A 288,358-nucleotide genomic window follows, 5' to 3' on the forward strand; every position below is an offset into this window, starting at 1 on the left:
GGAAACAGAACCATAATTACTTCAATTCTGTCATTTGTTGTAACTATGCAGTGTTTTAATTTGTGTTTACAGTTTTAAAAAAAACAAGAGTACAAATTGCAAAGTGTTAAATTTTTGTTTGTTATATGCAAATTTTTGTTCATACCCAAAGTATTTTACTGCTTTGAAATAATACCTTTAAAATTTAAATTTATTTTTCTTTAGAAATTGTCACTCCTGGCTAGGCACGGTGGCCCATGCCTGTAATCCCAGCACTTTGGGAGGCCAGGGTGGGCAGATCACGAGGTCAGGAGATTGAGACCATCTGACCAACATGGTGAAACCACGTCTCTACTAAAAATACAAAAATTAGCTGGGTGTGGCGGTGCATGCCTGTAATTCCAGCTACTCAGGAGGCTGAGGCAGGAGAATCACTTGAACCCAGGAGGCAGAGTTTGCAGTGAGCCGAGATCACGCCACTGCACTCTAGCATGGTAACAGAGCTAGACTCCATCTCAAAAAAAAAAAAATTGTCATTCTTATAATTGCACTTGTTATTAAACTGAAATGTATTGTTCATTATTGCTACAAACATGTATTAGGTTGGTGCAAAAGAAATTGCAGTTTTGGCCATTACTTTCATAGCGAAAACCGTAATAGCTTTTGCACCAACCTGATAGGTTTTCCACTCTTTTCAAAAATCATACATTAATTTAATTTAAAAAATTTTATTCTACAACTTGATTCCTTTCTTGTACCATAAAATGTTAAACTTATTTTGACTGGCTCGATAATGGCCAAGAAAAAAAAAAAAAAAACTTCACTGTATTTCTTTACCAAGCATTTTTATTTTGTCATTGTATGTCAAATGCCCACTGAAAGTGACAGAGGAGAGGCTCTTGGTCATAACTAGACAGGAAAATGAAAGGAAGCTTAGCAAGTCATCCTTCTGGGGTGCTGAGATCTCATGGTATCCTAGGTAAGTTTTCTCTGCAGAAACGTGGCCAAGTTCTTTTTTTCTTGTACGTGGGGTCTGGGGAAGGTGAACAAATAAGCCCGTTCCCATCTGCTCAGGGCTAGTTCCCATTTTCTTCCCCTTTAGGCCTTGCCTGACCCACCAAAGGCATTGAGCTCATACCTATGGGCACCTCAGCCCACAGGTGCATGCCATAGTCACCCCAAGAGATAGCCCTGGGCCACCCTCTTAGGCCTGCAGTGTGAACCTCAGCAACAAAGGCTGCCCTCAGGAGGACTGACCTTGGAAAAAGCCAGAGAAGACCTTAGAAATAGGCTCACGGCTGTCAGGCTGGGGAATCCTGGGGCGGTGTGTAGGGCTTGAGTCAAGCACTTCTCTTGACTCTATAGCCTCTTCACACTGTAGAAGAGGCCGGCAAACCTGGTCCTCTAGGCCTGAAGGAGTTACTATCATGGGCAACGCATGTTCACTGGTGGATGTGATTAGTTTTGAAATGCGGGTTGTGCATGGTATATTAATATTTTGCAAAATTTTGTTGTTACCAGCTCCTATGTCATGGATCTTAGGTGTTGAGTTACTTACACAGGATCCCAGGAACTGCCATAAGAAGGCCATTGAAAATCTTCCAGCCGCTTGATTCTCCGTATGAGAGGGAGAACTTGATACTTGATGGCTCACTTCTTTTTTTGTTTGTTTTAGACAGAGTCTTGCTTTGTCACCTAGGCTGGAGTGCAGTGGCGCTATCTTGGCTCACTGCAACCTGCACCTCCTGGGTTCAAGCGATTCTCGTGCCTCAGCCTCCCAAGTAGCTGGGATTATAGGCATGTGCCACCACACCTGGCTAATTTTTGTATTTTTAGTAGAGACAGGGTTTCACCACGTTGGCCAGGCTGTTCTTGAACTCCTGGTCTCAAGTTATCTGCCCGCCTCAGCCTCTCAAAGTGCTGGAATTACAGGCATGAGTCACCATGCCCAGTCCTTGATGGCTTTTTTCTGACTCTACCACAGCCGGTTGGGAACCCTATAGACTGAGGTTGAGAGAGACAGAGCCTTTTCCTAAAAACAGAGCATATTTTTTCTTCGGGTATTTGAACCAAAATTACAGGAGCATAAACAAAGACTACTCTTCAAGTACTCTTTAGTCAGTCTGCGTCTCTACTTGTGTTTATACACGTTTGTGCCTTGCGCACCTGTGCACTGTGGTACAGAAGTGCACACACGTGTGTGTGTTTGTACCTTTGGCTCCCAGAAGTCCCGCTGAGAGTGATTTGCTTTGAGTACTGATGCCTGTGCGGGTGAGACTTTTTTTTCTCTTAAAGGTGTAAGTAGAAGCTGTGAACAGGTACGGATCAGAGACTATAACTTCCCCTAAGGGACTTTTCAGAGGTTCACACTTCAAGCGCCAGACTCCCTTATATCAGGATAAGTATTTGACATGCTTTGTTACCTGATTAAACCTGCATGTGTTTTGTTCTGGCTTATTACTGTCTGAGGCACTGTGTTGTGAAATGAAAATTACTGGCATTTGCCTGCCAAATGCAGTGATTCAGAGAATTATGAATTAGGATTCTTTAATTACAGAGATCAGCACCTGATAGGTTAATTTCAAAAGCAAAGCTAACTACATGTGCTGTATTTATTTTCAAACTAATTCTATTGAACTACATTTTATTTAAAAGGTCTCATTGGTCCCCATTAATAAATAGCATTGTAACAAGAGAACAGAAAACAATAAACAAAATGCTTTGTTAAGACTCAATATAATTTCACCAGATCTGCAGAATTAAGAAGAAAATTAGATTTTCATGAAACAGAATTCAAACACCAGTGATTCTTTTAGTACATTATTTAAAAAGTACCCTTATTTGATGATAATATAGACTACTCTTATATTTCAGTTGAAAATATTTTGCTTCATGGCATTAGACGGTTTTGTTTGAGAACACATAAAACATGGTGATTTGTGGGAAAAAGAGAGAAGATTCTGTTTTAAGCCCGTATTATTTTCCCTATCTCCCACTGATGTTTAAATACTAAAGAAATTGCTACAAATGATGTCTGATTTTTTATTTTGTAAACCATTTTGTTATAGTTAATAGATGTTAAATTGAGGCAACAGTAACAATTTAGTGTGACAGTCTACCAAGGCAGCTTCTTGGTTTTTGTTTGTTTGTTTGTTTGTTTTGTAGTTCCCAGTGTCTACTGTTGCCATCTTTATGTCCATGAGCACCCAATGTTCCCACTTATAAGTGAGAACATGAGGTATTTTGTTTTCTGTTTCCGTGTTAATCCACTTAGGATAATAGGATAATGGCCTCCAATAGCATCCATGTTGCTGCAAAGGACATGATTTCCTTCCTTTTATGGCTGTGTAGTAATCCATGGTGCATATGTACCATATTTTTTAATCCAATCCACTGTTGATGGGTACCTAGGTTGAATCTATGTCTTTGCTATTGCATTAGGGCTATGATGCACATGCAAGTGCATGTGTCTTTTTAGTAGAATGATTTGTTGTCTTGTGGATATATACCCAGTAATGGGATTGTTAGGTCAAATGGTAGTTCTGTTTTAAGTTCTTTGAGAAATCTCCAAACTGCTTTACACAGTGGCTGAACGAATTTACATTCTAACAACAGTGTATAAGCATTCCCTTTTCTCCACAGCCTTGTCAGCATCTGTTATTTTTTCAATGTTTTAATAATAGACATTCTGACTGGTGTGAGATGGTATCTCACTGTGGTTTTGATTTGCATTTTTCTGATGATTAGTGATGTGGAGCATTTTTTCATGTGTTTTTTTGGTCACTTGTATGTCTCCTTTTGAGAAATGTCTGTTCATGTCCTTTTGTCATTTTTTGTAATTGGGTTATTTGGTTTTTGCTTGTTAAAAGGCTTACATTGTTTGTAGATTCTGGACAGTGGACCTTTGTTGGATGCATAGTTTCTGAATATTTTCTCCCATTCCGTAGGTTGTCTGTTTAGTCTGTTGATAGTTTCTTTTGCTGTGCAGAAGTTCTTTAGTTTAATTAGGTTCCATTTGTGCATTTTTGATTTTGTTGCAGTTGAAAACTTAGTCAAGAATTGCTTGCCAATGCTGATGTCCAGAATGGTATTTACTAGGTTTTCTTCTAGGAGTTTTATAGTTGTAGGTCTTACATTTAAAATCTTAATCCATGTTGAGTTAATTTTTTTATACGGTGATGGTGAAAGGTAGGGGTCCAGTTTCATTCTTCTGTGCATGGCTAGCCAGTTATTCCAGCACCATTTATTAAATAGCAAGTCTTTTCTTCATTGCTTGTTTTGTCAAAGATCAAGTGGTTTTAGGTGTGCAGCTTCATTTTAGGGGCCTCTATTCTGTTCCATTACTCTATGTGTCTGTTTTTGTACCAGTACCATGCTGTTTTGGTTACTGTAGCCTTATAGTATACTTTGAAGTCGGGTAATGTGATGCTTCTGGTTTTGTTCTTTTGGTTAGGATTGCTTTGGCTATTTTGGTTCTTTTTTGGTTCCATATGGATTTTAGAATAGTTTACTCTAGTTCAGTGAAAAAAAATGGCATTGATAGTTTGATGGAAAAGCATTGAATCTGTAGACTGCTTTGGACAGTGTGGCCATTTTAAGAATGTTGAGTCTTGCAGTTCATGAACATGGAATGTGTTTTCATCATCTGCAACTTCTTTTAGCAGTGTTTTATAGTTCTCTTTGTGTATATCTCTCACTTCCTCGGTTATGTGTATTCCTAGGTATTTTATTTTTCTTCTGGCTATTTTCAATGGAATTGCATTCTTGATTTTGCTCTTAGCTTGAATGTTATTGGTGTCTAGAGATGCTACTAATTTTTGTACCTTGATTTTGTATCCTGAAACTTTACTGAAGTTTTTTGTTGTTGCTGTTGTTTGTTTGTTTGTTTATTTAGAGGAGGCAACAAGTACAGTGTGGGGAAAGTTAGAAAAACCAAGGCAGGTTCTCAGCCTTCCTGTTTTATTCTGAACAGTCGGGCTCTTGACCCAAAATTGCACTGCCCAATCAGCAAATCAAAAGCCTAGAATTAAATAATCCATCCTCCAAGAATGTAGTTTAGCCTGCCAGCTATTACCCATCACATTACAAACATTACCATCTTACATGGTACTCTCCTTAAGACAAAGTGTTAAGTATAATTTTTGATACACATACTCCTCCAATAGAGGTAGCTTCTTCATACATATCTGCTAGTGTGTTTGATGGCAGTGATTGAAAACTGATGTCTGCAGGCAAACCTTGGTGAGGTGTGGTATGAAAATAGTGCTTTGGCCACCCCATCGCCATGTGGTAAACAGATCTCTCCAATAACCAGGTCTAGTTGGAAACATAAATATGAAGGTCAGATAAAATATGCAAGCTGAAGATATAGTAGCTTCACATCCCCACTGGATATATAGATCATACCTACAGGTGTTATGCAAAGATATGGAACAAATGGGGTTTCCCAAAGAGAAAGTGTTAAACATTAGAAAAGGCCTAGGCTGAAACTCCAGAGTGAAACACATTTCAAGTAGTAGATAAGCTCAATGAAGGAGTCTGAGAGAGGTACAAAGAAAACCAGGAGGTAATGGAGAACTCAAGAGAAAACAGTTCCAAGAAGGAGGAACAGGTCTCCTCATTCAACTTTTTTTTTTTTTTTTTTTTAAATAAAATTAAATTTAGCTGGGCATAGTGGCTCAAGCCTGTAACCCCAGCACTTTGGGAAGTCAAGCTGGGAGGATTGCGTGAAGCTAGGAGTTCTAGACCAGCCTGGGCAGCAAAGCAAGACCCTGTCTCTACACAATATTTAAAAATTGGCCAGGCATGATGATGCACACCTGCTTCTTTAGAAGAATCAGTGTGTAGCATCTGCTTCTTTAAAAGAATCAGACTCGTAGCCTGAGGACCTAAGTTTTAAGCTGTTTATTTTTAAAGGGTATATCCTTTATACTTATTTTAAGTTTTTTTTCTTCATTCCAAGCAGGGCATGCACATCATAAAAATTTTTTGAAGATCCAGACAGTAGAGCCAAAATAAGAAGTTTAAATCTTCCTCTACTCCCATTACCCAGAGGCACAAACTGTCAACAGTTTCTAAATTTATTTCCTCTGATGGTGGTCTTATATTTTATATGAGATGCCTCTATGCTTTTTAAGAACTGTGCTTTTTTAAGCATATATATGCTAACCCACAACTTCCTAAGATTCTCCCCAGAAGCAACACATCTTGGGTGCTTCTCAAGCATGCTCCCAGAGAATACATTATCTAGGTTATCATTTAAATGATTTTCAAGTGAAAGAAAACTGCAAAATGTTAACAACTTTTGCGTTTTAATATAATGTGAATGCAAGCACAGAAATATTGTAGGTAAAGTGCAAGCTTCTTTTCCTTTGGAAACTCTCATTTTACATAATTCTCCAAGGTGACATTCCTTTGGAAACCCCTTCAGACACAATGTTATTCCCTTCCTCCCTTCTGCTCAGGGTCTTTGCTATCCCTTCATACACAACGCACAGACTCCTCATCCCCAGATTATTGACACTCAAAGGAAGACATGCCTACCCCAAAATGAATAGGTGTGCATCTTACTTTGTTATTGGGGTTCCCTGTGACTGTTCTTTGATTCTGCACTGTGATATCCTTTGCACGTAAGCTCACCTTATATGTAGTACAGATTAGCCTCATTTCTTAGGATGGTATACAAGATAAACTCTCTTTTTACCAAATTCTGATCATCAAAATAAAGTTCAAGTTTTGGAAGGATACTTTTTAAACTGTGATATTATTTCTTTAAAATGACCACAACACAGTAAAATTTTCTGGCCATTTGCACACCATCAATTTTGGGTGGCCTTTTCTAGGAGCTAAAGGAGAGAAAACTAAAGACCATGTAAAGTTATGTATTAGTTTATATTTACTTTTGAAGCACTTATTGTATGTTTCTATTACTGATTTATAATCATATGATAAGAACTTCCATCTTTATATGTATTTCCTAGTTGTTTTAAAGGTACTGAGGCCGTACTATACTAAGCCTTCCAATAAGAACATATGTTGGGACTCAGTTTTTGGTTTAACATAAATTCTGAGATTCTGTGAATACTAAAGTGAACCAAGGCAAATGAGAGAGAGATACTTCTTAACAGTAGAGCATGATGCTACAGCTTTTCTGTGGTTTTGCTTCTTTTTATTTTCCTTTTAAGAACAACATATAATGAAAAGCAATTTTTGTATTGTTTTGTGAATTTTCTTCCCATTTTAATAACCAGGTCAGATGAGTTGCATGAATGATTGAATTATAAAAGTGGCTGTTGTATAATGAGTGCTGTTTAGAAATGCTGACATGTAAATTACTGAGTTAGTGGTCTCAAATAGTTAAACTCATTCATTAGAGAAGAAGTAAAAACTGTGTTTTGCATATGTCAGACTCTGTTCTTAGCACCAAGAGACATTCGTGCAGAGCCCTTCATCTTCACCATCAAAAGATTCACAGCCTGCTGTGTGAGGCAGCGTGTAGGCAACCAGCCTGATAGTGTCATTGCTACTGGAATAAGAGTAAGGAGAAATAAATTCTGCCTGGAATCTTGAAAGAGGTTCTACTGAGGAAATAAAGGTTATCCTGTATTTTATAGAAAGAGAGAGACTCTGGAAGTGAGGAAAGATATTCAAGCTGGGGGCGCCAAGGGTATTGAGGCCTGACTCTGCTTTGATAATGAGTCTGGAGACGAGGATGAAGCTCAGAGGAGTTATTTATACGTCAGGCTACATCACGCTGCAGGGTGAGAGGTTAAGTCAGCTGGGCTTCCGGGTGGGGTGGGGACTTGGAGAACTTTTCTGTCTAGCTAGAGGATTGTAAATGCACCAATCAGTGCTCTATGTCTAGCTAGAGGATTGTAAATGCACCAATCAGCACTCTGTGAAACGCATCAATCAGCACTCTGTAAAACAATGGACCAATCAGCACTCTGTAAAATGGACCAATCAGCAGGACGTGGGCGGGGGCAAATAAGGGAATAAAAGCTGGCCACTCCAGCCAACAGGGGCAACTCACTCAGCTGCTTTTCAGGCCTGTGGAAGCTTGTTCTTTCACTCTTCATAATAAATCTTGTTGCTGCTCACTCTTTGGGTCCACATCAACTTTAAGAGCTGTAACACTCACCACGAGGGTCTGCGGCTTCATTCCTGAAGTCAGCAAGACCACGAACCCACCAGGATGAACAAACAACTCCGGACACACCACCTTTTAAAAGTTCTAACACACACGGCGAGGTCTGCAGCTTCTCTTGAAGTTAGCGGGACCAAGAACCCACTAGAAGGAAGAAACTCCGGACACATCTGAAGGAACCAAGTCCGGACACAATGGGTTCTAAGACGTCACTGACAATGGGAGCAGCGAGTGAGGCCCGTCCCTGCCAGGGCAAAACCAAGGCAGTAGCTTGTTCTTGTCAGTCTGCACCCACCTGAGGGCTCACAGCATATAGGGGGAAGTCCTGTCAGGAGCATGACAGTGAATGGGTCAGTGCATCATTAGGACATATGTTGAGAGAAACTTTCCACCCCGTCCCCCTTTTTTGACTCCCCATCTTGCCTACAATTCTGTTTGTAACCTTCTCCAACTTGGTCACAACTATTATTCCGGGAGCCATCCCTCCTCCTAGCAACTGGAAGATGAGGTGTTCCTAGAGTCTTAAAGATCTCTAACTATGAAGCTGTGCGGAGCAGTCTTTGAAGGAGGAGGCTGCCTCTCAAAGCTCCAGGAGCAGCAGGAGACTGACTCCAGCCTAGATGACCTTGGACGCCAGAGCAGACTTCTTAGAAAACAAGGCTTCTTTGCTTCCCCACCTTTTACATTTTCTCCATTTGTAAGTTCTGTCTCTGCCCAAAGTTAATTATACATGACCCAATTGATCTGTACAGATATTTACCTACAGCGATACCCATTGTCATTTTGTGTATTTTGGCAAAAAAACAAAAAACTACAACAACAACAACAAAAAAAACAGAAAACAATCTAAATTTCTAACAATAGGGTGTTGGTTGGATAAATTATGGTATATCCACAAAATGTTATACAACATGGTCATTATAAATGATGGAGAAAAGAATATGTAATAGCAGTACGATGATCTTGATTCCTAAATGTTAGAATTATACATGATTTTTTCTTCTTTGTGCTTATATGCAATTCCTAAATATTCTGCAATGCAGATAAGAAAAGGGAAATGTTTTTAAGAAAAAGGAAATGTTATTGTTTAAATCAGCAGTGTTTTTTTCCTCTATTTTGAGGCCCAAAGACTCTTGGATTCAATACCGTTTAAAGCAACTATAATTTGTTTGAATGCTTAAAGCACATCTTCGTATATAATTCACCTAAGAACCAAGAGTACGTTTCTGGACATTTCAAAGCTGTAATTTCAACTGTGATCCTGGAAACATGATAAATCCTCAAGAGTAAAATGTGTGAGTAAAATTTGTGTCTCCATCAAAACCCCTTGACACCTTTCACATAGATTTTGTTTATGTGAAGTTTGGGCAGATACCATCCTTTTTATGATTCCTGAATCCTACAATTTAACACACTATCTCTTTTTCTCTTTCTGAAACTTGGAACTTAATAGTTACAAGTGTATAATACGGTAGAAATTTTTTTTGTCTCTCATGCAATTATACCTTATTGCTTGTCATAGTTTAACATTAGTTTCAGATTAGCAATTTAAACAATTTTTTATTACTTTGATTTTGGAGATGTCAGAAAAAGCTTCATAAATATTCTTCTTTGTTAGGAAAGAGCATTCTTATGAAATGGAAACTCTGGGGTGGGCTAGCTGAATATGCCCTATAAAGAAAATATAGAAAATGTTAAAATAATGAGCAGATCTTACCTTCCAATTGCCTTAGTTAATCTTTGGAAACTAGGGAGACAGTTTTCAGGAAGTTGGGTTAACACTTAAAAGCCACCTGGGTACCATACAATCCAAGAAAGCAGCAATTCAGAAGAGCTAATGGTACTTTTGAAAAGTGCTTTACTTATTCCTTGGGGGAGTTGTTCAGACATAAGGAAAATCTGGCTCAGATATTCGTGGTTTTATAGCTGCTATATCCAAGAAAGTTGGAGTGAAATATAGGCATTATCTAAGAAGCCTCTTTATGTGCCAACGTGCTTTATTTAGTCCTAATTGCAGATAGGGAAACTGAGGTCCCTGAGAATCTATTTGTATTTGCCCAAAGACATAATAAACCAGATAATAAAAACTAGACTTCTCACAAATATGATACATATTTTTAAAAAAACTTCAAAGTGTGTCTGATTTTGTTCACATGTTCTGAATATTTGTTAATTCATTAACTCCAGATATGTGGACAGCTTGGCTTGATTTGAATAACACTTTGAAATTTAATGCACAGCCCCCTTCTCAGTGTGATAAAATTTTGGCTCCAGAAATGACTGTAGTTCTTGAAAGTCTCCCATCACATATATCTTCTCACAAAAGTGTAAGAAACATATCTCTTTCTTTAACTCCTGGCTCAGATTCAGGTTGTAAAGATACGTGGTTTTCCAAACACCTGCGTGAATGTTAGCAAGATCCAGATCTGCTTGAGGGACCTGTGTGTTTTTCTCTGAATGTTTTCTCCACCAAGCACTGATCCAAGATCTGCTTCAAATAGCATATATTCTTTCCTAAAAGATCTTTTCTTATCCTTTTCAGGAATGATTAGGAGAAGCATGTGCGGTAAGCCTGACTGCAAGACTGTTAATGCTGAAAAGAAAGGTATTGGTTAGCCCAGAGTACTGGAGAGGAGAGAAAAGGTTAAGTGATTTTGAAATGATTTTTAAGAGTGGAGCAGTGTAACTTAAGCTGCACTGGAATGCTGAGGGATAGGGTTCCTTCAGACTTTCTCATGAAGGGGATAAAACACCAAAGGAACTGGAATTGGGGCTCCAAACATTTAGAAAAGACCCTAGTCTTTTCACTTGTAATGGTGTGATATTTAAATTGTTCATGAATACTCTTGGGCATGCTTGATGATCCATGAATATGTAACATCAATTTGGATTTAACTCTTGTTCAACTGGGTCCTTCTAAAGATCATGAGAAACTAACTGTCCTTTTCTCAGGACTTGATGCTGTTAGTCGGTTAATCATCAGTAGGAACTGCAACTCTAAATTTCTTCTCCAGTAATAGTGACAAATTTGTCACAAATGGTTTTCTCTGTCTTGTTTCTCCCCCTTATCACCAATGGCTTGTGTTTGCAAAAGACAGCTATGCACTTTGAAGTTAGACCTTACAAAGTGTACGACCTTCAGCCTTCAACAAGATAACTTCCCCAAGTTTCAGCTTCCTCTTCTGTAACCTAAGAGTAATCCTAGTGTCTACCTTAGAGATTTCTTCTGAATGTTATACAAGAAGATGCAATGTAAAGGATTTAGCCCAGTTCTGGCATGCAGTAATTTAACACAAATAACAGTAACTAATATTTATTAACTGCTTATTATTTGCCAGGCAAAGTTCTAAACACCTTCTACATATTAACTCACTTAATAATATTGTTAACTCCATTTTTCAGATGTGAAAGTGGAGCTACCTATTTATTGAAAGTTTAAAAAATGAATAAATAATGCTACTTTCTTACTTTCCCAAGCTGGAATAGAATTGAGAGCTAGACATTGGAGTAAGCCAGATGAATCTCAAAATATTGCTTTTATTATTGATGAAGGCAATCAAAGGAAATACCTCAGATCTTTACCCTTGCTAATATTTTGTCCAAAAGACAACATGTTCTCCTGCTTACAGACATCACTGCACAATTGCAGGTTTCCTCAGAAAGAGCAAGCAAATTATGATGTGCCAAGAGCCCAGAAAGCATCCTCTTTGCAGGAAGTCAGACCTGAAAACAGGAAAGAGATGACTGAACTGAGCATGCCCAGTTCTTTCTCCCAACTCCTCCATCAGGTAATACTTTGTACAGTCAGGACAAAGCAATAAGGGATGGGGAGAGAACAAGGCGTTAGGCTAATAAAAAATCCCATGATATAAAAAAATTGAAGCCAGGGTCTGAGAGGTTCTCCAAATGTCATCATCATCATTATCTGTATTAAGATTCAATTTCTTTATATCCAGATATGTAGGATGAACAAGTCTACGGACACAACGTACAACATGAGAACTAAAGTTAACAAAATGGTATGGTATTAGAGATTTTGGTTAAATCAGTAGATTTTTGCTGCTCCTGTCACACACACACGAAGTAACCATGTGAGATGATAGCTTTGTTAATTTGCTTCACTTTGGTAACAGTTTGCTATTTGTATGTATTAATATCCCATAGCATTATGTTGTGACCCTCAAATACACACAATGCTATCTATTTTTTTCAAGTTTCATTTCAAAAAAAATAAATACTGGAACTTTCAGATTTTAGAAATTTCCATTTCCATTGGAAAATTGTGTGTTTCTAAGAATTTGTCTGTTTCATATAAATGTTCACATTAATTAGCATAAAGATGTTTATATATCCCCTTACTATCTTTTCAATGTCTGTAATTTCTGTGGCAAAGTTCCTTCCTTCAGCCCTTGATAAGAATAATTTGCACCCTGTCTTACTTCTTAATCAGTTGTGCTAAGAATTTATATATTTTCTTAGTCTTAAAAAATTTAATATATTGTCTTTGTTGAATCTGTTGATATTTGCTTTCTGGTTCATTGATTTTTGTTCTTATCTTTATTATTTCCTTCCTTCCATTTTTTTTGATTTTAATTATATCTAACTGTTTGAGACAGATATTCAGATCATTAATTTTGATCTTCCTTTTTCAACTACATACATTTGAAAGTCTGAGAATGACTTTAACTGCATACAAGTTTTGATATATATAATACTCACTATGACTCAGTTTAAAATATGTTCTAATTTTCATTTTCTAGTTCCACTTTTTTCATTTGCTTTATTTTATATATTTCTACCCAAATTTTAGTGTAGTCAGAGAACATGAAATCTCTGACTAACTTCAATCATTTGAATTTTTACAAGAAAGCTCTATAGCTTAGTATGTTGTCTACATTTTAGTAAATATTTCTTCAGATATTGGGTCAATTTGTTACTTAGTATGTGTAGATCTTCTATATTTTATTAATTTTTTGTCCACTGGTTGACACTTGGTTCTCTGATTGTGGCTTTATCTACTTTCCCTTTTAATTCTGTGATTTTTTCCATATGTATTTTGAGGCTATGTTTTTAGAAACAAATCTAGAATTGTTATATATTTTTGGTGAGTTGTCCATTTTATCATGATAAAGTGTTTTTCTTCATGTCTAGTAATGCTTTTTCCCTCAAAATCGACTATGTTTGATATAAGAATAACCATACAACTTTCTTTTGATAAGCATTTATATGATCTCAACTTTTGTATCTGTATATTTAAGCTGTATATTATGTTCCAGATCTAGATATATATAGGAATATTGATACAGGTATGATACAAACATAAAGATAGATCTGTATCTACTATGTTATCTACATCTAAATTTATGTCATTATTACTTTAAAAGTATATTTACTACAAATATCTATCTAGTATTTAACAAACTGGCATCATACTACACACGATATTCTGTAACCTGCTCTTTCCTACTTAATATATATTATAGAAGTCTCTATTGATGTCTATGTTATTTTTCAACATTTTATTATGAAAAATTTCAACCATATAGCAAAGTTAAAAGAATTTTATAATACTTGTGTATCTATCACTTAGATTCCACCAACAGTTTACTAGTAACTTGCTTTATCATGTATCTGTACATCTATTAATCCACATCTATCTCAGTTTAGGTACTGTGATATTGTGAAATATATATTGGGGCTATATCATCTATATCTATACCTAGAAAAGACTGTGCATACTATAAAAACCTTTCTCTCTGGGTAGGGTTGGATCATAGGATTAAGAGATGCAGAAATTTCACCTTTTATTTTGTACACATCTATATCATTTATCATTTAGATGTTATAAAGTAAGCAAGAATTGATTTTGAAAGAAAAAAAATGCATCTATTTTTTAAAATATGGATTCTCAGACCTGATCCTTAGACATTCTGTGTCAGTAGGTGTGAAGACCAGCCTGTTTTCTGACCAGCATGCGGAGCGTCTCTCTACGTATGTCCTGCAGGTATTTCTTGAACATGCAGTAAGTGCCAGACACTGAAATTCAGCTTTTCCTTGCACTATCCCATTGACCACTCACAACCACCATATGAATTAGGTACTGTTGTTAACCCCTTGTGAGAAACAAGAAATTAGGCACAGAGAAATTAGGTAAATTCCCCCAGATCATATGGTGGTGAGCAGCAGAACAGGTGTAGAGCCTAGGCTCTGATTTTAGTCCATGCACCTCTGTGAAGAAAAAAGTTTGTTTTTTTCCTCTGCTCTCACACCACAAGCATCAACACATTAGACTTCTGTGACCTCTGGCCACCAACAAGTGTGTGGGATTTCTTCTCACCAACAACCAACCAGTCAATTCTGTGGCAGACACCAGATCCGATGTTATCTACCTGGAGATAGCGTCAGTTCCTACAGGTTGAAGGCTCAGTCCCATATGACTGCTCCTGACTTGCAATGCCAATGGCAAGTCCCAGGTTGTTTTGTGCTTCTGACCTACTGACTATAAGTTGGGATTCCCACGAATACCTGTTTGGGTTCTATTAATTTGCTACAGTGACTCACAGAACTCAGAGAAAAAATGATTACCAGTTTACTTAAAAGGATATCAAAAAGGATGCAGATGAAGAGATGCAAAGGGTAAGGTACAGAGGAAGGGGTGCAGAGCTTCCATGCCTCTCTCTATGTATTCCATGCCTTCCCCAGGTGTGCCACCCTGGAGGAACCTCCCTGTATTCCTCTATCGGAAAGCTCCCCAAACCCTGTTTGTTTTGGATTATTTTTATAGAAGTGTTATTGCATAGGCATGATTGATTAAACCATTGGCCACTGATGATCAACTTAGCCTTCAGTCCCTCACCCCTCCCTTGAGAATGGGGATGGCTGAAAGTCCCAACCCTCTAATCTTGCTTGATCTTTCTGATGACCAGCCCCATCCTGAAGCTACCTAGGGGATACCAGCCACCAGTCAACTCACTATCGTACCAAAGACATCACTTGGGAGATTTTAAGAATTTTAGGAGTTGTATACCAGGACAGGGTGTAAGACCAAATATTTCACCATATCACAGCACCTAAACTGAGAAAAACTCACAATTTTCTCATTTTAAAATTAATTAATTCAAAGAAGAAAGTGTCTACATGAGCCAGACAAGGGAGGTGGCAGCCACTGTCTATACAAAACTGAACAAGACACCTTCTCTCACTGGAGGAAGTTTGCAGTCTATTGAGAAACCTAGAGCATTTTGATACCGTCTGGCAAGATCTTTGGTAGGAATAATCGCAGGGCGTTCAGGCAGCGTATGGCAAGGGCACCTGACCCATTTGCGGGGGTGGGGGTAGGGCTGACAGGAAAAGAGTTCCTGGAAGAACAATGTAAAGGTGAGACCCGGAGATGAGCAGGAGCCAAGTTAACCTGAGCATCCTGCTGCATGCCTCAGGATGTGACATCAGACAGGACAGGAAATCCAGACCAGAGGGAATTGCAAGAAGAAAGGCATCCTAGCAGAGGGGTCTGCACATACAACACTCCAGGGTCAAGCGAGATCATAGCACATTTCAGTTTTGTGTCACAGCAAGAATTATATTTCTAAAACACAGATGTCATTCTATTGAAAAACCTCTAATGGTTTCCTGCTCCCTGCAGAAAAAGGTTCCAACTCCTTAGCAAACATGCAAAGCCCTTCCAAATTGGCTCATTTGATTTCTACTACACCAGCCATCCTGAATAACATGAGTGCCCCAGTCACATCCTCACTCACACTTTTCCCTCTGATGAGGTAGTAGCCCTTCTCCCTTTTCTACTCTATGAATTTCTACCTATTTTTCCCAGTCCACTCAAATGTCACTTCTTCCCTGGGCACCCAGATGAAATGAGATGTTTCATCATTATTGTTCACATAATATCTCTTACATGCCCTAATGTTTGAAATACTGTATTATTAGTTTTTTGTTTATGTGTGTACCTGGTCTGATGGACATGGGGCTCCTTGACAGCTCAAATATTTCTCTACCCTATGCCTGTTGGGTTGTGTGGCCTTCAAGGGGCCTTCAATAGGTACTTTTCATGTTCTGTGTCACCCAGGCTGGAGTGCAGTGACACGATCTCAGCTCACTGCAACCTCCACCTCCTGGGTTCAAGAGATTCTCCTGCCTCAGCCACCCAAGTAGCTGGGATAACAGGCAACCGCCACCATGCATGGCAAATTTTTTTTTTTTTTTTTTTTTGTATTTTAGTAGAAACAGGATTTCACCATGTTGGCCAGGCTGGTTTCGAACTCCTGACCTCAAGTGATCTGCCCATCTCGGCCTCCCAAAGTGCTAGGATTACAGGCGTGAGCCACCGCACTTGGCCCAATAAGTACTTTTGTAACTGAATTGATTCAAAAACCACTTTTGTCCATTATTGATTAGATATTTCCAATTTCATGTTTTTCCTTCAATTGAGAGTTATACTAGTCAGTTTGTATAGCCCACTTTTCAGTTCAAGAAATCTGGCTCTTATAATTTCATTATAAATAAATATCCGTTTAAAAATTAAGTGGGACCCAGGTAAAATTTTGGGCTTAACTAGAGTGCTGTAAGAAGAGATGTGGAGTGTGATAATTCAGCATAGAATCCACCTTCAGATTTCATTCCTGGGCACTGGTCCAGGAAATCAAAGATCCCCACTGAGTGCCCCTCTTTAGATTAAGAGATTATATGTAGCCAACCTATGAAGCAGTCTCACAGAGCAGAGCCCGGGAATCTGCATTTATGACAATCTCCAACCCTTGCCCCCAAACATATCCTCCCTCCTGTCCTGCTCCCTCCCAGGTGATTCTTATGCACAGTGAAGTTCCAGGGCCACTGGTAATAACCTTCCCTAGCAATATAATCAGTCACATTTTCCCAGTTCAATTGCACTTTCCTGGGAGGTATGACTGAGGGCACATTTTATAGAACAGCATGAGAGATGCAGTTAATGGTACGTCAGTGAAATCAAGTAAGTAATAAATACATTAAAGTGCCAGTAATATCTTTGACACGAGAATGATTATAAAGAGTTTGAATTTCTAGTAGTTCCAATCTAAAAAATTGTAGTCATGAGCCAGAGATTTAAAAAAATGTTTTCATGTTAATTAATTATGCAGTTCTATGTGGATATATTTGTAGATAGTACTCTTTTAAAATCATGATCCTGATTTCCTAATGTACCCTTTTGCATGAATATTAAAGTTATCAGTCAATAATCATCACCAGAAGTAATATAACACTAGTGTGAACATCTGCCTTGACAAGGAAGATGACAAATGTCACCATATGTTACACATGGTTATTATTATTCCAAGGTCTTATTATTGCGAACTTGTATACCATGGGTTAAATCATATTCACAAGCTTGAAAACCAGAGTGCAGAAAAGTAAAAACGTTTAAAACACATATATAACACAGCTTTCTTTTGTAGGCAGAGAGAGAAAGAGCAAGAAATATTTAAATATATACCATTTGGAATGTTTTTAATAATACTAGTTTATGGCAAAAAAAAATCATAGGATTGAGGTTTGGTGAATATAATAATAATAATTGTAGCACCATTCATTACCTCCTATGTGCTCCAATTGTGCTGGAACTTTCTATACTTAATCTCTAGTTCTTATAATAACCCTCCAAAGACAGTATCATTTCAACCTTCACAGTTGAAAAAATCATGTGTAGGCAATTGTGTAAGGTCACACAATTAGTTAATGACAACACTAGTTTCTGAATCCAAGACTCTCTGACCTCAAAATTTATTCTCTTTCTCCTTTAGACCATAAACTGCATAAGGGCAGAGCTTTTGCCTGTTTTTATTTTCTGCTGCATTCCCAGAGACTTGAACAGAATGTGGTAAATAATAGGTGCTCAATAAATAAAAGAACAATAGCATGCTTGTCCAAATGAAGAATTTTATCCTTGTGCATTTCTCTACCCTTAATATCCTTTCTCTAAATCCTTAATTCCACAGTTTATGATAGATAGTACCCTAAACCAAACAAAAATTATATTAATAATGATGATAGGGAACAAAATAATAATTAAAATGTTCAATTATTTCAAAGAAGGGCAAGAAAGGAGTAAAAAAGGAACATAGGATGAATGGGACAAACAGAAAACAAACAGTAAGATGTAAAATTTAAACCCAATGTATCAGCAACTAAATTTAGTAATAAGTTAACAGATTGCTCCAATTAAAAGATAAAGAATATTAGACAAAATTTAAAAATTATGTCCATTTTGTTTACTTAATTTTTGAAATTCTTCCCTTTTATATTTTTTATAAAGGTGAAAATGGATTCTCAGAAAGTTAAGACGCTTGCCAAAATTACACAGGTAATGAGTGGCAGAGTCAGGATTTGAGCCCAGCTTTCCATCCCAAGTGCTCCCTTGTGGCCATTTAACCTGGACTCAGCCAAGACCAGGAACCATTGCGCTTGGCAAGAACTGTGCCAAGGCCATCCTTAGGGGCAAAGCCAAACTGCAGCGGGGGATGATGAAGGGTAAAGTGTAGTCCCACCACAATGAGGAATAAATGTTCTTTTGGAATGAATAGAATTTCTAGAAAGTGTTAAGGAAGAAATTGACGTTGGAAACCGCAGACTCGTGATAGAACCAATATATGAAAAATGTGTGCTTTGTTCTCTAGCATTACCTGGCAGTCCTGGTTAAGAGTGGAGAAAATGGATAGTTGATTGATTCTGGGTTTGTGTTATGCTGGAAAGTGGCAGAAGACAAGATGGACAAGGAAGATTAGGGTATGAAAGAGAGGTTAATGAAGGTTAACAAAATTCGATTTTGGAGAGTGTAGGCTGGGTAGGGAGGCTACAAAGAGAGTGAGTGCAGTGATAGAAGGACCAGACACCTAAATGAGACTGAAGAGCAGGTGTCCTGGGAGGAAGAGAGAGAGAGAGAGAGAGAGAGAGAGAGACCTAGAAGGATATGAGCCTGCAATCATGGAGAGTAGAATGGGTGTCCAGACCACATCTTGTTAAGGCATCCTAGAAATAAATTAGAAACAAAGGTAGAACCAGTTAGTAGATTTAATTTTGATCATTAAATTTTGGGCAGAAAGATACAAGCCTTAGGCTGCAACTCACTTGTCATTCTTACCTGAACTATCATTTTTGTACAATTCTTAAAAACTCCGATCAAAGATCATTAAAAAATTCTAAATTCCTCCAGGTAACAGATTGCTTTATCTGAATCACTCATTTTTTTTTTTTTTTCAAAATGGGGAGGAAGAAAATAGTTAAAATTAGCCACCGTTTTATAATACATTTGCTGAATCCAATTAGTAATTATTTTTTAACATGAGCAGTTGGTGTAAGAGTGATGATAATATATTTACAATATAAACTTAGCATCATTAATGAGATTGTCATTTCTATATGGAAGCCAGACTGTCAGAAGCTGTCCCCTTTATGACAGAGAGTTGCTGTTTTAGTTATGGGAGGGGAATGGTACCAGTTAAAGAACTCTTAAAAAATGACCCTGCATTAACAATGTGTGGCAGACTATATGTTGGAAGAGCAGAAATGCGTACAGTTTTTCAAGACTTTCCATACAAAAGATTAGCAATTTTTATCCAATTAACAGCAATTAACTGTTTAATATTAACAGTTAAAGCGCATCTTAAATACCTATCAACATAAGAGTGTGGCTTTTTTACAATGAAGTATTGACAAGGGTGGAAACTCCCTGATTCTTGACAATACATGTATCTTTTTGTACTATTCTTAAGTAGTCTAATATTAGCCTTTTCTCTTCTAAATTCCCATATTTGGATACAGAGTGAAACTTTCTTTTCACTTCTCATTTAATCAGCTTTGGCACCAACCCCCACCCCCTCTGTCAACTTGATATTCAGCTTGAGTCTGACCTAATTCTGCTCAGGCAATAAACTCACTCACTTTTGGGTCAAAAATAGGACTAAGGAAAAAGATGTGGGAGAGGAGAGATATCAAGTCTTTCTTGTGTTAAACTGCATTTGGACATCAGCCTGATACATTTGGGTACTTTTTAAAATGCCATGCACAGTTCAAAGAGCTGCCTTAGTTCATATTAACCTGTGATTGAGTTTAACGCAGTCCCACTCGTCCTCTCCAGGCCCAGCTATGCAGAGGCAGAGTGGGGTGGAAAAGGGTGTAACGACTGGAGTTGGTGGTTCCCAACCCTTGTGTGTATGTTCCCAGTGCCCTTCCAGGTTCTGGAATGACTGGTGCTGTTGTGAGTAGAGGGCGTACCTTCAGCCTTGGCAGCCATTGTAGACATTGATTTCTGCTGCCTGGTCATCTCCTGTGTATTACCCAGTGGCAAAGCTCTTGCATGTTTCAGTAAACAGAGGACCGTCCTTGGGTTTCAGCTTCACTTGACACCATGCCTCTTCTCTCTGCTCACTGATGTGAGGTCTTCCAACTGACTACCATCACCACAGCAGCATGGATCTTGAGGAGTTGAAATCTCCATAATATAACTCAAATTGGGGAAAATATAGTTGAGCAATTCTTTCTATTTTGTCATTTTGAAATTTTGTTCTAGAACTTCATTCCCAATAATGGGCTCCAAAGCATAACTGGGCTTTGCTAGAGACTGTGAGTTGCCTACCTAAAGTCAATTATCTTCTTTTTTTCTTGCCAAAATACTGTAATTTTTTCCCAATTGCAGAATATCCAGCCAAAGTTTATGCTTCCCAGTCTCCCTTGTGGCTGGTGATAGACCTGTAACTAGACTCTGGCAAGGGAGATGTAAGTTGAAGTATTTTGTGGAGCTTGCAGAGTAGCCTTTTACATAAGATAACTCAAGGTGGAGTGTACACTTTGACCCTTCCTCGCCCTTAGTTTGCTGCCTAAAACACTGGCACTCTTTTATCACTTGCTAACCATGTTACTTGGTTCTTATAGATTCTTTTGTATTGTTTTTGCACCTGTCTTTTTTCTTCAGTGAAAATACATCAAAAGCAAATTAAAGTCAGGGACTGTTTTTGCAAGCAATGTCACACACATGCACACACTTTGGGAGTACAGGTGGGGTTATGAAAGTAATAGACAAAGCAACCTCTGACAAGAAGTGTGTAATGAGGATAGGACTCACCTGGTGAGAATGATAACAGAACATATACAAGGAATAAATACAGATACATAGCAATACATATAGATATATTTTAATCTGTTTATAAAGTAGGTATCTTTAACTGAATTGTAAATGATCACTTTCCTTCCCTTTACCCTAATATAGAGTTTCAGTACAGCCGTTCATGCGTTCAGAACTGAAACTCTTAGAAAAGATGAGATAGAGAAAGGCCACTCACCCTTCACAGCTGTAAAGAATCACTAATGCCCGGCTCCTACCATGATCTTAGAGAGGGCCCCTCAGTAACCATGAACCAACAGAATCATAACCACAGAGTAGATGGTCCCCTCTCTTTTATGCCTCATAAGTCCATCTCCTGCGTTACAAGAACACTGAGCAAACTGTTGAGATGACTTCTTAAGACATAAAGGAAATAATTTAAAGATTCGTCACATGCAGTTCCTTTCTTCACTTCAGCTTCTTAAAGCAGACATATGCATAAGTTCCTTTGTAATGTTTCCATCATATACAGGAATCAAAGAAAGTGTCTACAATATTGTAAGTATACTGGAAAATTTCAATTTACCATAAAAATGCTAATGCTCATAGTAGCAGTTAATACAGTAATACTTCCAGGGACCTGGATTCTAATAGAAAACATTTCAAAATTATAGCAGCACAAAAAGAATGGCATTAATAATAAGTAGAATTTATCTCACACATAATAATATAATCACAAGTCTCCTCAATTGTTTGACACTTGAAGTAAGCCAAGTCCAGCTTAAATTGTGTGGCATGGTAGTGATCATTGGAAATGGGGGAGTGGTTTAGAGAGTGGAACCCTCCAAAACAATCTTCTGAAGCTCATTCACTATATTTGGTAGCAAAGAAACCAGCTACCTACGAAAGATTCAGGATCCCTTCTACAAAGTTGTGACCAGGAAGCAGCTGCCCTGCTATCACTGTGGGTTCACACAGACTCAGACCTGGGCATAGGAACGTGGATGAGAGTGATGTGTGTCACTTTGACCTGGCCCATGAAAACCTTCCTGTGATCTTTCAAGCTCTCTTTCAATCCTCATCACTGGCTGGAATGAAGGATCTGAGGCACTGGGGATAGTGGAACCACAATATAGGGAGGGCCTGGATGTCTGAAACACTGTGTGGAAGGTTGTTTGCCAAGGACTCACCTTATGCTGTTCTTTAATCAAAAACTAAACTTTGTTCTAAACCAATGAAATTGGGGGTGTAGCCGTCACTGGAGTTAGCTCAGGGTTAATTAGAATGGCAGGCTGTGGTGTGCCAGGAACACTTTCCCCTTTCCCCCTTCCAGGGCTAAGATTTCCCTGCACTAATAGTAATTAACAAGAAGGTTCTTTTCTTGACTTCTCCACTTCTTTGCTCTTCATACTTTCCCTTTGGCATTTTCCCAATAATGTCTCTGTTGAAACACCTGTCAATCCATCTGAGATCGAGTCTTGGTTTTCTTCTTACAGAGGCTACTCTGTAAGAAGTAGTGAGGGCTGAGCTCAGGAGTGAGGGAAATGAGAGGAGGGTGGTGGGAAGGGAAGAGATGATGGGACCAGTAAAGGAGGGCTTCCTCCTTTACTGTCCTGGCTTCCACATTCTTCCTCTTTTCCATTCCAGGACTACCTGAGTCACACCAAGTCCTGGCTTTTAGTGCTCTGCTGAGATCAGGAGGGAGGCAGAGTTGCAAAAGGGGCTTCTGGGCTCCTTCTGGAAAGGACAGAGCCAGTGACTTGCAACATAAGGGGTTTTGGGACCACACAGAAAATCAAGTCCTATTGTGCTTGTGAAAAGGTGGTGATTGACAAAGGGCCTCAAGAGGTCTAACCTGTAATTCTCTCTCTTTTCATTCCCTTTATGTTCCCTAAGGTTGTGCCAATGAATAATTGCCATTGCCATTCTTCCAAGGAGAATCAATTACTGTATCAACGGTAGCTGGCTCTTGCCTGCAATATCTCTGGAATTTAGGTCATGGCAGTATTCTAGTTCCATTTCATTAAGAGGAAACTTGCTTGAGAAACATCACCAATAAAGCCATGTTATTGCCTTTTTTGTCATGTTCTTGAATATGTACAATTTCAAGATTCAGAATGGAGTAAGTCCATTTCCAAGTGTTTATGTGAGCACACATGTCAATGTATGGGTGGGTTCCTATTCACTTCAACATCAAGTGGTCTAGACTCGCACCTGAAAACTGCATCCTGGGGACTGAAACCTAGTTGATTATGCATCTCTAGAAGTATTTGAAGAGTTAGAAGTGCTTATTATTGTCATTTCTATGTCATAACTAGAGCAACATTGACTCGGTGTGAACTCTGCCTCCAACACTTAGGAGCTGTGTAATCTTGTGCCTAGTACTCAACCTCTCTGTGCTCCAGTTTCTTCTTCCGAAATATGGGAATTGTAATGATACCTACTTGATAAGAGTTATATGAATATAATATAAGATAAATAGAAACCCCTGAACACATGTAGTATCCCTTAATTTATATTAGCCAATGCTATTAATAATTATAAAAAGAAGACTGCATTTTCCATGGAGTTTAGGTCATGGAAATATTCCATAGAAATCTAGGGGATTACCATATCCATTATGAAATATCTCTGGAATCTCTTCCATTTGAATGATCTATGAATCTCTTCCAGAATATCTTCTGACCTAAAATAACAGTGGCATTCACTTACCTACCTCACTAGGCTCTTGTTCAGGTCAAATCAGTGATACGTGTAGTTCTCCTGGCCTACCTCTTGGCTTCTGCCCCATGCTGAAAAAAGAATGCCCTTCCTGAGAGCCGAGTCTCACCATGCCCCCATCCCTGCTGGAAATGCATTAATGGCTTTTTTTCTCTAACACAATAATGAGAGGCTCCCAAGATGGTCTCTGTGGCCCCAAGCCCACTGGCCTGGCCACGCCACATGCCCAAAGCACTCACAACTCCAGGAATCTTGCGCATGCCTTTCTGTCTATTCACTGTTCCCTTGGGCTTGTATGCTGATCTCCATCCCCACCCACGCCCACACCCACTCTGCCTTCACCACAGGCAAGAATGTTTTAATATCATTAGCATTTTCTTCAAGGATTCATTTTGAGCATCCCCTTTGTTTTGAAGCTGTTCGCCAATCCTATCCCCTAAGTAGAATTGGCACCTGCTTCTCCAGGTCCTCACTGGATTCCTCTATGCATCTGTTTCAGCACTTAGAACTCTTCATCGCACTTTTTGTTAGCATGACCATCCCTGTTATTCTCCTTGTATCCACAGTGCCTAACATAGCACCTAGCAGGCTTCAGATTGAACCACATGAGATTTCTGTTTTTATAGATATTTCCAATTTCATGTGGTTCCACCTGGAGTGGGGTGCTTAGTAAACATCTGCTGAATTAATGAATGAATAAAGTTCCACTCCTGCTGACCTACTGTCTGACAAGGATCTTAAATGACACCATGATTTTCAGTAATACTTGTTTAGCTGCCTGAATGTACATGTCAATCTCCTTTTCATTTTCCAAAAGAATTTTGTTAAAAATTTAAGTTGTATCTATAGGTTTTTATGAGAAAATGACATAAACAGTTTATGAATATTTTCAGACAAACAGAAGTTACGAAGCATTGTTTAAGACAATGTCAAAGTATTCAAAAAGCTCCATAGATGTGCTTTTCCCTTACTGAACAAGTGTGAAACATTATAAGAATTACTAATTTGGCCGGGCGTGGTTGCTCATACCTGTAATCCCAGCACTTTGGGAGGCTGAGGCAGGTGGATCACGTGAGATTGGGAGTTCGAGACCAGCCTGACCAACATGGAGAAACCCCGTCTCTACTAAAAGTGCAAAATTAGCTGGGCATGGTGGCACATGCCTGTAATCCCAGCTACTCAGGAGGCTGAGGCAGGAGAATCGCTGGAACTCAGGAGAGCAGAGGTTGCAGTGAGCCGAGATCATGCCATTGCACTCCAGCCTGGATGATAAGAGCAAAACTCCATCTCAAAAAAAAAAAAAAAAAAAAAAAAGAATTACTAATTTATTCAATATGTCATAATCAATCAGTTTATTCTCTAGAAGCCAAATAATTGTCTTATTTTCCAGTCTCACTCCCGACCCAGCCACCTACTCTGTATAAATGGTTATTGTGGTTAGAAAACTGGTTCCAAATGCAATGAACAAGCATGTAGCAAACAATACATACAAGATGCGTATGTCTCTCATTTCACATTACCAAGGAATAACCCACATTACCCATTAATGATTACCTCTTTGGAGATCTACTCTAATCAAAGAAGCAAAAATGGAGCATATCAGAGGTATTGGGGTTGTCAACAACCCAGGTATAAAATGTCAGTTTATGATCAACTTTGTACTGAGGACCAGCTCTCTCAGATGGGACCTGACTCAACCAAAGTCAAGAAGCCATATCCCTTCTCTGATTATGAGTAGCCAGGAGCCTCGACCACAAGTGGACTGTATGACAAAATCAACAAACACAAATTCACACGCTTATAGAGGCCAGACACGCAATGGATACAGGTGAGGAAGACTCAATATGAGGCACTAGAGAGTGGTGAGGAATGTGGCAAAGCATCCTGTGAACAGGCAGCAGCCGTTTAGTTCTAATAGTGTTACCATTCTGGGCATTTGTAGTTAGTGTTACCAGATTTTGGGATTTTTAGAAGTTAGAAATCTAAATGTTTATGTGAAATTTCCTGGTTTTTGAAACAGTACATTTTGTACATTATACAACAGCACATTTTGTACATTACACAAAACATGACTAAAAGCGAGATCTGACCTTGGGCCACCAGTTGCAACTCCTACATGAAACTGTAATCTATGATGCCTCTGAATACAAGGTACTCAGAAAATGAAAGGGAGTTCTATGTTCAGAATAGTCAGAGAAAACTCTAATTTTAAATATGTTCACGTATCATTCCTGAAAATATTCTGACACATGCTGGAACACATGTCCCAAGTTTTAATTTGGAAAAGACAGCTTCGATACCTCCAGTTACCATTTTGAACCTCTTTAGAAGTTAATAGTAGTCCCACAAGGCCAAGAAAGAAAGAAGAAACAAGCCTAAATACGAAAAGGTGGAAAGCAGGTTTGAGCTAGACAGTATGTTTATTTTAGAGAATAAGGAACGTTAAAACTGTTCGACATCTTCCAACTCTCTGTGTATTTCTTTTTCTTTCACTTGCTCGTGTATTTCAAATATTAAATGCTTTCCCTCTGTTATTAAGAAAGTGTGTTCGAATCATTCTCAGAGGTCTAACTCATGATGATGACACCACATTCATTAGACAACTTCTATTCCTTTCTAAAAGTTTCAGTCCAATATTAGCAGAACCTGAAAGCTTTCCAACTCACTAACCAACAGATGGCATGACCAACTTTCCCAAGAGACACGCAGCAGCACACAGGTACACACCTTCCCAGTGAGAGAATACAAGGTTCAGCTCAGGTGTTAGACACTCAGGGAACATTCAATCAAACAACAAAATGGGTGGCAGCAGGGAGAAGAGGAAAGGTTCATTCCCTCTTCAGCTCCCCGCCCCAGTTAAAAGTCCAGGCCATTTCAGGTCTACCACATTTCCAGGTAGGGACGGAAACATTATCTTTCCCTTGAAAGAAACACAGGCTTTGAACAGGAAATGGAGGGTCGTCAGTTCGGGCTGGAACACACATAGAATAATAATGACACTACCTTTGCTGGCGTCAAATGTACATTTGTTCAATAGTCCAGTGGAACAGTAACAAGGCACTTCTTCAGATGCCACCTGCTATTGAGTGTAGAAAATAACAACAAAAAAAATACCCTGTCAACTCACCCAAGTCAGATAATTACACGGACCGCAAAACATTCAGGCGCAGAGCTCTGGAAACCTTTTAGGGGGTCCTTTATCATGCCCTGCCTTTTCCAGAATGAGACTAATTTGCTCCTATTTCAGCCAGCTCCAGCAAAGAGAGCGGGTGAAGGAGAGAAAAGAGAATGAATTGTCAGCATTATTGAAAAGATTCATGATTAGTCACACTCACTCCAGGCAAGTTCCTTGCCAGACACCACACCACTCATTAGCAGACCTGAGAACTGGCGTGCCTCCCACAGCTGAGCAACAGCCTTGGGCCTGGCAGGTCCCCAGGGACCCACAAAGCCCTATGTTCTCCCACACCCTGCAATGAGAAAGACCAGTTTGGGCAGGCCTGGGTGCAATTGGCTCCCCAGATGCTAAGTGAATCTGTTCTATGCCCTGTGCTGCTTCAAATATAATTATTCAGGTGCTCAGCTGGTGTGGAAATCAAGGTAGCATCTCTTCAGGGTACACTGATGCGGTTACCTGATGGGGCTGCCATTTTCTCTCCAGGTTCCCTTTGGAAGACCCAAGAGATGGGTTGCCTACAGTTTGTCAGCCTCTGTGCCCTCATTTCCAGCTACAGCTGCGAGCTGCTGATCTTCCTGGAGCTGGAAACATCTATTTCCCTTGTGCAATACCAGCAATTTTAACTTAGATTTACAGTGCCTACGACTGAACTATTCAGGGCATTAAAGACTAATTCAATTCATTTGCAAGACACAGGTGGGCTGTAGGAATCATTGATGCTAATATCCATAGCAATAGGGAAACTGAGGCTGGGAGGCAAAAGGACTTGCTCAAAAGTGTAGAACAAAGAAGAGAAGCCAGGTCTTTGCTTTTCTATTCAGTCTCATCCCGTATCTTGGAGTGATGATCTCATAGGGAAAAAAAGTACCATTTCTAGTTAGGACAGCAAACTGGTTAGTCTTTACTGTATGAAAACACCATTCTCAGAATCACAACTCCATAAAGTTCAGTCAAAACTAACCAAGAAGAGCTGGCTTCTGTTAGAATGAGCTGTGTCCTCTACCAGGATCTGAAAGCAAAAGACAAGAACTAAGTCTTTGTAAACAATCACAAGAGATGCTGACCATGGTGAACACCATCCCATACGTCAGAGTAGCATGGCCTCACATGGGTTCTGATGTAGAAGAAACAGCTCCCCGATGCTGAGCTTTGCCATCCCTAGCGTCAGAAGTACCATATAGCTGGATGCCAGAGCTGGTATTATTTGGTACATACTGATATGCATGTTAGCTTGGATTTATGACACCTAGAAAAAGTGATCCTGGCCCTAAAAAAAATTCAAGTCCAAGAATGACCATTAACAATGTAAGTATGACTCAAAGCACTTGGACTACATGTCTTCAGGTTGAAGACGCTTCACCCTGGCTTCACAACAGAGTCACCGCGATGACCCAGGCAAGTGTGGTAAGGCCTTGGGAAAATTCCTGTGGGCTTTTAGAATTTTCATAACTCCCTGCAAGGCTGCTAGGCCCAACTGCTTCTAAAGGAAGCATGTGGGCAAACTCAGAGATATGGGTGAAGGACATTCTGTGTCAATGGACACCGAGTACTGGGCCAAGAGGCCCCTGCTTATCTGTGTTCACAGTTGGTCAACAAAAGAATCACAGCTTGCCTCGCCCTCCTTAGCAGGGGGAGGTGGGTCTGAGGGAATGTGTATCAGCACAGCCAGTGCCTGTTAACAAGGTGGTCTGGGGAGTGGGCGCTGCCCCCTTGTCTTGTATCAGTCCTCCAGTCTCTGCCATTGGCTGTGCTCCTGAGTGAAAAGAGGCAGAGCTTAGGACAGGAGATAAAGTTAAAGGAATCCTTCACCCAATCCCAGAAGAATTTTGCTTATGAGTTGCTCAGATCTCCTACAGCCTCCTCCACCCTCAACGGGTGCTGGGCTGGCAGCCAGTATGACTATTCTTGACAGTGGCACCCAGCTTAACTCTATCATGGGCACTGCAAATACACACCAGACTACCTCCAGAAGTGTCTTGGGTGCATGCCAAGAAAACATCCCTCACCTCCTCACCTCCTATTTTTGCATTATTTGCTTTCAGAAGGAAAGTGATAAAAATGGATTAATTTTTGAACACTTTTTCCAGGTATCACTGTAAGTGCTTCAAGCGTGTTGATTCTGTTAGTCCTCTCCACAAGCCCATGAGGAAACAGTCTCCTCATTTGCACACGAGGGAACGAAAACACAGAGAATTAGGTAACCTACAGTAGCCGCACAGCTGGGAAGTTGCAGAGTTGGGATTTGAACCCAGAGTCCCATGTGTCTAGCCACTATACTGGCTAGGAAATGATGATATGATTCCGTGTGACACAGGTTCTGTATCTAAGGTACTTGAGAGTATTGGGGAGCATGTCTCCCTCTTCAGTGACATGAGGACACACCTATAAAGGCAAAGGCAATTTGAGAAAATGAGGCCAAGGACATAAAGGTCAAGAAGAAGGGCTTTGTGATCCGTTGGCTTAAGTCCTGTTTTGTCACTTCCGAGCAATATGACCCTGGGCAGGCTGCTCAGTCTCCTGCAGCCTCATTTTTCTCATCTGTAAAATGGGGTTAATAGGACCCTTAGCCCACAGGATTCTTGAGATACCAACAGGAATAGATCCATGAAAACAGCATTGAACAGTGGCTGGCCAAAAGCAAATGCTGAGTAAATTGTGGTTTCAATTATTATTAAATATGGTGAGGTAACCAGCAGTTAGAATAAGATGAAGTTTAAGAAAAGATTCCAGGTCGACATTATCTTCTTCTTAGTTGTCAAATTTGTCATAGAGACTTATGAACCATAAGTAAGACATTTCTCTTAAAATGGTAATCTTGGAAAATAGCTCCCTTTCCTCTGCTGGCTGCTGTCACCACTTCTACTTCTTCTCTTCTGCCCAGGATTTGGTAAATAATTCAGTTATCATGTCACAGCTCAACCTGGCAGCTCCACTCCGAGCCTCAACCACAGCTATGCCCACTTCTCTGTGGGTTTCTGTGGAAAAGGTGCCCCCGGGCAACTGTGGCGGAGGATTCAGTCACTCGTGTGAGTGCCCGGGAGCAGGCGCAGCTCCGCCCCATCCCTTCCAATCAGCGTCATCGGCACCGTGGCTGCTCCCTACAGCTTGGCAACGTGCTGGCAGGTCGCTGGCCGGGAGCCTGAATTCCTCACAGAGGTCCTGTCACTATAATAACCATATTTTCTCTTGCGGCGAAGAGTAATTGAATTAAATTGGGCAGCATTTGATCCTGACCATACAAATTGCCTGATCCAATTGAGGCCTCTGTGAGGTCACAGGCAGGAAGGAGCAGAGCAGTGAGACAGATGTCCTCGTCCCGCGGGCCTAGCTGTCGGGTCCTCATGTCAGTGCACACCCGGAGACCCTCCTCTTCCTTGTAGAACTCTCTGCAGGGAGATGGGGTTCTGCAGGCTGCGGAGAGGAGGAGGGGAGTCCCTAGGCATGTGGGGAGCACAGAGGAGCTGGCAGAGAGCTAAGTGTGACAGATACTATGAGCCGAACATATGGGCGTGCAGATGTTTCAGCAGGAACGGATGGAAGGACAGGGCGATGGGTGACACCTGGAAATAGGAGCTTAAAAAATACTGTGTGGAGCGGGAGGACCAGGGATCAGGGACCAGAGTGAAAGCTGGCAAGTCAGAATTCAGAGTTTTGCGCTGGTGACATCTCAAACTGTTCGTGGTTTGAAAGTCACATGTCTTTGGCAAACAAGTACCCCAGTAATCTTTATCAAGAGTAAATCATGTGGGCATTTTCCTTATCTGAAAGTAAATAAGAAACACAGATGCCTACCTTTAAATGTCTAACTAGTTCTATTTTCCCTTGTTTCCACAGATAAAATTAAATATAGACATCAAGATCTAAATGTATCAGGGGTGCACGAAAGGACCCCAGGAGGGGGAAATGAGGAAAATTTCAGGTGCTTATGCCTCCACACACCCCTTTCTCTGTCATCCTGCCCTCGTCTTCACTGTCCACCCACTGAGACCTGGGGTCAACTGCTCACTTTTTCAGACAGGAAATTGAAAGACCTTTGCAAACACCTGGTCCCATCCCTCTCAACGTCCATTTCCTAATCCCCAAAGGCCAACGTGGAAATCAAAGATGCTTGCATGTTGAAGGCACCTGGGGATCAGGCTGTGCTTGTAAAACACTGGCAAGGTTGGCTTCCACCCTGAGAGAGGCACGACCTCTGTCACTTCATCCTGGAGGTCCCCCTTCCTGGCTGGCTGTTCATGAGTCATCAAGTACTTTATTTTGTCTAGTCACTCAGGGCATTCCAAGAGCAAAAAGTGTTGGGATGTTGAGGACGATAAGTGACAGCCAGTCACAAGAGTATAGTCGGGTAAAAATTACTGTCTTCCTAAGGAGCTCAGAGGATATGGCTTCTGGCTGGGTCTGTTCTCATATTATTGCTCCAGGAGGAGGTGGCGGGAGGATTTCCCCTTCATTTATATTCAGAAGGTTTATTCTGTGTGTGAGGATAAGAATCTGTGGGCTGAGAAAGAAAGGAAGTCCTAAAAACCCAATAATTTTTAAATTATGGCTTATGACACATTAATGACTCCCAGGATGGGGAAAGTTTCCATCAGGACATATGATTCAGCCTCATCAGAGAGCCCAGTGCCTCAATATACACCAATTTGGTTGCCAACCCAATAATCCTCTAGAGTCAAACGAACCCCTTCCAAGTGAGAGCCCCCTCCCGAGGGATGCAATGAGTCACCATTACAGTATTGACGGAGGAAAAGAGACGAGTTTGCTGCACTACACAGAGCTAGTGTAAGATTTTGAGATGAAAACGTAAATGAAGATGAGGAGTAGACGAGTCTACCAAAGGCGCTGTGGCCTAATATAATCTTCCACACATGACTTTGCAATAGTAGTATAGACTTTATATCTGCACACTCACATTCTTGAAAAAAGGTTGTCCCTAATTGTGTGGCCACTGTTTACTCTTTCTCATTTATAGGCCATCAAACTAAATGAAGAGTAGTTTAAATCTAGTGCTAAAGCAAGTAGGTGTATACAGTGCGGGCAAGGAATCCTCACAGTGCAATCTGGCCGACCATAGTCAACTCTCTAGGGCCAACCGTAAAACTCAGCTGGTACTTTCTTGCTCTCTTTTACCAGCTTTGCTTCCTGCGTGTTCCTCAATTATGTTGATGTTCTGCAGGTTTGTGACCTTCTTCTCCTCTCACTCTATCCACCCTCCATGCAGGAGTTTATTAACAGCTGTGGAGGGTTTCAGCTGCCATACACACACTATGTGTATTAGTCACGTTTCTCCTGAGGACTGAACTAATAGGAGATATATACATATATATATATAGAGAGAGAGAGAGAGGAGAGAGAGGAGAGAGAGAGGGCAGGGGGGGAGCTCACTAAGGAGTACTGACTCACACAATCACAAAGTAAAGTCCCATAATAGGCCATCTGCAAGCTGAGGAGCAAGGGAGCCAGTCTGAGTCCCAAAACCTCAAAAGTAGGGAAGCCAATAGTGCAGCCTTCAGTCTGTGGCCGAAGGCCAGAGAGCCCCTGGCAAACCACTGGTGTAAGTCTAGGAGTCCAACAGCTGAAGAACTTGGAGTCTGATGTTCAAGAGCAGAAGCATCGAGCAGAAGCATCCAGTACAGGAGAAAGATGAAGACCAGGCTGGGGGTGGTGGCTCATGCCTGTAATCCCAGCACTTTGGGAGGCCAAGGTGGGTGGTCAGGAATTCGAGACCAGCCTGGCCAACATAGTGAAACCTCATCTCTACTAAAAATACAAAAAAAAAAAAAAATTCAGCTGGGCATGGTGTCAGGTGCCTGTAATCCCAGCTAGTCAGGAGGCTGAGGCAGGAGAATCACTTGAACCAGGAGACGGAGGTTGCAGTGAGCCAAGATCAAACCTTCAGCCTGCACTTCAGCCTGGGCAACAAGAGCAAAACTCTGTCGAAAGAGAGAGAGAGAGAGGAAAGAAAGAAAGAAAGAAAGAAAGAAAGAAAGAAAGAGAGAGAGAGAGAGAGAGAGAAAGAAAGAAAAGAAAGAAAGAAAGAAAGAAAGAAAGAAAGAAAGAAAGAAAGAGAGAAAGAAAGAAAGAAAGAAAGAAAGAAAGAAAGAAAGAAAGAAAGAAAGAAAGAAAGAAAGAAAGGAAAGAAAGAAAGGAAAGAAAGAAAAGAAAGAAAAGAAGGAAGGAAGGAAGGAGGGAAGGAAGGAAGGAAAGGAAGAAAGAGAAAGAGAGAAAGAAAGAAAAAAGAAAGAAGAAAGAAAGAGAAAGGAAGGAAGGGAGGGAGGGAGGGAGGGAGGGAGGGAGGAAGGAAGGGAGGAAGGAAGGAAGGAAGGAAGGAAGGAAGGAAGGAAGGAAGGAAGGAAGGAAGGAAAGAAGGAAGGAAGGAAGACTGGAAGACTCAGTGAGTCTACTATTCCATCTTCCTCTCCATGCTTTATTCTAGCTACGTTGGCAGCTGCTTAGATGGTGTCCACCCAGATTGAGGGTGGGCTGCCTCTCCCAGCCCACTGACTCCAGTGTTAATCTCCTTTGGCAGCACCCTCACAGACACACCCAAGATCAATACTTTGCATCCTTCAATCCAATGAAGTTGGCACTCAGTATTAAACATCACACTCTGGAAATGCTCAGCTCCAGATCCTGAGGTCAACACTCTCTCCTAAACTTCAGTTCATTCAACGAACATTAATGGAGCTGCCAGGTAACAGGCCCTGAGCTGGGCAGTGGACACAGGGAAATGAATAAAATGTGATGTCAGCTGTCAAAGCTCACGTATGATTTTATATCCAACTACCTACTGACTTTTTTCACTCAAACCTATAGTAATAAAAACAACAATAATAAACCTTTAAAAAAAAATCTGCTGCCATTTCTTGAGAAACCTACCAGTGTGCCTCATGCTGGCCGCTCAGTGTAAAGCACTCTGTGGCCCCCAGAGCTCACATGCGTGGCCTTCTGCTGTGCTTTCGGTGTTTGCGTCTTCTCCAAAACGCTCATGTTGGAACTTCAACCCCAGTGTGATGATATTCAAAGGTAGGGCCTTTGGGAGGTGATTAAGTCAGGAGGATAGAGACCTCATGAATGAGATTAGCAATCTTGTAAAAGTGCTGAAGGGAACTAGCTAGGTTTTGTGTTGTTGTTGTTTGTTTTTAGCCCTTTCACCTTCCACCATGTGAGGACACAGTATTTGTTCCCTCCAGAGGACTCAGTAACAAGGCACCATCTTACAAGCAGTGACCAAGCCCTCACCAGACACTGAGCCCGCTGGCACCTTGATCTTGCACTTCCGAGGCTCCAAAACTGTGAAAATTACCCAGTCTCAGGTATTTTGTCCCAGCAGCATGAACAAACGAAGACACCTTCCTCACTCACAGGCCAGGTAAGGCTGGGATATAATATCTCAGTACACAGTCTCATCCTAGCTAACAGCCAGACTGTGACAAATGGACAGGAATCAGGCCACATGTCGATAATAATGTGTTACAGTTTTAAGATTATGGTGCTTCTCCTCTGAATTTTCTATTTATGATGAGAAATGTAAGACGTTGGTAGACAATAATTCAAATTTAAAGTGAAAATGCCTTACTACTGCCCTTTTAAACTTCCAGAACAGTTAAGGGCGTTTAGAGATTGCAAACTGAGTTGTTTTTTTTTTTTAAGCTACTTTTTGCAACTAGTTCTCACAGTGAATCAGAATATTCTCAATAGTATATAATTTTGTGCATATATATATATATATATATATATCTCCATTGCTTGTAGACTCTGGATAAGCAGTATGGTGCATCCCGCAGAGGACAATGGTGGATTCCTTAGAGCCTGAGATCCAAGTGTCTCTGTGCCTTTTACTAGCTGGGGAACTTGCTCAAGTCACATCACCTCATTGTACTTCATTTCCCTCATCTGAAAAAAATATATATATAAAATATATATTATATAATATATCATATAGGTTATATATGATATATATGTTATATATAATATATGATATGTTACATATGATATATATGTTATATAATATATGATATATGTTATATAATATATGGTATATGTTATATATAATATATGATATATGCTATATATTGTATATTATATATGTTATATATCATATATCATATATTATATATATATAATGGAAGTTGAGTTTGTCACACATACCCGCAAATTGTTGTATAAATTAATACCTCTTTATTGATCTTATTGATTCATTCTGTAACTCTCATAAATTTGAACTTACAAACAAAATGTCTATTAACGAAATGTTGCTTTTATTTTGTTTCATATGCTGGAGTTTTGCATGAGATTTTGTTGGGGAAAAGTATATTTAATGCTAAAGAAGTTTGAACACCATACAGCAAACCTAAGGATTTAGCTGCACAGGCATGGCCCTTCCAGCACCGGCCCAGCCTGCCTCTTCAGCCTCAACGCCCCTCTCAGAACCCCTTACACCCTGAGGAGCAAAATCACCAGCTCTCCCTCCATCTGAGTCTTTGTTTAAACACGTTGTATCCTCCTCTGGAATGCGCTTCCCCTTCTCACCTCCCATGCACCCCACTGAATGTCACCCCTGGGAAGCCATCCTGACCTCTCCAGAGACAGGATCTGTGTTTCCACAGAAATGCTCCTCCAGCACTTCCCACCGTTGATGTAAATTTTGCTTGCATGTCTGAGTTCCTAGATGGGAAGGGCAGTCGCTTATTTGTATTTATTGACGTAGTGGCTATTCATTGCCTGGCTTATAATATGTGCTTAATAAATGTGAAGTGAATGAATTGAATGAACAAATGAATAATTTAAATAACAACCAGGATTTATTCCTTAATGGGTTTGAGCTTCTATATTTCTAAAATGCTCATGCCTGACACTGAATGCCTACTAAGCATCAGGAACTGCCCTATATCTACGAATTTCTTCTTTAATCCTCCAAAACAGTTCTATCAGGTAGGTAGTGTAATTATCGTGCTAATTTTTCAGATGTGGGAAATGAAGTACAATGAGGTGATGTGACTTGAGCAAGTTCCCCAGCTAGTAAAAGGCACAGAGACACCTGGATCTCAGGCTCTAAGGAGTCCACCATTGTCCTCTACGGGATGCACCATACTGCTTACCCAGAGTCTAAACGCAGTGGGCCTTCCTTTCCTTTCCTCTTTCCATTCTATTTACTTGATTCTTTTTTTCTTTTTTTTTTTTTTTTGAGATGGAGTCTCGCTCCGTTGCCCAGTCTGGAGTGCAGTGGGGTGATCTTGGTTCTCTACAGCCATTCAGCCTCTGCCTCCCGGATTCAAGCGATTCTCCTGCCTCAGCCTCCTGAGTAGCTGGCACTACAGGCACACGCCACCATGCCCGGCTAATTTTTGTATTTTTAGTAGAGACGGGGTTTCACCATGTTGGCCAGGATGGTTTTGATCTCCTGACGGGGTTTGAAAGTTATGCACGTTAGAATTATGCCTAAGATAAGCATTAACAAGATTCTGAGATGGCATTCTTTGAGTAAAACATGAACTTGAGGACATGTCTTCTCCTTTAGCAGGACTGGGGCCTTGTATGTTTTTGCCCTGGTTTTTGTCCATCTAGGTTGGGCTCTGGACACTGAGGGGTCATGGTAGGCTTCAGTCTTCCCTGACTCACCGCTGGGTGGCAGTACACCACACTTCCTTTATTCCTGCTCTTTTATGCGTGCGTGTAAAAGTGGGAACTCTGCTTAGGGACCACTCTCCAATTCTCAATCTCCTCTTTTGCTTTTGATGTAAATTATCTCTTACACTTTTAGGTAATAGCAAATATTGTTGGTGTCTGTTTTTATGTATTCATTTCGAATGACCTGGAACTTTGCCAAAGTCAAAGGAAGCGCATTTCATTAGACCATTTTCATGGGGAGGTTTTTGTTACACAAAATTATCTACAATTAAAAATGCAGAGAGATTTTCCCCGTGTGGCACAGCTTTTTAAAAGACAGAGTCAAAACCTTTATCGAAAAAGCAATTTATAATGCCAGTAATTTTCTACCTCTGTCCTGCTATTATCAAGGACAGCAGTTTTTAAAAGAACTCCTGGCTCTGGTCTCTCTGCTCAGCCTGTGGTGCTCACATAATGGCTTGTCTGTAACTTCAGCCCATTGCCATGGGAGTCATTATGCCACATGCCCAGAAGGGTGATTTTCTACGGGATCAAAGAGGAAGCAACTGGGTTCAAAATGAAAAACAATCTCTATACATGTGAGAGAATGAAGCCTGATGAGGTGGGGAGGACCCAGAGAACAGAATTTTATGTGAAAGAGTGCTATGAATGCAAGTTTTCAAATAAAATATTATCAGAACAAGACAATAACAAGTGAAGTGAATAAAATAATTTTCCTAATGGTCTGTTCCTTCTCTCATATTTTCTACCATAACATATGGTTAGAAGGTCCCAAATAAATGGCCCTTTACAGCTTCTCTGACATTTCTGGTAGCAAACATTCCAAGTGAATAATTTTCTTTCTTTCATAAAGTCCTGGAAGAGAATCACAAAGCTGCCTGGCTTTAGATGAGGTCTGGGTCATCTCGTCCATGCCTCTGCCTTCAGGAAGGTTCAAACTTACTTTCCTAAGCAGATCAGACTCTACACTAGGAAATACCATGAGCTCCTTTTTCTAAGGCCAGGGACAAAGTTCCCTCAGTGTACTGGGTCAAATATTTTGTTAAGGAAGGAACTTGGGATCTGGAGTCAGCCAGTGTAAGCCTGGCCTCCAGGGTTTGCCCACCCTGTGAATGTGGATAAGTCACGTGACATCCTTGTGCTCAGGTTGCCTCATCTTCAAAACCGGAAATAATAACCTACATCACAGGGTTGCTCCAGTGGTCAAGTGAGACAATGGATGCGAAAGGGCTTTGTCAACTGGAAAGTGCTCTTCAAATGTCACTTATTATTATTGTTCTGCTCAGTCCATTCATTTTTCTCTGCATGAGTTGAAGAGTACAATCCTTTACCATTAATCTGCTCCCATGGAGAAGATGTTGGCTTCTACCTGTGTGCACTGCCTCCACCAGCCTCCGCAGCCTGGAAAGGAGGTGTAGTCTGAGGAGGAAGGGGGAGTGTGAGACCCATGTGTACAGCAGCAACTTCCTGCTTCCCTCCCAGACAACCTGGATCTGTGCACTTGTGGCAACTCAGTATGGGTCTAGGGTTAGAATTGTGGGGTGAGGGATAGGAGATCTGGATTCTGTCACTATCTGACCATATGACTTTGGGTATTTCTTCACTTATTTAGTAACTCATTCAAAATAAATAGTGATTAGAGACACAGGCTCTAGAGCCAGGCCGTCTGAGTTCAAATCTTGATTTCCCCTAATGACTTGAGAGGTGATCTTAGGATAAATACAAACACAAGCCAGTGCTTACTGAGCAGTCATGTATGCAGCACTGTTCCAAAGGCATGATAGATATTAACTCAGATGATCTGCGCAACAACCCTGTGAAATTATCTCAGTTATTAGTCCCATATCACAGATGATGAAACTGAGGCCAAAGTGCCTCAGTAACTTCCCCAGGGTCACTCTGCCAGCAAGTGGCAATCTCGCACACCCATCACAATTATGCTGAACTCCTTAAAGAAACGTGCCAATGTATGTGAGTGCTCAGAGCGGTGTCTGCTACACGGTAAACACTCCATGTTAGCTATAATTTGTCGCTTATTAAGGACTCATTATGTGCCAGTAACTTTGCTAGGTGCAAAGAAGATGTACGAGCCTCCAGCCCCACTCCTTAAAGATCACAGAGATTTTCATTTCTTATGGTTCTAGGGATCAAGTCAAAAAGACAATGTATAAAGATGGAGGTGTGCTTTTGAAGGTGAAAAACAAATATATTTTGAAAGCAGAGTTATCATGACTTTATTTTAGCAGACTATGACATAATGTCCAAGTAATAAGAAAAACTTAATTCAAGAGACGCCTTGTAACAACCTTCTGGTTGGAATATACATCATCTGGTGCTGTGGCAGGTGTCTAGAACCTGCTCTGTTGGCCAAAATACCATTTTGATTTGTAGTTCTTAGATTGTCCTATTGATTCCAGCTCTGCCGTCATAACTCAATGTTTGGTTATTTTTCTCCAGAGCAGGACACTTTAGTGCAATATGAAATGTCTCTTTTCCAAGACTTCCTGGCCATTCACCAAACTATTGGTGAACTCTTCTAATCACCCAATCAACATATATTTGTTGAACACATACTATTTGCAAGCCCTATCCTAAGGGCTATATTTGCTGATGCTTTCCTGAATTCATGTCTATAGTTCTGGATTAATTCTGCTGTAACTTTTGTATTACAAGGATGACAGAACAAATGCGACAGGAATTTATTCTTCCTTGTATCTCCAAAGAGTCCTACAGAAGAAAATTGAGCCCAAAGCAGTTTGTGAAGATATCAAGGAGCACCATGGTTCTTTTAGCCCAAAAGACAAATTCCTGAGGGAGTTAAGGTCATAGTAACCAGATGTTAATCTGATTTTCACAAGCATTTCTTGACCACCCATTCTGACCTAAGTTCTAGAATATCATGTTTACCAGATGGGTTACCTGTACCTTGGACAAGTTACTTAACATTTCTGGACTTTAGTTTCTTTATTGTTAAAATTTGGAAAAAAATAAAATACTTGTAAACACTTAGAAAACCCTTATTACTCCATCTAGTCCTCTTAAAAGCGCTGTGCAATAGACGTTGTTCCTTTTTTGCATTTGCTGGAACCAAAGCTCAGCTTCACGACTGAAACGGCCTACCTAAGTTCTCAAACGGAGTAACCAGCAAGTGGAGACTGAAATCGTTTCTTTATGACAAGCGTTTCAAAAGCCTGTGCTCTTTTCCCTGAACCAAAGGCCCAGGACAAGGAAGAATTGCGGTTGGAGAATTTAAAAGGTCAAGAGATAGGTGCCAGATTTTATTATTGTTCAACTCAATTGTCCTTATCCTAGTTATTCGGACACTCTGGCCCCTGAATTTCTTGGTATCTGTGTTTGCAGGTCAGTGCTCAGAGAACTTCTCATAAACAGTTTCAAAACAGAAATGCTCAATTTCAAAGGTAAGCAAAGCCAAATTGACTTTAAAGTCAGAAAGTTCCGTTCCCCCTGTTCCATAACATGCTTTGTGTGCTAGAGGTCAAGTTTTCCCAGTGATAAGGGGGACTTAACTGGAAGTTCTCAGAGCAGGAAAGCGGATCCGGACTGCCACAAAGGTCATCAGTGAAGGGATGGCCCTGAGAGGAGGGTTTTATCTAAGTTAACTGGCTACTGGGAGTCAGGCACGAGCAAATGCATTCTCTTTCTGCCAAAGGTTACACACCTAGGGTGGCGGCTGACACCACTGTGACTGCTTCTAACTATGGCACATGTGATGAAGAGATGATACCAATATCCAGGTAGCAAGTGAAACTCAGAAACTTCCTTTGGGAAGGGTGGTGGGTTTTAGTGTCTTTAGGTTCACGATGGTGTCTTCCACTCTTCCCCTTCCTCCTTCTCCTGCTTCTCCTCCATTTTATTTCCATTACCCATTCTTTCATGTGACAGTAATCAATCTATCTAACTCAAAGTCTATTCTTTCATATATCTGTGTTTAACATTTTTTTTTCTTTTGAGACAGAGTTTCACCTTGTCGCCCAGGCTGGAGTGCAGTGGTGCAGTCTTGGCTCACTGCAACCTCTGCCTCCTGGGTTCAAGCGATTCTCCTGCCTTAGCCCCCCAAGGAGCTGAGATTACAGGCACCCGCCACCACACCCAGCTAATTTTTGTATTTTTGGTAGAGACAGGGTTTCACCACGTTGGCCAGGCTGGTGTTTGTAATTTTTTATTTCACTAAAACCTCATTAGATATACCTTACACCAAACCCTACCAGGTACTACTAAAGGTATGCATACATTTTCTGCTCCTGTTTAATATACTCACTTCAAGAAATTGTATCTCCTTTAGGTCCTGTTCGTGCCTGTTCCAGCAAGGTGCTGACGAGTGGTCCTACCTTGTTACGCTACATGGAGTTAAGCATGTTAGAAACGCAGCCAGCAAGTTTCAAGAGACACATCTGGGATAAATACCTAATGAAGTTAGAATAAATTACCATATCCAATGGTAAGAGGCACTTAGGATAGTCCCCAAAGGAAAACTACAACAACGCTTTAACTTGTTTTTTTAAATTAAAAAGCAAAAAACAAAAAAACAAACAAAAAAAACCACTATGCAAAGAATCCACACTTGAACAGCATGAGATGGAAAATGCAGCAAAAAATTAGCCAGGTGTGGCGGCTGTCCCTGTAGTCCCAGCTACTCCGGAGGCTGAGGCAGAGGAATCCCTTGAACCCGGGAGGCGGAGGTTGCAGTGAGCTGAGATCATGTCACTGTACTCCAGACTGGGTGACAGAGTGAGACACCGTTTAAAACAAATAATAAAAAATAAAAATAAAAAGGAAAATGCAGCAAAATGATGGTCCTTACCCCTATCTCTTTCCAGTCTTCCTCCTGGAGGCCCTGCTGAGAGAGAGGGGGGCAGTTTGGGATGAGATGTGCAGGGTTGCTCTAAGCCTGACTGCTCCAGAACCCAGCCACCTACTCGGGGACCCTTTTGCTCTTAGGGCGTGGCAGCCCCAGCCTTTCCCTGAGCTGTCCTTGGCTTGCCATTTTGAGAGTCAGAAGAGAAACGCTCCCTGATCACCCAGATGGTAGCCACGTCTCAGTCAGGCCAACAGGACCCCAGGAGCTAACACATAGGCCACAAGCTGTAGGTTAACCCCGACCTCCCTTTGTGCTCGGAGACCACAGGCTGTAATTCTCTGTGTGAAAATGTTGTGTAAACTTGGCAGTCATTAGCATATTCACCCACGGCCTCCTTGTCAAAATGATTGCAGTCCTTAGAGCCTTTCCGGGGAGCCTTCTTTACTAATCTCTGTGGTTCCCCTCTGAGCACTCCATAGAAAATGCTTTCTTCTTTGGTAATTCAGGTCAGATTTGCAGAAGCCAGATTCAGACAGGGCTTAAGTAATTTTCCACATTGGCTGCCTTTTGTGCTCAAATTTAGCTGAAAATTGCTTAATTCTGTGCTCCACTCTGACCGCATAGATGTAGCTGAAAATTCTTTCAATCATAAAAGCCCCAAGACCCCTCAACTTAATTCTACCCACCTGGGTATTAGTAGGGGTGCTACATACACAACTGCAAAGAGAGAAGGATCTACCTTCATAACCCAGAAAAGAGAGAGAATCATGATGATAGCAAGGTATAAAATGTATTTTGCCATCACAGGATTTAGTATGTGAAGCTAGTGTGATTTCATTAAAAAAGCCCCAAACTGAGAGACAGAAAACCTGGACTCAAGCCTTATTCTTATCACTTAAAAAGTAAATGGTTCTTAATCTTTACTTGCATCATAGGCTCCTTGGAAGATCTGCTGAATGCTTTTGAGCCTTAATCAAATACTCACAAAATCTGAGGCAGCATCGCACAGGGCCAGCCCTCAGGTACCAATCTCTCCCCAGTCCACCTCTACAGTCTTTTTCAATACCATCCCTACAGGGCCCGTTCATCCTGCATTAGGAGAGAAACCATCTATCAAGTTATACTTTTAATGTTCACAATGCTAACTGTCCCACATAGCCCTGAGAGGAAAAGCAGAAGAGTGTTGGGAAGTTTAATCAACTGGTAGTATAGCTCCGTCTCGTCCTCGGCTTTCATGAAATGCTAAAATTATCCCCAGCTCCTTACAGCGTTATTTGCAGTTCCATATGGTTTATATCCTAGCAATCTAGCAATTCATCAATCTGTTTACATACTGATGTTATACTTAGATTGATATTTAACTCTCCTCAGAATCATTGCCTTGCAAAAGATTTATAAATGACTGCTTTGCAGTAATAGAATAGATACTGCACTAAATGGAAAATAGTAATCATTTAGTTACAAATCATAGTCCCTTTCTTCTTATTTACACAGACGTAACCACATATTTACACACAAGCACGTAGAGCTGGCTGTGTCAGTGCCCCTGACATTGACAAGTATGTCAAATACTGACTGCTGATTTGTGAAACAGCAACTAAAATTCTGGATATAAACAGCCTCATGTAAAAATGCATATAAAGGAAATACACAGCTATCAATACACATATCAAAAGTGTGCATTTATCACTCCTTCTACTTGTTTAATTTCATAGTATATGTCACAGTGGTATTTGAAATCTGTCAGGAGACATCAACAATGCATGAAATAAACAGCCTTTTTTTCTAGTACTATAGAACCATTGAATCTTAAAGTTGGGATTTTAAAGGTTGTTTACTCTGGCTTCCTACCCAATGCAGGAATTGCCTTTTCTGTGACCTTGATAGGTGGTCATACAAGTCTCTGTTTGAACACTTGTGATGGGGATCTCATTTCTGCACAGATGTAAATATTAGAAAGATCTTCCTTACATCAAGCTATACCGTGTCTCTAGTAATTGTCGTAACGATACCAATCAAACTTGCCTTCCTTTTAAAAATGCTCCTTCTTTTATGTTTCCCATCTTAACTAATAGAACCACTAATCGACCACTTCAAAACCAGGACCCTACACAGCCTGCTTGTTTCCATTCAATGGATTACCAAACCCAAGTGAGTCTGTCTTTCTAAAACAGCCTCTTGGGCCTGCTGCCTTCTCTTTGTCCCAGGGATTTTATCGCCTCTTTCTTGAATTATCACATTAGCCAATAACTGATCACTCTGCCTCTAATCTCACCCTTTATGGTCCCTCACCCAAGATGAATCGAGACTTCACTGGGAAAGCCCTGCAGTGAAGCCCTATAACATTAGAGGATGAAGCCTTTCCCCTGTGATCAGGCTCTGGCTTACCTCCCCAAATGTAGGCATCAGTGTTCCTCCTAACACCCTTCTCATTGCCTGTTCCACGCCAGCCCCATGGAACAGTTATGGTGAGTTCCGGGAATGTGCAGTGGTTATTCGTACCCCATGTGTTTTCATGAATATTGTTAATTTGCCTGAAAGACTGTCTCCTTGGTCTATGTAGTGAAATGCCACTGATCCTTCATGGCTGTGCCCTACCATCCACTCTCTCCTGACCCCGTCTCTGTCTCACTGTACCTTCACCGAGCCTTCTGTCACCCTCAATCACAATAACTATGTTTTCAGTGGTGTTTGTTCAAATGTTCACCTCCCCACTAGAATGTAACCTCATGAAATTATCCACGTTTGGAGCCCTGGGGGAATAGCAAAGTATATGACTTGCCGGAAGTAGCATAGCTCAACCGCTCTCTACATGTTTGTTGCAGGAAGGAAGGAAGGGAGGGAAGAAAGGAAGGAAGGAAGGAGAGAAGAAAGGAAAGAGGGAAGGAAGGAAGGAAGGGAAGGAGGGAGGAAGGGAGGGAAAAGGGGAAGGAGTGAAGAGAGAGGAAGGAAGAGTGGAATAAGTTGGCTTCCCACACCACAGTCTTTAATGTTTACAGACAGCTAGTCCTACCCTGAATTTTGAAAACTGTCTTGAAATAGTATTTTTTCCTAACTGAACATTCTTCAATTATTCTTCATAAAATAGTTTTTACAGACATTTTACTCTCCTGATAGTTTACTTTACCTGGATGAGTTCTAGAGCTAAACAAAATATCCCACGTGTGTCTGACCAATGAAGTAACTATGTACTTGGCTGTACAGCTGTGACTAAATGCAGCTAAAGCAAGTTATTTGTTCTATTTGGTATATATTAAATCTAAACTCCACCTACCCAATATTTCTTTCTCATGACTTGCTTCCGTGTCATGATGTCTCATTCTAGGAATGTGCAGCACACATACCTCCCTCTCTAGAAACTTCGCTACCCACCATCCCCGCTGCCCACATGACCCTTGCTCCCCTGACCATAGCTGATTGGATGGTTTGTAGGCCTCTCAGCTCTTCCTGAGGCCTGGACCACCAGTTCCTCCTTCTAGACATTGAGCTAAGACCCATGGAGGATGCGGCTAGATGGCGGTGGGGCTATGTACAGCTGGGGCAGGCCTTTTGATTAATGTGCACACTAAGGAGTAAGCAGAGAGATTCAGTTAGCAGAAAGCAATGGGCTAATGGGACAGACACCCAGAGAAAGAGCAATAAGAGATCCTATAGGAAGAAAGAGAGGGAGAAGAGAGGTAGGCAGGAGGAAGGAGCAGGAGGAGGAAGGGAGCTGCCTCAGTCTCTGGTCTGGTTATGTGACGTCCACTTGGGCTTTGTTCCTGGGCGGGGATTGCAGGGGGCAGGGGTGCGATTCTAGATCCCTTCACTAACTATATGTATATGCTCTGCATATATCATTAAAACAGTAGGACCTAAGACCATTAGAAATGTATAGCACTGTGTACTGTGTTTTAGCTATACAGTCTCTAGTCTTAGCTGTTGCTGAGAATTTGTCTGAAGATAATGATGCCCTATCAGCATTGAAACTTATTCCTGTGCCTCACCACAGTACCTCCCCCCAGGACACACTCACACACACAAACACCGGAAACACACACAGCATTTTGTTTCTTTGAAACCAGGGAGACTTAACCAGGACTCTCAGCCTACTGATTTTTGTGTATCAAGAAGCAAGCATTACATTTCCTCCTATTAAATTTAACATTTTTGTATTTGTCCATCATGTCAATACTTCACAATTTCGAATTTCATTAAGTCTCTCTTCACAACTTTAGGCAACGTGTTCCCTGTATCTTTCAAGCTAGTGACCATGTGAAGAAAGAAAATGAGGGTTGGTACGGCCAGGTCTTCACGAACCCATGAGAGTTCCTTATTCTATCCCAGTCTCTTCTAAAAACTTACAGGTCATCTCTTTAATCATCTAAACCAAAATTTTGAAAACTAAGACATTTTCTCATTTCTAGTGCTCTGCACCTTTTCCATTCTCCATGATTCTCCGGACACTTGGATGTTGTCTCAACATATTACATTATTTCTTCCTTCCTCACGTTGGCTCAACCCTTTCTAGTCTGATCTGAAAATAATTTCTCTTTGTTGTTGTTGAAGAAAATTGAATTTACAAAGGATTATGGAAATTTTTTCTGCCGTGTTGGAGGCAACATTATCCCTACTCAACCCAGGCATGAGATTACCTCCCTCATGTTCTGGACTAAAATATTTTGTCCAGATCTCAGTTTCTTTCCCAAATTGTGGAAAGCTAGGACAACCTCTACACTGAGTCTATCATTTTGAAATATCAAAGCATAATTTCTCACTCATTTCTTTTCAGATTCATTTAGTCTAGCTATACACACACGAAAGACAACAAGCATAACAGCAGTGAGTATTTATTTTTTATTCGCCATATACAAGACACTAGATTAAATATCTCCATCATCTGATGTAATCCCCACAATAGTGTTCCGAATTTCTGTGTATTAATGTAATAATACATTAATATTAATATTATTAATGTAAGAATTTATTTATAATATATTAACTATCCACATTTTTCAGACAAAGAGCTACAACTTAGAGAGATGATGTGGCTTGCAAAGTGATATTCAGGTATCAGATGTTAGAGCAGAGATTTGAGTCTAGTCATGGTTTCCCTCCCCACTTACATCTATGTCAATGAAAGCAGCTAGAACTGATGCTAACTCTCTTAGCCACTGTGCTCACAAAAAGCTAGCTCTTGTCACTATCATTATCATTGTTATTAATCCCATTAAGGTCTCAGTGCTAGTCAGTAGTGATGATGAAACTTGAACCTTGGAGGATCTGATGCCTCTCAAAATGGATAGCAATAAACCCAAAGCCAACAATCTTGTAAATCAGCCATTGATAGACATAAATCCTCAAGTTATTCATGGACTTTATTCAAAGTTGTGTTTGTAAGTTAGTCATTTAGAACTCCAAACACATTTCCTCATTGAAATAATGTTTTACATAGGGCCAGCTCATACAAATAAAACTGAAATATTCTCGATGTATCATTAAAACAGTAGAACCCATGACGATTATAAATGCATAGTGCTGTGCTTTAGCCATACATTCTCTAGTCTTAGCTGTTCCTGAAAATTTGTCTAAAGGTAATGATGGCCCTATCGGCACTGAAACTCATTCATGTTGAGGTCTACATGTGAAAGGTCAGATGATTGTTTAGTGTAGTCATCTTTGAGAGCTCCTGCCCTCATGCAAGGGCTTGATACCAGGCAGGCAGTAAATGTTTCCTGGCTGAATGAAAACATGTAGTGGGGAGGGGGTAGAGAACACAGGCACCCAAGGGTGATAAGGCAGAATAGTGGGAGAGGTTCACTGAGACCCTTGCAAGTATAGCTGTAACTCCACCGTAACTCATGTTTTTGATGGATACAAGTAGAAAGCAACGAGAATTCGTGCTAAGCCTGAAATCTGCAGTGGGAGTTCATAATTACCTTAAAGTCCTGTGCACAGCTGGGATTCCAATACAACTATTTTAACTAAGAAACATACATTCCCTCCACAAACCAAGTTAGCCTAAAAGAGAGTTCATTCAAGTTGAATGACCCTGAAGAAGTTTGTTAGTAAACAGTTCACCCACAAGCTCTATATTCTCCCTTAGCTGTTATTAAGCTGAACAGCCTATCTTTAATTTAAAGAAGCATCCACCCAGGATACACAGGTGACCTACACTGGGAATTGCCAGAAGCCATGGAAACATTAACCACCTAGATAACGTTAGGCCCACTAAATTGATGGTTACCATCATGTACTTATGTTCTTCTCCAGGGGCTCAGAGAAATAGAGTTCATTTTAATTTCTACTCAAAAAATGTCCTTGGTGAAAATAATAACAGCATCTTGCTACCACTAGCCCACATTTAAATGACAGGCCCAGGCCTGACTGATGGCTGCCTCAGGGAATATTCCCTCTGCTCTTCCCAGGGGTCCCTTAAGTCTTTCAGTCTCTTGTTGTTCATCTGGAACTAAACCTAAAAACATCTCTTAAAACCAAACGTCTAAGATAAATGTATGTACATACGAAACACGTTACACAAATGTTTATAGCTGTATTTATAATCACCAAAAAATGGAAACAAATTCAATCTCATTCAACTGCAGAATGGTTACCCAAACTGTGGTACCTCCATGCAAGGGAATATTACTCAGCAGTAAAAAGGAATAAACTATTGAAACAGATAACAATGTGGGTGAATCTCAAATGCATTATGCAGAGTGAAAGAAATGAGACCTAAAAGGCTACATATTAAATGACTGCATTTGCAGAACATTCAGGAAAAGGCAAAACTATAGGAACAGAATATCCATCAGTGGTTACCAGGGCCTGGAGCAAGAAGAGTCTGACAACAAAAGGGCACAAGGTAATTTCGGGTGGCAAAGGACTATTCTATATGTTGATCTTGGGGGTGGTCACATAAGACTATGCGTTTCTCAAAAATCCTAGACCTGTACACTAAAAAGAGCAAATTTTAGTACACTTAAGTTATACCTCAAGAAACTGATCAAAAATAATTATAAGATAAATTTCTTTTTGTAAAAAGAAGAAAAAACACAAACGGCTAAGTGAGATTATACTATTCTTAACCCCTGAAAGTGTTCAGGTAGGTGTTTTTAGTTGAGAATGATTAAGTTGACAGCTAAGTGTGGATCAGGATTGGGTACCATCTGCCCAGCAGGGCCAGCTGATTGTCATTCTGAGAGATCACAGAGGCCCTCGTGGGAACAGCATTTCTAACTTGGTTTCTAGAACTTGTTGATGGCATAGTCTGGGATGGCAAAGGACGGGTAGGGTAAAAGCCAGAATTGGTGCCTATCGGTTGAAGTCCCTAGTGGTCCTCCTCCAGGGCAAAGGGCGGATGTCTGAACGACCTGTGGCCAGAAATATGAGGTGATCCACACGCAGTTTCCAAGTGCTCCACACAGCATTGTGCTGAATACTCCTAAGAACTTTTCGCTCTAGGAGCCACCATTCCTGTTGTGTAGGTGACTGAACTGAGGTGGAGGGGAGGTGACTTAGCCAGATCACAGTGAGGAAATGGACTGGAGGCTGGGCCACAGGGCTCCTGACTTCTCGCTTGTTTGCTTGTTTGTTTGTTGATGCTGGTGGTGGTGGTGGTGGTGTTCAAATGACATCGAAGTTCTTCATCCTTGATGTGAGTCCAACAAACTTTTGAAAAAGACCAGTTAGAAAAAGGTTTTCTCTCCCTGCAAAGATAAATGCAGGAGTGATTTATAAAAAAGAGACAAAACAAAGGTCAGGATTTTGTCCAGAATGGTCAGGCTATGGTGACAGGAAACCAAGCAGCAGGCTTACTAATACAACGGTGTATTTCAGAGAAGCATTTGGGTATGTTGACTACACAATTGAAAACACCTGGATATTTAGTTTTGAGATCAACTGTATGACATCGTCCATGTTGGTCAGGTATCCAGGAATGATTCATTGACACCCTCCCAAGTGAGACAGTGAAGACACGGGGAAGTTGAACACTCCCTGGGCAATTCAGCATCTCACAGAGTTCTGTTGTTGTATCTGAAATCACTAGACTCTCCCACACAAAAGAATGGGCAATAAATCAAACCTTTCATACATCTTCCTGGTACTGCAAAGCCCACTGTTACACTGCACAAGAAACATAGATTATGGAATGTTTTTCAGTTGGCATAGGAACAGCCTTGGAAATGTTGAGACCAGAAGGGTCAGAATGTTAGGAAGTTTGCAGCAGGAAAAATTCTTGCCATGACCATGGTAAGTTAAATATCCTGACTAGACTCTCTCCTCTCTTTCTGGCACGTGGCCTAGCTGAAAGAGCGCCCCGTGTGGTTCTGTAATAGTCACACAAAACAAAATGGACCGCACCCTCCCAAGGCACCCTTGCCCGCAGACCTTTCGAGGCCCTGAAGTGTCCATGTGGGAAACTGAGGCCCAGAAATATGGAGTGCAGGGTTAGTGAGCCTAGAAAGAACATGGGAGTGGGGATGGGACAAGTGTGTACACCATGATATATCACACCGAGTTCCCCTTCTTGGGCCCTGTATCCGAAAGACAGCAAGGAGTTCAAAGCTGGCTGAATCCCACCCTGCTGCTATTCCCTGCACTCTGATGATGGCAGTGACCCTACCCTGGCACGAACCTCAACCTCCCTTAGAACCCACTGGCAAGCGGCTCACCTCTTCAGGATGAAGTTAAGAGTATTTCAAATGTCTTTCTTCTCTTTCTCCTTGGGGGTCTGGGAGGCGGTAGGCCGGAAGGTAGGGGAGAGATGGGATAGAGAGGGGCACCAGTGAGGCAGCACAACAATGGATGAAAGAGAAGAAGCAAAAGCCCTCAAGCCCCAATCTCTTAGAGGACTCTAAACACAGTAATTATACGTCTCCATGCCACCTGCATCCAACCTTTCACAATCTCCTGCACCTCTCTTAGAGCAAACACAGCTTGTGAAAATCTGGATTTTCACAGAAGAGAAATTACGGGCTTATATTCCACTAGCAACGATGATACTTTGAAAGTAATCATAAATACCTTCATTAAATGGTCAGCTTTTTTTCTAGTACACTTGAAATATGACTTGATTTCTAAAAACGTGATTTTCCCATAGCTCTTTGAGACCACACCTATTGTGTAAAGTGAGTCATGCCTGCAATAAAGTCAAGGTTTCCAGAGAAGAACATTCTCCATTTCTTCCACCATTTACCCTCATACTTGGGATTAATGTAGAAGCAGTGAACATGAGAGCTAGGCTGAGCAGAGCAAAGACCTCTGCCTCAAGCCACAGTGGAACCGTTTTGAGCATTATTCTTTGCAAGATTTACAGGGTGACAATAAAGCTTTCTCTGGGCCAGAGTTGTCCTGTGCTAGCGTAGAAGGCAGCCTCCCAACTTACATGGAAAAGGGGGAGAGAGGAAAGAGAAAGTGAGATGGATGAGCTTCCTGATGACTTTATTTTCCATGGTTCTGGGTTTTATGGGGCCAAAGGGAATGAAGTGCATAAGCTATGAGTGAAATGAAGCAATCCAATTGCCTTTCTGACCGTATGTTTTTAATCCTGTCTCTCAAGAAGCAGCCAATTTAACCTTTGAGCATGCCTGTGCCCAATCTGAGTGTTACACTAAGAATCACTTGACTTGGCCCAAAGCTATTTACCGTGTTAAAATCATAGTGAATTCTGTAGAAATGATCAGCCAGGAATGGGCTTAGAATCATGGAAAGTGCTTCAACCATAATAGCCACTCATTCAATCAACCAATGTTTATTGAGCACCTACTGGGTGACATGTTCTACATGAGCCAGCAAGGTACCCACTATGAATATATCCTGGATCTTGGCCTTAAAGAGTCTACAATCAAGTCAGAAGACACATACATACCCACATGGCCCAGAACTATGTTAGTAAGAGTTAAAACAGGGGAATAAAGTGACATGAAGGTAAGGGCGGTCCTAGGGACCTGTACATGGGAATTGCTCTGGTTAGGGGAGGATATCCCCAGAGGATGGTGCTTGATAGAGTGCCGATAATGAGTAGAAAGCGATGCGGTGCCCTCACCATCCTGATGCAGCCACTCCAGTGACTCCAGAACCAGAAGTCCCTTCTTTAGGACATTTTTGCCTCTGAGGAATTCCCAACCCAAAAAGCAATGGATTTTCTCTCAGGAAGGCTGCCAATTTATTTTTCCATGAAAATATACACACACACATGCATGCACTTGCCCTTCTCGGTCTTGTCAGATTGATGGCAATTATTTCTTTTGTTCTATCTTCCCAGGTCAGGGAGGCATTCAGATCTAAATTCCAAAGGTGACTAGAGAGCAAATGTACCTCATTTTTGCGATGTCAAGCACTCTTGGGAAAGATTTAGGGTAGCAAATGAATAACAATTAACAATATTTTCCCATCTGATTGGTGGATCATATGGTGTTTGCTCTTTAGAATTAATTTAGCTTTCTAGTAAGGTTATCTTGCACACTTTCCAGGGTCCCCTGATATAAATAGACTAAGCAGTAAGAAGGAAATCAAAACAAGTGTGCATTTGTCTGGAACACAGTGACAACTATTTGGAGTGGAGAAAGACAGTAAACACAAGAAAACAACAATTAGCAGAAAGCTTTAGGACAGAGCTAGTACCTAGAGTATCTTCATCAGATCAACAGGTTAGTCACGAAGGACTATGCTAGAAATTCAGCTCCAAGCCAAGCAGAAGCTATACGTTGCAGTGAAAAGATGGGGTTGTCTCTCCTAATTTATTTTAAAAATCAGTTGAAGTTTAGCAATTTTTTTTGTAAAGAAATAAAAAAGAAGTGTCCTTACTGTTAGTAAATAATGAAAAATGGGTCCAGCTCCAAAGTCACCTAGAGCAAGTACTTGTCAATGGCAAGCTGGGGGGGAAGATGAAGATTTATCAGCCTGAATACCTTAGTTTTCTCCTTTTGGGGGCAGAGGTATGGAAATAAATCCTGTGGCAATCTTTACCTTCATTTTATCTGTAAATCTGAACAAACAATATGCCCTTCATGATTCTACTAAACTAAAGAAGAGATGCGTGAACAGAGTCCCTGTTTGCCCAGAACTCCCCCAGTTTTACAGCACTGGGAGTGCCAGGGGAAATCTCTCAGTCCTGGGCAAACCAGGATGGTTGGTCAGAAAGAGAGAATGAATTCCCAAATCCATTCCCACCAGAGAAATTCTGAAATAGAAAGGGTTTTTGTCTAGCTCAAAGCACCCTTCCTACCCACCTACTGACTCAGTGGTTCTGGCTCCTTCCTTAATACATGGTGAGTGGACTGTGCTGGGAAGGTTTAAAAAAAAAAAAAAGGAGAAATCCCTTCTTTTCCCTTCATAAGTTCTCCAATTGGTGCCTCTTTCCCATGGCCAACTCAGGTACTGACAGCAGATGAAGTTCTTGGTAAATGAGAATCTCATCCTCCTACAAACAAGTAAGCTGGACATTCCCAAGAGGCCATAAGATGGTTCTCCCTAAATCAGTGGTATCAGCACCACCCACTTGTTACATATGCAAATCATCAGGCCTTACCTCAGACCTACTGCACCAGGAGCCCTGGGGTGGGAGCCCGGCAAGCTATGTTTTAATAAATCCCCCAGGTGATTCTGAGGCGTGCTCTAGTTTGAGAACGGCTACTCTAGAGACTGATTTTGAAAGATCAGCTATCATAGGTATACCTGATGTACCTATTACAGGTACAAAGAATACACTCAGAATTTAGTATGTGTGTTTAAAGAATTTTTATTGCAGTTAGAACAACGGCTAAACATAGTTTTCTTACCTGATTTATACCTCATGAAGTAGCTAGCCTGTTTTACCATTAGGTTACACTCAGGTCCAGATTGACTGTTTTCTCATTCCCCAAATCTCCAAAAAAAAAAAAAAAAAAGGCTTAGAGGACAACTACAACCTGGATGGGGGTAAGCAATAGAACCACCACCATTTTAACTGGAAGGGATCTCCAGCAAACATTCATTCGTGGCACAACCATGCGCTGGGGTCAGAAATTGTCACCCCTAAGAATAAAAGCTTCAGTAGATTCTGAAGAATGTGGTTAGATGTCACCTTCTCTCCTCCTCTCCTCCTTTCCACACCCTCCCCTCACCACACCTATCTTTTCCTCCCCCGGGGAAAAAAAAAAAAAAAAAAAAAAAGCAGAAATTGGATCCTAGAAAAACTGCAGGCGCCTTTCCAATGCTGGCCCTGACAGGGAAGCAGCACCTCTCCATTAGGCCTATTGGTCTCTGCCCTCCTGGACAAGCCCACTTCAAGGTAGCCCAGCAGCCTAGCCTCCCGGCCTTTAGAAATGGTGATGGATTCATTTAGAATCAGGGGCTACCGAGCTGGGAGCTCAGGTGCTGCCGAAATGGCAGGTGGTTGGCGCTGACTTGACAGCAATTAAATGTACAAATCTTTGATTAGGCTCCCGGGAATGGAGTCATTAGCAACCCTGAACGGACCAGCTTGCTTTCCACTGCCTCATTAACTGCTCCGCTAATGTTACTTTAAAAAGCCAAGGGGATGAGGGAAAAAAAGAACACCTCTCCAACACAGAATGAGTGACAAAGCAGAAAGGGAGGGGAAGAGGCCAGGGTAAGCATTTCTAGCTGAACAAACAGGTCCCTGCTTTTTTCATGCTGTGGTCGCTGACATGAGTGTGCACATTTGCTGGACTGTGAAATAGCCCCATACCTGTCCGATTCATCTGCCAGGAAGGGGCTTTTTTTTTTTTTTTTTTTTTTTAAATCTGCCTTTTCAAACTCCTCAGTTGATTCACTTTTCCAGCCAAAGCCTCTGTTTTGGCTCAAAGTCCATATCTATCAGATCTAGAGTGGGGCTACTGCACAGCTCTCTACACCTTTCCAAAGAGTAGTCATTCTGGAGTCTGCATTCCACCCTTTGGGAGCCACAGAAGCTGTGTTAATACTCCACCTCTGTTGCCTGGTCCTGGCTCCCACTGTGATGTTCGTCTCCCAGGGATGGCATCCCCAGTTGATGTCTACCTGGCAGGTTTCCCCTGTATCATTGGAGAGCTAAGGTCTGGCTAAGCATAGCCATGCATGTTGAAACATCTTCCCAACAGGGAACTTTAAAACAAGTGGGAAATGTGTCGCACAACCTTAATGTAAAATCCTGTGTGATCGTTTATTTGATTAAACTGAATTCATTGCATAATTTATTATTTTTATTTTTCTCAATCTGCCAGTCACTGGATTAATATTTATACAGTATGCACCACATGTACTTATTGATCATCTATTATAAACTTCGTTACTTTGCTGTGGAAAAGCTACGGGTGAAGGACGGTCTCTACCTTTGAGTATAGAATCTACTAGAAAGAAGCATCCTGTGCATCTTCCCTCATTTTTTTCACTTATTTATTCAACAAACATTTGTCATGTGCCTGCTTAGTTTAAGCATTGTTCTTGTCAATACAAATACGAAGGACAACATAGTATAATAATTACAATTGCATACTATCTGATAAGCATTTTATATGTATTAATTCATTTAATTCTCGCAGCCACTCTGAAAGGTACTATTTTTATCTCCATTTTAAAGATAAGGGAACTGAAGCACGGAGAGGTTAAGTAACTTGCCTGCGGTCACACTATTGGTAAATAGCAGAGCTGAGATTTAAGCCTAGGCAGTCTGGCTGTTTAACCACTATGCTATGCTCCTTTGAGGTGCTTTTAGTTTAATGGGGAAGACAAACAGTAAAACCAACCATTTCAATACAACGTGATTAGCACATCTGGGTAAAGTATATAAAAAAATATGGTAGGGAGAAAAGGGAATTATTAAGTGTCCATGGAAAACAATTCATAGTTGAAATGATACTTGATCTGGGGTTTGAATCAAGAAGAAAACAAAGCCATAGCCTTCAAGAAGTTTTAATCTAATAAAACAGTTCACTAAATGCCCTTGCCACTGTTATGACATAAGTTTTGAAACAAAGATATCAAATAAATGGAAAATTCTGAAAAGGAAAATGTCACATCCAAGTTTTAGGGTGTTGGCAGGAAAGACTTTAATTAAGGAGGTGATATCTAAGGAAGCCTGTAGGGGCTGGTCAAAGTCAAGGATGGAGCCTTGGTAAAAGCAGAGAAGACGGGAGAAGAGAAAAGAAAAGGATTGGAGGAGGGAGAACAGAGAGAACAAAGAAAAAGGTGTTTTCAAGAAGGTGAGCATAAGGACATATGTTGGAAGAATGGTCTGAGCTGAAATATGAAGGACATTGAATGAGAGATTTTACCTAATTCTAGAAATGTATTGACGGTTTTAGGAGTAGGAGAATGAAATAAAAATGACTTACGAATACCAATGAAAGCAATAGAGAAATACAATCAAATAAATATAATGAAAAAGTACATTTTCAAGCTAAGAAATGTAAGGGGCTATTGTTACTCAGAATAACAACCTACTACAAAGAGTTTTTACGAAGCTCAAACACGGTAATAGGAGACATTTCTTTGCAAACCATAATGTGCCACACAAACGCCATTATTACTTTCAACAATATATTTATGTGACTTTTATAATTCAGTTGTCTTTTGTTCAAAGTCAGGATGCTCCGTAAGTTATCTGCATGTCTCCAAGGGCCATTAAAATGGGACAGGCCATCTCAAAGAAGCTTTTGATTTTGCAGTTGACAATATCGAGAGGCCTTTCTAAATGATGTACCAGAGGAATCAGAATGTGCATTCTCTTGAACTCCTGAGGAGGAGGCACTTCTAGAGTGGTGGGAGTTCTTCCTCTATAGCCACTACTGAGGGGGTGGGTCCCTAATGAGGGAGAGGAAATAATTATTGCTCTTGTGCCACCATCAGCAACAACAACCAAAAAAGATGGTTCTGCTGATTAAATTAAGGTAGCATGACAAATTTATTTCCTATGTTTTTAACTTTTTCATCCAACCAATTGACTTCTACTAGGCCACAGCCTGTTTCTTTTAATACTAAACTCTTGGTCTTTCATTCCACGCTTATTTTGTTCCACCAATATATTCCAGATGCTTGTTTGCTAAGTGACTTCCAGCCAGGTCTTCCTTCTGCCCTTTTTTTTTTTTTTTTTTTTTGAGATGGAGTCTCGCTCTGTTGCCTAGGTTGGAGTGTAGTGATGTGATGTTGGCTCACTGCAACCTCCACCTCCCACGTTCAAGTAATTCTCCTGCCTCAGCCTCCCAGGTAGCTGGGATTACAAGTACCCGCCACCACACCTGGCTAATTTTTGTATTTTTAGTAGAGATGGGGTTTTACCATATTGCCCAGGTTAGCCTCAAACTCCTGACCTCAGGTGATCCGCCCACCTCAGCCTCCCAAAGTGCTGGGATTATAGGTGTGAGCCACTGCGCCCAGCTCCTTCTGTCACTTCTATTTAGAGTTGAAAGCCCTGCCCTCAGCATTTCTGCACAATGTTCCCTCTTCCCTTGCTAATGCTACATGAAGCCCATGCTAGCCCCTATGTCACAGGGAAATGCCTGATTGCTATGGGAGCTCATCCAATGAAGTTAGGAACTTCCAAAACTTTAAGCTGATATATAACCCCAGGACAAGGAGAAAGAGACTTTTATTTTTTAACTTTTCTTTTCTTCTTTTTTTAGGGGCAGAGTTTTCCTGTCACTGAGGCTGCAGTGCAGTGGTACAATCATAGCTCACTGCAGCCTTAAATTCCTGGGCCCAAGTGATCCTCCCACCTCAGCCTCCTGAGTAGCTGGGACCACAGGTGCAGCCCCTATGCCCAGCTAATTAAAAAAAAAAAAAATTATGTAGAGATAGGGTCTCCCTGTGTTGCCTATGCTGGTCTCAAACTCCTGGCTTCAAGTGATCCTCCCTCCTGGATCTCCCAGAGCAGTGGGATTACAGGTGTGAGCCACTGCACCAGTCTAGAAAGAAACTTTTAAGGTTAAATATATTATTTTTCATGATTATGAATTGGAGGAAAAATAAAAATGGGGTCTCATCCATGAAATAATGATAAGACAGACATAATTTCTTTTGAGATAATTTCTTGTCCTTGAACCTTTTGGGGATAAACAAAAAGACAGAAGGACTACCATTAGCTTTCCTGAGCCTATTTTCCTGGCTGTTCCTTGAAACTACCATTTCACCAGCATTTCGAATCGCCTTGCATTCCTGGACTTTCTCTGTGCCTAAGTGGCAAAGCTCCAAGCCTGAGTGAAGACTACGACCTGCATTTCTCTTCTTATACGCAATTCATTAAATGAGGAAGGAGAAATATTGCCCAGCATTGAAGATGGGTGCTGCCATCAATTCATGGTCTTCCATCTTTCTCTTGTCCTTCCACAGTGCCCTTTGAGTAGAAACTGCAAATCGTCACAGCTCTCCAGAGAGGTCTTAATAATCTACTGTATCCCTCACTTATAGCACATGGCCTCCACTACCACATATTTTAAAAACTTGAGACTGTTACGTGCAAACTTTAAATTGGTGCACACCTGCAAAAGTTTTCATCCACTCATTTTTTGCCCAGAATTTAACAAAAAGATGGAAAAGATGGTGGGTTTTGCCTATTTGTTTTCTCCTATTTTATTCCAGACCAGCCTCTTTCCTTGTGAAGTTCTTGGTATTATATCCACCTATCTCTTTCTGAACTTCTTTTTCTTTTGGCTCTAAAACCTCTTCCACTTTGTAAGTTCTTTCCTATTAGATGGAAACTTTCTTCAATCTCTCCCACTAGAACAAAAAACATTAAGCATACCCGAGCTCTGTTTTTCCATTCCTTCCTCTGGCTACCTCCCTTTCTCTCTTTTCTCAACATAATAGCTGAAATAAAGAAAGGGTCAACACTGTCTGTCTCTGCTCCCTCACCTCACATTCCTTCCTCCCCACTCTCATCTCCTTTTCCTACATTTGCAAAATCAGTTGGCCCCTCTCTGGCCTACCTTGGTGGACCTACACATGTCATTTAAGATGGCGGATCTCTTCCCTCTCCTAACTCTCTATTCTCTTAGTCTCTTAGTTTCTGTCACACCTCACTCTATTATTTCTCCTTCAACCTCTCTGATCAGCTTTATTGGCTAATTTTCTTGGCTTTATTGGCTTTATTGGCTGATTTTCTTCTTATACTCCTTAAATGGTAGTGTTTCCCAGTGTTTCGTTTTTGATGTCTCTTTTCTCACACCGTGTTTTTTCCCTGGGCAATCTCATTCACTCACATGGTCCCATAATCATCAATGTGCTGGCAACACCCAAGTCTGCGTTTCCAGCTGGGATCTTCTTCCAAGTTTCAGTGTCATATATACAGAGGTCCACCTGGCTACCTACAGATTCCTCAAATTCAGTCTTTTTTTCTTTCTTTCTTTCTTTTTTTTTTTTTTTGAGACACGTTCTCACTCTGTCACCCAGGCTGGAGTGCAGTGGTGGGATCTTGGCTCACTGCAACCTCCACCTCCCAGGTTCAAGTGATTCTCTTGCCTCAGCCTCTCCAGTAGTTGAGACTACAGGTGCGCGCCACCACACCCAGCTAATTTTTGTATTTTTTGGTAGATATGGGGTGTCACCATGTTGGCCAGGCTGCTCTCAAACTCCTGACCTTAGGTGATCCACTTACCTCAGCCTCCCAAAGTGCTGGGATTATAGGCACGAGCCACCTACCCTGCCAAACTGAGTGTTACTGAATAATCTTTTCCTGTGTCTTTCCTGTAGATGCTTCTTTGACATGTCTCCTATACAAGTAAATGAGTCACTGCTCATCTAGTCACCTAGCTTAGAAACCCTGGGGATGTCCTCAGTTCTTTCTTCTCCATTACCAACTCCTATCACATTTACCACCTAAAGTTCTCAAATAAGCCCCTTTCTTTTAATCCCTGTGGCTGCTTCCCTGGGTTAGGCAGGCCATTATGACCTCTCCCCTGGACTACTGTAATATTGTTCACTGGACTTCTGGCCTCTAGTCTTATCCTCCCTCCCCAAATCTATTCACTGCACTGACCCTTGAAGGAAACTATCTGAATTTTAAATCTGGTCATTTCCATGTTTAGAACCCTTTAAAAATCCCCATTGGCTGATAGGATAAAAAATCAATGTGACCTCAGCTTCATTGCTCACCATTTGCCTTCCACTGCATTTCTGGTAACAGTGAACCACTGATGGTTGTCACCATCATTGCCATCATCATCATCATGACAAGTAAATACTCAGTGAGTGTTTACTACGTACCAGGTACTATGATCATCTCTTCATGGACATTGTATCGCATGGTCCTCACAATGCCCCATCTGGTAAGTACTGTCATGATTTTCATTTATACAAAGGGAAACTGAGTCAGAAAGAGGATAAGTAAATTGCCAAAACAGCTAAAAAGCGACCTGCATGTTGTTCTACCTTTTCAGCTGCAGATCCAACTATTCACCTCCTGTGGCCCCATTTTTGAGCACTAGTCCTCCCTTTGGCCTTCCAGCTTCCATACTCTTGCTTGTGCCACTTTGCCTGTCTTTCCCACCTTTGCAATTCCTACCAATGTGTCAAAGGCAGCTCAGACAGCACTTTTTATCTGCGGCCTTATCTCCCCTCCTACCCTCGGCCAGAAGTGACTTTCCAATGGTTCTTATCTACATAAACCATTTGGAAAGTAATTAAACACCAAACTAATTCTATAATGCCATAAAGCATTCTTCTTCACGGCCTGATCTCAAAATTAATTGTTTGCTGTTCAGGTTTGTGTAAAGTTGTGACTTTTCTCTCCAGGGAGAGTTGTAAGTACTTTGCAAGGTTTACACTTGTCTCCTGCAGTGCTCAATTAACAGGAGATGGTGGTTTTTTTCTTCTCTTTAAGCCCTTGGCTCTTCCCAGCCTTCTCATCACGATGATCTTTTTCAAATTCCAGGCTCAAAGAAGAGACTTCTTTTAATTCCTCCTCTCACCCTATCACCAAATCCATGGATCCTTTTCCCATGACTTCTGACAGATCTGTTTCTCTATCTGCAGCTTTCCAGCCCTAGGCCTGGCCTGCACAGCCCACTATTAGATCCAGTGCCACACAGACAGGATCAAACAGGAGCATCCAGATCAACTTCTATGTTCTCCATTTCTCCAAAAGCAGCTGTGTTAGCACTGTGGCCACTGGTTAAGCAAATCTCAAAAGTTCATGTTCCTTATGTACTTTTAGCAGCTCTATAAGGGGAGGAGCTGACAGACAACACACTTACAGAATGCCCACAACACTGAGAGAATCAGGAAAACCCCTTGAACACTATAATAGGTAAAGAAGAGCTGCCTTTCCTAAACCCTACTGCAAATTTTGAGCTGGAATCAAATCGCATGGAACAACTAATGCACCCCTGCAAGGTGTGATGAAACCAGCTTACTTGTGGTTTAATTTTCCATTCAATATCCTGCTCTGTTTTATGAGCCATATAACTTTGTGATGCAATTATGGCTAACGTACAGACTCAGGCAGGAGGCAGGAACCCGTGAGCTGGTTACAAAAGACGGTCGCATGGATGGATCACTGATATGGAAAAGTCAGGGGGCATGGACTCAGGTGGCAGAGGTAGGTGGAGAAGGGTTTTGGATGAAGACTTTGATGACAGAAACTGTAGCATTCGAAAATAAATGCTATAATACGAATAAATGAGTCCTGGCTGATATTTAAAAGTGACCAATAGAAGGGGTCATTTTCTCACCAAAGTTTCATATTATCTCTTCATGGCAACAGGACCACAGATATCACAGATCACCCTGTTACCTCCTTTACAGGTGATCTCTTTTCTTAGTGTCACTGGCAGGAAAGATTTGACAGAAGCCAAATAGTTAAATAATAATTTTACTGAGCGTTCTTCAGGGGCCAAGTGCTATTTGAAGTGCTTTATAATATGAACTCATTTAAGCCTCTTGATAACCCCATGATACGGCTGTTATTATCTTCCCCATACAAATAAAGAAACTGAGGCTGAAAGGGTTTAAGTCTCTAGCTAAAGGCCACACAGCAACAAAACAGCAGTGGCTGGATTTGGACTCTGGCAGCCAGACGCCAAACCCCCTAGCATCCTCCTCTGGTGTCTGACCATGTCTTTGCATAGTGCCTTCTAGGTTCCAAGCACTGTTGTAAGTGGGGTTTTGTTTTGTTTTGTTTGTTTGTTTGTTTGTTTGTTTTGAGATGGAGTTTCGCTCTTTTTGCCCAGGCTGGAGTGCCATGGTGAGATCTCAGCTCACTGCAACCTCCACTTCCTGGATTCAAGTGATTCTCCTGCCTCAGCCTCCCGAGTAGCTGGGATTACAGGCACCCGCCGCCACCTCATTCGGCTAATTTTGTATTTTTAGTAGAGACAGGATTTTGCCATGTTGGCCAGGCTGGTCTGGCACTCCTGACTTCAGGTAATCTGCCTGCCTTGGTCTCCCAAAGTGCTAGGATTACAGGCGTGAGCCACTGTGCCCGGCCTTGTAAGTGTTTTATATATACTAAATCCTCACTACCTCACTTATTCTATGGAATAAGAACTATTATGGTCTTCATAGCTGGATGAGGAAACTGAGGCACAGAGCAATTATGAGACTTACCCAAGGACACCTTCCAGGTGAGAAGCAGGGACTGGATGGAAAGGCAGATGCTCTGGTCCCAAGGCCATGCTCTCAAGCATTGGTGGTAGTACTCACTGGGGAGGAGAGGCATAAGAAGGGCCACCTCCCTGAGTTGCACAGAGATAGTGGGTGTAAGGCATTAGCACTGAGTGTGGAATGGGGGTGTCCCGCCCAACACATGTCCGCAGACCCCTTGGTTCTCTCTCTCCTTCATTTCTGATACAAGGCATCCAGGCCCTCTGCTCTGGTCACAGTCCTTCTCAGAGCAGACCAGGTGGCCGCACTCTGGCTCCCTGGGGCCAGCTTTTTGTCCCCCATGCTTCATGCAAGCTGAGCTATTATCGCATGGCTACAAGACGTGGTTTTGCTAGAAAGGGACTCAGCGGGGCTGAAGTCCTTGTGTGTTCTAATCCCTTCCGCGGCACTTTGTCTGCAGGGGTCGAGCGATCGGCCTGGCTTGTTCTCGTGCCTGTCCAGATGCCTTTCACATTGTCTGTTTGTTAACCTGCATTTTTGGCTTTGCACCTCAGATTCTGTTTACTTGTCTGTCTGCTTGTTCTCAGTTAATAAATCGGAATTGATTTGGCGACTTCACAAACAAGTGAGTCTCAATCTTGTTTAAAAATAGGGATGGGAGGGTGAAGTGGAGGTAGATCAGAGGGTTGGGGCTGGGTCAGGGGACTGTTAGGCCCCTGTTTCTGAAGATTTCCCAGTGAAGCTTACGTAAAAGAGAGACTTGTGGGGAGGGTGAACAACATTTGGGCTGAAAGCTCAAAGTCCTGTTCCCCTGTTCTTGGGACAAACATTGCAGAATTTCCAAATGACAACTCTAAATGGTTTGCATTTGATATGAGAAACAAGAATGGCTGGCATAGCTCTGTCAACAGGCAAAAGATGGGGAACGTGAAGCTTTCAGATTCTGCTGTGCAATATAAATGTAGCCAGGGAAAGAATGGAGGAAGTCAAGTTCAGGGTATAAAGCATAGCCTCTGTAGTTTTGTTGCCCGGGTTCCTGCCCCAGCACTGTAACTAACTAGACATGTGGCCGTGAGCAAGAAATGAACATCTCTGCGCTCAGCATCCTCCAAAATAGGACAGTGGAAATTATGCCCTCCCCACGGGGAGATGGTGAGCATCACTTAGTTATCATTTGTAAAGCACAAGGCGTAACGTCTGCTGTGTAGTAAACTCTCAATAAGGATTAGTGATCACTGTTCCCAGTGAATAACACAATGGGAACCTGAGCTAGGACAGGTGGTTGCAGAAAGGAATTGCTGCAAGGCTGTGAAGAGAATATAAGCTGCGCTTGCTTGTTCTGTGCCTCTGCCGATGCTGTTCATATTGCCAGTTTGTTAACCTGCCTTTACCTGTTAACCTGTAAAAATAGGCTATGATTCTAGGAGGGCTGTAATACTACTCTTAACCTTTTGTGAACATCTAAATGTTTTCGTAATAAGATGTCTTTAAAATGCCAGGAGTTTGTGATGGATTGTTTTTGTTTGAAATATATTATCCTCTTTCTAGAAACTTAAAAAAAAATTTGTAATAAGGTTAATAAACTAGAAATAGAAAGGGGAAAGTAGGGTCCAGAGGGAAGAGCAAACAGCTAACACTGCCTTACGAAAACACTTTAGAGCCAAACAAACCTGGGCCCACATCCCAGCTGTACCACCCAGAGGTTTGGTGTCTTTGGGGAATGTACTAATTCTCCTGTTATTTGTTTGTTCTGCTCATAAAGCAGACTGATGGTCCCTGCTGCTGGGATTGCAGTGAGCTCTAAATGATATGCCATAGGTCATCCCTCAGCCAGCCACACAGTGGGCCCTCAACCAGCGTGACATCTTTCTTTCCTGCAATAGTGGAGTATAGGAGATAGGGAGGAAATGGGGTGTGGAGGGGGAGGAAAAGAAAGGCAGACAACGTGAGTTTTGCAAACTTGATGAGAGATTGGTTTTGTGCGCTTTGTTGGAATGAACTCAAAGCAAAACTGTGCAGCAGGTGTAAGTAGAGTGGAAGTATAAGGAGGTATAAGTAGAGTTTGTTCCTTTTCCTTCCTGGTCAATGGCCTCTCCCACGGGGTCCTCAGAGGACAGAGTGTGACTCATTTGTTCATACAATAAACAAATAGAATGACTTGAAATATAATGACTTCTAAGAAAATTTGCATTTTCACTATGCATAAAAGCCATAAACAAAAGAACAATGTACCAGTAGATGCATTTCAGCAGGCACTGTAGAGGGGAGATTTTGTTTTTATTTCTTCAGGGGAAAGCGGGCAGAGCAAAGGAAGGGCCTTGCTTGTCCTTGAGCCATTGGCTGGGTGAGTGAAGGGGGAAATGTGAAGCTCAAATTCAGCGCCACTCACTTTTAGGTGCAGACTCTGGTGGGCAGTGGGGGATCCTGAATGGTCGCGGCCCAGCAAGAAGTGGAGAAGGAGCTTCAACCAAACGGAATGAGGCAGGATGCTTGCACAGGTCTTGAGGCACCCGTGAGGACAGGGAGGAAGAGGGAAAAGGTCTCAATGTGCCAGGTAACACAGAAGCTTCAACCGACATTATCTCACTGAGCAACAGCAACATAAGGAAGACAAGGCTGTGTGGGGCCACCCAATGCACCCATCACACAGCTCACAACTGGCAGAGCCAGGATCTGAACCCAAACAGCCTGATGCCAAACAGCCCCCAAAGATTGCACACCAGGCAACTAAGAGGAGAACCAGGAGTGTCCATATGTCCCCACAACGACCATCTCGACCCAACCAAGCCACAGTCACTGGCGTGTGTGTCCCACGTGGGCACCTCACGAATGCAGCCCACGTGCTGGCCCTGTGCTCCACCTGCCCCCTGCTGCATCCAGAAAAGGGAGAGGGCCAGGTCCAGGGCTGTCATCCACTATCATTCTGCCATCCTTCATTCCATTTCAAACAATTGGCCTTGGCTGCTCCCACAGACCAGTCTCCCTGGGAGGCCATGTTCTGGAAGACTGTAGCCTGGTCTTTCCAGCTGTCTGCAGGAAGGCCTGCGTTTCACACCCTTCCTCCCCGTTCTCTCCTCCTCCCACCTCACCTGCTGTGCCTGCTGGTCCATTTTCTATTCCCTCCCCAGAGCTTAGTTTCGCTCTCTAGGTAAATACACAGAAGGCTCCCTCTTCCAGGCATTAGTGGCCACCGCTCCTGGGTTACTGTGGATGACGTTGATGATAAGGATTAAGGTGCACACAGTCTAAGCAACCCAACCAAGACCTTGGAAAACGCTCCAATGACCAACTCTTTCTTTTTGGAACTCTTGGTGGGGCTTTGGGATAAATATTCCACCATCTTTTATCATGGGATATGGATAATCTGAATCAAAAAACGAGACAGGGAAGAGTGACTTCTCCATCTTAGAGCTCTGCGGCCTGAAGTGGGAAAGCCGGAGAGGAGAAGGGAAAAGGCATTGAGGGGAGACGAAGGGCCAACCCACCTGGAGACAGGTTAGGAAACAGAAATACCACCTAAGCTGTCTGTTTCTCCCCATGGGAAGGGGCAGCAGCAGCAGCAGCAGGAGTTTGGGAGCCTCCAGCCTCACCAGAAGACGGTGGCCTCTGGGACCACACCTGAGTTTTGCTAATAGGGTGACTCCTGGTGGGACCCTAGATAGTTTCAGGATGGAGGCTGGCCAGGTTAAGATCAAACATGTGAGGCTCGGGGCTTCAAGCCATTTGTTATTTACCCAGCCTCCCAGGACAGGCACTGGAGATTGAGTTCAGACACATGGTCAATGATTCAATCATCCCTACACAGTGAAACCCCAATTAAAACTCTGGACCCTGAGGCTTGGGTGCCCTTCCTTGGTGGTGAACACATCAGTGTGCCAGGAGGGTGACACATTCGGATTGCATGGAGACTGGGCACAGAAGTTCTGCGTTTGGGACCATCCCAGGCCTTGCCCTAGTATCTTCTTTTGGGTGCTCCTGATTTGCGTCCTTTATAATTAAACTGTAATTTTAAGTATAGCACTTTCCTGAGTTCTACAAGTTATTCTATCAAACTATTGAGCCTGAGGGGGTTGTAGGAACTCCTGAATTTGTAGCCAGTTGGTCAGAAATACGGAGGCCCAAGGGGCCCTAGAATTTGTGGCTGAGATACTAGTGCTGAGGAGTGAATTGATTACTAAACAATCAAATTCATTTGGTGTCTTTAAGATGGAGATAATTTCACATAGTTCAGATACCGCCTAATTATTTTGTTGTTAAGAAAAGTGAGTTGGCTTGGCCCTTTGCAATTTGATCGGTTGCTTGGCAATCAACTCGCCAATAGTCTTTGCCTCCTCATTTTTCTTTCTGATTTTAATTGTGGCATTGGAATAAAAGGATAGTCTACCCATCTGCTGCCTTAGGTTTTGAAGCTTAATTTAAAAAGTCAATCCTTAGCCTATTTTTTAAATTCCCAGACTAAAGGAATCCAACTATAATTTCACAGCCCTTTTATTTCTTTCCTTTCACCCACATCCCTCAATCTCCTCAGTATCCTTTTCATCTCTTTAAAAGAGATGAAAACAAAACTAAACGTAATAAAGATTTAGGCAATGCTAACAATACAAGAAATTCTATTGACTCCTATTAATCATGTTCTAACTCAACCTAATTGTACATATTTTGCTTGTTCATATTCAGCAGTGCTTGTGTTCCAGTATGAACCCTTACATCTTTGCATGTCACACTTGCTTGGATTTCCACCTCCTTTCTCCCAATCTCTCCCTTTCCCCAGTATCCCTATATCTTTGTATAATTTGTTTTACCCATAAAGGTGATAGGTGCACCAAAATCTCAGAAATCACCAGTAAAGAACCTATTCATGTAACCAAATATCACATGTTCCCCAAAAATCTATTGAAATAAAAAATAATTTTAAAAAAATAATAAAATTAAATTAAATTAATTATTTTATTTTACTTTATTATTTTATTTTATTTTGTGAGAAGGAGTCTCAAAAATTATTGCCCAGGCTGGAGTGCAGTGGTACAATCTCAGCTCACTGCAGCCTCTGTCTCCTGGGTTCAAGTGATTCTCCTGCCTCAGCCTCCCAAGTAGCTGGGACCACAGGCTGTGCCACCATACCCAGCTAATTTTTGTATTTTGTATTTTTAGTATTGATGGGGTTTTACCACGTTGGCCAGGCTGGTCTTGAACTCCTGACCTCAAGTGATCCACCTGCCTCAGCCTCCCAAAGTGCTGGGATTACAGGTGTGAGCCACCATGCCCAGCCTTAATTTATTATTGGTTTCAGCAACATTTTATCCTATACATAGTTTATTAGACCACTTCAAATTTTCTCCATATTTTAAGTACGTACTGACAATATCCCAGTTTATGATATTTGCCTGTGATTAAAACTGTTGCTTTTCCCTTTAATCGAAATGTTTTTCATTCTTGACTGCTTATAGTACAACATGGTCAGAACACATCCACAGCTCTTTCTAAGGGACACTGTCCCACCCAGGGCCACTGCTGAAACAGCAGTTCTAGATGTGCCCTGATTACATCTGTCCTCATCTGATTGGTCTGGAAGTAGACACCTGCCTCAGGGTGTCTATTCAGGCTTACCGGGAGATCTACTGTAAAATGCTGAGCTCTAACAGGAATTCACTGGACCAATCATATTCTCATTCACAGGACTTTGAATTGGAAAATACACAGAGACTCAAGTTGCTATCAGGGGCTGAGGTTGAAAGAGAGAATGAGTAGCTTTGAGTTAGGTGAAGTGTAGAGTAAGCCAAAATTGTGAGAAAGTGGAAACTACGATTGAGCAGAAGATACAGTGTAGAGAAATTGTGTTAAGTCACGGTGGTAAGAGGAGAAGCTAAAGCACATACATCGAGAATAACCGAAACCAGGGTTAGCTAAGCTACTTAAATGGCAGAGCATGGGATTCACTGCCCCCCAAGTGCTAAGTTCCCAAGAGCCTCACTCCCTCCAGCTGTAGTCTCTATGTGGACTAACCACACAGCAGTTTCTTATGAGAGAACTTCCTTCTTCATTACCCCTTGTTTCTTGCAATAACCCAGCCCTTATTATGTGACCTGGTTATCGTGGGTCATGGTTCCTTGTAACTCAATGAGCCCCCACCTACTGCTGCCACCTGTGCCTGGGTGGTGGAGAAACTGACACAAGGGGCCAAGCCACTAACTTGTAGCTGTCATTACACCGTGGGGCTCAGCTCACTTGCCCCACAATGCTTCTTTCAACATGGACTGGCTGCTTAGTCAAAAACCCCCTCTCCCAGTACTGGCTCTCCAACAAGAATGGCTAAAGGATCCAAGGTAAAAAGAAACAAACAAAAATACGTGAAGGTCATATGCCCTGCACTCCTTTGTCTACCTGGAAAGAGACAATTGTTCTGGCTGTATCAGCTTATCGGCCTCCAGGAAACCTTTTGGTTATGCATGAAGTCCGCCCTCTGTTCTGTGAGTCCTGGTTTCTAAATGATTCACAGGTGTGTGGCAGGAGAGGCACTTTCCAACTCTGAGCAAAAATCATGCCAGAGAAAATCTGAGTGACACACTGTTTCTTCTCTTATGTCTCAGCCTCTAGCTGTCCTGCCAGACAGCAAGGTTTTGGATACAATCAGAGTCATAAAATCAGAAGAGACGGAATATTTATGAGCACTGTCCCACACAGTGGGTCAAAGAGGCCAATATTTCACCCTCAGAGGGATCAAGAAGAAGGAGTACCTGAACTCAGTTCAGATATGTACATAGCGCACAGCGGGGCTAGAAGCAGCCTAAATGTCACCGATCAACCTCACCTCTTTCACCCAGGACTGTCCCAAGTCATTGACAACAGAAGGGACTTATTCAACCCCCCAAACACATTCAGGGATTTAGATCCCCTACCTCTTGTATCTGGCTGATGGATACCACCCTGAAATACATCCAGCTAAGTTATAAAATCTTTCTAGAGCTAACGCCTTAGTGAATTTGTTTATTCACTGGGAGCAGATGTCCTGGACCATTTGACCCCACAATTCCACTTCCTTGTGTTCAGACCCCAGGGCAGGTTCCAGGAGAAAACTGTCTTATCTCCCTCTCTTTTACTGGTAGTGCTGATTATATGGCTATTGAAGTCAAGATGGCTCCCTACCATGCATCCAGGGCCCACTCTGCCAGGGAGAGTGGTTTACCCGCTTAACCTGGCATGCCGAGGTCTCGGCTGTGCCCCTGAATCATTGCTGAGTACGTCAAGGACTCTAGTCCCCAACCCTCTGCAGGCCTGACTCATGCAGCAGCTTCCCCAGAGATCGCCCACGGGCTCCAGGTACTGCTCACAAGCTGGTCTCCTCCTCCACGTAGACACACAAACAAAGCCAGTTACTAGGCTTGCTAAGCTCTGCTTAAAGTTACAGGGCCTTGCGTTTGGGGCAGCAGGCTGCCTCATGCACGCCTCTCTTGTTGTGGATGCTGGGCTCTACCATGACAACATAGGAAACCCACCCAGGGTCCCTTTCACATTATTAATGATGTTATGAAATCTGGGGCCAATCTTTGAAAATGCAGTGCCTTATGGGAGGGGAAAAGAGGGTGGGAGGGCAAGGGAACTCTATTAAGCAGCAACCCCAAGGCCAAACCTTGGGTTCCAGGGCCCAGCCTCAGAGACTCTGTTTCAGGACATGTGATAGAAACCCTCGCTACTGTCTTTTCAAAAAGCATCTCAGTTGATTCTGATGATTCAGACAGGTTTGGGAACCATTCTCCAGGTACATATGTGTATACACACACACACACACACACACACACGACTACATTGTATGTAGATAGGACTACGTAAATACGACTGTGTCATCATAGCAGAAATAAAAAGCCAAAAAAGAATCATGCATGTGTGGAGTCTTGTGTGGGAAGGCAAGAGATCTTCTATTAATGAATAAAATGATCTGGAGTAAATCCTTTCTCTGCCCTAGGCCTCATCTGGAAAGTAAGAATTTAGATTACATTCTCTCCAAGATCTCTCCAGCTCCAATGAATGTAGATGCTGCACATTCTACAAATCGCTCACTGCCTTCAGACTTTAATTTTTTCTTTCAGGCAATCAGTTGTTATTTGAAAAGAGACATACAGTTGGAGATAACCCAGAAGGATCTTTTTATTACCTTCACATAGGTGACGAATATTTAGAAGGATAGGTAACAAGAGCAGGTAGTGGGAGTATGAATTAAAGAGGATGAGCTGGCTGAGGTGTAATTGAAACCTTCCCCATCAAGTAAATATAATGAACCCATAGGAAGCTGTAAACAGAGAAACTCCCCAGCTGTGCATTGTGGGAGTTGCCATACGGAAAAGTGTTTACACTGGGAAAAGTAGCCAAGTCGCAAGATGGGATTAGGGGAATATCAGAGTTGAGGAGTAAAAACAAGATAGCAGCCACCAGCACAGGGAGTCTCTTCTCTTGCCAGATTCAGGAGGGCATCTGGGTGCCTCAGGCAGAGATAAAGCCAAGGAGGCAAACATTACACCTGGTTTATGGCTTTCAAAAAAGCAGGAATTGAGGAGCGTGAGGCCACAGAGGAAGGAAGAGGTGGCATTTCAAGGAAGAGAATCTAAAAGAACTATCCTGGCTTCCTTCAAGTGCTGGTCACGGCTATGTGAGAAGATAAAGAGCTCGTCACAGCTATATGTGAAGACTCAGCCTCGATGAATAATTATGCATTTATTCAATAGCTAATATTTTTAGTCTGGGAGCTTGAGGAAGACAGAAGTGGGTATATTTAGTAAGACTCCTAGGAAGGTAAGGAAGTAGAACATGAACCAAGTCTACTCAAGGTCTTGAAGGAAGTAACGTCTCAGCAGTTTTGGATTGAGGCACGTGGATTTTGTAAACAGAAGTCATAATTCTCAGTGATTACAAGCAGGCTACACAAATGATGTTTAATGGCTATTACATAGTATTTTCAGTAAATCAAATTTATTTATGTACATTTGAGGTGCTAATTTCATATGTGATCTTCCTAAGGGCACCAAGAAAAGGAAACAGTGCTACAGGAAAATATTCAACAAAAGAAACTATCGTGGGGATCTTCTTTTAATGGAACCTACTGCTATCGATGGTGAACCAAAACTTTTTCAGGTTCCCTCCATTCTAAAAGGAAAACTAAAACATGGACAAAATGCCATCAGGGTCTACAAATCTCAGAGGAGACAGATGAACCCTCTCTAGCTCTGGAAAACTAATCTTCCCCATGTCTAATCAGAACGCTCCATCTCACCATACGTATTTTGTCATAGATATGTTACCTCCCTTTTGGACAACATCTATTCTTCCTTCATATCATAAGCATGACCTTCTTTGTTAACCTTCTTTCATGGGTCTCATTCTGAAGACATTATCAATGGTCACTATTTTACATCCCTGAAACTGTCATACCTCTCTTCTGCATTTCATGGCTCAGTTCTTTGGATTTCTTATACCCTACATAACCATCATCAGCTTCTTCACTCTCTTGCCATCTGACTTTTGGACTCATGGAAACCATCAATGATCTCCTTCTCATCAAACTCTATGACATTGCTGGGTTCCCGTCCTTAGAACTTCTTCCTTAGCGCTCTTCCTAGCCCTGGCTTAATGAATAACTTCTTCCATTTCTCCTCCACATCTGCTCCCTCATTCTGTCTCTATCAGTGAGTGCAAAGTCAAATGACAGCAAATGTCAGAGAAGTAACATACATGACCAAGGCAGGCCAGGAAGGAACTAGTGCTAAGCATGTGCTCAACTGGAGAAGGCTGGCTGGCCGCTACCCAGCTCTGAACGACTGTGCTCGGGGGAAAGGAGGCCCAGTGCCATCAGGTATGCAAAGTTTAAGAGAATCCAGAAATCTGAACTTTTAAGGAGGGAATATCCTCTTCAAACATTAGAAATTAATTCAAAAAATGTTTTCTTACAAATACTTGTGAGCCAAACTAGGCACATCGAAGAATGGAGATCGGCCCCCAAGCTGTGTTTTCCACATCTGCCCTACTCTTCCTCCTCTATTCCACCCCATCAATTACACAAGACCCTGAGGCCAAGAAGGTCCTATGTGAGGTGGGGAGTAACCCAGCCATGGACAGAATTGCTTGATATGGAATGGAGAGATATGCTCTATTTGTTTGAGGAATACCATGCAGAAATTTTCTTGAGGGGGCTGGAGAAGCAGAAAGGGAATTCAGAAAAGAAAAATGGAGGCATCATGGATTATGAGAGTCTCTGCTGGGTTTCACTGGCTGCGAAGGAAAAAGACATATCCAGATTCCCAAAAGTATTGGAGGTAGAACATGACTAGACTTGAGATTCATGGCAATTCTAGCATCCTGATTATCCATGTAGCAACCAGCAGCAGATTCTTGGTGATTTCTCTCTGGTGTTCTTCCTTAACAAGCCTCAGTTACAGTCAGATTCCAGCTCCCTTATGCACCTTCGTTCCTGGGCTGTCCTTCCAACTAGTGGACATTTGTCTATATCTCCAGTTCAGTTCCCTCAAAGAAGAATTCCAGTTTGGGCCTAGTTAATCATTTTCTGACTTTATTTGAACACTGCTTTAGTACCAGACTACCTCACAGACTGCAAGCCATGGAAAATTTGATTCCATTGAGCCTCTACTCATGGGTCCAGTGTCCACCCCTGGTCAAATACATTGCAGTGGATTGGAAGATTGTGTGGTGTGTACAGGACACAGTCTGCTTGAGGCAGCTCTTGTACTAGAAGCCTGGATGAGGCCAGCAGCTAGGGGATGAGAGAGTCTTCTCTAGCCAGTGACTCTGAGGACTCCATTAGGAAGCGACTGAAACATTCAGAACAACTAGTGCTGGAACAGGGAAGGAGTTTCAGAGGAAAAAAGGAACTCTGAGATTTCTACCAGGATCTGTAGAAAACAAAGTGTTCAAACCTAGTCAGCTCAGGAAACAAGGGCATGAAATATAACAGGGAAAGGCAACATCTCAGAAGGCTGCAATCTCTATTTGGATGCTAAATAACACCCGTCCTTAGCACTAGGGTGCTGAAGCCATGGAGGAGATAAAGAGGTCAGACAGAAGACAATCTTTATCTATGCATAGATAAAGCTGGACTGGATCATGTAGTTCAGACCCATCACCAAATGGACTTCGGAATATTTCATGCTGGAAATAAGTCAATCTACCCACATCAGTGTTAGTCAAACTGAAGTAACCCAAGTCTACTCACCCCAGAAACCTTTGCAATAAGCAAGCAGTGAGCAGAGCACATTCTATGTCTGAGCAGATGCATGAAACAAGAGTTCCTTTTCCCAAACTTGCCAGAGAAGTCCAGGTACTCCTCCCTTTTGTGAACAGCAAAATAAAAGGCCAGATCTTTTCACTTTATGGTTAAGATACAAATATGGAGAGGGGAAGAATTGTGCCTCCCAATAATTCTCAGGTCAGATTTCTGGGCATCGTTTTGAAATTCAATGAGATAATAAATGTACTTATTTAGCCAAAAAATTTTGGGGCACTTGCCGTAAGCAAGGAAACCAGGTCTCTGTCCTCATGGAGGGTAAATGATTATGGTATCTAGTGCAATAAACTGTGTGTATGAAAGTGTTTGCTCAAGAGAAATTCAGGTCTTAAATGAGAACTTCTTTATGAATCTAGGTAACTTTACTTAGATTTTACTCACATCATAAAACCCAGGCATGGAAGCATAGTTAAAAGATTAAATCTAATGACAGTTATCTGGCTGAGACATATAACCTCCTACATGGAAAAACTTAGACTCTAAAAGTCAGTCTCTGACTTCTTTTTTTATTTTTATTTATTTATTTTTTTTTGAGATGGAGTTTTGCTCTTGTCACCCAGGCTGGAGTGCAATGGCATGATCTCATCTCACTGCAACCTCCGCCTCCTGAGTTCCAGCGATTCTCCTGCCTCAGCCTCCCAAGTAGCTGGGACTCATCTCTGTCCTCTTGAAACTCTAAGCACCAAATTGTGTTTTCTCTAATCATACTCAGACTCTGCTGTACAGCATGAGAGTCTCCAGTACTTGCCTGTCTCAGAGAAAGGTGACTCCTAGGCCAGGCCAGGTGGGCCATCTAAGTATGGGTATGTACCCAGTGAGAGAAGCCACCTATTTTTATCACCTCCTCTATCTTCTTCAATATTTCCAGACACCTGGGAGCATTTCCCTGGGGGTGTCCCCAGCTGGTTCTTCACCTCTCCACATGGAAGATGATAGTGCCACCAGCTTTGCTCCCATGGGAGAAAATGGATCCTTAGTCTGAAACATGAAACAGGTGTTAACACCCGGTGAAGGTAATAAGTTCAGAGCTTTCACGGATCCATTACCCTTCCTGCTCTCAGAAGTGTTAATATTTATTCCAGCATGTTCAGTGACATCCTGCCAAGCCAGAGTTCTTAACTCTTCCTAGTGTAGTGGTTCTCAAACTTCCAGGCATCAGAATCCCCTGAAGACCTTGTTAAAACCCAGATTACTGGTCCTCACCCCCAAAGTTTCTGATTCAGTCAGGCCAAAGGATTTACTTTTCTAACAAGTTCTCAGTACTGCTAATGCTGCTGGTCAGGGACATACTTAGAGAACCTGAGTCCTAGGGGATGCTTGAGTCTCCTGAAATTCCATGCACGATCTGTCTGTATGTGCCTGTGTGATTTTTGTTCTAAAGTATGTTTCATAGCTTTCATCAGAATCTCAAAGTGAATTAACTCAACCAACCAAACAAAAGCCAGTATCTTTAAGAGCATCAACTAAGGCAAAATACCTAAAGGAATGCTGATCTCAAAAGAGAATATACAATGGTGCAAAAAATACAAAAGCACTGGATAGAGCAAAGTTAGCTCCACAACGAGTGCTCAGAGTTATTGGGTAGGAGCTGGGTGGAGGCTGATAGGCACAATCAAAATAAAGGGTTTTGAATAGGAATTGATATTCTCACCCTGCAAGAATTTATTTTTAATTATAGATAATTATTCTGAATTACAACAAGATGATTTGAAGCATTACGCTAATTCAGGAGTAATAAAGCATGAATTGCCGATGCAATCTTTAAAAATGTAACCTATCAATCAACACTGGAACAGCAACAGACAAAAGGCTATGATCTGACATTATTATTTTATGGAGTCGCAGTTAAAACTGACCTTCAATTTACTCTTTACGAGCCCCCATAGGGCAATGAGAGATGCCAAATACCTGTGGCTCCATGTGGAGCCGAATGAAGATCTATATCCCTGCAGGCTGCCCTCCCCACTGGCTGACTCTCAGAATCCCTTGCTTTTTAGAGGCAATGGAACACAATCCATACAAGCACAAACTTGTGTCCGGTCAGAACTTGGCTCAAATCCTATCTTTGACCTTTACTAACTCTATGACCCTAAGCAAGTACTTCAACCTCTCTGAGCTTCAGCTGCCTCATCTGTTAAATGGGAAGGATAGCCTAACATACAAGTTTCTCCTGATGATTATATAATATAATGGGTAAAATGCCTGACAACAAACCACAACATGAATCAGGTCCTGCTCTATACTATGATGGTGCTAGTAGAATCATATTTAGCTATTATAGGTAGGAAGTAGAAGCAAGTCTTCCAAGGAGCCATCCCAGACTCAGTGTCATTTAACAGGGTACAGCAGGCTGCCTCATTTTCATATAGCTAACATTGCATAAGGGTTGTGGCTCACAGTCTAAGAATGCTACCCGAGCTTGCAGGCCATCCCTTTAGTCAGGGATGGGAGAAAGTAATTGCTCAGTTGCTGACTAAACATCTGCCCAATGTATATGCTCTTTCCTGAATCTAAGAGACCACAGACTGAAGAAGAAGGAGAAGGGAGAGAGGGGAGTAGGTTACAAATGTCTCCCATACAGTGAGTGCTAATTTCTATAGCAAGAAAGCAGATACTGTGGCTACTTTACTCAAAGTGAAAATATTTCTTAAGGAAGGAAAAAAAAACAGGATTGAGCACCATCTATGAGTCAGTTTTGCTTGCGCATGATTACATAATGCCCTCTTCTGTAGAGGAAAAACCATAATAATATTGCTTAAGTTCATGGAGGCAATGATTAGTAGAGGCTGGATTAAAACCTAGATCTATCTCACCCCAAATTTCATGTGCTTTTGGTTAAACCATTCTGTTTTTACCAAAGTAGCCAACTTCTTCTACTTTATAGCATTGCTGTTTTAAGTTGAAGAAAAGAAAGACGGTGGATACATAAAGAAGAAAGACCAGAATGTGCCTATAATTGAAAGTAAGTTAAGAAAAAATCACCTCCCCACACACAACCAGAACAAAAATTAATGGCCAAACACACACAAAATCACTTGACACAAAATACACGATCAATCTCAGACCACAAGATCTTCTTTATCTCTTTTTTTGGAACTCAGAGAGTCAACCCAGCTAAATGGTGAAGGCAATGAGGTCAAGGACCTGTAAAGGGCAGCAGAGAGTTGGAACTAGCTGGAGCACCCTTGGCTGTCAAATTCAGAGGAAAGGCAACAAAAAGCTTTGCCTGGTGAGCTTGTATTGATCTTTGAGAATAAAGATCTATGTAGAGATAGACATAAATTCATTAGGATAGACCTGGAGACAGATCTCTGTACTTGGTTTCAGTCAAGCATTGCATTTGGATCTGGGTGGCAAAAGGGCCTTAACCAGAGAACAAACTTCCATAGCAATGGGTTAAAAGACCATGGAGAGTTGATGGAGCTAGAGGCCTAGTATTATACACTGCAGAGGCATGAACCTGCTCAGACCAGCTGGCTCTAAGCAGAGACTGCAACCCAGCAGCCCACCAGCCAGAAGTGGCCATCACACAGACAGGCTTGGTTGATCTTCCTGGTGTTCCCTTGTGGGAAAAACATGGAGCTGGATGGACATAGTCCAACTTGGTTACTTGCCTGCCCCATGAAGGCATGAGTTTGAAACTCTTGGTTTTAAATAGACATTACTCCTAGGCGATAGCTTGGGGTTATCAACCTGTAGACACTCATCATTGAAACTGTAGATATTGTAGACATAACTGAAATTCGGAAGCTGCATAACAGAATGGACAATAATGAAGAATATTTGGTAAATACATATAATGTTCACCCTCTCATCCATACCTTAGGTCTAAGGAGTACCCATTATGGGTCAGAGGCTACGCCCAATCAAACTACAAAGACACATAAGGTATAATGACTGCCCTCCAAAGGATTGTGCAGTAGTGTAACTGGGGAGGTAGCCTGTGCGTAAAACGATTTGTAACAATGCCTTGGTGTCTGTTAAATGCCAAGTAAGAAGGTAGACAATAAGGGAGAAAGGGGCACTGGAGTTCATTGTGGTCAGAGATGGTTTAGGTTGGCTTTGCAAAGGAGGTAGAACATTAACTGGATCTTGGATAAAGTTAGGTTTAGATGAGTAGAACAAGAGAAAGGAGGGTACTCCAAAGAACCAAGGAGAGGTGGCAGGAATGTGCGTGGCAAGGTTGATGATAGTGAATAGATCAGTCTGGCTGAAGTTGTGAATTCATACAGAAAGAGGAATGTGCATTCAGGAATTTTAATAATTTCACATTCAGATTTGGAAGACTATATATAATATTACAGCTCCTAATTTTTGGTTTGAGAAACTATGATCATCATAAACCCTGATAAACTCTTTCAGGCCAAAAAAGCAAGTCCTGTTTGTCATTCTATCATTGTGACCCTATCACAGTATTTGGAACTTAGTAGGCTAAAAGAACTAATGCAATTTGTTCTCTATACTTTAAAATTTATGTTCTTGGCAAATATTTACTTATCAAAAATCATATAGGGACTTCGGGGTTAAATTTTCAGATGTGTGATTACAAAGTTTTTTTTCTTTCTGGAATTAAAAATACATATATAAGAGCATAGCTTTACAAAACCAAACATCTTTGAGCAAAACCATTCATCTAGCTTAAGAAAGGCATTTCTTTTCCTATCACCATGTAAGGGCAGAGTTGCTCACATTTTCTTATCATTCACTAATGAGCCAAATAAACTACACAGCTTCTCCAAGCAGCTGTGCAGGGCAAATTCGAACATTTTCTTCCTTAAGAAGGTATGATTACTGAGTGGTTTTAGAATACAGTTGTTTGGAATAAACAGTAGCTGTAATCCATTATTCTTAATTAATTGATCCCATCATATCCAATTCTTGTTACAAAAGCTCTGTTGTAGAAGAAATGCCAATGTTTGTGGTTGGATGAATGAATGAATGAATGAATGAATACATGCGGAAGAACTATTGGTGACCACACTCTAGATGTTTCTCAGAGTGTTGTTAGTGAACTATTTGCATCAGAATCAACCAGAATACTGATTTAAAACTCATCATTCTCAAAGGTGAGGCTCAGAAATCTGCATTTTAGTAAGCTTCTCGGATGATTCTGATGAGCTCTAATTGCTAGAATCTTTGCTATAAAGTAGGGAGGGAGCAGACTTTGGAAAACAATGTAAGTTAAGCTAAGAAATAATTCTACAAGCTCCTGATTATACGGCAGGGAGAGCCCAGGACAGGGAACTCCAGTTGTTTTCTGAGAAACACCCTGAATGTATGATTTGATTGGGGGCGGGGCAGTTTGTAGAGCAAGAGATAGAGAACAGAGTTCAGTCTAAGACACTGAGACCTGCCTCCTAGGATCCAGACAAGCAAGGGTATCATGAACCAGCACAAATGACCACTGCTCCTAGGACAGTGTTGCTGCCTCATGCCATGGCTCTTCCTTCCAGGAATGGAGCAACATAGGCTTGTGGGATATAAGATGTTCCCTGGAGCAAGACAGAATCCCACAAGGGTAGGTCATGACAGTCAGATCCTTTGGGATCCTTTGGGAAGACTATATGGCTTTAATAAGTTGTTTGGACTTCTATCTGTCACTAACAAGGGTCACAAGGCATTTAATTTTTAGGATGAGGGAGGATGTGTCCAAAAGAGCACTTGAGAAGATGAATCTGGGAAATACATGCAGATTATATCGGAAGGGACAGAAATCATAGGAATCCAGTAAGGAGACCAGTACCTTGGTTTACCTATTATAGTCTGCCTGGTTCTTTTGATGGCTATCACATTCTCTGCCAGCACTGATTACTTCAGACTGTCTCTCTACAGTGTAGAGATGATGTCTGACCAATCTTTGTGTTTCCTATTATGTCTGGTCCTGAACTGAATTGAGCACTCTCATTCAACGTATACTACCTCCTAGTAGTGGAAATACAGTTGAGTGTCAATTCAATGCAAAGTATACTAAATGGTATACTACCTCCTAGTAATGGAAATGCAGTTGAATATTAATTCAATGCAAATTGTACTTATCAGCCTTTTTATATTCTTCTAATTATTCTACAAATATTAACTGGATAACAATTTTGTGCCAGACACTGTACTTAACACTGGGAATAAAACACTGAGCGAAACAGACACGGAGCTGCCTTGATGGGAAGTGCTGTCTTCTGGGAGATAGGCATCAGAGGCAGACAACATGCAAGGCCATTTCAGGCAGAAGAACACAAGCAAAGGAGCAGAGGCCCCAAGAAGACCTGTGTCCACCATGTTGGTAAAGTAAGGGTCTCATGAGGTGGGGCAGTGGGGACAGAGGGCAAAGCATAGCCTTGAATACCCTGCAAAGGAGTTTGAAATTTAACCAATAGACACTATGAAGCCATTGAAGGTTTTTTGGTAGCAGGTGATTTAACTGACAAGGTTTGGGTTTTTAGAAAATAGATTTTATAACAAAGCACAACATAGGCTACAAAAGGTTGACTCTTGAGACAAGTGTGTCAGTTAGAACATTATTGGAATAGTCCAGGTGAAAGATGATAAAGGCCTGAGCCCAAGCATTAGCAAAAAGAATAGTCTAAAGAGGCCAAAAAGGTCCATATAGGAGATAAAATCTATGCAGCTTATTACTGGCTGAAAGGGCAGGAGAGTAAGTTAGAACAAGAGTTGAAAAATGTCCCTGTTCTGATGACCACTTGAATGAAGAGAATCTCATTAATTAGATTACGCAAGAAGGAGGGAGAGTTTGTACGAACCAAGCTGGCACATTCAGTTCTGATTCAACCTTCATGATGCAGTTAAGAGTATCTCATTAAACTTACTGACCTGACCATAGCTCTTAGCTCCTCTGAGCTCTCCAGTACACCACCATTAGTTAACCTCATCGGGTACGAGCTCATTACCTCCTAATGCAGCCACTGTTTGCTGGATGCCTACTTTGTTAAAGTCTGGCAGTAGGTGTCATTTTGGGGTGGGGTAGATTAAATGGTGAATTGAGATATAGCTCCTGCCTTCACAAGCTTGCAAGCCAGGAGCAATCAATGCATGCATCCTTCCTGCGGGCCCGATCATGTACAGCACTGGCTACACCAGATGAGTGAGCTGCTGTGCCAGTAGATCCACATACAGAAACAAATTAGGTGCCAACGCTGCTCTATGACTAAAATGGATTCCTGTAACTCACAATTTCAAATGTTAGTATGTTAAGCCCATTTTATTTTTCTCATTTATTGCTGTTTGTAAAGAGAAAGTTATCACTTTAAACAAAAACATGCCCCTTATCTATTTTACATGTAGACATACACATAAATACTTCATTTGAAATAAGGATTGTGCTGTTTAAAAATAAACATGTAGCCTGACAGTTTGAAAACCACGGGACTACAGCAGCAGCTTCCCCATCGGCCCAGAAGCCCGGCAAGCATGGGTAAGTCACGTGCTACAGAGCTGCCACACAATTTCCTTTCAATTCAATTGCCCAGTCCCAGCTTTGGACAAGTTTATCTAGACCCAACATGAGTGTTCACAAGATGCAAAAACAGCTGCTTAATTTGATTTAAGAAATTCAATCACCTAGATTTTTTTTGTTTTTCCCCTCTCAGACACCAGCCAAGTGTTTGGACTAATTTTTTTTTTTCCAGAGAATTTATTGGTTCACATCACATAGACAAGAACTCTATGTCCAAAGAACTTGGAGTTTCAAAGCTACATGATGATACAATGAGACATTTTGACCAAATTCCATCCTGAATTTGATGAATCTACCCAAAAGAAGAGAAGTGGCTGCTTCTGGTTCGCACCCATTCTCAAGGCAGTGGGACAGAGTACAAACATACCTGGACTGGGAGTGTGGAAGTCAGGATTCTCTTAAGGGCTCTGCTCCTAACTGGCTACAAAGCCTGGGCCCAGGCTTCCTCATCTATTAAGTGAACTATTTGAACTGGTTGATTTCAGGGGTTCTACCCAGCTTTAAAAATTCTATAATCCTGAGAACATCTGTTTAAGCACAGTTCTCTAACTTTGCTGTTCTGAATAAACATGATCTGGTCACACTGAAATTTCCTGTCCTTGGTAATTACAATTAATTAGCAGAAATCTATGGTATAAAAAAATTAATCATAGTGCAATAAGGATTATAAAAGCTAGCCAGATGGTGTTGAGTGAACTAAGAGAAGAAACTTCTTTTTCAATTCTAAAGCCCTATTTCAAGTGTTTGTAGGCTTTTCGGACTTGGGTGGTTACCAGCAAGTCATTAGTAGTTTCTGCAAGCAGGACCCAGCCTAAGCTCAGCCTGGCTTTGAAAGAATCCAGTCTGGTCTGAAGTTTCATTTGGAGCCTGGTCAGAAATATGCTATTGATGGTGGGGAGATCTATCTTTTTCTGTGTTTAAAGACAAAGACTCTTCTGACAAGCCGGTGGAAAAAAAGTGTCCCAATCCAAACGGAGCGAGTCAGGTCTGCAGTGTCTGTCTTGTTTGCTGTTAAGCTAAGAAGGAGGATATTTTAGAAGAAAATATAAAAAGGAAAGAAAGACTTGCTAGAGGCCTCCTGCTGTTTGACTGTACCTCACCCTGGCTAGGGAGTGGGAGAGTTTTATTAAGCTATTCCCTTCAAGTCTGCATAGCTTAGGAGTGACTTTTCAACTCAGAAACTTGGGGTTAGAGTATATTTTGAAAACAGATCTGGGTTTTTGAAATCCTAGTGGTGTCTGGTCTCCATCCTTCTCGTGTTTATTCTTAAATCCTGGTTGTCCTCCCTTCTCTTGTTATCTGCTGATGAGGGTTCAGGTTAATGCCTTATTATGGAATTATTTTAAACTTTACGGTAATTTCAGAGTAGAACTAAGACCTTCCAGGTGAGTTTGCTTGTGCCAAAGAGTGGCACGCTGTCCTCCAACCTATGGAGACTCATGATTTTTGTTTTACAAATTGGGTTCCCTTATTCTGGCCTCTCAATTCAATGTGCTGGCCCCTTTGGGAAAGGGAAACACAGCCTGAAACTAAATAGAACCTAATCCACACCTACATTTTCACAAGGGAGTTGGCCTGCATGAAACTGTAGGAAAAGACCTAATAAAGCACGTGAGTGTTTAACCCAACTCCAACAAATGATTAACTACAATGTGAGGAGAAAAACAATAACAGGAACCAACAATGGTATGAACATGGTGATGAATCATCCACCAACCCTTGCTGATTGACGTCAGACCAGCCACAAAGGGTGTTTTACAAGTTAAGGACAAGGTGACTTCTGGGGTTACATGCTACAGGGTTCTTTAGATTATTTCCTTTCCTCCAGGTCCCATGGCTAAAGGTGTACCAATGCATGGCAAGGGGGTTTTCAGCAAGTTACAGTCCCAATTTCAGAATTGCTGCCCAAAAGGGATTTAAATTATCTGAATATATTCTAAGAAAACAAATCTAACAATTTCAAAACTTTCCAACAAAAACCTATATTTACATTCTTTCTGACCACCAGTATAAAAGTCTTTTCTCTTCCCACCCTGCCTTTATCACTATAACTCTTCCCTGCATGATATATTTTTCCTTGTTGCACTTATTACTGCCTGACATGCCATGTGTTTGCCTACTGTCTGCCCCACGACCCACTAGAATATAAACATTTTGAGAACAGGGACTTTGCTACTTCCACTGCTATATCCCTAACAGGGAAGTCACTACCCAGCTCACAGAAGGCATGAACGAATTAATGAATCTAATCAAACACCTATTATAAGGGCATTCAGTAAATATTTATGGGAATTTGTAAATAGATAATTAAGTTTAAAAAAGAGAATGGAGGCAGATTAAATAACTTCCTAAAATAGGTCTTCAACTAGTGTTAACCAACAACGTAACCATTATTTTTGTTTTCATCTGGGTCACCTCAGATTTACCACTTCTGTCTTCCTTCCCACATTCTTCACCTTACCTAGGTCCTCTTCTCACAGATAGGTAGCCTGTCTCTGGTTTTAAGTGATGTACCAGCCCGGAGATCACATCTTGGAGCTCCCACATGGCCATGGGATGAAATCCTGACCCATTCAGACTGTGCACGAATTCTTCTTTATTTAGACAGTAAACGAAAAACCTGTTGAATGAGCAAGTAAAAGCAGCAACAAGAAGACAGAGGGCTTTATTAGCAGAGGAAACTCTGATCATGAGGCAGTGAAAAAGCAGAGACTGATTAATCAATTTGTTTCAGAGAACATTTTGAGATTCTAGTTTCTTTCTTTTTTTTTTTTTTTTTTTTTTTGAGACAGAGTCTCGCTCTGTCGCCCAGGCTGGAGTGCAGTGGCGTGATCTCTGCTCACTGCAACCTCCGCCTCCCGGGCTCACGCCATTCTCCTGCCTCAGCCTCTCGAGCAGCTGGGACTACAGGCGCCCGCCACCACGTCTGGCTAATTTTTTTGTATTTTTAGTAGAGACGGGGTTTCACCGTGTTAGCCAGGATGGTCTCGATCTCCTGACCTCGTGATCCGCCGGCCTCAGCCTCCCAAAGTGCTGGGACTACAGGCATGAGCCACCGTGCCCGGCTGTGAGATTCTAGTTTCTTTCAATAAAATGCACTTATATATCTATTTGATTTGAGATGGTTCACTAGGCATTCTTTAAAAAAAAAGTTGCAAAAAATACTTGAAAGTTTTTTAGCATACAGCTAATGATTGATGCTTATTAGTTCCTGAGTTCAGCTAAGTTCTTGTATTCAATATAGACATATGAAAGGATCATTTTTAAAAACATGCCTTTAGGGAGATGCAATTTTACTATACGGTGGCAGCTCAGATACAAATGGTCCAGTTTTACAAGTTAAGTCTAATTTTACCTGGTCACTCAGACAGGCTCCTGACCCGAGCAGGCCGTGAGTATATATAAGAGCCCCAGGTCTCACAAGACAGTGCTGCCCCAGAAGGGTCCTGAGAAGACTGGAGATTGATGGATGCGGGAGAATTATATGGGATGCAGAGGGGAGCAAGGAGCCCTTTTTTCCCCAATGACTCTAACCAGAGATACCAACGGCCTGGGGAGAGGGAGGCAGGCACTTACAGGGTTATCTCTCTCTTTCCATCCATAGAAAGGTGACAAGTGGCCCCTGGGGGAATATGGAGGATTTGTGAGTATTCCAGTCTGGAGTCTCAGGATGGTATGGTAGAGACAGGGAGAATCTTGGGCCAGATAACCCAGACCCTTGGTTTCTTAGTGAGTGGAACTTAAGATTCTGAAATTATATAAGTGAAAAAGAACACTATAAAATTCAGGACTTAAACTGATAATTATCTCACCGACCTCCGGACTTGGATTTGAGTAAGAAGGAGTAAATGCCAGGAATGCTTGGAAAATATAACTTTCACTGATACATAACAAAAAAGTTCTAATATCTTTCTCTAAAGACGAAGCCCCAATCCAGACATGGTGGCTCATGCCTGTAATCCCAACACTGTGGGAAGCTGAGGCAGGAGAATGACATGAGACAAAAGGTTCCAGACCAGCCTGAATAATATAGGGAGACACTATCTCTACAAAAAAAATTAAAAATTAGCCAAGTGTGGTGGCACACACGTGTAGTCCCAGCTACTCAGAAGGCTGCGGTGGGAGGATTGCTTGAGCCCGGGGGGTAGAGGTTGCAGTGAGCAGAGATTGCACCACTGCACTCCAGCCTGGGTGACAGAGTGAGACCCTGTCTCCCCACCCAAAAAAAAAAAAAAAAAGATTTTAATTAAAATTTAAAAAATGAAGCCCCTTACACCGTCTGAAATGATATACAGGGAGTTTTCACATTTTCAGTAATTCAAAGAGAACATGAGTCAGGGCCTCTGATATAGAGCTGGCTCTGTCACCTGCCACAAGAACACCATCTCAGTAGGCAGATTTTCTGAGCTTTCACTTCTCTGCAAAATGAGTGATGAGCCACGTGGTACTATACTCCATGAGGATATCTCTATTTTCTGGTAAGATAAAAGGTCAGAATAAATAAGAATTTTCCAGAGGCCTACATAGTCAGGATAGGGCAGGAATACTACCAAAAAGCAGTCCAAGAGCCTACAAAAATATGTAAATGTAATAGAACCATTATAGTAAAGGCACAAATAATAATTAAGTCATGGAGGAAAAGACAGAGGGAGTGGAAGAGTTGTAGAATGTTCTAAGTTGAAGATACATATGTGATTATGCTTCCTTGTTAGTCCAAAAAAGGGGACAACAGGACAATTATAATTCTCCATAGCTAGTAAAAGGAAACTTAATAGTTTGTCAAAGGAGAGATACTATAAAACAGCCTCAAAATCTAAATAGAATTTATTGTCTGGTTCATTATATAAGAAATGGTGAAAAACACAAATGACAATATCAGTAAGAACAGATTTTCAAAGCTCCAAAAATGTGTTTCATGATGTCTCTTTCTCTTGAAGAGATCTCAATAACAACAAAACACCACCACCAATAATGACCATAATAATAATGAACCAAGGGACCTAAAATAAATAACATGACTATATTGCAATAGACCTTTGGTGGTCAGTATCTCCCTTAGACAATACTTCTCAAATATCAACCATCTCAGACTGGTATGACTGGGCAAGGCCTATATACATGCAATGAAAAAGCACTATAAATGATTGCTGCTATTATTATTAGGCCATTCAACTTATATGAAGCAGTCATTAGATTAATTAGAATGACTTCATTTAGGCAAATGACTTGCTAGAGAACCACTTCCAATATGCCTTCTGAGTAGCCACAACTTATCCACAAATGGTTTGGCCGTTGCAGCAGGTGGCCAAATGTTGGGCGGGGTAGCCATCTTTTCTCTAGAAAAGATGGGTTGGTAAAAAAAAATAATATGGATTATTATTTGGAACCATCTGGAAGGAGTCAATATGTTCAGGGTTTGCTAGGCCAACACATAAGTTTCTATGAGCTTCTGAGGTTTCTTGAGATTTGTCTGGTGTGAGGTTGGATAGGAACTTGTGCCATAAGTTTCCTAAGAAAAATACATGTTTACTGGTCCTACATTCATTTACATATACAACAATTATATGAAATAATTATGCAATATGAAAGCTTATATTTGTTTGACAATGATAATTTTGTAGAGATGACTCCAGAATTTCACTCAATCACATAGTATTTGATAAGTTGCAGGTCTTAAAATGTAATTGTCCGTTTTTTTTTAAAGCAAATGAAGACTCACAGAAACATTCTCCACTTGCATCAAGATATTGATTACCACTTTAGTTTATAATAGAAAACATTTGGAAATGTCTACATAAACAAGAAAAAGGGAAATAAGAGGATTGTGGGTGTATCAGTTAGCTACTGCTGCCTAACAAACTGCCCCCAAACTTTGTTGTTTTGGATTAAAACAACAAGCATTTGTTTTTGCACATAAGCCTACAAATCAGCTAGGGGTTTCTTTTAGTCTCAGCTGAATTCCTGCAACTGAGGTCAGCTGGCAGTTCGGCTGGGAGCTGACGGGTCTAGGAAGACTTAACTGTGATGACTGGGAAGACTGAGGTTTCTGAGGTTTCTTTCCACTCATTTGTGATTTTTCTCAAATCTCAATGATGGTAGTTTGTCTACAGCAAGATTCCAAGGAGGCAAGTAGAAGTGCACAAGGCTTCTTGGGGCACAGGCTCGGAATTGGCACCCCATCACTTCTGCTATATTCTTTTGGCCAAAGCAAGTCACAAGGCCAGCCCATATTCCAGGAATTGGAAAATAAACTTCACTCCCTAATGGGAGAAACTGCAAAATCACATTGCAAAGAATGTAGAAACAGGGAGGGGTAAAGAATTAGGAGCAGTTTTGCAATCTACCACAATGGTATATTCACTGGGTGGATTCTTCTCCAGTCATTAAAAATGAAGCCTACGTAGCAAGTTTAGGAAGTTAAAAGGACAAAAGAAAATATTATGTGTTAACTTTTATTACAGCCATATGAATATACATGCAAAAAGGTTAGAGAAAAATATACATAAACAATGGTTGTATAAAGTTGGCAGGATGTGTGTTTTTAACTATATTTTTAAAAATATTCTGACAGCTTTAGTGGAGAACTCAAACCTCTTGTCATATCTGCGTGTGGCATAAGCCACATTTCTTCAATAGGATTTGGCTGAAGTAACCAATGAATTAACAAAAGAATTATGGAGAGAAAAAGTAAATGACCTATTTTTTGTTCTTTTTTGGACAAAATGATTCAACCCAGAAATTCCATGCCAAAATATTCAGCTGACAGAAGGAATTTAATGTGACATAGTATGCTTGCTATTTCTAGGGGAATGGCATTAGAGCTTTTAGAGTACAGAGCAAAAAGCCTTTGGCTGTTAAAGTATTTTGCACAAGAGTGAAAACTTTCATTGTATGACTAAATCAATGAAGATTATCCCCTCAGTCAGAATTTCCTTTGTCTACACGTGTACTCTCCGGGCATCTATTCTTGCTTTCGGTTCAGTAGTCGAGTCCTCAATTAAATGACCCAATTTAAAGTAATGCTGAATATTGCGTTGAAGTTACAATGTAGATATTGATTTCATGGCCTGTGACTCCTTCTGAGGTCAGTCATTGACCAGCACATTGAACTTGGTCTCACGGGTTGACGTTAGCCACCCCCAGTATTGTCCTCACTAGTTTTAATTTAATGATTCTGTGGTTCTAATCCAAACCTTCTCTAGAGTACAATTTATTCTGGATTGCTTTCGACAGGACTTACCTGTGGCCTTTTTAGCAAACAAACTGTGGTAGGTGATGGAAAGTCTAATGCATACTTATACTAGTGATGGGCCTTTATATGTGGCAAAAAGACACAATTCTCAAGGTACAGCAAATGAAACCAGATTATAGAAATCCACAGCTAAAAGGCACTTTAGCATCTGAGGAAAATCAGGTCCAGGGGCTATAAATTATTTGCATGTGTTTCTGTCCTAAAATTAATTGCAGAGAGGTTGCTCCCAGTCTCCTCTCCAAGTGTCTTCTCCACTGTCCTCTTGTCCCTAGAGGATTCTTTGTCACCTTACAGACAGCAGAAGGCTGGAAGCACCAGTGCCCCCAAAACATTGCATAGAACTGGTCTAGGCAAGAGGAGAATCACTATATGAAACAGGGCTGGCTCATGCCCCATTTCTCCCTGCCTCTTGCTTCCATTCAGAACTCCAGAACCAGTTGAGGAAGGATTATAAAAGCTGGCAGTCTCTTGCCACCCTCACTCCCACCCTTCTCAGATTCTTGGTCTAATCCTCTAACCCAACCCAGCTGCTATGTGTCCTCAAACTCATTCCTCCCAGTTCTTAGCAAAACGTGTGCTCAGGGCCTTTGGTCTTTAAATGCATATCTTATTTAAAGCTCAAAGTGCAATCCTGTTCCAGGGATTTGCGTGATCACAAGGATGGACTCTTCAAGGACTGTAACTCATAAAGGTTGACTTCATGGATGAACCTAAGGGAAGGGGGAAATGCCCAGCAGGTAACTTCAGGACTGAAGCAAGTCGGGGGACAGAAGTGAGGTTCTCCAAAGTGGCACCGGGAAAAGTAATTCTCAAATCATGCCTCCCAATTTAGAGCTCAGAGAAAAAGAGACACCAAATCACTGTATGCTTTACTTAATAATGAAGAAGAGTTTAGCAAGCCTATGTGCCTGATACTCTACCAGCAAGGGTCTCAAGGTGACTGCTGAACATGATGGTCCTGTGGAGCTAACAGAGGTGAGAAGGGACAGTGCTCAATGTGCTACTGAGACTTCCTGGAGTGGGGACCCAGGGCATTGCCCTGCTCAGATCCCAGGCTGACTCCTCACCCTCTGGTGTAGGGACCAGGTCATCCTTCTTAGGAAAACTCTGGTCATATTTTCCTTTTTAAATTTTTTCAAAAGAAGTCAGCAATCTGGGTTTTATGTAATATCCTTTTATTTTTAAATGTTGGAAACTAATTGCAATTGTGAAAACTCCTGTTGGGGAACCTGGCCCTTAATGAATGCCCTTTTATGACCTCTGCTGGAGTAGGCATCTAGGGAGGGGTGGAACAAAGTAGGACAAAGCAACACTCCCAAAATAATATCCTGTAACATAGGGAGTGGTACTGGGGGTTTTGAAGAAGGCTTATCAGAGTCTCCCAGGGTGGCGCAAAGAGAGGAAGTGTAGGATTTTTGTTTGATATTTCTTAAAGAAAGCCATGGTTCCTAAAGGCTGCCTTAGTGAGTGGCCACCCACAAGAAGCCATGCACATGGGACCATGTGCTGTGAACAGAGGAGTCAGGGAGCATGAGGTTGAAGGCCACAGGTGTGGGTCACTACCACTACCCATGCAGCCATGTATGTGCCCATCCTCTGCCTATAGACTGTGTCATGGCTAGTGGGGCAGGAAAGACTTTGGCAGAAATGATCAGCGACATAGAATCTTGGATATTCAGTGCTCCAAACAATCTCAACAGTCTTTTCAACCTTGTCATTTTACACAAATCATCGGAGCCCAAAGAAGAAACAGACTTCTTGCTCCCAACCTTACACAGCTGATTTACAGCTGAGCTGAGACAGTAGCTCAGGCCCCTGCCTCCCAGTGCAGACCTTGTCTCGAAACCCTTTCCTATCCCTCATCCCCATTCTCACTCCAGGAAAAGTTGTTATAAAGAGGACTTGTGAAATGAAAAATCGAATACAGTATTTTGGTATCTTTGTAAGACTCTTCATATCAAAAATTTAACAAGCCAAGAAAAATAATCCTTTCTCAAACCATATATCCCAATTTAGGGCTCAGAAAAAATAGACACCAAATCATCGCATGCTTTAATTACGATGAAGAGTTTAGCAAGCCTATGTGCATGATATCTTATCAAGCATTCTACACGCATTATTGCATATAATCTTCATTTTATGAAGATTATCTCCACTTTACAGTGGGGGGAACTGAGACTTTAAGAGGCTATGGAATCTGCCCCAAGACTCAAAGTTAGCAAGTGATAGAGCCAGGATTTGAATCTATATAGTGTCATTCAGAGCCCTAACGTAATAAATATGGTTCCTATAGCTGAGCCACCCCTAACTCCACTCCCAAGAGATAACAAAGGCCCAGTTCCCAGAAAGCCTTCTCCTGGAAAACCTACCACTGTCCTGGCATCTAGAGCATAGTCTCTTATGCAAAACACTAGCTTGAGCCCATTTCATGACACATATTTTTTTTCCAGGCTCCAAAAATGTGGTTTTCCTTTATTATGCCAATTAGGCAAGAACAGATGGTCTTCTTCTACTCAATAGTTAACCATTCAACATTTATGGAGAAAAATCCTAGAAGGGTTTATTTCAAATATAAAAAGTGCCAGCCCAAAGGAAACTTATTTGAATAATTCTCCGAAGTGGGAGAGGCAGTTCTAGAGGGAGACTTTCTGCAACTTTAACCAAAATGTCACGGAATGTGTACATTATAATGGCAGAATGTCTCGATCCCAGAAAAGTACACATAAACAGAGGGAGGTAATTGGAATCATCATTTTGACACCTGAAAGGATGACAAGGAACCTTTAACCTACCGATAATCAGTGGAGTGCACTGTCATTGTGAGTGGCTCAGCCAGTCTGTGGGATATCACATTAGCAAGCTGCCTGGCTTATTAGAGGCATCTAATTCTTTCATATACTTAGCACTGAAGTGGATAGGATTCAAAACAGCTTCCTTGTCTCTGACATGCATCCAAATTTTTAATAACAGCTAAGTACCTTACTAAGCAATTGAATAAAATAATGCATTCAAGCCCCAGAAAACCTTTTCAGACCTCTTTATTTCTACATTTTACTGATAGAGAATGGATTCTAATTCAAATTTATAGACTGGGCACATGCCGAGCAATAGATTTTTTTTTTTTCCTTTGTAAATCTCAAGCATTCCAAACTATTGAAGGAGTTAAGCAATTTTGATCATTTTGAAACTAGCTGTCAGATTTAATCTCTGCTAAGGAGACAGAGGGCAAATGTACTCTGAAGCTTGTTATATAATTTACAGATTATTTTTGCAATTTATATTCCATCAAATAGGGTATATTAGACTCTCAGAAAGTACATAATGATCAATTAATTTCAGCAGAGCCATCCGGATGTCACTTATGGGACAGACATGATTAGACCTTTTTCTAGCTGAGTCCCAAGGTCAAGTCATCAAATATGACTGATTACATTTTCTAATGGTTTCTCTATGCCCATTAAAGAGCACTCAACTATTCAGACTCTCCTTTGATCGTGACATTCAAAATTCGCTCTGATGGCTCCTGACAAGCAAAAATGGATTCTCTAATCTTTAACCACACAAACAATAGCTAACCACTTGTAATTGAGTTTAAATTGATTTCAGGTGGCTTCAGAGAAAAGCAATTTCTACAACAGATTAACCTCTTAATTAAAGTATATTAAGAATACTGTCAGGTGTAGAAATTCTGCTACAGCAGAAAATTATCCCTCATTGACATTCATTTATGAAAGAATTGCTGTTCCGTTCCCATGTAACAGGTTACTTATTTGTGCTTCTTGCCTCACTAGGTCAATGCAAGTCTAGTTTCAGTCTTTAGAATATTAGGGTTTTATAGGGGGAAGATGTGGGGAAAGAGAGGTAGTGTCTGAGGGGGTGACATGAAATAGGTATATTCCAGTACTTAACGTCTTCAAAAAGTTACTTTTCTCAAGAAATGGGACTTTCTGCAAAAACCATAGACCCCCTTAAATTAGCTGAGGAATGAGGAAACACAGGTGTCAACCAACACGTCAATAGCAGCTAGACAGGTTTCTTCAAGGTGTTCTTTGATGAGCTGTAAATAAATACCATCTCTGTCCTCTGTGTCTTTGCTACTCAGACCAGCATCACTTGCGAGGACTGTGAGAGATGCAGAATCTCAAGTCCTTCAGGCCCCACCCCAGGTCTATGGAATTAGAATCAATCTGTTTTTCAACAAGATCCCCAGGGAATTCATTTGCGCTATTACAGTTTGAGAATTACTGCTCTAAGATAATGTTTGTGCTTGGAGTCCCATAGTCTCAGGCTGTATCTATAAAACATCAAAAATATTTGATTTGGTGAATAAAACACAGTGGAACTGGTTGTGGAGTATCATGGAAACCAAATTATTTTCTCTGAACTCTTTACTTTTTATCTCCTCCCTTTGAAGACCCGTCTAGCTTCCCATATTTTGTACCCTGGCGGTGAACACCCCAGATGAATTCAGTCCCACCCACCCAGGACTGGCCCAGAACATGGGACATATACAGAGTTTTTGACTTGGGTGACAATTGGCTTTAGAATCAAGCTTTATTCATCCCTGATCCTGGAAGTTTGCTCTCTTGGCTCTGATACCTTCTTTGGCTCATGTCCCTGAATTGGTCTCAGTCTCTCTTTTCCCCAGCCTGAGATTTTGTTGCTGCTCTGTGAACTTGCATTTTTTAAAACCTTCCCCACTGAGTCCTTTTTGAGACAGTGTCTCACGTTGTCACCCAGACTGGAGTGCAGTAGGGCTATCACCACTCACTGCAGCTTTGACCTCCTGGGCTCAAGCGATTCTCCTGCCGCAGCCCCCCAAGTAGCTGGGACTACAGACACGTGCCATCGCCCTTGGCTAATTTTTGCATTTTTTGTAGAGATGGGGTGTCGCCATACTGCCCAGGCTGGTCTCAAACTCCTGAACTCAAGCGGTCTGCCTGCCTCGGTCTCCTGCTGTGCTAGGATTACAGGCATGAGCCACCCCACTTAGTCTCAAGATACCTAGAGGAGGTTTCTGTTCTTACCTGTCTAAATTTAGAGGTTTGCAGCATTGACTTTTACTCCATAGGTGGCTTGTGGTTGTTAAAAGGAGTTGAACAAAAATGCAGCTGTGCTCAGCGGCCAGGTGTTGTTAATAAAATTGGTTGCAAACAGAATCTCTCAGGCTTGGCTGCACATTAGAATCCCCCAGGGAGATTCAAATTGTCCAATGCAAAGGTCCCGGCCCCAGATCAATTAAATCAGAATTCCATGTCCTGAGCATCAGTGGTTACAAAAAGCTCCCAGGTGATTCTAATGAGTAGCCAACATTTGGAAATACCAGTGTAGAGAAACTTCTATGTCCCAGTCATGCCCATCCTCACTCCCTCCTCTGGGCCTCGGTAGCAGTTCACTTCTTTTATTCTACATAGTCTTTTTCTCTTCACCACCAAAGCATTTAGAAAATAATGAACGAAGAATGTAAGCCTCTGGGTGTATTCTGAGGGTGGGGACAGGAAGTGAGGGGTGGCGAAGGAAGAAGTTACATGCATGATCTATCATATTGCTAAAACTATGCAAAGAGAACTTTGCCAGAATGGATATTAAACTGACCCCCAACATCCCCCAGTTTAAGTTGTACCATTACTGCAGAAGAATCATAGAAAACGAGAACATGGAACTCTAGAAGGCAGGCAGACAAAGCATCAGATAAGAGATTTAACATGGCACAGCCCATGATCTTCCCACTTGCAATATTCCAAACAAAAAAATACCCCCAAACTGTTTGTGTCTGTAAGTGGCAGTTCTAAACCTGTCCTAAGCATCCCTGTGTCTTTCGAGGCAAAGCAGAAAGGGCACCAGATGTTCTAGTGAAGACTTAATCTGCCCATGCCCCAAATCAGAGATGGAGAAGGCAGCAGCAGCGCAATCCACACCAGGGCTCGTGGCCTGGGACCCTTCCCTGGGTGGGTCTGAGCCTGCACCGGAACCAGGTGAGAAGAGCTGCAGAAGGCAGGTTGAAGGAAGGGAGCCAGGGTGCTCCTCACATGCTCCCTCTGCTTACCCCTTCTCTCCTGGGTTAGGAATTCACAATCACTGATGCAATTTATTGGGTTCTCTAAGTGTCTTCCCCAGACCCTACAGATGAGCAGCACCTGGGGACTTACTAGACATGCAAATACTCCGGAGGAGGGCCCCACCTCAGACCGCCTGAATCAGACACCTTGGAGGTGGGGCCCAGCCACCTGTGTCTTCGGAAGCCCTTCAGGAGTTCCTGATGAGCACTCAAGTTTGAGAACCACTACTTCATTTCATGCTTCTTAGAGCTTGCTTTTGTGGCCATTTGTTCAACTGGCCTGGAAAGGGGAAGAAACTTTGAAAGTGCTTGTTCTCCATTCAGACTGCTTATTGTTGATGCAGAATAGCAGCTGGGGTTACTGGCCATTTCTTCCCAGGTCCCCCTTCCTGAACCTCTCATCTTCTGTTTTCAGGCTCCTGGCTATAGTTTCTGGTCCCTGCAGTCTGGCTTCCTGGACATAACCTCTGCCTGTTGAACCTGAAGCAGCTGCCTCTTCCTTCCCACCTCCGTTCATCTCCCAGGCGCCAGATGCTGCTCCTCTACCTAGGCCTCCCCACTATGCTTCCTTCTCTCACAAAAGTTGAGGCCCAGCCTCATCCTCTAGTCGGCATGGACTCCCAGATGATGCCAGCTCTGTTCATTCTCTTTAGCTGTTTGCCCTCTCCTGGCCTGCTACGTTTAGTTAGCAAACATGCTGCTATTAGCAAATGCTTTTGAATCAAAGAATTAAGTACTTTGTGGTTTCCAAAATCCTTCCACCTGCATTATCTCATCAGATTGTTGTGACAGTGAAAGTACTATCCCCATTTAACAGTCAGCGACACTGAGGCCAATTCAGATTACAGTCTAGTTAATAGAGCCAAGACTGGAATTCAGGTCTCTGAATCCTAACTCAATGCTCTTTTCACTATGCTGCATACTTAATTCATCTCTTCACAGAGATGCATTTCAGAGTATATTCCACTCTCCCCAGTAGCACACCATTAACAGTTCATGCAAGGTAGATTTGTAATCAACATTCATCTACAGCAAGAACCGGTTTAAGCTGGACAAATTGCAAAGAACGTAGTTTACCTCATTGCACAGGTGCACACCACCAAAAGATTTAGCAGAAGATAAGAGGATGGATGTTTGGGCCACACAGAGATTACCTACAGCTGTGGTGATTGGTTCCTGGGGTCAAACAGCCTTTGCTGATCAACAGAGTTGATTAATGGGTCAGTAACTCTTGGAGTTTAGAAAACAAAAGATTTTCAACTCAAACCTCTTATTAGTTTACATTTACCTCTCATTTCTTAGACAGGTTGATAATAAATTAGGGCATTTGAAAGCTAGTATGTTTTCCTTTAGGGCCCTCTGCTGTAAGCCCCAGTCTCCGAATGACAGCGCTTTGCCTGTAGGAGAAGCAATCATCTGCATCTGCTAGCTTGGGCCTGCCTGGAGCTTAGAGGAGTGACGCCCCTGACACAGGCACAGCCATTCCCCAGTGTGTGGTGGGGTGTTGAGTGAACCACTCACCTATCCCAGATTCTGCACTGATGTCTCAACCTCTCAACCCTAGGCCTGTGTCTAAGAGCTTAGATTGCAACATTGAGGTGCCTGTTGCGTTAGCCTCCATGACTGAGGTCTTGAGCTGTGACGCCCACCCTCACCATCTCTCTACCTGTACTTGCTGCCCTGTTTGGACTTCTGACAAGAGGGCGAACAGATAAGAAGGGCAAACCTCCTTTGGCCTATGGGGATGCAAGGCCATGGCCATGCCTTCTGGTTCTGACCACAGCTCTACCTTTGTGACTCACACTAACATCAATCCTGTTTCTCATTTCACCACCTGGCCCTCTGGTGCCATGTGCTCTCTAGATGGTCCATCCCCAAGCCCAGCTGTAAATTATTTTGGTCATTTTGTTACCAGTGGAGGGTGCCCAGGTTATTGGCATCCTGAAAAAAGAATTGGACAAAATGCTCAAAGCAAAAAAAGAATGAAACAACAAAAGCAGAGATTTATTGAAAACAAAAGGACACTCCACAGGGCAGGAGCGGGCCGAGCAAGCAGCTGAGATCATGGTTACAGAATTTTCAGGGGTTTAAATACCTTCTAGTGGTTTCCCATTGGTTACTTGGTATACACCCTATGTAAATGAAGTAGTGGCCCACTGTCAGTTTGATTGGTTGCAGGAGAGGACCCATCAGAGGCCGACGCAAAGTTCCATAGTTACGCCTTATGCAAACATCTGATTAGTTGCAGGAAGCAACCAATCAGAAGCTGAAATGAAGTTACAAAGTTATACTCCTATGTAAATGAAGACTTGGCCTGCGACCAGCTTGATTGGTTGCAGGAGGGGACCAATCAAAGGTACTTTCCATTTCTGCCACACAGAAAAGGGGAGCATTGCAAAGGCAGTAGCCTCTGGTCCTTTTGTTACTTGGGTGTGGATGGTTAGGGTTTTCCTTTTGATTTAGTTCTAAAAAGTCAGTGTGAATCAGCTTTAGGTTCCCTGCCTCCAGACCCTATTCTCCTGCTTCAATTTCTGACCTGTGGTTCCTGTGACCTGGCGCTGAAAGAGCCACCAGCTCTCTCCAGCTCAGCAGATGAGCCAGTCTTCACTGGTAGAACTGCCTTGGCTTTAAATGCAAAGCATGGTTGGGGCTTAACAAATGATAGAAAAAAATATATGGAGAATTGACTTGATCAGTGAATAACATTTGGAGAAAGAGGACAAGCATAGCCAGACTGGCCTCAGCTTTCAACTCTTCAGTAAGCTAAGAGGAGCTCATCATTCCTGCCTAAAGTCAGATTACCCTGATTCCACAGATACGGAATCCTGTGGCTATGCCTCCTCACAAGTGGTATAAATTCACAGTTGTTATGAGATGATCCTGCATGTTCTGAAGCAAATGACAGTAAAGAGGATAATGAGTGAATGAAATAAAGAGAAGTAGGAGAAAGAAGTGGGCAATAAAAAATAGCTTTTAATGAGCACATACTCTATGTCAGGCATTGTGCTAAACACTAGCACAGAGCGGCACACTCAATCCTTACAATAATCTTATATAGTAGTGATATTACCCCTAATTTACAGGTGATGAAGCTGTAGTGGAGTCAGAATTTGGTTCCAAACCTGCACTCCTAACCCTTGTTAAGCTCCTTTCTCCATGGGAGGGGAATTCTCTACTCTTAGGCTTTCACACTCATTTGGCTTCAAGAAGTAGTGGCTAGGTTGGCCACCCCCTATCATTCTCATATGTAATGTTTTTACCAACAATACTCTTTGATGCTAGGGAGCATCCGTGTAATCCCTCGCAAAGTTGAAAAACTGACTTCATCAACTAGGGCAAGTAATTCCAGCTCACGTGTCCTGGGAAGAAAACTGGATTTGGGTCTTGTCGCTGCCCTGACCATGTGGCCTTGAAAACCACTCACCTGCTCTGAGTCTGCTCTCTAGCAGTCCATGTCCCCCATAGTGTTGTTCAAAAATTAAGGAGTCACTGGCGTAGGAGCACTCTATGAACTGTAAGGACTACAAAAATAAAAATTATTTCTATGTCATAAAAGAAGTTCACCTCTTTTATTTTTTCCGCTGAATTCACTAATTATGTAAAAGTCATGGAGACAAGATCTTCTGTGGCTGGATTCATTCCAACAACAACAGATTCCACAAACTTCCAGTAAGGTCCTCACATGGGCCAGGTGCTTTTATAGATTATTTTCTTTTTTCAAAACAATATGTTTATGACCAAGTATCTTCTGCATCTTCTCATATTTTGGCAGGTATTATACCTGCTGAGGATTAAATAGCTAGAGCTGGACTTGGATAGGTCAGTTCATTGGGATTCAGATACCCTGGTTTGATTCCACAAACAAGAAGTTATCCTCCACTTCCTTGGCTCACAAATGTGCAGATATCTGTGTGGCCCATGGGGCAAGGTCAAAGTGCTTTTTCCTGGAGGCCATTTTGTCACATGGAGTCCCTACAAGACAGTGTGGATGAGTCACAGCAGATCCATCACCCGTGTAACAAACAGCTTAAATGTATGCCCTGCTGAGCATGAGTCAGGGTAAGGGGAGACTTATAGGCAGGCTCATTCCGGGCTTTCTATTTTTTTCCGTCTGGCTTCTCTTCCTGAGTTTGTTTTGCCTTTCGCTTTTTTGTAAAAAAAAAAAATTAATATCCATTTTTTGATACTTTCTTCTCAGTGCCTTGGCTAAGAAAAAGGCAGGATATGTCTTTTCAGGGAAACGTATTCAATATAAGCATGATGTTTATCCATTTCTTTTAACTAAACATATACCAGAAACTTATTTTTAATACTTTTTGATTGAGATATAAGTATAGTACCTTATAATTCACTCACTTCAGTCTATGATTCAACAATTTTAAATATGTTCACAGAGTTGTACAATCATTACCACAATCAATATTAGAATATTTTTATTGCCCCCCCAAAGAAATTCTGTCCCCATTAGTGGTCACTCCTCATTTCCCCTCAACCTCCCAGCCCTGGAGAACCACTAAACTACTTTCGGTTGGTATGGATTTGCCTATTCTGGACATTTCATATAAATAGAATCATTCAATATGTGGCCTTTGGCTTCTTTCATTAGCGTAATGTTTTCAAGGTTCATCCATGTTGTAGTTCTCAAAAACTTCTGTGTCTTTTCAGTTAGGAACTCAAACTCATGCTATTTCTTCCCATAGAACTTTATCTGACTCCCTTGGAAAAATAATAATAAATAATAAAAATATCCTGTAGTAGGTGCTATCTATGCCAGGTACTATACACATAACCTTCACAATAAGCTATAAAGGAGATATTATGGTCGCTATTTTCCAAATTAAGAAACCAAGAAAGATCATACTACTCATTTAGTTATATAGCCAATATTCTAACTCAGGTCTCTGACTCTAAACCACTCTACCCCACATAGTAGGTCTGTCTTGAAGATGAGTCATGGTTATTACCAGCATTGCCATAAACACCTACATCACATTTCTCTGAAACCCAGCACTGGTCCATGGTTGTGGCTTTGACTTGCATCAGAGGAGTACAGAGAAGAAGCTCATTCAGCAGGAAAAGCCCTCAAAGATAGCCTATGCTGGAGGTGAGGCAGAACGCACAATGGTCAAGACCAGAGGACTCTAGAGTCCAAAAGACCTGGCTTCAAACCGCAGACCTGTCACCTTTTAGTTGCATGTACTCTAGGTAGTTACTTTCTAATTCTTGATTTTCCCCCATATAAATGAGGAGGATAGTTTCTACCTTGTAGGGCTGTCATGGGAATGAAATAAAAGGATGAGGGCTTAGCATAGTGCCTAGCACAAAGTAAGTGCTCAACAATATTTGCGACTCTTGGTTATTATTACTGCATTAGACAAAGGTGAAATGGCATTTTATCAGTCATCCAAGAAGCACATGCTTTTGGACCCTGCATGTGCACACACACACATACACACACAAACACACCAGTGTAGTATGAGGGTGAACCGCTCATCCTATTATCATCTCTAAGGTAGCTTGTTCATAAGGGGAAAGGGTTTAAGTGTAAGAAAGAATAAAGCAGGAGCAGGCCTACAACATGGACAAGAAGACACCCCAAGGACCTGAGTAAATGATCTCCATGGAGCCCTGAGCTGTAGGGAAGTGAAGGCATTCAGGAGGAGAGGTAGCCAGGCTGTCATTGGTTTTACAGCAGCAAGCTATGGATGGAGAAGCAGCCATTGGAAAGTTCATTGAATCTGGTTGGGTGTGGTGGCTCACACCCGTAATCCTAGCACTTTAGGAGGCCGAGGTGGGTGAATCACAACGTCAGGAGTTTGAGACCAGCCTGGCCAACATGGTGAAACCCCATCTCTACTAAAAATACAAAAAATTAGCTGGGCGTAGTGGTGGGTGCCTGTAATCCCAGCTACTCAGGAGGCTGAGGCAGGAGAATCACTTGAACCCAGGAGGTGGAGGTTGCAGTGAGCCGAGATGGCGCCACTGCACTCCAGCTCTGGTAACAGAGAGAGACTCCATCTCAAAAAAAAAAAAAAAAAAAAATGTTCATTGAATCTTGCAAAATCATGACTACCAGAGCAGGAGAGTTTTCCAAATTATGCAATTCAAAGCAAAACCTTCCTGACTACCCCCACTGTGATGTTCAGCTTCTGGCTACACCAAAAGCAGTTGCTGGCAAGAAAATCATCTATTTAAAAAAAAAAAAAAAAAAAAAAAAAGGCTTTTTGGCATATGACAAAAGGCAGAGAAGTGAAAGAGAATCCTAGAGGAATTTTTCCCTAACCTTTTATTAACGTGATTTTCTGGGTTTGGCAAAAAGGCATTAACCAAAGCTTAATAAAACTCATTTAAAAGCTTTTAATTGGAGAAAATAACTTCCCATGAATGTTTTGTGTAAGAACTCTATCCTACAGATATATGTTCATATGCACATGAAGATGTTTCCCGCAATATCTTTAATCATTGTGAAAACCAACGGAAAGGTCCAAAAGCAGGAGAATGGTTAAGCAGAATATGGCCCAAGCATCTAACAGCATACTGTAGAACTATCGGAGTTAATGAGTATGTTCATGTTTATATAGAATGATGTGAAAAGCTGTAATTTGAAAACTATCAGTTCATTAGACAATATATTTAGTGTTTGGTTTCTTAAGAATGTTTAAAGATAGCCTGGAAGGAGACACATTCCCCTGTTTGTACAGCTTGCCCCTGGGGCGGGGCCTGGGTTGCTAATGGGTGTCAAAAGCTTCTGCTTCTTGCTACCTATGCTTCTACAATTCAGAGATAAGGACATAGATATAGACTCTTCCCCCTGTGCACTCATTTCTTGCTGTTCCTCCTGCCTGCAGGGCCTGCTCCCTCCTCTCTCTCAGGACTTGGCTCAGATTTCAGCTTCTCTGACCATTATCTAAGTTCTAACCCTTCCCCCACTCCCTATCTCTCTTCCCCGCTTTGCTTTCTTCCTTAGCATGTGTCAATATCTAACGTTCTATATATTTTTTGTCATCTTTATTATCTGTCTCCCCCAACAAAACGAAAACTATCAGGGCAGGGATTTTTGTCTGTTTTGTTCACTGCTATAATTCTACCCCCTAGAATAGTGTCTGGCACATCGTAGAGACTCAAACATTTGTCAGTCAATTGACTGAAGGCAGGAATGTTCGCGAAAGATTTTTTTTTTTTTTTTTTTTTTGAGACGGAGTCTCGCTGTGTCTCCCAGGCTGGAGTGCAGTGGCGCAATCTCGGCTCACTGCAAGCTCCGCCTCCCGGGTTCACGCCATTCTCCCGCCTCAGCCTCCGAGTAGCTGGGACTACAGGCGTCCGCCACCACGCCCGGCTAGTTTTTTGTATTTTTAGTAGAGACGGGGTTTCACTGTGTTAGCCAGGATGGTCTCGATCTCCTGACCTCGTGATCCACCCGCCTCGGCCTCCCAAAGTGCTGGGATTACAGGCTTGAGCCACCGCGCCCGGCCCGCGAAAGATTTTTGTAACAAATAAATATATATGTATATGTAAGTATATGCGTATAAAGGCCTATGTTTATGTACATGTAAATGTATATGCATTTGTGTATATGCATATTGGAATAGCTGTTGAAATTATAACCAATGTCAAAGGCAAGTGCAAAGATGTTGGTGCTCCAAGACCAGAGGAGGGCCCATAAAGAGCAAGCTCCAAACCTGCCTGTGCCTTCCTTACTCTTGTCCTCACTTGGGGTTACTTTTTTTCCTATGACAATAGTTCTTCAGTGAGTGCCAGTATTTATAGAACACATAAAGTTAAATTAATAAAGACAATGAAGCCATTTCAATATTTTAAGCAGTTGCTGCTTATATTAAGAGGGCAGACTAGGTGCAGTGGCTCATTCCTGTAATGCCAGCACCGTAGGAGGCTGAGGCAAGAGGATTGCTTGAGTCTGGGAGTTGGAGACCAGTGTGGGCAACATAGAGAGACTTCATCCTGGGGAAAAAAAAAAAAAGCTGAGTATGGTGGTGCACACCTGCAGTTTCAGCTACTGAGGAGGCTGAGACAGGAGGATCACTTGATCCTGGGAGGTCAAGGCTGCAGTGAGCCATGATGGTGCCACTGCACTCCAGCCTGGGTGATAGGGTGAGACCTTGTCTCAAAAAAAAAAAAAAAAAAGACAGTTCTTGTCTTATATTAACCTCAGAATCCATTTTATTTTATTTCTGGTTACACCAAAACCCCGTCTCTACTAAAAAAAAATACGAAAACTTAGCCGGGCGAGGTGGCGGGCGCCTGTAGTCCCAGCTACTCGGGAGGCTGAGGCAGGAGAATGGCGTAAACCCGGGAGGTGGAGCTTGCAGTGAGCTGAGATCCGGCCACTGCACTCCAGCCTGGGTGACAGAGCGAGACTCCGTCTAAAAAAAAAAAAAAAAAAAAAAAAAAAAGAAAATTTTGATTTATACAGATAAGCACTTGCAAAGAGTAACTTTTAAAATAAATAGGTCAACTTGGGGGACCCAGGAAATGATCTAGTTCACCTGAGATGGCAAGAGAAGCTTTAGCCTAAAATTTGCAAAAAATGAGTAGATGTGGCAGCACACATTTGAACTGGGGCTATCTCCAGCAAATGAACTTTTACACAAAACAAATCTATGCCAGTGTAGCTAAAAACAACTTTTTAATAGTAAAAAATATATATATTTCTTCTATAAAATGTGAACGAAATGGCTGTAGTTTATCCAAGTCACAGCAGATTGAAGGGGTGTGTGTTGGGTCGGGGTGGGGATGGGGGTTTCTGCAGGTCTGCACATTGCAGAAGCCCCATCTCCACCCCCACGCAACACACACCCCTTCTCAAGAGAGAGGATCATGCTGCCAGGTCAAAGGGGTGGTAGCAATGGCTATCCTCTGGGTAGTTTCACAGTTTTTGCTTGATGATGGCCATTTAAGCAGTGTTAGCCATCTCTCTGTAGCCCCCTTGAACACTGCAAGAAACATGAGGAACTTCTATCTCTGAAGTTGGCTCTCAAGTAGAACTTGGTACCCTCACTGAAGCCTCTGTCTTAATCACATGCTTGTTGAATCTTTCAATGCAATTATTTTTAATGAATCCGTCCTTACTAATGTAGATCCCATATAATATGGTTCAACAGAGAATGAACCCAAAAGAAAACCCAAATTCCTTGCCTTGCTCTCCAAAGCCGGGCTTTTCTGTCTTACTATTCTGTCTCTTCACATACCTTACCCCGTCTTGCATGACTCCAAGCTTTCTCTCTTACCACCTGGCCTTTGCTCTCGCTGTTCCTCCTTCTTGCAGTGCTCTTTCCCTGGCTATTTTCATCATTAACTTCTCATGTTAAATGGTTCCTTCTTGAAAGGTCATCCCACTATTGCCTCATCTGTCCCACCAGGCTCTCTCTCCCACAGTGTTTTTGTTGTTGTTGTTCCTGGCATATCTCAGAGTCTTTCTTGATCTTGCCTGTTGATTTCTCTATTTGGATATTATGGGTCTCCCTTCACTAAGATTAAAGCTTTGTGATGGCAGCAACTTTGTCTTGCTTACCTCTGCATTCCCAATGCCTAGCACATAGTTAGTGTTTAGTAAGTATCTGCTGAATAAGTGAATGAATGAATGAATGAATGAATGAATGAATGAATGGAAGTACCTGTGATCTGACATAGTATGGAGAACACAAAAGATTGTGCCAAGAACCAATAATTGAGAACACAGGGTATATACAGCCATCCATGAGAGAAAGCTTCAAGGCCAAGAGACAGAGACAGAAGCCATTTGGGGAACCACAAATAATTAGAAGCAGGATTTTTGTTCAGAGAATAATGGAAGAATGAGCCCATGAGCCCCTCTGTATGAATACAGGATCAATCTAGAGGCAGCTTGTACCAGGGAAGTCTTACAGTCATTAAACTAAAGTTAGGAAAAAGATTCAAATATTTGGAGAAATATTCTTTAAACTAGGCAGGCCTTTGGTCTATGGGCCTACACATGAGTCCATGGGAACCAGGCAAAAGTCTTTGGGAAACAGTCTAGATAGAATCCAGAACTGAGTTAAACCAGAGCTCTTTTGTTTTGATCCCTCCTAAGAGACAAAGGTCAACAACTGGTGCTAAGGATGAGGGTAAGCTGACATAGGTTGGAGTAAGAGGGTGGCCCCATGCAGGGAGTCACTGGAAAACAGTCAGAGACCAAAGAAGAGGAGCAGACATGTGTCATCATGATGACGTTGAAAAGTGCACTGGGGAGGAGGAAATGCTGTCTCCAAAACACACGTGTGTAATGGGCTCTGGCCCTGCAACAAAGCACTCTCCAGACCCCACCCAAGCCACACATTTCCACTCTCCCACCTTTGCATTTGCTCTTCCTTCTTCCTTGGAATACCTTCTCCATGTTTCATCTGGCAAACTCTAGCTCACTCTTCACAAGCCAGCTCACATGGCAATGCTGTTGTGAGCCCACACAGCGCCCCGTGGTATCCATGTCTGGGTCTCTGACCTGGCATAGCTGTGGGATCTATTCTGTCCCTGAATCAACTATGGCATTTGTGCCATAAATGAATCTGCATGGGTGAGGGCAGTGGGAGGATCTTGCCCAGGCCTTTTCTCCCCAAGCTCACTCCCAGGGTGGACAGGCTGGCATGGGGAGAAGCAGCAGTGGTCAGAGCCACACTGAGCTCATGTCTTAGTCATCGCCCTCCATGGTCAGAATGGGACGATCCCCACTGTCTGATGTGGAGGCCCAGGCCAGGTGCCCGACATGTGACAAACTGTTCTTTTTCAGACTGAGCTCACACCACCCATTAGCTGGTCTGTGGGAGCTGCCAATGTTTGTGGAGTCTGGAGCTCCTCCTACCTGCATCTGGAGTTCAGGGTTCACTGTCACTTTGACACAAAAACAATGCCCTCCAGTTCTTATTGCCAGAGGCAACTGTCCAGCCTGCAGCTTCTCTCGGCCAGCCAGTCATTCAGTCAACACTAACATGGAACAGGGAGGGCACAGGGCTAGACTTTGTAGGGCTGGACAGAGAAGACACCATGCAGGAAACCTGACTCTGGGAGGCTCCAGCTCTGCAGACTCCCATCTGGGACAGTTGGTGACTGACCTAATGGTCGGCAAAAGGCTCAGGCAGTCAACAGAGCTTTTCAGAGGTGAGGCAGAGGAAACACACTTTAGATTCGACAAATGAAAAAACCCAGGGAGGGAACGTTATGAGTTGAAATATTACATAAATTACCAGAAGTCAAGGTTCCTGCTTCCCTCAGAGGCATGCTCTCTGACATATATACCTATATGGTGGTCCTATTAAAACTGTATTTGTGTGATATGTATGCCACAGATGTATTCGTGAGATTTCAGGCAGGTGAGGATCACAGCTAATGGGAAGTCCTCACGTTTCATAGTCTGGCAGGTCTGGGTCTAAATCCTGCTTCTTTGGCACCATTCATTCTGTGTGACCCCAAGGCAAATCATGCCATCTCTCCACATGCACTCTATCACCGTAAAATGAGTTTGTTATTAGTTTTTAGGACGAGCAAATCAAATAATATGTGTCTTGTGGCTGGCACCGTATCTCGCCCCTTGTAGACATTGAGAATAGTGTTTCTGAAATATATCCTATTGAAATTCCAAGGCTTATTGTCCCAAGCAAGGGTAAAGTTAATTCCACCTAGGCTAAAGAAGGTCATAAAGTAGAAATGCATAAATAAATCAGTAGAAATATTCCATCAAGTGGGAAAAGAGGGTGATTGGACATTAAGGGATGCTCCTTCCAGCTAGAAGGGAAGAAGAAGAGGGAGGCAGGAACAGAGGAGAGGACAGGACACTGGTCAGCCCTGAGGAGGTCCCCATATCTCTTCATTCACCAGCCCTCAAGTGAACCTCAAGAGGAGTCAGGGCAAGGTAGGGAGTAGAGAGAGACTCTCTACAAGTTTAGGAAATGGCCAGAGTGCTGATGTCAGGTCCTTCTTTCCTTGGGTACAATCAGAAAAACTAAAAGACTTTTGTGGAAGGCGGGTTAGGATTCAGGACAGCCAGCAGGGTGAGGGAGCAGGTAGAAATGCACAGACCTAGGGAGGGCACAGAAGCCACGTCCTTAGCCTCACATGATAGAGGCGGGTGGGGAGAATGTGGCTGAAGGTCTCCCAGCATCCAGGGGCCCCCAGTGATGCTGCAAAGACCAGAAGACCAGAAGGGGCAGAAGGTCGAGGACAAGAGGCTTGCAAATCCAGGGATCTCTGGACAGAAGCGGAGGCTTCTAGATCTAGGCTCCCCGTCCATAGACTCCCACAGGAGCCCTCACAGACACCTGTGCAGGATGGCCAGCCCCAGGAGAGAGGAGGACTGTCTCAGGTGAGGCCAGCAAGCACCTGGGACACCCTTGAGGACTTCTCCCTGCCATCATGGTGCCACACAGGCTTCCCTTTAGACGCAGGCACCATCAGAAGAAGAGAAAGAAAAGAAGGGCAACAGAAATCCGCAAAGGCTACCTCAGCTTCCCCAAATAAACTATGCTAACCTGCAAGAGGCCATTAGAAATCAGAGACAGAATTACATTAAATTGGAAAATTTAAGTGTTCTCTCCCTTCCTCATCTGCCCTTCTGCTACTGAGAAATTAGGCTTTGAGAGAAAAATCAAAGCATATTTTAGTGCCTTGCAAATCTGAGTACTAATGAGTAAATTTCAATGCCCCACTACTTGCTCAATTATTAGTATTGTTGCTATTATTCTATATAATAATGATAATTATGACAATATTTGACCATTTTAACCCATAAAAATGGCAGTTTCCAAAGGTTCAAGTGAATAATATTAATTGCTACCTTTATGCAACCAAGGTGTAGACAAAAGGGGACTCCCTTCCCTCTAACCCAAGAGAAACCATGTCCAAAGGTTGGGGTGGGGCCCCCAATAGGTCTGGGAGGCTAGGAGGTCAATGCTTTGGTGAGTCTCTGCCGAGAACTCTTTTCTACTTGCATGCATCTCCCCTTTTCCACCATTTCTTCACCTGAATCACCATATTCAAAAATAGGGAAATCAAGCAGTGTGCTTATAAGCTTGGAGTCATTTCTGACAAATGAAAAGAAAGGCTTCTTCATACAGAAAAGCCTTACTTAATAACTGTGGTACTTTTTACTGTAAGAAGTAGCTCAGGCTGGATATCATTTGAAAACACAAAGTGAGTCACTGACAGCCGCATCCGCTGAGGCCAGTATCTCACGGTTTCCAATTTTATTTCCTACAGATTTGAAGTGTGTGAAATAAAGAAGACAATATACATATTGGCCCTTATTAGAACATATTGCTGATCTAGAACGGAACAATGAGATGAGTCTAGGCTATTTCTGAACTCCCCATCTCCCTGTCAACTGGGAACAAGCTGGCCCATGACGCCCTAGCTCTCCAGCAGTCATGACATGGTCTTATGGTTAGAACAGGATTCAGCAATCCTGAAACCACATCTCTGCACAACCCCCAGCATGAGAATTCCCCCTACAGACTTCTCTTGAGCAAGCACACAGTCTCAGCTGAAGCACCTCAGGCCACAAGGAGCCCACTTCTTCTCTTTCCATTGTTTAAGAATGTTATTCCATATGTCAAATCACAATGTGACAACATGTACAGATTGATAGGGTGGGTTTTGGAGCTGGAGAGATACAGAATCTAATCCTGGCTCTCCCTGTTGCTGGCTGTGTGACCATGGGCAAAGGCATAACCTCTTTGTGTCTCAGTTTATTGTTTCCTAATGGGTAAAAGGGGGATCCAGTCATTAATTACTTTGGAGAGCTACGGTGAGGATTGGTTAAAGAACTGCTTATACAGTATAGCCAGTTCCTGGATATAGTATCCACTCAATTAATGCCATACATTAATATATAATTACAGTTATTGGTGGAGTTCTGCCTTCCAGGGTCATAAAGAAGAAGGCCAACACTCTCTTCCACTTTATATATTTAAAGACAGCAGTTATGGGTCTTCTAGCTGCACCAAGAAAGGTTCAAATTCTGTTCTTGTACCTTCTGTACAACAGAAGCATCCCTCCAAGCCCAGATGACCTACCTTTGTCTTGAGTAGGACAGTTCTGAGGTCCAATTCTCCTGTGACTTGGAGGACATTTTTTGGCAGCTCCCTGCCTCTTCAAAGCCCATTCTATCCTTGCTTCTCTCTCATCTCTGACAGTTCCCTGACCCTCATCCAGTGCATGCCTGGCCTATCATCAGCTAGAATTAGATACCTTTGGTTTTATGGTGTGGATAGCCATCCATAGGCATACAGGTATCAAAGGGCAGTGGAGTGTGGCAGGTGCACCAGGATTGAGTTCGGTGAGTAACCAGGGGAAACCTAGAAATGCCTATCACTGGGCTAGTTGGAATCATCATCACAAAGTCCATCAAAATGTCTCACCTGGTGATGTTTCTAGACCACATGTAGATCTAGTTTCCTCGTGAATGAAATTGGACAAGCTCCTGAGCTAACCTTGTCCCTTATCTTTGAAGATGGGTTTAACACAGGCTTTATAGCCAAGCTAGGTCAGTGACCCATGTCCAGGGAAGCTTGGCCAGTTCTTGAAAAGGCCCAGGGCTCTGTGAAAAGACCACAGCCTCTGCTTCTGAAACTGGGACCACACAGTGTTGCCTAGGGGTCCCCAGTACGGTGCTGACCATGTAGCCACAGACGACTTGAAGCTACTCCATGATGAAACCCCGGGCTTTGCCTGTTCAGAGTGCGATGAATGAGGAGCAGCTTCGCAGGAGCAGGAGGAGCTGTCAGGAGTCAGAGCACGCCATCATCATCACACACCTCCCTGGCTTCAACAATGCTATTAAAACTCACACATTTCCCCTGTCTGTGTGTATGCGTTGCAATGTAAGTCAAGCAGCAAGATTTTATCTCTGTCTCAAGACAATTTATTAACGAGCACAGTGCTGGAACCCTGGCATGATACTTTGAAATGCCAGCTGTGGCTGTGGGCCAATTTAACCACAGTCTGGAAGATCGATTTAAAGAAGTCCATCTATGACTTATATAGGTAAGTTTATATTGTTCTCCTTCTGCATCATAGCCCTTAGGACAAAGTACACATGAAGAGAGCTGGTGAACGACAGACTGCTACAAACTACTTGCCCAGTAGTTCAGGGAGGAGATCAGAACTCAAAGACAAATCCCAGGGAATGATTTCTAGTTAGTCATCCTTTGCTGACTGACTTTAGAAATTATGGAAGGGGTGGAAGAGGAAATCTGAGGGTGTTATAAGATGTGGTCCCTGCCTGACTTCATCTTGCCTCCCCTTGCCTACTCTCATGTACCCAAAACACTGGCCTTCTGCCTGTGCCTTCAGCTCCCCAGCTGTTGCCTACCTCAGGACCTTTGCACTTGCCAGTTCCTGCTGGAATGTTCTTTCCTCACCTCGACTTAACTGTTACCTCCTCAGAAATCCTTACCTTGACTACATTACATAAAGTAAACTTTATGCCCTAGTTTCTCTCTCTCACTCACTCTCTCTCTCTCTCATCCTTTTGTTTCATTCCTTCACAGCACTCCTCTAATTTGAAATTAGGTTGTTTATTTATTTGTTTATTATCTGTCTCTCCTAACTAGAATGTAAATGCTGTAAAAGAAGAAATCCGGTTTTACACCCCAGTGCCTTATACATAGAAAGCACTCAATAAACACTGAATGAATGAATGATATTAGCATAATCCTTTAAGATTCTTAATGAGAGGAGAAAAAACTTTTCTTGATTTCCAAGTAGGGAGAGATGAGGAAATAAAGCAGAAAATGGAAGAATTGTTCACCACCAATTAGCTTGAGATTGAAACAACCAGAAAAGCAAAAATCTGAAGGCGTCATTATAAAATGCGAACAAAGGCAGTTTGCAAATAGGCATGGGATGATGTCCTTATGAAGCAGATGGATTATAAAGTACCGAAGATGGCTACCTTCTACCCCTCAAGACCTGTGCCCAGCTCCTGCATATAAGGACAACATGACTTTTCAGCCCTTCCTAAGAATCCTTCAGCCAGAAACACTTCAAATGAGAGTACAAGAGTCTCGCTGACATCAAGTGCCAGCAAGTCCTTGTCATGTACAGCATCTGGGCAGAAGTAAGAACATCTGTTCCCAGCATGAACCTTATTAGCTTCATCATTTGGCTTTCAACCTAAAAAATGTACAATTATGATACATAGTCTTCATGGGTGGCAAGGTAACAACTCATGCTCTGCAGCCGGTGAGCTCAGGAGCAGGAGTGGCTATGGGGGTAGCAGCCATTCAGCGGGGGCAAGACACACGTGGCAGCAACAGCTCCATTACCTGGAGGCAACCTTGCAGCAACCCCAGGTTCTAGAGACAGAGGACAACTGGGGACTGGAAAGAAGAGAGAGTGAGACAAAGGAGGGAGAACAGAAGAGGAAGAGGGAGGAGAGAAGGAGAGAAAGTGAATGAGAGGCATGAGAGTGAAGCCATAAAGACCCCACCAAGACATGAAAGTGAGGGTGAGGGAGCCGGGCAGAGAGACAGAGAAAATAGCTCTGCCTGGTAAATGGCAGAGCAGGATGTCCCGCGCTTTGTGCGTGGGACACACACTAAAGCAGGGCTGCGTGGGCCTGCACCTCATCCCCACCACTTCCCCGATGTGTGCACTCAGGCAAGCTGCTTCATTGCTTTGTGCTTTAGTTCTCTCAACTCCTGAGAGGGGAAAATCACAGCACCTCGGAGGGTTGATGTGAGGGGTAAGTGTGTCATTCTGCATAAGGCACTTGAGCACTACTTGACATGGAGCAAGCTGCCATCATTGCATCATCATCATCACCACCATCATTGCTGCTACTACTATCATCATTACTTGTAAGACTGATTTAAATATTCCTTGTATACTTGTATATACTCATATAGCGTGATGAGCTAGGTACCGGTATTATTCCCCCACCGGGCAGCAAGCGTGTGGAAGTGAAAAGCTGAGCCTTAGCGATCTGCCTCTGGAACCTGTGCTCCTTACCATCTCCCAGGCAGGACTCAACAGCCTCCCTAACAATGGCCCTTGAGCTTGTCACTGCCATAATAAAAACAACAGAAGCAGCGCAGACTAAAGCTTGTGTCTGGGTTTGTTACGTGGAAGGCCAAGAGCAATCGCCTTCCCTGGGCCTCCTTATTACAGGTAGCACTCCCTACATCTAAGGAAGCAGGATTGAAAGTAAGGAGACATAGGTTCGAATCCCAGCTCCACACTCAAGAGCAGTGGGCATGCCTGCTGAGGTAAATGGCTGCCTCCTGAGCCTGCTGCTCTCTGCTGGAACCAGAATGAGACACCCCTAGGTCTGCGGTGAGGATCCAGCAGGGCCGTGGAAGTAGAGCTCTTCCAGTGGCTGGCACTCAGCATATCATAGCCCTAGCATCAGTACAAGACAGTGCATTCCCTGTGAAAGCTGAGAAATGCTGGGAAGAGGAGACAGAAAAATAAAAGAGGGAGGACGGAGGGAAGCTTCAGCAGATGGCAGACAAGGAAGTGGCATCAGAGCGAGTGATGAGGTGGGGATGGAGGCTGTGGGAATGGAGGTCGCAGTGGAGTGAGGTGGGCTCTAGAGAAACAGGGAAGAGCTGGCCTCCTGCTCACCTCAGCACCCCAGTTCTCTCCCAATTACACTATGGATGTTCCTGATAGCAAAATGAAGTTCCAACAAAAGGCTGAACGATGTGCAAAACTCTCTGTATAAGAGGTCAGGGGTTTATACCTCTTAAGAGGGCTTCTTACAAAATTGTTAAAATGTTATAGAAGGAACGTAAAGTGGGGTATGTTACTAACATCCAAAACAAAGTAGATTATGCAGAAAGGTTCATAGTCAATGGATTCTAATAAAACTGAGGAGTTGCTGTTTGTATTTATGTATGGTCCTTCAACCTGGAAGATGCCTTCCTGGTGTTTTCGTCACCTGGGTGCTGGCACATATGAACAACTGTTTAATCCTGGGCAAGTTGCCTAACCTCTCTGAGCCTCAAGTTTTTTCCATCTGTGAAAGAAGTCTGAGAATAGAGCCTACCTCATAGGTGGATGTAAACATTAAAGAAGAGAACGCGTGGGAAGAGGTCACGTGATGCCTAGCATGTAGCGAGAACGCACCAACGCGAGCTGGTAGGATTACTGCTGTTCGCATTATCATGCGGCAATGGGACAAGATGAAGTGCTGCGATGTGGCTTCAGAGTCGACACTTGACTCTGGAGGTTGACACTCGACACTTGACTAACTTCTGGAAATTAGTCAAGGAAAACAGTCAATAATATCAACGCCTCCCTCTGCCTCTCGCGCCATCTGCACCAATCACAAGTCCTCTCAGCTCCACTTTATGAGAATGTCTTCCACCCTGTTTTCTCCCTTCTCACTCGCTGACCTCATTTGGTTTTCATCTGCCATGGGGTCTACCTCAACCAACTGCAAAGGCCGCTGCAGACATTCTTGCCTCTACTCCATTTAATCCGTTCTTCATACAGAAGCTGTGTAGCCCCTTTTTGAAGTCTCAGTTTGTATTAAAATTTGATTCATCCACTTTTTACAATTCTACCCCATAGTATAACCCCATTTGTTTTACCTTTTAAAAATCATATTTAAGTTACTTACCATTTGGTTAAATGGACACTCCCAAAACTTCCCAAAGCTTCTCTAGCCAGCTTTGTAGCTAGTGCGTGTTAGGGGCTCAGCAAATGTTTGTGGACTTGTACCACAAATGTGAAGAAATTTCCTAAATAGAAATTCATATGCAAACATGATAATAGCTGGGAAGTGAGGAGGGTGAGGTGATGCCTGTATTATTTCTTAATTTCCCAAGTATAGGGACAAGTATTTTCTAAGAGTCTTACAATTTAATACATATTTTTAAGATAAAATATATGTGGGAGGATTACCTAGGCACACACGTAGCAGAGCATCCTTTGCTTGCTACCTATGTCTGCTGTTTGCAAACACCACTGCTGTTTCGGAGCAATGTTTCTTCACTAGGAAAGAACAGGTCCCCTAGACTCTAACAGATCACATGCCGCCCAAGGATACAACATTAAAGAACAATGATCACTGAAGTCAGGAAAAAACGCAATCCTGCCCTTCCCAGGATCAAGCAACAGTCACACCCTACTCCTGCCATCTTGAGTCACAGGGAATAAATGCAGGACGAGCTGGGGACTCTGGTGTTGCCTGTCTACTTCCCTGCGTCTCAGGATTTTTGCTCTTCTTGGGATTCTCGTCGGTAACACAAAAGGAAGAGTCCACCACTACCTGCTCAAAGCAGTGGACTGGCTCAGTCATGATTTGCTAGCAGTTTCAAAACACAAAATGATATTGCTGAGACTGACTGCCAAGAAGCAGGGTTTATCCTGTACCTCTTCTCCCCCATGGGTGAGAAAAGAGAGCATCAGGTTTGTGGGATCCAGTGTTGCAAGCAGTGATTTATTTGCTCTTAGCAACCGTGGCTGAAGCTTAGTGACATCTGTAAGCTGAACATTCTCATCAAGCGTGCATTTTATTCAACTGTTTGCCCTCAGGGTGCTGCAGGCTTAGTTGACATCCTGCTTGAAGCTGACAACTCACACTCCACCCTCCACTGACAAGAGGCCTGGGCTCCAGCTACGCACAGGCACACATGGCACTCCTATTCTGCATCTAGTTTTTGTGGCTCCTCATCACCAGGTAACAGCATCTCACAAACCTCTTAGTCATCACTCCCCTTCTCAGAGTGTCACTGCCTCAAGGAAGATGCTTTTCCTTTTCTTGAAAGCACCATTTTCTGCTTTTTTCAGTTTCATTTCCTGTTTGCAGTTTAAGAGCCAACAAGGCAGATGGATCAGGGAATCAGCATGACTGAGAGGGAAAAACCATCCAAACGCTCCCTGCATAGTGCCCACCACAGGCCAGGCCTCCTGCAGATGATCCTAGGAGATAGGCGAACGCTAGCCATGCCCACTTCTGCTGTGCAGCACACAACTCCGAAACAGAGACGCATGACAACGTCCTCAGTTCTGGCAGACTCTTTCAGGATCCAGGGCCGTAGGACTGTTGCTCAGGTCTCAATAACACACAAAAATCAAAAACAAGCAATCCAACAAAAAAGATGAGTACGAGGAAAAGCACTAACGTCGGATAACTGTAGATTTATATCCTAGTTCTTGCATCAACTAGCTGAGGGGCCCTGGGCAAGTTATTTGACCTCTTGGCACTTCAGTATTCTTGTCTGAAAAAGAGAAGGTATAATTGTACAAAGCTCATAGAATTTATGGTGAGGATTACATGAGATAATTCATGAGAGTTCATGTAATTCATAGCATAATACCTGATACCTAGTAAGTGCTTAATAAATATTATGTGTCAGGGAGAGGAACATCACACACTGGGGCCTGTCAGGGGGTGGGGGGAAAGGGGAGGGAGAGCATTAGGACAAATATCTAATGCATGCGGGGCTTAAAACCTAGATGATGGGTTAATAGGTGCAGCAAACCACCATGGCACATGTATACCTATGTAACAACCCTGCATATTCTGCACATGTATCCCAGAACTTAAACTAAAATTTAAAAAAAAGAAAATACCAAAAAAATTATTTGTCATTAGTCTTAGTACCTTGTTTCAAAATTATCAGCCAAGAAATGCACACAGATGGGACATATTTCAGATTATTTCCATTGTCACTCAACTTTCGGCATATATAATCACTTACACGGAAAAGGCCCTTATCCCTTCCCTGTTTTTCCTCCCCCACTCCCTGCCCAATGTGCCTGCTCTCACCTCTGACTCCTGTGCTCATTCCAGGACCATGGGCAGTCTTGACCTTCATTCTTCCCTAGACAGTACCTTAAGGGCAGGGACCATAGCTTTCCTAGCTTAATATTCTTTTTAGTGTCTGGGTCTTCAACTAGGAGGACCTTCCCACTCTTTTCTGAGTAGAATGCTTGTCTTAACTCTGGCAACTTAAAAAATGAACTATTGATTTCATGAGCTGAGATCTTTGAAGATTTTCAAAGTCTCAGAACCACTTCCCAGTCAGAGAAGTTCAAAGAATGAATTCATCGACTGGCTTATTCTTCTCAGACATCATTTCCACTTCAGTCAGGAGAGGCTGGGGAAAGGTTGCTCGCTGGGGAGCTTTCACCTCTTCACAGACTGTCTGATATCAGAGGAAGGGAACTTCCCCATAGTGTTCCCACGTCAGAACACTTGAACACCATGAACATAAAACTCTCCCTCCCAGTGGGCCCTGAGTGGACCCAATTCTTGCTCCTACAGCGAGGGACTCTGTGGCATGGAGCAGTGAGCTGGGTTGTGCCACAGGACCCTGTGTGGGGAAGCCTGGTGCCACACCTGGAAACTGTTTTCTCTCTGTGTTGAGATGTATGGCATCCTGTTAAGGCTGAATCAAAGCTTATGACAGCTTCTCCAGGGAGGTCTCACTCCCTATGCTTCATGACTCCTTCCAGATTCTCTTCTTTCCTTATGTATTGCAACAAATTATAATTTATCCTCAGGTTTTAAAGGTGGATCTGGTGCTACCTAAATATCAAGTAATGTCATTAATGTCAATTAATGATGATGCAGAGTCCTAACGCCAGCACAAGAAAGCCAGTGAACAAGTCAGAGTTAAGAAAACTCCCCACAGTACATTAATTAAGAAAGCCAGGCTATGTAAAATGTTATTTTGAAAGAAGCCATTTTCCGCAGTGACATAGGAACCACGTAATAAGGCATCTCTGCCAAACCAGTCGGAAAATAGGGAAGTCAGACAGCCATGGGTCAGAACCCATAGATACAGGAATGGAAAACTCCAGAGAGCCCTCCTCTAAGATGTAAAGCCACCAATGGACAGGTAGCCTGTTGTATACAGGAAAGCTGTCAATCATCTTTACTAAATAGGGAGGATACAACTTCCCTCCCCTCCAGGCCATAGAAAACTCGAATTCTTTACAAGCATTCTTGAGATTCACATACTAAATGCTCAATGACACTATCAAAATGGATGCCTGGAGATCTTACAAACAAACTAGAAGCTAGCCTCATGGCTGCTCAGAAGTGAGGGCCTTTAGGCAAAGCTGGGAACTGAAGATCTGAGCAGGTGTGGGTCAGACCCCGGTGCTCAAAATAAATATTCTGCCCCAGAAGCTCTGGACTGGAAGGGAGGGACCCAAGTTCTCTGAAAGGGCAACACTGCCACAGCCAAATAGCTCAAGCAGTTTGCTGTCAATTATCCACCCCCTGTGTAATTTCAGGAAAATTTATTCTGTAAATTACAGATCTTTTTGACACTTAACTCAGCAAAAAACAGCTGTCCAACAGTGATTTTATGTCCAAGTAAACCTGTCATCTTTATTCTTGGCCTTTTCCTTCCCTCTTACAGAAAATAAAAAGGATCCAGATATTTTCCAAGAGAAAATAAACTCCTAAAGCTGAAAGATTTGAGTTTTCGAGTTTGGCTAAAATGCTGAGTCCAAAAAGGGGGTTCTCAAGTTGGCACAGTGCTTCCCTCCCACATCCCTACTTAATCACCACCAACTCCAGAGGCTGTGACTCAGAGAATGTGTGAGCCCAAGCCTCGTCTCATAAACACAGCGTTTCCAGGCCCCACATTCTCCATTCTTTGCTAGCGCAGTGCAACTCGGGGTCGGGGCAAATAAGGTAAGAAGACCATTTGAGTTCAACTCCTGAAGCTGTTCTTTTCTCTGCTAAAGTTTAGGTAGAAGCCAAAAGAGTTGTTTTCTCTATTGTCTAAAACTAAACTGCTGACAACTAAGAAGTATGAGCACTTGGCAGAATTTCAAACTCCAACAATAAGCAAACTGCACGAGGAGATTGTTTTGTGTTGCTTTTCTGTGGCTCTCTTTTTTCTACCGTGGGATGTTCCAGAAACTGTGGGCACTCTGTTCATGCCCACTGCCAGCAGCTCATGGAGGACATCCAGGAATAGGTGTCCTCCCTCCCCTAGGATGGGCCCACTGCTGACGCACCTGCTCCAGAAACTGTGATTGGAATACATTATCGGGACTAATGAGAGTCAAGAATGACTGAAAAGTCTAATAGGAGTGGAGAGACACGAGACAGAGTTGAGAATTTGCCATCTCCCCTCTCTCTTATTTATTTATTTGTTTATTTATTTATTTATTTATCTTTATTTATTTGTTTGTTTTGAGATGGAGTCTCACTCTGTCACCCAGGCTGGAGTGCAGTGGCGCGATCTCAGCTCACCACAACCTCCGCCTCCTGGGTTCAAGCGATTCTCCTGCCTCAGCCTCCCAAGTAAATGGGATTACAGATGCCTACCATCACACCTGGCTAACTTTTTTTGTATTTTTAGTAGAGACAGAGTTTCACTATGTTGGTCAAGCTGATCTCAAACTCCTGACCTCAGGTAATCCACCCACGTCGGCCTCCCAAAGTGCTGGGATTACAGGCATGAGCCACTGCACCTGACCTCCCCTCTCTTTTTTTAACCTCCATTTTTCTCTCAATGTCTAGGGCTGCAATGGTTTGTTTCTACCCCCATCACTCATTCACTCAACGTTACACCTTCCTTCTACCCTCCCTGGTCTGTTTCCCCCATGACCCAGGTCTTTTCCTCTCCCTGTCTTCTACCAGAACTTCCTACAGTGTGCACCATTTCCTTTGGGCTCTGTCATCACTCAGTGACAACCAGGTTATCTGATGGAATAATTCCTGCGAATGTTCCAAGAGAATATATGTGACTGCTGGGTTCCTTCTGGAGAAGATGGGATTTTTAAGTATGGATGACCAAGGACTGGGATTCTAAAGGGACTGGACAAGATCAGTCAAGGAACTGAAAGCCAACTGAAATGAATTTGAATGAAAGAAGGAGTTAGTTGGCTTATGTGACTGGGAAGGGTGGGGGTGGAGTGGCTGGAGGAACCCTGTCGGGACCTGCACTGACTCCCGTCACAGCTCTTGCCGGTGTGTTGTGCCAGTTCTTATGAGCTTTTCCACTTAGCTGGGGCCAGAGTTACACTTCCAGGACCACACATCCTTGTAGCTCCCATCAAGAAAAAAGACCTCTTTCCTGGAGTCTGGAAAGAAGGACTTTGATTGGTACGGCTTGAATCACATGCTCATCCCTGGACCAATTCCTGTGACCAGGAGATTTAGCCTGAGTCCTCATTTGGTATTGCTGCTGTAACAAATTATCACAGGCTTAGTGGCTTACAACAAAACACACATATGACCTTATGGTTCTGAAGGTCAAACCCTCTTAGGGTCTTCCTAGACTAAAATCCAGGTGTCAGAAGGCTGCATTCCTTTCTCCAGGAGAAACCTGTTTCCTTGTGTATTCAGTTAGCAGAATTCAGTTCCTTGTGCTTGTAGGACTGAGATCCTGGTTTCCCTACTTGTCTCCATCTGTGGACCATTCCCAGCTTCTCGAAGGGCTCACATTCCTTGGGTGATAGCCCTTTCTTCTAGCTTTAAAATCAGCCATGGTGAGTCAAGTCTTTCTCATGCTTCAAATCTTTCCTGCTTCTTTTTTTGTTATCGTGTTTCTTTGATCCTTCTGCTTTTCTCTTCCACTTTCAGGAGCCCATGTGATTACTTTGGACCCAACTAGATAATCCAGGAGAATCTCCAGCTGAAAGTCCACAACCCTAATTCCATCTACAAAGTCCCCATTGCCACGTAATGGCAATGTATACATAAATGGCATACTTACGTAAACGGCAATGAATATGTAAAACATACTCAAGGGTTCTGAGGATAGAACACGACCCTTGGAGCGGGAGCATTATGTGGACACCACACCCAGAGCTTGGTCGAATATCCACCCAGGGAAGCCAGGCCAGGGCTGGTATGACTGACAGCTCCAACAGAACCCTGTGGAAAGGGAAGGAATGGGAAACTCCCTAGTGAAGAATAGGATGCTATTAGCAGGAAAAAGAAGAGAAAAGATGTCCCCTTCAAGGCAGATTGGTCCTTACTACACATTTAAGTCACTGCTCAAAGATATTAGTGGGCTCTTTAGATAGGAAGTTTAATATTCCCAATAACAACTACCCTAAACATTTTTTAAATTAATAAATGAAAAAAATGAGAAGGGAGGCAGGCCAGAGGCAGAAAATTAATCTATCAAATATAAGCACTTCCAAGGCCTAGAGCTTTGCTGAGCTTAACCAAGAAACACAGAAGAAACAGAAACTATTTGTAGGTGTTTGGCCCAAGGAGTCATGCTCACTTATGACAACAGAGGACAGTCAGCAAGGAGGAGAGGACAAGAATCTGACTCAAGATCCCATGTGCTCTCGTAGACCAGGGCCTGCAACAGAGGAGGTGTAGCCAAAGATGCTAAATATACCATCTATGGGATGAAGAAGCCTGGACTGTTGGTTGGGGCACACTGTTTATGGTCCAAACACCTGTAACCAGCTGCACAACCTTGGGTAAGTCTCACCTTGAGCCAGTTTCATCTCCAGTGATATGAGAGAGTGGGACTAGCAGGGATGTCCGTGAGGTGACTGTACCAGTCCCTGCTCCACACCCATGCCTGCCCAACTTCCATAACCCAGTCTGCTCTTTTCTGCTAAGCCCTTCTCAAGACAGTATTCCAACAGCCACTACCACCTGGTCCAAGTCAAAACGTGTATGAAAATCCCTCAGTCATTCTAGAGTTAGATAACTTCTAAGGTACTTTCGAGATTTGACATTTTGTATTTTACAGTTCTGATATAGATAGATCACTTAGGACCAAATGAGACCCATTCAGGCTCTCATTTCAAACTCCTAATGCTGGATGAGGACAAAGCTTCCTCGTGGGAAAGGCCAATAGAACTAAAAAAAAAAAATTCATGATTTAATCCAAGTGCTCAAGGACAGTTTCAGTAGGAAATCAAATCAGGGATAAAATAAATTTCCCTTCCCAACCAGAAGGCTTGAAATGACACGTAGATGTTTCACAAAAGGTCAACTATAATCTTTGATGGACAGAATATTGCCTTGCAATTACATAGATAAGCAACCTGGTTTTCCGGCAGGAATAGCTGGTGCAAACAAATGGAGAAATATTGCAGGTTGGTTCCCTAGAAATTCTGAAACAGACATTACCAAATAAGAAATTTATTACGGCGCGGTCTTGGGACTAACACCTGTCAAGGAAGGGAAGGAAACAGGATTTGCCAGAGGGTACAATTGGGCTGTGGACTCTGAAAAGGTCTCAGTTCACTGTACAGGGAGCTCCAAAACTGGACTGGCCTTTCAGAGACATCATCAGTTGAGGTATGGAGTCAGATCATTAGTTGCCTTCATTGACCTGTCATTGAATGGAGGCTAGTCCCAGGCAGGTGACTCATGGGTAAGGAGGTCTTTGTAGAGCTCAGTGCCCAGAGAGGGCTGACAGTGGAGTGCTGTCAGCCAGCAGCAGGCCCACAAGCTACAGAAACAGTTCCTTCAATCCTGAAGGAAGATCTGGCAGAGTCACGTATTCAGAAAAAATATCAAATGGAATCTCTGACCTGGATGGCCTATTCAGGACATCAGCACCAGCAGAGCCAGTTAGTGCTACCCTTTTCTGTCTGTTGGCACTGCAGAGGTCCTCTGGGTCTCCCTGTACAATCTGCAGATTTTTCCAGTGTTGACCCATGGCCAATTTTCTGGTGGTGCTCAGCAAAATAAATTATCTAGAGTAGAAGACATAACTGGCGTGGAAGTTTCATTCTGGTGGATGAATGTCACAAGTTATTTTATGTTAATTTTATAGTAAAATAAATAGGTGGACAAATTATATTTTCCACATGATGTAAGTTCTATAGAGATAGTAGATGAGTCTACTAGGACTGCTATAACAAAATACCACAGACTGGGTGGCTTAAACGCAAGCATTTATTTGCTCACAGTTCTGGAGGCTGAAAGTTCAAGATCAAGACATTGGCAGGTTTGGTTTCTCCTGAGGCCTCTCTCCTTGGCTTGCAGATGGCCACCTTCTTGCTGTGTCCTCACATGGCCTTTTCTCTGTGCACACATCGTTGGTATCTCTTTCTCTTCTTATAAGAACACTAGTCCCATTGGATTAGGGCCCCATCCTATGTTCTCATGTTACCTCTTTAAAGGCTCCCATCTCCGAATACAGTCATATTGGGGTCAAGGCTTTAACATATGAATGTTGGAGGAATGTAATTTAGTCCATTACAGATAGTTTCAAAAAATTCCTATTAACGTACACTGTCCATTAGTCTGTGGATGAATGAATAATAGAATGTAAAATTTATATATAGATGCCATTTTAAAGTGTATTTCTAGTGGTTTTTTTTGGGAGGGTCTCCCTTTGTTCTTTCTTCACTGTAGAAATGTTATTGTTTAAATTAGAATTTGGAAAGCAAAAAGTTTCTCAGAAAAAAATAAAATTACCCATATTAGTATCACTCATTTAAAAAATACTATAACATTTGATGTATTTTCTTCCAATCTTTTTTCTCTGTTACATATAAATATTTTTTATGGATTGGAGCATATACATCTATTACAATTTTATACCTATATAAAATTGCTAATAATAATTTGATAATAATAGAGCATTGCTACATTTTAAAAGGAAAATAATATATCCATAGTTTAATTGTCTAATGCTTTATTTTGGGAACTATTGCACCAAGTATTTGCACATAAGTATTTTCTTGAATGTCTGCCTTCGCAATATTTTTCCTTTTTCATACCATTTCCTTTTTCCTCTTTTTCTGTCCAAATTTTCCACTTCCTTGTAAGCCCAGTTCAAGCCCTACCTCCTCAAGTAAAGACTTCCCTGGCATTTCTAGACATAGGAACCTGGCCTCCTTTTGCTTTTATGCACATTCTTTGCTTAATCTCATCCTTCTTGTGACATACCTGGTACCATTGTTGTCCTGTATTTTCATTTTAAGCCTTACTTCACAATATGATTGTAAGACTCTTGAATACAAATACATCGATTGATCGATATTGGTTGGTTGATTGATTAGTTTGCTGGTCAGTTTGCCGTTTTCTGAGTATTAACCCAGTTGTCTGTGGAAGTAATTTCCCCCTGCTACTTATCCTGGGGAGGGTACTAGTTTGTGACATTTCTGCAGCAGAACTGAATTGGAAGCATTGTGTTCTTCTGTGTTATCCTGATTTCCCTGCTCTGTGTGCCTTGACAGCAGGATGGTTCTATTATGTTATATCCTATTGTGTTTTTATAATGGCTTAATTACTGTGTATGGGCTTCTAGCTGAGAATTGGGGAGAGGGTAAATTCTATAAATAAAATGTGCTATTGGTGACATTAATAGGCTGCCAGACTTAGTTGTATCTACATTGCACAGGTTCACATTAAAATTCAAAGTGTTGTCAAATATATGTTATAGGTAAAGAATCTATTTTAAATTCCTTTACAGAGTGAATTAAGCTACAGTCAAAACATGTTCTGGAAAGAAAAGCTTTGATGTTCTGATGTGCCATGTACTATATGGCAGTCTATCTCAACGTGTCTTCTCTCTATGCAGCAGAAGACCGCACTGGCCAAAGCCCAGAGACATCTGGAAAAAGATATTCTCCTTTGTGTCTAATCTGGCCAAGCAAAACCTTAGACTGCCATTGTTCAAACAAATTTATCCATCTTTAAAATGTATACAAAACTGTATCTGGTTCATTAGGATATGCATAATACATTACTGTAAATGGCTAACAGGCCAACCCAAATTACTTTCAGTATTTTAAAGATGAAGATAGAGAGTGAGGGAGGGAGGTGGGGAGAAAAAGAAGGAAGGAAAGGAGGGAGGGAGGGACAAATGGAGGGAGGGAAGGAAGGAAGAAATGAGCATATATATATGTGTGTGTGTGTGTGTGTGTGTATGTATGCACATGTTCATAATGTCAGAGAAATCTGCCATTTCATTAACTTTTCTTTCAAAGTTTTATTACATTGTAAATTTCAGGTGAAATTAACAATCATAATAACAAGTACAGTTTGAGAACCTAGAATCAGCAAAGTCAAGGCATGACATTTTGACATTGCCGCTTTGATACAACTATTTTGATGAAAGAATATTTTGTCATGTTTAAAAAAAAATTCAGCTTTTATCTTTTAGAAATGAATGGGGAAGCAGATAACCTCCCCCCTTCCAAAGTCTCACACAAGCCCATACTTCACCCTTGAAATTCAGACTGCTGTTCTCACACACGAGGTGGGGAGGTTCAGGAAGGAGACAGGTGGGGCAGGTATTACTTGCTTTTAAAAACTGATTTTTATATTTGACCAGACCATCTTGCTGCATCAACACATGTGCATCAAATGTTATCCTTTAGCACTAGTCACAGTGGAGTGCCATTTCTGGACATCTAGCATGAATAGGAATATTACAATAACTGCTCCGATAATTCATGGGAAAAAAAAGCCATTTCATTTCTCCACATCTGTCAACTGAGAGTCACCTTGTGCCCTGATTAATCCTGTTGGTTGCCTCAGTCCTTTATTTCCTGCTGCAGGTGCAGCATCAACTCGATGTTTCAGTGTTTTCATGGGATGGGGTCCCCACAAGGTTAAGAAAGGTGACAATGGAGAGCAGCAAGCGTGAGGAAGAGAAAAAGCAGTAGTTCAGGAAGGCCTGTGTCCTTTGTCCCTAAGCAAGAGCTAGAACAAGAATAACTCTTTAAAAACACTGGGTGGGTGGTCCTGTCAGAGAGGGGCTAGTGAGGCAGGCACTTGCCTAGGATACAAAATTTAAAGGGGTTCCTGTAATTCAGCAGTCAAGATAAATGTTTTTAAGCAATATGTTAAAAAATGAAAATGAAGGCAAATTCACCATAAACAAAATACTAAGTTTTTAAGTAAAGACAGATCCAACCCTGTAGTTAGGCAATCATGCCGCATTCACTCCACCCTAACCCCAGCTCTGGTCTTGCATTTCATCTTCCACAAATCTAAAGATGCTCTCAAAGTAAAAAATAAATAAAAGTCTCTCAGTCAAAATAAAATGCATGTTAACTTGTTCTATTTAACCACTCCACAATGCATACATATTTCCAAACATCATGTTGTATATCATAAATACGTACAATTTTTATTTGTCAAGTCAGTGGTAGGGGAAGACTTCAAAACTGGAAACATACATCGTGAATTCTGTCTAGACTCTTCTAAACTCTTAGATCATATAAACATCTTATTAGGCTAAGTCCACATTCCAAGTTATCTAGATATTTGAAATTTCATTAAACCCCCATGTCTTAGACAATATGATTGACAACCCCATCTTGGGCAAAAATATCAAAATAAGAGGAAAGAAAACAAGTAAGGGAAAGCTAGTGCAGGCAGAATATGGGGGTGAAAGAAGGTGGGTGCCAACCATCACCAACAACTTGCAAATGAGGTAAATAACATACCCCTGTCCCCAAACTAAATTAATATGCAATGGATCAATTTCAATGATATCCAAAGTCAACTTTAATGAGAAAAAAATATATATCTCAGGAGAGCAAGGTCTAATTGCAACTGTAGGGTATTTTTTTTAATCTTACAAGCCTGGGCTGGACTCTGGAAAAGACAGTTTTGTCAGAGGCCATTAAAAGAGGGACTGTTGACTCTTTACTTCCGGTCACACAGCAAGCAAGTAGGAAACACTCGTGGCTCTAAAGAAAAGATGAGCTGGGACAAATAAAAATATTTGTTAAGGAGATGGGAATGTGCGTAACTTATGTCTTAGATCTTGGATTTCTATTTTCATAGCAATATTATTTTTGCAGAAAACACCATGACAAATATGTCAACAATAAGAAGGATTAATCAGCCATGGAAGCGTAAGAAAAGGAAAATAATGAGGCAAACACTTCCCTGCCAATGGGAAATGTGTCGGTTCTCATTGCAGTTGCTGTGTAATAACCTAACCCCAAATCTAATGGTCTAAAACAACCACCATTTTACCATGCCCATGGATTCTGCAGGTCAGGAATTTGGACTGGACACAGTGGGATGGGCTTATCCCTGCTCCATGATATCTGGGACCTCAACTGGAAAGACCTGAAGGTTGGGTTGACTCCAAGGCTAGGAACTGCAATCATCTGGAGGCCCCTTCACTCAGGCCCTGGGCTCGGATGATTCCAAAACCAGGACTGCTTATCAGCGGCCTCTCTGGGTGTGACTCGGCTTCCTCACAGCATGTAGCCTCAGGGTAAGCAGTTTCCTCCCATTGCAACTCAAGGTTCTGAGCATGAGTGGTCCAGTGAACAAGACGAAATCTGCACTGCCTTTTATGACTGAGCCTCGGGAGTGACACAGCGTCACTTCTGCCAGATCCATTGGCCCATGCAGTCACAAGCCTGCCCAAGTTCTAGGGCAAAAGTATTCAACTCCACCTCTTGATGGGGGAGTGGCAAGGTTGCTTGCAGAAAATTGCATGGGACAACAGATATTGTTGCTGCCATCTCTGGAAAATGCAATCTGCCACGGCATCCACACTGAAGGACACACTCATCTGAGCAGGTGGCAAGTGGAGTCCTGTTGTCAAGATGCACACCTCAGCCTATCAGGGGCTCATGTTGTTTAATTTGAGAATCACATACCTGTATGTCTATGCCTCTGATAATTCAGCTTCTCATAGAATTTGCCTATGAGGAAAGGAAGGGATCAAGGAGCCACATGGCACTCACATGTCTCATTGTATCTGATGAAACAGCTCTTTTGTTTCAAGCATTCTCCTCTCCAGAGAATTGTAAGTAAGCATGAGCCACTGTGACGCTCTCCTGGGGTCCCTAAGGTCTCATCCACTCTGGGACTGCAAGGCTGAGGCCAGCCCCTGTTCTGCAGGCAATGTGCCATAATCAGAGTGGCGTGGGACTGGCTGGGGGTGCCAACAGACCCGCCCCAACCATAACCCTGGACACTGTGCAAGCAATTTTTTTTCCTTTTTGAAACCAGGAATAAGGTGAAGAAACATAAGTCAGACTGGAGGAGAAGAAGCTATGAAACAAAATGGAAAACTAAAGAGAACAGGAAGGGGGCACCAGCTGGAAGAAAGAAAAGAATCCGAGAGTGAAGGAGACACTTTGAGTAAACTATCATGGCAATAGGATAGTGCCTGAGAGTTACTTCCAAAATAGCCCATGCTGGCCAGGCGCGGTGGCTCACGCCTATAATCCCAGCACTTTGGGATGCCGAGGCGGGCAGATCACCTGAGGTCAGGAGTTCAAGACCAGCCTGGCCAACATGGTGGAACCCCGTCTCTACTAAAAATACAAAATTAGCCAAGCATGGTGGTGTGTGCCTGTAATCCCAGCTACTTGGGAGGCTGAGGCAGGAGAATCACTTGAACCTGTGAGGTGGAGGTTGCAGTGAGCCAAGATCGTGCCACTACACTCCAGCGTGGGCAACAGAGTGAGACTCCATCTCAAATTTAAAAGAAAACATACCCAAAATAAACAGAATAGCCCACATTCAGCCTCTTTTCCCCAGTGCCTGAGTTCTCCTAGGTGGGAACCAGCTGGGATGCGGACACAGTCACACCTCACAGCTGCCAGCCTCTCTGCCACCACATCACTTTCCTGACTTACTCCTAGTGAATGCTCAGCCCGTTGCCTGTGTCACCAAAGACACTCAAGGCACAGCCCCTATAGGCTCTGCCAGCCTCAAGCCATAAGGCTGACCTCACAACAGCACTAGTCTTCCTCCCCGAGTAGATTAGTTATTTAACAAACACCTATACCAGGCTTACTACATGCCAGGCACTGTCCCAAGTACTTTGCAAATATTAGCTCAGTTATTCCTCTGCAAGGGAGTTACTGTTACTTATCTGTGTTTCACAGATGAGGAAACTGAGATAGGGTAGATGATTTGAATGCACCCATCCAGTAAGTGGTAAGGCCACAATTCAAACCCAAGCAGGCCAGCCTCAGGTTCACTGCTCACAGCCCTTCGGCTGTATGAGGCTGGCACAGCTGGAGAGGTAAGGAGCTGGGCAAGGAGGCAGATGCCCAGGATTCGGGCACACCCACATGAGCATGACCCAGGTGAATCAGCCTAGATACCTTGGCAGGGCTTCTGGGACAGTTCTTTCTCTCCCTAAGGCCCATGAGTCTACCCTGGCTCAACCAATAACCCTTTTGTGTGTTTCCTTTATAAGTCGTAGGGCAGAGGGCCTAGGGTCTCTGCAACAGTTTGCAAACCTTGCCATTGGGCTGAAAATCTCTCTACTGTGTTCCTAGGACTCAGTCTTCATAGATGACCTGACTTTGGTTGTGGGAGGCAACAGGGTGATAGGGCTAGAGCTGCCAGATTAAATACAGAATGTCCAGTTATATTTGAATTTCAGATTAATACTTTTTCCAGTACAAGTTACGTCCCATGCAATATTTGAGGCACACTAAAATATTATTCATTGTTTACTGGGCATTCTGTACTTTTATTTGCTAAATCTGGCAACCCTAAATGGGGGCTTATAAAAACCTCTAAAATGTGGAATGGGAACACAGCCAGGGAGCAGGTGGGCTCTGCGTTGCAGTCCAGGTGGTGGTGGGTGTGGGGAGGCCCTCTGGGGAAATACGCTAAGGGAGGCAGTTTCTTCTGCCCTGGAAAGAGGCAGTCCTATGACATGTCCAGGCCCAGGAGAAAAAGCAAAATAAATGCCTGTGGGCCTTGTGCTGTTCTACTCCACTGTCCACACTCTGCATGAAGCTCTTTCAACCCACAATTTTCTATTTTGAAAAATTTCAAGACTACAGAAACGTTGCAACCGTCACACAATGAATACCCGTTTTTATCGCACTGGCGTTCTTTCCCACGTTGTATGTGTGCACGTGGGCACATATACACACATCTGTATTAGTTTGTTTGATAAACCATTTGAGAGTTTATGTCAGATATTCACTATGAAACTGGCTCTTTCTTTTCAAGCATTCTCCTCTCCAGAGAATTGTAAGTAAGCATGAGTCACTGTGACACTCTCCTGGGGTCCCTAGTGACTCAGCATGTAATTCCTAGGAAGAAGGACATTGTCCTCTGTAACCGCAATACCATGACCACACTCAGGAAATTTAACACTAAAAAACATGCTATTACCTAATATAAAGTCCTCGTTCGAATTCCTCCGTTTGCCCCAATATGTGTGCTTGTGTACTTTTTGAATCTAAGATCCTATCAAGGCCACCAATGTACTTAATCATCATGTTTCTTGAGTCCCCTTTAGCCCAAGTCTGCCTTTTCAGAGCGCCTACTGCATGCTAGACAATATGCAAGAGGCTTGGCCTGCCTTATCTATTTCAACCCTGTGAAACAGACGTTATGTCTTTTTACAAAGAAGGAAACTGAAGCTTATTCGAGTGAAGTAACTTACCCAGGGTCACATGGCTGGTAAGCAGTATGGCCAGTATTTGAACACAATCGTGACTCTGAAGTTCACCCTCCCCCCTTTACACCGCACTGTCTGAGCTCTGTCTTCAAGAGATGATACTGAAAGAGTGACACTGGGGTTAGAACCTGAGAACTTTTCCAGAAGGTGAGAGAATGTTCCATAGAAATACACAGGATTTTGAAAGAGAAGCTGATGGGGTTAGCTAGGGAGGCAGTACCATGTCAAGGTTAGAAGTGAAATACTGAAGTCAAGTCTCGGGTTCAACTTTGAATTCCTCTATTCCCCAGCTATGACCCATAGCCGTTCTAAAATCGTCACTTTTCCACCTTTAACAGGAGAGTGGTAATAGTGACCTCACCAGATTATTATGGGACTAATATTCTAATATTTGATTAAGTTCTTAGCACTAAGCCAACCCAGCACATGCCAGGCATCTAATAAGTGGCAGCTACTACTGTGATTGGGTGAGGAGAATAACTGCCTGACAGTTGCCACTTACAGGAGCCACAGGCCGATTGCTGGGGGCTGCCAACATGAGAACAACTGCTAACGTTCACACAGGAGGGCTCAACACACCAGAAGGGGGACAGCTGTTGGGGAACAGGGATTCAGTTTGCCTTGCTGTGAGCTGAGCCCTTCTTCCTGCCTGGAGCTCCCTTGTAAGGAACAGAGAGGAAAGAAGCTCAGGCAGGGACACCCTGCTGCCGTCCATGCCCACCAGAGAGGTGGGCAGAGAGCTCGGCTCCTTCTTCTTGTTTTCCAGCATGGTCAGTCATTTCCTGAGCATTTGGGAGCCCAGTGTTTTGGGGGAAGGTGAGAGTGGGCTCCAGACAGCTGAAATATAAGCAAGATGTTATGGGCCGGATCATGCCCCCTCCCCAAATTTATGTGTTAAAGACTGAACCTCCAGTTAGGAGGTTAGGACTGCATTTGGAGATAGGGCCATTAAAGGGACAATTAAGGTAAAATGAGATCTCTAGGGCAGGCGCTAACCCACTCAGCCCATTGTCCTTACATGAAGAGGAGATTAGGACAGATTAGTACAGGAGAAAAACCATGTGAGGGCCCAGCCAAAAGGTGGCCATCCACAAGCCGGGAGAGGCCGCTAAAGAAACCTAATCTGCTGACACCTTGTTCTTGGACTTTCAGCCTCCAGAGCTGTGAGAAGTACATCTCTGATGCTTAAGCCATCTCGTCTGCAGCACTTTGTTATGGCAGCCCAAGGTGCCATAATACACAGGCTAATACACAGGCTCTCACATTCTCGGAGGAAGGGGTGATCTTCTGGCCCACATCTTTCTCCCTGCCCTGGAACATTGGCCTCCAAGCTCTTCAGCTTTGAGACTCAGACTAGCTTCCTTTCTCCTCAGCCTGCAGATGGCCTATTGTGGGACCTCACCTTGTGATTGTGGCAGTCAATACGCTTTAATAAACTCCCGTGTGTGTGTGTGTGTGTGTGTGTGTGTGTGTGTGTGTGTGTATTAGTTCTGTTCCTCTAGAGGACTTGACTAATACAGGTGGCCTCATAAAAGAAAGAGACAACTGCATAGAGACTGACGTAGCCTTCAGGGAGGAATTCACAGGGCTTCTGCTCAGCAGAGGGGTGAGTGTCACAACAGCAGGTCTCTGAGCCAAGACTTAAGAATCCTGGGTTACGACCACCTGCTGCCACCCCAAACCCTCAGTGCACACAGGCAGGAGACAGGCCAGTTTTGCAGACTGTCTATGGCCAAGTCATTGGCCTGTGTAATGGCGTCTCTGCAATGTGCATGTGGATGTGATGGTCTTTTAAGGTCTCTTCCTCAACTAGAATTCTAGGATTCCTGTAGCCATAGAAGGGGAGTCTGTTGGTTGGAAGAGCAAGCTGAGCTGATTATGCTGTTGATGCAGGCGGGTTGGCAGTTTGAATGTTCCATGTGTTCTGTGGAGGGCCTGGCCTGTGTCGTGTAAGAGCCAATGGAGTGGAGAACCAGAGCCAGGCTCAGTGTGTGGCACGAATCTGCTTTTCCTTTCTTCACAGAGGAGGTTGCTTGACACGTTAGGTAGCGTCAGAGCCAACCTCTGGGTAAGTGTTCTCTTGGGCAATAGGCAGGTCTAACTGTGTGACAGTGGTGGTGTGGAGTACCCTCTTCTTTGTTACAGAGAGCTGCCTGGCCTCAAGGGATGCTGAGAGTCTGGCCTCTCCAGGGATGCTGCCGGGCCACACAGGAAGCCAGAATGTTAAGGAGCTGGTAGGAGACCAGGACAGCCGGCAGCTAGCTACAACCACACACGCTCCAGTGCAGAGGCTTCAGTTCTGACACCCCTTGAGGGGGCAGCAAAGTTATTTGGTCCCAACCTTCTGATCACACCTACTTCCACACAGTGGAGAGGCTCTCTCCAGGCCTCAGACCGTGGAGGGGCACTTCCCCCTCACCTTGCTCCAATCTGCCTCCATCGTGGACAGCAGACTCAGGTGTAGAGGAGCAACCACTTCAGAACAGTTTTTTCTGCAATATTCTTGAAAGTAACTAGTGAGCCACTTGTCAGGCTCAAAAGGATCCAGGAAATCATACACATATAAGACAAACTTTCTGAACTCTAGTTTGCTTTTAAGCATTTATTTATCTCAGTCCTCTGATCATCAACCTGGGTCAAGGTGGTATGACCGAGGCACAATTACTCTTCTCCAGGGAGGGTCAGGGAAATGAGTCACCGAGCAGTCCCGTGGCTTACCCAATGACCCCAGGCAGGACACGGCCTGAGTAAGGCTCAGATGACATCTGCCAACCCCTGAATCTAGGTTCCAGCTCCTAGGAGATCTACATTTGGCCCATAGTCTCCTGAGTTTTTTCCTTTCTTATTTTCCAAAACATTGTATCTGTTCCATGTTACAAATAAATTATAAATGTTCAAATGACTGAGAAATTCTGTTTCACTTTAACTTGTGGGTTTGATGTGCATCTGGATGGATGGCACTGGGCACACTTGAAATAAGGAGAAATAAATAGCTCTGAGATGTGACAGCATATGTATTTGCTCAAGAGTGAATGGCAAAGATCTGCATTTCATTTTTACAGGATTTCATCAGACATATGGTAAACCATGATAGGTGATTTTTATTTAAAAGTCAGTCATGCTGAATTCAAAACTTATTTTATTATTTTTTTTGAGACAGAGTTTTGCTCTATCATCCAGGCTGGAGTGCAGTGGTGCGATCTCGATTCACTGCGACCTCTGCCTGCAGGATTCAAGCAATTCTCCTGCCTCAACCTCCAGAGTAGCTGAGATTACAGGTGCAGGACACCACGCCTGGCTAATTTTTGTATTTTTAGTAGACAGGCTTTTGCCATGTTAGCCTGGCTGGTCTCGAACTCCTGGCCTCTGGTGATCCGCCCACCTTGGTCTCCCAAAGTGCTGGAATTACAGGCGTGAGTCACTGCAAGAACATACAGATAGACAGCCTGCTCTCTGCGGGCACAAGAGCATTTTTATTCCTGGGGGTGGCATTACCAGTATCTGAAGGGCAATCTAAGTTTTCAGAGGAATTGCCAGTTTCCAATATGAAACTTAGCCACACCTGGTGAAAACCAGAGGCTCCAGCTGTCTCCGTTTAACATCTGACTCTTAAAGCAGAGGCAGCAGGCAAAATGATCCAGGGATGGAGAGCCCCACATTGCCCTTCTACTCAGTTTCCCTTCCCCCAACTTTTCACAATCTGTCTGTGCAGGGAAGCCAATAGTAGTTGTCCCGGTGGCTAATTGTCTGTTTAGCATCTTTCCCAGCTCCTCATTTTTCCTTTAGTTCCCTGATTAGGTCTCAGATGGGTACTTTGCCTGCAGGGCTGCAGAAGCATCTGTAAGGAAAGTGCGCACAGAGACAGGAGCACCATAGGAACTTCCTCAACAAACCAGAGATGACACATGCCGTCTCCCACACTGGGAGCCCCTGATGTCAGAAAAGACAGGGTATTTCAGTATAGCACAGGGCTTGTCCTGTGCAGTAAATTATGTGCACTCAGCAAAAAGAGAGGTGAAGGGAGAGAGGAAGTAGGAAATTTATTTTGTATAAAAGTCATTATCAGACAATCCACATTACTGCATGTATTATTAATCTTGTATACTCAAGTATTACTGCACAGGCTTATGTACACAAGCCACATATACTGCTGTCTACTTTAGGATAAGATAAGAGGCTTTCACTCTTTGCCTCACACACTGACTTTAGAACCAAATCTCCGAAAAAAGATGGAATCTCCACTTTTTAAGGAACCATAAAAGGTAATTTAATGATGCTAATTGGTAGAACTGTAAACTAAAGAAGTGTTAGCCTGATGGACCCAGGGTTCAGCTGAATGATGGATGCTAGCTCGCCAAGGGTATGGGTCAAAGACATTAAAGAAAAAAGAAAAGGACAAAGGAGTAAGGGGTAGACTGAGAGAAGTTAGTAGGAGCTGGAGCTGAAGTTCTCCTGTTATCCAAGAAAACGAGGAACTCGCCAAGTGTGCATCTTGTCTTGACCCACAGCTAGGGCAGGGCAGTGATGAAAACAGAACAAAACAAACAAACAAAAACCCCTCACCCTCTTAGATGGCTTCAGAAGAACACAGCAGTATCTAAGAAGCACGTAGACTCTAAAACAGATTTTTCATCTTGTCCCCCTCCCTTTCTTCTTGTCATCATCATTGTCATCATCATCGACATTTACTGAGTGGCTTATCAGGCTTGACAGAGGAGATCATGGGCCAGTATTCAGGATAGGGGTCACTTGGTTTCAAGGAACTAAGCAGCTCAGAGCAGCTCAAATCACAAAGGGTTTCTCATAGAGAATCTGGAAGAAGTATATCCAGGCCTCAGGAGAATGGGGAGCTTGCCAGGCAGGGAACACTCCTCTCTGTTTCACTGTCTCCAATCTGGAGACCAGCTGGGTCTACACAGTCAGTCCTAACAAGGAGGTCTCCACCACCACATCTAAACGACCTCCCAGCTTTCAACACCATCACCAGTTGAGTCCTGGTGTCTTGTGTCTCTTAGCTGAAATTCCTCAAAGAAAGTAAGGGGAGGAGAGACAGAATATGAGCAGCCCAACTCAGGGCCAGAAAGTATACATCCTCCGCCTTGTGAACAGGACAGAGTTGAGGCCACATGACCACGGCAACTACCCCTTCTCCCCCTTCAGGTGGGCCGTAGGTGGGAAGAAGTAGAAGTTAACTTGGAAGGAAAGTTTGGGTGGGGCAGTACAGTGAGCTAACACCACCACTAGAACTGGGAGTCCAAGACTAAGGGATTTGAAAAGCATCTCCTGAAATGAGTAAGTTGGTACTCTCTACCTGCTCAATAATCATAGCTAATATTAATGGTCGTATTCCTATGTCCTAAGCACTGTGTGAGTACTAACAGGCACCACAGACTGAGCATCCCAAATCTGAAAATCTGAAATCCTAATGTTCCAGTGAGCATTCCTTTGAGCATCAAGTCAGCACTCAAAAAAATTTCAGGTGCGGAGGCTACAGAAGAGTGGAAGGCCATTCTTGACCTCTGCACCCCTTCATGCGTGGAAATTAGTGGGTTCCCTGCCTGCCCTTATTTCCACAAGAGAAATCGTTGCAGTTTCTTCTGTCCTGCTTTATAGCCCTTTAATTATTTCCATTTGCCTTCCCTGGATTTTTTTCAAACCCCTTCTTGGTCACTTCATCTCACTTAAGAGCCTGGGCCACAGAGAATGTAGAGCTCTAAGAGAGGCCTGACAGATGCTGGACAGGGTGGGAGGATAAGTTTGTGTTCCCGCATGTTGGGTGTGTGTTCATGAGTTCCAAAGCCACAACAGCCTTTTTCTTAATAAGAGCAAAATACAACCGACTTACGTTTAGCTTGCATACCACTACGACCCCAAGCTCCTTTTCTTCCATACTTGTACATCACCAGCTCCTTCCTGGCCTGTTTTTATGGCCTTATTTTCATTCCCACATAAATTACCCAGCCCTGTCTCCATTATGCAGCATCCTGTTTTCTATCACTCGCTTTCATCAACTGGCCAGAAATACTTTCAGTGTTAATCCTCTGTTTTATTTTTTCTTCTCATGCATTTTGAAGGATTTCTAGAAATAATTAGTTCTAACTAGTTATATGCCTTGGTTGGGACTCATGGTTGCCCATTTCATCTTTTAAAAGCTTCAAGGACAGGGTCACCACAATTTCTTTCATAAGAGGTGAGTAGTACTCAGGAGAGGGATGTCTGTTATATGCCAAGCACTGAATTCAGTACTTGCAGTACATTTTTTTTCTTGTATTTCTGAAAATGTCTTGGCGATATGGGTTTTATTATTATTGTTTTGCAGGTGAGGAAGTTCCGAGAGACTTAAGTAACTTGTCTTAAGACCCCACTGTTAACAAGAGGTAGGGTAGGAGTTTAAACCCAGTTCTGGCAGCCTCCAAAGTCCATGCTTTTAAATCTTTTCCTACATTTACTTTTTTTCACTGTCAAAACATTTCTCTTTCCAAGACTTAGGTTTTACCCTAGCTCTGCCATCAACGTGTCGTTAGACATGTCAGATAACTCATTTTGCCTCTTTGTGTTAGTTTTCTGATCTTGAAAATAAGACTAATAATATTCCTCTTGCCTGCCTCCCAGAGCTGTTATGAAGGATCAATGTAAAAGTATTTCAGAAAGTATGTAACCTAAATAAGTGCAAATGATTGTCATCTTTTTTTTTTTTTTTTTTTTTTAATTTAGAGATGGGGTCTTGCTCTGTCATCCAGGCTGGAGTGCATTGGCAAGATCGTCGCTCACTGTTAAGCTTGAACTCCTGGCATTAAGCAATCCTCCCACCTCAGCTTCCCAAAGTGCTGGGATTGCAGGCATGAACCACCATGCCCAACCTCATTATTATCGATGTTATTACTAACCTTGTGCATTGTCCACTGGAGGGTCCAGAAAACTCCCTCCTAAGAATGTGAGGCTCCTCATATAGACAAAGAAATTGATATAACTTGCCTACGAATGTACTATATCAGTTAGGATGTTTTCAGCCAATAGTAACAGAACCCTGACTCAACTGCTACAAGCAACAAAGGACTTATTCATCTAGTCCATCTAGTCAGAAGTTCCAAGGCAGGACAGCTCCAAAGTTAGTTAATCCATGGGCTTCTAGATCTCCTAGGTGAGCAAAGGTCCTGTCTTTCAGCTCTGCCCCTCCACTCAACAGTTTGGCTTGTATTGAAGGTAGCTCATTTCATGGAAGCAAGATAGTGGCCTCCAGCCCCACATATAAACACTTACATCCAGGAGAAGAGGCTGAAGCTGGCTCCCTCTTCTTCCTGGCAATGTCTTCTTATAAGCAAAATGGTTTCCCAGGTGCCCCTGTGATCCAGCAATCATTCCTTCACATGTCACTGGGCAGAACCGCACCACAGGCCCTTGCCTAAACCAGTGCCTGGAAAAGACATGGAATGACCAGCCGCACAGCAGTGTGGAGGAGGGTGGATTCTCCAAGCAAAGCCGGGGTTCTGTTCCAAGGATGAAAGGGAGGATAGCCACTGCTAAGCAACCGACAATATCTGCTCTAGAAAAGGAATTAAATCAATTAGCTATGATTGACTGTAGTCCTGCCAAGTCTCAGAAGGTCTCTAAAAGAGAAAAGAGCACAATATGCTCTCGCCCTCCGCACCCTTCACTTCCATTTCATTTCAACCCAGTTCTGGTTTAAAGTATTACATTTCCTTTCACATTCACAGACTTAAAGATCTTTCTTTTGCCTCCCCGGGTCTCTCACTTTCTCTTTATTTTGGATACAACTTGTACTAATCAATTCCAGAATGCCAAAGGGCTAATTTACATTTTCTTGTCCAGGCTTTCCCAAGTGAAACAGAGGGGACTCTAGAATGGGAAGGCTCTTCAAGTGACCTTAATTAAGTGAAGCTGTAAGTTCCTCTGTGTCTCCTTTCTAAATCACATCGCCTTCATCAAGGCAAGTATCTGCAACTTTGCTGCCTTTATTACCTTCCCAACAGGTTTAGTCTCTAGTGAACAATATCTCTCCTATATTCCAGAAAGAGAAGATACTTGTTCTGAATGGACAGTGTGGAGTCACCAAGTGTGCAGGCATTTCTGGATTTAGTTCAGTGGTCTGTGAATCACAGTGACTGGGACGTTCCAGGAAAGAAGATCCAGCAGTCCAGATGAGCCTCAAGGTTAATTGTGTAAGAACAGGTAATCACCATTCAGGAGTAATTATTAGATTGTACACCCATCGATGCTGAGTCTCAACTCAAGAATATTTTTAGCTTTGGAGTCCACTTGCTTTTCCTGTCTTTCTCTCCCTCTGTTTGCCCTAAAATTAACATTAATCAACATTTGGCTCCCAGCATACTATGCTCCCACCATGTAATTATAACAAGTTTCCTAATATTTTTTGTTGTTTGACCTTAAATCTTCAGCTTCTATCTCTGAGTCGAAGTCAGCATTTGCAGCAGTGAATTAGGCTCTGGGGGGCCATGGATACTCCAAGAGGGCCCCCCAATACTATGTGGGGGAGATCACCATAGCCCACACTTACAGCAACAGTCTTCCAAGGAAGCCAAGAGGAATATATTTAGACTTTGTGTTATGAAGAAATTATATGGCACAAAACCAGTGATATTTTGATTATTGCCACTTAGAGACCACCAAAATAGTTATAAGCAGAGACAGATGAGCTTGGATAGCCAGTCATTCTGTAAACGTTTTAAAAACCGCACAAAAACCTCAAACTTGATGCCATTCCTTGGCTTTCTGATGCTAATTCTTGTGACCATGATTAGGAGTCTCAAAACACTAGTAAGAAAACTTCTCTTCCTCATTCTCTGACCAGGAGAGGAAAATGAGGATATTGTATAACCTCCACCACTGGGTGGTGAACGTTCTACCTCTTCCTTACACGAAAAGATAAATCCACTAATGATATTGGCTCCACAGGGGTACAAAGATTATGAAAATGACAATGAAGCAGTTTCTCTGTCATCAAAAATGGGAACTCTTAGAGCCTATCAGCAGGTTCAGCACTGTAAAGGAGTACTAAGCCACCAAGTTCCGTTCTGGACATCTGGAAATTACCTGTAAATGTGTAAAGTTGAAGGTGTTTTCAAAACATCTTCTACATTTATTTCATTTGAGCCACAAAGCCTTTGAGATAGGACAGAATTTTTTTTTTCAAAATTAATGAAACTGAGTCAAAGAGGTTAAGTGACTCACCCAAGACCAATGTGGGGTTAACTGTATGCATCACTTTGCCCTTAGCAATCCCTGTTTCCATAGGTTCTTCTATAATAACTACTAAAGGGCTTCCTTTGACTCTCAAGAGTGCCTTTAAAAGATAAAGTATATTGTCTCCCTAACCATAGGTCAAAGTCAGAACCTAGTCTTATAACTCTTGGTCCAAGTTTGTTATGGCCACATCTCCAACACGGTCACTGAAACACCAGTCAGCCAACGAAATGAGCCTCCTCCTCTGGCTCTCCCATGAATTATAGCCAGTGACAAATCAAGTGAAACTCACCTGAGAAAGAAGAACCTCTTGCTGGCAATGGTGGTAGCACCAAGGGTGACTTTCTCTTGACTCACTGTGGCTGACTCAATACTGCCACAGCAACCAGACTTGCCCAGGGTTCCAAATGTCAAGTACTACTTAAAAATACCCAGCACGCATCACTTCTGGCTGCACTGATCTACCCAAAATGACCACTCTACCCTTCAACTTCTCAGATCCCAGGCCAGTTATTCATTTCAGTGCTAAATTTACCTCCTGTTCACACCAACCTTATATTCTCTTACAGTAAAATAAGAAAATCAGAAATCGATGTTCTGATTCTGAGGAGACTGAAAAATTCATATACATATTAGACAAAAAAAGAAAAAAACTCTTGTTAATCATAGAGTCTAGAGGTAGAAGCACTAGTTTGAGTAAATGAAAGTCGTAAGATCCTTATTTTAAGATGTGACTTTGCCCACACTGAGAGAGACTAGCTATACCTTTTACTTTTCTTTCCTATTAAAGGAAGATATAAATAATGTGAGTTCTCAGGATGGAAGGAACCAGAGAAACTCAACGCTTAGTTTTAAAGACTTAATTTCATGGGCTGGCTTATCCTTTTTTTTTTTTTTTTTTTTTTTTTCCTGCATTCCTCCATCTAATTTTAACTGGTTTTCTCTCCAGGAGGAATGTTCTTGGAAGAAACCACAGAGGCGAATCCTCTTCTGCTCCCAATGGTGTCTCTTACTCTAAATGTGTGTGTTTGAGGGCCATTTTCCTATTGAGCATTTGAAAATGTGCTTGTGAGTAAGTGATGGATTTATTTATGGAATGATTTGGGGCATTATCTCCATTTTGTTTTGTTGTGGTGGTGGTTTTAACTTTTATTTTGGGTCCAGGGTATGTGTGCAGGTTTGTTATACAGGCAAGCTCATGTCACAGGGGTTTGTTGTACAGACTAGTTCATCACTGGGGTACTAAGCGCAGGGTACTAACCCCAGCACCCGATAGTTATTTTTCCTGATCCTGTCCCTCCTCCCACCCTCCACCTCCTAGTAGGCCCCGGTATGTGTTACTCACTTCTTTGTGAGATGCGTTCTCATCGCTTAGCTCCCACTGTCACCTCCATTTTGAAGACTCCTGTAACTTGGTCATCCCTCCAGAGGGGGAGCTGCGCGGGGTGAGAGGCTCGGCCACACCCGCGCTATACCTCCTTCGCCTCCGCGGCTCTTCCTGGGGAGGCTCCCTCACTGCTTAGCAACTCCTCCCTGTAGGGCGACACTCAAGACAGAGGCAAACAAGCCTTGGCGTGCCCTCTACTCCGAAAAACGGAGGATGCCCCCGAAAGCTCAACCCTGCACCTCAGAGCCGCCCGAGGGCCACTGCCACGGGGGCAGCCTGGATGGAGGGAGGTCATAGTCCGTCCGTGTAAGGACCCCAGCCCCCGATGACAAGAGCAGGAGTTTGATCTCAGGGCTGCCACTTGGAAACCCTGGCGACCCAGAGCTAACTTCCCATTCTCCCTGGGGCTCGGTTCTCTCCTGAGGAAACGGCAGAGACAGTCCAGGATCACCTTTGCCCACAGTTATCACTCACACTCATCCCAGCCCAGGCCACTGCAGGTGCTGTGCACACCTGGCCTCCATCCCTGCAGCCACCTCGCACAAAGGACGTTATTCTCCCCACTTGAGACACCAGGTGACATTAAGTCAACCCACTCCCAAGGCCACACAGCACGGGGAGAGCTGGCACTTGGGTTGGACTCTAAGTCTCTCGGGCTCTGTGAGTTAGAACACGTTGCCTCCCCTCTGGGGGCTGCCGGAGGAACAATAAAATAAGACAGAGTGACAGGCTTCGGAAATTGTCTTCCTGGTCTGAGCTGTCTTTGGTAACCCACCTCTCTGTCCCCCACATCCCCTGGGTTCGCAGGCACCTCACAGAGTAGAGACCGAGGCGGGGACACTTGTTCTGTGCCCTCGTGCAATGCCACCGTCAGACACTCTGCAAAGTCAGTGAAGGGAAATGAAGCCAGAAAACTCTGTGCCAGGAATTCTTTGAGCATAATTATCTCACGGGTCAGTCAGAGATGCCAGCCAGCCAGCCGCTCCAGCACAGATGTCACTGATTCCTCAGGATCTGTCTCCCAGCCCTTTGTTCTAGCTGAGCCAAGCAAACACGCCCCCACCCAGTCACTTTCCCTCTTCTCTACCTTATCCCTTATTATCTCAATTACCGTCCCAAAAGAGGCCCCGCAAATGAAGATGGGTTTGGAACCGCAATGGTCAACATCATGCTTAATAATAACAATTATATGATTATATATCTCTGCTATAATAATATGTAATTACCCAATAATTACTATTAAACAGTGCAGTGGTGACCACCAAGGTCCCAAAACCCTTTAATTATTGTTATCGCTGATCATGAAGCAGAGGATCATTCTCTAACATTGTTTCTGTGTATCACAGGCACTTCTCTTTGGAACTTCTAGAGCTGCTATTTATGTTTTCACTCTTGAGCTGGTCTCACAGGGAGACAGAAACCTTAAACTTAGGCCATTTCCCAGTGCCTTAAGCATGTGACATGCAAATCTAAGGATTTACTTTCTCCCTCATCTCCAAGTCCACACGATATCTGGAGAAGCTCCTCCTCTGTGGCGACTGATGGGGAAAATCTCACTTCAAAATAGCTAGAATGAAATCATGGCCCCAACTTCTTCCCAAACTGCTTTAAGACACTCAGAAAACAAACAAATGACGATAACTCTTGGGTAGAATTAACCAAAGTTCTCAGTTATACTGACTTTAGAGTCTTTGACAGTTGGGTTTCTAATTCAATACTCGCCCTCCCATGGAGGCAAACACTGAATTTCATCTTTTTTTTTTTCAGGATCCCATCTTTGAGATATATTTTTGGGGGGCATATGGGTGAAGAGGGAAGTACAACAGTATAAGAATTTCTTTCTGAAAACTTTTTATGGTAAACAGATATAAGAAAAGTGAATTCTTTGGTTAAAAACTATACAGAATTCCAAGCTCCATCTTTCCCCCTCTTTCCCAGACTGCGAGTGGATCTCCAGAAAAATTTAACTATGGGTCTATAAGCTAAGGAAAGATTTGCCTTTTCTAGTTTAAAACTCATACCCTTTTATTCCTAAGGAATATCTGATTCATAAGCAGTAGTATGGCTAAAAATTAGCTCCCTGTTTATGGGTTAAGAGATTTCTAGCTTGAGGACAAAGGTATATGAGAATAATATGAATGTACTTCCTTCAAATTAAACAATTACATTCATCATAAGATGATTTTTTAAAAAGGAGACAGAGAAAGCAAATTATTTTCCTAATTCATCATGGTAAGACAGTAAAAACAAATGTTTTTCCAGCTTAATCTACCAGCTACCATTAAGTGGTTAATCATTTTAGATAATAATATAAATTATCCCCCAAACCTGAGGGAATACTGTATGCAGGTGAGAGAATGCAGAATATAAAATAGTTTTTGAGGTCTTCACAGCACTCTGTTAGTTACTCCTGGAAGAAGACTCTGTTAGTACAAAACATAATTAATGGCAATTGCCTGAGGGTTCTGTGTGGGACTCACTACGCCTACTTTATGCCAAAGGATGAATGATGGAGATGCATAGCTCTTTCCTTTCTTGTGTTCCGTGTTCGTGCCACCCCTCTTCTCTGTCACAAAGTCAGCCTGTGCCTGACAGGTTGGACATGACACAGAACCCATTCGGTTTATCCCAGTGGGTGACTGAGGAAGTTCTTTCTGCCCATCTGGGTGCCCACTGGGCAGCTGAGCTTGCCGGGTCCAAACCCAAACCTCAGTAGCAAGTCTCCGTTTTGGGTTTTGTATTAGAATATTCCAAGCCCCACAGCAAATGAAGGCAGACTCCTGCTCAAAAGCTTTTGATGGATTTCCAGTCCATGCAGGAGGGAACCAGAACGGACCTCAGTGTAGAAGGCCCCCTAAGAACAGTCTCTCCAGTTTCAGCAAATAGAGCAATCCTAGCTCCAATCATGATATCCACCAACACCAGCTTCCAAGCTCTTCTCTGCTCTTGCATCTTGCCATACCCCTAGAGCGTTCTTGTCTCCTTACTCTTGGTCAAGCTAGCTCCCACTCATCCTCAGGGTTCCAACTGGAAAGGCATTTCCTTAGAGGCCTGCTGGGACCCGTCAAACTGAGGCTGTCCCCAGGTGTGTGTAATTGTGCACATGCTTCCTAGCACTTTTTACATAAGTTATCAGTAAGAGAAGTAAGTACAAACTTTGCTGCCCATCTTTTTTCCACTCAATTGTAAGCTTCATGAGAGGAGAGAGAGCGCTTTGTTCACTTTTATTTGCCCGTTGGGTACATAGTAATTTATAAATATTTGTGAAATAAACAAGTGAGTTTAGGAAATGCAATGAAAGGAATAAAGACACATCCTAAAGCCACCTTAGGAAGTAAGGGAAGAGGAACTGATGTAGTGGAATAGAGAGCTGGCATAGAGGGATTGAGGTCCAGACCACCTAGTTCCAAAGCACAGAACAACATGTCCAGTCTTCATTCCACACACCCCGTACTACTAGAATAACCTGGGAATTTGGCCCAAGGTAACATCTGAAGAACTGTCCACAAACAGTACAATACTCCCAGTACAACACTGGCTTCAAATGTTTAACATTTTGTTCTCAGAAACCATCCAAAGTTCTTAGAAATGCTAATATCCTAGCATCCATACCGCATTCTCCAGTATCTCTCACACCCAGAGTCAGACAGGGAGAAAAAAAAAAAAAAAAAACAGAATCCTTTGCGGAATCATAAATCCCCATTTTTGGTTTAGAATCTATGAGCACAGAGCTTACATGTGTGTCAACCTCAAAAGTTAGGGAGACGTTCCAACATAGCCTCCCTTCCCTCAGTAACCTACTGCAAGGATGTCATTTTCTATTTTATTTATAGCATTTTTGTAACTATATTTTTAATCTCTACTTAGAGATGAAGAGTTTCATAAGTTACTACCTGCTGTATGAAGTTGTAATTTTACAAACTCCTCCAAAACCCTTGTTCTCTAATGTTTCAAGTCACACTGTGCCCCTTGTCTCTCTCTCTCTCTCTCTCTCTCTCTCTCTCCCCCCATCTGATAGTTTATCAGATGGGGAAGGTCCTATTTGTCCTTGCTCCCTGCCTCTCCACTGGTCATCTTAGTACTTTGGCCCACTTGTGTCTGGTAGCTTCTTTATGGCCAGTTCCTTTCTCAATGGACTTGCTTTATAGAGAACCATTCAGAAGAGTAAGGTTTCCTTCTCTGCTGCTGCTGCTGCTCAAAGGGTGACCCGCACCAGCAGCAGCACTCTGGGCTCATTAGGAATGCAGAATTCCAGTCCCCACTCTAGGTTCTGAATAAGAATCTGCTTAACTAAATAGTAGATGACTTCTTTGCCCATGAAAGTTTAAGGAGCTGCTCTAGAGAATCTTCGTCTCGGTTCTCAAGAGTCTTTGCCAGGTCGGGTGTGGTGGCTCACACCTGTAATCCCAGCACTTTGGGAGGCTGAGGCAGGTGGGTCACGAGGTCAGGAACTGGAGACCAATCTGACCAGCATGGTGAAACCCTGTCTCTACTAAAAATACAAAAATTAGCTAGGTGTGGTGGTACATGTCTATAATCCCAGCTACTCAGGAGGCTGAGGCAGGAGAATCACTTGAACCCAGGAGGCAGAGGTTGCAGTGAGCCAAGATCATGCCATGGCACTCCAGCCTGGGTGACAGAGCAAGACTCCAAAAAAAAAAAAAAAGAAAAGAAGAAGGAGAAGGAGAAGGAGAAGGAGAAGGAGAAGGAGAAGGAAAAGGAGAAGGAGAAGAAGGAGAAGGAGACTTTGCCTCGGGGGCTCCTTCCCAGTCCCGGCCCCTGCAGCAAACCCTTTCCATACACAGCTGCTGGCCGGCTGCTATGACCCAGTCTCCTCCTATCTTAGATTCAAAAGAGCTCAAGGGGTCTCAGGACTCTGAACTCCCAGCAAATGAGGGTTTTGGGGTTCTAATAGTAAATATCAGCTGCTTTATGAATTTAATAAAGTTTTGTGAGCTACCACGTGATCTTATACATTAGGAGCATCTCTACCTATATACATATTTGATATGTGTTTATATAATACACACTGTGTCATACATGGTAATTGAGTTCTCACAGTGGCTTATGTGGAACGCACACTCCACATTCTGATCATATATAATATGTTGTAGAGAAAACAGCACAGCCTTTGGAATTAGACAGAACTGGGGTTTAGCCTGTCTCCACCACAACTGATGGCGGAAGCTTGAGTAGGTCACAGGGCCTGTCTAACCCTCAGATTCCTCATCTATAAAATGAGGGCAACTGTCACCTTGCAGGGTAGTTGTGGGATTCTAAATTGGGTATAATCTGTGTTTGCCACAGTTCCTGTCACTTACCAGGTACATAGCAACTTGTAGTCCTGTCATCAGCATTATTATCTTTATACACATGCAATACAGGTTTCTGTTCATGCTTAGATATTTAGTTATATTCCATGCAGTTCTCAATCAATCCCTATACTCCTTTTTGCATAACCTGGCCCTGGTCAGTGCTTTAATCAGATGGCTTCTTGATCCTAAAACCTCCTTTGGAAGTTTCCTCACACATGGGCACAAAGTTAGTTCTGCAGCTATAAGGCAATCTGTACATTGTTGGCCATCTTTGTCAGTCCCTCAACATTTTAGAGAGAAGCATCTAACCAACCCCATAATTCCTGGCCGCTTGAGTTCCTGCCTCACTCTAAAGCCGTGGTTCTCAATGAGGGCACAAAAATCTCAACGGGGCACATTGGCAATGTTCTGGAGATGTTTTTGGTTGTACACTGGGGGAGGAGGGATGCTACTGGCACCTAGTGGGTAGAGACCAAGGATGCTGCTACACATCCTTTATGTGTTTCTCCATCATGGACAGCCCTCCACGATGGAGAAATGTCCGACTCCGAGCTGTGAGTAGCACAGTACTGAGGTTGAGAAGCTGCTCTAGTTTAAAGTTGGACTGGCATTACACTCATTAAGTGGCCTCCTTACCACTAAACTAGTATCTTCCATCCTTTTCACTGTCTTCCATTTCCCCTGACAAGGAGGCTGTCAAACTTGCTTAACCCTTTATGCCCCATCAGGAGTTTCAAGTCTCTCTGGAATGGCCTGGCAGCTCGTTTCCTGCTGGCCGTGGTGTCACCTTTATTTACTTCATAGCTGGAACAACTTGGTGGGTGCAGGGAGAGCCACACAGGCACATCCTACAGCTTGTCATCCATGCTGCCACTTGACAGGAAGGAAGATGCACAAGGATTCTGGCACAAGGCCTCATATGTGCTTGATTCTTTCTCTGTCTCTTGGCCAAATTGGCCCAATCAGACTCTAAATGAAGAATTTTTCTCCCATGAATGAAGATAGAGTCTCCCCTTCCCCTGCCCTAGGAAAGTGAGCAAGGAAGCATGCAGCCCCGATCTTTTCTGGGAGACATCATATGGCCTAGAGGAGAACAAGCTTGAGAATGAAACCACTGCCAAGGACATCAGAGCAGAACGACAGAAAGAACCTGGTCCTTGTGAACAAAGTCTGGAATCATCTAGGCCTTAAGTGCACTCTGGTTCTTGCTGTGAGAGGTGATCTGCCTGTTTCTTGTTTGTCATCTTCTCATTTAGAGACAGAGCATTCTAACTGATCATTTATCCATCTTGGCTGAACTTAGTGCCCCATGAAGGAGGCACCACCCTTCTCTCTCCAGGAGGTTAAGTAATCCACTAACAGTTTCATTCACCTTAAACTCCTTCCCAAAATATCCTCCTAGCCACTGCCACACTCCTTCTTAAAAGGTTAGAATTTTTTTTGTTTTGTTTTGTTTTGTTTTGTTTTGTTTTGTTTTCCTGAGATGGAGTTTTGCTCTTGTTGCCCAGGCTGGAGTGCAATGGCACAATCTCGGCTCACCACAACCTCCACCTCCCACATTCAAGCGATTCTCCTGCCTCAGCCTCCTGAATAGGTGGGATTACAGGTGCCCGCCACCACGCCTGGCTAATTTTTTGTATTTTTAGTAGAGATGGGGTTTCACCATGTTGGCCAGGCTGGTCTTGAACTCCTGACCTCAGGTGATCCACCTGCCTTGGCCTCCCAAAGTGCTGAAAGGTTGGAAATGTTATACTCCAACTCAAGACCTTCACCAAGGCCTCCTGGGTCCACTGCCACTCCATTTCCTTCTTTTTCCCTGTCCTCTCCCTTCCCGAGTTCACCAGCCAAACCTCTTTCTCACTCTCTACTCCTCAGCTCACACCCATCCCTGCCAGGACTCTGTGGCCTTACTTGTACGATTTACCCACCACAACCTCAGGTACAAGGGTTTATGACGTTTGTAACAAGTACTTGCTAATCTCTCAGAAGCCACTGGGTATATGGAATCCTGCAGTTTATCTGGATGATCAAACTATTTCATTTTTTATTCTTCTTAGTTGGCATCAGTGCCTTAGAATAGAATTTGGATGCGTGCTTTGCCTAAAAGGAAAGAGCTGACAGAGCTTGCAACTGGCAATGCATCAGTTCCACCTCAAGGAAATCAACAGGGAGAAGCTAATGAAACGGAACAGTTCTCATATTAACCAGTTAGCTATTCAGCTTAGGACAGATGTGGAAAATAAGCCCATATGAGACAAATTCATTAAAGTGAAATTATCCGTTCAACACCTTGATATCTGAGCAGACTGATGTTTCAAAATTATTATAATTATGATCATGGGGATAAAGAGAGCCAAACTTTCGAAAGAAGACTTGAAAAAAATTAAAAATGCTAGTACTACCCTGTGAGATGAAAATAATGAGCTGGTCACAGATCCCCAGGATATCAGCAATTGCTCTAAATCCTTCTTGATGAGGAATCTGTGACTCCGAACTCAACATTAATTCAAATGCAAATAATATCTCTTCCCCCTGAGAATCATTATTCCTGATTCAGCAGGCAGTTTAATGGGAAATCTGCAGGTGCACTGCAGACTTTGAACCAGAGAAGTTGTTCCAGCTCCAGATGAAGCTTTGACTCCTGAACACATGGAATCTGACAGTCAGAGCCCAGAGATTTGAATTCTCTCACTGCCTCTGAGATGGTAGTCCCTGGGTAAAGCATATGGAACTCAGTAGGGCATAGATCTGGTAACCACAGCCTGGAAAATATTACAAACCTCTGTCTGCTTCTCTGAAACACACACCCTCTTCTTCAGTAGCTGTTAACCACCTCGACCCTTTGCATGGAAGTTCTTAAATACCACCTGCGGAAGACAGTCAGCCTCCAGCCTTGTTGTCTTGAGGTGACCCACAGAGGAGAAAAGGCTGGACGCTTCTAGAATCATCTGGCTCAGGTTGGACTCTCTGATGCTGGGAAAATTACATGGCCATTCTGTGCCTCAGTTTCTCCATCAGCAAAATAAGGAAACTAATAACAGCTGCCTTGTAGGACTGTGGTGTGGTTTAAGAGCTATAACAAACTTTTTATAGGCAAGATAACAGAAGGGTTAACAGTCTGGACTCTGAAACCACTTTCCTGGTTCGAATCTAAGCTCTGCAGCTTGCTTGATATTGATAACCTTGGCAAAACAACCTTTTTTTTTAACATTAGTTACCCCCGTGTAAAATGGGGGTGATAATATTAACAACCTGAGTTGTTATAAAAATTAACATTTTAATATAATTTAGACCAGTGTCTGGCTTATATACCAAACACTATGTAATCACTTACGGCACAAGCAGTGCTTGGGCTATAGTGAGAGCTTAGTATATGTTGTATATTAGTATAAGAATTGTTAGTGTTTCCACGAGTAGTCGTAACACCGTAGAAGAAACAGGGAATAATATTTCCAAGATAGAACAGAAAGAGGCAAGGTATTTTCAGTTAGAAGAAATTTCCCTCTCAGCAGTTTCTTTTTACCAGGTTTTATATGTGTAAAAGTCTTTTCAGGATTCTATAACAAAACCCTATAGACTGGCTGGCTTAAACAACAGAAATTCACTGGTTCACAGGTCTGGAGACTGGCGGTCCAAGATCAAAGTGCCAGCATGGTTGGATTCTGGTGCGGACTCTCTCCTGACTTGAAGACTATGCCTTCTCATTGTGCCTTCACATGGCAGAAAGAGAGAAAGAGAGAGAGAGAGCTCTGCCTCTTCCTGTAAGACCATAGACTTATTGGATTAGAGGCCCATTCTTAATGACCTCATTTAAGCTTTATTATCTCCTAAAGGCCCCATCTCCAGATATGGTCACATTGGGACTTAAGACTTCAACATACAAATTTTGGGGGATATGATTTAGTCTATCACGTCTATCGCATTCAGTCTAACATCACAATAAAAGGCCATGTGATGCTTTGGCGTACCCTGGTGACTCAGGGATGGCCAACTAGAAATATAACAGGTACCCAAATGCCATTCTCACTGAGAAGTCTGGAAACATATTTCTGAGATAAGCAGAAGAGAGAGAGTTTAGCCAAGGTGGGAAGCTACCACATGTGGCAAGGCCATGTGTGGCAAACATGCATCTAACTAGCCATGGACACATGAAGTCCTTCAGTGCTTAACAATACCGAGTCATATAATAGATTATGTTCCAGAATCTTACACCCACAGCATGTGAGGCAGATAAGCTGTACTTACCCAAGAAATGTAAACACCACAACAGTCCTTGGTTGTCAATCTGGTAGGGTCACGAAGACCTGCCTGGTATCAGTGTTTTTTAAAGCAACAGCTGAAAAAGTGACACCTAACTAGTCAAAGAACAGAGTTATAAGAGACATGCTGATTCAACAAATGGGTAATTATATATACTTGTTTTGTTTGCTAAGTCTATCCCTAAACTTTGTGTGCAGAAAAAAAATGGAGAAGTAAATTATGATGAATATTCAATTAAAACAATCCTGCAGCAAATCTGAAAAATCAATGGAAATACAATCAATCACCCCTTATTTTAGCTTTTGGGTTTTTTTCTGTTATTATTATAATTGGATAGATACATTGAGTTTACATAAGCCAGGATTTATATTTTTTATGAGGGTCTTTACTTGACTTTTTTTATTCTAGACTTTACTTCCTTTATTCTAGATTGTACTAGCAAGAATTTGAAGATGTTACAAGGTAAGTGAGAGTTTAGATAAAGTTCTATCATACAGAACTTTCTCTTGGTTATTTCAGGGCAAATGAGTTTTAAAGTACCTGCACAGTAAATATTAATCACTGCATCTTGCCACTTCTTGCAGATTTGCATTGTCAAAGGTTACAGTTGTATCATGATAGTCTTACAATGTGATTAGAATCCTGTATTAGCTAAAGCCATTTTATTTTCAAGGACAAAATTTAAAGCCAAAAGGGGAAAGCATATGAATGAAAAGAAGAAAAGAAAAAGAATTTGTCTCTTTGACCTTCAGTGTTGGGGGAAATGACTAGAAAAAACACAATAATGTTCTCCTTTGCTTCTAGGTCAACTTAATTTCCAAGGTTTTTCTAACTCATTATCAATTTCAAAAAATAAAAATATATAAAATGAAGAAATAGATCACAGCTCCTTATTCATCAGAGACACATCCCTTAATCTTCTCTTTAGCCATCTGGCAGCATATATTCAGTTTTTCTTTCTGCGTTTAGTTTCACAGATAAGGGACATTTCCAACCTCTTGCTTCTATTATTTGTTGATGTTTCTTGTCTCCTTGCAGTTACAGCATTATCTTGAATACAGTTTTACCTCCACATCTGTGTTATCCCCAGGTGGTGATGTCACGCTACCAGAATCACCTATTAGCAAAGCACCCTGATGGGGCACAACCACCTAGCTCCCTTTCGTCTCAGCTACCATGTGGCCCACAGCCTTTCCTCTCTACACTAACTGAACCAGTTTATCTCAGGGAGGAAACAGTAGGCTGGAAGCAAGGCTAGGAACAGGTCAACCCTCTCGTACAGTAAGAGATAGAACAGAAAAGCCCAGCCAGATGTCCCTAGCCCCCTCTGTCTCCTGTTTTCAATGGAAACTACACCTGAGTAACACCAGAGCCACCACAACCTCAAATTTCTCCGTCTTCTCTAACCTGAGGGAAGGCCACAGTCTGATGGAGGCCCTCTGATTAGGAGTCTGAGAACCCCTGTCTGTTGATTTATCATTTGCTCTTTGGAACCAGAAAGTGGCAAAACACTGGAAAACCTGTTACTTGGGGCGCTACAGAGTGGTCTATTTATTTCTGTTTGCAAATCGAGGGACGCGGGTCTTCCCCACTCCCTCCACGGTGGGGCCATTTCTAATGACCTTCACTTGCTTGTCAAGTTGTTCTGACTGCTCATGTCTATGGCCCTTGTTCCAATATCCAAGTCAGATAATGTTAACATTCAGAAAATCTTGGTCCCGTTCCTTGTTCTTTAAATGTGTCAAAAATCACAGAACTAAGGAAGCAGAAGAGAGATTTCATGCTGAAGTCTAGTTGCTCTCCTATTATGGCCTGCATGGGAGACAGTTTACTCTAGTGGTCTGAGTGTCACTGAGAATTCTTGAACCACAAAAACTGTATCGATGTGCATTGTCCCTTCTCAAGCTCCCAAACTGATATTACAATTGCATTGACTTGAGACTTTGCCTGCATCAGGGGTTCTAAGGCTTAAGAGTAGATCAGAATCACTAAGGGAACATGTTAAAAATGCCTATTTCCAGGTTCCATCCTCCAGGAATTTGATTTAGGAGATGTAAAGTAGGGGCACAGAAATCTGAATTTTTAGCTGCAGATTTGTTGATTTTGAAGCAAGAAAGTCTAAGACCACGTTTATAAACTGACCTCAGTCAAAGTTAACATTTTTTAAATCCTCAAGAGGGCCCTGCCTTTTCCTGAAGGATGGATTATTTTATTTCTTTCATACTAAGTACTCAAGATTAGGTGCTGCCTCCAGGCCTTGAAAATATCTTAATGCCTTATTGAGATGAACAATATGTTTTGGGCTTATCAAATTGTTCTTCATCAATTAGGTAACAATTTTTTCTAATCCATATTGTGTGCCAGGCACTGAGGATATAAGGGTGAGAAAAGCAGCTCTTGCCCTCAGGAACTCGCGAGCATATGGGGAAGATGTTAAGTTAAACTGGCAATTACAATAAGGTGGAAGAGTTGCAATTACAAGCACAGGCACAGGTTGCTATGTGAGAGCCAAAGAGGAGCATCACCTGAGACAGGAGTTTACGAAAGCTGCTCAGAGAAGGTGGCCTCAGAAAAGGGCTTTGGGTCAAGAGAAGAGATTAACCAGGCCAAGAAGATAAAGAGGGAGTCATGTTTGCAAAAGCATGGAGCAGACAGGAGCAGAGCGTGCTCAAGCAACTATGAGGAGTTAAATACATTCGGGGTAAGGACTCATAAGAACAACAAGGTATTAGCCTGTTCAGGCTGCTGTAACAAGTTACCATGGACCAGGCGGCTTAAAAGCAACAGAAATGTATTTCTTACAGTTCTAAAGGTTGTAAAGTTCAACATCAAAGCACCAGCCGATGCTGTGTCTGGTGAGGACCCTCTTCCTCCTGGTTCACAGATGGCTGTCTTCTCACTGTGTCCTCACATGGCAGAAGGGATGAGAGAGTTTCCTGGGGCCTCTTTTATCAGGACAGTCATCTCATCCATGAGGGCTCCACCCTTAGGACCTAATCACCTCCCAAAGGCCCACCTCCCAATACCATCCTGGGGATTAGGATTTCAACATACAAATCTTCAGGGGTAGGGGGAACACAAGGAGACGTGGCTGAAGGAGTAAAGCGGATGTGAATCAAACTTAGGAGTTTGAAAATTATTTATTCAGCAGTAAGGAGCTATTGGAAGGTTCTGTTGTATACAGAAGATGATCAGATGGGGAAAGACTGGTGTTGAGATTATTACCTCAACATAACCAGGCTCAAATACCAAAGCTTAATAACACCAAAATGTCTGTGGCTTTGGCTCCATGTTTTTCTTCTAAGTAATAAAAAAATTTAAAGTTTCTATTACACATAGAAGTCTGTTGACAATTTTAATCTGATGGCAGCCATGGCACTGTGACTATTAATGTCAGAGTCCTTTGCCAGTAGAAACAAAGAAGATGCTGTTGCTGGCTTGCTTCAACTCAGTTTTATTTCCTTATTTTATAAATTCTCTTCCTTTTGTTAAATCTGTCTTCTCCTTGAAAGCTAGGATCTTCCTGATGGATCCTTTGAGTTATTCTAGGACAATGCATTTGTAGCTCAAAAGTGTGGTTGGCTGCAAACTCTTTAACAGCCTTCAAACCCTCTACCGCAGACTCCAGTCTGCCTTTCCAGAAATAGCCCCTCAATGTCTGCTGCACTCCAAGCAGATGGTTAGAGTCCAAACCAGCCACAAGATTGCCTGAACCTGTGCCTTGGCTCAAACACTTTCTTCTGCCTTCCACTAAGAATGCCCTCCCTCCAACCCTATCCACCCATGATTATTTTTCTGATTCTGTAAGTTCAAATGCCTGAGCTTCAAGATACCTTCTCTGACAGCCTGAGAAGAATTGTTTCCCCTCTGGACTTCCTCAATTTGATTGTCTTCTAGAGTTTGGCTTGCGTTATAGTTACCTGTGCACAAATCTGCCCTGTGAATCCAATTAAGGACATGACCCTGTCATGGTCAACTTTGTCTCCATATTCCTTGCTTAGTGACTACACAAGGCTGAGTTACACTGTACAGGGCTACTTTTCCATACTTCAGAAACTGTGCTTTAATAACCACAATCCACACGAAAGCTCCAGCTCGTAATAACAGCTACAGCTACCAATGACTGAGTGCTTATTTTTGGTCAGGCATGGAACTGAGATTTTTTTCACATGTATGTACACTGAAATTTATATGTATGTGTGTATGTATCTGTATATATGTATAAATATATGCATATATACACATAGACATTTATGTATATAGGTTTATATGTACATATACACTGTATATTTAATTGAGAACATATATGTGTATATATGTATATATATGTACATTGGGTATGTGTGTATGTATGTGTGTATTCAACTAATCTCACATAAGGGATTCTCTCCTTTTTTAGAGATGAGTAAACGGAATCATAGAGAGCTTAGGTGACTTGCAAGAGACTTGACTGCTGAGCAGGGAGGCCATCTGTAGCCACCTCCCTGTCACAAGGAAGCCTGCACATGTAAGTTGCTCCACCCCTGCCCCAAATGACTCCTGGGTGACAGCTGTGAAATACTTGGATGCATCCTGAGGCTTCTCTGCTAGCCCTATTGGAAAGTCTGCAAGTAGGTATAGGGGGCATGAGGAAGAAATAAAAACAGAATCCTGTGGAGTTGTTACATTGTAGAAGAAAAGAGAAAGACAAGTCAGGGGTGGAGAAAGAGAAAGAAGGGTTAGAGACCGGGCAATGCGGAGCAGTGAGCAGCACAGCTCATCAGAGCATAGGTCTGTCCCGGCTGTTTTCACTGGAGCAACTCACTTTCACCTGTTGGATGACTGTCCTGCATCACTGGCCTGTAAGCTCTGGGAGAGAAGAGACCGTGACTATTAGCTATATCCCTAGTGTTTAACACAGTGATAATAATAATCATAGTAACAGTCGCCATTATTTACTGAGCACCTAGGATGTGCCAGGGCACTGCTCTAAACATGTCTCTTGTATTATCTAATCTTCACAAAACCTTATGAGATAGGTAATATTGTTAACTCCATTTAATAGGTGAGGAAACTGAGCCCCCTGCATAACTTACCTGTGTCACACATCTAAGGCAAGTCAGGGCTGGCTGTGCAGACAGACGCTCTGACACCAGAGCCTGCCTTTAACCATGATGCTGTGCCACTCCCCATGGCACATGAACTAGCCACTTATTAGGTATATACTGAATAAAACAATCAATAAACATGGGAGGGTCACCAGGACCCAGAACTGGAAGGAGGTCAAGGATTATGAAAATTGAAAAGAATCTTTGGATTTGCCAATTTAAGAGGATGTTGATGGCGTTCAAGAGAGCATGGTGGAGTCCTCTCTCCGTCCCCAGGTAAGCTGGGAGTGCCCAAAGCATCCTCAGCTCCTAGCATAGTTCCTGGAACCTGGTCTGCACTCAGGGATACCTGCCAAGGCAGGAGGCCAAATGTCCCCCCATGTTCCTTCCATCCGCTGGCCCCTGTGAAGGCTCTGGGAGTGACTGAAAAACTGGCATTTTTAGTCCTACAGAGACCTCAAAGAGAGGAAACGTTGAAGACAGAAACCCAAAACTCTCAGTTTATAACTTTGAACTGGGGCCGGGGAGGGGGGTTGGGGAATAGCTTTCATTGGCTACAGCTACCACATCAAAAATAAGTAAAACATGAGAACTGTGAACCACATGAAGAGAGAGCGCGCCAACCTCAGTGAGTCTCTTAACACTTAAGACGCTTCTTGTGAAGCCTCCCAAATGAAAAACAAGCACCGTTGTTCTTTATGGTCCAAATCACTTCAAAAGAGACTCACAAGCCCAAAAAAGATAAAGCCCAGCTTAAACGTGCACCCCACCCCACTTCCTCGCTGGCTCCTTCCCCCATGCATTGCCAGAACCTGCTCCACCAAACAGCGTGGGGTGGGGGAGAGAACAGACAGAAGAGACGAAGGCCCCGGCCACCCTCTGTGCGTGTCTGCCATCTGCCTATTGCAGGGTCTGGGCCCCTTAAGGAGAGAGGTGGCACCGCGCTGCATGTCCGTGTGGCCGGCCAGCTGGATCAATGAGTTCAGCCGCACTCAGCTCCAGGAGGCTGCAGATTTCTGACTCAGATCTCAGCGAGCAGCGCTGACATCTATTACCCCAGAAAGAGATTGGATATTGGGCTTAATGAATTTTCTGTGTGCTCCTTTCTGACCATAGAGAGACCTCCCATAGAGACGAAATATGTCTACAAGATGGGTCACTGCCCTTGCAAGGAAAATGTGATCCCAGCACCGCCGTAGTTCCTGGCGGCAGAAAGGTAAAGAAAAGCAGCAGAAACAGGCCAGCCCAGTGGGGTGCAAGCTGGTAGAAGCTCCACTCCACTGGGTGTAAGGGAAGTGAGCCGTGTGGAGGCGGCGCGAACAAGGGAGCATTCAAAGTCCCTTAACACTGGCGTTCAAGAGCCTTTGGGTGCTTTTATTTAATTGTGGGTGTGTCTGGCATTTCTATAATTCACAACACATGAGGCCGCAGTGTGAGAACTCAAATCAGTAGGAGGTGGAGAGCAGTCCAGTTTCCCATCCCACTCCCGCACGCTTAGCCCTCGGCCCCGACTCCGAGCTGGGGGCGACCATCCAGATTCCCAGCTCCTGAAAGAGCCCAGGGTCTCCTGCCTTCTCCTACCAAGAAGGAAAGGAGCACGGAGACAAACCGACGGACTCAAAAGCCCTTCTTTCCTAGGACTCCTGCCGGGACAGGAGGAGAAGTTGCGGCTGAGACGAGAAGGGAGGGCGGGAAGCCCTCCAGATGCCCCAAGCCCACTGAGGCCACAGGAGGGGAAGGGAGGAGGCTGCTGTCGCTTTCTGTGTACTTTGTTCTCTGTCCAGAAGGGTCAGCACAGCCAGGCAGCCCCGAAATGCAGTGGAGGCTACAGAAAGGAGGGTCCTCTCTCCTAGAGAAGGCTCAGGAGGCTCCCGAGGAAAGGGAGGGAGCAACCCTTTCCATTTCACTTCAGGTGGGAGGGAGAAAGGGCACAGAATCAAAATGGATGGCACTTGCGATTCCGTTTGCTCATTTCTGAAAAAATCGGGGTAGATTGGGCGCCCAGTGCACCATAAGCGTTATGTGTGTTTGTAAACGCACACGGGGCTGTAAGCGTTACGTGTGTTTGTAAACGCACACGGGGGTGTAAGTGTTATGTGTGTAAACGCACACGGGGCTGTAAGCGTCACGTGTGTTTGTAAACGCACACGGGGGTGTAAGCGTTACGTGTGTAAACGCACACGGGGGTGTAAGCGTTACGTGTGTTTGTAAACGCACACGGGGCTGTAAGCGTTACGTGTGTTTGTAAACGCACACGGGGGTGTAAGCGTTATGTGTGTAAACGCACACGGGGGTGTACACAGGGGTAGGGGGCTTAGAGAGAAAAGTAAAAAGAGAAAAGAAGGAAAGTAGCAGAGACTAGTTGACACCAAAAAGTACATAAATAAATTTACTTATGAAGACCGTGGTTTCCCACAAACAGCCCCATCCTGGTAGCAGAATGGGACAAATTGTCGCACACCCACAGTGAATTGCAAATAGAAGGGAATGGAAGGACAACGTTCATATGCATTGGATGTATAAGAAGAATACATGTGTGACCTACATATGTCTGTTTAATTAGGACAAGTGTCCATCCCTAGTGAAGATTGATTAGTCATTGTGACCTTGTTTTTGAAAGGGCAGATGAGACTTTTGCTTTAACAAATTTACTTGGCCAAAATTTTAAAAGCTGGTAGTTCTACCTTGCTACCAATCCTGATTAATTTTTTGTTTGTTTGTTTGGTTGGTTGGTTGGTTTTTTCCAACTTTACTTGTCTCTGATATTGAAATGTCTAGGAAATGTAACCTATGACATGGAAGTGCTATATAATTGGTTTTCAAATTTCAAGTCTCTTTAACTAATGTGGATTTTTATTAAGTAGTTGTTTGACATTCAATGTCAGATGGGTTACAAGGAAAGCTGATGTTTAGAAGGATGTATTGTGTGTTGCGCATCATCCCAGACTCTGTCTTTTAATTCGGATCATAAAACTTATGCATCTTTGTGTGGTAGATACGACTGAACCCAATATTTTTTCAAAAGAGAAAAAGAAGCTTTATACCTTGCACAAAACCACATGGTGGTGAAGGCAGAATACAGACTGAGGGCCCATCTGACTCAGAAGCCCATGATGTTTCCTATCCTATCTCCTCAGTTACCAACAAGAGGTTCACAGCACTGGACCAGAAACAGACCTTGGATGTTGACTCCACCAGCCTCTAATTTTGCAGAGAAGAATGCGCTACGGCAGAGGTTAGATTACTTGCCTAAGGCTTACTCAGTAAATTTGGTGATGGAGCTAAATTCATCACCAAATTTGGCTGCCACTCAGTCTCTAAATCGCTTGCCTGGTGTCCTCTCCACCCTCACCCCCACCCCTATCCCAGCTGTGCCCCAGGTACTATCCATAGATGAAAAGAGACAGCCATCCTCAGCACCCTCCAGACCAGAGCAAGCTGAGAACAGTTGATACCTCCCCAGAGTTCCTGATATAACTCCAGGGCTGTGGAGGAGGCCTGTCCCACACAGCCGCTGCAAGAAGAAGATGCTGGGAGCTGAGCTGCTCCCTGGCAATCGCCTCCAGGCCAGCTCAAGCCATGCTAAGGGATGGGGGTCATAGGGACAAAAGGGCATTGTGTGTGAGAGAGGGAGTGGGGAGGGAGTGTGGGGAGGAATGCACTGGCAATTTCTTCCTCTCCCAAAGCCTGCCTCGCCCAGCTGTCTCATGGCAAAGGAAGGACCCTCCCTGGAGGGGCTGGAGGCCCACCGTGGATGCCTGGAGACTGGAGCTGATTGATTGAGTTATTAGATTTCCTCCAAAGGATAGAGGGCTTCATTTAGCCGGCATTGTGTCACTTGCTACAATGGCCCCTGAGTATATAGACGCTGCCTTATGCCGTTCCCTTTAATTCCCTTCAAATAGGGACATTTAAAAAGAGTCCAATAACATTTTTCTGAAAGGAACCTCCACCTCCTTTTTTTAAAGAACAGAATCATTTGTTTCCAAAAGGGGGCCCTCCAAAAGAAGCTGGAGGAGCAGAAACCATTTTAATAGCATCTTCTCTTTGCTGAATTGTGTCTTCATTTTACACTGCGGCTTTATTCTCTGCCCCTTTGACACAGCCAGCTGCCTTTCACGTTCCAGCTCAGAAACAGGCTGGCTTCAGGCTGTAACAGGCACCAGCTTCCAAAGCCCTTTCTCCAGATGACTCACGTTAGCTTGTGTGAGCCTGTGAGCCTGCGAGCCCCACACCACAGCTCCCAGACCTTTGTTCCTTTGCAAAGTGCATTCAAGCTCCAAGTACTAAAACAGTGTCTACCTAAGTCTCCTGCCTTACAGTGGAGTGAAATAATTAATTACACAGTGGAGTGTCTGGTTCCTATCTTGTTCAGGTTCATCCTGTTATCAACTCAGCAGCTGGAGGAAGTGACATCACGCCCCCAAGCTCTGCTTTGAAGCTGGAGGTGCATACCAAGACACTGTATGTGGTACTGCACTCTGGCCAGGAAATATCACCCTTGGACCATCTGTTAAACTATTTAAAAAAAAAAAAAAAAGAAAAGATTGGGACATCAGTTTCTTAACTAGAATTTCAAGTCCTATTGTTCAAATGGTGAGAAAAGCTTTTTGTGAATTCTGCTCTTAGCCTGGAAGATTATAAAAGGAGTGGAGATGAGTTCCTGCAAGTGAAATTTGAAGATTAAATCCTTTTATACAAAGCATAAATATATGTGGGGCTAGGTGGGGGGAATGCTCCACTGAGCAGGCTCCCATGTAACCAGTGAAGCAGATCCATTTAATGCTAGTCACCAGGGTTTCTTTGCCCGAGTATTCCAAGCCCTGGTCTGTCTGGGGCTGCTTTTCTACTCCTACGAAAAAGTGCTTTATCAACTGCTTAAGTTTTTCGTAGTGAGTAACAGCTCTGGGAACTCTCCGTGTGGATCTGAACAGCATGCAAAATCATTTTACTTGTAAGACAAAAGACATTAGCTTCCTGTAGCTTTCTTAGCCATCTCTACCTCTCTTCCCTTCCTACCCACTTTTCCCTCCCCTCCCCTTCCTCCAACCCCCACGGCACTAAATAAAATGCTTAGAAAATGAAGGCCACAGCTGCCCTTTCTTCCCATTAAAACAATCAAGAATGATGGTGGGTTTAATATATTTGATTAGAGAAACTCCAATTTGGTGCACTTGAATCAGCTGCCTTTGTCTTCAGCTCCCGATGGCCCGATTTCAGTGGAATGTCCTCTGCTGTCCACTGCCAGCTCACTCAGGCTGGGAGAAAATTCAGACGCTGAAAGCATTGGCTTGGCATGCTCAGAAACATGGTATTTATGCTGTAGAAGATGCCAGGCCCACTTCTTCCTAATCAGAGGGAGCACCACTTCATTAAATCATGGTCACTTACTGGTGACCCTCAGAGTTGTAGCTCTGGGGGGCCTGTGGTACTCTTTAGCAATGTTAATTTTTCATGGATTTTATTGCTTTCCTTCATTGATATTGGCCTTGAAATTCAAGCCTGAATCCTGTTCAAACAACCCAGGAGATTCTGGTACCCAACTTGCACAGAGGAAATTCAGAGAATAATAATCACACTTACATATGGAGTCTCTTTCATTCAAAGAACAAATAGAAAACTAATGGAAAATAAGAAAATGTGTCATCATTTCCCCGCAAGGTGTTATTAAACGGGTTTGAAATATTGCCTGGGCAGCCCCTAACTTGTAGGGTACTTGAGAAGGAATTGATCTCATGGGGAGCTGGAGGCTTGGAGAAGGCTGTTGATTTGCACTTAAAGTTTATGGAGATTTTTAGGAAGGGCTCTCTTTAAATATTCTAAATAAATGTATGCTCCAAGAATAAGTACAAGAATGAATTCAGGAGAAGAGTTTAAATTCCTATCAAAGCCGTATTGAAACGCTACAGAGTTTGTAGGGGTTTATTTGAATATGTTTTAATCCCTACCATGGCCAGAGTCAGAGATTGGAGTTAGATGGACGAGGTCACAGAGACTGCTAAACTCATTTTCTACACTTTTATGAAGCGAAATCCCCACGTCTCCCGGTATCCACCCCAAGTCGGCCGCCTAACTGAGCCCCTGCCCAGCGACTTCTCCACCCAGGCTCTGTGGTAGGAAACCAAAGCCCACGGACACAGCCAAGTTAGAAATAGCATTCAGGCTTTTGGGTCCCAGTGTCCATGCCTGGTCTGTGAGTTGGCCTGTTAACAACATGGACAAGGTACACGTCGGGCTCTGCTAGGCTCAGGAAGAGTGGCCCAGGAAGGAGGGCTTCCTGCCCTCCACAGCCCTAGCAGTGAGCATCTCGCCATCACCTCGGGGGCGGGTGGGTGAGGGCTTGAAGTCACTCAGAGACCAATGTGGTCCCCATCAGCTTTGCAGGCACTGCCAGCCCAAGTCCTTGGAGGAGGCCTGGTTACACTCTGAATCCACACCCAAAGGCACTCTGGTCATGGGGCAAGAAGAACGAGCACAGCCTTCTGGGAGGGGCGGTTTCCCAAGAGCAGCACCCGCACGCAGGGAAGGACTCTGAGAGAAGGTACTGAGCCTGGCGGTGTGAATGAGCTCCATGCTTCTCCTTGGGAGAAACGCAAGCCTTTCTAGACGCAGAGGGAGCAGAGTGCAGGCCCACACGGCCCCCCAAGGTGAATAACATTACTTTAGTTACAAAAATACAACAAAGAGCTGGTTGCATTTTACCTCCCCTTTCACTGTAAAAGTCGAGATTTAAGATTCCTGTTGTATAAGAATTAATATGAAAAGAATTTTGTATCCTATTACGGCATTGTGTTATAATAATGGAATGCTCTCCCCGCCCAATCTGGCTTACTGCCCCCTAGATCTTGCCAACGATTATTCAGTTCCAGTGTGTGAGTGTTGCTGTGGGGATAGCCTCCTGAGCCTGAAAGAAAGAGGCCGTGGATGCTTCGAGCTAGAAAATGGCATAGTCAGCCCTCCGCCCCGGGCACCCCTGTCTACGCACACTCAGACACACACACGGGGACACATACACTTCACCCAGCGTTTTTACTGTCTTCCAAGCTAACACAGACCTGCATGGGAAGTTTAATACTTGGACAAATGCAGCTGTATGAGCAGCTCATTGTCTCTGATGCGACACACAATGGGTTCCAGAAAAGGAAAACAAAATACTCTTTAAACTGTGCTGCATTCTGTTTGGAAATTGAAAGTCCAGGCGGAGGGTTTTCCTTGACAAACCAGAACAGGGGTGTTGTTGCTGCACTTTAATTTTGCTTGGTAACTAGATCTTGTTCCCCTGAGCATAAAGATTTAACAGAGTTTCTCCAGAATTTACCAATTCAGAGAGTTCTGAACAACTAAGTAGGGGTGGGCGGGGGGAAAATGTATTTTTAACTCATCACATGTCCACAGGATTCTTAAGGAGAAAACAGTGACCGGTTCTTTTCCATGTCCACCAGAACAGAGCAAGGAGAAATGAACTTCAGCTGCAGCAGGTGAGATTCAAGTGAGACATGAGCAAAGTTTTCCAGCCTGAGGAAGGTTGACTAGAATGTATCACTGAGTGAGGATGCTGAAACGCTGCGGAAGATGGATAGGTCCAGCTAATTAATGCGTAGTAAGGGGTGGAACCCTCGGATTCTACCGAAGCTCCTGGCTGGTTAGGTGCTGATAATGGTGTTTCATTTCAATTTGTTTTGAGATTTCTAGTTGTTGGGCTCCCATTATCACATATTTCCCTCAAATCAACTCCCTCTGAATCACCCTATTTGGAGGGAGACACTGTTCTCCATTTCTGCTCAGCCACTTCCAGCCTCACCCACTCTATAATCTTCAGTGAGGAAATGCCTCTCACAGTCACTCTTCCTTCCCTGCCATGGCAGCAAACCACAGATTCCCAGCATTGAACAATGGCCATGGAAGATGTATCTGGTTGAGTTTGTTGTTTGTGTGTGTGTGTGTGTGTTTTTTTTTTCTCTTTTCCTTTTTCTTAATAGAATTCCTTCAATTACATGTATGTTTTCAGCAGCCAGGCTAGTCTTCCTCCTCACAGGGGTGAGGTCAGAAAACCCAGGAAGGTTTCAGAGCCAAGAAAGCCTCAGATCTGGGAGGAAGTAGTTATGGATACCCATGGCTGAAGTGTTCTGTGTCCACTGGAAGTAAAAGGGGAAGGTTTCCACCCAAGAATGTACAGAGGACATGAAATCATGTGTGGCTGCGCTGAGGCTAAAGGCTGCCAGCCAACCATAACCAGTTGGGGATATCAACCTCTAAAAACCAAAACTGGGGAAAAATGGCTCCCCATTTTCTGAGGTACTGTTGGAGCACAAGTTGAATGAAAACCAATCATCATTGCCCTGCCTAGCGTGAAGCAGAATGAAAAGAAGGCAGATAATATTTCCTCCCCTGAACCACTCATCCATATCTGTTCTGTTCAGGTATTTGTGCCTAAGCAATAGCACACACCCCTCTCAGCATTCACCCACAGATCCCTGAAACCAAGCCCTAGCACAGTCGACTCCAATCAGCATTCACCCACAGATCCCTGAAACCAAGCCCTAGCACAGTCGACTCCAATCAGCATTCACCCACAGATTGACTCCAATGAAAACTCAAAAAGCCATCCCAAACATCTCCAGGCTTCTTTCCTCTACAACTTCCCTCCTTCTTCATCACCAGTTATACCACCAAAGTATCTACAACTGCTCAGATGTAGGCAAACTACCCTGAAAGTGCTCACACATATTTCTTCCTTCCCTTGGGGGTGACATTCTACAATGACTCCATTATGTTTACAAATAGAAAAGTTATTTCAATGCATCTGTATATTATATATATATATGTATATATACATAGCTTTTATATCACTGACACAGTGTTACATACAATAGAGAGAGGAATTATTTGTATCAGTACAATTATCCAAATTAGTAATTGCTAGCATTGAATTAGGTACTGTACAAATGGATTACAATGCAAATATACAAGCTATATATAAGCTTGTAGTTTTGAAAATATTCAAACTTGATATTTATGGGTATGTTTCAAGATGTGCCTATACCTGCCCATCACAACAGTGCCATAGGTCAGTCTTTCTGAGATTCAGGTGTCCATCAGATCTCCTGATGAGCCATAGGCCCTTAGAGAGGTCTACATGGTACCTGCAGGTCAACAGATGGCGTGAACAAGGGCATTTCCTCCAGCCGAAGACTCTGAGAACATCTATCTCTGAGAACATCAGAGTCTGCCTTCTGATACTCAGAAGAAAGTAGACATGAGCCCAGACACCTAGTTTGACTCCAGCCTCCATCAGCCACTCCTCCAGGATGAACCATCCAATAAGACACTTAGTACATATCGGTCGAATGCCCCGAACTCAGGGAAACATACATTAAAAATAGGTCACAGGTAGACAATGCTTCTTGAACACAGAAGCATTGTCTTACTCAATTAAGTATCTTCATTGCCTGGCAAAATTTCTGTTTCACAGTAGTTAATAAATCCTAGCTGCTGAATCATGAATAAATTTTGTCAAGCCTCAAATATCAGAAAGCCATCAAGGAATTCCAAGAAGGTGAGGAGAAAAAAGGTGTGGCGTGTTAGTGATGATAGGAAAAAGACAAGTTTGTAGTGCCATGGGTAAGTAGGATTTGGTCCACAGATCTGGAGCAAATGCAGGGAGAGAATTAGTTGTGAACTTACCTATATTGTCCAGTACCTGTATTGCCCAAATGTCCATAGTAAGAAAGACTGACCTGGCCACTGCCCAGGATATGGAGACCTAAGACAGCCAAGATAGGAAGGATACACACCCACACAGAGTGCAACCTGATGGATAAGCAGCTTACAGAAGGTGACTTCCTCCAACACATTTCCTTCACAACTGTACCCAATTGGGATGGAGGAGATTCTTCTGGGTCTGAAGCAATATGCTCAGCTCTGTGCCTCTCTGTGGGAAAGGAGAGCATGGGTGTGCCCCTAAAAGCATGCATGTGTCCATGGACACCTGCTCGGTCCCACAGAGCACTTGAGAGACAGAAGAGGACCAATGATCCTTATCATCATAATTAGAATTTTTACTGTTAGTAGTTGTATGAGTCCAGTGCCCAGCATCCTGTAATGTGTCCAATAATTGGATGGAAGGTTGAGCATAAAGAAATGCGAAATAATAATAGTTTCATATGACAGATGAAAAAGAAAAATATAGATGGATGCAGAAAAAGTAAAGGAAGCACTTGCTTTGATTTATAGACCTTCACCAGTGTTAAGAAATCAGTGGCGTGGCATTGGAATCTATACCTAGGGCATATTTAGTATATATTAAATACATGTAGGTCTTGCTTCTTGCACCAAATGAGTACAGCTGGAACAACTGCAATACTCACAGGAGTTGAAATGTACATACCTATTTCTGAAGTACGTTGAAATGTACATACATTCAAAGTACGTTGAAATGTACATACCCCATTTCGAAGTATCGTTGAAATGTACATACATTCAAAGCACGCTATGGAGTACATACCTATTTCTGAGTACGCTGGAGATGTATTACATACCTATTTCTGAAGTACGCTGAAAATGTACATATTCAAAGCAATTGAAATGTACATACTCTATTTCCAAAGTATCATTGAGATGTACATACCTATTTCTGAAGTACGCTGAAATGTACATACATTCAAAGTGCTGAAACGTGCATATACCTATTTCCCTGAAGTACGCTGGAACAACATACGCTCAAAGCACGCTGAAACGCATACCTATTTCTGAAGTATCGCTGGGTGAAATGTACATACGCTCAAAGCACGCTGAAACGCATATACCTATTTCTGAAGTACGTTGAAATGTACATACGTTCAAAGTACGTTGAAATGTACATACCTATTTCTGAAGATGTTTAAAAACACCCTTGACCCGTTACTACAGTGCCCCCAAACCCTTTCTCATTTGAAAGCCAATAACAATGTCTTCACCAATTCATATTCCTACGATCCCAGCGGGTGGGCAAGATGAGAAAAGCAGCCAGGCTACACATTTGCATCAAACAATAGAGAAGCAGCCTCTATGAGGGACAGAAAATAAGGAGAAGGGACAGGGTGAGGAAAGAGCACAAACAGGATTGTGTCTCAGCGGAACATCTGAGGTTTACCACCATTCCATCAACTGCATCCCCAGCAAGCCGATAACGATGAGCCTTTAATGCATTTGCTGCCTCTGACTTGTGCGGCCCAGCATGCAATCATCCAAATGATACCACAATAATGCTGGAGCACACATTAAGCACTTACTGTAATAGCTGGACTGCTGAGCAAGAGACGTCGAAGGACGCAGAGCAGCAAGCATTAAGGGTGCCTTTGACTGCGTGTGCACACCCATATCAAGCCATGGTGTGGGCTCCAGCGGGCTATGTAGTGACGACTGCCGTGAAATCAGCGAAGAAGGAAATCGAGCATCGAAAGGTTGCTGATGGGACCTCTCTATTTTTAGGTTTAAAAATGTATTACACCGAAAGTGAACCCTAATGTAAACTTTGGACTTTGGATGATAATGATGTGTCAGTATAGGTTCCGCTGTAGCAAATGTACCCTTCTGGTTCACAATATTGACAGTAGGGGAGGTGGTGTGGAGGGGAATGGGATGTGTGGGATATCATTGTACCGTCTGCTCAGTGTGACTACAAATCTAAAATTGCTCTAGGACATAAAGTCAATATATAAATAAATAAATTGCAAATGTGGGGTCTGGGGAGGTGTACGATATTCCCTGCAGTAAATACCAGTACTTACATCTCAAGCAGCCTCATGCAGGTGAAGATAAAAGGACATAGCATCAAACATCTGGGTGTCTGCAGCAAACCATCCCAACTCCCACTCCAAAGAAAATGGCTCCAAAGGTTTTCCTGTTAATATATTTCCAGGTATCAAAATCTTATGTTTTCAACCATTAGACATCTTGAAAGAGTAGTTGACGTTTTCATTGTTATCATTACTCTTAAGTCTGAATGGTTCTATGTTATTTTCCTGTGGCCACTGTAACAAATCACTACAAACTTCGTACTTAAAATAAATACCAGTTAATTATCTTACAGTTCTGTAAGATACAGTTCTGTAAGAAGTCTGGTATGGATCGCAGCAGACTGATATCTAGGTGTTAGCAGGCCGCGCTCCATTCTGAAGGTCCCAGAAGAGACTGCACTTCCTACTCATTCAGGTGGTTGGCAGAATTCCTTGCACTGGCAGGACTGAGGTCTCTATTTTCTTCCTGCCTATAAACTGAGAACTGTTCTCTGCATCTAGAGGCCACCACATTCCTTGGCCTATGGCCCTCTTCCTCCATCTCCAATATCATATCTCTCTTACACTCTTCCTGCTGGTTCTTTGACTTACAAAGACTCGTGGGATTAAATTGGGTCCACCCAGATAACCCAGGATAATCTCCCCATGTCAAAATCTGTGCCCTTAGTCGCAACTGTGCAGCCTCTTTTGCTGTGTAAGATAACATATTCACAGGCTCCAAGGATTAAGGCAGGCGCATCTTTGAGGGGTAGGGTGTATTCTGCCTACCACATTCTCTTTAACACATTAATACATGGCCTTCATCCACAATGCTTCTGAAACTCATTTCACTAAAGTCATCTTGAACACTTGAATGCTAAATCCATCCTCATCCTTATGTGACCATTCTGCAGTGTTTGACATGGACATGACCTAATTCCTGAAGCACTTGGCTTCTACATGCTATCACACTGTCTGCTGATCTCCTCCTACACCCTAGACCATCTCTTATTGAATCCTGCATTCATTTCTCTGCTTTCTTCTTCTTTCTTTGCATAGTGTCGTGGCACCTGTACATCTCAGGTCTGTGTCCAGATCTCCTGGACCTTGGTTCCCAATCATAACTGCCTTCTGAGCTCTGCTTGGATGACACATAGGCTCCTTTCTATTCTGCACATAACTGGTTCCTTTTTCTGCATGATATACCTCATCGTGGCAACACCAAACCTCTCTCTTCCATGACGGATCATTAGAAGTCATCCTCTCCTGCCGGGCGCCATGGTTCACGCCTGTAATCCCAGCACTTTGGGAGGCTGAGGCGGGTGGATCACCTGAGGTTGGGAGTGCAAGACCAGCCTGACCAACATGGTGAAACCCCATCTCTACTAAAAATACAAAATTAGCCATGCGTGGTGGCGTGTGCCTGTAGTCCCAGTTACTCGGGAGGCTGAGGCAGGAGAATCGCTTGGACCTGGGAGGCAGAAGTTGCAGTGAGTCAAGATCGGCACTGCACTCCAGCCTGGGCAACAAGAGCAAAACTCCATCTCAAAAAAAAAAAGTCATTCTCTCTTCCTCCTGCCTCTACTCACACCCACCCCCAAACCCAGATAATCATAATGTTCTGTCTTACTTCCTAAGTATCTCTTGAATCCACTGTCTCCTCTCTTGCTTCCTGCATCGGTGATGTTCAGGCCCCCAGTATTCATCCCAAGATTACTGACAACACCCTTAAGTCGGCCACCACTCACGGCCACAGATATGATCTTGTCCCTGCTCTGTTTAAAAACACTGGTTGACCAGGCATGGTGGCTCATGCCTGTAATCCCAGCACTTTGGGAGGCCAAGGAAGGTGGATTGCTTGAGTCCAAGAGTTCAAGACCAGCCTGGGCAATAGAGAAACCCTGTCTCTACTAAAAATACAAAAAAATTAGCTGGGATGATGTTGCATGTCTGTAGTCCCAGTTACTCAGGAGGCTGAGGTGGAAAGATCACTTGATCCTAGGAGGTGGAGTTTGCAGTGAGCTGAGAGCATGCCACTGCACTCCAGCCTGGGCAACAGAGTGAGACACTGTCTCAAAAACAAAACAAAACAAATTTGGTTGCTGCCCATTGCCCAAGAGCATCAAATCTAGCTCATGGCAATACCCTGCATACACACATACACCACTGGCCTCTAAGGGGTTGCTGGGCTTATCACCTGCCCTTCTTCCACTTGTTATCCATAGCCCCAGATCAGTCTGCAGACCAGCAGCTTCAGCATCACCTGGGAGCATGTTAGAAATACACAATCTCAGGCCCCACCTCAGATCTACTTAATCAGACTTTGCATTTAAATAAGATTCCTATTTAACTTTTATGCACATCATTAAAGTTTGAGACACATTGCTCCGGAGCTGTGCTCCCCAGAGTGAGGCATGTGAGGTAAGCTTTTGAGTATGGAAGCATCTTATTAGAAATTCTCTTTATTTTTATGTGTATTCTCCTCCAATTTAATTTGGATTTTTTCACATATTTTATGAATCACTGCCCATTTTAACAAATCATCCAGACCCCTGTTCCTGTGCTTTGCCTACACTAATCCTTTTGCCTGGAATAATTTTCCTACTCTCCACTAACTAAAACTAGCTTCTGAACCCACCAGCATCCCCTGCTCTAGGAGGCTTCCCATCCCTTCAAATGGGTCATCACTCTCACTTCCACACTCTTGTAGACATTCTTCTTGCATGGCTTTTGTTTGCCTATTCATCTGCTCCACTAGGTCGTGGGCTCCTCAAGGATGAGAACTGTGCAATCTCTATCTGTGTGTCCTCAGAACATGGCACAGTGATATTTTCTTAGCTAAACAGATGAATAGCTAACTTGCAAAAATTCTGCTTATTTGTAATACCTTTTTACTTTTTCATGCCTCTATTTGAAACAAAAGAGAGTTGTTGCCTAATCTCTTTCCTGAGATCACACAGCTCATGCTTCTGGATGGTTTCTAGTTGGTGACACACCAGCTGGATAGAGAGCTGAAAGTACACAAGAGTTCATTCTCACTCACCTGTAATCAACCCACAGCATTTCGAGTCATGCCCCATCCAGCTCCGTGTCTATTTGGCATGGATATACACTACAAAGCAGAGAGGGAAACAGACATCTGGATTAGAATGTTTAGCATCCTTTGCTTTGTGCAGACTTTAAGCTGAACGCATATTTCATCATCATGGTCATGCCAACATTATTGCCCACAAGAACAAAGAGCAAACTTCTCATTTCAAAGAAAATCATTTTGTTTTCTGTCAGCTCCAGGGTAACATTGACTGATTCTGACCCTAATTGGAAAGCTACCACCGAATGGTATGAAGTTTATTAGGGGTACAGTCTGACACCTTGAAATAAAATGGTAGCTGATAAATTTTTCAGGTTGGCATATTTCTCTAAATCATTTACAATGAAATTTGGTAGGTGCAGAGGTCAAAAAGACACTATCACAGGACTAAAGTCCATTTCTTCATATGCAAACTTGAGAGAATAATGCTTACCACATAGGGTTACTGTGAAGGTCTAATGAGAGGATACATGTAAAAAAATTATACACCTTAAAACTCTATATGAATGTATTGCATTTTATTAATAACATTAATCTTTTTTTAATGACTCCTTAGATTTCACTTCTTCAGGTGGGCAGTTGCAAGCCTTCTACTCTTTCTTGAATATGTCTTTTTCCTGGTTTTCTGTTGTTCTCATCCTCTTTCTTAATTCAAAGGGATCTATACATATCCCTTAGAATTAACTAGTAATTCAATAGTGTGAACAGGATAACCGCTTACAGAATACACCTATGCATTTCACTCATTTCATTTAATCAGGATTTAAGTAAATTACACATTTTTTTCCTCCCTGATATGTCATGCACTTAGCGCTATATAGAATTAAACTTTAAGCTAAAGGGTGACATCATTTCTTTTTCTTTTCCTCTCTTTTTTTTGAGACAGAGTCTTGCTCTAGAGTGCAGTGGCACCATCTTGGGTCACTGCAGCCTCTGCCTCCCAGGTTCCAGTGATTCTCCTGCCTCAGCCTCCCGAGCCGTTGGGATTACAGGTACCTGCCACCACCACGCTCAGCTAATTTTTGTCTTTTTAGTAGAGATGGGATTTCACCATGTTGACCAGGATGATCTTGAACTCCTGATTTCAGGTGATCCACCCACCTCGGCCTCCCAAAGTTCTGGGATTACAGGCATGAACCTCTGCACCAAGCCCAAGGGTGACATTTCTTATCACTCTAATAGCCCTTGCCTATGATAATAAATTATCTGCCTCAAACAAGATGGGTGTGCACTTGTTCACATGGAAAGGTAGGCAAGCAGAGGCTAGAAAGAGGACAGAAAATGATAGGAAAGATGGACAGTTAGATGTTGTTTTTCACTCTGGCCCCACCAATATCTATTTTATGGCTGTTTTCTTTCAACTATTCAGTACAGTGAAATAGATGTAAGATCCATTCAAAATTGAATTCAACAAACTTAGTTAACTACCTACTACTATACTATGCCAAATTCTATTAACTAAAATAGCAAACATAAATATTTTATATATATATATGTATCTAAATAACTGGAAAATAATACAAAAAATTCATACAAGACAGAAAAATGGTATATACTAGGGTCAACATATATGAAGGACTGTGATAGCAGAGAGGGATTAATTTAGGTTAAAGAGAATTAACAAAGCTTTCTCACAGTCTGTAGGACCCAAAAGGAGCTGAGAATTGGGTAGGCAGAGATGGATGGGGAAGGGGTTTCCATGAAGAGCAATGGCGGCACGAAGGCAGGCATGGGTGTGGCAAAGAGCAATGAATTATACAGAGACACGAATTATAGCACATTGTGCAGTGAGTCTGTTATTCACGACAAACAGGCTTTGTTAAGGATGGAAAATGAATACCTATTATGAGATGTATTTTTGTGTCTTCTTTTTAGTCATGTTAACTGATGTATAATTTACATACGGTAACATTTCCCTGATATACCTATTTTAACATCTAGCATAGGGCCCCAATGTCTAACTGAAAACTTTGCACATTGCAAATATTCAACATATATTAACTAGGGGGATGAATGGTTTGCCATCAACATGGTATTATTTGATGTTATAAACTGACTCTTTTTTCCACAAGATCTGTTGGAAAGCCGTTAAACTGACATGGTAGATAATATTAATGTTTATCTTGATAGTTGTCTGACTTTCAAATCACTAACTTTCTATCTCTTCATTTATAAATGTCTGCATGTATGTCAACTCTCTCTCCAGATTGTCTCAGGACATTTGGTTTGAAAATAGTTGATATGATTTGGATATTTGTCCTCTCCAAATTTCATGTGAAATGTGATCCACCAAGGCTGGAGATGGGGCCTGGTGGGAGGTTTTTATAAATCATGGGTGTGAATCCTTCATTAATGGCTTGGCACATCCCTTATGGTAATGAGTTAAGTCCTTGCTCTGTTAGTCTATGAAAGATCTGACTGTTAAGAAGAGCCTGACAGCTCCACCTTCTCTCTTGCTTCCTCTCTTGCCATGTGACATGCCAGCTCCTGTTGTCTTCCACCATGAGTAAAAACTTTCCAAGGTCCCGACCAGAGGCAGATGCAAACACCATGCTTCCCGTGCAGTCTGCAGAACCGTAAACCAGATAACCCTCTTTTCCTTATGAGTTACCCAGCCTCAGGTCTTCCTTTACAGCAAAGCAAAATGGACAAACACATTAGCCATAGAAAATCCGGAACAAAATGTAAGACAGGATATTTTATTTATTTCTCACTTTGTGATGAATAGACATTTTCTAACTAGTACTTTCCTTGAGGAAGAGATAGGGTTTCATAGGGAGACTAGATTATATTAAGGAAAAAAGACAGCAGTCACATTTTATTGCCCTAAGCCCACTTTCATTCACGTTCTCTCCACTCATGGGCACACATACAAAGCAGGCGTTATGTGCCCAGTTTGATAGACAAGGAAAAGAACTTTGAAAGCTGAAGTGACTTATTCAAGGTCACACACACAGACACATAGGCAGCAGAGACAGGACTAGAACTCAAGTCCTTACAGTGCTCTTGAGATGCAGTCATTAGCAACAGTCACAAAACACTTTTTAATTGAGGTTAAAATAAGTGTTGAAATTGCCTTTTTTATACTGCCTTTGATAAATCTATCTGTCAGAACTCAGAGGTAGAAAACAGAAATTATTTTAGCTATTTTAAACTGAAAGGGATTTAGTACAGGGAATTCAGTGTTCATACAACTATTGGAGGGGCTGGAAAGGTAGGCTGAATGTTGGATCCAGGAATGCCTTCTAGTACGACACTGCTGAACCGGCCTTCAAGGGAGCTGCTCCCTCTACCCCAGTTAGAAGGTGGGGTTGCCACAGGAATGGTTGAGTTCCAGAACACAACCCCGGAGCTGTGAGATCCAGAAACTGCCAACAGGCTGCTACAATCGCTTATCTACTCACATGAAGCCTGTGGCTATACAGTAGAATATTGCTGCACAAAAGCACTACATCTTCAAGACCTTGCATGCCAGCAAAAGCCATCAAAGCTGCAGAACTCTGTCCTTTCATCACATTTCTTCTTTTCAAATCTTGCATAGACACATCTAATTATGGAAACTGCTTTGCTTCCATGACTCTAGCTGCAAGGGATTCTGGGAGATACATAGTTGGAATAAATGCCTAATGCCAATCTACTATACCTACAACCCAGATATTTGGAAATATCAACAGCGTCTCCCAAGACAGACTAGAAATGGGATTTTTGGTCTGTACTTTAAAGGCAGACATCACAGGCAATCTGCATTCAGGTGCCATGTGTGGTTGCACAGGTTGTGCACTCCCTAGAATAGGAAAGGAATGAACTCAGGTTGAGCACTAGTCACAGAGACTATGAATAGAGTGACCAATCCTGAAGCTACTCAATGAATAATCTATGCCAGTCTTCTCAAGAGCTGTCTCCATCAAAGCAGGTCTTGGTTATAGCTTTGACATGGAAAGAAAGCGATATATATGACTAGATTAGGGAGCTACTTAGAAATGGACACATTGTGGAGGATCTACCACCCAAGGTGCTAAGGCCATGACCACAGGAGGAGGGTCAAGTGGAAGTTAAGATTGACTTGAGAGCCTGATAGCCACAGTACCTGCCCAGAGAAGTAGGTCAGGTATTTTCATCAAGCTTTCTTAGAACTTAGCATAAAAACACCAGAGAATAAAAATATCATATATTATGATCTAAGAAAGTCAAAATCAATTATGCTGTACTGAGAAGTCTTTGAACTGAATTTGCATTATGTAAAATTGGAAATAAAAACATGTTCCATCTCTCTACCCATGTGTTAAACACACATACACACACACACACACACAACAAAGCTCCTTTTTATTATTTTTATTATTCTTCATTTATTTATATTTCTGAAATACTGTATTTTGTTCTAGATTTCCCACTCAATAAGAACATTGAGAAGCTGGAATATATCCAGAAGGGAGCAATTAAACAGGGACAGGTCTGGACCCAATGACATGGGTGAAACAGGTGAGAGTTAGGAAACTACTATTAGCTTTGGAAGAGAAGGCAGTGGAAGAAAGATAGTCATCTTCACACATCCAAAAACCCCTCATTCTGAAAGACGGGGGTGTGTGTGCGGCTCCAGAGAAAGGAATCTGGAAAAATGACTAAAATTCACAGGAAAGGAGAGTTGGGTTCAGTTTAACCATTAGATCTGGCAGCAGATGACACAAGCTACCTACATAGGTATCCCTATGGTGAGATAGCTCCTGTAATCATGTTGATCATTTGGTCCCTTGTATCTGCTGCATAGACAGACTTGATCTGCTGCTGGACTTGAAGCAACACAAGAACATGAGTCATACAGTCTCCTCTGTCCCCCCACCTCACCCCACAGTAGACGGCACAGGGACAGGCATTCGAATGCAATCTAGATGAAAAAAATGAAGAGATGAACAAGGCCAAAGGCCACAAATGACATCTTCAGAGAAAGACTGGCTTTTATGGGCCACCCCAGATATCTGGCTCAGCACATAAGAGTCAGCTATGCAGAGGAAACTGGTGCCTAGGCCAGGGTTTTGCCAAAAGCAGGCTCAAAGTGTGGGCAAGAGAAAAAGAGACGCTCAGATGGAAGCTCAGAGCCTGGTCTGAGCACAGCTTCCAGGTAAAGCTGGTGGGAATGAGAGGAATTGGCAGGTTTGGCACAGATGCTATTATGCTTTCTCAGAGGCAGAAAAGGCTGGGGCTGGGTTTTTGGACAGGGGATAGTGACCAAATAGCTTCTAGATGTAGAGGGCCTTTGTTTCCAGATCTTCCAGCATTCTCTACGTATGATCTCACTCACCCTACCTCTGCTCTGGGAAGAAGCATGCAGGTGGCTGCTACAGAAAGCACATAGGCCTGTTTTGACAAGAGCAGGCGGAATGGCTCCTCTCTGGCAAGCAGCCGACTTAGCAGTCAAGAAAGGACTGTCTTTCAACCCCAGTGACATCATGGAATGATTTGAAACCATATCAGTCCCTTTTCTATTCTTGATCCTATGACTCATTGGTTAATATTGAAATGTATATCGCTAATCGTGAATTAATAACCTGTGATTCAGTGTTGGACTGAATCAGCGAGGCCAAAGGGATCTGTGGAACAATTGTGTGTCTGTGTGTGTGCGTGTGTGTGTGTGTGTGTGTGCTTGATCCAGCACAATATGTGGAAATGCACCCATGTCCTACATCCACCACGCAACACCTCCACACGAAGCCACCCCTCTCACTAGCTCCCCAGAAGGCCAGGACTGTCATTCTAGTTGCACTGCTACCGAAGTGCATGGTACATCTGATCTGCAAGTGAGCACTTCCTGTTACCTTATTCATAGCACCCTGGAATGAAGCTGTTCCTGCCCTGGCTCCACCCCTGTCACTCCACCATTTCTTGTGTGCCTCTTTTACTTAGTACCTCCCAGGTTTAAGGGAGAGACAGCTCCCATCTCCCATACCTGCCTGCCTGATACCCCAGGGTCCAGCTTGCAACCCTCCATTCTTACAAGTCAGTGACCCTAGGCTGCGTATTCATGGGCTCAGATGAGAAAGCTTTCTCTGTTGATTCACAGGAAGAGTATTCAGACCTTTGACTTCCTGTTTTTGATGAACCTAGTAAGAGAAAAAGAAGTGCCCTTTTAAAAATATAATTGGCCCCAAACAGTAACATATAAAAAAGAAAAATAGAAATTGCACATTGATTAAGGACTTATCCATGAAGCCCATCTTCAGGTTGAGGTGCCGGGGCCACCCATGACACATGGCTAATACTGGAGCAGCCGTGTTTCTTGGAACACAAGACATGACCGTTTTGAGGAGAGGAAGTGAAGAAGGGTGTCTTCAACTGAAACCCCAACAGACAAAATGTGCGCAAAGTGAGTCAGTGGGATGCAAATGGACTGTGAGGAACTGAAAAGTCTAACTGCTGTTCCAGCAGATGGGGGCTTTCTCCAAGCACTAACCTACCAACCTGATGCGTCTCATTCAAAGGACTGAGGGAGACCTCACTCACATTCAAAAGTGGCCAGAGGATGGAAATGCAAAGTGCAGTCCCCCATCATACCTCTGGGCTGAAACATCTGTTGAATACGTAGCATCCATTGCTTGTAGAGGCAAGGTTATAGAGACCAGGGCAGCCTGTGCCCTGATTGTGAGCATGCTGGGTAAACTGACTAGGGAGCTATAGTGAAGAGGTGAGGAGCCCTGCCCAGCCAGCAGGAAAGCTAAGGAAATCAATATCCCAGCATACCTGTCATCCATTCAAGCTCTGGTTAATAGATGTAATGGTGGCATCCAGATGGGTGTGCCTGGCCTACCAGTGCTTGCAGTGTTTTCCTTTACAGAGTTCTGGCCGCCCTCAGAAATGTCACAAGTGTTTAATTAAGTGACCCCCACACATACTATATGTTCAGTAAATAATATGTCCCTTCCCTCTAGAAAGACTTTATAGCTGTTAGGAATATGGCCCTTGGCAACAACATTTCGGCTTTGCTATTTATAAACTAGGCACCCTTGTGCAAACTATGCTAATAACCCAGAACTCTTTCCTTACCTTCCTAACAGGTTTGTTGTAATAAATTTACTTAATGTAAGTAAGACAAAGCCCAGGCTATAATAACTGCTCAATAAAAGGTAGCTAATATTTTTCTATGCCATGGCTCCTTGGATTGATGAATTGCCCCAGGCTGGGCTCAGGCTACATTATTGCACCATTTGTCTTCATGTACTGTAGTTGATTTGTATTTGTCTGCCCATACACACTGGAGTATGAATCTCGTAGTACAGGAGCTATTTCTTGCTCATTTCTGTATTCCCAGCACATAGCATGGGGATTGGCAGCTAGTGGGTATTAAAGAAATGAATGTCACATAGCATATTTGACACGCAGAGCATTGGACACATAGCCAATGTACAGCAGTGATAAGAGGATGAACCAATCCTTGCCTTCTTTCTCTTAGTCTTAGTCTTATGAACCTGCAGAATCCCCTTCAACTACAAAGCTTGGACATGGTATTTCTTGACACATGGAGGCTTGCCCCAGATATTACAAATCAGAACTACGGGGGTGGCACTGTGGAATCTGCAGTTTAACATAGACCCCGGATGAGTCTGAAGCCCATGGAAGACTGAGATCCACTGAATTGGGGAAACAGCCACTGGGTTGTCCTGCGTACAGCAAGCAGAGATCAGCAGGCTGCAGGCAGCCTCTGAGACAGAAAGGCAGAGTTTCCTTTCCAACTTCTACAAGAACAAGAAAGCAGTGATTCTCACACCTGCAAGATAAAGGGTGGTGCCGCCAGGTCTCAACAGATGACACCTGTGTGGAGAGATAATCACAGGATGAGCCATGTCTTCCAACACAAGATAACAGAACACCTCCTTTCTCAAACTCCATCAGTTCTGTTACACCAACAACCCATCCAGACCCCAATTCAACCTTTCTGAACCCAGGCCAGAGGCCTAAATTCCTTGTCAGTCACTTAGGGAGGAGGGGGGACCCCGCATTTACTATGCCCTAGTAGGTGGCATGCTCTGTACTAGGCCATCGTTAAATGACAAAGCATGCTCAAAAAGGATGATTTAACATCACTTGGGTTTAGTAAAACCTAAACTCCATATTCCCTCACTGGGGAAATTCTTTTATTATTTTTCTGAAGAGCACAGGAGGTTAAAATAAAAACCTACCAGTTAATAGCTGCATTACAGGCTATGGTTCCATTAAAGCAAGGGGGATTCATACCTGTCAACTAGGGGCATGTTCATCTAAAACGCATCATTAAAGCCACGAGGCCTCATGCTCCATGCAGATATATCACCACAGCAACAGAGAGCAGAGATGCATGGAGAATAGGCAATGTGAATTTCCCAGGCTCTCATTAACGTTTTAGCTGATTTTTGTCTAAAATGTCTTGGCCTACAGCATCACTTTGGAGAGAGCCACTGACTCTGCAGAGCAGGTAACAAGAGACTCACAATGCATGTTTTCATGTGGGGCAGCCTCTGGGGAAAGTCAGTGCAACATGCCCACTCAGAGATGTCCAGCAAAACATCTGTTCAGCAAAACATCTGGACAGCAGGCACCCATCAGGGCCCATAGACAAAAAGCTTATATAAATCCTTTAATCTGAACTCTTACTCAGGGCACAAATAGCCCTTTGCTCTATGCACCAAACAGCCCACTCAAGGGCAGAGTGTCCAGGGCCCAAGGCAGTACTGGACACTCTGAGCTTGCCTTTCTAGGGTTGCTTGTCATCCCAAGCACCATCCACCCTGCAGATAGGGCTCATCATGGCCACAAAGCCCAAGCTCTGTGTCTTCCAGTGGAAGAAGGTGACATGAAACAAGTGGAAGTCTGGAATCCATAGCTCTAGGGACAATGGTGGGGCATGTTCATTGAGAGGGGCAGTTTTGTCAATGTCAATTCCTCAAGGGTTGGCATTTAAGTTAGGGAAACACCCAGCTTTTCTCTTTTTAGCAGGATGGTTTTGAGCCACTTATTATCATTTTCCCTTTCAAGAGAGGGCTGGGAAAGGAAAATTAATCCTTTTGAGCCTCCACCAACTAACCCTGAAAAAGGATGTGAAGGAAAGATTAACATGGTCAAATGAGGCATGGGTTTTGTGAATCCACACTTCCTCTAATGGGTGCTTTTTGGGAATGAAGGCTAACTGCAGAGCAGAGTTCCTTTCTGCTTCCTCCACTAAGTGACTCCTTTAGAAGCTTTTATGATGGCACAACTCTGGCTTAGGTGTCCCTCATTGATGTTCCTATAGCCCCCTTTCTTGATCTATATTATAACGATTATCTGATTGTCTCCCACTAAAGACTTCAGTCCATGAGGGAAATAACTCTGTATTGTTTTGTCATTTGTACCATGTCTGGAATATAGTTTAAAAAGCAATAAATATTTGTTGGATGAAGACTTGAATAAAGATAATGACCAATATATAAACATATACAGAACCAGAATACTTGTACATTGTACCCTATTCAGGGCTTTATTTTAAACACCTTATACCCAATTACAAACAACTGTGAGAGGTAAACAGATAATAGTGTTGTTTGTAATTTACAGGTGCATAAGGCAAGCCAGGAAGAAGTTAAGAAAAGAGATAGGACAGATATGGAGCTGAAAGGTGTGCCAAGTCTTCGCCTTCTGGGAGAGGTCAGGAACATACACATTATTCAAGGTAGCCTGACCACTTGTACATGGCTTTTCACTTTTTCAAAGTGCTTTTACTTTTACTTGAAAAAGCACTTTAAAAAAGTGAAAAGCCATGTACAAATGGCTATATTTCATCTTGATTTATCTTCACAATAACCCTGTGGAAGGAGAGCAAGCTGATACTATTATCCCTGTTTTATTTATTTACCTTATAGATAAGGTAAAGGAGGCAGAGAAGCTTGGCATCACACCCCAAGACACCTAGTGAGTGGGTGGTAGAGCCAGTGTTAGAAATCCTGGGCTGGTCCTTGTTTCACCAGCCCACGGTGCTGATCTCACCCAAGCACTAGATCAAGACTGGCAGAGGCTTCTTTCAGAGGAGAAAGGAGGGAAGGTGAGGGGAGGGCAGAAAATGAACTCTGGAGGAATAAACAAGGAAAGGGGCCTCCAGGAGGCAATAATCCACATGTCAGTCAGAAATATACTCATGAGCCAGACCCTTGAGGCCAACAACTGCCCATGGCTGCCCCTCTTCACCTCTAATACTCTCTGCCCAGTGACCCTTTCCCATTCCCCTGACCCCCTTCCTCTCCCATCTCCCACAATTGTGAGCCAGACTTTCTCCTCTGCCTGTGAACCTTGGTTTATCTCAGTTCCTTTATACCCCCTCCAACTCCACTAAGAAAACGAGGCCATCAGTTAAGAACATTCTGTTACCGTGGACAATTTCTTCCTTGATCTCTCATTAGCTGTCTACACAGTGGGCCATGGCCTCCTTTGTTAAGCCTTCTCCTCTGTTAGATTTGGGAAGCTGCCCTCTTCTGGCTTTCCTCCTACCTCACAGCCTGCCCCTTCACAGCCTCCTCCCTCCTCTCCTCTTCTGCCTGTCGGTATGTCAGCATTCCTCAGGGCTCCTGCTCCCCTCCATCTAGGTGGTTTCACCCGGTCTCATGAATTTCAATCTCTCTCATGATTATCAAATTTCCATCTTCACCTGCTCTGTCCCTAAGCATTAGGCTTCTACATCAATCTACCTACTTACATGTCCATTTGCATACTCCAATGCATGTGAAATTTCACTTATTCAAACATGCTTTGATTTGTCCCCTAAAAACTGATCTTCCCATCTTCCTCAACTGATTCATTGGCACCACCATTCACACAAATGATCAAAATGGAAATCTTGGAGTCATCTCTTATCCCTCCCTCTTCCTCAACTCTCACATTCAATCTATTGCCAATCCTATTGGGTCTACTCCAAAACTTTGCACTTAATCAATTTCTCTCTGTTTCAAACATTCCTGCTGTAATCCAAGCTACCAACATTTCTCATTAGGACCACAAAATAGAGGCTTGTGAATGGGTTCTCCATTCCTCCACAACCCCCTCCTCCTGCACACAGCAGCCAGCATGAGCTTTTGAAGTAAACAAGTTGTTCGTCTACCTAGCACCACTCAATGGCTTCCTATTGTACTCAGAAGAAATTCCAAACATCCCGCCATGATCTTGAGGCATACTCCATCCAGGTCTTGCCAAACTATCCAAGCTCCCCTCGTCATCCCTGCACAAACTGCTCTCCAATCACACTGGACTTCTGACAACTCACACACAGACTTGCCTCCCCCAACAGAGACTCTGTGCTTACTCTTCACCCAGCCTGAAATTCTCCCCCCTGGTTCTCTGCACATCTGCCTTCTTATCCTCTAGCTTTCTGCCTAAATGCCATTTCTCAAAAAGGCCCTCCCTCACCTCCTTTTATTAATAAAAGTTATTCTCTAATTCAGGATCATTATACCCTACAACCTTTGTGACAGGCAACAACTTGTAGTTATTTAATGACTCTCACAAGAGAAGTTTATATCTCGCTCCTGTGATAATCCAGGGTGATTCTAAGCTGGGGAGAAAGAAACTAGGAGCATAAAGAGTTGCTCAACACAGAAAATCCAGCACTCAGGCTGAAGGAGGCTCTGCTATCTCCACCATGTGATCTTCAAAGCCTCCTTGAAGGTTGTCATCCCCATCCATCAGAAGAAGGGGAGTCTAGAGGAGCATGCATGGGAATTTTAGTAAGTGGCACACGGCATTTCCAATCACATTCCAAGGGCTGGAACTCAATCATATGTTGCACCCAATGGCAAAAAAGACTAGGATGTCACCCGGCTGCATATGAAGAAGAAAGAAAAATGGTCTGGCAGTCTGGTGAACAGCTGCCTGGCCTCTGCCATGCTGTCCTTTTGTTGTTGTTGTTGTTGTTGTTGTTGTTGTTGTTGTTGAGATGGAGTTTCACTCTTGTCACCCAGGCTGGAGTGCAGTGGCGTGATCTTGGCTCACAGCAACCTCTGCATCCTGGGTTCAAGTGATTCTCCTGCCTCAGCTTCCTGAGTAGCTGAGATTGCAAGTGCGTGCCACCATGCCCAGCTAATTTTTGTATTTTTAATAAAGACAGGGTTTAACCATGTTGGTCAGGCTAGTTTCAAACTCCTGACCTCATGATCCGCCCACCTCAGCCTCCCAAAGTGCTGGGATTACAAGCGTGAGCCACCATGCCTGGCCTATGCTGTCCATTCTCTCTGCCCTCAGCCTTAGTAGACATGGTCTCCCTCTTTTGTTCAAGGTCAAATCTTCCCCCTCTGCTTTGAATCTCATCTCTTTCCACCTCCTCAAGGTTTTTTCTTTACCAGTTTTCCCCCTTTCGTTTCTACATTTTCAACTTCTTCCTTTGTACTTGGATTCTTTCCTCAAATGACATCTTTCATTAGCTAAAGCCACCAACAGATTTCATATTCCCACATCCAATGTCTTTATATTTCTCTTCAACTCTGCAGGAGCTGGCATTGTGGACCTCTTCTCTCTATTTTAATTCCTCCCTCCATCTTTAGTGATAACACTCTTTGCTGGTACTATATCACCCTTTTCCTCCCACTTCCATAAATATTTTTTCCCAGCCTACTTTGTGTTCTCTGTGCTTTCTTTTGCTCTTCATGTATCACCCTAGTTTCTGCCTCTTGCTCTTGTCATCATCCCATGTGAACTTCATCTATCACCAGAGCATCAATGATCCCTTGCACTAATATGATTTCAAATCCATATTTTTTAAATGAGAACTCCCTAATGCCCTCTAGCCATTATATTCAAGTACCTTCACACCATCTTCACTGAGTATTCTTTAAGTATTTACTCCTCACCTTGTTCCACGGAACATTGAAACAGGTCACTATATATATTATATATATTTTGATGAAGGATTAAAATATCAAAGGGAAGATATAGTGAAGAAAATTATAAAGTCACAGGGAGCCCATGTAATCCTAAACAGTTGAATTATCTCAGCTTCATATCAGCCAATTCAAAGGGAAATAGGATAGCTGCTAGATTTACCAAATCTAAATAAAAAGCAAACTAAATATTTATTCTCTTTAGGTCCTAAAAGATTTCTTGCAGGGAACCTGGCTCTGTAATATTTTGGATATTTGGGAGGAAGTTTTAGACTTCATCCCTACCCTAGAATCAACAACAGGTTGCACATAGATGTGATTTAAAATCTTCTTCTATAAAGCTGAGACATAACGCCAAGGCATAATACAATAAAATGAGTGTTTAAGAGCCAAAACATTACAACTCTACCATGCAACTATTTGACGGTCTGGCTCATTTGCAAGTGAAGATCTGAACATCTAAAGAAATATATTTGCTGCAAATTATTCAAAAGTATCTTCCTATATTTATTGTTTCTCAAAACCAAGTTATTCATAGGATTGGATAATAAAGGCTTCTTGGTTTCAGTGTTTGGCCCACAACTTAAAATGTAGACAGCAAGTGTGTTAATAATTAAGGCATAGATGCATAGGTCTTGACAATAGCCAAGATGTTGTCCTCTTTGAAAACGTAGAAATTTAACCAAGATAGTCTCTATGGAATCTGCTTCTGAATATCCCTCAGGCATTTCAAACTCATCTTGTACAAAACTCAATTCACCATCATTTCCCTTGAACCTTCACATCCTCCTGTTATCTCAAGACACAGACTGAAAGAAAACACTTTCGGCCCAGACCCTTGATAAGAGAAATACACAAATTACATAAAGAACTCCTATAACTCAATAATAAAAAGAAAATCAACCAAATAAAATAGGCAAAAGATTTGAAAAGACATTTTCCTAAAAGAGGAACCACAAATAGAGTCGTCATGGAACCCTTCTCCCAAAGTGGGTCCTGCCAAACAGTAGTTCCAAGAAGGGCCTCAAGGTCAAAGGCAAGGAATTTGAACTTTACCCAAAAATCACTGAATGATTTTAAGCAGGAACCAATATGCTCAGCTTTTAAATTTAGCAAGATCACTCTGGATGTTAGTAAACATCGTAATACATTAAAAATAGAAATGGTTCTATGGTCAAAGATATTTGGAGAACCTAAACCATCCATCAGGAAGTTGTGCTGCAGGAGTCCACAAGGACACTCTGTGTGTGGGGTGAAGCTCTGTCACTGTTCAGTGACTGTGGCAAACAATCTTGTCCTTGACTTCCCTCTCATATTCTTCCACTCAGGTGCAGTCAGTCACTCCACCTCGCAGGGTCATTCCGAAGCTGCCTTCTCTCCTATCTGCACGCTCGATGCTTTCTATGTTAGCTCCTAATGTGGCTTCTGGCCTCCCACCCAGCCCACTTTCAGCCTACTCCTGCCAGAGGGAGATCTCTCTAGTGCAAATCTCATCACTTCACTGCCTTGACTAAAATCCCTCCATAATTCTCCACAGAAAAAAGGATCAAGTTCAAGTTCCTTACTGTAACTCACAAGGCCCTTTCTAACTTGGCTATTGCCACTCCTCAACAGGTCCCCGCACTCCGAATTTGAAAAGCTTCTTGTCCTTTCTCAAAGGGATGCTTCAGCAATCTGCACTTTTGCACACAATGTCCCCTCTTTATTTCCCTCCCCAGCCCCCTTGCCATTCATCTTCTAATCCCACTTATATTTCAGAGCCGTTCAAACACCCCAGACAGTTTGACTTCCTTGGAGACTTTCTGGGTAAGATTCTACGCCCCAACCCTCCTCCTCCCTCCATCTACAGCACCTGCTGTGGGGTGCTGTCACCGCTGGTGTGTTTGTTCATCTCCCTGATGGGAGTAGGTGCGCCTTGAGATCAGGGCTATGCTGTCGGTTCTATTCATCTCAGCATCTCACACATCTAGCACAGAAAATGCCCACTGGCCATCCTGTGCATTCCTGCTTGTCTTTCAGACTCACTGCAAAATCACATCCTCAGGGAGCCTTCTTTAACCTCGCCCTACTGGGTCATGGTCTTCTATCATGAGCTTTTCCATTTCTGTTCAATTTTCCTCCACACTCTTTTCATCCCTCATCACCCGTTAATTATTTAGCAGTGTGATTACTTCACAGCGAGTCTCTCCATGAGGTAGGGATCACATCCGTTGTGCTTCCTGTGTTAGAGCAGCACTTGGCACAGAGCTAATATTCCATCATTATGAACAAAGGAGTGGATGGGAAAGCATACGTGAATCTACAGTAGTGCCTGCCTGGGATAGAAAAGGCCAAGGGCTTGTTTGTTGTTGTTGTTGTTGTTGTTGTTGTTTTAATTCAACAGGGCATGTGTGGTGGTCACCAACAATTTGATAAAGGGTGAAGAAATCAAGGAACAGAAATTCTACCAATCAGGTCTGGATGTTTGTCCTGTCAAAATCTCATGTTGAAATGTGAACTCCACTGTTGGAGGTGGGGCCTGGTGGGAGGTGACTGGATCACGGGAGTGAATGTCTCATGAATGGTTTAGCACCATACCCTGGGTGATACGTGAGTTCTCAGTTGGTTCACGTGAAATCTGATTGTTTAAAAGTCTGGGACCTCCCCCCTTTTCTCTCTCTTGCTCCCACTCTCACCATTTGAAGCACCTGCTCCCTACTTCACCTCTGCCATGATTGGAAGATTCCTGAGACGCTCACCAGAAGCAGTTGCTGGAGCCATGCTTGTACAGCCTACAAAACTGTGAGCCACTTAAACCTCTTTTCTCTACAAACTATCCAGACTCAGATATTTCTTTATAGCAACAGAAAAACTGACTAATACACCTACCCTATAAAAATCATGCCAAGATGCTCCTGTTTGGAGCCGAGCTTTGTGGTGCATGCCTGTAATCCCAGCTACTCAGGATGCTGAGGCAGAAGAATCACTTGAACCCAGGAGGTGGAGGTTGCAGTAAGCTGAGATCATGCCACAGAATTCCAGCCCGGGTGACAGAGCAAGATTCAGGAAAAAAAAAAAAAGAGAGAGAGAGAGAGGGTCTTGTCTGGAGAGAAGGGGAAAGGGGATGTGGTGACATACAAAGAGTTTCTCTTTCTCTGTCCCTTTCCCATGTCCATGACCGAGGGCAAGCAGACGGAGGAGAAGAATACGACATGCTGAGTTTGTCAATGAAGGAGTCAGGCTGACTCAGAGATCAAACCTATGGTGTACTTTTTCCCCTGGTTCCCAGTGGTGTTTAATTACCATCATTATTAATTCATCACAGTAATTCTCTTTTAAAATCATATAGTGCTAAAAATAGTGTTTCATAAACGTGTGAAAATTAAATCTAGAAATTATTTACCAGGTTATACTTCCTTCCCAGAACTCTTCATCAATGGAAATTGATTTGAAGCTGAATTGTTTACAAATCCATTGCCCACTCACCAACCAGTCCATGGAAATAGAATAAGCAGGTCCTCCCTCTTTCCTAATGGCACTCCAAACTCCCTTTCCCCAGCTCCTTTGATCTGAAAATCTTTATCTTAAAGCACTTTATACACAGTCATTAATTTTCACAGCACTCCTGCTAAGAAGATTCTATTACTTCCATTAAACCATAGAGTAAACCAAGAAGCCAAATTAAGTGATTTGCCCACTCAGGAAATTAGTGGCCTGACCCAGTTCAAACATAGTAACTAAGATTTCCAAGGCCTCGCAGCCAGCTGCCACCCTGACATTTCCTAGCTCCGTAGAGTGGATAAGGGCCTGGGCTTCTGTGTCAGTACAACCTGGGTTCAAGTCCTACTTCTGTAATTTCCTTGGCAAATTACTCAACTTCCTTAAATGCATGCAAATCTGCGATAAGAACACTTGTTTCATAAAGTTGCTATGAGGATTAAAGATGATAATGTACACAGAAGTACTTAATACATAACCTGGAACAAATAAGGAGCTATGTTATTATTATTACCCTACACACCTGGAAGGGTATACTCTTCATCCAGCCCCCTTCCATAATCTTTTCTTCATCACATCAGAAAAAGAGCAAACCACACCTGCAACTCTATTTACCTCTGCTATATTACACACACATTTGCAGATAAAGTCTTCTATGGGAATAATAGGACACCTGAGCAGATTCTTGGAGCACTGCTACATCAGCAATTATCCAAAGATTCATTGACATATCCACCCACCCATCCATCCACCCATTCATCCATCTGTTTGACCACTCATCCATCCATCCACCCATCCATCCATCCACCCACCCACCCATCCATCCATCCATTCATTCAAGCTCAGTACACATAGTAAGCACCTACCATGTGTAAGCCTATGTTAAATATTGTGGGATATACTAAAATGATTTATAGCTGTGCCCTCAGAGCTATAAATACAATTAAAAGAAATTGCAAAACAAAATGGAATGTAAAAAGTGTTTTAAGAGAAGTTATTGAAAGTGAATGAAGGGCATTGCCACATGGAAAGAATAGTGAATTATGAGCCAGGAGATTTTTTTTTTCAGCCCTGATTTTATGTTGGTCTAACATAAACCCACCACCTCCCTAGGCTTTGGTTTCCCCAAAGTGAGGAGGCAGAAGTGGATGATTCCAAAGTCCCTGTAACCTCTAACATTTCATTCCCTCTGCCTCTACGTAAGTCAATGTAACATCCAAACTGAGCACTGAGTAACAGGGTATTGCATTCCAGGAGGGGGGACTCATACAAGCAAGTTTATGAAGATAGAAAGACATCAATATTAATGCAATGGCGAGTGGTACCATTTGAATACAGCGAATGGCAAAAGAAGGTAACGTCTTGAGAGTTAGATTCAGAATAATTTGTGAAGGGTCTTATTTTCAGGCCAGAGAAATGGAAGAATTAATTACTATTGAGCAATTGCTAAGGAGACTTCTTATGTGTCTGTGCAAGGAGCCCACTTTCTCAGAGATCAAACCTATGGTGTACTTTTTCTCCCTACACCTCTCACACCTTCTTACACCTGTGCACCCTACAAGCAAGGTCCGGGCATGGCCGCAGTCAATCACTTTGCAGAGAGTTAAAGTTCCTATTGAGAAAGGCCGCTGAAGAAGCCAAGCTGGGGTGCAGGGTCTTCCCCACATTCCCTGTAAGCCCTGTGATCACCAACACTGAGTTATCTTGGAGGGCTGCTCTCGTCTCTATTATGCCCTGTACATGGTCATGCCCCCCACACTCAGCAAACCAAAATGAGGTGGCAGCAAGGGCAAGTAAATAGTCTGTTTAGAGGTGTGCAGGCAATGCTCCAGGTTGTGCCACCAGGCCTCACTGCCAGGCCCTCTGTGATGGGTGCTCAAGCAAGCAGGGAGAAAGGGATGCTTTCCTGTTTCTGCTGGAATGGCCTTTCCACCCATCTGCCTGGTAAATGCCTACTCATACTTCAAGAGTTAGCTCCAGAATTGTCTGATCTAGAAGCCCTTCTCGACTACCCTCAAACCCTTCCCAGGCACAGTGGGCCCCTCACTCTACCCTACTCACAATTTTAACAGCACCCATGATTCTTAATTGTATTTATTCACATATCTTTCCCCCAAACAAGTTGCAAACAATCCCTTGGGCAGGACACTCTGTCTTAGTCATCTTTGTACTCAGTCACCTGGCCTTTACCAGACACATGGTTGTACCTCATGAGCATTTGTCAATAACAAGAGTAGCTGACTTTCGCCAAACACTCACCCTGAAGCAGGCACCACACTGGCAGCTTCACATGCGCTAGTCATTTAATACCAACAGCAACTGTTTATGTCTGGTGCTATTATCCCCACTTTATAGATGAAGAAACTGAGGCAGAGATGAGCTAAGCAACTTGCCCCAAAATGAAAGCACTACTCTCTTTTCCAAGATCTTCATCACTTTAGATAGACAGTAGGTAAAGCAACCTGAAATTGAGAAAACTTCTAATGCCATTGCAGAACTGGGGATTGTAAAAACGTTAGTCCAAGCTGACGCTGAAATTATGGGAAATGTGTAGACACCACACACTTGAATTCTGAGAATTCTTTATTTTTGGAGTCAGGGTTTCACTCTGTTTCGCAGACTGGAGTGCAGTGGTGCACTCATAACTCACTGCAGCACCCAGCTAACTGTTTTCATTTTTTTGTAGAGATGGAGTCTTGCTATGCCACCCAGGCTGGTCTCAAGCTCCTGGCCTCAAGCGATCCTCACTTCCACAGATTCTGAGAATTCTTCCTTATTCACCCCTAGTGAGGATTCACTAGTAATTTTAAGATAACACCATAATACCCAAGTCACATGGGCTGATCATTGAGCTCAGTTCATGCTTATGGAACATCTGATAAAATGAATTTTAAACTATAACCTGCTCCTCTCCCTCCCACACTAACTCTGTGGACAGAGATTCATTTGCAAAACAACATTTTCTCCCACTGACTCTCAGTGACCTTTCCCACCACTGTCCCTTTTCAAATACAGAGTATGTGTAGGTAAGCCCTCCCCAGGAGGGAAGAAAGAGGCCGTTAGGTACAAAGGAGATTTCCAGGGTGGAAGTACTGACTGGTTCTATCCCACTGCCCACCTCTGAAAATAGCTTCCTTGATGGCCACAATCCCAGACATCTCATGAGAGCACCAAGTAGATTACATTCTTATCTATTTAAAAGGAAACAGCCCACCTGGGCCTGGATTCTCCACAGAATAACAAAAGAGAAGCAGAGAGAATCAAACTAGCTCTCTGGAGCAAAGGTGTACAGTTTAAATGATTGCACAACCGCTGCTGCAAACCAGAACATTCTGTACGGTCAGAAGAGGCTTAATTAGCCTGAACCAAGAGTCTAAGGTCATATGATTCAGAACATTTCACAGCCTGAGTTGTGACATTAGAGGTGCTATGGGCCATCCTACCAGACCACTGTGAGGCCCCAAACAGGACGGCCTTTTGTTTTCTCCAACCCAGGCTTAATTTAACTTAAAAACATCAAGGCGGTAGTAGGGAGCCTCTGCGTGTCTTTTGGAAGCCACAGTTGTTTTATTTGTATGCATATCTGTGTGTATTCTGAGAGTGTGCGTGTCTGTGGGTTTGTTGGTGTTCTATGCTCCTAATCAAAGAAAGCTTATGAAAGAGAAAAAGCAAAGTAGTGACATCATTTCCAAGTGTTCTGGGATGAGAAGATTGTTCCATAGTTTATGTATTCATTTATTCATTCTTTCTTTCTTTCCTTCAGTCAAACTCTGAGCGAGCATCCATTTAGCCTTAGACTCTGTTACAGGAAACAGACCGCAAGAGACGCACGTTCCTGCTATTAGTTCCTATCATTGCTGTAATAGACTACCACAAACCTGGTGTCTTCAAACCACAAAAATTTATTATCTTGCAGATCAGAGTGTCAGAAGTCAAAACTGGGTCTCTCTGGGTGAAAATCAAGGTGTCAGCAGGGCTGGCCTCCTTCTGGAGACTTCAAGGAAAACCCATTTTCTTGCCTTTCCCAGCTTTTAGAAGCCACAAACAATCCTTGTTTATGGTCCCTTCCCCTACATTCAAAGTCAGCAGTGTCAAACCGGGTCTGTCTCATGCTACCAGCTCTCTGGTTCTCTACTCTTCTGTTCTCTCTTCCATTGTTTAGGACTCCTGTGATTACATTGGGCCTACCCAGATCACCCAGGAAATGCCCCTCTCTCAAGATCCTTAACTTGATCACATCTGCAACGTCCCTTTACTAGATATTGCCAAAATATGTGGTGATATATTCACAGGTTCCAGGGATTATGACTTGGACATCTTTGGGGGACTATTATTTTGCTTCCCACAGTCCCCATTTCAAACGTTTTTATTTTTTAGACCTGATTGAAACTGACTAACCTTCATTTTGGTCTATTATTCCTCATTAGACTCCTTGGCTATGCTTTCAGGGTGTGTTCACAGACATCATTTTTGTAAATTGTCCTCAGGCCTCTCCTGCTTTCCTTTTAACCATTAGCGTGCACGCTTCTCTCTCTTGAAGTCTCCTTCTAAGATACCCTACGCAAGGAAATAATTTATTATTTAAGACACATTAGTCCAACTTTGGATTTGGAACTAAACACAAACACTAAGATGAATATTCATAGACTCGTGAAGCAATGGCCTGGCCCTTACCTTTTCCCAGAATGGGTTCTCTGGGCCAAGCCCAGAAAGGTACTTACGTGGCTGGCTTCCTGCTCACAGTTGAAATGTGTCTCAGCTCTCTGCTTGCACTGTGCCTCCAATTTCTCCTTATCCCTGGCCTGCTGAATCCCAGCAGCTTGGATCAGCCATTTTCCCTTTTGCATTCATTTCCATTTGGGGGATGGAGTTTTACCTGGCTCTGACTTCTAACCCTGTGCAGTGAACAGAAGAATGCTGCCACCCCACAAAGATAGCTTCATTCTAATCCCTAGGACTGTAGATACAGTCACCATACGTGGCAAACCTCAGCAGATGCGACTAAGGTTAAGGACATTGATATGGGACAGTGTCCTAGATTAAATGGGTGGGCGTAATATAATCATAAGGGCCCTGGTGAGGTAAGAGGCTTTCCTGGCTGCAGAGAGCCCAAGAGAGACAACAGCATCAGAAAGAGTTGATGTCCCAATCCTGGTCCCAAAATGCAGCAGGCTATTTGTAAGGGCCAGACAGAGATCTGCAGATGGTGGAAAGGGTAAGGAAAGAAGTCCTCGCCTAAGGCCTCCAGAGAGGAATGCAGCACCCTCAACACCCTGAATTTAGCCCAGCAAGATCCTTGTCAGATTTCTGACCTGCACAATTGTAAGGTAATAAATACACATTGTTTTAAGCCATTACATTGCAGTAATGTGTTACGGCAGCAATAGAAAGTTAATACAATGTGCATTCTTTTGCAGTCTACACTGATGATTTAAGCCCTCAAAATTAATGTGATTCAGAGTCATTAGCGGACTGGCAACACCCTCCTCCAGATCATTAGCCAGAATTCAAATAAGCCCAGGCCTAATGGGGACCCCTGCAGGACTCCATCTGAGAATGCCTTGGATTGAAGTACACATGACATTAATTAATCTTCTGTAGACCTTGCGATTTCAGGGCCTGATTTTATATCTGAAGCAATCTATATTTTCCCTCCCAGACATGACATTGGACAGGTTTCACCTTTGTAAGGAAGATTATCTTCCCCGTCCTTCCTCCACTGGTGTGGTAGTCAGTGCCCCCTCCCCACTCCACACCACCACCTCTCCCCTGATGCATGCATGCACACACACACACACACACACACACACAGAGACAGACACATGTATACAGAGACACAAACACACACATAATCACATACATATACACTTCTTTCTTTTTTGAAAATAAAGCTGTCCAGATTTTGAAAAATATTTGCCCCCTCAATGCTCTGCTGGGGATTGCCCAAGGGTTTGTGAATTTCTTTCACATGCTAAGTGATTTATTCTGTAATAAAACATTAGGTACTTAAAGTGACAGTAGAGTGAACCAGTCAGTTGTCGAGCTTTACAGAAGAGAAGGCTTAGGTTGAATTTTTTCTTCTAAGGGATACCAAGAACTTCATAGATTTTTGCCATTAAGTCTTTGAAAATGCCAGCATATGCCAGGTGAGGGGCAGTAATTCCAAAACGTACCACCATTTTGCCTGATTGGAAGCACTTCCAGCTTCAGACAGAGTTTTCGAGATGATCTGTTTGGTCTTCTGATTCTTGTGTTCTCAGTATTCACGCCTCTGCACTGTATTCCAGACACTATTCTGGGTATTGGGGATGCTGGGGGTCCCTGGGTGAAAGACCAGAGTTGTAGATACAGATTTTTTTAACTTTTATTTGCATTTATTTTATACTGAATTTATTCCCATGCCATAGTTTCTGTTTCTTCAGTTTCTTCTGGGATATCTTTTTCTTCTGTGCAACCTCCTCTTCTGGTTTGAGAGCCATTTGTTCCTTTTCAGTGAGGATCATCTCAATGTGTCAGGGAGAGTTCATGTATGGGAAGATCACGAGAGGTCTTAAAGTGAACAAGAAGATTTGAACCTCTTGATTTGCATGATTTTGTGGAGTTTTCTGGGTCAAATGAATAGCGAACCATTTTAACAGATCACCTTGGGCTGCTTAGGGGAAGAACAGAGATTTTTTTTTTTTTTTTTATGTATACAAATGTATGAAGCACATGTGCAATTTTGTTACGTGTATGGATTGTACAGTGGTCAAGTCAGGGCTTTTAGGGTAGCCAAATAACATACATGGTACCCATTAACCAATGAAGATACAAATTTGAAAATCATTGTCCATGATTAGCATTAAAAGCCATTGGAATACAGCATCACCCTGAGGTGTGTGTAGGCAGAGAAGAGAAGTGGAGTCTAGCTCAGACTTCCCCAGAGCACAACAAAACTTAAAGGTCCAGCAGAGGAGGAGGAATTAAGAACAGAGGATGCTTTCATGGTAGGAGGAAGACCAGCAGGGTGGGAGGTGCCATGCAAGCCACAAAAGAAAATGTTTCAAGGAGAGAGAATAGTTAGTTAGTGGTGCCAAATGCTGGCAGAGGTCAAGCGTGGAAAGGACTGATTGGTGATCATTGGTCTTGATGACACAAAGGTGATGTTGACATGAGCAATTGGAAGAGATGGAAACCCAGTTGGAATGGTTGAGGAGTAGAGACCATGGCTTCAATAAATTTTCAATTCGTTGCTACAAAGAGCAGCAGATGCAAGTAGTAGCTGGAGGTGCAGGTGGGGTCATAAAGAGGAATTTCTTAAGTGGGAACATTCATGATAAGGATAATACTACAGTGGAGAGAGAGAAATGGTGAAGCAGCAAATCAAATGGATGATTGCAAGGAGGAAAACCAGGACATAGTGAGAAGGAAGGGACCCAAAGTGCAGGGAGAAAAGGACGACTTGGGTAAAAACAAAAAGTTCTTCCATGGAACCAGAAGGCAGGGCAGTGAAGATGTGAGCACAGAAGCAGGTGTGTTGGCAGATTTGGCAGGGAAAAGATGAGGGATTTCCTATCTAATTAACTCTGTGACCTCAAAGAAGTATGAAGCAAGGTCATCATCTGCCTTTTGAGTATCTTCTGCATCTAAGCTAGTACAAATGCTGCTGCCTTGTCAGCTAAGGTGATACCTAGGATCCTGGTGCAGGATCTGGTGTAGACACTGATTACTTATCAAGAAAATCACTTACCCTGTTGATGCATGCATTTCTCAACTTTGAGATGGTAATGACGACTATCGTATTAATCAGATATGGAAGGAGTCACTCTTGAAATTTCTGCTCCTGGAAATATGGCTAACTAGAGATCCAGAGATACACGAAACACTGAATACCTTTAAAATATATTTTGAAATGTATGGCAGAGCTGGCAGGAATTAAGGACAATTCTGAGAGGCTGGAAACAGTGAGAAGACATGAGTGCAGGGAGGTAAGCTACAATTGGAGCCAGCGCTGTCCTGTGTTGTCTGAAGACCACTGGATACCTTGAGCCTGGGTTTTAACTGGCTCTGTGCCTAAAAGACAGGAGACAATCCTTGGCTAGAGATGAAAAGTCAGACTGAACCCTGGCAACAAACAAACAAACAGGACCTCAGAAGGAAAACGCTCTCAATAAGTGAACTTAAAAAATAAAATCTACCAAAGAAGAAGCTGGATATAAGTCTGTCTTGTTCTTGTCCCTTGATGGAGGGGAACATGAGTGGGAAAAAACATCTCCTCAGAGAATATCTATCCATAAGCCTACATTTAAGAGGTTTGGGGGCTGGAATTTTTTCCAAAAATGCAAGACAAACATGTAGTTAAAAAGGAATAGACTTCAACCCATGTCTCAGAAAATTGCTGCAATAAAGTTCCAAGTAACTAGTGTTTACAGAGACAGAGACAGAGATAGAGAGATCCCAAAACACGAAGGAAAACAAGTCACCATGAGAAGGATCCATAGAACCAACAAATTGCAAAATCAGACCATATAAGAATACAGGAACAGGATTATCAGATGAGAATGTAAGATATGTTTGTTTGATACGTTTAAAAACTGAAAGGTGGTGGCTGGTCCGATTGAGTGCAGTGGTGTTTACAACTAATCGATCACAACCAGTTACAAATGTCTTTGTTCCTTCTCCACTCCCACTGCTTCACTTGATTAGCCTTAAACAAAACATAAAATAAAATAAAACAAGAAAGTAAAAGGTGGCAAGATTTAAAAGTTCTAGAGGTCTGCTGGACAACATTGTGCTTATAGTTAACAATACATTGGACCCTAAAAATGTGTTGAGGGTAATTAATTTCATGTTTTTATAACAATGAAAAAGAAGCATCGTATAGAAAATTTGGCAGAGAAAAAAGAGACTACCAAATACAATCAGACAGATTTTGATAAAAAGATCAGTTAGAAATTTGAGAAACAAAAGCTGAAGTAACTAGTCAGAACTACAGAGAAAATTTGTAACATCAAAGATCAAGCTGAAGAAATTACCTAAAATGGGCCAGGTGGGGTGGCTCACGCCTGTAATCCCAGTACTTTGGGAGGTTGAGGCAGGTGAATCACCTGAGGTCAGGAGCTTGAGACCAGCCTGACCAACATGGTGAAACCCCATCTCCACTAAAAATACAAACATTAGCTGGGTGTGGTGGCACATGCCTGTAATTCCAGCTATTCTTGAGGCTAAGGCAGGAGAATCACTTGAACCTGGGAGGTGGAGGTTGCAGTGAGCCAAGATCCTGCCATTGCACTCCAACCTGGGTGACAGAACAAGACTCTGTCTCAAAAAAAAAGAGAAATTACACAAAATGCAAAATGTATACAGTGACAAAAAGATAAAAATAGTAAGGAGAGGTTAAAAGGCAAGGAGGATTGAGGGGAAAGTTCTAACACACATCAAAAGGGAGTACCACAGGAGACAATGGTGAGAATGGGGAAGGAGAGACAAAGAGATCATGAATGAGACCTTCCAGAGCTGATTAATGACAATAATCCTCGGATTCATAAAGCCCAATGAACATCAACATTCCTAATGAAATCCTCACCCATACACATCCAATGAGACTGGAGAATCACAAAAGACAAAGAAGTACACAGAGAAGAAGACAGATAACCTACAAAGAATATTAGCTCAACAGCTAATTCACTAACAGCAACAACACCAAGAGAAAATCATTGTCAACCCAGAAAAACTATCCTTCAAATATGAGGGTGAAATTAACACATTTTTTCAAACAAGAAAAACCTGAGAGATTTTTACCAACAAACACTCAGTAAAGGAACTTCTAAAGGATGAATTTCAGGAAGAAGAAAATGATCTCAAAAGGAATTAAATGGTTCTCAAGAAGAAATCAGAAGTAAAGAAAATAATAAACATGCAGGTAAACATTTTAAGGTACAAAATAATAAATGTGATATCTGATTTGTGAAGTTAAAAAAAAAGAGAAATAAAAATACTAAACAAAAATAGCGTATGAGTCAGAAACAGGTAATCGGGCAACTTATCTCACCCTAGGAGTGTCAGTTCTCTACCACCATAAACGGGAAGTAGCAGCCATTTTCAAAATGGTCTCTGGAATGTAGTTGTTTCTACCTCAGATCAATTTTTGATATCTTGCTCGAAGCATTAATGGTTGCATTTTCTATGAGCCAAATTTCCTAATTGTGGCACTTAGGTACAAACCCAAAGCATTTAAGTAGCTCAACCAAGTGCAACACGTCCAAAAACTCCTAGATTTTTGCTTTTTCCATTTCCATCTCCATTTAATTCTGAAGAGTGATGAGATAACTGCAATGACAGCAAAATCTAAGTGGTTGTGTATTTTGTCTAAAATGCCCTGAAATCATTCTGAGATATTATGTAAATACTCACATCTGCTCATTACGTCTTTATGGGGGGAGGCTCCACAGTCCTCCTGCCGGTGCTATTTCTTAAGATGAGATCATTAGAAAAGGATTAGTGGTGTAATGTCTGCGGGGCTCAAACAATAATTTGAGACTTTCAGATGTGCACAAGGTAATTTTAAATAAATTCCAGGGTTTTTCTGATGATAGCCCTCAGTTCAATCATAGCTGCCTTTAAAGAAATGCTAATTGGATGAGGTAATATTTAATGCAAAACTTGACGCATGCCAGGCCCTCAATAAATATAGCTATCACTATTCTTAATATAATTTCTGGGTACAAATAAAACAAACACAGAAAGTATGGCACCGTGATGGACTTCAGAAGTCTTGGTTCCCAGCAGTGCTTTATAACTTCCCAAGGCCACAAAATGGAGGGGACAAAGAGAGACTTAGATATCACTATAGTTGATTTCTGGGCATTGCTGATTCATTGAGTCAATAAATATTTAGAGAGCACTTATGCTGGGCACTGATGACATAATAATATACAAGATGTGATTCCTCCTCTAAAGGAATTCACAGTTGACTAGTAAAACTGTGCCAGGCCCTGGAGACAGAAATGAACAAGGTATGTGTCTTCCGTATCTCACCATCTATTAGAGAACACAGATAAATTATAAACCCATAAATTACAAAACATCACTGTTGTAAAAGAGTCATAGACAAAGCATTGGAGGGTACAAGAGACAGGATAGCTAATCCAGATTAATGGTGGTGTGGAAAATTTTAAAAGGAGTTGACATTTGAAACTGGACTTGAAAGATGAATAGAAAATAAAAAGAAAGGAAGGAGCATCCCGGACAGAGGGGATAATGCCTCTAGAGTCACAAAATGGGATGCCAGCTTTGAGGAATGGCGAGCAGTTCTGCTGGCTTGATTGTTGAGTATGTAGGTGAAAACTGGCAAAAGTATGGACTGGACAACTAGATTGGACTCAGTTTGTGACAAATCTTGCAACTTTTACAAAGAATTTACACCTTATCCTGGAACAGCAGGGGTCAACATGGAATTGGAAGCAAGAGATGGTTATACTGAATCTTAAAAAAATAATAATAATTGCAGGAAGATGGTGTTAAAGTCACCCCAGAGATGAGAGAGAGAAATGGTCAGAAGAAAAAAGAAAAGAAACAGTGTAAAGGCCACAGCAATAGTCTAGACAGGACATGATAATGATATGAATCAAATCATAGCAGTGAGAATGTTACCAGACATATGAGGAGAAATTTGACAAATCAGGCAAGAAATTGAATGTGGTAGGAGAGAAAGAAGAGAAAGCAAAGATGATGAAGGATTATCTAACTTGAGAAACTGAGTGAGCCAGTTTCGCTACTTTCTGAGAGAAAATGTGTAAGATATAGAACAGGTTTGGGAGAAACATGATAAATTCTGTTTAGCAAATTTTACCTTTGAGATGCTTATGTTATCAATAGGGAGGATGTATCTGGTAGGCAATTCAAAATATGGGGGTGATGTTTTGGGGACACAAGAATTTGGAAGAGTGATAGCTGAAACTATCTGGGAGTTTGTGGATGTCATCTGATAAATTCAAGATTTAAAACCAAAACATAAAACAAAATATAGGAAGGAGGAGACCGAAGAGTCCCAAAGATCTGTTCAGAGCAACCCTGTAAGATCCATCACTCAGGACAACCCACGAGGCACCGCGCCCTGCGTCAGTCACTGTGGAGGAGGACAATAGACACGCAAAGCCTCCCACATTTTCCTCAGCTCTCCTCTAAGCAGAAAATGTTCAGGCTACATTGCTACTGCTCTTCGGCTACTACCTCTCTTAAGCCATGACGAGCTACAAACTCACTGTCAAACTCACTGTCAGGATTCTACAATCCTGACGAGCTACAAACTCACTGTCAGGATTCTCGAACTTTTCTTTACATCCTTTAACTGACTAGAAGTCTTTGAGATAAAAGGAGATAATGCAAAATACACAGATGATAAGTTGGTTCACCAAGAAGCCACAGAGCAACAAAACTGACCCAGGACGAAAAGCTCATGGCTTCTCTTTGTGAGAGTGACCTACCTTTAATCCCACCTTCCCCCTTCAAGGTATATGTCCATGAGCTAGAATATGCGTCACAACATTCCCCACACTGACCTGCCTAAAGAACATGCTATGGAAAGATGACCTACATCCATTTTTACTATCTCCCCACAGCACAGTTTCCTTCCTCACGACTTCCATAACATCTGCTGTGTCTTTTCCTTTGAAGACAAAACAGCCTTGGAAAACAATGGCATTCAAACAGCCAGGGACTGATTGATCTCTCTTTGCTCCTGGTTACAGTCTCTGCTTTCCCCTATCTCTGTATTTATGCCCTCGACATATTTTAAATTCAAGGATAATAAGACAGGATCCAAGTTCATGCCCCCAAACTGTTCACATCTTCCTGGAAATGACTAGAAATCCTGACATTCCCAAGAAAGAAGTCTCCTCTCTACCTATTAAATGATGGTAAGTGGGAATGGCAGAGAACTGTAAATGGACCATTAAAATCGTTTGCCATGCATCATCAGCACTTTTCAAACTGGAGTGTGAGGTGCCCAATGATAGGAGCCGTGGGCCAGATGACTCATGAAACCACAAGATAAAACTGTTGCTTCTCTTTAAAACTTCAGTTTTACTAAATCTGAAGGGGAATTTTGTCTTAATATTAAATAAGCACAAATATATTAAAGAATAGGCTGCCAAGTTTGCATGGGTTTTTTTTTAAAAGATAAAATATGAGACTTCAAAGAAATTTTAGACCTCTAGACAGACTGCTTCCAGCCCCCTAAATCAAAGAGCAAAGATTCTCTCTCTTCTCCCACGGGGGTACTTCAGATGCTTGGGGAAGATTCCCGCTGCCTGGAAGAATAAGATGAGTGGATAAACTCTGTCAGTCTGACAAAATAAAAGTGTCTGGAGGATAAAAATAGATACTGTCTAGAATGAGAATACACAGAACTAATACGAATACTGATTTCAAGATGAGAGGGTAGACCTAGAATCCTAAACCAGGGAAGCCTGGCCCACTCATTTCCTTCATAACCTTGGAGAAGACTTGGAATTTCCCCGAGTCTCAGTTTCCTCCCCAGTAAAATGGAGTTGTACCAGAAGAAAAGTCACAAGTGATTTATAATTTTTGAGTAGTTTCCAACATTTAAAACTCAGTAGATTTCAAATGAAAACCTAAATTGTTGTCTTCTCTTAAAAAATCCCGACCACGTCCTGGGCGGGAGCTTATCTGAGCCCCCGGGTCACCTCAAACATTGACCTGCCCTGCCTCACTCTACAGAGACCTAGTGTGTCCATCCAACCCAGTAGCTCCTAGCTACATGGGGCTACTTACACTTAAATTTAAATTAATTAAAATTAAGTAAACTTTAAAATTCAGTTCTTCAGTCACACTAGCCAATTTCAAGTGCTCAAGGGTCACGGGCAGCTGGTGGCCACCCCACAGGACACAGCTTTAGAACGTTTTCATGGCCACAGAAAGTTCCATTAGATGGGGCTGTGTGCACATTTGAATATACGACTGCAGGCTAGGTGACATTTCGGATCTCTCAGCCCTGATATCCTAGATTCTTTACGGGGGATTGTAGCCACTGTACAAGTGTCCCTTTAAAAAATCTTTCCTTCTCCATCTGTTGCCATAGTTGGAGATGGTGTCTAAGGGCACAAAGAGGACTTGTGGCTTCCACTGTGGGCAAGGAAAGACAGGCATGTTGACTTGTCTTCGGGGCCAGTTTGATGGGGACAGCTGGAAGCGGCAAAGGTTTGGGATTCCACAGGCAGGAGTCCTCAGCTCCTCCCCTCTCCACAGCCTCAATCAGCTCAGCTAAGAGTGGCAGTTCCCATTCTCCTCTTAAGGAAAGGGTAATTCAGACAGATATGCAAACAGTAGCCATTCCAGAGGTGTTCCCCTGCAAAAGAATTAGGCAAATCTAAAAGCTATTAGCTAGAGACACAACGTAATTGAATAAGCAATGGAAAACTTGCCCCCGGCACAGAGACTGGCCTCAGAGACACTCATAAGGAGAGCTATAGGTGTGAGCAGCACTTCAGCTGTACTAATGTATAATTACAAATGAGCCGGATTCCTCCATCTTTTTCATTACAGCCAGCCCCTCCGGGAGCACTCTCAGGCAACACTTAGTTAGCAGTTAATAAGCCACTGCATGTGCCAGGCAGCAGCCAAATTGCATTTTCCCCAACACTTTCATTCACACTGGCCTTCCCCCATTGGATCGGCAAACATGAGATTATCCTGTTCCCTTTTACATGGACCCTAGAATTGGAATTCAGGAAGTAGCATACCCGCTGTCTTGGAGATAGGGGTTTGGCAATTTGATACTCTTTAAGACCCTGCCCAAGGAAGGCGCAACAGCAGTACCTCTCCTACTAGCCCACAGCTTATGAAAAAATACTGACACCCGACATCACCCCAGCCCAATAATGTCAGAATCCCAGGAGTGGGGCCCAGGAATTCGAATGTTTTTAAAATATCTTGGAGTTTTCTGAAATATACCAGGATCGAGAACCGCTGGCTTTTGTCATCTAAGGGCCACTCGACCACTCCATCCCAATCCCACTGTTAGACGTGCAGTGAGATCAGGACTCTTCCTCGCCTTGGCCTCTTCTTTGTCAGATGGATGATCACACCCTTGACGGGCCATGCAGTTGGTCAAGGACAGCCAATTTATGTGGAGAGATTAAGCATCGAAGACTCCAGGTACCAAGAGCCCAAAACCTGCTCTGCCTCTAGCCCAAGATCCAAGAGAAGCTCTACCCCAGTCTTTCCTAGTTCTCTGGATCCTGAGCTTGGGAGAGAGTAGGAGACTTCACTGCAAGAATTGGATTTTGCCCTGAGTAGCTGGGTCGGGAAGAAATGGGAGAGAGGTAATGAGAGACATCCAAGAAGTTTTAGGAGAGGAAAATAAAATAATTAGCCATGCAGCTGCTAAGCCATGAAGCAGAGAGTGAAGGAGAAAGGAACGGCAGTGAGCAAAGTGAGACGTGAGCAGGCACAAGTGTGGCAGCCAGGAATGGCGACAGCTGCCCATTTTTGTGTGTGTGGCACCCAGATTAAGCACGTGTCCTCACATGTCCAGTGTGAGACCTGACAAGCACAGATGTCAGATGAAAATATGAGCACCCGGGCTTGCCTTAACACTAGCAGGGCAGGACTCTACAAGAAACCCCCATCAATTTCTAGACTGTTTTGCCAAACCCAGTAAATCAGTCTGGGTCCCACTGCCTGGCGTCATCCCTGCATATCTAAAAAAGCAGTGAAATATGGGACGTCTAGAATTACGAGCTCCTTCACACATGGGCTGGCTCGGCGGCCTGGGCTGCACAGCTGTCCTCTCCTGACCCGGGCTTAATCTCTCCCTAATGAATTTTCTCTCTTGATATTCAAGCAGATGGCTCCAGAGGAGAGTGAGCGCATTCCCAAATCTTACAGCATGGCTCTGTACACACGGGAAAATGTAGGTTGTGTTTTGGTTTTTGCTTTTTTCCTTAAGAGGTGCAATGAACACAATCACGTCTTTGAGCTTTCAATGTCTAACCCAAACCAGCCAGGCTTTCCCTGGGATCCGGCTCTCATGGTGTTCTTGGTGGCACTGGCAATATACTGACTGTTCTGCTAGTCCTAAAGACATTTGAGAGCTTCATCTAAAGAGTAGTATGTGTGGGTCCTTCCTCCTGATCCCAGGGGTTTCTGCATGAAACTTTACGCCATTCACAGGTCCTCAGATAGAAGCAGGGAGGCTAGGACCTCTTTCTTGACATTTTAACTTTTTTGTCCTGGGAAGAGGAAGGAAATCAAATACCCCATCTAATCTGTATAGTTACCACATGAGGTTGACCTACTCAGGGAATTTTTTTATTTTTTTATTTTTTTTTGACACGGAGTCTCACTCAGTCGCCCAGGCTGGAGTGCAGTGGTGCGATCTCCACTCACTGCAAGCTGCGCCTCCCGGGTTCACACCATTCTCCTGCCTCAGCCTCCCCAGTAGCTGTGATTACAGGAACCCACCACCATGCCCGGCTAATTTTTTTTTTTGTATTTTTGGTAGAGACGGGGTTTCACTGTGTTAGCCAGGATGGTCTCGATCTCCTGACCTCGTGATCTGCCCGCCTCGGCCTCCCAAAGTGCTGAGATTACAGGCATGAGCCACCACGCCCAGCCTCAGGGATGCTTTTTAAAGTCAAGTCTCTGGGCAGAAGGAAAAAGGTTGAGTTCAATACAAAATGTTCTACGAATGCTGAAATGTCACTAAAGCACTAGGTGGGGGTGAGGCATATATAGGCCCACTCCCTAAAACCAGGCTCACAGACTCAAAAAAGGTGGGAAGAAACCTCAGAGATGATCCGTTCGCATGGTTCTCAAGCCTGGCTGCCTATGAGAACCGCCGGGAGAGTTTTCGAAGCAAGTGAATCCAACTCCCATTCCAGAGGTAGAACTGCAGGCCTGGGATCCTGGCATAACCTTCTTTTAGTTCCCCAGATTATGCAGTTCTGGCCCTTAGGGGCTCTTGAGTGTGGCAGAAATAAGACTGAAACAATAGCTCCCTCCTCCAGGGTGTCCTAAACTCGACTAAGCCCATGAATCACCTGAGGCAATTCTGTGAACAGGCGGATGAAAAATCAGAAGGTCTGGGGCGGGCCTGAGATTCTGCATTTCCAAACGACTTCCAGGTGAAGCGGATGTTGCTGCCAGCCCTCAGACCACACTTCGAGGTATCAGCTCCCGGCATCTAGTCTTATAAACAGATGAGTCACATGCCTATTGGCCTTCAGTCTTTCTAACATCAAGACTAGAGAGCCAATGTGGCAAGGAGGTTAGATAGGGATTTTTCTAACCTGTTTTTCACCCTGATTCTGGAACTTAATTGCTGTGCCATCTTGAGCAAGTCACTTAACCTCTCTGTTCTTTAATTTCCTCAGGTGTTAAAATAGTGAGAAAACTAATACATACCCAAAGTTGTAAGGCTGATGGGATGAGATGTGAAGTTGTTCTATAAACCGTAATATACTACAAGGTTTAAGAGTTTATTATAAGATTGGCCTTTGAAAGATACCATTTTAGCCTTTAAAATGTTGGTCATTTATATGTGCACACACTTTTTACAGTCCTGTATTTCTCCCAATTGTAGCACATGTATGTGGATACACATACAATAGATGAGTTTTATCTCCTAAAGGGTTTAAACTCTGTGTGTGTGTGCGTGTGTGTGTGTGTGTGTGTGTGTGTGTGTTTTCTTATACCATTGCCTGGAGCATAAGGACTTGCAAGGAAATTCTCTTTGACCAGGAGGATTCAAGAATGCTGAGCAAATGTTCAGGAGTCGCAGCCAAATTGGTAGCTTTTCTTGCTCCTTTCCACTGCATTAGCACGCCCCTAGCCAAAACAAGATGGCACCATGCCCCGGCCAACTTGATCTCAATGTTCTCCACGGCTGTGTGTCCCCACTGGGGTGAGTATTGGAGCAATGTCTCATGTCTCGTCTAGCCTAGCCAGGGAGATTGTCACTTTGGACCCTAACCCTTTCTGAGGTTTGAGCCTCCAATTCACTCGTGTCTGGCCAGCACGAGTCATGCCATCCATGTATCTTCACTTCCAAAAGAAATGACACCCTTGGCAAATTCTTGAACTATGTTTTGGAAGCCGCTGCCGAGGTTGCGCAAACACATTTGGCACAGGCTTCAGGGACCAAGCAGTTCTCTGGGTTGAATCGCAGAAACAAAATGTACTTGTCCTACTTCCGAGATGGTGTCTGAGGACTTGGCTCCCTCGGCCGAGGAACTGCCTCCTCGCTGATGTCATCCTGCCACGGAAAGGCAAACATCTTTGGGTTCAGCAGTTCAGAACCAGAAGTGAGAAAAGGTGGGGATCCAAATGGCATCCACCCAGGCTTAACTCCGTCGGGACAACCTAGAGAGACATGCACCCAATCCTTACAACTAAATCATCTTAAAATAAAAGGTACTGAAGCAGTTTGTGAGGAGGGATCATGCTGCTAAAACGCCCTCAGGCGAGGGTTACTGGTCGTGATGCTACCTCCATCCAGTGGGGTTTTGTGGGGCTCCAGGTGCTGCCACACGCACCCCATAGGAGCACAAGTTCCCAGAGGCCCAGGAGAATATTCAACACCCAACCCTAAGGAAGAAATAATTTCCGTGTAGCACTCATGCCTCACATTCATGTCACTGCGTAATATCTCAGACATCCAGTGACTGCACTTTCCTGGCCAAATCGAGGCGGGTGCTTCTGGAGTCTAGTACATTTCTCAACTCTAGGTTATTTCTCAGCACACAAAGTACTAGGGCTGCTTCAGTCTCCTCAGAGGAGCCATTCTAGGGATGGAGTTTCTTTTTCATTTTATTTTATTTTACTTTTAGTTCTGGGATACATGTGCAGAACGTGCAGGTTTTTTACATAGGTATACATGTGCCATGGTGGTTTGCTGCACACAGCTATCAACCCGAGACGGAGCTTCTTTTACCAAGAAAAAAAAAATGAATCCTCTTTCCCATATTCATATTTTTCACCTGTAAAATCTGAAATTTTTCTTACCAGATCAGACCTCCCTAATGTCCAATGCTGCAGACCACAGAGCCACTCAGCTTTGTGGCCAGAATAAAAGCCTTCATGAAATTCGCTCTGGTGGTCACAAGAGTTAGACACACACATCGTGCAGAGATTTGTATGATGAAGTCTTAGGAGGACAGTGGAAGGTGTGGACCTTCCTTAAAGAGCGATCAATCATCTGGGCCCTCATCCTCAGCTGTCCACTGGAATCCCTTGGAAACTATTTCAGAGCTCGAATGCCTCAGCCTTTCACCAAACTATGTGAACTGGAATTTCTGAAGAGGAAGCATCAGTATTTGCGAAAGTCCCCTCCATTGATTCTAATGGATATCAGGGATCGAGAGAGCACTCTCTCATCCAATCTTCTGTTTTCCTAGATGAGAAAATTTTGATCCAAAGAATTCGAGTACTTTACTTAAGGTCACACTGATCATTAGGGGCAGAGCTAGGACTGGAGCCTAGATATCCCAATTGCTGGGCCAAGTTCTCACTCCAGGTAAGCAGAACAATAATTTTGTAGATGTGCAGCCAGGGAAACCATTTTACAAATGGTTGAGGTGAGGCTGCTGGAACCAGACTCCCAGGGCTTGCTTGTTGAAGGAATTACTTGATGGATTGTTCAGAATTCTGCCACCCTATTGTGGGGGTGTGGCAAACCACTGAACCTTGCAAAACTTCATGTTCTTATTAATAAAATGGGGGTGGGCGGTGTTTAGGATGGGGAGAGGTAATAATAATACCTTCCTCCTTGTATTGTGAGCTTTTAATGAAATAATATCCATAAAATGCTTAGAAGAGTGCTAGGCACATAACAAATGCTCAACTATGTGGCCTCTTGTTAATATTAGTGTACAGATGCACTGGTACTAGTTCTAAGGGTTTATGGCATTAATAGCTAAAGCCAGCAGCATGTCATGTGTTGGAGAGAGGAATGGGGATTGGCCTTCTAGGACACTCAGCAACAAACAGGCATGGACTAAGACTCCACAGTCCAAGAAAACTTGGCCTTTCTTGACTTGCAAGATGATTTCGTGTTCAAATTCCAATCACATTGCTTGGAATGAGGGTCTCCGTCCTCCTTCTACTTGGGGCTGTTTAAATACATGCAGTCTCTGTGTTCTAACAGAGAGGAGTTGAAAATGGAAACTTTGACCCTTCATCCCTCCAGACAAAACTGAATAGGTTAGGGGTGTTTCCCAACCCAGGTACCCAAGTCAGATCCCAAGCTGTAGCACAAGAAAAAATAACTGCATCTAGAAAATGCCTTCCCCAAACCTCCTCCTGATTTCAGTATTTATATGATTTACCCAATCATTTCTTGCTCAACTTGATTTAAAACATCATTTTTTTAAATGATTCTCTTCTGTTCTTCAGTCTCTACCTCCACTACAAAAGAAAAGTCTCTCTTTACTCACACTCCCGACCCGGTTTCAGCCCTCCTTAACTTACGCCTGAATTATCCTCCTGAACTCTTTGCTACTGGAGGTGTGGCCTGCAGACCAGTAGCTTTGGCATCACCTGGAAACTTGCTACAAATGCAGGATCTTGAATCTCACCCTAGATCTACAGAATCAGAATCGGCATTTTAACAAGATCCTCAGATGATTCATGTGCCAGTTCAAGGTGAGAAGCACTGGGCGGATTCATGTTCTCCTTCCTGGGTTCTGCCTCTTCTCTTTGTGCTGTGTGGTGTTACCTGATTCACTTCCTGAGGTGCTGCTTCTTGCCACTCCCAAACTCATAATCTTCAACTTTCAGTATTTCAAGCCAAGCAATGCTAATACTTCATATGTATGTAGACAGGACTTTCAGATCATAATGCATTCTCATTTAGCGTTTTATCTAAGGTCACATCTAATCAGCAATTTTATGGTAATGCCCCAAATATCCCAAATCCAACTATGTTGAATTAGGGTTCCCCAGAGGAATAGAACCAACAGGAAACAGATGGACAGACACACACACACACATACACACACATATACATATATACATATATATGTGTGTGGGTGTGTATATATTTACACGTAGAGAGAGAGAAAGAGAGAAGAAGAAGAGACAGAGAGAGAGAGATTTATTGTAGGAATTGGCCCACATGATTATGGTGGCCATGAAGTTTCACCATCTGCCATTTGCAAGCTGGAGAACCAGGAAAGCTAGTGGAGTAATTCAATCTAAATCCAAAGGCCTGAGGACCAGGAAAGACAATGGTGTAGGTCCCAGTTCAACTCTAAAGGATGGGGTGGGTGCAGTGTCTCAGGGCAGGCAGGAGAAGATGGATGGCCCAGCTCAGACGAGGAGAAAATTCACCTTTCGTTCATTCTTCCTTCTTTTCATTCCATTCAGGCCCTCAGCAGACTGGATGAGGCCCGCCCACTTTGGGGAGCACAATTTCTTTACTTCTTTACTTTACCAATTCAAACACTAATCTCTTCCACAAACATCCTCACAGACACACCCAGAAATAATGTTGTGCCAGCTATCTGGGATCTGTTAGCCCAGTCAAGTTGCACATGCAATTCACCATCACACCATGTATTTCAGTCACCCAACAACCACCCTTTTTAAGCCACCATCATTCCTTGCCTAAATTATTACAAATCTGGCCATCTCCTCCTTCCCTTCTTGTCCCATTATAATTCTCTTCTCACAGAATAAATTGGATTGTGCCTTTCCCCTCCTTTAAACGAGCCAGTGTCTCTCATTGCTCTTGGAATGGGGAAAAAAGCTCCTTTCCCAAGACCACATGGTCTTAAGACATCCATTCTGACCATCTGAAGAAGCTCATCTCCTCCATTCTCCTCTCCGTGCCCTCCCTCCACACTGGTCTTCCTGCTGATCCTAAAACATGGACTTGCTATTACCGCTGCCTGGAGCTCCAGTGCCCCAGACCATCACATTTCTGACTTGTTTTCGTCAGTCGTCTACTCTTCCATGAAACCTTCCTTGACTGTTGCAGCTAAAGCACCAAAAATCAAGGTCTCCTACCCATATCTCATTACTCTTTACCCAGTTGTCAGTTCTCCCCACTTTGTAGCAATTATTACTATCTGAAGTTGTCTTACTATTTCTTTTGGGCTGGTCTGTGCATGTTTCATCTGGTTCTCTGCACCAACATGCCAACTCTTTGAGAACATAACCCTGTATGCCTGATTCCCTCGATATCCCTACACTGAATATGTGTTTCTGGCAAGCATTAATGACCAAACATTATTTCCTCTATTTTGAGCCTCACCATAATCCTGTAACCACCAGTTCAGACATTACCCTACCATTCTACTGGGCAGCCTCCAAGTATTCAACGATTTGCTCAAGTCAGTTCACAAGTCATAACATCAGAATCCACCTTAGACCTCCTCACTCCATGCTTTATAATTTTCTCAACATAGCACACTCCTTTTCGTATCACCTGGTAAGCCCAATACCTTAAGGCCATCCATAATTTCTACCTAATTTATTCCTTCTAATTTTAAAAAACCCTTTCCCAACATATTCTTCCACACTGCAGCTAAGCCAAATGCTCACTTTTCCCTGGATATGCCCCATGCTCCTCTGATTCCCTTATTTTTGCTCATGCTGTGCTTGTTGCCTGGAACGTTGCTCTTTCTCCTACTCTCCCAGCCCATCTATGTATGCTGAAATTCTACCTCTTTTTAAAGTTCCATAGAATATGTTACCCTCTTCGTGTAGAATTTAGAACTCAATGCACTCTTTATACCTCTTGAATTCTTATAGCTCTCTACACACCCTACATCCCACAAGTTTGTTTTAACTTTCCTTGTTATACATCATTGTCATCTGCTTGGTCTTACAGCTCTAAAATACATTTGCCATTCTCTGTCTGCCCTCTCCAGAGTACAGGCTCTCCGCAGGGTTCCATGTCTATCCAAACTCCCTGTTACATCCTTTGTACAGTGTCATACACGTTTGCTGAATTCACTTGATCTACATGACTGCACCTACAGAGCTTTTTATCTCAGAAATATTATGGAAGAGACCTATAACATCCAATGTTTGATGCAACTGTGGTCTTACAGATCTGTGAAAGAACTGGGAAGACGTAAGGCGAGAAAAGCAAACAGAACTATCACGTGTTCCTATAAATGACTCTGAGAAGCTTCTTTTTGAGTTTCAGAAGAGGAACAAAGGACATAGACTCATCTATTGTTCTCCTCTCTGAGAAGATAGAAAATAAGATGAAAGAGAAAGAGAGAAAGAACAACTGACCTTACATTGGCCCCATTGATTGCTGACAAATACATTACAAAGCATGGAAATTTATTCAAATCTATGTATGCCTGAGGCTTGATTGAATAGCAGCCCAAAGGTATGATGTTGGTGGCTGCCAAGCCCTGGTCACAAGAGTCAGGGCAAGTCAGAAACCATTGCAGTGGCCAAAAAGAATCCTGTGTAGTGTCATGGTGTCAGTGCATTTCTGGGCTGGAGCCTGGTTTGGGCTTCAAATTGTTTCTACAGTTTCTCGGAAAGTCAATGGCCTACCTTGGTCAAAAACTTCATCCTCTTTCATTCCACCTATTCCCACCCCTTTAGTTTTTAGGGTCTTGTCAGGTTCTCAAGACCAATAGTTGGAGATAGGTTTACTCTGAAGCTAATGAAGATTAAGATTTGGAATTCCTCAGGTGCATCAGCCCTGTAGTACAAGGAATAATTAACACATTTAAAGAGTTCTAAATGAGGAGGGAAAGACAGTTCAGAAGAGGGAAGTATTCCTAAGAAAGCATTTCTGGCAAAATGGCCAAAAAGACCTTGAAAAGAAGAGATATGAACTTCTAAGCTTCCAGTAATTTGTTATAATATCTTTACTCATTCCAAATAAATATATTCATACCTAATTTGTAATTTTGTATTATTTTTCTTAAAGCTGATCCCTCCCACAAAGTAGGCTTCAGGCTCCGCAAAACCTGAACCTGCCCTTAAAATAGTGTTAACAAGAAAAAAGAATGAATGGCCTCACTCATTCGACAACATTTGCCAAATACCAACTCCTGCTCACAGAACACAGTGAATGTTGTTGAAGGGAAGAATGCCAAGCACTGGGGCTACACAAGCAAGCAAGGTAGATGTGGTCCTTGTGTTTGAGAACTCGTAGGACTGTCACGACATCAGTGAGCTCGTGGTAGATTCACATTCCCTATAATTCACATTTACTATAATGAGGTAAATTCCTCAGTTCAGCTCTTACAGCTTAGGAAAGAGCCAGTTGACCATCCATCCAATCTGTTTTGATCCTGTGACTCAAGAAGATGTGGACATTGATCTCCACAGTGATCCTTGACCAAACCAAAAATCATAGTTGACTGCCCTCCCCAAACCCCAAACCCAAAACAGTATTTGTGCTCACTCACCTCACCAGTCTACAAAAAAATGGGACAGACTGGATCGGGTTCATAAGACATGGAGGTCACGCAAGCCACTGGCCACCTTGAGAGGACTACCCACCAGTCAAGCTGGAAGAAGCGCCAGTTATTAGCTGCAGCAGTAGCTCATCCACCCATTTAAACAATAAATAAATAAAGCATCTATTCCTGGGCTTCACTACAAAACTCAAAGGTTTTGTAGAGTTAGGGTTTAACAGGTTGGGGGAGGATAAAAATGAAATCGTTTCAAAATCACAAAAACAGCAAGGCCAGCAAGGTACATTGAGTTCTTTAGTACTACTAAAATGGGGGGGGGGGGGGGGCTACTAAAATCACAAGGCCAGGATCAGCATATTGATTCATTAATTCATTCAGCAAATATTTATTGAGTACCTAGCATGTGCTAGAGCATGCATCTATGAAAAAAACAGGATCACTGTCCTCTTGATGCTGACACTCTAGCAGAAGGAGATAGACAACCAGTGAGAGCTGAGAGATGAGGGAGATGGCATGTGCAGGATACAGAAGATCTGGAGTGTTGGGGCAAAGAGAGGTATGTGTTTCCTGAGAATAGGCATTTCTTTGGCTGTGCCCTGATATGCATCAGAACGGCTGCAGCAAGGGCAGGGACTGGTGCTTTCAAACAGAAGCAGGTAACCATACAATGGGAAAGGGTCGCTCAAACACAACACACATTGACACTATCACTCAGCAGGAGCTACACAATAAACAAGTATTTTTGAAATGTAATTTTTCCAGCCAGAGAAAAGATTTCATTGATCATCATTTAAAATAGATTTTCACTTCACGTCATCTAACTAACTTAAAAGGCAACGACCATAAATTCCATTTAATAGGTGGTCCCACTGGGGAGGACTGGTGGGGCAATTGTCAATTAGGTGTTGCATAAAAGGATGCAAATATCTCATAAAAGTGATGGAAGATTATATTATTGCATTAACCATATCGTTCTTGCCATGCTGTTACACACCATAGAATAATAACTGACACATTTACAAGGTGGAAATCATTCCGAATGTGCTTTTAAACTGTGTGCAAATGCAAACTGTCTTGAATCAGTTCTTAGCACCTTTGTCAGCCACTTTCTAATCCTCTATTTGCTGGAGAAAATAATTAATGGGTGAAGTATCTGATAGCATAGGTTATGGGCTCCAGCAAGACATTTTCCAATATGTGTCATTTTACAGTTGTGCCTTTGAAAGCTGGCTTGTCAAATCTGTAAAAATATAAAAGTGATTTATCCTAACCATAAAAACTTCTAATGGTGCCATGCTTCAGCCTCCAATTTTGTCCCAGTTTCTAAGGTAAAGAATTTCAAAATGCCAACAGAATAATTTGGCAGGAGGGCAGGCTAGTACAATATGAAGTATATGTGGAAGAGTAGAAAACAGAGAGAACCTAGGCTTGTTAACACGGAGGGCGTCAGTCTCAAAAAGGGGAAAACAGGATGGGATGTACCCAATAATTCACTTGAAACAGTAAACAGCCAAGAAGTCAGAAGCAATACTGATGACATCAGATTTTAATGTTCATTTACGAGCTATGAATAAGGGAATTGGTTGATACAACTTAGCTTGTGCCCCCCACCTCAAAAATAAATAAATAAATAAATAAATAACCTTGGTTGTCTGGAGCTCCTAGTTGAGATGCAGTTGCAGAAGGTATGCTCAAACTCAAGTCAAAAGAAATAGCTTTGTTGGGCGGGGAAGCAGAGTTACATTACATATCAAGAAGAAATCTAACTCTGTGGATATTCTCAAACTTGAGGGAGAGGCATACAGGAAAGTATGTTAAAGAAAAGATAGTATAGGGATCTAGCAGTAACAAAAATCACTGTTTTTCTGGATGGAGATAATAAACAAATAGGTAAACCACAGTAAAACAGATAAGTGCTATGAAGAAAAATGAAACAGGGAATGTGAAAAGGGAGTACTACTAAAACAGGGCGGGGTGCTAACTTAAATTGGGTTGCTGGCAGAACCTCACTGAGAAGGCAGCATTTGAGCAGAGATCAGAAGGAGTGATCCATGCCAATATCAGAGGAAAGAGCCAAAAATCATAGCTGACTGCCATCCCCCAACCCAAAACAGTATTTGTGCTCACTCACCTCACCAGTCTACAAAAAAATGGGACAGACTGGATCAGGTTCATAAGACATGGGGCCATCCAAGCCACTGGCCACCTTGGGAGGACCACCCACCAGTATGATGTTGGTGGCTGCCAAGCCCTGGTCACAAGAGTCAGGGCAAGTCAGAAACCATAGCAGTGGCCAAAAAGAGCCCTGTGTAGTGTCACGGTGTCAGTGCATTTCTGGGCTGGAGCCTAGTTTGGTCTTGTCAGGCTCTCCAGAGCAATAGTCAGAGGTAGGTTTACTGTAAAGCTAATGAAAATTAAGATTTGGAACCTCTCAGGTGCATAAGCCCTGTAAGCAACAACAGCAGGTGCAAAAGCATGAGGTGAGAGAATGCCTGGCACTTTGGGCATCCACCAAAGAAGCTGGAATGGCTGGAACAGGATGGGAGTAGGTGAGATGGCAGGAGGTGCACCTAGAGAGGTAATGGGGACAGTCAGGAACGGACTTGTAGGCGATGGTAAGGACTCTGGCCATTGGCAGATTCTGAGCAGCCAGCAGAATTATGGCTGTGTTGAGAACAGGCAAGAGTGAATGTAGGGCAGCTGATGTAGTAATTCCAGGTGTGGCATGGCAGTGGCAATGTCCGGGGGGTAACAGTGGAGATGAGAAGTGGTTGGATTCTGAATATGTTTATGAGGTAGAGCCAACAGGATTCGCTGATGAATTGGCAATGGGAGTTGAAGGAGAGAGAGAAATAAAGAGTGACTCTGAAATTTTTGACCTGAGCACTGGAAAGAATTGAATTGCTATAAATGGGGTGGGGAAGATCTCAGGTATAGCAGGTTTGGAGACAAAAGTAGCAGGAGTTTGGTTTTGACTAAAACGTTTTGCATGTTTACTATTCAGAGAAGTGAAGATTTTATTTAGGTAGTTAGATACACAATCTTGAACTGAGAGAAGAGGTCAGGCTGGAGATACAAATTGAGAAGTTGTGAGCACATACATGGTTGTTAAAGCTATGAGACTGGATGAGATAATATAGACAATAGTATGGAGGGAGAAGAGAAGCAGTTCAAGGTTTCAGCCATACGTGCTTCAACATTTAGCAGTCAGGACTGAGGATGAAGAAGCAGTGGAAGCCCAGAAGCAGTGAACAATTAGGCAGAAGGAAAACTAGATGAACATGGTGTCCTAGAAGGCTCATAAAGAAAGTGCATCAAGGAGAACATGAGTCCGAAGCATTGTTGAAGTCATGGAAATAGAGGAAACAAGTTGCAAATAGGTGGTGATTTAAGAATGGGATTCCTGAAGTTGGGAAGATGGAGGGAGTGGCAGGCAGAATTCTAAGAAGGAAATACACATGGAAATGGATTGCTTAAAACTCTACATGGTCTTGTACCCCGTTAAAAAAAAGGGTCTTTTTACACTTCCAGGTGGGGGTTCCCCACCCGAGACACAAGTCCACTGGTCAATATGACTCATACTTTCTCGCCTTTTTATAAACATCCAACAACTCCTCCTCCTTCCTCTTGATTCCTCTTTCACACACACAAAAAAATAGAAGCGGCCGGGCGCGGTGGCTCAAGCCTGTAATCCCAGCACTTTGGGAGGCCGAGATGGGCGGATCACGAGGTCAGGAGATCGAGACCATCCTGGTTAATATGGTGAAACCCCGTCTCTACTAAAAAAATACAAAAAACTAGCCGGGTGAGGTGGCGGGCGCCTGTAGTCCCAGCTACTCGGGAGGCTGAGGCAGGAGAATGGCGTAAACCCGGGAGGCGGAGCTTGCAGTGAGCTGAGATCCGGCCACTGCACTCCAGCCCGGGCGACAGAGCGAGACTCCGTCTCAAAAAAAAAAAAAAAAAAATAGAAGCTTCCATATGTCCCCTACCACATTTTGCCCACCATCTGTATCATGCCCATGCACTCTGTCTTCCATTGTATTATTATGGATGCATGTCCTCACCGCCATTTGAACTGTCTCAAAAGGTTCCATGGAAAAAGAAAACGAGAGAGAGAGAGAGAGAGAGAGAGAGGATGCAAATACAAGAAAATGTTAACAATTGTTGAATTTAGGTGAAGAATACATGGGTGTTCATTGTGTCATCCTTGCAACTTTGTGAATTTAAAATTTTCCAAAATAAAATGTTGGGAAGTACACATCAGCTCTATGTTTACTGTAAGATGTACCTTTCCAATTTTATTATTTTATATTTAGTGATTATTTACTAAAATAGATATTTGCATAATTTTGATTAATTAGATAATAATCATGATTGTAATGGTACCTTAAGTCAGAAATAAAATCAAACATTTAAAGCCTTCCACTCAGGACATGTAATCACATATGTGATTGATTGCAGTAATGTGAACAACAAAACATCTTAAATTATAAAATATATTATACAATTCTGTGTTATATGTGGAGTGGAAATATAAATTCAATGAGGAAAAAAGAATGATATAAAATTTCTAATTGATGCAAACTTATTTATACATTTCTTTTTTTTTTTTTTTTTTTTTTTTTGAGATGGAGTCTCGCTGTGTCACCCAGGTTCGAGTGTAGGGACGCGATCTCGGCTCACCGCTAGCTCCGCCTCCCGGGTTCACGCCATTCTCCTGCTTCAGCCTCAGGCGTCGACCACCAGGCCCAGCTAACTTTTTGTATTTTTAGTAGAGACAGGGTTTCACCGTGTTAGCCAGGATGGTCTCGATTTCCTGACCTCGTGATCCACCCGTCTTGGCCTCCCAAAGTGCTTGGATTACAGGCATGAGCCACTGCGCCCAGCCCAATTTATTTATACATTTCTAATGGTAATAGTGGATATCAAATTGCTATGATATTGCTGATATTTCTTTGGAGTAAAAGAGTTTTGCTACTTTTTAAAAATATAATACATTGTAATAAGGTTTTCAACTATTTGAATTGATGAAAATTTAAATATCAATGTAAAATATGCAAGTGGGTACAGAGTTTTTAAAAATTATTTTAGGAAATCTGTAAGTAAAAAATGGTTGAATACCTTTGTCCTATGTCTAAAAGTTTGGGTATCTAATTGTAGGGAAATGTCTTATGAGTGCTGGGCAACTTGAAGAACCTGTTTGAATTAATACTCACAGGTTTAAAGGATGATCAGCCAGTGTAGGAGTACGCTTTTCTCTAGCCACTTTAATCTACATGGATACAGGGATGAGAAAAAAGTAGAGTCAGATTTAACCATGTTGGGATTTTGTCAGGCAAATTAAACAAAAGGAGAGAAGAAAAGAGAGCTAATGGTATATTTCAATGAGTGATTACGGTGATTGACCATATGCTGATAAAGGAGGGCAGTAAAGAGAGGATGGGGATGAGGGACATAAAAATGTGGGAGATTGATGTATCGTAGGTTCTGGTGAGTTCAAAGTATTAATGAAGTCATGGAGACAGAGGAAGTGAGCTAGAGATAGTAGGTGGTAGTTTAAGAATAGAACTCTTCAAGTTAAGAACATTGAGGGTGTGGTAGGCAGAATTCTAAAATGACCCCCCTTCTCTCATGACTCAGCCCTTGGATAGTCTTCTCTGTTTGAGTGTGGGAGGAACCTATGAAGATATGAATATTGCATGGGTGATTGGGTGATGTTATATAGCACAGCTGACTTTAAGTAAAGGAAGTTAGCCTCAGATAGTCTGACCTAATCAGACATGTAGAACTGACCAATAAGAACTGACCTAACCAGGTAAGTCCTTACAAGGGACAGGTCTCTCCATGATAAAAGACATTCAAAACATGAGAAGCGCCCTACAGAAAAGAGAGTCTCCATTGTTGCCTATGAAGATTTAGGGGGCCATGTGTCAAGGAATGTGAGTGGCTTATAGGAGCTGAGAATGGCCCAGACTGACAGCCAGCAAGGCAATGGGGACCTCAGTTCACAACCTCAAGTAACAGAAGTCTGCCACAACCATGTGAGGGCCATTTGAGAATGCAGACTAGTGAGACACTGAGCAGAGAATCCCACCAGTGTGCCCAGATGTCTAACCTACACAACCTTGAGCAAATCAATGGGTCTTGTTTTAAGCCATTCAGTTGTGCTTATTTCCTTTCCAATCCTTTGTGGTAATGTCAAGTTTTAGGATATGAGCAAAGGATTGAGAGTATGAGGTTGGGTAAAAGACGATAAACTTGAGGAACTAAGATGCATTAGGATATCTAATTGAATTCACCTACAATTATAAAAGGACTATGGTGAGGAGAGGGTCAGTGAACCAGGAGTTAAAATCTTCAGAAAAGGAAAGAGAATGACCTAGGGGAAGGAGTCTCTGGAAGACTGAAACTAGGAGAGATGCATGTGGAATATGCTGATGGTATAAAATACATAGCTGGGGTGAGGGAGCAGAGAGGACAGATAGGAATGGTTTAGAACAGAAATGTGGAGCAAGGAGGACAGCACCCCACCTCTAGGCCCAGTGGTAGGAGGGTTGTGAGAAAGAAAACAACACCCACTTGAGAAAACTGCTGGAAAAATATTGACTTCAGCAGAGAGTCAAATTTCAGGTAGAGGAAGAAGGTGAAGAGAATTAGAAGTGGTGGAAATATGGGAGGTCTTTCTAATAACTGACCTAGAGCTCTGGAAATCACAGTAGAAAAATGTAGAAAGTGCTGAGAGATAGGAGATGGGGTTAGAGAAGGGAATGGGAGACCCTTAGGGGATGAAAATCAGGCAATGAGAACCGACTTAGGAAGTCTCCATATCCAGTGGTAACTGATAAGTAAGGATAATAAAAGGCACACATCATGATGATCTCAAGGAGATAATGGCAGCCAAGCTTTGAATATTGAAAAGAAGAACTGTTCTCTTACTAAAGAATGTGACACATGAGGGGTCTGTATTTCTGCTGATGAAGGTGCAGAAGCTTGGAGAGAGGCAGAGCACCCAGACCACTGGGGACCCCTCTCCACTGGGATAGAGGCAGATATGAGGTTACCATACACTCTGCACACTCAGGAAAGGTAGGCTGCAAATTTGGTGTTGAGCTTTCTGCAGCCCAAGCAAAGACGAAAATGTAACACTTAAATGATTCATAGAGTCCACAAGATAATAATAGAGAAAGCCAGTTATGGTACTGTCTTAGTCTATTTTGTGTTGCTATAATAGAATACCCAAGGCTGTATAATTTATAAAGAAAATAGGTTTATTTGGCTCACAATTCTGGTGTCTGGGAAGTCCAAGAGCATCACACCGGCATCTGCTTAGCTTCTGGGAAGGGCTATGTCCTGTATCACAACACGGCGAAGAAGCAGAAAGGTATGAGGCATGTGCAAAGAAACTTAACACAAGAGGCAGCCTCACCTTTAACAACCCACTCTTGCAGGAACTAACCTATTTCTGTGAGAGTGAGAACTCACTTATTCCCATGATATGGCATTAATCTATTCATGAGGGTGGTGCTTTCATGATCCAACCACCACCTTTCATTAGGTCCCACCTCCCAACACTGCCACATTGGGAATCCAGTTTCAACATGAGATTTGATGTGGACAAACCATATTCAAACCATCAATCCCTGGCACATGCCTTATCCTAAGAATTAAGAGAAAGTTCTCCCTCGTCTTGTAAAGAGGACAAGTAGTAATGAAGTGAATACTGTTCTCAGCAACAGTATCTATAGTAAATACAGCAGTAAATTCTACATGTCTGCTTTTCTTCAACATAGAGTGATAGTGTAATGCTTCGGGAACTTTATATCTTTAGCTTAAACCAAGGAAAGATTTTAGTGTATCAAATAGAATGGGTTGCATACCTTCTCAGCAATGCTTCACAAATATTGTCTCTCTCGTTTATGTGTGTTCTAATTATTGAGCAGCAGTAAGTTTGAAGTTAAACTTAACAAGAAGTCTCTATAAAGGAGCTCTTCCCTGTTGCAAGTCAGAAGCACAACCACTGTCTACAAAAGACAAGTATTTAATTTCTAAATAGAGGTGAACCAAGGAGAATATTGATTCTCTTCAATGCAGATCCCACATTATATACCAAAAAATGGATAATTAAAGTCATACACTATAGAATATGGACATAATAATTTTAACTTAAATAAATGTTTTAAGTACATGTTACCAAATTCTCACTTCAGCTAGAAAATAATAAGGGGCAGCAGCACCCATGTAACTTTAAGTTACATAACTTCCTGATAAAATTTCCATAAAAAATGGGTTGCAAAATGTTACGTCAAAAGAGAGGAATGTTTCATTGGAAGAAGAAAAAAGAGAGAGAGAGAGATGAATGTTGTTTCACAGTATCCAGTTGTTATTTGACAAAAGCTATTGAGAAATATCTATAAAAAAAGATAATTAATTTTAAAATATTCAATATGAAAGGCTTTTTGGGGGAAAATAATTAGATGGCAGGGCCAGTTGTCACTGAGTCTACTCTAACTTATGAAATTAAAGATTATGGGCTTGTGTTATAAGGAACATGGCCATTCCTGATGGACATCACAAAATGGCCCCAAGGAAGTCTGTGACAGTGGTTAGGGCATCTTCTAGAAGAGTTGTCTCAGAAACACATCATCAGCCAAGTTTCCAGTCTTGCCCTGATGATAATTTCAACTCTTATCTAATAAAGGAAGCAACAAAAGAGTGGATTCTCTGAACTTCATTGAGAAAAACTAAGAGGTTTTCATTGAAATTGCTGGACATCTTGAGGAGAAGCAAACCTGCCATCTTAGAATGTCTGATATGCAGGAAAGGAAGCCTGGTCATAACAGGGCGCGGGCTCTCACCTGAAACATTTTGCTCACATGATTTTATGGCTCAAGACTCTATGAACAGTTGAGAGGGCATGCAGGTGAATTAAGCATGTGGTAACATTTGCCATGTGCCTACTATGTTCATGTGCTTTATACACATGATTTTTTTTCATGTTCACAACACACCCATGAGAGGGCATCATCACCATCCCTATTGTCAGGAAGGGAGGAAGCCAAGTAACTGCGTAGAGGTCACAGAGACAACAAAGGACAGTGCAGGACTGGGACCTTGGTCCACCTCGCTCCACTGCTGACCCTGTTTCAACCACACTTTCTCAGAAAAGCCACCCTGTCTATACAAGGGAAAAGCACCCAATAACAAAGGTACAGTAGTGCTATCTCCATAAATGTGTGTATTTATGCAGGGAGCTGTCCAAAAAGCTGAAAATATTTAAAAGTTGCTCAAAAGAATGAAAAGACCACATAACCAAGGCAAGGAGAACATATTCTGAAGGGTAGAGTGAGCTTTATAGTGGCTGAGGCTAGTTTAAAATGCATAGGAAAACTAGGGGGAAAGATTGTCTCATCTTAGTCAGAACATGGCAACCAAGGAAGTAGGTAGAGTTCTCAAGGCCAGTGATGCAAGTGAAAGAATAACAAACAGAAAGCAAAACTCTTCCATTCAAAGGTTGCATCCATCTTTCTGTCTCTAGGGAAACCCAGAGATTTTTTTTTTCTGGCAAATGCTTTCAGCACTATAAAAGTTCCTATTCTGCAAGGTGAGAGGATCGCTTGAGCCCAGGAGTTTTGAGACCAGCCTGGGAAACCTAGCAAGACCCCATCTCCACAAAAAAAAAAAAAAAGTAATGTTAGCCAGGCATGGTGGTGCATGGCTGTACCCCAGCTCAGGAGGCTGAGGTGGGAAGATCCCTTAGGCCCAGGAAGTTGAGTCCGAAGTGAGCTATGATCACACCACTATACTACATCCTGGATGACAGAGCAAGACCCTATTTCAAAAACAAAAACAAACAAACAAACAAATCTTATTCTGGCTACAAGCCACTCCGGTGAAGTTTTCTTTCTCACAACACTAGCATTTCAACAACTTCTGTTTAAACTCTATTACCAGTTCTCTAGCAGCTTCAACTACATGGACTAAGCGGAGTAAGTATTCTGGGGCATGCCTGTGCATGTGTGCATGTGTGTGGGCGTGTGCACGTGTATTTGCCATGGAAATGCCTGATTTTCTAAATGACTGCTAAGTTGAGAGGAATACAGATGAAAATTATTTCCAGTCCCTTAGAAACAGAAGTCACTTTTTTCTTCTGATATTTGAGAGAAGTTGAGCATTTGGCTTTTATCTCCACCTGTTGTCTGCCTGCAAAGCTGGTTGCTTGATATCGCTGCTCTAATTTTGTTTTGTTTTGATTCCTCTGAGAGATTCAAAGGCTCATAGAAAGGTTCATTGTAATTCAGCAATTAATGTGTCTGCTGCTTTCTTTTTCTCCTGACCAAAAATGCAAGGTCACTCTGTCCTGTGAAAGTCATTTTCTGCCGACATCTTACACATTAATTTACTAGCATTAAAATCCAGAGGCAAAGAAGAGCAAAAATGTCAAAAGTTCCAGTAGATTTTGGGCACAGAACGGTAGGAAAAAGTGAGTGAAAAAGGCCTTCCAGGCAACTGCTCTTCTTTGATCCAAAAAAAAGTGTTCCTTCAGTTTTTATGTATGAAAACAACAAAAAAGAACAGTTGAAAGACACAAGCTTCTAAAAGACATCTCACTGGAAATTACTTCTAAAATATCGAGTTCACCTTGTCACTCCCCAGCTCTCCAATCTTCTCTATAGACGATGTCTTCTCTGTGGACGAATCCCCACTCTGGCTTCTCTAAAGTTAGTGTTCAACCTGCCTCCTAAGCTCATTTCTCATTCCCCTACAGCACCATTCTATCTACTCAAAGTGTTTTGTACAAACAAAAAAGGGGGTTCTCATTTCCACTCTTTCAACACTATTTTCCAGCCTCGAATCCAGGCCAGCTTTATGGGTGTAAGACCAGGGCCCTCACACAGAGTTCCACTTTCAGAAGGGAAAGTGGCTTAATGCTCCGTGGTCACCATCTTGAAGTTCTTAGTAATTGTGCCTTTGAACTTGCGTTGTGTCAGTCCATGGGCCATTGGAGCCTCAGTTCCTGCACAGTCCCACCTCCCACCACCTCCCTGCCTCCCTGAGATGGGTTCCTGGTCCCTCTCAACTCCACTTCCCTGTCCTTGCCCCACAGCCACCTTCACCCTCAGCAAGGGCCTGGGCATGGGCCAGATCGAGAGCTGAGGTCAAGCGTGTACCCTGTAGAAACTTGGGCCATGGCAAGGTGGAAGCGTCCTAACCTGGGCTCACAGTGCCACAGCACAGTCAGCCTTTTAAGTACTCAAGCATGAAAAGTATCCTGGAATCAAGGTTGCAGTTCCTTGAGGATCGTCCCCCACCACCAACCCCTGGTGTGGATTGGGGCAGTGGGCCTGTTTGACAGGGAGATAACTTCCCTGTCCTGGCTGGGGTCCCTGCATTCTCATGTTGCACTGGGCTCTGCAAATTCTGTAGCCTGCTCTGCCTAGAATATTAGATTCTCCACCCTTCTGTTTCCTTTAGATTTCATCCTGACAATTTTAGCTCTTTATTCAAACTGTTAAGATTATTTGGAATTATAATCCTGCCATCATGACTGCTACACACATGGCTTTTAAACGGTTCTCTAAACTACGATACAAAGGGTAACAGAGCTAAAGATAGAGTTTTGTACAACCACTGGAGGCCACTTGTTGGCTTCTCTTAATTTATGAGCTTTTTTTTGTTATCAACTCATTGATCTGACACCTTGTCTCTTATCACCAGGCTGGCATCTCTCCAGCTTGTCCTCAAGGTAGGTCATTGCTAAATACTACCTCCTTCCTCCTCCTTCTGCCACCTTGGCCCACCACTGCTGGATCTACTTTTACCTCCCATCCCATAAAGTTTGGTTCTACCCCAGTATCTCAGACCAGTAATGATTTCCTTGTCAAAGAGAGAGTATTCACCAGACAGTTGTTTAAAAAAGACAAGGCAGGTTTATTCAGACCACTGCAACAGGGGAGAAAGACTCCAGCATAAACTGAGCTAACCCTTACTGAAAGAAAAGGCAGAGGCTTTTTCAAGGCCGGGGTGCACCAAGCGAAAAGTCCTGGACGATGTTCCAGGGAGATTGGGCAGGGTAATTAGGCATCTCCCACAGAGACTAGGAGCAGCAGCCCTCTCCTTCCTGATGATTTCACTGCAAAGGTATAGCTCCCAGGTCCTTGAGAAAGGCATTCCTGGGTTGCAGAAGATACATCTTAAAGGGACAGGGGAAGAGTTTACAATCATAAGTTTACTAAGGTAAATGCTTTAAGAAAGGGGCAGTCAGGAGCCTCAGTCAGGTTTTGGCTGGAACATGCAGCAGATTCTTTTGGCATGGCAGAACTTTCTCAGGCAGGCATTTAAGGAAGTTGGTGTCTTCGTCTTAGGGATGTGGCCTTGAGCTGATAGAAGATGTTCTAGAGTTTGGTCAAGTCTCTTAGTGTGAGTGGTCAAACAGAGTCATTTGTGCCGAGACTTTTGCTGTTCTCATCTTAAGCCACTCTAGTGCCACATTCATCTGACTGAGGATGCAGTGTCCCACCAGCGACCACTGGTCTCCCTGAGTCTCAGCACCCTTCCCCCCATCATGGGGCACCCTTTTGGTGTTCAAGAACCAAGCCTGAATCCTTCTGACAAAACCCTCAGAAAATGGGACTTTGTGTCAGTCTTTCTCAGGAACTGAAACCTTGTCCTTGACCTTTCCTGGAAGCAACAACAGGATGGGCAGAGACACTATTTGCCTAAAGAGCTGTTGTTCTTTAGGGAGAAAGGTTATACCCCTTACTCCCGACAGAACCTGCTCTATCAGTGGTGTCCACGCCAGGGATTACCCTGCTAGGGGCAGTGATTCTGGGGCAATGCCCAGGAATCACTACCATTGCCTTATGCAAAGTACTTTGCCCATACCATCTCTTTTGATCCCTCACAAAAGGCCCACAAGGTGAAAATGATGCTCCAGGGGTTCGGTCACGTAGGGAATTCAGGAAATTAATAACTATATTTTCATTTTGTTTCTAACTTCTGCACCAAGGATAATGAGACTCAGACAGGAGGAAACTAATGCCCAGGTTGATGAGAATGTACTCGGAAAGCATTAAGCATCTTAAAATGAGTATAAGCCTGTAGGCCCTGAAAGTAACTACCAGAAGCATTGAAGAAGTGATTAGAGAGCCACGTTAGTGGGTTTCTAAATACCCTGGAGAATGGAGGAAATGCCAAAGGTTAAATATAGCAAATGGTTTCCTGATGGTCATAAAAGGGAGACTTGGTTTTTCATAGCAAGGCAAGGGTTCCCAATCCATAAGCTTCCTGTGGATTTCCAGGGAAATTCCCAAAGCAGTATTAGGCAGACCTTGGTGAGCTCTTAGGAGGACACCACAACAGATATAGATGCACATGAAAAGGCGTTTTTTCTACTTTATTGCTCATTAAACTAATAGATAAAACTGAACTGAGAAGAGTACTACAGATAACAGAATACAGATTCAACGGTCTTCTAAACCATCAGAAAGGAAAAAAATACCAGAATTTAATTGAACAGCAATAAATCTACATTTTTGTTTAGGGGTTGAAACTATCACCTGCAAAAGCATTCGATGAAGAAAACCTCGCTTGATGGCAATTTATATTTTAAAATCCAGGTTTAGTTTTAAATCGTTGCCTTCATGCTTAATATAAGGCAACAGGTAAGACAGCCACCAAAGTGTCTAACCCAACTTCATGCCATATTAATTAAAATTGAAAAAAATGAAATGAAAGTAGGTCAGAGCTTCAGTATACTAGGCATGAGTATGTACTGGAGTATTGGGAAACAGGGAAGTCCAGGCTGACTTTCATTAAGAGTAATATTGACAACTTGAAAATATATAGACTGGTGGGTGTTCTTACAGAAACTGCCCCCTTTTGATATAAGAGGCAGCCTGATTAGGGTGAATACAATTTTTTTAATCCTAATTTATGAAGATTTTTTTGGTTGGAATTGGAAGAAACTTAACTGTAACTTCTCAACAAAAAGTAAAATTGTGTTACTTTATTGGCTCAAGAAACCGGGAATTATGGGGTAAGGAGGTGGAGAATGATTGGCAGATTTCTGAGGCCAGAGACTTCGTACTTCTGGACCTTCCCTCTCTCCTCCTCCTTTTATTGTGGCTTCTTTGCACCAGTTCAGCATTATTATCTTCTACTGTGGGTCAACATTCTCCATGTGCTCCGAGTGGCAGAGTTGGAAGGTGTAAAGTTGGGAGGCAAAGGGGGTGGGGTTAGGCAAGAAGTCCATTACAACTGGAAGACCACCTAAAAATATGTGGCTGGAATAAGAAAAAAGCAGTTCACCCAAAGAAGGAATAAGAGGGAATGCTACTTCCAGAAGATGGATAAAGGGCACTAGGGGAAAAAAAAAAAGCATAGACATCCCCCGAACTTCCCAGTGGTAAATGGGTGGATTCTACTACCTTCCATAGATGTTACAATCAAACTTTATTTAGAGTAAATATAAGAATGTAAACTCATTCAAAAAGATAACTCTCGCTTTATGCCATAGGTTACTAAATAGTTGTTTGCAACTGAACTTTTAAATAAACTTTATTGAGATATAATTTACACGTGTTCCGTTTGGTAATATTCAGTTCAGTGAGTTTTGACAAACTTATACACTTTTGTGACCACTGCTAAAACTGAAATATAGAACATTTCCATCTCTACAAAAAGTACGTAATGCCAATTTGCAATCAACCCAACAATTCCACGCTCCCTTGCCCCCAACCCCAGGCAAACATTAATCTGCTTTTTGAGAGATTTCTAGATTAGATTGGTCATTTCTAGAATTTCATGTATATGAAATTATACAGTGTGTACTCTTTGGCTTTTGCTTCTTGAGACTCAGCAAAAACTTTTGAGATTCATCTGTTATTATATAGAAATTCAATTGCTGTGTAATATTCTATTATGTGGATGTATCAGGATTGGTTATGCATTCATGAGTTGATGGGCATTGGGTTGTTTCCAACAAAGCTGCTGTCTACATTTGTTGTGGGTTGAATTGTGTGCCCCAAAAAGACAGGTTGAAGTCCTCACCCCTGGTACCTGTGAATGCCACAGATAGGCACAGACAGAAATAGGATCTTTGAAGATGTAATTGAATTAAGATGAAGTCATCAGGGTGGGCCCTCATCCTATATGACTACATCCTTGTAAGAAGAGAAGAGACACAGGGGCCTGCAGGAAGAATGCCATGAGATGATGAGGCAGAGCTGGGAATAATGCATCTACAAGTCAAAGGACACCAAAGGTTGCCACGAACACCAGAAGCTAAGAGAGAGCCAGGGAACAGATTCCCCCCTAGAGCCTTCAGAGAGAGCATGGCCCTGCCCACACCTTGGTTTTGGACTTCTTTCTCAATAACTGTGAGAAAATATGTTTCTCTGTTGTTTAAAGCTACTCAGTTTGTCGTAATTTGAGTTTGTTACAGCAACCCAGGAAACTAAGCCAGCATCAAGGACCCATCTTTGTGTGAATGTATTTTTATTTCTCTTGCATAAACACCCAGAAGTGGGATTGCTAGAGGTTGTGTGGTATGTTTAATTTTACAATAAATGCCTAATCTGTTTTCCAAAGTGCAGTAAATTTTACATTGCAGCTACCAATGTAAAGAGTTACAGTTGCTTCCTATCCTCACCAACACTTAGTATTTTCAGTCATCTTAATTTCCCATTATGGCTTGAATTTGCATTTCTCTGATGGCTGTTGATGTTGAGCATCTTTCCGTGAGTTTATTGGCCATTGGTGTATCTTCTTTGTGAAATGTCTCTTCAAATATTTTGCCCATATTCTAGGGTGCAATGTTTTTACTACATTTATGATTTGCATATATTTTCTCCCAGTCTGTGGCTTGCTTTCCGTTATCTTAATGATGCCTTTTGAAAACCAGAAGTTTGTTTGGATAAAGTCCATTTTTTTTTTCATTTTTTTCATTTTATGGTTTTGCTTTCTGTGTCCTATGAAATCTTTGCCTACCCAAGGTCACAATGATCTTATTCCATTTTCATTTCCACAAGTTTTATCATTTTAGCTTTTACATTTAGGTCTATGTTTCATTTTGAATTAATTTGGCATTTGTCATGCTAGGTAAATGTCGAAGTTCTTTTCCTTGTGGAATCTAGTTGTTGAATGAGTTAACTTCACATCTTCGTCAAAACTCAAGTAGCCATATGTGTGTGGGTCTATTTTTGGATTCTGTATCTGTTCCATTGATCTATATTTGTCTCCCTACCCCAATACCACACTATCTGAATAATTCAACTTTATAGTAAGTCTTAGAATCGGGTTGTGCAAGACTTCCAATTTTGTTCCTTTTGAAAATTGCATTGAGATTTATCTGTTTGTTTGCTTATGTCTTTATCTTGAAATAGGTAATAAATGCACACAAAGAGGTTTTCAGTAAGAAATAAGTCTTTCTGCCATTCCTGGCACCTCGGCTCTCAGTTCTCCCCAGAAGAAGCCACTTATAGAAGTTTCTTATTGTTTTCTTTTTCAGAGATTATAATTGAATTTTCAAAAACTGAGTCAGACTTTAAATTTACTATTTAAAGCCATGTTATTTATAGGCACTTTTAAAAGGGAAACATAATGCCCTAATTTTATTTTCCATATCAATCCAAATTGCCAGTAAGTGTACTTGCCTCTAATGAGGCCAGTGAATATTGGAAAGATTCAAACTTTCCTAATGATACACTTAATTTCATCCCCAAGAAAAGAGGAGCAGGGACATTTGTGTGAATCACCCAGTCACCTTAATTCTGCTAGAGTTATTTAAATATGCTGCTTATTTTTAGTTTAATTGCAGCATAATTATATAACATCAAGTAATCAGAGCTTGGTGATACTAACAAATTGATCTTCAATACAATCCCAGAAGCCTAGCTAAGAATCATCTGAGTATATGACTCAGAGGTCACTCACCTCAAAGATCAAGATATTCCAAAGCTACAAATGCATTGACAGAATTCAATTTAATAAACATTTATCAGTTATCATATGAGTATAAAATCTTACACTTGGCAATGTCAGGGAATACAGAGACAGATCAAAGCCTACTGATCCCCTCTAGGAATTTACAATCTAGAAGGAAGGCAGGCATATACACGCAAACGTTCCTGGTGCAATTAAAAGTTCTAGTACCGAGGTTTTCATAGGAAGGGAGGCACATTCTGGAAACCATATGATGATACCAAGCAAACACTTGTTGAAGTCAAACTGCTCAGAAATTCTCATTCAGGATGATGTCTATGCAGTGTATAGCTCTCCAGACTTGTATTTTGCTCTTACTACAAGGAATTATTTTATCTCTAAACTAGGTCAGTGGTTTTTCAGAATATAGGTACATAAAAAAAAAAGAAGATAGTGTTAGAAACTGGGAATCTGTCTTTCTTAATTCCTGAGTTTGTCCTGTTGACCACATTTAATGACTATCCTGTGAATACTAAACAAAAGTAAGAGAGTTCTCCTCCCACTGGTGAAATAAAAAACGGATTTGGTGACTTGTTTTCTTTGGAGGGAGAGAGATAAGCAATGACTACTGCCAAGTCTAAGAAAGTAGGGAGGGGAAAAGAAGAGATAGTCCTACTGGGGCAAGACAGAGAGATTCCTGGCTTCCTCTGAGACTTGGCATTTCCTCTAGATTCTTCAGAAACCATGAAGGCTGAACACAAAAAGAACTGTATCTCAGAACTCACATGTCTGATTCAGAAAAGAAATAACATATTGTTGGTTGTGGGTAAAATATGCAGGTTTGTGAACTTTAATCGCCCAGAATTTCTCTTGTTGTTTTTCTGTACAACTAACACTTAATGGCTAATATGATAGCACTCAATAGTATAAGGCATTTTTCATTAAAACTTCCTATAACTTAGGAGAAAAGGTGCTTCTGCTATAATAAAGGTATTCTTGGGGACCCTGAGAGAGAAGATTATGCTTTACTCAACAAGCTGCTCTGAGGAAGTCCACAAGAAAGTATTCAATTAAAGTGGTACCTTTGTGTGTATCTTGGTATCATCATTAATTACTGCATAATGTATTAAGTACTCCACAAAGATCACAGAGGTCAGAGCTTACAAACTCTAAAGGCTGATTTATAATTTCATTTATATGCTCATTGATTAAATAAATAAAAGACTAGTGCCTTGCCAGGGTCACACAAATTTAAAGTGGAAGTCAAAAACTCTCTGCTCTTACCATTTATTTGCTATTTTATTTACATGAGTTAAGAATGCATTCAGCTGCAAGTAACAGAAAACCCATCTAATGGGAGTTGAAACAAGTAGAGATTCATTTTTCTTATATACCAAAGCAGCCCAAAGACTAGTTGCAAATAATGTTGGTTTAGGTATTCAATAAAACCATCAAGGACCTAGGCTCTTTCTATCTTTTACTTCCACCATCTCCAATATCCTTAGCATGTCTTCATAATTGTCACTGATTCACCACCAAATGGCTGTAGAGAATCCAACCATCTTATCTACATATAAGACAGGAAAAAGAAGGAAAAGGTGGCACCATCTCAACTATCCTCTTTATCAAGGAAAGCAAAAGGTTTCCCAAAAGCCAGCAGGACTACGATCAACATTGGCTAGAAATGGGCTACATGGCCACCCTAGCTGTGAAGGCAGCTGGGAAAGTGAATAACTGGCTCATTTGCTATTGCTGGAGAAAGAAAGTTGAGAATGGCTGTGAAGTTAGCCACTCAGTGGTTGCCACCACAGTATATAATCAAACCATTACATTTCCTTAAGCTCCAATTTTCACACAAAAAGCAGTGTCAAAAGGCACTGTGACTATAACTAAATCAAAATAAGAAGTGCACAGATGCCTGAATATATAACAAACTGGACTGGTTAGCAACATCTCTGGCTTCGTTGGAAATGTAGCCCTTTCTGCCTGTAAAAGATAACCTGGGGTAAGTCAGAGCACCAGGGGGCCTTGTTTGCTTTGCAGATGGAAATCAAAAGCTTGGAATAATAGAGTAGCTGCACTGAGGGGTGAGCTTCCTCTCATCATCACACCACCCATCTCACTTCAAAGCCTCATTTATTGGGCGGTAAGCCTTTGAAGCCTTTTGGTCCAAAAGTGAAGCATCTCCCAGCAAGTCCCTGATTTTCATGTGCGCAAAAGTACAACACATTAGCATGTATTCAGCACTAGGAGGACAGTGATCTTTTGGGTTTGCAAACTTCTATGGCTGGTAGTTGTAGTGTGTTTTTAATGTTGTCACTGTCATTGTTTAATCCAGTATTTTGGGAAACCACTACGAAGGGCACCAAGCACAATGAGATTCTTTTCCCACTGTTCCGCATTTCCTGGGATCTTTAACGATAAAACAGGAATGCTGGAATAAGACAACAATGAGTATAACTGCAAAAGACAAGTTGTCTGTATACCTTGGTTTTTTTTTTTTTTAATCAAGAATGATAACCACAATTATTTGGGGATGCAGGTATATGTTAAAGACTACTGAGAAAAACAACACAGACAAGACAGACTCAGTGGTGCAACAGACACAATGACAGTAGGAGAACACAGTCCATTGAATAGTATTAAAACCTGGAGTTTTGATAGATAGATAGATAGATAGATAGATAGATAGATAGATAGATAGATAGATAGATAGATAGATGGAAGGAAGGGGAAGGGAAGGGAAGGGAAAGAGAAAGGGAGGAGAGGGGAGGGGAGGAAGGAGGGAAGGAAGGAGAGAGGGAGAGAGAGAAAAAGAAAAAATGGGGAAAATAGAAGAAATAAACAAAACAGCAAGAAAGAAAGGAAAAAGGAATCTGAACTTGTACTTTGTTTTGAAAAGAAGATAGCAACAAATAGCAAATGCAGTTATTTGGTCTTAGGAAACTCAAGCTTAAAAATCCTAAAACGAATATGATATTTTCCCCTATTTCCATTCCCTTCTGGCCTGAGTAATACAACCTGGGCACAAGGGGATTGTGAATTACTGAGATAGTCTTCTTTAACATCTTCCCTTAACAATCTGACTACCCTGAGGATGGCTGTAAGTACAGAAAAGAGGTGACCATTTTTTCAAAACTCAGTGTGGTTCATATTGACTTACCACAACAAAGACAAACACTACGACAAGAAAAATTATTATTTTAACTCCCATTTAAATTTCCTTTTAGCTTACATTGAGACTACAATTTGTATTAAAATTACTACTGCATAAAAATATTGGTACATCCAGGTGAGTGGTTATTTCTAAAGTAAGATCTCTGAGATTTAGTTATACTTGACATTGCAAGTGCATTATTCACCGGTTGGCCTAATGAGTATAAGAAAAGAAGAAATGTGATAATTAATAAACTTAACTGCAGAATTTCAGCTAAGATCATAAGACCAGAAATATGAACTTGCTACCATCAGTCTGTCTTGTCAGGAGAATTACCTCCAGTTTAGTTTTTGATGCACCAGAGTTGTTATGTTAATAACTGTATGATGGTGGAGTGGAAAGAACACAAACTCAGTGTCAGAAAGACCAATCCGGGGCTGGGCGTAGTGGCTCACTCCTGTAACCCCAACAGTTTGGGAGGCCAAGGTGGGTGGATCATTTGAGACCAGGAGCTCAAGGCCAGCCTGGCCGACATGGCAAAACCCTATCTCTACTAAAAATACAAAAATTAGCCAGGTGTGGTATCACATGTCTGTAATCCTAGCTACTGGGGAGGCTAAGGCAGGAGAATCGCTTGAACTTGAGAAGTGGAGGTTGCAGTGAGCTAAGATCGCACCACTGCACTCCAGCCTGGGTGACAGAGCAAGACCCTATCTCAAAAAAAAAAGACCAACCCATCCAGGATCCCCCATGTCCTATCTGTGACCATGAATCAATTATTTAACCTCCTGTGCCTCAGTATCTTCATCTGAAAAATGGAAATGGTAACATCATACCTCAAAGGATAATTGTATTTAATGAAGTGACATACAATGTATAGAATATCTGGCACACACAAGATACTCAAATCAATGACAGCTGTGTTTCCTGCCCATGATGCACAACAGGACTCATCTGCCCTAGAAAGATCTTGCTTATCAAGAGGGCTGTTCATGGCAATTCTGGAGCTGTGCGATGCACGATCTGCATGTCCCTAAGCAGTAGCCCTCTGCTTTGATCAGTTCTTCAACAGAGGCAATGCACTGTTTTTTCAGCCTATTGGCCAGGGTTAGAAATGTTAGTATTGCAACTAAGCTAACGAATAGAGACACAAAGGGGTCAGATATGGGTCTTGATAACACCATACTATAAGCCAGGGGTCAGAAAACAGCCCTCTAGCCAAACTCATTTTTGTAAATAAAGTTTTATTGGAACACAGTCACATTGATTCATTTACATAGTGTCTATGGCTTCTTTCACACTACAACAGCAGATTTGACTAGTTGTGGCAGAGACCATATGGCCCACAAGCCTAAAATACTTACTATCTGGCTCTTTGCAGAAAAAGTTTGCTGAGCCTCTCTCTAAGCACCCAAACTACAACTATATTCATAGATTCAGTTCATCAGTGGGTCACATTTTACAGCCCATCATTACAGTAAGCTTGGTGTTGTTTACAAATAAAATGGACAGCAGCCCCTGACAAGAGGTTCACGGTCTTATAAGAAGACTTGTGTACATGAAAGCAAGCAAGGACTTGCAGCACATTATGAAGTACCCAATTATATAATGGGAGCTACAAATGATACAAGAATCCCAGGATGGGAGAATTCAAGATATGCTGGAGTCTCAAGAGAATCCTTTCCAGAAGAATTGGGAGAGGAAGCAAACTTTTCAGGAGGATACATGCAACATACATGGAAAGGAAGCAAAGGTTTCCAGGCAAGAGAGGAGGGAGACGAAAGCCACAAAAGCAAGAAAAGGTATGATGACCAGCGAATAAATGAGCCCTAATACAGGACGTCAGGAGAGGATGTACAGGCAGGAGGAGGAGAGTGGGAAAAATGAGGGTGTACAGTCTGACTGGGGGAAACTGGAAAGATCTGGGTCTAGAGAGATTGGACTTGACTCTAGGCAGGAGACAGCCATGATTGCTCCCTGTGCAGAACATCCACAGTATGATTAAAGTCATTTGGGAAGAAAAGAGATTAGAGATAAGAACCCCAATCAGAGTTTTTTGCATTAATTCAAGTGTCATATGATGACATGATTATTTGAGTAGAAGTAGGGAAAAGGACAGATCTGAGAGACTTAGTAAGCCAAATCTTGGTGACTGGTCTATAGGACATGTAACGGACTGGAAAGAGTCAAGGGTGATTCCAGAATTTCCTGATGAGAAGCCTGGTAGAATGGTGGTACCATCAACAGAAAGGGGAGCCAGTTAAGAAGGAAATATTTATACTCCCCTTTTTGGCCCCTCCTTTTTATTGTGGTACAATATATAACATAAACTTTTCCATCTTAGCCATTTTTAAGTGTGCAGTTCAGTAGCATTAAGTATATTCACATTGTTGCGAAACTGATCCCCAGAACTTTTTCATCTTGCAAATCTGAAACTCTGTAAACAATAACCCTCCCTTTCTCCCTCACCTCAGCATTTATGCTCCTTTTAAGTAGACTCAATAATGCAGAATTTCAAGTAATCAGAAACGATGAGTTAAAAGATTCCTTTGTTTTATGGACCTCGAATCTTATATTTATGAGATTTGCAGGCTGAAGCACATCACATGCTACATTCATTCATCCAACAAATGTTAATTGAGTACTGGCTAGTAGCTGATAATTGGGGTATGCTCTGGAGATAATAACATGAATAACATATGACGCCTGCTTTTAAGGCAGACAATAATACATTTGGTAAAGAAGATCCCACTAACAGTGGAGACAGACTTGAAAAAAATAATCCCAGCTAGGTGGTATAAAGACTGAATCAGAAATGGGTTCAAGGCACAGTGATCAAACAACCAATGATCATCAAGCAATCCTAACTTAACTGGTGTCAGATGATGTCATAATTATAAATGGTAAGAATGCAGGGGAAGACAGTAAATTTCTTAATATTGAAAGTATGGAAACAAGAGATCTCCTAAGCAAGGACAATATTACTAGGGTCAGAATAACAGGTAAAAATATTTAAAACTGACGTGAAGGCCGGGCGCGGTGGCTCAAGCCTGTAATCCCAGCACTTTGGGAGGCCGAGACAGGCGGATCACGAGGTCAGCAGATCGAGACCATCCTGACTAACCCGGTGAAACCCCGTCTCTACTAAAAAATACAAAAAACTAGCCGGGTGAGGTGGCAGGCGCCTGTAGTCCCAGCTACTCGGAAGGCTGAGGCAGGAGAATGGCGTAACCCCGGGAGGCGGAGCTTGCAGTGAGCTGAGATCCGGCCACTGCATTCCAGCCTGGGCGACAGAGCGAGACTCCGTCTCAAAAAGAAAAAAAAATAAAAAATAAAAAAATAAAACTGACGTGAAAAAGACAAGTAACATTTGAGAAAACACAACCCTTGTCTCAAAGGTCATAAAATTGCTTACCTTTGTATATTCATTTAACATTTAATTATTTCCTAATTGAAAGTTAGTGACTTTCCTCCTAATGCTACAAAGTTTTAATTATAGGGAGCAAATTCACTTTATAATATTTAGCTTTAGACAATTTGGGTGAAGTACACTTTTTTCCATAGAGGATGGATATTTAGATAGCATTTCATCACTACACAATGCATTACAGCTCATCTAGTTCCCTAGAAAGCATATAGAAGGTGTTTTGGAAATTTATTTGTGTAGGTATTTTTCTGTTTCATTGATGCAAGGGGCTCTACTACTCTTTAATGTGGGAGGGCCAGAAATGCCAGCCATCCTGCAATGTGCAGGGTAGCCCCACACCACAGAGAATTGTGCTACCTCCTGCATGACTTTCTAAGATGCTACACATTCATGTAAGTGAAAAACCTTTTTGTGATTAACTTAGCCTGCAGCCTAACTTCATTCTATATATAAATGCACTTTTTGGCACTATTTTAGTAAATACTGAATTTTCTAAGAATGCAAGTACACTGAAAATCCAAAGACAATTGTGATGTCTTGCTTGAAACTTTACCAACAGTTGTCTACCACTTTGGACATTCATGTAGAAAACTGTGTTACCAGCAGCATTGCCTCTTGTGGTATGAGAATAACCAATACAAAAACATCTTTAACAGTCTGCACTTTCAGCTGTTTGTTCCAAGTTATCCCACTTTAATTTACAAATATTTTTATGTCACCCTTATTCCAAATGACAAATTTAAAGAAAAAGTATAAACATAGCTTAGTCTTACTGCTCTGAAAACCAAAGTTATTCATTATAGGCAGGTGCAAGTATCTGACCACTTTATTACGAGAAGTGGAGGTTGCAGTGAGCTGAGATCGCGCCACTGCACTCCAGCCTGGGTGACAGAGCAAGACCCTGTCTCAAAAACAAACAAACAAACAAAAAAACAATCCAGGATCCCCCATGTCCTATCTGTGACCATGGATCAATTATTTAACCTCCTGTGCCTCAGTGTTTACAGGATGAGTGGCGAGTATTGAAGGTGACTCTTAAAGAGCCCGGTTCATAGGAGGAGCTCAGTAAAACAATCTTTACCAATTTCTCAATATTGAAAGTACGGAAACAAGAGATCTCCTAAGCAAGGAGAATATTACTAGGGTCAGAATGAATAATAGGTAAAAATATTTAAAACTGACATAAAAAAGACAAGTAACATTTGAGAAAACACAATGCCTTTGTACAGGCATGCCTTTACCTATGGAATACAGGCAATTTTATTATAAATTACTTTCCATTTATTTCTTACAGGTTTACAGATTTATATTATATTGAATTTTGAAATTTTATATGTTTGTTAAATTAGTTATGAATTTCATTTCATATGAAAAACTTGAGGCCTGGAGAGGTGATAGGTCTTACCCAAGTTGGCTACCTATTTAGCGGCAAAATCAGAGAGAAGATTGTTTTACTGAGTTCGTCCCATGAGCCGGGCTCTTTAGGAGTCGCCTTCAATACTCGTCACTCATTCTGTAAACTCGTACTACACGTTCACCAGCGCTTGGCTTGTGCTAGGGCCTGATCTTGCCAAGCTGCACAGTTCTTGCCCTCAAGTGAAGGCAGACCAGAAAAAAATCAACTCTCAGAAATGCGTAAGTCTATGAAATGGTGGTGGTACAGAGAGAAGGAATCCAACTAAGCCTGTAGGGTTCAAAATCCTCTTCCAAGAGGAGGTGACCCTCAAGCTTGAATGGCAGGGAGGAATAAGTGAGGTGAACAGGGAGTAGAAAAGCATTTCAAGCCGAGAGAACAGATAATCCTGGAGGAACGTCCAGGAGACTCCCACAGAACACGAAGTACTTCAATTGGTGTCAGCTGAGGGTAAGAACACAGAAGTGGTGAGAAATGGAGCTGGACAGAAGGGAAGGACACACCTTATGGAGAGCTTGTTCTCCCGAGCCAAAGAAATTGAAACTTCCCCCTTGAAGTTCACGAAGGAGATGCTAAGGATTTGTTTTTTTGTTTTCTGGTGGTGGCGTTGTTGTTGTTGTTGTTTTGAGACGGAGTCTCGCTCTGCCGCCCGGGCTGGAGTGCAGTGGCGCGATCTCGGCTCACTGCAAGCTCCGCCTCCCGGGTTCGCGCCATTCTCCTGCCTCAGCCTCGCGAGGAGCTGGGACTACAGGCGCCCGCCACCGCGCCCGGCTAATTTTTTGTATTTTTAGTAGAGACGGGGTTTCACCATATTAGCCAGGATGTCTCGATTTTCTGACCTCGGCCTCCCAAAGTGCTGGGATTACAGGCTTGAGCCACCGCGCCCGGCCGAGGATTTTTAATAGATGTGTGACACTCTGGTGGCAGTATAAATTTTTAAATGGAACATTTTGCAATAACCCAGACAAGGAGTGATGAGGAACTGGATTAAGGGAGTGGCCTCGGGTGGGGAGGATGAAATAGAGAGCAATGATATAGGGGAAGCAGAATTCACAGAATTTGGTGACTGATGGAATTTTCCAGTTTGAGGGAGAGGGGAGACTTGAGAGTGACTTGTTACTGGCTTGGACACTGGGAATAATGAAAACCTTCACTACAGTGAATGTGGAGGAGGAAGCGGGTAGTTTGGAGGGTGAGGGAGAGAAAGAGTGAGTGTGGAAGGGGACATGCTGGGTACATGCATGGATGGGTATCCCGGTGCAGACACAGGTCTGAAATCAGAAGGCATTTCTGGTCTAGAGGGATTAGGGATGCTGATCTAGGAAGTATCAACACAGACCGTCCCTCATTTAATCCCCACAACTGCCTTATGAGGCAATTGTTATAGCCTTATTTGATAGACAAGAAAACCAAAGCTTGGCCAGTCACAATGTTGGAAAGCTAGGACTTGCTCCTTGGTCTGAGTCCAAAGCCTACACTCTTTCTATGACCCCATGGGCCCTCCACATCAGGAGTTTTGTGATTTGCAGTGAAGCATTTTCCATTATCACATCGTGTTCTCCATAATGGTTGCATGGAGAAGTACATCTTTCCAGAAATCACTATAAATGACTTCCAGGTTTTCCAAGAAATCTGGAAATACCTGATTGTCAGAAACAGAGCAATACCTTGATAAGTGTGATAGCAAGACAATGGGAAGTCTCTGTTACTGCATTCTTGGAGTTCACATTACTAAGTCACAGCTCTAGACAAAGAGTGGGCAAAGGAGGGTCCCTCAGCTCTCCTTAAGGACTCCAGCATCCAGGAAAATGCCCTCATTGTTTTACACAACGAACAACCACCACTCTCAGCTAATGGGTAAAATCCACTTCAGATAATAAACTGCTGCATTTATTTGATATCTTATTAGATTTGCTTCAAAGACACTAAATCAAAGAGTGGCATTGCTGTTCATCTCCTGAATTTCACATCAGGGAAAGAAGAGAGGGGGAGGTAGGTAGATAACTATGCAGAGGACTTACTTGGAAGTCACAGATGGACTTAATGAGAACAATGAAATAAGCAGCCAGCAGGCCCCTGCCCTCCTGTGTCTGCACACAGTTCTTCCCCGCCAGGTGCTGACTCTTTCTGCAGCCCTAATCCCAAGGAGGTTCAAGATTGATGGCAACACAAGGTCCAAATATCTATCACGTGCCAAAGTGAAGGAGTTTACACGTGATTAAAAACACTTTCATGTCACCACAAGACAGCAATCTGAACTGTGAGCTAAAACCTCAGCATACTCTGCCCCCATCATACCCCAGCCCACCCATGCCCTATGTTCTCAAAGAGCTTATGCAAGAATTCCCCACCTGGCTCTGCTCATTCCAGGCTTAAGCCATCCATAGGCTTCCTGGAAGCCATAAGACTTGAAACGCACCCTTGACCCTCAGCAGACTCATGACACTGGCCAGAGCTGCAGGGAGAAACCCTCACCAAGAGCTCTGTGCTCACTCCCAGATGGCCAGTCCTTCCAGGACTGACCAGATGGCTCAGACAGCAAGGCCTCTCTGTCTGGACATGCTAGTCACTTGATGAAAATCAAAATATGTGATGGCTGCAGTCATTACCCAAGGCTTCTGTCATCATCACGTTCCCAGATTCTTTGGATTTGGCTGGGCAAACAAACTGGACAAGGCTCAGCTGCTGCTTTTGCTATTCACAGACACCACTTACACTGAGTGATCCCCTTTCAAAACCTGCCCCCGTGATCCAAATTCTTCTGGAAGATGAGATTTCTGGTTAAGCAAAAGCCAGCTATGCACGGATAGTTTGAAAATTCTTCCCTCTCCTCATCTTCATGTACATCTGTCATTGCCATGTCATTGCCCCTCCCAGGCCCTTTCTTGTAGCAGTGATTATCTATCCCACCAGGCCACCCTCCTGGGCTGGAAGATATTAGCATGACCCATGACATGACTGAAGGTACAGAGTCTTCAGTCTGGACAGTTTAAACCATGATTTAACAGGATGTAGACAAAGAACCCTGCAGCTGGGGACTCAAGTTTCTTGCTCCAACTAAACCCAGAATCTGCCCTTTCCTAGTAAAGTAAACTGTAACCTGAATTTCTCAAAATTAGGACAATACTAGTCACTCTCCCTGTCCTGCTAACCTCTCATGTGTAATGTGAGAATAAAATGAAAGTACAGATGTGACTATGGTCTAACAAAGCCAAAACTATAATATATAGTATTACTACCGAGGGCAGATCAATTCCTCTGCACCATGTATCCCACCTAAGCAGGATTAATGTTTTTAGCACATTCAGTTTTTCCCACTCAAATATCAGATCCTTGGTTCTTAATTTTTTTTTTTTTTTTTTTTTTTTTTTTTTAAGAGATGGGGTCTTTCTCTGTCACCCAGGCTGGAGTGCGGTAACTCACTCATAGCTCACTGCGGCCTCAACTTCCTGGGCTCAAGTGACCCTCCTGCCTCAGCCTCTTGAGTAGCTGGAACTACAGGTACGAGCCACCACACCAGGCTAGAAGCTTGATTCTAACAGTCAGTAGTATCTGGAGGAAGTCTTTAACTGAATACCATGTGAAATTGAGAATAAGACTTTTCGAGAAGACTGGACTGGTATTCTGTAATGAGAATTGCCTATTATTTCACTAGATATTCTTGGACAATTGAACCTGATCCTAAATTTTCTCCCCCTCAGAAACTGGTGATAATCTTTAAGCAGTGTAGCTAAGATACAGCTGTCTCCTGGATCCGTTTCTTATTTCTCTACATCCTGAGCAGTCTATGTGCCAGGACATTTTCTTCTATTAATAAAGCCATCTTAGTTTGTGTCTCTGCAATTTCCCAAAGCAAGTCCCTAAGAACCAAGTTCATATCCTCTGATAGCAAGCTCCATTTCCGTTGACTGTGCTCAGCAGAACATGAGTTGCAGCTTAACACAGGAATCGATACAGGGCCCTCAGCTCTGTGCTCCTCCATCATCACTTTCTTCACCTCAGACTGAGTCCCCATGATATGCCATACTCTGCATAGGACAAAATAGTGCACAAAAGCAAATGAGGTCCTTCCCTTAGAGGAGTTCATACTCCACAGCTGAGTTTGCCCAGGAGGCTGTAGTTCTCTTTATGAGAGCTGGTCCATGGGGTTTGTTGTAAACATCATCGGCAAAAAGAGCCACTTCCTGTTGGTATCTGGGTCTAACACAGATCCCTAATCGCCCAGAAATTTGGGTGCCATAACAATGGTGACATCTCCCCAGAAGTGGGCCCAGGGGAGCAACTTAGGGTATTCTCCTTTCATCACTTCCCAGGATTCCACTCCCAGAGACTTCTTATACCTGACTCCATGGTAAGTCTCTTAATTACATCAATACTCCCTTTGAGCACTTCCTATGGGCCAGGCCATGTGCTAAGAACTTTGCAATTAATCCTCTTAACAACTGTTGTCATTTCTTTTTCAACAAATGAGGGAAAGATAGCTCAGGAAGATTAAGTAACAAATCCAGGCTCACTAGAGGCAAGTGCTGGTAGAATCAGGACTCTAACCTAACCTGACTCCAGAGACTCCCCCCAGATTGAAGAAGGTGAGTACAGCACAGGCAGGAGGGTCCATCATGTTTACGGCAATGAGATTTTTCTTTTTGATCCATCTGTGGCTGAGAACAGAAATGACTCCCTTTCAGAAAAATCTAGTCTGGTCTCTGTGACTTGGAAAAATAGTCAAGTGCTAAGTGAGCCATTCGGGACCCAAGAGGGTAAAATTAACAAGCATGACAGCAGCATTCATTTTTCAGTGTCAGCAATGTTCCAGGTATAGGGAAGGACCCTAATTATTATCAGGCCACACGCATGGTTTTCCTTCCTGCCTTGTGGCTCTCAGAATGGTCGGCAGGAGCTACAGGCATCTTCCTGCCACATGAGTGGAGCTAGCGGAGCCAAAACATCACTCAGAGTCACCCAGGCCTCATCCCAGAGACTGACAGGAGCAACCACCACACTCAGTCCTCTCTCGGTTCCAGAAGCCACCATGTCCAAGCCAGTCCGAGCCAGAGAAAGGGGCCGGGCATGCCTTATGCCACCTCCCAGGATAGGCTTTGTTATTTGAATTTAAGGCCACCCTGAACTGCATGGCAGTTTTCTTAGTGGCCTTCCACAGAGCCACCCTTCTCAAGGCAGCACTCTCCGGGTTCTTGCTTCCTACAACCGAAGCTGGAACGAGGAACCTCAGATTCCTTTATGGGTAGGGAAGAGATTGCAGAGAAAACAGCCTCTTCGTGAAAAGCTGATTTGAAAAGGCATGCATAGATGAGTTAGAATCTGGGACTGTGTCCAGGTGGAAGTCTTGCCTGGAATTCCTAATGCATTCTTTCTGTTATTAAAATAATATAAGCAACCGGGGTGGCTTGTTGCTTCTCTGCATGTAGTCAATTTGGCTCACACTGTGTGACCATTTAAAATCTGACCTCAAGTGGTGCCAATTTAAAAATCTTTTCATTCCGGGTATGTTTCCATTCCACACAACAAGCCCATGGCTATTCCCTAAACTATTTCTCCAAGCAAAGAGTAACTCAGTAGAACCAAGCCTCTTGCCAGACGTGATGCAATCAGCCAAGCCACCCAATGTCTTGTGTCCCTGGCTCCACCCCACTTTTCTCCCCATGGCCAGCTCTCTGGTCCACTTTTCTGTCCTCTCTTTCCCTAGAGCACAGTCTTCCCTTTATTGTCAGGGAAGGTGTTTCCAGGTGGCTGGGTACACATGGCATTTTCTCCTTCTCACACAGGCAGAGAAGCTCTGCCCGGCCTCCCCCACTAAGCTGTGAGTCATCAACACACAAGATGACAGAGTCTTTTGCAAAGATAAATGATGGAGGTGGAAGCTCAAGATGTACCTAGATTTGCCTTCTAAGAGCTAGTTTGCAACTTCTTTTGACCTCTATATTCTCTCAAAGAAACATGAGGTAAAACACAGAAAAAGCGCCATGTTTTCCCTGAGGCGTTCAGCCTTGCAAGATGTAGCCAAGAGGAAACATTATATATGTATATAAATCTATAAAACCCTTATCTTGGTAGCTCTGATTCACCTATTTGTGTTGCCAAAATAACCTATTCAGGCTTTTAGGCATCCGGAGAAGTGAGAGTCACCCCTGGAACTCCTAAACACCAAAGAGATGAGCTCATGCAAATTCTGCCATCCCAGTAACCTGCAAAGAAGCATCAAGAAGCTGCACAGGCGGGGCACAGTGGCTCACACCTGTAATCCCAACACTTCGGGTGGCCAACGCAGAAGGATCTCTTAAGGCCAGGAGCTCGAGACCAGCCTGGGCAACATGGTGAGACCCTGTGTCTACAAAAAATTTAAAAATGATCTAGGTATGGTGATGTGTGCCTATCATCTCAGTTCCTTGGGAGGTTGAAGCGGGAGGATCGCTTGAGCCCGAGAGTTTGAGGCTGCAGTGAGCTACAATCACACCCCTGCACTCCAGCCTAGGCAATAGAGTGAGACCCTGTTTCTTTTAAAAGAAGCAGCAGCAGAAGCTAAGGAGCCCAGCACCTCCGCCCTCCTGCCACCACTGCCAGTTCCTTCGCCAGGGCTTTCCTCTGGCCCTCTAAGGACATCCTATTTTATCTGAGGCTCAGAGCAGATGAAAAAGCAATTGTAGCACTTACAGCATCCACATAGGAACAGCCAGTTGTCATGATCTCTGAGAGGAAGGAAATAAGATGGTGTTTTATTTTTAAGTAGCCCAAGAGATTTCAATGATGGCATTAAAATTTTAATCACAAACTCCTTAAGTTAGAGGGAAAAAAATGAAAAAGCCCACAAAGGACTCATTGTAGAAGAGAGTTTCACCATTTGGAGTTCTTTTAGAAATTTGTGTCAGATCACAATTTGCTGTCTGGGAAATGTAAATTAGTTATTAATGAGCCAAAATTCTAACATCAAAGGCTGCACAGCCACATGCCAGGGAGAAACAAAGAGCTCTCCCAGCACCGTCAACTGCTCCCCGCACTGGCCTGAATGCGGCATTCATCTTGACGTGCTTTACCGCCTTATTAAGGACAGCACTTTTCTCAAATGTGATGGCACAGGGCACCTGGATCATTAGCGTCACCTCCACCTGAGCGCCGCGTGACTGTCAGAATCCCAGGCAGTAGGCAGTGCGCGTGCACCAAAAGGCAGCTTTCCGCAAAGCTGGGCCGAGGCCCCCTTGCTGCCTGACTCGCACAGCTGACCCTTTTCAAAGCACATTTAATGTTTGCAGCATAACCGACCCGAGGGCCGTGGGGAACGCGGGTCTGTTTTTGAAGTATGCACATAGCCTTCATATCGGCAGCCCTTTTTATTTCCATTCCGATCAACAGCCTAGATATAAAATGCACACAGAGAATGAGAAAGAAGGACAGTTGTTTTTGAGCCTGTGGAAATGGCAGTGAGAGTCATCTCACAGAATTCCTGCAGGCGTTTGGAAATATTCATGTATTCATTCTTTCAGCAGATATTGTCATGCTCTTGTTGGGTGCTGACAGTGGAAATATAATGATTTATATTATAGACAGCAGAATAGACAGACCCTACCCTCACGGGGCTCCCTGCCTAGTGAGGACAGACAGAAGTAACTGCTCTGATAACTACAGACAGTGCTGAGGGAACCCCCAGAGGCATGGGAACCCACAGCAAGGGGTCCCTGGCCTTGCTAGGGGACTGGGAATGGCTTCAATGAGGAGACATTCAGGCTGACAGCAGAAGGAAGAGAGAGAGTTCACTAGGCATTAACAGGGGAGAGGTCAAGGTTGACAGCACCCAATAAAGAGGTGAGAGTTGGAAGCAGAAAAATGAACGCCCTCCATGGCTCCCTGGCCTAGATTCCCTCTCTCTTCAGAGCGAGGCCCCTGACCTCGACTGCCAGAATCTCTGGTTGTCCTTAACCAGAAGCTTGGAGCACCCCAGGTTCCCAAGTCCAAGTGACTCAGCCTCAGGTCACACTCGCTGGTGTGCTTTTTCCCTCAATGAGATTCTCATTTCTGTGATTCCAGATCCAGTAAGAAGGACCCCCTGTACCATGGTCCCGATGGCCAGCCCTCCTGCCATCGCCGACAGACCGCCTGTCTCAGTGTCCTCCTGTTGTCTGCGCTCAGTTTCCCTGTTGCCACGTTTCACCTGTCCTCTGGACGATCCCCACCCTTGTGAAACCTTCCTGATGGGCCATCTGCCTCAGGTAACTCCTACAACCCAGGACCATCACTTCGCAGCACAGGGTCCACCTGCCTGGCTGCCATCCTCCCACCACAGCAGGCAGGTCACTCCCAGGATGACCCCCAAACTCCCCGTCCCTACAGGATGAGTCAGGCTCTCTGAAGGGCAGATTTAAAAGGTGGAGGAAGCGAAGGGGAGCTGGAGAGGAGAATAAAGCAGGCAAAATTAGTGTAGGAAGAAACCAGAAAGTATCACAGCATCTGAGAGCGAGGCCCAGGCTTGGTAGTTTTGCTGTGAGGGGCCGGGATCTCTGGTCTGTGATCCGGGCTGTGCCTGCCTCGGCCTTGTCTCTCTCACTCCCCCATCCCCACCCTGACCCCTCACCTGGGATTCTATGTTTACCCACGTTGAATGTCTTTCAGTTCCTCCAACAGAATATCATTTCTCTTACCTCTGGATCTTCAAAAATATTCTTTTCTGGGCCTGGAATTTATATATCCTCCACTTTACCTGTCTAATCCATCTTTCGGCCCTCAGCCTGGACAGCAGTCTCCTGTCCCCCAGCACATCCACCCTAAATTGCCCTCTGAGATGGTACCTTTCCTAGGCCTCCCGTATCTCTCTGAACTTCCTGTGCCAGGGGTCTCATTCCACTCGTTTCAGCTGGAGGGTTATTTGTCTCCTCTGCTAGACTCCAAGTTTATAAGATCTAGGACTGCTTTTTTGTTCACTTTTTATCAATTTGATCTCATTCCTGTTACTGGGTGCTCACACACAGTAAAAACCCAGTAAATATTTGTTCCATGAGTGGGTTGATGAATATCCACACTAACATCTCCCCTTTCATCACCATCCAAGGAAGAAGCAGAATTCTTTTCCTTAGACCATGGCCCTGAATGAGGAGCATACGCTACTGTCACCCGGGCACTCTCCTCTCTGAAAATAGCTTGGGAACATGGCAACTGTGTAGGGGTGCACGGATGCCTTCACTACAACAAGCAGAACCCAGGGTCTCCCTGGTAAAAGGACAGATGTCAACCACTTAGCATTATTAGAGTTGACCTCTTCCAGCCTCACCCCCAGGGCCTCCTTAGGCAATGTCCTTCCCTGAGCAATCTCAGCTCCAAGGCCTTACAGAAAAGAAAATTCCTTTCACTTCCATTCTTGGATGAGACTGCTGACATCCCCCCGGGCAGCCTCCCTACATCACTGGACTGAAACTTTCTCCCTGTTTCCAGAGGTACCTACTGTTCCTGGCATACTCAGCCACAAGAGGCTCCCAGAGCAGCCATTCCTCCTCCCACTCTTCATTCAGATACATTTTACAGATTTTCTAAAGAATCTTCCTGTCATTTTCATCTCATTTATAACCTTCCCAAAGTGCGATTGACAGAACAGGCAATAGAAGAAGCCCCGTGAAGGAGGACTCCCATGATCACATGAATTTGGGAGATAGAGCATGGGTCATTCCCATCTTGGACAGTCACAGAGAATAAAGCTGCAAGATGTCCTATAAGAAAGAATTCTGCTGAGAACTTGTGGGGCGCACGCACACACACACACACACACACACAAAAAAAAACCCTCAGTAAACCAGAAATTAAGTGGAAATACAAAGGACAGACCTGCCAGTCCCTTGTTCAGGATGCAGGCAATGGACTCTGAGAATTCTTCTCCTGTGGGACAGAGAGGACTCAAACCATTTTGTAAGAGAGGAGAGACTCACTTCTCTGCTCACCAAACATGTGTTAACATCCTGCAGACAAGTGTTTTGCAGAACACACATTTGAATGTGCTGCCTTTGAACTTTTCTCCTCCATGCTTGCTGGCCCATGCTGGCCTCAAGGCTCTCAGATATCAAGAATTCGTTCATATCCTCTACCCTCTTTTTTTTTTTTTTTTGTCTCACTAAATATTGGCCTTCCCAAAGCTTATAGGGAAAACGTGATTACAAGATTCAAAATGAGAGGTATTCTGTCTCTTTCCCTCTCTCTATCTGCCTCTGTCTCTCCTCCATCATCGTCTTCTTAGGTACCCTCTGCCTGGCCTCCAACTCACCTCACCCCTGACATCCTTCACGCTCACTGATCTCTGCGACTGTTGCTCTAGTAACCCCTGATGACCACGTCCAGCAACGGGCTTTCAGACCCCATTCTCTGTGATTCTCCAGTTTCCAATGCTGCCAAATGCCCTCCTGATGAACCTAGAGAATCCTTGGCTTCTCCAGTACTTCCCATTTCCTCTCCCTGTCGAAATGCCCCAATTCTTTATTTTTCTTCCTCTGTCTCAGAGATGTTGGTGTTTCCAAAGTCTCTGCCCTGAGCCCTTTGCTCTTTCTCTCTTGTTTGCACAGCCATTCCCCTGAATTATTCTCCATATGCACATATCACTCAACACTACCTCGTTGGCCTTCACCTTGCTCCTCGACATTTCCAAATACCCAGAAGTTTCGGGAAACTTGTGTGTTAAATGCTGATCTGAAAATGGTGAGTTGACTTTGGTTTTGTTTCTATTATCGTTGGTTATGCTGTTTCTGATGTGTCACAGTGGTCAAAGCACAGACTCTGATTACAAAACATAGCTTTCCACTCTGTTTTCACTCATTTACTTGATTGTATGTCCAAGCTCATGACTTCTTTTAAACGTATCAAAGCGGCCTATCACAACCATGTGTCCTATTGAATTACTGACTTCTTCTAGTAGAGTAAATCAGTTTAAACATGTTAAAATTCCCATATACCAAGTATATCTGTACCCAAATGCAGCCACATTACTGAATAATATTGAATGTTTTGTTTTGCTGCTTCAGAAAGAATTTTCAAATGCATTCCCTATATTTTCACATTTTCAGCTCATTTTTAACTTAATTACTATGGTTAGCTGAAATTTTTCAAGTCCATTTTTATCTGCTTCTCAATTTTTCTCCTATCATATTGGTAAAATTTGTTTAATCCTTTAAAGATTTTTTTGGTAAATATTTATATATTTGTGCATAAATGTCTAAAACCCTATTCGTTTGTATAAAGTCGTAAGGAGATATATATATATATATATATATATATATGACTTAGCCAAATATTTTATCTGTGCTAATCAAATTTGCTTTGCAATGCAAAGGGAGAAAAAGACATCCAAGTAAAATAAGCTCCAGCCACATTCCAAATCCACGGTGTCTGAAAGTGAAGTCATCTTCCCTATTTGTCCTCTTACAGTCAGACTCTTTACTTCTTCTCCAGAAAAGCAGCATGAAATTATTTCTTTCTGCTCCTCTCTTTTCAGTTGCTGCTGTCTTACCATCATTTCCCCAATAGCTAAGCTCCAATGCCAGTGTTCTCTTACACCTCTCCTGCTTATTCACTGGCTCACCATAAAGCCCCAAACCCCTCAAAATCAACTGTAAAGTTCTCTCCACTTTGCCATCAGGAAGTCTCTCTTCATATGGAAACAAGTGTTCCTCAAAATACTCCTCCAACCAGAGACAGGGGCCTGGGTCAGCATTAGGATTCCTTTAAGACCCCACATATACCATCACTCGTGAGCCCTCTAAAGAAGTACCTCATTGTAAGAGACAGTGTAAGAGATCCAGATAAGAGAAGAGAATAATATGATAAGGTACGAGAGTAATATGTTCTGCGATGAGAACACATGGACACATGAGGTGGGGAACAACACACACTGGAGCCTGTCAGGGGGGAGTGGGGAGGGAGAGCATCAGGAAGAGTAGCTAGTGGAGGCTGGGCTTAATACCCAGGTGATGGGTTGATCTGTGCAGCAAATCACCATGGCACACGTTTACCTATGTAACAAACCTGCACATCCTGCACATGTATCCCAGAACTTAAAATAAAAGTTAACGAAAATAATAATAATAATAACATGTTTAGAATCTAGGAAAGAGGATCAGGGCACCTTCACCAAAGGAAAGTTCTGGATTCAAGCCTTGTAAAGAAAGCTTCATACCAGGTGCAGTGGCTCACACCTATAATCCCAGCCATTTGGGAGGCCAAGACGGGAGGATCAGTTGAGGCCAGGAGTTCAAGACCAACCTGGCCAACATGGTGAACCCCCATCTCTACTAAAAATACAAAAATTATCTGGGCATAGTGGTGCATGCCTATAATCCCAGCTACTTGGGAAGCTGAGGCATGAGAATCGCTTGAACCCAGGAGGAAGAGGTTGCAGTGAGCCAAGATGGCACCACTGCACTCCAGCCTGGGTGATAAAGCTAGACACTGCCTCAAAAAAAAAAAAAAAAAAGAAAGCTTTAACCCACTCAATCATAGTGTGATTTGACTGCCATCAAATCAGTCAAACTTGGATAGTTGATTGAGAAAGGAATCCATCAGGATCACTCCATCCATATTCATCTGCTGTCATCCAAGGAATCCCATCATTATGTCACTGATTACCAGCAAAGCTTGTTCTTTGCTAGACATAGTTTTTTGGAATAGAAGCAATTCAGACAAGACGAAATATTCCATGGGAAAACTTGGTCCCCTTTGTCTACTGCTGCCTCGACTCCAGACTTTTGTAATGTTTGATGATGAAAAATGTGATCTCTGGAATCAGATAGACCTGGGTTCATTTCAAGCCTGCCTCTGATATTTACCAGTAGGAACCACTGGGGAAAATCCTTAACATTATCACCACCACTCCTAGTACTACTATTAGTAATGATTATTATACCAGTAGCAGCTAAAATGTGTTGAGTTTTTATTGCGCACTCTAAAAATCTTCCCATCTGTGAAGCTGGACTAATAAAATCAACTTTAGAGTGTTGTGAGATAAGATGAGCCTGTATGTGTAAATTGCCCTGTGCATAGCATACAGCCAGGCGATTGTAGCTATCATTATTTTTTGATGTCCTTATCTGCAGGAGAGAATGGATTGTGTGCAGATGCACAGTCTCATCTCATGAACAGTAAATTAATAAAGTGATCTTCTTCTGGCTTGTTAATCAGCCTCTCAAGTGCCTGATAAGCTTTGCAAATACTGATAATACTATGTTCCAGTCTTGTATCATTAAGGACTAGAGTTTGGACTTTAAGAGACCAGAGAAGTAAGGTATTCTTGTGGTTGAGGTCACAGATTCTTGAGTCAGAATGCCTGAGTTCATATCTCAGGTCTGCCACTTAGAGACAGTACAGTCTCCCTAAGCCTAAATTTCCTCATCTGTAGAATGGGATTAATGATAGTACCTACCTCATAGGAATCTTGTGAGGATTCAATGAGATAATATAATCTTCACAACATTTCTATGGGTGGGTATCATGAATATCAATCACCATTTGACAGAAGAGGAAACTGACATTTAGAGAAGAGAGATTATTTGCTTTACATCAGATGACTAGAAACGGATGGAGGCAAAATTTGTATCCAGATCTGTCCAGCTCCAAAGCCTGAGTCCTTAACCACATTCCACCATCCAAGTGGCCCTCCAGCCTGTGGTACTGGACATTTACCTGAGTAAATCCAAGTCCTTTCATATACTTTAAGGTGCTTGAGGGAAGAAATTATGCATCTTATTCATCTTCGTTTTCCCTTCAGCACCTCGTCCCATATTTTATCCATTGAAATGTTTCTTAAACCAATGGTGAATGGCTAATAAAATAAATAAATGCATGCATGAATAAAAATAAATCAAAGAAAGAGATGCTTATTAAGAGAATAGGGTTTAAAAATATTCACAATCAAGAAGGGTTGGACTTAAGAAGAGGAGGAGGAGAAAAATGAGGAGGAAGAATAAAAGGTATAGCCAATGCCATTACAATTCTTTGAGAGAAAATGGTATAGGAAGATAACCCTGCAGGTTAAGGAAGGTGCAGGGGGTGAGGAAGGAAAGCCTGAATACAAAGGCAGCAGCATGCACAGATCACTTATGGGAAGGCTATCCCTGTAAAGGAAGGTGTTGTGAAGAGCTGTAACTAGACAGGGAAAAAGTCAAGTGAAGAATCACATTTGCTTTTTATAAAACAGGATGAACCTGATTATGCTGACAGGAAGAGAGGATTAACTTCCATATAGAAGAGAGAATAAGAGTTCTGGAAGGGAAAGTGATCATTGCAAAAATAATGTCCCAGAAGAGATAAAAGGAACTGAATCTAGAGTGTTCCAATTCATGGGTTACAAGTCAGTATTTTGGGGGTGGGATGGGATGGGATGGGATGGGATGGGATGGGATGGGATAGGGTGGGATGGTGTATTAGTCAGGGTTCTCCAGAGGGACAGCCAGTGGGCCATCTTTTAATCCATATTTCAGCTAACCAAGCAAATAAACTATTAGAACCTTTTTGGGTTTTGTTTGTTTGTTTGTTTTGTTTTGTTTTGTTTTTGGTTTTTTTTTTGAGATGGAGTCTGGCTCTGTCGCCCAGGCTGGAGTGCAGTGGCTGGATCTCAGCTCACTGCAAGCTCTGCCTCGCGGGTTTACGCCATTCTCCTGCCTCAGCCTCCCGAGTAGCTGGGACTACAGGTGCCCGCCACCTCGCCCGGCTAGTTTTTTGTATTTTTTAGTAGAGACGGGGTTTCACCGTGTTAGCCAGGATGGTCTCGATATTAGAACCTTTTTTAACTCTCTGAGCTGCAACATTAAATGCAGAGTCCCTATTTAGTGGGCCCAAATCAATAAATTTAGCCTTATCCACTCTATGTTCCTTCCACCACTATCCCACACCCTTAATATCCATTCCCATGCCTGTTCTCCAGATTTCTGCTTATATAAATTAGAAAACTCAAGCAGTTCTTTCCAAGTGTAGCACACCTCCTCATGGGTCACACTCTCAACCTCACCTCTAGGGACCTGCCGGGACTTTAGTTTAGTTATAGGTCTAGAAGCAAACAGGGCTGTTGGGGGTGGCTCCTGAGGAGGATCAACATTATCTTGCCTAGCAACTGCCTCAGGGGAGGCTATCACTGTTGCCTCAGGCAGCACAAGGTTTATGTCCTCAGACAAAGGTGGAAAGGCTCATGGCAGCATGGGACGGGGAGGGGATGTTGCCACTACTGGGGATGAGGAAGCTGTTTCTTCGGGCAAAAAAGTTTCATCAGAGTTTACAAACTCAGTGTCCCCAGCTTCATCAGGGTCCTCCCACATGTCCCCATTCCAAGTTACAGGGTCCCACTATTTTCCAATCAATGTCCTCACTTTAACAGTAGACACCTGGCAAGGCTGTGCATGCACCTTCCGTTGCAGGTCAGCCACTCACATGATAAGAACTTATGTCTGTCTTTCTACTATTTCAGCTCTTTCTCCATAGGAGATAAAACTGTCACTTGGGGCAATCTTAGCAGATTTGAGGCTCAATATCTATTCCTGAAGCCAGGAGTTAGAATCCAAGGGTTCATTTTTTTTTCATCACTTTATCCACTGAACTTAGGAGCAGCCAACCAGCTTCATTATGTTCCCTGGTTCTCCACATATAATCAAAGGTATTATGTATAGAGTCACTAAACTCCTTGCCTCTCACGAGTGATGAATCAGGAGTGTCAAATGCATTTATCTTGCATAACTCTCTAAACAGTTCACACCAAGGACTGTCAGTGTTCTCCATACTATTATAGAGTCCTTAGCATTTTTGGTCTAATCATATTAAGCAGCCAACTCCAGAAACTGCAAAACCAATGAAAGAACGCTATTATTAATATTCTGTTCCTCTAGAACCACTCTTGGTACCAAAATCTGTATTAGTCAGGGTTCTCTAGAGGGACAGAACTAATAGGATGGAGATATATATATATATACACACACACATAGAGAGAGAGAGGAATTTATTAAGTATTAATTCACACAATCACAAGGCCCCATGATAGGACATTTGCAAGCTGAGAAACAAGGAGAGCCAGTCCAAGTCCCAAAACCGAAGAGTCCCATGTTCGAGGGCAGGAAACATCCAACACAGGAGAAAGATGTAGGCTGGGAGGCTAGGCCAGTCTCCCCTTTTCGCATTTTTCTGCCTATTTTCTATTCTAGCCATGATGGTAACTGATTAGATGGTGCCCACCCAGATTAAGGGTGGGTCTGCCTTTCCCCAGCCCACTGACTCAAATGTTAATCTCCTTTGGCAACGCCTTCACAGACACACCCAGGATCAATACTTTACATCCTTCAATCCAATCAAGTTGACACTCAGTATTAACCATTCCAGATGGGATGGAAATTGTTGGAATGCCTCACATTTTAAGAGACTTGTTTCATGTGTGTACAGGTCATTATGTAAAGCCTATTTTTTACTGTGAGTTGTGGTCAAAATATGTTTGAAGCAATGGTCATGGGTGACAAGGTTAGATTTAACCTCTAGGACAACCTCACTCTGCTGTTAGCAATGGTATTAGATGCCCGTCCTGACCGACTACAATTCAGATAAACCCACCCATCCCATCTTCTTTTCTCGCTCCCCTTCTTCTTCCTTCCCTCCCTTTCTTCCTTTTTCCTTCCTTCAATAAACATTTATTGAGCATCTATCTACAGCCTACCATTCAGTTTCCTAGGCTCTGGGCACACTCCTATCCTCACAGGGCTTCTAGTACAGCACTTACTATCTAGTAAGAATGACCTCTGGACACCCAAGACTATTCGCAGCACAGGCCTGGGCCCACTCTCCTAGTTCTTGCTTTGCAACTCAATCTCTGACTCAACTTTGCCTTCCCTCTCCTCTCATATCTGGATAACTGGGATGGTCTGACTATGGCTCTAAGCCCTGCTCCTTTCTTCAAACACACTTAACTTCTGCCTCATATGATTCCAGCCCAGCCTGGCCCCAGCCTCAGCTCCCACCCAAGACTCACCCGTATGCCCATGCTGCTGGCCGGCCAGCCTGCCTGAGCCCCCAGGTAGTGATACAGCCTCTGGCTCCCCAGGTAGTGAAGGAAGGATCTGTCCTCCCACACACGCAAAAGCAGTGTATCTCAGGGAGGTACCAGAAGAATGTAAGTATCCCAAGTGAACTTCACTCTTGTCAGAACACCAAAATTCCAGAGAGGTGTTCTCCGTTGTGACTTGGCAAAGCCCCCAGAAGATGGGCAGGGTGGCTTGCACACCGCGTTGATAGACTCGTCCTGCATGTGCAGGCTGCTCTATTTGGCCATCCATTTAGGTCAGGTTCTTGTTTTTCCAGTTTTCTTCCATTCCATACACATCCCTTTGTGACTGTGGTTTTTACTTCAGGCATTCAGATGCACAGTCTTAAATGTGGCTTCTTGCATTGAGCGAATTAAAACAAGAGAAAACTTTCTGCTGCAAGATTTGTGAAGGGGAAAGTCTATAAAATTTTCAATGTTTTAACACCACTGGAATGAGAGAAGAGGACAGCTTCAAAAGGGCCTGAGAAAATAGCTATTTCCAAAGCCCTCTTTCTTTGTTGTTTTGTTGTTTTGTTTTGTTTTAAGATGGAGTTTCACTCTTGTTGCCCAGGCCAGAGTGCAATGGCACGATCTCGGCTCACTGCAACCTCTGCCTCCCAGGTTCAAGCGATTCTCCTGCCTCAGCCTCCCGAGTAGCTGGTATTACAGGCATGCGCCACCATGCCTGGCTAATTTTTTATATTTAGTAGAGACAGTGTTTCACCATGTTAGTCAGCCTGGTCTCAAACTCCTGACCTCAGGTGATCTGCCCACCTCGGCCTCCCAAAGTGCTGGAATTACAGGCATGTGCCGCCACGTCCGGCCTCCAAAGCCCTCTTTTATAGATGATCACACTGAGGTTCATGAAGTTAAGAAATTCACCCAATTTTAATAGCAGCCGAGATGTTCTATGAGGGGCCTCAGGAATGACTAGGGAAGGAGGGAAAGGCTCAGGAACTGGGACTCCACACCCCATTTCCTTTTCATCCAAAGCAGCTCTGCTTGTATCTGTTTCACATGCCAGCTTCTGCATGAGAATTAGTTTGAAAAGAGAGCTTCACCACTTCAATAGCAAAAAAGGACACACACAAAATAGCATACTATGGCATAATTTTTATAACATTAAATTAGACCCCACTTACATAAATGAGAAAAAAAAGTACCCTAAGAAGATGTCAAACTCCTGTTAATGATATCCATGCTGTTTCACCAGTTAAGGGAAAGTTTACTGATGCCTGCAAGGAACATTGAAATATATCCCAAAAGTAAGAAGGATTAATGAATGGATGGGAGGATAGATATATGGGCAGATTGGCAATAAATCAAGTAGTAAAATGCTAATGGTAGGATTTAGATGGTGGGTTGGGTTTGTAGGTGTTCTTGGTAGAGTCTTTCATTCAACTTTTCTACTTATTTGAAAATTTCATAATATAATATTGGGAGAAAAAATTGACACCAGGTGCACATGCTCCAGTAAATGTTTTCTTACCTTTTACTAGCTAGTTAAAAAAGAAAAGAAAATGAATATTATGCCTGTACTGCTTGGCCAATCTTGCTATTATGAGGAGAAAACAGAAATAAGCAATGTGATCGCTTTGGGAAATTAAAACACTACCTCAAATATTTTGCCAAATTAATCATTTATTAACCAACTTTTAATTATGTAACTCTTTGAACTTCTAAGAAACTGCTGGGTCTAACTGAAGCCTCTCACATTTCTATAGTGCACTAACCTTTGAGAAGTAATTAAATAAGACCTTTTACACGCGTTGCTTTGTTTGAAGCAGATAGTTCTGTAAAATGTATAGGAAAGCATCGTCCCCACTTTGCAGATGATGAGACTGAAATTCCAAGACCACACAGCCATCTATGATCACATGGCTGGATCTTGAAATAAAGCTCATGATTTCCAGCTCCTGGGGAGGGTGATGGTAGCAAGAGGAGGGCAGAGTAGATCCACTGTGGCATTCATGAAGGCCTTCAGGTTGAAGAAATGCAAAGCAGCAAGATTGAAATGGACACATTAATGGAATGATCTGATCAGGTCTAGTGGTTAAACATCTTTGCATATTTCCTTCTTAACTTGTAAAGTGTTACTTTACCTCTTAATGATGACCATTTTGCAGTAAATGATTTACTAATGTTTGCATCAGCACTCACAATTGTCTGCATTTCAAAATAAATTCTGGTTACGTATTGAAGTCCAGAAACCGTAGAGGGGGAATAGGAACTTGGAAGTCTACAATGTATTCATTATGAAGTTCTGGGGCATTAATCACTGAAATGAAATGGACCTCAGTGTCTTCCTCAATACAGTAGGAGATGCCAAATTGACAGGGAGACATAGACTTGAATTTTACAAGTAAAATGGATCATGATGATTATTTAGTCCCTCAGTTACCTACCTGGAATTTTAAAGACTTCTAGACTAGCGTAAGAAATATTTCAAAACTTGTCATAGAAATCATGTACTTATCCAAAATGGTAATGGTCAAATTAAAACACCTCTATTCTTTCATTATATTATTCTCATGTTCAGCCAAGGTTACATTGGCTGTTAAAAATGTCTCTAATTCTTGAAAAAAATCAAAACTAAAATAAAAAAAATCACTTAGATGCAATTTATTCTACTGGAAAAGTTTTCTAAACTTTAAAAGGAAGATGGGAGAAGGACAGATAATAAAAAGGATTATTTATCTTTTATCCCAAATTATGAGATAATAATCTTGTCAAAATTCTCTGTTTTACTAACAAGAACTAAAGAATCAAAGAAACTGAGTGATCTAAGTTCATCCAACAAGCAAGACGTGAGCCAGAAATTAACCCAATATTTACTGGGGTATATGATAATATAAGGTATATGGATGAGTTTTGAGACAGTTCAAAACAACACATTCATTTAAGCTTCTCTTTTTTAATAAACACATAGCTATACTTTGGGCTATAAATTTCACATTTTGTTTGTCCTCAGATTATTTTGGTGGTAAGAGCCGCTTTTCCAACGTGGCTCACAGCTGCTTCAACTTATCAAGAAATCACTAGTCCTTCAAAAGTCAGATGTTTCAACAAGATTGCCCATTAATTCTAGACTTAAGCAGAAAGGACTCTCACAGTTCCTGTGTCAGCACAGTGGCATCATCTTTTGAGTGCAAAACAAGGGAACCCACGCATTCTTCTGATAAATTCTTCAGTACTGTTGACCATATATAATAATTGAGGCTGAGAGCATAGGCTCTGGGAAAAGACCCAGTTCAAATCCCAATTCTACCACTAAACTTGGGCAAGTGACATATCCCCTCAATCTTCTCATGCATGACACAGTGATAAATTAATGCATACCAAATACCTGGCTAAATATATCACGCAGCAAATATTCAATCCATGTTAATAGCTATTATTAAAATGTTGGCTAGCTGGTAACTTGCTACAAGGAAGCGTGTGTCTTTGTTTAACCAGGAGTTATTCCTGCCATTTTCTTTTAGAATGTTTCAGATCTCCAGAGAATGAGTCCCTAATTGCTGAGTTTGATGTTGAACAATAAATTCCAGGGGGCTGTATCTTGAGTCTGGCATAGAGTGAGTCCTCTCTCTCTCTCTCTCTCTCTGTGTGTGTGTCTTGAATGCAACAGAATTTTGGAATGACCACTCAGCCAGGGCCTCTGGGGCACTGAAAACTCAACATGGTCTCTTCACCCCAGAACCTTGGTTTAGTGCTGAGCACGTACCAAGCTTTGTGCCCCAGTGTGTGGGAGGACGTACCCCTGTCACATCAGCCAGGGAGGGCTTTACACTTAAGTCACAGTTTCTTGGCTTGGAGCTCTCACTAGTTCACTTTCTGGGACCCCCGATCTTCCCACAGCTCCTTTGCAGTGGGTCCTGTTGGCTAACACCTCTGTGGCCACTTGACTCTTTCATGCTGTCTACTGCTGGGGTCAGATCCAAAGTGATTGGCACATCTTCCCTCACTCTAGTCCAGCATCTGATTTTCCCCACTGGCACCCCCTGCTCAATGCTACCACCACCATGTTCAGACAGCCACTTCTGTTGTCATTGTTGATTGTACACCAGTCTGCAGATATTGTGGCTTGTGATGAACAGCAAGGCAGAAGAGAACACCAGACGAATGACAGGGCAGGAGGGCCCCTGGAGTCTCTACCCTGAAAGCTGAGCTTGCCAAGTATGAATGTGGGTTGGTTTAATATCCCCGGGATGACCACACTCCCAGCAAACTGAGATGGGAAAACCAGATCGTTCATGTGTCCATTCACCATGTGTGATTGTTATAGAGGCTGCAATTTACTTTAATAAACTTAAAGCAAAGTTAGTATAATGTTTTGAATATGCCGATTAGTTCAAGCTTCATCCTAGGGTTGCCCCAAAAGACAAACCACATTTCAGGGGTGGTCTGCTCACCTACATCAGAAAGACAACATTCCGGTGTGGGCCATCACAAGAATGTCCCTAGTCCATACCTTGGTCAATACCTGAGGCTTTGCTAATAAGCAGAGTGAATGTTATCAATGAAATTTCTAATTGATTAAAGTAGACTTCTTGAATATCACGATGGATGTTGGAAATTGGTAAAAAGTAAGTCAAGGTAGCTGAGAAATGTGGGTTGATTAAAATATTTAAAGACACTCCCAGCTCTTACAGCAACAGGGTACAAGAATCTAAGGAGGCCTGTAGCCCTTGTCCTGAGGGATGGTGCACAAGGCAAGTTCCTAAATAGTCCTGTGTAAACAGACATGTCTTTGGAGGATTCTCCTTGCAGGTTGCTAGCCATGAGAGTACAGGAGCCTGACTCTGGAACCCAAGGAAATTGCCTCTGGTGAACACAGCTTTTACACAAGGTGTGGACAGACAGCTGGAACCTCATCAAGCTTCCAGAACAGCTTCCATGAGCCACTTTTGTGCTTGGTTGTTAATAAATGCTCACTGAATAAGTGGCTGTCTGTGTGGCAGCAGGACTGAGACTGCAGTGAGCCTAGTGAGGCGTTCGCCTCTGGTGCAAAATTTAAAACGGTGCCAAAGCAAATATTTTAACGCAATTTTAAAAAATATATGATGAACAAAATACCCAGTTTTAAATAAAGACAGGCTGTTGATGTTTGTTTTATAGCCCAGCATTACTATGCATCAAGAACAGTTGTTTCCAATCAGCCAGAGATTCCAGGACCCCTGCCTGGGGCCGCCTCCACTGAGCAGGTTTATGAAGGCTGAAGATGGTAAACACAGATTAGGCAATATGGGTGGGCATTATACAGTCATGGTTTTTGACTACAACTTTTATTAGCTTTTGATATTAATATGATATAACTATATAATATGTATTTATAGATCATCTATTTTTATAATCAGTTATATAATATAAAATACATATTTATAATGTATAGTAAACACAATTATAAAAGATAATATACGAGGCTGGGCACCATGGCTCACGCCTGTAATCGCAGCACTTTGGGAGTCCGAGGCAAGTGGATCACCTGCGGTCAGGAGTTCGAGACCAGCCTGATCAACATGGTGAAACCCCATCTTTAATAAAAATACAAAAATTAGCCAGGCGTGGTGGTGGGTGCCTGTAATCCCAGCTACTCAGGAGACTGAGGCAGGAGAATCGTTTGAACCCAGGAGGCGGAGGCTACAGTGAGCCAAGATCACGCCATTGCACTCCAGCCTGGGCAACAGAGCAAGACTCCATCTCAAAAAATTAAAAAAGAAAAAAGAAGATAATCTATACTAATGATATAATAATATAAATATTAACTATTAATAAAGGTACACAGAGGCACACATTCTTCCTTTTGCTCAGGCTCCAGCATGGCTGGACACAGCCTAGGGTGGTGGATTTTCATCTAAGATTCACTCTCCTCATAACTCGGTGATGAGGTTGGGCTTGTTGGGAGAGTTTGCAGCAGTGGCACTTTTTCCTGGTGACCTATATGCTGGCCTCCCTCTCTGTCCATGGCACCTACTTTCCCAGGATCAAGGTCACTGGGAACATAAATTAATAGTTAGGTTTCTGGATAGTGTAAAATTACAGCAAAGAAAGGAAAATATATGGATGCCTGAGCTATGCCCTGAGTGTTTGTGTCCCCTCAAAATTCATGTTAAAACCCTCATCCCCAGTGGATGGTATCTAAAGATGGGGCCTTGGGGAGATGATTAGGTCTTGAGGGTGGAGCCCTCATGGTAGGATTGGTGTCTGTGTTAGCCCATTCACACACTGCTCTAAAGACATACCTGAGACTGGGTAATTTACAAAGAAAAAAGGTTTAATTGACTTACAGTTCCACAGGCTGTACAGGAGGCACGGCGAGGGAGGTCTCAGGAAACTTACAGTCATGGCGGAAGGTGGAGGAGAAGCAAGCACACCTTACATGGTGGGAGCAGGAGGAAGAGCGAGAGCAAATGGGGAGGTGCTACACACTTTCAAACAACCAGATCTTGTGAGAGCTCTATCACGAGATAGCACTAAGGGGACCGTGCTACACCATTAGAAACCACCCCCATGATCCAATCACCTCCCACCAGGCCCCACCTCCAACACTCAGGATCTTAATTTAACATGAGATTTGGGTGGTGACACAAAGCCAAGCCATATCAGTATCCTAATAAGAAGAGACACAAGAACTCTTCTCTTTGCCTTCCACCCTGTGCAGACACAATGAGAAGACAGTTTTCCATGAACCAGGAAGCAGCCTTCACCGGATACCAGATCTGCAGCATCTTGATCACGGACTTCCCAGCCTCCAGAATTGTGAGAAATAAATGTTTGTTTTTTAAGCCATGCAGTCTATGGAACTTTGTTATAGTAGCCCAAATGGACTAACATAGCATATATGTACACATGTATATGTGTGTGTGTGCATGCATGAATGTGTGTGTACATGTGTGTTTCTTAACTACTTTCTATTTGTTTAAAATATAATATTGGGGGGATAGTTTAAATTTTTTTTAATTATAGAAAAGCATCAATAAAAGTACAAATATTTTTAGAATCACTCATAATCTTACTACACACACATACTCACATACATATAAAAGAAGAAACTGTCTTAAGAGATTTCAAGAAGTTTCAGTCAAGAGAGCACTTCCAATAAATGGAAACATAAAATTTGGGGGAATTCCTAGTAGCATTTGAGATGCATCTTGATGGACAGATTGCTAGGACAGATTGTTGAGTGAGTAAAGCAAGTTGCAGAATGATAAGTGCAGTTTGATACTAAGTACGGTGTGATACTATTTATGTCACAGACACACCCACACACAAAACAAGTCACACCATACATTCTCTGTGAGTGCATGTGTATGTACAGAAATGCACAGAAAGGATGTGGAAGGTGCCCCTCCAGCCAAGAATGATGCTGATCTCTCAGGAGAAGCAGGAGGGGATGAGATTGGGTAGGGGCCTGGTCAAAGAATTTCCTTCTATATAATTTTTTAATATTTTACAAGGGAAGAGTATTCATATGAATTACAAGATGACCATTCCAGGGAGGTGGGCAGTGTGAATTTTAAGTGGGACAGAAGAGGGCAGTTTGAAGACAGTTTGGCAGTAACAAAGTATACCAAGAAGGCTAGTTAGGAGAGCATACCAAAAAGTAGGTGATTTTTTTTTTTTTTTTTTTTTTTTTTTTTGAGACGGAGTCTGGCTCTGTTGCCCAGGCTGGAGTGCAGTGGCCAGATCTCAGCTCACTGCAAGCCCCGCCTCCCGGGTTCACGCCATTCTCCTGCCTCAGCCTCCCGAGTAGCTGGGACTACAGGCGCCCGCCACCTCACCTGGCTAATTTTTTTTGTATTTTTAGTAGAGACGGGGTTTCACCATGTTAGCCAGGATGGTCTCGATCTCCTGACCTTGTGATCCGCCCGTCTCGGCCTCCCAAAGTGCTGGGATTACAGGCTTGAGCCACCGCGCCCGGCCCAAAAGCAGGTGATTTTTAAGATCCAAAAGTAGAGGAACTTAAACTCCAGGCTGAACTTTATTCATAGGTATGCCATAGGAAGATACTTTGGATGCCCATCTATAAAGCACATTTGTTGGGAAACCAGTTAGGAAGCCACGTTAATGGCCAAGTGAGCCCAGTCTGGGACAGGAAGAGGAGGAACTGAGGAAAAAGATGAGACAGATTTTGAACCCACCTGATCTGATAGGGAACAGAAAGAGTGAAGGCAAGGACAGCGAGAGAGGGAGGAATCAAAGATTTCATCCACGTGGTTGGTGTGATGCTGATGTCACTTAAAGAGATATAGAATTTTCTTTTTTTTTGAGACAGTGTCTCGCTGTGTCACCCAGGCTGGAGTGCAGTGTCGCAATCTCGCAATCTTGTAGTCTCGGCTCACTGCAAACTCCGCCACCTGGGTTCAAGCAATTCTCATGCCTCAGGCCCCTGAATAGCTGGGATGACAGACATCCACCACCATGCCTGGCTAATTTTTGTATTTTTAGTAAAGACAGGGTTTCACCATGTTGGCCAGCCTGGTCTCGAATTCCTGACCTCAATTGATCTGCCTGCCTCGGCCTCCCAAAGTGCTGGGATTGAAATACAGAAAAGAGAAAATACTAATGATCACCAAATTCTCTCTCTCAAATGTATAAGTAAGTGAATGAAATTTCTTTCCAATGATTAACTGAGCTAATGCATGGAAAGCTCTGCACAAAGGCAATGCTTAACTGCAATAATAATAGTGGCAAACACACACGGATAGTTTTTATGTATCAAGCATGATTGTAAGCACTTTAATGTATTAAAACTTTTAATTCTCACCGTAATTTTATGCCATAGGCATTATTACTGTGGCCATTTGTCAAGATTACACCTCCAGAATTGTGACGTGCCTTGCCGGAGTCCTGTTGATAGCAAGCTGGCAGAGCAGGGGTGCATGTCCAAGCCACCTGGTGCCAGGGCCCATAACCTCACTCTCACCCAAACTGCTTTCAACAGGAGACAGTGGTGGTGTCATTATTAAAAAACAAGTTATTACGCATCCCTATGTCCTAAGCTCTGTGCTGAGTATTGTCCAGATGCCATATAATGTCACATTGTGGCCCATTAACTTAGAAACCATATTTGAAAGGTAAAATTATTTAAAAATTATTTAAAGCTCATTAAATCAAAAAATTCAATTAAACAGAAATCTCTTTCATAAGCATTTTACCTGATAGAGATTTCAGCATATGAAAATTGACTTGTGGATGACAATTCCAGAAAAAATAATGTCGACTGCAAGAGGCAATTTGTTAAATTAGGTAAGGAAGGAACTCGGGGGTCACAGTCATCGTGGTAACTGCTCAGTGCTAATTACAAAACATTGAAGAGCTGCCAGAGAGAAAGCCGACCTGGGAATCATCATAGCTGTCTAATGGGAAGCAGTTATAGCCAGATTACATTGGAGAAAGAAAAATGGAAGGCACCACCTGGTTGAACCCTACCTTTTAGAGATAATGAAACCTGAACTAAGGGGAGCCCCCACAGGATCCCTCAGGTAGAGTCAGGCTACAGCACCCTGTCTGGCAAGCCCCTCTCCAGGGTGACATCCTGGCTAAGGTAACAGAATAGGTGACATATGTGACTTGAATGCACCAGGGATTCCCAAAGGTTGAAAGGCCTGGGCCATGTACATTTGGGGCTTAGCAGTGGTGGGGATTTCTAATACATTTTAAAAATAAAGATGAATAACACAAAGCTATAGACATGGTCAGTTCATCTCCACCCGCTGGCACTAAAAGGATTGACAATATGACTTGGTTTGCCTGGGAAAGTGTCAATTTATATCTGTTTTCCTGATAGAATGATTCATGAGCCTGCTTTCACTGTTGACAGTTTTCAGTTTGGATATTATATAAACTGGTCACCTTGATCAAAAAAGTCTGTGTAAATGTGACGTACTGGGCCAGTGGTCCTCCTGCTGCCTGCCTGTCATGCCCACCTAGCCTCACCCAGCCCCACAGGTCATGGTACACGTGGCTCTGTGATTTGAGACACTCTTGCATTTGTATTAAATGAGCCACAGTCACCTGCTAGCAAAGGGCAACTTCACCACACTAAGATCAACAGAGGGGCTGGTGGAAGAACTGTGGGGCAGGAGAATTTCAATGGCATTGCCTGGGTACCCGGCCTTGACTTGTCCTTGACACGGTCAACTGCAGGTGTCTCTACTCTGCTTGTAAAATAAAAAGTGACCACTGGATTCTGTAGAGGCAAGGACACAAGTCTCTCTACCTGATGCCAGAATATGCCTGGATATACTGACATATGATATGGATATATGACCACAAAGATGTCTACATGTGATATACACATGATCATTTAGAAAGTCATAAAGAAAAATACACGAGACCAACAAGTTTGTTGTCGTGGGTATGTTGGGGTGAGGTAGAAGGATGGAACATTCAATAGGACAGGAAGGGGAGGATGAAGGGAGCCAAAAGACAGAGGGAAAAATAATTATATAGACTGCACTAAAAAGAGAGAAGCAAATTGATTATAAGATGACTTTACACATATATGTAAAACTATGTATGTGTGTGGGCATAAAGTAGAGACACATGCAGAATGGACCAAGTGCTAGTCTGGGAGTTGATCTCCCAGTGCTCTCTGAGAACATCTTGTTCACTCCAGCCTCCCCAACTACTTAGGGTAGTGTCCACAGCACAGATATTTCTGGAAGGAAATAAGAATGCAAGCTAGCAAATCAACTTGGTTTCTACCCCTAAGGACACTACTCCTTAGGTGTGCAGCTCTGGGCAATGCCTCCTTGGCCCAGAGGTAGCTGAGAGAATGAAAGACTGTTTTCAACAAGGGCTGGTCTGAGCAAAAAATTCAGGCAGACAAATTCTCCTAGACACTCCCAGACATGGTGGTCACTACTTTTGCTGCAGTGGCAGCCTGCTTTGAAGCTGCGTGTTTGGTCTGTTAAGCTTTCTTAATTCATGTGCACATACACTGTGTGTGCATGCACACACACAGAAAGGCAATAAAGAAAAATTACCTACGGTTTTCTTTTCAACGTGTATAAATGTGTGTTTTCAAATTTGTAATTTTAAATATGTAAATGCCATCCCTCACACTTTTTAATTTATATGTATAAGCAAACTCTTTTTTAACAAAATGAGGTCGTTTATATTTTCCTACTAAAGGAGAATTTATATTATTCTGCTTTATAAACTTTTATTCTCACTTAATATATTACAGCTGTCTTGCAGGTTTGTTCATAGAAGGCCACTGTAGCCAGCTTATTGTCACAGTAATGATGCATAACAAATCACCAATGACTCCCAATAACTATCTTTTTCTTCACTCACACTGAGGGTCTCGTCTTGACTCTCAGCTTCAGGTTGGGTCCAGTCTGCTTCCCATGTCTGTTCTAGAGACTGTCATTCTTCTTATGGTGACGGCAGAAGCTCAAGAGGAGCGAATGGAAACACTCAAGTCACCTCTGTCTACATCTCATGGCCCAAAGCAAGTCATATGGTCAAGTCCAGTATTGGTGGGATGGGGAAATACGCTCCATCTCTCCTGGGATCAACAACAGAGTCATTGACACGGTGTGGTTGGGGAGAGGAGGGTGAGGCAAGAAGGAAGATGCAATATGCCATGGTAGAAATGTATCAGCCTTTATTTAACCAGGCCCCTACAGATGAAAAACTAGACTGATTCCAATCAACAGTCATGCAAGATGCACTCTGCCAAGCCCCTCATTTAATTCTCACAGCAACCCTGAAGAGCAGTTACTGTTAACTGCACTGAAGAATGAGGAGGAAACTTGATCATGCTACAGATGATTAATAATTTGCTCTGGGTCATTGTTTCAGTGAGAAATGCAGGTATCCCTCAAACCCAAATTTTCCCAGTACAGCCCCATAAAAATCCTTCTGAGATTTGGTGCATGGTCAGATTTATCTCCTTCAGGGAGCTGTGAATAAAGACACAGTTCATCCTATTTCCCTTTTGTCTAGGCTTCCATGAAGCTCAAAGCCAAGTTTAAGTCTCAGACAAGGCAAATTACTTGCGATTAGTATATTCATAGACTCATTTCTTTGGTTCTTGTTTTCCATTTCTATTTCACTCAACTTATTTGTAATGTACTTTTTTGCAAGTTTCCTTCATTTTAAAAATAAAGAACCAAGGTGTAATTAATTTGAATTTGAAGGATGTCAGAATTTCCTGACTGAGCATTCAAGGAGCTCAAGAGTGTTGGGTTCTGATTGTGGATGGTCAGTGCCCCAGACTCTGCCTCCTACACGGTGCAACTTTCTGAAGCCTGGGCTCTAGGTGATCACCAGTCACACTCACTACAGCCAGAAGACAAAGAAGGGAAAAAGAATGACACTCAAATGAATCAATTGTATTGATTAGCAGGAACTCCAGTAGCAATTCAAGAGCATTGGAAAATTAATAAATGATGATGTTCCTCCCTGCTTACCAATACCAGAGATAATCTAGGGTTAATTTTAGTGCCCTACACTGCATCTGGCCCCTGTCAGGTACTTGATAAATGCCTAATGATGCACCGCTATACATTTATCAAAAAGAAGTAAATACAATCAATACCCAAAAGGCAAATGTCTTTTAAAATTTTCATTCTTATGTTTTAGACTATTAAGGTATCAATTTAAAGACAAACTCCTGTAATCACCCAATGGAGTCTTCTTGCCCACTGCACAAACAAAACCAATTCACTGAAACAATGGCATTGCAGTAAAGAAAGAGTTTAACTGACATGAGGCCAGCCACACCATGCAGGAGATGAAGTTATTACTCAAATTGGTGTCCCTGAACCCTTGGAGGTTAGGGTTTTTCAAGGATAGTTTGGTGGGCAGGGGACTAGGGAATGAGTGCTGCTGACTGGTTGGGGATGCCATCATGGGGGAAATGTGGAAGATGTGGAAAATGGTTCTTGTGTGCTTAGTCCACCTCTAGGTGGGGGCCACAGGACCAGCTGAGTCATGAGTCACAGGTCTGGGTGGAGTCAGCCAGTAATCAGAAATGCAAAAGTCCGAAAAGACATTGCAAAAGTCCAATCTTAGTTTCTACAATAGTAATGTTATTTACAAAAATAATTGGGGAAGTTACAAATCCTGTGATCTCCAGAACTATAGCTGATTATCATTTAACTATGCCTACATCTTAGCAGAATTCAGACTCTTCTCATAATCCTAACCTTGTGGTCTTTCATTAGTTTTACAAAGATGATTTAGTTCAGAGAAGGACTATTCTCATCCTTGCTCTAAGGTTAAATTATTAACTAAAATTTCCCCAAAGTTAGTTTGCTCTGTGCCTAGGAATGTCCAAGGGCAGCTTGGAGATTAGAACCAAGACGGCATCAACTATATAAGATTTATCTTTCTGTTATAATTTTGCAAAGGCAATTTCAATTCCTTCCTTGGGTTTCAGCACATCTCAATCCTGAGGTATGAGCTATGGAGATGAAAAACGGCCAAGAACAGCTCTAACTTCTTCCTGCTGACAGGGGGCATAGCTGGGGTAGAGGTTGCTCTCAGGGTGAGAGGAGTGAAACAGTTTTGCAGTTGTTCAAGGGTGCCCGGCTGGGATCCCAAGGTCTGCATAACAAAAACATTAGTGCTCTTAACCATAGCTTTAGTACAACACCTAAGAGAATAGCAGACTGATTATAAGAGTCCTAACATAAGGAGTGAAAACCTTGTAGAATTGACTTGAAGCCTTGAGGGATCCAAGTGAATGACGCCAAGAATCAATCAGGTATTGGGTCACCAGCAGAGACTCAAAACCAATGGCCAAGGCTGGAATCTGGTGTACTATCGTTTTTCTGAAACGTATTTTTTCTATCTCCAGTTTTTCACTTCTACCAAAGATGAATCACAGTAGAACAAATTCATTTGCAAAATAAGTTTTAGTTTTATTATATTTGGCCTAATTATTTGCATAAAGCATAGGAAGAATGATTATTTGCTATATAGGCTCTTTTTCTAAATTGGCTTTTCTGGATTTTTTTTTTTTTCATAAGGAATTTCAGATTAGACCTTTTAAAAGCCTCTTAAAACCAACTGAGGATTTTATAAAAAGGATCAGCAAAGTTTCAAACAAAAAGTCATAAAAAGATTATTTACCAGGCTGGACATGATGACACATGCCTGTAATTCCAGCACTTTGGGAGGCCGAGGTGGGTGGCTCACCTGAGGTCAGGAGTTCGAAACCAGCCTGGCCAACATGGTGAAACCCTGTCTCTGCTAAAAATACAAAAAAAATTAGCCAGGTGTAGTGGCAGGTGCCTGTATTCCCAGCTACTCAGGAGGCTGAGGCAAGAGAATTGCTTGAACCCGGGAAGCGGAGGCTGCAGTGAGCTGAGATTGCACCATTGCACTCCAGCCTGGGCAACAAGAGTAAAACTCTGTCTCATAAAAAAAGATTATTTACCTTCCATTAGTACAGTCCATGCAATTAACTCCTGTTCTGCTTAATATTTGTGAACATATCAGCTCTTCCTGAGAATCCTGGAAGTTTTCTCTCTATTTCAATGGAATAATAGGCAAAGTTGTCAGAAACCTGCATTTAAGAGCACCTGTCAGCGTTTTATAGTTTATTATAAATCACTTTTTGAAAAGGATCAAGTAAAACAATTGTAGATGACAAAAGTTCCAGAACAACTATGATATATATACATACACACACGTACCACAATTTCTTTATCCACTCATTGATTGATGGGTATTTGAGCAGGTTCCACAATTTTGCAATTGTGAGTTGTGCTGCCATAAACATGCATATGCAAGGATCTTTTTCATATATTTTTTTCATGCAATGACTTCATTTAGTTCTGATCTGATCTTTGTTATTTATTTTCTTCTGCTGGGTTTGGGTTTGTTTTGTTCTTGTTTCTCTAGTTCCTTGAAGTGTGATCTTAAATAGCCTATTTGTGCCTTCAGACTTTTTGATGTAGGCATTTAAGGCTATGAACTTTCCTCTTAGCACCACCTTTGCTGTATCCCAGGGGTTCTGATAGGTTGTGTCACTATCATCATTTAGTTCAAATAATTTTTAAATTTCCATCCTGATTTCATTGTTGACCCAACAATCATTCAGGAGCAGGTTATTTCATTTCCATGTATTTGCATGGTTTTGAGGGTTCCTTTTGGAGTTGATTTCCAATTTTATTCCACTGTAGTCTGAAAGAGTGCTTGATATAATTTTGATTTTCTTAATTTTATTGACATGTGTTTTGTGACCAATCATATGGTCCATCTTGGAGAATGTCCCATGTGCTGATGAATAAAATGTATATTCTGAAGTTGTTGGGTAGAATGCTCTGTAAATATCCGTTAAGTCCATTTGTTCTAAGGTGTAGTTTAAATCCATCTTTTATTTGTTGGCTTTCTGTCTTGAAGACCTGTCTAGTGCTGTCAGTGAAATATTGAAGTCCCCCACTATTATTGTGTTGCTGTCTATCTCGTTTCTTAGGTCTAGTAGTAATTGTTTGATAAATATCAGAGCTCCAGTGTTAGGTGCATATATATTTAAGATTGTGATATTTTCCTGTTGCCCACTTCCCTTCATCATTATATAATGTCCCTCTTTGTCTTTTTTAACAGTTGTTGCTTTAAAGTTTGTTTTGTCTGGTATAAGAATAGCTACTCCTGCTCACTTTTGGTGTCTATTTGCATGGAATATCTTTTTCCACCCCTTTACCTTAAGTTTACATGAGTCCTTATGTGTCAGGTGAGTCTCTTGAAGACAGCAGATACTTGGCTGGTAAATTCTTATCCATTCTGACATTCTGTATCGTTTAAGTGGAGCATTTAGGCCATTTACTCAATGTTAGCATTGAGATATGAGGTACTGTTCTATTCATCATGTTATTTGTTGCCTGAATACCTTGTGGGTTTTTTTTTTTTTTTCATTGTGTTGTTATTTTATAGGTCCTATGAGATTTATCCTTTAAGTAAGTTCTATTTTGGTGTATTTCAAGGATTTGTTTCAATATTTAGAGCTCCTTTTAGCAGTTCTTAAAGTGCTGGGTTGATAGTGGTGAATTCTTTCATCATTTGTTTGTCTGAAAAAGACTGTACCTTTCCTTTACTTATGAGGCTTAGTTTCACTGGATACAAAATTCTTGGCTGGTAATTGCTTTGCTTGAGGAGGCTAAAAATAGGGCCCCAATCCCTTCTAGCTTGCAGGGTTTCTGCTAAGAACTTTGTTGTTAATCTGATAGGTCTTCCTTTTTAGGTTACCTGGTACTTTTGCCTTACAGCTCTTAAGATTCTTTCCTTTGTCTTGACCTTAGATAACCCAAAGACTATGTGCCTAGGAGATTATCTTTTTGCAAGGAATTTCCCAGGTGTTCTTTGAGCTTCTTGTATTTGGATGGCTAGATCTCTAGCAAGGCTGGGGAAGTTCTTCTCAATTATTCCCTCAAATACATTTTCCAAACTTTTAGATTTCTCTTCTTCCTCGGGAACACCAATTTCTTTTTCATTATTATTATTATTTTTTATTATACTTTAAGTTCTAGGGTACATGTGCACAACGTACAGGTTACATATGTATACATGTGCCATGTTGGTGTGCTGCACCCATTAACTTGTCATTTACATTAGGTATATCTCCTAATGCTATCCCTCCCCGCTATCCCCTCCCCAAAATAGGACCCGGTGTGTGATGCTCCCCTTCCTGTGTCCAAGTGATATCATTGTTCAATTTCCACCTATGAGTGAGAACATGTGGTATTTGGTTTTCTGTTCCTGCGATAGTTTGCTGAGAATGATGGTTTCCAGCTGCATCCATGTCCCTACAAAGGACACGAACTCATCCTTTTTTATGACTGCATAGTATTCCATGGTGTATATGTGCCACATTTTCTTAATCCAGTCTGTCACTGATGGACATTTGGGTTGATTCCAAGTCTTTGCTATTGTGAATAGTGCCGCAATAAACATAAGTATGCATGTGTCTTTATAGCAGCATGACTTATAATCCTTTGGGTATATCCCCAGTAATGGGATGGCTTAGTCAAATGGTATTTCTAGTTCTAGATCCTTGAGGAATCGCCACACTGTTTTCCACAATGGTTGAACTAGTTTACAGTCCCACCAACAGTGTAAAAGGGGAACACCAATTATTCTTAGGCTTAGTCATTTAACATAATCCCAAACATCTTGGAAGCTTTGTTCTTTTTCTTTTCTTTCTTTTTTTTTTTAATTCTTTTTCATTTGTCTTTGCTGGATTGGGTTAATTTGAAAGCCTTGTCTTCGAGCTCAGAAGTTCTTTCTTCTACCTGTACCATTCTATTGCTGAGACTTTCCAGTGTATTTTGCATTTCTGTAAGTATGTCCTTCATTTTCAGAAGTTGTGATTGTTTTTTATTTAATTTTTCTGGAGATTTTTCTGTCCATATCCTGTAACACTTTTTAAATTTCTTTAAGTTGATATTCACCTTTCTCTGGTGCCTCCTTGAGTTTAATAATCAACTTCTGAATTCTTTTTCTGGCAATTCAGAGATTTCTTCTTGGTTTGGATCCATTGCCAGTAAGCTAGTGTGATCTTTTGGAGATGTTAAAGAACCTTGTTTTGTCATATTACCAGAATTGGTTTTCTGGTTCCTTCTCATTTGAATAGACTATGTCAGAGGGAAGATCTGGGGCACAGGGGCTGCTGTTCAGATTCTTTTGTCCCAGGGGGTACTCCCTTGATGTGGTGCTCTCCCCCTTCCCCTAGAGATGTGGCTTCCTGAGAGCCAAACTATAGTGATTGTTATTTCTTTTCTGGGTCTAGCCACCCAGTGGAGCTACCAGGCTCTGGGCTGGTACTGGGGAGTGTCTGCAAAGAGTCCTGTGATGTGAACCTTCTTCAGGTCTCTCAGCTGTGGATACCAGCATCCACTCTGGTGGAGGTAGTAGGGGAATGAAGTCCAATGTGTTTCTTATATTAATGTTTCATTTATAGAAAAACCAAATAATTCTCTTCAAATTTTGGCCAGCTTGCTCACACCCACAGAACTTTGTTTTGTTTTGTTTTGTTTTTGAGACATGGCCTCTAGGCTGGAGTGCAGTGGCATGATCTTGGTTCACTGCAACCTCCACCTCCTGTTTTCAAGTGCTTCTCATGCCTCAGTCTCCCAAGTAGCTGGGACTACAGACACACGTCACCACGCCCAGCTAATTTTTGTATTTTTAGTAGAGACAGGGTTTAGCCATGTTGGCCAGGCTGGTCTTGAATTCCTGGTCTCAAGTGATCTGCCCACTTTGGCCTCCCAAAGTGGTGGGATTACAGGTGTGAGCCACCATACCCAGCCCACAGAACTTTTTTTACAAGATCAATATTGCACAAATATTTAACAACTTTCTTAAACCTTCAGTTTTGTCCTATCATTCTTTTAACTTAAGACAATCTTTAAAACCTCTAAACTAGACAAAATTACTTTCCCTTTAACAAAAATCATATTCCCATGCCTTCTTATAATCTTTTACCAAAATACATTTTACTGGCCTTACAAACCTTGCATGTAAAACCGTTTCTCCAGTAGTCCCAATTACATATGTTACAAGGTTAACTCTTAGCAACTTTTATTTTTGGTGAAGAACCAGATAAGTAAGCAATTTTAACCATGTATCAGATTACAGAGCCCAGGACAAGCACAGAACTGCAGACAATGTCTGACTTTTCCCAGCACAGCCAGGGGGCATGGCTAACTCCACATGCCCCTAGGCCTTACCTAGAATCTAATGGTTGTAAAATAGACAGGTCAAATAATTATCAAAAAGTCATGGAAGCAGTTTTTGACCTTAAAACATCTACCAAAGACAGTATGTGACCTGCCTAATTCATACCAAATCGCTAAATTCTGAAGATGCTTTTATTTTATCACTAATGTTTAAAACTGTCTTTATTTACCAGAGATTACTAAAGCCATGTGTACTAAAAGGTACTCAAGTTTTTATTTTTCTAGTAAAATATTTCACTGAAGTCCTTATTCTTCTTTAAGCCAATTAATTAGAGCTCTTTCATATACTTTGGTAGTGAAACATCACACATACAACACATAGAAATATACAGACAGAAGCGGATCTGGTAGGGTAGTAGCTTCTTCATTTGCCAGTTTTTAATTTTCTCTTTCCCATTTTAGACCATCAGTCTCTTAATTACTTATTCCTGTCCTAAACAATCATCAGCAAGGCAATTCTAAAGGGACAATTCAGGTGAAACAAAATAGGGAATTCATATTTTACTCAAACCAAGGAAAAATGTGTCAGAAAAAAATTCAGTTAAAACAGCCAGGAAAAGCAGACAACCTTACAGGTGGTGATTTCCTTAGAGATGTAAATTTTTTAATTAAATTGCTAGCTTTAGGGTAGAGCCTTTTAAGGAGTAGGGCCAAGAAAGCATGTCGTTTCTAGGGTCTAAGAGGCAGGCACAGCTGAAAGCCAAACAGATCCCTAAGAATCAACAGATCCCATTTTCACAGCGAATCCCGGGTCCCCAACAAGAAAGAAACGCCATGGGCCAAGACAGTGCAATGCTTCCACTGTGCATCTCATTGTAAGGGCATTTTCCTGAGGCTATGGGGCAGCCCAGTGCCTATCAGCTCACTCTGTAATCAGGTCACCCTCCCCATTTCACACCTTATAGTGCTTTTCTCATCCGAAACAGACAAAGGAGTATCACCTGAAGTAAAGACCACTCACTCTAAGCAACAGCCATTAGCCATGCTTAAAAGTATATTTCCTACCTAGTGATTACATGCCAGGGCTAAGAGTTCTCTCATGATGCAAAGTCACTTCTGATGCTCCCAAAAGTAAAAAATATCAGGTAACTCAGTGAGAGCAGAGCCTTCGATTTTGAGAGGGATCTGTCTGCTTACAAGTCCTGTGGTTCCATGAGGAAAACAGAGATTTCTCCCAAAACAGGATCTATGGTGCTTCCTCTGTTTCTCCCAAGAACTCCTAGGCTGCCAGAAACTACCTTAGGTCCTCTCATGTGGACAACCAGGGTGGCAAGTGGACAGACAAAAATAAGTGGAGGCACAATTCAGTCAACTAAGAAAAAAAACTTTTTCACAAAAAAACAAGATCCAAGAAGAGAAAAAGCATAAGGCTCTTAAATATATATATGTATATATGTATGTATGTATGTATGCATATATGTATGTATGTGTGTGTATATACATATGTATATATTTTTAAAAGCTTGAATATCTACTTTTAATTAAGCTGACTTTTAATGATAGAACTCTTTTTTAAAAAAATCCTTTTACGCCAGGTGCGGTGGCTCACACCTGTAATCCCATCACTTTGAGAGGCTAAGACAGGCAGATCAGCTGAGGTCAGGAGTTCGAGACCAGCCTGGCCAACATGGCAAAACCCCATCTCTCCTAAAAATACAAAAATTAGCTGGACATGGTGGCTTGTGTCTGTAATCTCAGCTACTTGGGAGGCTGAGGCAGAAGAATCGCTTGAACCTGGGGGACGGAGGTTGCAGTGAGCCAAGATCACACTACTGCACTCCAGCCTAGGCGACAGGGCAAGACTCTGTCTCAAAAAGAAAAGAAAAAAAAAAAAAAATCTTTTTAAATCTCTTATTACCAGCCTCTAGCCAGGACGAACAGCTGACACCTCTCGCGTTTAAGCATTTTTTCCCCCAAAGGTATTTTCCCAAGTGAAACCAATAAGCCTTAACTAAGGTTATGACTTAACTATGGATGCATGAGATATCTCCAAAGAGATGGCAAGCAGTTTTTACAAGATCTAGAACTGCCCAAGGGCTGGCTCAGAGAAAGGAAAATTCGAGACAGGAAATCTGAAACAGTCCATGGAGGGGAAAGGACCCAATAAATGGCGAAAGTCCCACAAGTATCAGCCCAGAAAGGACTCACTCCTTATACCAGGAATTGAATCCAGGCTGCCATTGCAAAAGGTCAGCACCTTTAGCTACTGAGCTACAGCATGAGGCAGTCACCATTGTGAAAGGGCAATACCTCAGCTACTGAGAGACAGCACAGGACAGTCACCATTATTCTCCCGAGAAGGAGCCTGGAGCAGTCATTTTTGAGTTTACGAAGGATTTTCACTGCTTAAGAGAGTTTTCTAAGGCTAGCCATGACATTATGCATCCTTCTTTTAATTTAAACCTTTTTTCAATTGTTGAAAATAGGAGATCTCCAAGATGATGATGATGATGATGATGATGATGAAGATGATTATTATTATGTACTCAGTTTGAATAGCAACTCAATTCAAAAGCCATTTTAAAGCCCCAGTGGTAACTTTCCAGGTTTTTAACACTTAAGCAAGAGGTATTTAGAGAGAGAGGATAGAGGGGGCATCCCCATGATCTCTAAAAATTCTTTGTCAAAAATGGGCTTAAGGTAGAAAAGATGACAAAAAGCCTAGTAGGGATGGGACTTTTTAAGACAAAAGTCACCCGAGGGCTTGATACATTCCGGATGAAGAGACTCCCGGTCCTTTCAGACCAGCTGCCTGGCATAAACCTGAAAATTCCTGCCCTCCGGATAGCAGAGACCAAGAAAGTACTCCCACATGGTCACAAGGTCAAGCTCCCAAGGACATAAAACAAGACAAGAGGGAACCCTCATCTGGTTTTCATTTCAGGGACCCACAGCAAAGTTTGTAGCTGACCATTCTGAAAAGCCAGATCAAACGGCAGTCTTTCAGGGTCCCAGGCCCATGTTCTATCCTATGGTACCCCTCTTTATGACAGAACAACACAGAAAGACAAACTCATAGCACAAAGTACCACAGATTTGCTGCAGCCTAAGACACTTCTCACAAATCCTTTTTCCTGTTAATCAGAATTTTGCAGAGGAGACAAACAGTGATTTTTACCATTCACTCAATGAGTTTGCCCAGAGAGAGAGAGAGGCCAAATACCTGGATGGTAAGAAATTCTTACCCTTTGCCAACTTGCCAGGTTTCTGGGTTTCCTCTCTCTGCATGGCTTCCAGAAGAGTAGATTGGCTTTAAATGGCACCATAGCTGCAGAGGCCAAGCTGCATTATGAAAGAAAATCATCCTTTTCTGTTTTGTGGAACCATAGGCAAAACCTCTCAGTTTTGTGAGATGCCGTCCAACAGACTGCGTGAGGGGACTGAATTAACACTTCTCATTCTGATAGGAGCAAAATACACACAACGAAATACACGCAACAAAACACAGACACTAATCACCATGTTTATCACCCAAGGATCCACCTGGCAAGGCTCCGACTTGCCCCTGCTGGCCCCTGTCATCTTTGATCCACTCAAAGTTGGGTTGGTATGATCTCCAACCAGGAGTTTCAATGGGTGGTCTCCAGGAAAGATGAAAGAGTAGACAGTCACCTTGAGGGTCCACTGAATGTGACTGACCAAACTAGGAAAGCCTGCTGGACTTCTGTCAGTAATTCCTTCAGGGAATCCTCTCCATACATACAAACACAAACAATGAGGTAAAGACAAACAGAAAGGTCTTCCAAACCAAGATTCTAAACCAGTTTCCAGACCAGAAGAGTATTCTTCCAAACTAACCTCCTATTCTCCATCTAATGGGGAGAAATATCCCCAAACCAAGACTCTTTCTACTGTTTAGGGAGAGGCAGCAGAGATCCCTGAAGGCACAGAATCAATATTCCCAAAAGAGCCAAAGCAATTGGGAGAAGGAAGTGTTGGTTGCACTTAAAATACTCACCAGATCAGTTTAAAGACGTATTTCAAGGAACCGTTTCTCTATGAATTAGTCCTAAGCATTATGGGTTGACAGTGCCCCATGGTCAGGGGCAGCGCCAGGGATGGCCATCAATTCCAAAGAAAAATAAGTGGCCACCAGAACTCACCTCCAAGTCCGTCATACTGGTGCAGGGCTGACAACCTGTGGGCAGGCACCTAAAATGACAGATCTCGGATGAGCCCCTGAATTTGTAATTGCCCAATGTTTCTTCCTGCCTGCTGCACAGACAAAACCAATTCATTGAGACCATAGCGTTGCAGTGAAGAAAGAATTTAACTGATGTGAGGCTGGCCAGCCACACAGGAGGTGGAGTTTTTACTCAAATCAGCCTCCCTGAACCGATGGAGGTTAGGATTTTTAAGGATAGTTTAGTGGGCAGGGGACTAGGGAATGGGTGCTGCTGATTGGCTGGGAATGCCATCATGATGGTATGGAAAATGATTCTTGTGCACTGAGTCCACTCAGGCCACAGGACCAGTTGAGTCATAAATCGCAGGTCTGAGTGGAGTCAGCCAATCAGCAGAAATGCAAAAGTCTGAAAAGACATCACAAAAGACCAATCTTAGGTTCCACAATAGTGATGTTATTCACCAGATTAATTGAGGAAGTTACAAATCTTGTGATCTCCAGCACTATGGTTGGTTATCATTTAACTATGCCTACATCTCAGCAGAATTCAGATTTCTCTCATAATCCTAACCTTGTGGACCTTCATTAGTTTTACGAAGGTGATTTAGTTTTGGGAAGGGCTATTATCATCCTTGCTTTAAGATTAAACTATAAACTAAATTTGTCCAAAAGTTAGCTTTGTCTAGACCCAGGAATTACCAAGGACATATTAGAGGTTAGAAGCAACCATGTCAGATTTCTCTTACTGTCATTATTTTGCAAAGGCAGTTTCACTTTTCACCCTCAGTCACCAGACAGCACCTTTCTTGACAATCACCTACCTTTCCTATCTAGAATCCCCATTCAGGATCTCACCTCCCTCCTATCAAAGAACAAAGGGCAATCAGTAGATAGAGACTCCAGCTCACTATTCGACTATTCTGGTGACCTTACAACAGTCACCAATCCCTTAGTCCCAGCTTTCAAAAGTAGTATTATTAGCAGCACCCATAGGTATGCCATCATCATTATGTTAAGAAATGATTCTTCAGAGCTCTTAACATGGAGAATGTGGAAAGGGAGAGGATGACTATTAGCTGGTTGTTAGGCAGATTTATGGTTTGAATTTACATGAATCAGGTGTACATTAAGCTTAAATCTTGTCCAAAGAGTCTAACTCAATCAGTGAAAAATAAGGAAAGGAAATATTTTTCTCCACTATCATTTATAGAAAAATCCAGGTTCTTGCCTCATGCAAAGGGAAGAAAAGACAGTAAAAAAGTGTGAGACAGAGCAAAGTTAGAAATCTCCATTTCAAAGGGCACTTTGACCTACACACCTTGAGGCTTCCCATCCACTCTACAGAACTCAATTCATTTTGCCACTCCCTTTGCTCCTCCTTGAATTTCCCTCAGTACAGGTGGTTTCATGAAAGCCAACCAAGAAAAGATGTGGAAAGGAAAAACCAGAAGATACAGTGCTTCCTCGACCCCTTGTTCAGCTCCACCTTCCCGTATGGAGCCTCTTTGCAGGGTCAGTCACAATAGTCAAGAATCCTGATTTTCTTGACTTTTGCTCATCTCTAAGATTGTCTATAACCTTTGCCAAGCAGTATTTACAACAACTGTAGACACCTTTAAGGTTGACCTGTTCCTCAATGTCACTTTTTGTTTTTTTGGTTTTTTTTTTTACATTCTAAACCAATCTAGAAAGAAACCCAGATATTGATAGTAAAGAAAAGAAGTTTAAAATACATTCTCAGGAAATTGCAGTACCAGCACATCAAATAACACTGTAAAAGTGTTGCTACTTTGTCCTGAAACAAGGAGTTACCTGACTACTAAAGATAAGAACTATCACCCAATGGCACCATAGAAAAAATTAGTTCCATTATCTCTCCCATCTCCTGTGGACCCTCCCAAATGGTCCCTTTCATGAGTCCAAACCCAAGCTCTCTAGTGTGGACAACCACTTACTCAGTGGACATCCAGCAGCCGCACAAGAACAGTTTTGGGGGATGTTGAGGAAAACAACCCCTAACATTTGCACTTTGCACCCCAACACCAGTGAGGATGAGGACCACCCCTCTCCCACACTACCACTGGCCCACTTCCCCACAGCCTGAGCTTATAGACCATTTCTCCCCTTTCCCTGAGGATACCTGCACTAGGCAGGGTGGAGTTTGGAGGCTCACACTGAAAACTTAATCTCAACATTTTAGCTGGAAGCTCCGTAAAATGAAATAAATCCACATATAGAGGCAATGAAAATGATGGCACGGAAATCTCTCTTATCAAATGACACTTGCATATGAGTGGAAAGGCTTAGATCCAAAGTCATAGGTCTAACCCTGACCACTTAGAGAATGTGACTTTGGGCCAGCCACTTAACATCTCCGAATCCATTTCCCTGAGTTAAAATGAGGTTAGGTAAATAGCAGTGTTCTATACACTTAAGCATCAGGCGAATTAAAGAGATTTTTATAAAAATATGCCAGTTAAAGAACCAGGTCATTGGGCCTATATCTCCATATAATATATGAGCACTGTTTGTCATTTCCATTGAACTGCTTGAGACGTTCTTCACTTAATCCACGTCTCCATCTTTCTGTTCAATTGCTTCCACATAGTAAGTGCAGCCCTTTGGACCAAACAACTGAAGCATTTTGGTGTTATCTATAACTTCTGTATACACAGGCATATATAGTGGCCTTCAAAGGCAAGGAAAGAGAATGATTACTTTTTTGGATAAAACAATGTAAAATATGCAAAGTTATGATAAGCTACACACTCTCCAAAGACACCAACAACCGTAAGAGATACTCTGAGAGCTCAATTAATCTTTTTTCAAGCCCAGTTCCATCCGTACTATATTAACATGTTAAAACCCCTCACAAGCGCCTTTTTTGTGAGAAAGCAAAGTGTCATTCTGTCCCTTGAGCTGGCTGTAAATCCCCACCGTTTATGTTTCCCCAGTTAAAGACCTCTTTAAAGGAAGAAGACAATTTTCTACAGACACACTGAAAACATGCATCTGGGCTCAGACTGGCCAACCCTGGTTGTGGGGAGGCAGGGGGATGGAGAAAAAAGACTGCTGATGAGCAGAATCTCAGCCCTTGGTCCAGAAGAGTAAGTGGCCTGAGGCACCCCCACTGCCTGGGGCCTAGACCAAATCTCCCAGAAAGAGGTTTGGAAGCGCCCCCAGCAGTAGAGGAGAGCTCTTTCTATCTATTGATAGACAAAGCCCAACGCAAGGCCCTGGCTTAAGCTTGGACAGAGTGTGCAGTCTAGAGCAGTAGGAGGTAGATGAAGGTTAATACCTTGATGCTCACACTAATCTCTGGTTTTACTCTAATCTTTCCATTTTTAATGACAAAAGGTTTTAGGTATCTGAGCAGTCTCAGACTGGCATGTTTGCTAACTGTGATAGCAAAGTGCAAATGGATTTAGAGAAGGGAAGTTCCAGGAGATGGAAACCCAGGCAGGAAGCTGAGGAAAGATTTCAGGAAAGAGGCAAATTGAGTGCCTGAGCCAAAGGAAGTACAGAGGGATTGCCCCAAAGTGGAATAGTAGTCCTAAATCTTCAACAAGATTAGGAAACAGAGACCAATGAGGACTCCCAAGGAAGCCGCCTGAGAGTTTACAAGAATATGTCATTTTCCTAATGTTTTGTTCATATATTAGCTCCTAAAAAATTAAAAAATGATGCACAACAGTTTTAATGTTGGATTCATACAATTTTAATGAAATCAAGATTCATGTATATGAAAAATATAGAAGTTACTAATGATCCCAATGATTATTTCCATTAATAGGAAAGTATCTTGAAAGGAAAACTGGTAGTGATTTTTAAATAAATCTTTTGAACTAATAGGAATTTATAGTTACTAAGAATTAATGCCACTAATAATTTAATTTAAAGATTTTTAATATACATATGGATTATGCTACAAGAATGTTCACAGTAGCCTTATTTTATTTATTTATTTATAGTTTTAATTGACAAGAATTGTATTGTTAAAACATGATGTTTTGGACTACGTACACATTGTGGAATGGCTAAATCAAGCTAATTAACATAAGCACCATCTCATACACTTACCAGTTACTTGCATAATAGCATTATTTCTAATTTCAAAATTTGGAAACAGTTGTCCAAAACAAAAAGGATTAGTTGAGTAAATTGTAGCATATCCATATGGTGGAATACTTTTTACAAACTAAAAACAATGTCATAGCAATGTATTTATATTTAAATGGAAAGGCATTTACACTCCGCTGCTGGGTGAAAAAAAAAAAAAAAAGCTACAAAATACTATGCATTGTATAAGTTCATTACTGCTTGAAAGGAAAGGATGTCGTACAAAAAAAAAAAAAAACCTAGAAGGAACTATACCAAAATGTTAACAAGGGTAATCATAGATGGAGGAATACAAGTAATTAATATCTTCTTCTGTTTCCTTCTCAGCATTTTCCGTTGTTGCTGTTTTTCCCTAACATAAACATGTATTGCATGACAATGTTACCTTTTCAAAGAACGTGCATGTGGTGTTACAAATATGAATGTGAGTTTTTAGGAATAAGGCAATGAGCACCTGACTTAAAGGTGAGGCAGGGAAGGGGACTGGCCCACTAGGAATCTGCCCTGCTGGCTATACAGTCACAGAACTCATTCAGCAAACGGCCCAGAGCACAGGGTGTGGATCTCAGCTCTGCCACTTGTGGTCCAGGCCAAGTGACTTCATCTCTTTCCAATTTCCTCATCTGTAAAATGGCTGCCTCACCACATTGTCAGAAAGCTAAATGAGTTGATACAGTATATGTAAAGTTCCTCAGCTTAAAATAAATTCTGGCACATGCTAAGCTTTATGTGTGCTTGCTTATTTAAAAACAAAATTTTCTTGCAAAGATTCCTGAGATAACTAGGTGGAGAAAAAAATTACTTATTATCCCACCCCCTTAGGGTTGAGTCAGCTGGGTAGAGAGAAGGCTGGCGATGGGTTCTTTCAAACACAGTTCATCATCTTAATTTCTTTAAAAAAAAAAAATTAAAAAAAAACCAAAAAACCAATTCACTTCCTTTCCTCCTCCCCATAAAAGCTCTTTGGGAAGTTTTGCTTTATTGCTAATGGTTTTCTTTATAACTGGATGATCAATTCAGCTGAGATTAATTGAGCATGAAGCTGGCAGCATCTGTGGAGCCATTTATCAGAGAGAAGGAGCCAGCTCACACTGAAGCCCACCAGCTGTCATTATCCGTGCCAGCTCCGGCAGCCTCAGGCACACCTGAGCCTCAGGTGGCTAGCGACATGCTCACTGAGTGTGAGACAACCAAGGGCGAGACCTCCTGCACTCCCCCCTCCCCAGCAGAAAGGCTGTCTGGCTGGAAGTGATCCTCACAAGCCCAAAATGCTATATTTACTCCAATGCCATGCAAGCGTCTTGCTGTAACGCTGCTGACTTTAAAAAGAAAAGAAAAGAAAACATTAATTTAATTTAGAGTGAATATGACCTGGATTCTACCCAATTGAATTTTGTTAATAAAGTACCAAAAAATATCTTTTTATGAAACAATATCCAGCACGGCCCCTGCAAGCATACATTAGAAAGATTTTGGCATAAAATTCCCACTGTATGTGTATTTGCCAGAAGTATAGGTTGCCTTTGCTTACCAATAACCATGTGTAATATGTGAACACAGACAGTTGATGAGCACTGTGTACATGATCAGGATAATAATGAGAATTGATATTGTCCAGGACTTATGTGTCAGGCAATCTTACAGGCACTGTACAGCTACTACCTCATTTAATCCTCACAGCCTAGGATGTATGAATTCCTTCCCTATTTTGATGAAGGAACTGAGCACAGAGAGGTTAAGTCGCTTGCCCACAGTTACACAGCAAGTCTGGCATAAGCCGGAATTCCAACCAGGCGGTGCGGCTCCATACCTCATATACTCTGTGCACCACCAACCATTCTGTTACTCTGCCTCCCACACGTATGTGTGTGCGTATGTGCACACGTGCTCTTCATACTCACACATCTGCTATTTGCCTTTCTTCCCTACACAAACCTAGGGCTGCAGGCAGGCTGCAACTGGCTACCACCAGCTTTTAAAGTCTCTGTAGCCAAGGCTGCTCTTAATCAGCCATAGCCCAGGGTGCCAGAGCCCTTGCCCATCCTAGGTGGAAAGGAGCGAGAAGAGGCTGTCCTCACTCAAGGCCTGCCCTTCCTTTCCTTCCACAGAAGGGGAGTCCAATTCATGTGTGTGTGTGTGTGCGCGCGTGTGTGTGTGTGTGGTTTAGTTGCTGAACATTAGTACATATAATATTTTAGTTGTTGAACCCCACCGTGATGGCTAATTTTATGTCAATTTGGTTGGGCTGTGGGGCCCAGCTACCTTGTTAACATTATACTGGATGTTTCTGTGGGGGGATTTTTGGATGAGACTTATATTTAAATGGGTGGACTCTGAGTAAAGTACATCACCCTCTCTAATGTGGGAGGGCCTCATCCAATCATTTGCAGGCCTGAATAAAACAAAGGATTAATGAGCAAAAAGGAACTCTGTCAGCAGGCGGCCTGCAGACTTGAACCGCAGCATCGGCTGCTCCTGGGTCTTCATCCTGCAGACTTTGGACTTGCCGGCCTCCATAATCCTGTGAGTCAGTTCTTCAAAATAAATCTCTTTCTATACATACACACATGCCGTTGGTTCTGTCTCTGGAAAACCTGGCAAACACACCCACACACGATCAGATAGGCTGGGAGCACACTGGCCTCACAGCTGCCACTGGGAGAGGGTGGGGAGGGGGCGGTTCTTCTGCTTAGGAAGGAGGTAGGAAGAAGTGACCTTTTAACTCTACAAGCTAAAATTTAGGATTTGTTTATTCCAATGCATAGTATTTCCCTTAGCACAGAGTCTAGCTTCAAGGAAACCACCTTTCACCCATGTGACCAAGTATAAACATGAGACAGAATATGGAGCACCAGTCCCAATATTTAAAGGGACAGACGTATGAAGCACGAGATCTCACACAAGAAGGAAACCAAGGCTGTGACCCAGATCCTGTCACTGGCCTTTTAAACTCTGAATCACAGAACTCACAAAGGGGGGGAGATTCTTATCCCTACCCCATAACATATTTTTCCTAAGCAAAAAAAAAAAAAAAAAAAACAATGACCAAAGGAAATCCTTTGTAGGACACTTCCTACCATTCCATAGTTACCATTCAAAAAAAAGAAAAGGCCCATGGAATTGAGCCACCTCTCCTGGCAAGTGACTCACATTGAACTCAATGAGAGAATCACTTTGCATTTCCTGTTGAAGTTATTTTGCAAGTGGTCACAGTCATCATCACTGAGCCAAGGGAAGGACATGTTCATAGCCAGGGTGCCCACCTAAATATATCCAACTCTACGGCCGTTTCCTGTGCTAGCTCCCCCCACAAAAGGGACCTGTCACCCATGGGGACACTAAGGCTGAGACCAGTCTCAACCAGGCATTGCCAGGAGACTCTGAACAAATTCAGGTCTAGTATTTTCTAACACCTCTCACCTTCCAACCACATATTTAACATCAAGAAGAGATTCTTGAAAATCAGTCTTCTGCACAAAAACTCTAACCCAGAGTCTTTCCCATGACTTTACCTGGGAAAAGCTACAATGTTTCACATCCACCACCCAAGACTCCCAATCGAATTTTTAAATGTAACTAATATACAGCAAAACACCTATCTATCTGTATATAAATAATGAACTTTCATGTTAGAATGTAAAATGCCTCAAGCATGGCTTCCTGGTCACCAAAAAATTCATGTTTGCAACAAACAGTTGCTTGACAACCTGCAGTGGCTCCCCTCTTAGTTCTAACAACCACCAAGACACACACAGACCCCACGCCGACACTCAACATGCCTTTCAAGAAATTGCACGGTATTTAGAATGGGACTCAAGACTATTTCTGCAAATCATTTCGTTGAAATGTTGTACTGAGCTAGGTGGTCATAAATATACATGTTTTTCTATATAATCCTTGACTCAAAAGCATTGTATAGAAAGGCATATACATTTATGGAGCTTGGGCTTTAAAAAAACAAGAAGCATTCTGTTGAGAAAATGTTCCCTGGAGAGACATTGTGGAAAATCTGTCATTTGTTTGTTTATTGTGTTTATTATGTCTCCCATCACTCAACCATAAGACCCTTAAGAGCAGGGATTTATTTCTGGTTTGCTGATAAGTCCCCAGTGCCTAGAAAAGACCTGCCTCACAGGAGGTGTGCAAGGTGTATCAGATGAGTATTTAATATTAGTAACATTCAGGGAGGCGACAGAGAGATGGATGGATCACTAAAATCTTCATCGTTTATGGAAGGATGCTTTGAAAAGAGCACTGGGCCAGGAGTCAGGAGGCCTGCGTTTTGAGTCCTGGACTGGCCACTCAGTTACTTGCTGTGTGACCTGAGTTTCGTTTTCCTGTTGGGTCACTAGACTATCTACAAATCCCCCAGCTCCATCCCCGAGTCTATGATGCCAGTAGGGAAAAGCCCACTGAACTCTAATGGGAGGGGGAAAAAAGACAGCCAGGGTCTCCACTGGAAGGAATTAGAGAGCAGGCAACAAAAGAGAAAGAAACATAGTATCTGGTTTAGAAAATGAGGAATCCCTTTACATCACACTAGACATGGTGGTGATGTTCAAAAACAAAGAAGAAATCTCAGAAGTAGCATATAGTGTTCCAGGAGCTCCATCCTGCCTGCAGAAAGCACATTCCTGCCTGCAGAAAACAAAAACGAAAAACAAAGGAGGCTGAGCTTCCCGCAAAGAGTCATGAAGCTGGGTTTCCCCTGAGGTGTCACCCAGCCCTGCTACACTGTATCTTGTAGGTGTGTTGCCAGCAGCTGGGCTCTGCCAGAGGCTCTCCATGCAGCAAATACAACCTTGACAACCCAGAGATCAACAGGGAGCTGCACACTGCATCTGGGACTGGGAAAGAGACCTTAGAGTGCAGACAATGATCCCTCATCCTGCTCACGATAGAGGCAGACACCTGGAGGAGGCCTCCAGCATCTTCACTGAATGGACAGGCTACAGACATGCAGCCATCCTTCTGACGTGGAATGACTGATAAGAAAGCTAGACATAGATGCACGTTCACCAGGCACTACGCTGACAGCTTTATGTACACCGTTGCATTTGATTTTTAAAATAGCTTTACGACGTAGGTTGTATTGTTGCAGATGAAGAAGCTGAGGCTCAGAGAGATTAAGTGGCGTGCTGAAGATCGCACAGCCAGGATATGCAAGTGGCAGGACTCAGCCCCCACCGTCTGCTCCCAGAGCTCAGTCCCTTGCCCCCGCACACATCAAATCGGGTTCTGGGCTTGCCATAATGTAGGACACATCTTCCACCCGCTCTTCTCAGAAGCCACAGCAGACCTAAACAGAGGAAGCAACCCCTACCTCTGCTGAAATATTCTAGCCTTCCATGGCCCTCAGTAAGATTCAAATATACTCTCATCTCTTACATCTTAAAAATATGCTTCCGTACCAGCGTCTTCCATTCCAACCCATCTCTGTCTTGGACCATGCCAAAGGGCTTAGAAAAGCTGGCCACACTGTTTTCTTACCTCCTACTCAGTCCTCTACTCCCCTCCCCATGTCTGAATCATCAGGAAGCCTCTGACCAAGGTCGCCTGCCATCCCAGGGTGCTGAGTAGACCCTTTTCTCTGTTTTGGTTTTACTTGATTTCTCAGCCCCATTTCCAGTGTCAATCACGGCCTTGTTCTTAAAACCTGCTGACCCTCACTGCCACCACTCATGGTTTTCTTCCCAGCTCTCTGCCTCAGTTGGCATTGGGTGCTCCTGGGACTCTGCCCATTCCTTAAATTTCAGGGTTTCTTGGGATTTCACTTTTCATCCCAGACACTCTCCGGGGGGGCAGGGGGCGGGGGGCAGGGGCGGGATTTATTCACTCTCAGGCCTTCGATTAATAGCTGCATGTGAGTGATTCCCCAGTCTTTGCCTCCTGCCTTGCTCTGTGTTCTGAACATCAGCCCCACAGGCCCAGCCTGCCAGCTCATCGTCCTCACCACCAGGAGAAACAAGCCTCACCAGTACCTGGCCAGGTTATTTCTGCCTTGTTTCCACCACTGAATATTCCAGCCTTTCAGAACTATTGACTCTTCTGAGCCACCGTACAGCCGTTGTCCCCTCTTGCAGTAAACTCTTTAGCCCTCCTTTTTCCCCCCGGCTCGGTTCCTCTCATCCTTCAGATCTCCCTGTGGGTCTCACTTCCTTTAGAGAGTGAGGAGAGCATCTGCCCATCAGGCCCACGTGAGCTCTCATTGCCCAGCTTGCTGCCCCCTTAGGAGCCTGGAGGATGCTGTACTGCAATGGCCTCTTCATTTTCCCTATATCCTCCACTAGGCTAGATCAGGAGACAAGGTTTCCTATTTTTACTGTTTTTACTGTTTAATTTTCACCAACTAGTGCAGTTGTTGATCCATGCATTAAAGCATTCAATAAATATTGGTCAAGTGAACGAATACAAGTGACAGCATCACCTAATCTGGTCTCAGGATCCTCCCAAGTCCAGTGAGCCCAGAGCTCCACGAATCAACAGCAACATGTGCTGGCTGTGAACCACTGCCCTGTTTCCTAGCAAGCCCTCTTTGTTTACTGCAGATGGTATCTGCTCCTAACAACTGAAATTTAACCTCATCTCCTGATCCCTATCCATAGCAACCACTGTGACTATCAACACATTCACCACTGGCTTGAGTTTACCTGCATTCTTTCCCTGAGCACACTATCCTAGTGTTCTCTCATCACTACGGATGCTAATGACCAGTGCTTGTCACCAGTGTGCACAGGCGTGGGCTGGTTCAATGCCCTGAACTCTGTGGGTTTAGCAGGCTGCTGCATGACCCTTTTTTTAGTCCAGATGGGGGTCTTCTTCTCTCTGGAAGTCCTGGCACACTGTACTTCCGGAGCCACACAAGCAGCCTCCAACTTCCTGTGTGCTTATTTGTGTGTGCATGTGTGCCTGTTAAACCACAGCCCCAGCCAAATCCAGCCACTTCCCATCCAGTGAAATCCTTCGAAGAATGTGACAATAGTGAACCTGCTCCCTTCTGACCAAGCTTGTTCCTAGCTCAGGTTTGCCCAAATGTGCCACATATGTTTAAAAAAAAAAAAACACACACACACACACACAAGCTTTTCTACTTACCATTCAGAAGTTTTCAGATACTGTCACATTTGTGGATAGGAAACATTGGATGTCTGATTGGTCCTGCCTTCCCTTTGTGTCCTGTTGTTTGCTGTCATGTAAACTCCGATGAGCTGATCTTTCCTTTCTCCTCAAATCTGCCATTTCTTGACCTCCATTGCGTAATCCCTGAATGTGCCTTCCAGGTGCTATTGTCATTCTGGAGCAAGTATGGCCAAGTCATCTTATGAGAGCTTTGTAAGGATTATCTACAGGCATTGGCTGTAGGACGTGGCACTCCGCCAGCCAGTAGGAACACTTTGGCATTCCCCTCCATGCCAGCTGGGCCAGTGGCTCACTCAGGTTCTGGGCAAGCTGTGTGTCGCCTCCGTCACCTCAGGTCCCTCCCCAGAAAAATCCCAGTGATTAGTGCTTTTCACTGCAGCTCACACAGGGACGTATTAATAGAATCCAGAGCCATGTTTGTCTTAGAGAAAAGCTTCTATAAATACAAAACAGTGCTGTGATATGACCCTATCATTCTCCAACCAACAAATTTTTCCTGAGCATCTGTGATTTACAAGTTCTTGCATAATAGGGTTCCAATTTACCATATCAAAGGAACTTCCTCAAAACTGTATCTTATTTACTTATCATGTCAAATTTGTTTATTTATTGATCAATCAATGAATTAATCAGTTGAGAGATGTCATAAACATGTATTTTGTCTTTACTATATGACAGGCTTGGGGCTTATGATAAGGATCCCAAGAGAAACAAGGCGACTTTTTCCTCAAATTGCTCACCATCTGTATTAGTTTGCATTGGCTGCCATAATAAACGCCACAGACTGGGTGGCTGAAACAATAGAAATTTATTTTCTTACCATTCTGGAGGCTGGAAGTCCAAGATCCAGATGACAGCAGGTTGGTTTCTCTGGGGCATCTCATTGGCTTGCAGATGACCACCTTCTTGCTATGTCCTCCCGTGGTCTTTTCTCTGTGCACACCTACCCCTGGTACCTCTCCCTCTTCTTATAAGGACACCAGTCCTCTTGGATTAGGGCCCCATCCTAAGGGCTTCATATGAACTTAATCACCACTTGGAAGACCTTATCTACAGATTCTGTAACATTTTGAGTTTCTGAAGATTGGGACTTCAACATAGGAATTTGGTGGTGGGGGAACACAATTTAGACCATAATACCATCTTCATTTGAGAGGTAGAGAAATTAAACAGTAGTTACAAGTAAGTGTACTAAGGAGTATGGTAAAGGAGATACGGGGTGATTCTCCAGCATTGAAGAGGACTCCTAACCCAGCCTGAGTGAGAGTGGAGGTCAAGGAAGGCTTCCCGGAAGAGGAAGTACAGCCCATGCTGAATAAATGTAGCACATACAGAGACCTGCAATGAGGGACAGCACAGCCAAGCAAAGTAATTCAGTTTGATTAAAACAAAGCATACAAGAGAATGGGAGCAAGACGGGAGATGGGAGAGGAAGGCAGGGCCAGTAGGAGAGCCACACAGAGGAGACTGGACTCTGCTATAGCAATGGCACATTAAATAAACACATGTTGGGAATGGAGAGGGGTGGCCACACACCACATGGGGCTCTATGACAGATGATGGCCGTCACTGTTAGGGATATATTACAGGCTGGGAAAGCAGTTAGGAGGCTGACAAAATTATCCATGCAAATGGTGACATATTAGCAGCAGGCAGAGAGGCTGGGGTGGCCTCTCAATGAAACTAAAACCAGGGGAAAGGCAGCACCCGACAAGGGGAATACACAGAGTGAGTAGAACAGCAGCCAAGGAGGGAACTGTAGGAATATAAGCATTTAAAGAAGCCCTAGCAAACTGGTTGTCAAAAGTAATTTTTTCTAATGCATAAAAACTTCAAAATCATAGAGAGGCTCTGTGCTACTCCATCTTTTAGGGACAAAACGGATGATGATTCTGCCATCATCAATATTTGAAATGCATAGCTTAGTTGTCATGATATTTGCCTGCAGTTTATGCACAGTTTATGGACAGAGGAAGTGAGCAAGTGAAGAATGAAAGCGGTGAGTTTCTACAGGTAAGACCTGGAAGTGGTACAAATCAATTACACCCACACCTAACTGTAAGGAGGCTGGGAAATGTAGTCTAACTGTAGTCTAGCCATTAGATGAACAGAGAGTCAGGGTCTGCCCAAAGAGTACAACTTTCCCTGCCAGAAATGGGATGAAGGAAGGCATTCCAGCCAGAAAGCATGGCATAAGCAGTGGCAGAAATTTTCAGTATGTATTCAGGGACTGTAAGTAGCTGAAATGGTCTATGACATAGAATTCTTGTAGGAGCATATTGGGAGCTACAAAGGGAGGCTGAATCTACATTGAACAGAGCTTTAAATATCTCACGAGAGTGTTAAGCTTATTATAATCACCAGGGACCTTTGTTAAAAGGATCTAAAGTGATTTTCACTGAAAAAGATCTTTCAAGTAGATAGAGGTAAAGATATTCATCAATGAGGGAAAAAAAAGGAGATAAATGAAGAAAATCTGGATAAGGATAATCTCTGCTTATTTTTGAAAGCCTTGATTTAAAAAATGTTTTTTAAAAAAACTAAGGGCCCAGCCGGGTGCAGTGGCTCACGCCTGTAATCCCAGCACATTGGAAGGCAGAGGCGGGCAGATCATGAAGTCAGGAGATCAAGATCATCCTAGCTAACACAGTGAAACCTCGTCTCTACTGAAAATACAAAAAATTAGCGAGCGTGGTGGCACATGCCTGTAGTCCCAGCTACTTGGGAGGCTGAGGCAGGAGAATCACTTGAACCCAGGAGGCAGAGGTTGCAGTGAGCCGAGATCATGCCCTTGCACTCCAGCCTGGGTAACAGTAAGACTCCATCTCAAAAAAACAAACAAACAAAAAAAACCCAAACAAATAAACAAACAAAAGATAGTAAGGGCCCTTTAAAAATGTTTCTCTGGACATACTATGAGATGATAAAACCAGTAAGGAGGAAAAATATTTTCATCTACTTATGCGTTAGCTTATACTTTCATATAAAAACAACTAGGCAATGTGTGACCGCTTTGAAAGCTCTAGGACAATGAAAATTTTAGCCAAAGGTATTATTTTATG

The 288,358-nt window shown here is 42.5% G+C and overlaps 1 long non-coding RNA gene across 2 annotated transcripts; it reads right to left on the bottom strand.

Annotated features, from left to right (window-relative positions):
* Window positions 1–41,473: 41,473 nt before the first annotated feature.
* Window positions 41,474–169,444, bottom strand: LOC108582859. Of its 2 annotated transcripts, none has more exons than XR_002518317.2 (3): window positions 168,478–169,444; window positions 165,447–165,559; window positions 41,474–49,245 (listed from the first exon to the last, which is right to left on the bottom strand). It is a non-coding gene; the product is annotated as an uncharacterized LOC108582859 (long non-coding RNA). The 2 variants fall into 2 exon arrangements; XR_002518318.2 differs by lacking the exon at window positions 41,474–49,245 and adding an exon at window positions 71,141–83,431.
* Between the last annotated feature and the right edge of the window lie 118,914 nt (window positions 169,445–288,358).

The sequence above is a fragment of the Papio anubis genome, chromosome 15 (genome assembly GCF_008728515.1).
Source record: "Papio anubis isolate 15944 chromosome 15, Panubis1.0, whole genome shotgun sequence".
Taxonomy (NCBI): domain Eukaryota; kingdom Metazoa; phylum Chordata; class Mammalia; order Primates; family Cercopithecidae; genus Papio; species Papio anubis.